Consider the following 288,358-nt stretch of genomic DNA (forward strand, 5'->3'; position numbering starts at 1 on the left):
TTTGCGGACTTCCACGAACCATGAACAAGCTATTTTGGCAGTTCATGCCCATCTCTAATCTGAACCACCATCAGCAGAAGTGTAGTGATTTGCAAAGGAAATGCATTTCGTGAAGAGACATTTATGTGAATTGCAGAAACTGTGAGGAAGTCCTTATTGTCTTAATCTTGCACGGAAGGTGAGTCATTCTGCAGAACTGGAATTCTGCGATTGAGATAAGGCAGACGAAATCAATGAGAGAGCAGTAGCCTTCTGTTGCTTCTTCGCCTCACACCTTCACATTCCTAACCTACAGTTGCATCTCCAGGGAGAGCACAAAAATCCAAGTGGCTGTTAGGGAGGATAGCTGTGTTGTTACAAAAAGAAGAAAGCCTATTGTGGCTCCTTAAGGATGAACAGATTTGATTTTTGCATCTAGTTTCATGGGCTTGAGGCCGTTTCATTAGAAATCTGAGAATTTTTTTATGAGTTATGAGTTATGAGTTTTTATGAGTTTTTATGAGTTAATCAGGTAATCGCTCGACGAATCTCTTTCTTTTGCCTCTTCTGGACCAGACTTCTAGCGTCATCTAAGAGAGAGAGGATGAGAAATACCAGCTGGATCGGAAACCGGGGTTAGCGACGCATCATGACGTTTCCAGTAATGTCTTCCCAGTTGAAATGGGGCAGCCCCTAAAACGATGGTGGTCACATTTGTTGCTGACAAATATGGAGGTCAGCAATGTTGTCGTCTGCTGCCCCCTGATGGTCAAAGAGGGCAACGACATTTTGTTCTTTTGAGATCCTTTTTTCTTGCGGACCTCAAACATCCGTGGGTATCTTGTGGGAGCTGGTGGGAAGCGTTCAGCATGGAAGGCTGCTCCAGTGCCCTCTCTTCCACCTCGCCACAAATCACTCGTGATCAGCAAAGTTTATATATTAGCACTAAACATTCGTTGGTGTGCCTGGCGCAATGGTAAGAGGGGTTGGGAGTTCGATTCCCCACTGAGCCTCCTTGACAGGGGCTGGACTCAGTGACCCATGGGGTCCCATCCAACTCTGCAGTTCGAAGATGATGATGATGATGATGATGATGATGATGATGATGATGATGATGATGATGATGATGATGATGATGATGATGAAAACTCACTAGGTGATTGGGAGCAATTAGCAGCTCTCTGTACTAATTGCGCCAGTGTGAAACTATTGTCACATGGAAGTATTTCCTGATAATTTCATTATCCTCAGAATGTGGTGGCGAATTTAGAAGCAAAACAAAGTGCCGGGTGTTTCCTCCTTATATGTAAACAACTGATGGCAGTGACTATATCCTCTTGCGCCTTAAGAGCGTGTGGAGAGAGACCTGTGACTGTTAAAGGTAAAGGTTCCCCTTGACATTTAGTCCAGTCATGTCCGACTCTAGGGCGCGGTGCTCATCCCCTTCTCCAAGCCACAGAGCCAGCATTTTGTCCATAGACAGTATCCGTGGTCACGTGGCCAGCATCACTAGACACGGAATGCTGTGACCTTCCCACCGAGGTGGTACCTATTTATCTACTCGCATTTTTATATGCTTTCGAACTGATAGGTTGGCAGGAGCTGGGACAAGCGATGGGAGCTCACTCCGTCGTGTGGATTCGATCTTACGACGGCTGGTCTTCCGACCTTGCAGCACAGAGGCTTCTGCGGTTTTACCCGCAGCGCCACCACGTCCCTGTGACTTTACCTGCCATCCAGTCCCTTCTGACGTAAAGCAACCTTAGTAGGGCTTTTGAGGTGTGTGAGATGTTCAAGGAGTGGATTCACCAGCACTACCCCAGGGTCTTTCTATAGCTGACCAGGGATTTGAACCCAGGTCTCTGGAGTCCTATTCTGGCCCTCTACTCAATACACTACACTGGTTTTCAAGAGAAAGACCAATGCTCCCCATCTTCACACAATGACTGATCCCCAACTTTGGCATAAGCAGCCAAGGGGTCTGGCATTTAATCCTGGGGAGCTGGGCTGTCTATCGAGGTCCATTTAATGGACCTTTGGAATTATTGGAAATATAGGATACGACATGTGGTGGATGGATCAAGCAGTGAGTAAACGGTGCCATCGAATCCAACGGGAAACAAAGGACATTACAGGGAAACGGATTGCCCTCTTGGGGGTCCTTTTAAGGAGAAAGGGAAGATATGAAATAAATAAATAAATAAATAAATAAATAAATAAATAAATAAATAAATAAATAGTTCAATCAATCAATCAATCAATAGTTCTGACTTAGGAACTAGGCACCTCTGACCATCTTCGCTAGTGCAAATGCAGGTATTCTTGGCTAGATCCTTACCTGCCCTCCTCCATTGAATTGAATGGGACAAAGGAAACCTATAAAAGTAATGGAAGTTGAGCCTGCTGTTGAGAGGGGAGCCCATAATAATTTTCACTCTCGGTGGAAGGATGTGTGTTGGGGTTGCCTGTAACGATGCCTCCCACGTGATCCCCTTACACCAGGGATGGCGAACCTAGGGCACGCGTGCCACAGCTGACATACAGAGCCCTCTCTGTGGGCACGTGACCCATAAGTCACCATTGAGAAATACCCATCCTCCAATCCTGGATTTTGGCACTCCCCTCTGTGGGTGCACTGGTCCAGCAGAGGGGTGCAGTTGACCATTACTGGTCAAACCCAATGGGGGATTGGAGGACTGGTTTGTATTTCTCTGTTAATACCACCCCTAAGGGGGAAAAAAATAAGCATTTAAACGTTGCCGTGCAGGGGCAGTTGTTTTTTCTAAACTAAAAACTCAGTATTCAGGTTTAATTGCAGTGCTGGCACTTTGAAATGAACAAGTTGGTTTTGTGTTGCAGTTCACCATCACTGCATCACTGCCGTTCACCATCAAAAAGGTTCACCATCACTGCTTTATACCTTTCCCTACCTTGGTAAATCCAGCAGCTGTTCCAGCTGAAGAAGGGTAACCACGATCAGTCCTCTGAAGACATCATCTCTGGGACTTACCCTTTCACTGATTGTCATCCTTGCAGCCATTCCACCAGACAGAGGGCTCCCATAACATTAAGAACATGTGTCTGAGTTTTCTTGTTTCCTTCTCCCTCCTCCACCCCTTTCCTTTCCTGTGGGATCCCTTTCCTATTGTTTCCTCCCTCTCCTAAGGTTTCTTCTATTTAAAAATTTTTATACTATTTTATGCTGCTAGCCGCCTAGAGTGGTCTTAATGGACCAGATAGGTGGGATATTAAATAAATAAATAAATAAATAAATAAATAAATAAATAAATAAATAAATAAATAAATAAATAAATAAATAAAATAAAATAAAATAAAATAAAATAAAATAAAATAAAATAAAATAAAATAAAATAAGCCTGAAAACTGGGACTGCCTTGTCCTTAATACAACAAGATTTAAGCCATTATCATCATCATGTGCCACTGAGTCATTTCTACCTGATGGCAACCGTTTTCAGGGTTTCCTAGGTAGAGAATATTCAGAAGTGATTTACCCTTCCTTTCCACTAGGGGCACTGTGGGACTGTGCAGCTGGCCCAAGGCCACCCAGGCTGGCTCTTCTCCCAGGAGGCCGAATGGGGAATTGAACCCTCAACCTTTGACTCAGCAGCCAGGCACCTAAACCACTGAGCTATCCAATCAGAGTGGTCACAAACTACCTCCATACCTGCAATTGAAGATAATGCCATGCTGGGCCAAAACCCTCAAAACTGAGTGGTGGACAGTCAAACTATATGTCAGAGAGAACATGCCACTGAATGCTGCGATAATATGAGCATTCCAGAGATTTCATTCCAGCAGACCTTCCTCTCTGAGAAATCAGGCTACCAATGAAGTCCATATTTGCCCTCCAAAGACCAATCACAAAACAAAGCAAACTGATGGGCAAACTACAGGGGGCGTGAAAAGCTTTTGCTGCAACAATCAGATATTTCAGCACTAAAAGAATTCCGGCTAGTAATTATGTGTTTCCTTTAAAGTTTTTTTTTTTGACCCTTCGCCTCTAAGGCTGGGGTGGGTAATAGACAAAGTCGTGGGGTTGCCGTAAGTCAGAAGACCCAAACACCCTTAGGTTTTGGAGTTCCATGCTCCTGCACTACTATTCCCACCTCTATTCTCTTTTTTTAAAAAGGGAGAAAAGTTTTTTACACTCACTGGTGTGTTAATAACTTTGTAATTTTCCAAAAAAAAAAAAAAAAAAAAGCTTCCTGAAATAGGAGGGTAGAAACATTAAAATGACTCCGGTGCTCCCTATAGGTGTCCGTGGTTCCCCATATTGGGTAGCCCAGATGTTCTTGGATAAAATTCCCAGGAACCTTCATCGCTAGCTGCACTAGCCCAGATTTCTGGGAGTTGTAGTCCAAGAACATCTGGGGACCCACTGTTTTAGAGCAGTTTAATTTCTTCCTTCCTTCCTTCCTTCCTTCCTTCCTTCCTTCCTTCCTTCCTTCCTTCCTTCCTTCCTTCCTTCCTTCCTTCCTTCCTTTCTTTCTTTCTTTCTTTCTTTCTTTGAAATGGTGGGTGCCCCAGGATGTGATGGGCTGCATTTCCCCATTCCTGCTATACAGTACTGAGAGAAGATGATTGTAAGTTGCTTTCGTACAGACCCTTGGCGTCCAGCAGAGGTGGCCATACTAAGGTTTCCTTCCCTAAGGGCAGTTTCTTAGATCTGTGCAGAATTTTGAGAATCTGCAATATTGGTAGACCTTTAAACGTACGTAGAACATAAATGGTTGGAAATGGCATTAAAAGGGTATCTGGGCCGCTCAAAGTCTACCGACTGCTATTTCTGCTGGCTCTTCGTGGTGGGAACAGACAGGGGCAAATATTCCTTTCCGTTTTTGAATTTGCAATCTGTGAAAAACGAGGTGATCAATCTTGATATGTTATATAAACAAAACAAATAACTTAATTTGTTTCAGGTTACAAAGACCCGGGCTCCTAACAGGGGAAGATTTGTGAATTTATATAACAAACACTGTGCTACCGAGACCAAATTACACCTCAATCAATGCTAAAAGGCAACTGACATTTTCTTTTTGATTTATGGATTAACCTTTACATCTAATACAGTCTTAACATTTATTTTCTTTTCATCAATTCCTGGTATTGCAGCAACCCCAGAGTTCATTGTAAGGAACTGGGCAAATTAATAGCTTCCTCCTCCCTCCGTTGCTAACGCCTCCACCGCTAATAAAAAGCCTCTTTTGCACCCTTGAGGGATGCCCGCATTTGTGCAAATAAACAGGGCCGTTCCACGAAAAATATCACAGAGTTCCTGGGGACTTACTTGGGAAAAGGAATGTTATGCACACGGTTGTGTTTAATTTTCCCGCATGAATACAGGTTACTCTTCTCTGTCATGTCTGAGAAGTGGCTTTTTGCATCATGATCCAAAATTGGAGAGCATCAGAAGGATAAAAAACATTGGCTGGTATTGTATAACAGATATAAGTTTTAACCAAAACCCTAAGTATCTGTTAAATATCGGCACAGTATATATGCTGTTCCTAATATTGCCATTTTTTCGTAGCTCTGATGGTGTTATTTCTGAAATTTGCAACTGCTTATAGCACTGTGGAAAAGTTCTTGATATTGTTTCCAAAGCCCCCATGACTATGGGGACCACTGAAGTGTGTTTCTTCAAGAGGTGAGACGTTTCGATTGCCAGGTCTCTGTACTTTGTTAGTTTTTCCAATTCTTTATTTTCAACTCTGGCATCCCCTGGAATTGCAATGTCCATGATCCGGACCTTTCTTCATTCTATTACTACTATGTCTGGTGTGTCCTGTTCAAGGTGTCTTGTTTGTTTTGATCTGGAAATCCCATAAGATCTTGACTTCCTCATTTTCTGACACCTTCTCTGGCTGATGTTCCCATGGTTTTTTGGAGGCCACCAAGCTATATATTTTTTTGCATTATGACCAGTGCACTAACTTTGCCACTCTGTCATGTTTAATTTGGAACCTGTTTGTGCAACGTGGACATTCGCAGATGGGACACCTCCTCCTCCTCATTCATTAATTTATTTTTGAATGGCATGAGCCCAAATGCATGCCGGTATTTGAAAATGAATGTTAGATTCAACACACTAACCCTGAATCAACAGGAAGAATTCATCTCATCCTTTTACAATGATATTTTGAAAACGACATCAATTGTAAAAAAAAAAAAAAGCTTTATTTTTCAAATGGTGGACATGGAAACTAACAGAACTGAAGAAAAGCACATTGAAACCAGATGCATAAAAGCAAGGTCCTTAATCCCTAGGCTTCTTACCATGTATCTGGTTATACGAGTGTTTGTAACCTTAAGAAGACCCAGCCCATGATAGACAATTTGGGGAATTTCTCAAAGTCCTTTCACAACCGGCCTTCTGCAACTGTGTCATCAAGATAGGATTCTGGCCGGTGAATCCATGAGAACGTGTGGTAAGCCAAAAATGGCATTAAATTCCATTGATTCAGAGTGTTGACTCCGGTTGGAACTTCGAACTGGATTTATGCTATGGCCCAGTGAAGAGAAGTGAGAATTTAATTCGGTACATTGCCTGATGAGAACTTAATGGGATTCACAGATTTCTTTATAAACGGGTTAGAAGGAATCTGAGCCTGGAAGATGGATGCATGATTTTTGGAAACAGGGAAACTTTACTATAATATTTGGACAGATTCAGACACGTCGTAGCCACGTCGAATGTTGAGTTTTGAGGAGGGGGAACCCAATTTCTGAAAAACACACCTCGTCCAAGTCAGGGTGCACAGAAACAGTGATCATCTTGGGGGGTGGGATTCGGGTTTCGACAAAGCTGGGCTTGGGGCCGTTCAGAAAACGGGTTATGCTAGTTCAGAATTTAACATTCATTAGGAACCCAATCTTGATCTCATTAATTTCAGCAAGAACAAAAGCGGGCCTTAGATCACGTTGAAGTCATGTTCCTTTTTCTGGCACACAACCTATTTCTTTGATGCCACAAAAACACAATCCACCTTTGTTTACTATTAATCTCATGCCACGAGTTCCAGTTCAGTGGCTTCGCAGTTTATTCTAATTCCTTCCTTTTCTCCCCTCAAAGTCGCCTAAAGCTTATAGCAAAATAATTGCATGGAGAGGGAAAGGGGGTAGTGGAGGCGGAGGAAGCAACGTGAGTTGCTAATTTATAAGCCACAGAATCGCCACTCAGCAGGCATTTCATCTGGTTCAAAGGAAATTGTTACTTAGAACAACAAAGCAAACTGTGTTTCTGTAATTTACACGAACTTCATTTGGTATTTTGGAGGGATGTAAAAATATGTCGGTTTGCAAATATTTATCTTTGTTTAATTTCAACTAGCAAAACACAGCTGTAGGTAATATACTGTGGTTTCCCTCTTTTTTATTTTTTTTCCTCTTTGTGTGTGTGTGTGGGGGGGAAGACAAGTTCAGCATGTCTTAATAGAGGGTTGGATTGAATGCTCCAGATGACATTGCAGTCATGAACAGGAGTCTGAATCGGTTTTCGACAGGCGCTTCTGAACTTTCCGTCCCTAGTAGAAAGTTTGGTGTGAAAAGCAGAGGGTCCTTCCGTGAGGTCTGTGTAAGCAGGATCAGCCCTAAGTCAATGTACACAGATGAAGTCATCTCAGGGTTTGGTCACTCTGGCAATAAAAACTGTGGTCGAATCAAATTTTGCTTAAATAAAATAGATTTTTAGAATTCTGGCTATGCGATGCACATGGAAGCACAGAATCTTTTTTTTTGCCCAGATATGGTAGGGTTTTTTTTTAAATCAGGTATTTACTGGGCCACCAAAGGGTTGTTTATTTTAACATGGATGTAACATCAACTTATATTACATTGGTTTGGCATCTGTGAATATCTCTGTTGCTGTAAATTGTATCTGTTGGCTCTGATAGCTGCTGCCTTCCCCAGCCACTTGTTGTTTCTGCTGTGGGCTTGTTTTAAATTTTATTATTTTTTATTTTTATTCCAAAGTGGGTTAATGATCGTCTAACCTGACAGTGGAAATTTATGAGCTGGTGGGGAGAGAAAGGGGGAAGCACTCCCCCCCTCCTTCACAAAGTGAAACTGATCAGAAAGGTTGACAACACCAAGAACTTCTTCACTTTGTGAAGGAGGAGAAAGTGCTCCTCCCCTTTGTCTCTCTCTCTACTGGCTTGTTAATTTCCACTGTGTTATCAGACTATCGCTATTCCACTTGGGAATATTTAAAAAAACAAGCCCACAAACAGGCAAGGTCCCTCTTTCTCAGCCTGACAACCCATAGTGTGGGAAGGCAATATCATTTGACGCAGTGGTTCTTAACCTTCGTTACTCAGATGCTTTTGAACTGCAACTCCCAGAAACTGCAGTCAGGACAGCTGGTGGTGAAGGCTTCTGGGAGTTGCAGTCCAAAACTCCTGAGTAACCCAAGGTTAAGAACCAGCGACTTGACGGACGGGGGTGTTTATCCTGGCAGTTGCCATAGCTGTAACCTTAAAGAGAGACAAAAAATTTCAGGCAGTTGCCTTGATTGAGGTGACCAATAATGCTAGTTTTTTTTCCATCTCCATGGGGAGCGGGTCTTTTGTAGTTATAATGGGTCTTAATTATCTATTCAGGGCCAAACTATTGGAAGGTAATTGGTGCGATGGAAGGGAGAACTAACCATTTCGGTTGTTGACAAATGCTACCATTTTTTTCTGAGCTGTCTAAAGACGCAACATTGTTGACTGCTGTGAGATGCTTTGCCTCTGTCTCAAAGCTGAAAGACCGCCAGCACCTTTTTCTTCAGCAGCAGCGTTAGCAACAACTGTTGTCTTTGGCACAAAACGTGGCGTCTTTCATGGGAAACCCCGTGTTCTGCAACGGTCACTGCCCTTCTTGTGTAAAATACAGTGTTTTGTGATTTTGATGCAATAAAGTCCCACAAATGCGCATCACTCTCACAATCTTGTATGCTGGGAAGAAAATTCTTGACATGTCTTTGCTTCTTTAAAACAGGCAAAGATGTATATGCCTAGTCACCATTTTGGGTGAAATCATACCTCAAGTCATCAACCACTGTCTCTCCTCATTTGTATACAAGAATCACTGCCAGGAAACATCTGTAGAGGAGACACAGGACTGGAGGAATTGCACATCTTTACATCAGGAAGACAGATCTTTGGCTTATCCAATGGGTTTCATGAAGTGGGGAACCAGATGGAACATATTGATGAGTTCAGGTTATGGCAGAGGATCTCAAACGTTTTTGTCTCGCATCTCCCTTGACTTGCTGGCCACTGGCCGCAGCTCCCCCCAATACGATACTTTGGCTGAGGGTGGGAGAAGGGAGAGGAAAGCCCGGACTGAGTAATACATTTCTGGATTGTGTGGAAGTACTTCTGAGGACTCTGTGCCGCCCCCCCCCATGGCTGGGTCTGGTAGTGCCCTGGGGTCATGCGGGGCACAGTTCTGGAACCACTGCATGATGGTGTTTGTAGGAATTCCAAAACCTCCATCCCAACCTGCAAGTCGGACTAGTCATGGGACCACATAAACTATAATATATTGCCCCATAGGATAGCTCAGTGGCTTAAACATCTCAGTTGGGAGTTCGATTCCCCCACAGGGCCTCCTTGACTGGATGATCCAGAGGGTCCTTTTCAGCTGTGCAGTTCGAAGAGGATTATTCTTATTCTATGTCATATATACCGTATTTTTCACACCATAAGACACACTTTTTCCCCACAAAACAGTGGGGTGGAAAGTCTGTGCGTCTTATGGAGCGAAGAAAACAGATTATATTTTCCTGTTTTCTTCTCCTAAAAAATTGGTGCGTCTTATGGAAAGGTGCGTCTTATGGATGGAGCAAAAAATATGGTACCTTTGATTTGCATAAGGCAAATTAACGAAACCCATGCCAATTGCTCCATTTGTTCATGAGAGTTAACACCAATAGCGGTCTTCAATCTATGGCAAGGGAAATAAAAATATACTATATGCAGATATATCCCTATGATCTGAGCTGTAGAGAGGTTCCTGCATCACCCGCATTTTTCCCCCAAAAGGCATCTGTGTACCTTTCTATTGTCAGCATTAGCTTTATGAGGGGGATCAATCATCTCTCCCCCCCCAAAAAAAAACTCAAGGACATTTTTCCCCATCTACCTAATATATTGTAGTGTGATGACTTCCCGAACGCCCCCATGTTTTCCAGCCCTTAAAATGAATGGCATTTAATATAGGACAACATAAGCAGGGTGAGGGTTAGATGTGACCTTATTCAAATGTCGTTGCCATTACAAAGTCATTCCAAGTGCAATTATAATTAATTCCTTTATGCCTCCCTTGCAAATCCATTTTTGATCAATCACTGATATTAACATTAATATTATATTGGCCCTCAGCAAATGCCTTCCACTCAAACGTTTACGGATCACCAGGTTTCCATTAAGAAAGTTACGAGGCGCTGCCATGTACTCGGGCTCCAGTAAATGTACACAAATTACCTCTTCCCACGAAAAGAGAGGGGAAAAAATTCTGTATTTCCTCTGGACTAAAGCTTATCCTTCAGGATCCAGTCCATGGCAAACTTTTGTAAAAAGTATATAGCTCTCTGAGAAAGGGGGTCAAGGGACATTTTTTCCTCCGTGCTAGAATCCGGGATAAGTCATCAAAGCTGAAGTGGGGGAAAACTGAGAATGGGGACAAAGGAAGGAAGAATATATTTGCACAACACACCGTGAGAAATTCGGTACCCACTCCAGAAGGAAGTGAGATTCCATCCTCTGTCAAAAGTCAAAGTGGGGCACCAGTTAAATAGTGTAAGTGGGAAATGTGGGATATTGATGAAACAGCAAAGTTGTGGAATAAATAGGCTTCACATGCTCAGGAGCCCTGCCTTCTGGAGTGTCTCCCAGCCATCTCTAAGATCAGACAGAGTGAGCACGCTAATTGCAAGATGCAGGCGATGAGGGAAGTCACCCGCAATGACCAAGATAAGTCTTTTGCCACTTGATGGAGCATTTCTGCAAAACAAAAGAGGGAAAGAGAGAGAGAGAGAGAGAGAAAATGGTAAATGTACCATTTCATTTGACCCCCTGTCCTGTGAGGACAGTTTTGAAGGAGTAATGTCCATTTACAATGAGCAATTAATGGAATAGGAGATGTCTACGTTGCAGTCTTCTTCTGCTCTTAATGCAAATTCCAGAAAGCCAATGAAAACATCTCAGGTATATAAGTCCTCTCCGAGTGTGTTTTAATGGTTTGTTTTGTTCATATCCTTCTTCTGTGATGGATTTGTTGAAAGCAGAGTGGACGGCTTGACACACATAATTCTCTTTGGTCAAAAAAGCCTCTCAGTGACCGTAAATACAACGTAGCAGAGGAGCATGGTATCTAGAGTATCAGAAGCGTCTCCTGTCCCCGGAATATACCATATACACTTACATTGCCATACATTAAACAGTTCAGGGGCCGTCGTGATAACTATACATTGGCTGGGGGTTGCATAAAAAACAGTAAGTCCCAGATGTGATATAAATCTCAATATTCACATCTACATATAAGAGTGCTTCAAACATCAAACACATGCATTTGTAAACAATTCCATGCTATTATATTATGTCTTCAAGAGTTAGACCAGATGCTTGTAGTCGATGGAAGTTGAGAAAGTCAAATATGATGGTGGGGTGGTGTCTTTAAATCATCATCATCATCATCATCATCATCATCATCATCATCATCATCATCATCATCATCATCATCATCATCACCACCATCACCACCATCACCATCATGATGTGCTGTCAAGGCCAGGTAGAAAATACACAGAAATGGTTTACCATTCCTTCTTAAGTCTAGGGGGCAACCTTGGAACAGTACAGCTTGCCCAAGGCCACCCAGGCTGGCTCTTCTCCCTCAAGGCACGGTGGGGAATTGAACTCTCAGCCTCTGGCCCTGCAACAAGACCTAAACCACTGAGCTATTTAGCCAGCTACCTTCTTTACCCCAGAGTAATATATCTGGGACAAACCTCAGTAGGGAATTGGGGCAAATTAAGAAATCATCAAAGATGTTTACTGTTGTACATTGTGTTCTACAGCTTGGTTTTCAACAGCAATGTGAACTTCTTGACTTGGAAGAATTCCCTAACAAGATTGATGCCATCGGTGCTACACTGGTGGACATAACTAATTTGACTTTTGGCTGTTTGAACTAATTGTGTGTCATGACACCATCAAATTGATTCTTTCCCTTCCTTCAACCATGGCACAAAATAAAAGGAGACGATAGACAAGTAGTGAGATGAAGATTGTCTTCATACAATATATTTTTATGTGACCACAAGCATTCTATTACAGTTGAAAGTTTGCAAGCGGACAATTCTCATTCTCAAGGGGTTCTCCATTTGAAAAATAGTGCAATCCAAGTCTGATTTACAGAGGACAAACCAAAAGGAGGGGAATTGGGGTTTGCAGTTGTCCGTCCACAAGTAACACCAAACTCAGTTGGCATACGGGCTATGTGGCCACAGCTTTCCCATTTTAAGTCAATCTATTGTAACTCTGTTTAAAGTATTGAAAAAAAGAGTCCATTCTAATTTTGCATCTGTACACATCATTCATATAAGCAATCTTAGGGAAATCCAGGTCCTTCTTTGGCCTCTCTCTGGTGATGCATGTCCACTTTTTTTGGTGATACTGTACATAACTGGTACACCCTGGGAGTCTTGTAATGAACAGAAGTGAAATTATTTGAAAAAAAAAACTATGTGCTCTCTAAACCAGTGGTTCTCAAACTTGGTTCTCCAGTTGTTCTTGGACTGTAACTCCCAGAAATCCTGGCCAACCCAACAAGTGGTGAAGGCGTCTGGGAATTGCAGATGAACATCTGGGGGTCCCAGTTTGAGAACCAGTGCTCTAAACCAAAACTCACACCCTGAGCCACTCATGGTCCTCCGGCTGGTAGTCTGTCAGTCCTCATCCATTTCTAGTGAGGGCTGATTTTTCCAGCAAAACCTGGACCTCCAACAACAGAAGGTTGCATTTCAGAAACAAGCAAGAATGTGTGGAACCCTTCCGGCTCATTCTCCTGCATCCACCAAGGCATGTCAACAATGTTCCTCATGGCATGTTGGTCAAAACTGACAATGGACTCTTTGTGTTTGACTCGCCCTCCAAAATTCACATGCTTTCCACCCCACAGATGAAAACATGCACATTTTTATGGTATATTTTTTTCAAAAACAATTAAAGGAAAACCTCAACCTTTTGCACCAGCCTTCTCCAAAATGTGCAGGGCTTTCCAATGTGAGAAGAAACATGTCTAACTGTCCTTCCACTTATGTGCTAAAGATGATGAACCTCTTAAATATTTTTGTTTCAAAACCAGCGTCTGTCCTGATGCAGCACCAATATGGTGGCACACACAGGGGATTATAATGCAGAGTTTTAAGACTTCGGAAGTCAGCCCTGTCATCCCGGATCAGTGGCTCCCAACCTGGGGTCCCCAGATGTCTTTGGACTCAAATTCCCAGAAGCCTTCACCAAAAGCTGTGCTGGCTGGGATCTCTGGGAGTTGTAGTCCAAGCGCATCTGGGGACCCAGAGTTGGGAACCACCGGCCTAGATGAACAAATCTGTCCATTTCTGTCTAACAATTTAATTTGTAAATTCTCAGTTTCCTTCTGCTCCCAGTTTGAAGAAATTTCCAGATATTGGTAAAATCTTATCCAATAGGATCTGAAACAAGCAAACAAAATTCACCCTTATATAGCAGCTCATGCATACATAGCCAATCACTCATAACGGTTAGAAAAGGGCCAGTTTACACGGCACCGAATCCTTTCCTACGTGATTTTAATGCACATTATTCAAAACCCTTTTCAGTTTGGCAGATGTTTCCTCAAATAAACAGAGGGGGTGACTTTATGTTATAGCAGCAAATGTGTATTTCCAATCCAACAAAGGCAATTTTACTGGATTGTGTACAAGAAAGTTTCCTGTGTTGCTCGAAATGCCTCTGTATGTAACTTATTTAAGCAAGAAGGGAAGCTGAAATTTTATCTGGTAAGTATACTTGGGATGAACATGTGATTCCCTCTTCTTGCTTTGATGCAAATTACACTTCCAAAGCCAATCACATTGCTTTCAGTCTTCCCTTTCAGCTCTCTGTATGTAATTTTGTTAATGTAATTTTCAGCAAACCCACTGATATTTCCAATTTTGTGACCTTATCGTTGTGAGCTGTAAAACTTCCATCTGCATTTATGATCCAACATGAACGAATAACACAGTGGGATGGGGAAATGAAAAGTTAGTTTTCCTGTTCAGTAACTGATTCACCAGGAAACGTTGAGCAAGCCATCATCAACCTCAGTTTCTACATCTGTAAAATGGGAGCGGTATGATTTTCCTGAACTGCAGGGACGAGCAAATTCCAGAGGTCTATTTCTCCTTTGTGCCCATCACTGGTCTGAGAGGATCTGAGAAAGCTATTTCTCACCTGAGCAGTATGAACTCAGGTGTGTTACTTAAATTCTTTAAATAAAATCCCTCAGCCAGTAAATCATCTCTTTCACACACACACACACCACCAAAGAGAGAGAGAGAGAGAGAGAGAGAGAGAGCAAATGTTCCCAGTTATGGGAGTGGGCCAATCAAGAACCGAGTAGTTAGACAAGACACAAAAAACCCATTTGGTGCTTCAAATTGTTAAAACCTCAGCCCACAAGGTGGCACAACCGTTGTGGTGCAGCACCATTTTGTATTGCCTTCACAATAATCCTTCTGAGGCCTCTAGCCAAGAGTTTCACAGGCCAGGGACAATTTTGTGAAGAATTTACATCCTCTACTGGCGAACTGAAAGTGAGCCCTCGTGTTCTGATATGGACTACCATTGTAAACACACCTTGGGTACCTTTCCATGCTTCAAATATTTGGGGAAACGCTACCTAAACCCATATTGTGAGATGCTAAAGTTCACATTTGAACAGAACAGAACGGAATATATGGAAGAATAACACAGATCAGAAAGAGACTGATTTATCCATCCCTAGTCTCATCCCTCTGCCTTCGCTTCAGCTGATGAATTCCTACCAAGACCTTTGAATAATCTTGGTCAGAAAAATGTTTTTGCTCATTGTCCATGGTGCAACCCACCACAATAAGAAAGACACAGAACTGGCCGGCATATTTCTGCTGTGCTTGATTTAAGACAGTGAAATAGTCAGGAAAGCACTTCATATTAACCCCCCCCCTCCCAACTTGGTCATACTAGTAGGTGTTTCTGAGAATTGTAATTTTAAAAAGCAATTTCCCTCAAGTTTTGTATTTAGTTCTTCAGCATTACTGAAGGGGCTTCTAAAGGCATTTTCCCCCCTGAGGAATGAGGTGGTGTGAGAGATGCACATTAACTCAGAGCTGAGTGAGGGACGGCATTGAAAACATGAGATTAGAACTGTTTTTCTTTCCTGATCCACCAGTCCCCGCTGCTAATAGTCCCAAGGGAGACATCACAGAATCATATCCCTTCCTCTCGTGTCATTGCTCCTCTAAAACTGCTTTTTCAAATAAGTTGAGTAATTTGATCTTACACTTACAAGATCTTACATTGTTCTGCTTTCTGTGTACTGCTGGATTTAGGAATAGTTCGCAATTGATCAAAGTAGCTGGCTAGATAGCTCAGTGGTTTAGCTAGAGGCTGGGAGTTCGATTCCCCCACTGTGCCTCCTGCGAGTAGAGCCAGCCTGCATGGCCTTGGGCAAGCTGCATTGTCCGAGGGTGTTTCCAGAAGAAAGGAATGCTAAACCTTTTTTGAGTACTCTCTATCTGGAAAGGCCTGCAAAGGGTCGCCATAAATCAGAATTAATTTGATGGCAAATGCTTGCTATCATAATTGTATTTCTTTTATTTTTGGGTAAGGATGTATCTACATTAGTAGAAGCCGAGTTTTCTTTTTTTTTAATGGCAAACCTGGAAAATGACATATGTCATTCATTCCTTCAGAGCAGTATTTAAAACAAAACATAAAGTTATCTTGGAAGTTTCGTAGGTGTCCAGAAATGTTGCAACAGATGGGGAGAAATTCAGATAAATTTCTGATGTGGCACTACTCTAACCTATGGGCTGTCCGTTGGACATCTGTAATTTTGAAGCAATTCTATAGGAAATATATGACTCATGAAGAGAAATACTGCAATGGTTGACATTTGGTGATGGCTGGACCTCATGAAATCCTTCAGTTTTTTTACAGAATAAATGCCATAGATACTTAGCATCTGAGAGTTTCTAAGCTTGTGGCATCTAGCGGTGGGACCACGAATGACATCTGCTCTGCTCTTCCCCCTCAAACTTCCCCATCCCAGACTTCTGATAAGCATGAAGCAGAGGAGCTCAGCATCATGGGGAATAAAAATGCATGCCATACTCAGCTGCCACCACTGCCAGGAAAAACCAGCAACGTCCACCAACAGAAGACATAACAGGCCACCAGAGATCTTTTGCCCAGGGTTGGTCCAAGACTTTTTCCTGCTTGGTGAAAGATAAAGTGACCTATCTCCCCCTGCTCATGTTCAGGCAGAGTTGACCAGCTGTTGAAATGTCCGGTAGCATGGACGATGGGATAGCTGATGCAGGAGGTTAATTGAGAGGAGTTAGGAGGTGTGACTTCACAACTTTCTCCTCCAACAGACAGCTGGGGAGTTCAGGAAGAAGAATGAGGAGCCTACCAGCGCTGTCCTCCCAGATTCTACCGCCTGAAGACACCACCTCACTTTGTCTAATGGTAGAGCCGGCTTTGCAGCGCTTCCTCAAAGCTGGAGCCGGCGGTGCTGCAGAATCCTTTTGCAAGTCCACAAATGGCGTGCCGGGTTTCACCGAAAAGCCAGAACCTCATGCTCTTGAGATATTCATAACCAGATGAAAATGACTTTGTACCCTTTCCCAAAGACCGCAGAGAACAGGAGAATGTCTTTGCTCAGGCCGTGCCTGACGGGTGGGAAAACACAGCAAACCCTTTCTCAGTTCTCTCCACGTCCCGGCTGAACTTTACATTGTCCAAAACTGAAGATGAATCTGCTGAGAATCCAAGAGGCGGTGCTTGTTCTCCTGCATGGTATATGGAGACCTCAGCACAGGAAGAGGGTCAGGGGAGGAGAGAATGTAATCAATGCTAAATTTAATTTCAGAGTCAGATTTTCCTACAGAGGAGCTGTTTAGGCTCTCTTGGCTGGCGGGGGTGTTTGGAAAAAGTTCGTGAGGCTCTAAAGGCTGAGATTGGGATTCCACACGCTCACCAGGAGCAGACATGCTGGGAAAGGATGGTTTCTCCAGGCCCAGCGTGGGCAGACTCTCATTCTCCGTGTTCAGCTTCTTTCCCCCGGGTTCTCGTTTCACATTTCTCCTCCTCCTCCTCCTCCGATAATTCCCATTTTCGAACAAATCCAGCATGGATTCACATCCTGAGGCAAAACTCCAGTAGTTCCCTTTACCCTTGTCCTTGCCTTCTGTCCGGGGCACCTGCATTTCATGGGGAAGCAGCAAACATGGTCAATGATACAGACAACCTCTTTACTTCCCAAAAGAGCGTCCATCAAATATCTCCCCAAAACAGTGCTCTGTCATCCAAGACTCCTCCTTTCCCCTTTATCAGAGAGAGCTGTGTCCCCTAAGATTGGGTTCAGGAAGGAAATGCACTCCGTACATGCCCGGGAGACCTCTGTTTGAGGTTTGCTTCTGGTGTCCAAAGTCTGAGCCCCAGCAGCCAGAATAGATTAGGGGGCGGAACCACAGGGGAGACAAAACTCTAGGTTACACGCACATGTCTAGGCTTCAAAGGCTGCGGGTTCCACATCTGTGTTCGCTTAAACCCAAGTGTTTAAACCTCGGGTAAACATATATGACAAGCTGCTGAAACTCAGGCTCTCTAATTATAGAAGTCTTAGGTAAAGAGCCCTCCAATTTGCTATGTTTCTAGCACATATCCCAGAAAAGAGAATAGCATCTCTCTCTGTCTCTCTCTCTTTCTCAACCTTATCCAAAAGGAACTAGAAGGCTGACATGGGATCTTATATGGTCACCACTTGATTTATCCTTAATCCTTTTAAACCTCTTCCCAGTTTAGGACGTTGGCTTTCAGACTGCCTTTGAAAATTTCTTGGGGTCTGGGGAGGAAAAGAGCAGAAAGTCCTGGGAAGCCAACTTGTTCTACGTGACCAGTCGTTTTTCCTGCATCAGTAACCAGAAGAGACAACCAAGGGTAAGATCAAATGACCTGAAAGGGTCCCACCTGAGCATGCTGGAAAGGGTCACTTCATGGAGACTGATCTGCCTTAAAGCAACCCTTCCATCTCTTGCCTAGCTCAAAAAAAAGCAGTTCTGTTACTGGACCAAAAAAGGTCCAAATCAGAGTTGAGCTGCTTCAGTATCTCCTGCATATTTTGTGATTGCTGGAAAATGGCTCACACCAGGCTGTGCCACAAGTGGTCCAAAATACGAGCTATTCCCCCATATGATTACACTCTAAGTAGCTTCCAAAGCTTGAAAACATCTGAAATGTCTCCCAGTCCTTGCACCACTGAAGGGAAAGCAATGTGTTGAGAAAATGAAGCTGCCATAAGCCAAATCAAAACATGTAGCTCAATATTGGCTGAGCCAGTGGCTCCCAATCATGGGTCCCCAGATGTTCTTGGATTACAACTCCCAGAAATCCTGGCCAGCACAGCTAGTGGTGAAGGCTTCTGAGAGTTTTAGTTCAAGAATATCTGGAGACACAAGGTTGGGCATCACTGGACTATGTCAACAGTACAACCCTCATGGCCCTCCAGATGTCAATGGTGTCACCCGCTGAAGCTTCCTATGCTGTGTGTTGACCACATCTGATAGGACTTGAACTCTAGGTCAATGTTGTCTCAACAATATGACTTAGAGCCCTCTAGATCAGTGGTCCCCAACCTTGGGCCTCCAGATGTTCCTGGACTTCAGCTCCCAGAATCCTGGCCAGTAGAGGTGGTGGTGAAGGCTTCTGGGAGTTGTAGTCCAAGAACTTCTGGAGGCTCAAGGTTGGGGACCACTGCTCTAGATGACAAGGAAGACTACATGTGCATCATCTATGGAAGGTAAAAGGGAAAGAGAAAGACTGAACAAAAATGGATTTAATCAATTAAGGAAGCCATAGACATCCTTTGCAAGACTACTCATGATGGGGCCATTTAAGGTCCTTTATCAATATAAAGTCATCATAACTTGGAAGCATCATGATGCCGTTTAAAAAAACACAAGAGTCAAAAAACTCTAGTGGATCAAACGTTTTTCCTTCCCAGATTTAGAGGAAGTATGTCGCTGTCAAAAATATTTGCTCCAAATCGAAATATTGTACATCTTCTGTGAATTGTCACCAGAGAACATTGATTGAGTCGCATGTTAGACCTGTGAAAACCCACCTTTCATCTGTACAACTGAATCTTTCAAACGCTTCAGCCAAAGATCAGTGGTAGGATATTTGTTTCATCACAGACTGAATCCTGAGATATCTCTCCTTGAAAGGATCAGGAAGGAGAGAACCCCCAAAGCACGCCAAGAGGTATCTCAAATGCATATTTTGGGATAAATATATATTCATAAATGGGCATGTTTAGGGGAAAACAAACATTTAGAAGTTCTATTTTGTAAAAAAAAAAAACTGTCTCAAAACCATGCTTTGTATGTGAATCTTACACATTTTTTAGAGATGGGAAAGTGGGAAAGAATTAATAACTCGCTCACCTGCTACTGGGTCCGGTTCAATTTAAATTGAAGGGCAAGCTTTTAAACAATCAAATCGATGTTAAATTGCCTTTTAGCTTTAATTTAGGTGAGAATGGAAGGAAGGAAGGAAGGAAAGAAGGAAGGAAGGAAGGAAGGAAGGAAGGAAGGAAGGAAGGAAGGAAGGAAGGAAGGAAAAGAGAGAAAAGGAAGGAAGGAAGGAAGGAAGGAAGGAAGGAAGGAAGGAAGGAAGGAAGGAAGGAAGGAAGGAAGGAAGGAGCTATCCATTTAAAAAAAAATTAATCTCTCCTTTCCATCCCTATTTTAAGCTTTGGAGAGAACGAAACAGCTACTGAGTTATCCTCTCTGTGTATGAAAAGCAACCCACTGGCTAACTCTGTTTATTTCTGACTGTTAATATTGTTGTCTTGCACTGTAAGAAGTAACCATAAAACTGGACAGACAAGACATAGGAAGAAACTTGTACAAAACTGAAACAGCCCACAAACAGACAGATCTCTATCAATTACAGGGCTAAACCCACTGCATCATCCAATATATGGGATTTCTGTCTGTTTTATTTGATATTCTTCGGGCTTTTATTTTTTAATTACATTATATATATGCTGTTCTTGATCCAAAGACCTTGGAGGTGCAAGGAGAATGTTCTGCAGTTCCGGTGTTTGGAAAATTTATTATTTTGGACTACGCTTCCTAGAATCTTCTAGCTAGTAGGGGCTTGGCTTGGTGGTTAAGCTGACAATGGAGTGCTTGAACCCTCCAATTTGGAGGGATCTCAGGAGCTGTAGTGAAAAATAAAAGCTTCCAGGCTCTGTAGACTCACAGCGGGTCTATAAATGCAGATATTTACCGCATCCCTTCAAAACAAGGTCCACAGTCAAGCAGTATCTGCAACCTGTGATGGGATGGTCCCTCCCTCCATTTTGGGATTCCATGGAATCAACGAGGGATGGACACTAGGTTTGGCCCCAGCTTGAATTCTGAATCAAACTGGCCTGATTCAGATGGATTTGTGTCCACACCACACAAGAAATGCCACATTCAATTCAGGGCTGAAGTTAAGCTAGTTTAGAAACTGTCTTGAGCCATAATTAGTAGGGTTGCTAGTTACTTTGGCATATTAGGGTGAGAAGGTAAAAGCAGTGGTGTCTCATTTGCAAACTCTTGAAGCTAGCTTTGTACATGACATTTGGCAGATTGACTCCCCTCTTTGATGTCTATCATGCCTCCAGATTTCATCTGTCTCAAATAGCGGGTTGGGTTTTCCAATGCAAGCCAACAGGAGGCGCTGTTCCTAAATATATAAATCAGCTTTGATCCAAGCCAAACTGTAGAATGCATAGGACACAAATAGCTTGACTGGGAGGAGAGGGGCATTACTTATAAAGCCCTATATAGATTGGGTCCAGTATCTCCCCGTATGAGTCTTCTTGGCATTTAAGGTCATCAGAGGAGGCCCTCCTTTCGGTCTCATTGCCAACACAGGCATGGCAGATGGGAGACACAAGAGAGGGCCTTCTCTGTGGCTGCTCCCAGGTTATGGAAGGCTCTCTCTCGGGAGATCAATCTGTTTCCCTATATTTTGTCCTTCCTCTAACAACAAGACCCACCTTTTCAGGCAGGCTTCTAACAATCATGGCTGAGTCCCTGAATGCCTTTTTAAAGTTCAGATAGTTTGTAATGTCTCCTTGCTTTTCATGATTCCATGGTATTTTAATTAGCCTACAGTTTAATGTATCTTTTAAATGTTTAACTTATATTTTTAATTCTGCTTCTTAATACTGTGAGCCACCTTGGGCCCCCTTTATTGGGAGAAAGGTGGCCTATTTAAAAAAAAAACCAAACCAATTCTGAAGCCCCAAGATGACCTCCATGCAGGACCCTTGAGTCAACAGTAAAGGATTGAACCCACTCAGCCGAGGGTTCCAGAGACCTTACCTTGACGAAGCAGCTGTTGAGAGAGAGGTTGTGGCGGATGGAGTTCTGCCAGGCCCGCTGGTTGGTCCGGTAGTAAGGGAATTTCTTCATGATGAAGTCGTAAATGCCGGATAGGGTGACCTTGTTGGAAGGACTTTGCTGAATGGCCATTGCAATCAACGCGATGTAGCTGGAGGAGACAAAAAACCCAACGTGCTGGAATGCCAGTCTGCGTGCACAGATATTGACATTATGGGGATCTAAATCCAGGCTATTCAGGAGGTCCCATGGAGAAGTCAGAGACATTAAGCCACTTTGGATTGAACCCTAGTTAAGACTTATTTTAAACCCCTTTATTAGGTACTTGTCTGGATAGCTTAGTGGCTTAGGTATCTGGCTGTGGAGCAAGACGTTGAGTGTCTGCTCTCCCATTGTGTCTCCAGGGAGAAGAGCCAGCCTGTGTATCCCTGGGCAAACTGCACAGTCTCAGGACATTTTCAGAAGAAGGGAAGGCTAACCACTTTCTGAGTAACTCTGGAAAGTGTAGTCATGTCAGAATGGTCTTGATGGCATCCATTTATTATTATTTGCTGGGAAGTGAGGTCCACTGGACAAAACAGGATTTGGTTCTCCGTAAATCTGTAAATTGATTGTGTTGGGCTCCCACTGAAATCAATGTGAATGGATGGTTATGACTTAACTCTTGTTGATTTAGATGGAAACACACCTAAGCATGACTATGTACCATCCTCTATGTGCATTCTCAAAACTAAGTCCTTTTTGTATTGAACGGGAATTACTTCCTTGTTAAGTACGTTCAGGTTGACAGCTTTAGTCTGGGCTCAACCCATACCTCTAGTAATACATTGCTGGAGCATTTTTTGCACTCATTTCTACCTTGTTTCCTCACCAAGTCAAGCAATTAATACATCCACAGAAGAATTCATAACATGGTTGAATGGGGATTTGAACCAGGTCTACCAAATCATGGTTTCAAACTCTAAGTGCTACAAACCAAACTAGCTGTGGCATTACCAGTGAAAGGCTGTTGTTGCTGCTGCTGCTGATGTTATCGGTATGTGCTGTTAAGTTGCCTCCAACTTATGGCAACCCCTTGATCTCTAAAATGTCCTGTCCTTAGCAGTTGTGCTCAACTCTTCTAGACACCTTAAAGGCAGCCACAAGCTTGAATTTACAAGAGCTGAGCAGGGCAGTTTGTGGAAAGGACATTTTCGCTCATTCATAGGGTTGCCATCAGTTGGAGGCAACGTGATGGCACAGAGCAGGGAAATCTCAAAATTGTGAGTTATCCCCAGATTGGCCCTCAATGAGCATTTGCAACAATGATTGGTCTGCCATATTGTCTAAGGAGATGTAACCACCTAACTGATAATCTAGCATCATTAAGAAGAAAACACCCCTGCTTAAATACCTGCCATACTACATCACTGGAAATGCATCTGTACTTCTTCTGCATGTGAAATTCTGTGGTTTTTCTATCCTGTTCCAAAGACAGGAGCTTCAATTGTTTTTGAAACAAGACAAGGGAATGAATTTGTAACTTTAAAAAAAATCAGAAGCTTCGCAGATAGGAAACCTGTGATATTTGGCAGCTGGCTTCTCCTGAAGCAGAAGTTTGCTAACCAGTAGCAAACTATATTTGGGCTAAATGCAACTCTATTCTGTCTCTGTCTGCTTGGAAGCACTGAGTACAGGTGAGTTTTCGGAGTCTAGAAATAGGTCTTTCCCCTTTTGCTCCTTAGGACTGTCTCTTTTAATCCGCATTGGTGTGGATGAATCAATGCGAGCTTCAGCAGATTAATCTTTGTTGATGGAACTAAGAATTCAAGGTTTGGGTGGTAGATGGATTAGGACAGGCTTCCCCCCTCCCAAAAATATGGGTATGTCCACCTGTCTTCGTTACAAGCCATTACTGGTTACAAGGTAGGCTTGTGGGGGGGTGGTGGTGGTTTTTTAAAAGGTTATTTTGCATTAATATAATGGAATTTAAAAGGTCAAATATAATCTTTGCTTCTGCTAATAAGTTGTATGTTTCTGTTTGGTAAATGGCAAGTCACCTCCTGGTCTCTTCAAAACTACAAAGAACTTGGGGGGGGGAGCTATTGAACTGTGGTGATTAGCTAATTAATCAGCTCACTGGTTTGAAGGATGATCCATCACTTCAAAATTCTGCAATGTGTCAAAAGACCTAGTTGAGACTCAACGGCTTACGACGGGGTGTTATCCTGATTGTTTTAGTCTCAACAAAAGCAACTAAATAAACCGCTCATACATTTGAGACACAGTTATGAGATTTTTGCATGGGGTCCCTTTTAAGGAAAAAGGCGGGGTAAAAATATTTTAAATGAATGAATGAATGAATGGAAGAGAGCGGAAGGAACCAAAACTTCAGGATGGAGAGTTAGTTCAGGAGATCATTCATAATTGTACATTTTATCAAACTAGGCATCTACCTATCAATTGTTTACACGCCACACATGCATTACCGACCTACATGCATGCGCACACAAAATATAACTCTTCAGCACTTTGAGGGTGCAAGGCGCTTTAAAACTATCCTCCAAGCAATCTTGTGGTGTAGATAGTTTTGATCACCCTCTGCCCCCTCCCAGTGACCCTCATGACCAAACCGGATCCTGACCCCTCCAACTGTCATTCACCAGCTTCCAAGGGTTAACACATTGAAACAGATGGCATAAGGTTTACTCCGACACACACACCCCACATCTCCAATCCTGGTGCTTCCCTATTTTTCTTTTTTCTTCTTATACCCATGCTTGCAAAGATGCTCGGAGGAGACAGTTTCCAAACCACCCAGACAAAGCCAAAGAAACCTCCCCTGAGGAATTCCCTGGAATCTGGCAACATGTGGGCAAAGAGAGGGAGTGAGAAGAGATTCGGAGGGAGAGAAAAGAAAGTTAAGCTTACCTGTATGCCGGCCGGGTGAATCTTTTCTCCTCATCGGAGCTGCAGGTTGGGTAGTCCTCTCCATCATAATTAAAGCAGTTGTATGGGTACTGAGTGTTGTCAAACATTCTCTTGTTCTTTCGACTCCTGTGAAGTGCGAGGGAGAGAAAGACAGAGAGAGAGAGAGACAGAGAGAGAGAGAGAAGTGAACAGTGATGTTTCCTTGAATGTTTTCCCTCTTTGCCTCTGCTGCCACCTTCCCTCCCTCCTCTCTCTCTCTGCTTCCCCCCCCCCCCCCGCTTCACCTCATGCTAGCAATTTTCCCTTGGAGTCCTTTACAAAATTCTGGATGAGTTTGGTTTACCCTCCCATTTCCCCCACACGGTAGGGAAAGGCAGTGACTAACCCAGGGAAATGTAAAGGTCCCTCCTGAACCTTTGAACTTGGGTGTATACAGCCAGTAGCAAGAGGCGCTGCCTTCCTGGGTGGTCCCGAACTCGCAAGGCGCGTAGCAGCCTTTCCTGCCATCAATGTACACAATGTGACCAAAGTAAACAATGTGAGGTTAATAAACTCGTCCTTGTAAATGAAACTCAGTCGTTGGCTTCTTGAGCGTCAGTTTTGGAGGCAGGAGAACATTGCCAGCCATTTGCCGGTTTTGATTTGCCAACGACAAATTTTGTCATGTGAGAATTCAATCCATCTTGGACAATGTGGCAAAGCCTTGTCGTGGGATTGAAACCCCCCCCCCAAAAAAAAACACACAAGAAAGCCAACCCTTCGGTGGGTACAAACTCAGTTCCTCCCACGGAATAAACTCCAGCATGTTCAAAGAGGGCAAAACCGCGAAGATTTAAGAGACTATCATTGAAGAGGAAAGTAAAAGGAAAATAGCCGTAGGCAGACCGAGCGCCTTGTGCGGGCTTTGATCTGTCGGATGAATTAGACTAATAACTCAGTGCGCTGGCATACAATCCTGTAACAAGTAGATAGTCTTCCCACCCACCCCTCTCCACACAATGCTTTGGAGTGGTTTCCAACATGTGATGTAAACTTAAACATGGATCATTCAGTGGTTTCATGATGAGAAAGCAGGAGGAAGGGAGTTCCCTAAAAGGTGTGGGCCCGCATGATAATTAAATGAGGGGGGGGGGAGTCATTTCACACCCAGAAGCTGTTGATGAACAAAGGCAGAGAGGGTTAGCCAGATCGGAAAACGGCTGGGAAAGATGGAGACAACATTTTTGACCCACTGATTCATCAAAGCAGAAAAGCAAAGCCGGCTGCTTATATACTGCCCCAAAGTGCTTAGAACACTCTCTGGATGCTTTAATTATGCAGGCTACACATTGCCTCCCCCCCGAGGGAGTTGGCTACTCCATTTACCAACCTTGTCAGAATGGAAGGCTGAGTGAACCTTGAGCCAGTTACATGGGATTGAACCTGGATCCTGGGCAGAGTTTTGGTTAAACTGCAATACTGCAGTTTAACCAGTGTGCCACGACGTTCAGGTCTGGTATTGTCTACACTGGGGTGTTCCATGTTGGACTGTATCTCCCATCATCTTCTAGGATCCTGTTGGGTAGAGTCACAGCTGGGGAACCTTAATTAAAAGAGCTCATATGAAAATCATGGTCTATGCATTGAGCAAGAAGAAAAGCTGACTGAAATTAATAATAATCATGCCATCAAGTCAATTCCAATTTGCTGTGACCCTTTTTTTCCAGGATTTTCCAAGTGGATAATAAAGTACTTTGAAGTGTTTTATCCTTCCTTGCTTCTCTGTTTTCTGGGGTGCACAGGGGGAAATTGTACTTCTGATCTCTGACTCCAGAACCAGATACCAAAAGTGTTGAGCTAGCTAGGTAGCTAATAACAATTGCATGGCATCAAGTCAACTCTGATAGTGACTGTTTTTGGGGTTTTCCACGTAGAGAATATTCAGACGTGGTTTACCCATTGCAAGGGGGGAGCTCTGAACCTCTGGCTCTGCAGCTAGATACCTTAACGACTGAGCTATCCAGCCAGCTTATACTAACTGATATTTCAAGGTTTGGAAAATAATGTGTTTAATGGTTGTTGTGGGTGTTTCGGGCTCTTTGGCCGTGTTCTGAAGGTTTCGCCAGTCTCTGTGGTTGGCCTCTTCAGAGGACAGCACTCTGTGCTCTGGTGCAGTTTGTTTGGGAGTTGAGTATTTATAGCTGTTGGATCAGCTTTTGTCCTTTTCAGGAGATGGGTGATTATGGTGATCAGTGTGTTTTTGTTGTGGGTGCATTGTTGTGATAAGGAGGAGAGATTATCTGTCCCTGTGATTGATGGGTGTCATTAGCGGGTCTTTTGTGAGAAGAACAACCTTCAGAACACAGCCAAAGAGCCCGAAAAACCCACAACAACCATTAGATACCGGCTTTGAAAGCCTTTGCGAATACAATGTTTTTAATGCTTCTCGATACTTTAAAAACATTGTTCTCTGAAGTTTAGATGCAATCCTGTTTAAAGAAAAAGTGATGATTTCAGCATTAAATTTAACATGCTATTTCCAGTTTATCGCTACAACGGATAGACATTCTAGCCTATCATGATTTGGAAAGCCACAAGTGATTTTATTTCATCGTTTATTATTTCTCCATGTCTACAATTAGCACTGTAGTTTATACTGCAGACTATCTGTAGTTTGTACAGTGGTGCCTCACTTAGCGACGTTAATCCGTGCAGCAAAAATCGCTGCTAAGCGATTTCGTCGCTAAGCAATTTTTAAAAGCCCATAGAAACATATTAAAATGCGTTTAATGCATTCCTATGGGCTTAAACACTAACCTTAAGTGAAGATCCTCCATAGCGCTGCCATTTTTGGTGCCTCTAAAGCAAGGAATCCATGCGAAAACACAGTGGGTGGCCATTTTGTTTACCCGGCAGCCATTTTGAAACCGCCGATCAGCTGTTAAAAAATAATCCCATAGGGAACATCGCCAAGCGATCGCTTTTGCGATCGCAAAAAGTTCATCGCTATGCGGTTTCATTGCTAAACGGAGCGCCCGTTAAGTGAGGCACCACTGTACATGTTGGTTGTGCATATTACACTTTTGGGTAGTAAGTAATTAAGCAAGCAAGCAAGCAAGCAAGCAAGCAAGCAAGCAAGCAAGCAACTAACTAACTAACTAACTAACTAACTAACTAACTAAATAAATAAATAAATAAATAAATAAATAAATAAATAAATAAATAAATAAATAAATAAATAAATAAATAAATAAATAAATAAATAAATGGCAAGATGTGATTATCGCAACATTTTAAGGCCTTCTGGACCACATTTCATCCTAGGCTGAATATTTACGGCCGGTATATAAATCCATCCCTGAATAGTGTTTACAAAAGAAATACTGGAAGACCTTTAATAACGCAAAAGCTACATTAGCAGGTGTCAACACGATCGGAGATGGGTAAGAGGAACCATGATTTTGCCCAAGCAGCTGCTTGGCCATCATAATTTTGCTAGAGCAACTGTAATTCATTTGCAATGTTATCGTAAAATCATACTTTTACTGGGCTTTTTCTCTTTTTTATGGTGGGTATTTCCAGAATCCAAAGTTGTAAACTATTGGGTTTGGGAGATTAAGATGACGATTAAACTGCCATGTAAGATTTGCTTTTTATAATACTCAACCGCTAAACAAAGCCACTGGTTCAAATCAAAATAAAACTTTCATATTAAAACTAAAGGATTTTTAAATAAAAAAACAAACCACAATTCATTATTGCAGATTAAAATTTATGTCTTTTCAGAGTTCCAATAAGTTGTTTTGAGGAAAGGGATTGCAAAGTGTGTCGTATTCATTAATAAAAGGGAACAATATTCAAATACTTTTTGATTTCCCAAAGGTTTGTGAATTCAGCTGTTCTCCAAACATGAGGAAAAGACAGGCTATGAGGGGAGGCAGCTGGCTATGATGGTTCTCTCATGGCTTTCAACATGCAAAAGGAACAATGCTGCTTTGTTCCTGTTAGTTCCTCTCAGGAGCCAGAAGATTTTTAAAGAATGACAACTAGTTCACACAGAGGATCTACAGTGAATTCTACACACACACACACCCTCCTTCAGATCACCTCTTTTGCATGTTGAAATTACAGTGGAGTGGGCTAAGACTTGGCACTCGAGACGTGTGTGCAGTCTACACACCGTGGTATGCACTTTTAAAAATTAGAAGCACCGGATGGGTTGCTCAAGGTTTTTTTCCCCCATCAGTTCATTGTTCCTCCTTTGCCAGCTGTATGTGTTTGGATTCACAAAGGGGAAAAGACAATAATTTTGAGTGTAAATTATGGAAACCTGCCCCAGACAACAGCTTTAGTGCTAGAGACCGGCAACCTCACAAGAGTTCCGACATCATTGGATAGTCTGCCTCAGCATGTTGACACAGCTGGTCTCACAAAAAAACCTAGTAATTTTGTGAGAAGTCATTACACCACTAGATCCGAGACTGTGATATCAGAGCAGTGTCTTATTAGGGCAGCTTTTCTCTGAGGATTGTAGGCTTCGGGACCCAAATGGGACCTAAACCCCCAAATTTTAGCATATCTTTTGAAACCCCTCTTTCCTTAGCAACTCTCCTTGTTCCTTGTAGCCCATGGAGTCCAATTTCACCATCTCTTGCGTTCTGGTACCCTGAGTTCTCTTGCACCCAATTTTTTTCCCCACTAGAGGGCAAAAATGTATTTTCAGATGATAAAATAATCATGTGCTGTCAAGTCAATTATGACTTGTGGCAACCCTTGTAAAGAATACTGAGTAAAGAATACTCAGAAGTGGAGTATTGTCCTCTTCTTCTGGGGGCATCCTGGGACTGTGCAGCTTGCCAAAGGCTACCATGCTCCCTTTAGACTTCCGGGAACTCTTGCACTCTACCCCACTGTTCAAGGACGGATATACAGTGGTGCCCCACATAGCGATGATAATCCGTGCAGCAAAAATCGTCGCTATATGTATTCGTCGCTATGCAAAATTAAAAAGCCCATAGGAATGCATTAAAACCTGTTTAATGTGTTCCTATGAGCTTAAAACTTACCTTTTAAGTGACAATCCTCCATACGGTGGCCATTTTAGCTGCCCGGTAAGCGAGGAATCCGTCCCTGTTTTACCCGGCAGCGATTTTGGAATCGCCGATCAGCTGGGGAAAAATCATTGCTATGTGAAAATCGGTAAGTGAAACAGCTTACCGATCATCGCAAAGCGATTTTGCCCCATAGGAAACATCGTTATGCGATCGCAAAAGCGATTGCAAATTCTTCATCGCTATGCGAATTCGTCGTTAAACGGGGCACCCGTTATGCAAGGCACCACTGTATATATATATCCAATTGGACTGACATCCCCAGATGAAGCACAGGATAGGTTGCTCAAATCTTTTTGATGGATGCAGTTGTTGGCCAATGCTGAGAGAGTCAGTCCCAAAGGAATAAAAGTCTCGTGCCTATTTTCCAAGTTTTAAAATTATTATTTTTTAAAGAATAGAATTTGGAGGGTGGGACTCACAAGCAGGGCACACTGCAAGCTCTCAGGTAGGTGGGTGTGGATTCTAGAACCCCGGACATGGTCTCCCATTGGGCTATAGGAGAAAGGCAGAGAAAAAATAATAATATTCTTATAACCGCTCAGCTGGAAGGGACCCTGTGGATCATCAAGTCCAGCCCCTGCCAAGGAGGTAGAGTGCAGGATCGAACTCCCAACATTACCTAAATCACTGAGTTATAATGGGGAATAGAGATGGGCACAAAATGAACCTCAAAGAAAAAAAAATCCCATGAATCAGGCAATTTTGTTTCAGGGTGCTTTGGGGAAACGTGCCTGTCTAGAATGAAAAGAACTATTGGTGATTCATATGCTTTTTGGTTTGTAGAACAGGCATCTCCAACCCATGCAGGGTGCTAGAACAGCCCCTGCATGAACTGGAGATGCCAAACTCACAACAAGTCTTCAGCTGGGTCCCTTCCATGTCCCCTCCAAGTTTTGCAATGATTGGATTTGGGGCGCATGAGTTATAGCCTTCCAAATCAGGTTCCGCAAGGAGAGCAGCTGTTTAGCCAGATGCTAAACAAAATTGTTCTTTTCATTGGAAAGTTCGTGAAAGTTCGTTGTTCGTGGTTCATAAATAACGGCGAATCGCGAAACATCGCGAACTGCCATTTTCTCAGTTCGTGCCCCTCTCTAATGGGGAAGACATGTTTCTTGATTCTGAAACTAGGACATGTGCTTCTTTCTCTCCCATGAATACATATATTCTAGGGGAAGATGGACCTTAATTATACCACATTGGTTTCCACAGCACTATCTGGATATTTAAAGAGTTGTTTGGATGAATGCAAATATTTACACTCTGGGTTTTTAAACACTCAGCACAGCGAAGGGCCTTGTTCCAGATGTGCACAGCTTCATTGTGTGCCCTAAATGGCATCAGGAGGCTGAAGGACCCCTTTTAATTAAACTGTTTCTGCAAAGGAGGAAAGGGGAAATGAACAGCAGCTGCGAGGGGGTGGCCGGCTGCTACGGGCGATGCTCACCCCAACGTGGAAAGGAAGAGGATGCAAAGCTTCTGCTTGAGGGGCAGACTGTTGGATTTAGGGAGACTTGGCTTTAAACAGACCTTGATAAACTAGCCGTGCATTTTGCTTGCTCGCCAGAGGCGACAAGGAACAGCGTGCAGGCGAGTATGTGGAATGCCCTATATTGCCATTTCACTCTGAACATCCCCAGTCTCGTCTCTTTTCAGAACCTAAGCGGAAGTCAGTATTCTCTAGTACATGCATCAGCCTTCAACTATCCTCCCGTCTGTCCCATTAAAGTGACAAGCAACTGTTCTGATAACAAGGACGCTCGCAACCCTCCTGCTAACTCATAGATACTGTGATGCTCACACTGATGGCCCCTTGGAGCAAAAGGGGTGGTTCTCTTTCTCTCCTTTCACCCAGCCCCTTCTCCCTCCATTCTGCTTGTGAAGCACTCTGTTGCATTAAGGGGTTCGGCTTGTGCATGCCCTGCCTCCTTGGATCGGAATAAGACATTGAGCATTCTGACAGGGCAGCGTGTGGAGGGCAAGCTGGGGATTGCACTGAGCATTACATCAGTGGAGCATTGTGCTCAACAAGTGTACTGGCTTTCATAACTCTCTCTTGCTTCTTTAGGTTTCTCCGACCTTCTCAGTAAAACAATGGCATTTTATTAGGTTCAGATTAGGCATCCTTCAGTCTCGAAAGACTATGGTAACGTGCTCTGTTGGAACAGCGCCTAGTGTGGCTGAGAAGGGGAATTCGAGAGTGACCATCCCTTCCACACTGAAGGCAAATCCAATCTATCTCCTGTCCAGCTTCCTGATTTGTCTGCTTTCGTGACTTCCTCTTTGCCTCGGCCTGCTGGACAAGGGTGTCTTCAAATTGGGAGAGGCCAGGATGCACCACATGCCTTCAGGCTGAATGCTCAAATGTCAGGGTTTCCCATCTGTTGAGATCCATTCCTAAGGCCTTCAGATCTCGCTTGCAGATGTCCTTGTATCGCAATTGTGGTCTCCCTCTGGGGCGATTTCCCTGCACTAATTCTCCATACAGGAGGTCCTTTGGAATCTGACCACCAGCCATTCTCACGACATGCCCGAGCCAACGTAGACGTCGCTGTTTCAGTAATGTATACATGCTAAAAGTTCCAGCTCATTCTAGGAGTACTCTGTTTGGAACTTTGTCCTGCCAGGTGCACTGGTTAGGCCTCGTCTTGAGTCCTGTGTCCAGTTCTGGACACCACACCTGAAGAAGGATGCCAACAAACTGGAGCAAGTTCAGAGGAGGGCAACAAGGATGATCAGGGGACTGGAAACCAAGCCCTAGGAGGAAAAACTGAAAGAACTGAGCATGTTTAGCCTTTAAAAAAAGAAGAGTAAGAGGAGATCTGATAGCATTTTTCAAATACTTGAAAAGAGGAGAGGTAGGATTTGTTCCTGATCCTCCCGGAGTGCAGGACACATAATAAGGAGCTCAAGCTACAGGAAGCCAGATTTAGACTGAATATCAGGAAAAACTTCTTAACTGTTAGAGCAGTACAACAATGGAACCAATGACCTTGGGATGTGGTGAATGCTCCAATGCTGGAGGCATTCAAGAGAAAATTGGACAACCATCTATTGGATCTGCTTTGATTTGGATTCCTTCCTTGAGCAGGGGGTTGGACTGGATGATCTTATAGGTCCCTTCCAACTCCATTATTCTATGATTCTATTAAAAACAGCTTTCCATCGATCTTCCTCATTCTGTCTTTTTATGTTCCCCTAGGTTCCTTCTCTTGGGTTTTCGTTGGATGAAAAGAATGCCTAAAATTAATTCAATCGCTATAGCAGAGTGCTGCGGTTTCGAATTCCACAACCATCTACATGCTAATAATCTCTGGTTTTGGACTGTTGCCATGCATTATACATGGTGGTGCCCTTGAAAACTGCCTCACAAGTGTCAGAGTGTGTATCGATTGCTGGTCAGAAGTACAACAGGTGTAGCCACTGAGCCACACCAAAAACTCATCTGCCTTGACGCTGACTGTAGGCTTTCAGGCAAAATTCTTTCCAAGACCTATGTGGGGATCCGTTGTATTCACTAGTGGCCTTCCAAAAATAAAATAAAATAAAATTTCCAGGGGATTTCCAGCTAGTACCAAACAAGGCCTGATCCTTCTTAGCTTCTGAAAAGAGACACGCTCCAGTATGTTCGGGATGGGATGGTGTAACTTGGCTCTTATTATGAAAGAACTCTGATGGTTGTCTTTTTTGGGGCCCAGATCTAGATTCTGAGAATATTCAGAAGTGGTTTCCCTTTCTCTTCCTCTAGGGGGAGCCCTGGGACGGTGCAGCTGTCCCAAGGCCACCCTGGCTGGCTCTTCTCCCAGGAGGCCCCATGGGGGAATCGAACACCCAACCTTTGGCTCCACAGCCAGAGACCTAACTCACTGAGCTATCCAACCAGCTCTAAAATAAGAGGTCATAATAACAGACTGCTTGACTATTATATTTTTTAAAAGTTTTGTCTGTCGGCAGTGATGTCCAGGAAGAAAAGGAGGAGAGCGAGCGAGCACTGGAATGCCCAGTTAATCAGGAAACGAAGCGTGTCTCCTTCTTGAATGTCATCCGATTCAGTGTGGGAGGGAGAGAAGGATCTTTTCCTTTCCATATCGATACAAAACGGTCATGCGTGAATGAGCGCCTTCTTGGGGGGCGGGAACAAGTTGCCTTTTCATTTGCAAGGTGAGGGCAAGATAGAAGACCCTCGTTGGAAGATGCACCCTTAGCAGAAATTTATTTTTTGCATGAAAAACAACAATGGGGAAAACCAGAAGATCAATTCGAGAATTGGGGGGGGGAATCCATAAAAACATTATTTTCCCCTCCTGGGAGCAAGAATAAGACTTACATCCCTAGTTTAGCTCAAACTGCTTATCTGCCTTGAAAATTCTGTCCACTCCTGTTAGCGAGGGGACCTTAATTTAGGTAATTCCCTGGTGGCGTGATCCATCTTAGCTTGGCCCTCTACTTACATTGTTGTTTTGAGTGTCTCTTGATTCAGAGAGAATCTCCACTTCTCAAGATCATCATTTAGTCTGCCGATTACTCATACATATCTAAGAAAGACATTTATTTATGAAGAATAATCAAAGCGCGCATGTTAATGCCCTGTTAGAGTCATAATTTGATTCCTCCGATATCACAGGGATAAACGCAGAATGGTTTATGATTGGAAGGCAGATCTGAAAGCTTGATTTGACTTTTAAAAGAAGCGTCAAACTGCATTAGCTGGGTCTTCGATGACACCAAGCTGATAATGTGAAAATAGGGAGTCCTACATCTCCAGTCTCAATCTTAACCCCATTTTGAAGTCTTTCAGGAAATTGCCACCAGGAAGGACCTCTGAATTTATTCTGTGTTGAATTTCTTCCTGAACAGTGGCATCTCCCTTTCAATTAAAATTCCATTTGGCCCCCTTTGCCATCAACCTCTTTGGCTTCAGTTCAGAGGATCTTTTTCCTCCAGAGTGGTGGTTCCCAAACTTGGGTGACCCAGATGTTCTTGGACTGCAACTCCCAGAATCCCCGGACAGCACAGCTGGTGGTGAAGCCTTCTGGGAGTTGCAGTCGAAAAACTCCTTGGGTTACCCACCACTGCTCTTGAACATGACATTCGACGTACATTAGGACTCCTGTATCCACAGGAGATTGATTTCAAGCCTCCTGCCCTGAATGTTGAATATGAAGATTATAGCAAATACTATTATAATAGTGATCTCTAATCATACTATGGTCTCATGGCTAGTTCTAGTAATTTCATAGTTTAAAATATTTTGGGGAAGTTTCTTTTAATACAGTGGTGCCTCGCATAGCGAGGGTTAATCCGTTCCGGGTTAATCCAATCAACCAATCTCCTCTCCTTCTTTCCCAAACCACACCCCATTCCTACAGGGGCCAAAATTGGGCAAAACCCAGTGTTTTCTTCAAAGAAGATGAAACTGGCATGTCTAGAAGATGAGGCTAGCATGCCTTGTTTAGATTTCTTTTTTGGGGTGTGAGGGGCTGTACGGGACATGCCTCAATCTCCATAATGTGAAACCTGCTGTTCATGGAAAGCTTCCTGAGATATGCAATAGGCACTTTTTTAATTAAAGAAAATTAATGCTAGGAATGGAGGTGTCTGTGGGGGGGGGGGACTTCCAATGTGTCCCTGCTGGAACACGTGCAGTCCGTGGGCCACAGAACAGAGAAATCTTAGGACTGTACACTAAAGTTGCTCCCCTGATCTGTGACCTTGATGGCCGAAGGATTCTGGAAGTTGTCGTCCAGAAAAGGGACTCTTCCAAACCATGTACCTGCTCTGACAGCTCTAAGCTTACGTCCTGCCATCTCTTAAAACTGTGGATATACACAGATTCTTCAAGCTGGAAATCATCACATGGTTTTTTCCTCTAGATGGTGCAATCCGATAAGAATACATTTTGCAAAGCGTTCGGAAACTTGAAATACAGTGCAGAATATCTGTGCCTTTAAAAAAAAAGCATTACCATCAAGAGACAATGGAGTTCGATTCCCCTCTTTGACAGGGGAGGATCCATAAGGTCTCTTCTAGCTCTGTAGTTCTAAGGTTATTATTATTATTATTATTATTATTATTATTATTATTATTATTATTATTATTATTATTATTATTATTATTATTATTATTATTATTATTATTATTATTATTATTATTATCATTATCATTATCATTATCATTATCATTATCATTATCATTATTATTATTATTACCACCCCTGGATGGGGAGAATGTCCCTGTTTCACTTTTCTCAGACTCCAAACTCAGTCTTCCACAGCTGGTAAAATCAGAGATTAAGAAAATATGGTTATTGTAGTGATTTGACTTTGGGTCTCTGTCTTCCTCCACGCCCAAACAATGATCAAAAACTAAGACAGTGCTGAATATGTAACTATCATCTATCTGGATACTTCAGGCTCCCTGTTTTCCTGTTGATTCTTGTTCTTCTCCTTCTTATTATTGTTCTTCATCATCATCTTCTTCTTCTTCTTCTTCCTCCTCCTCCTCCTCCTCCTCCTCCTCCTCTTCCTCCTCCTCCTCTTCTTTGTCTTTTGCTTCCAGATTACCCACCACAGCACCTTCATAGAAATAGCCAAGATTTACATCCCTCTACGGCATGTGTTGTGGACAGATAACTAGATCTTTATGACAAAGCATTATTCCAGTGATGTACTGTCCAAAATAAAGACAGGAGCTGTCTGCTTAGAGTAGGGGTATTAATCCTCGCTTGTTTTGTTCTTGCATGAGAGAACCCAAATTTTCCCATTTTTTCCCCCTTGCTGGAAGAGATCAAAATATGCGCTCTCTCGCTCTCTTTGCATCTTAGCACTTAATAATAACTTGAAACTCTGGATCATCAAGTCCAGCCTGTCAAGGAGGCACAGTGGGGAACCAAATTCGCAACCTCTGGCTCCATAGCCAGAGACCAAAATGTGTTTTTTCACAAAACCCACAGGGTTTGGTGTTGTAGTTGCTGTTTGTCTGTTCCCCAGTCCCCAGTGTTACTGCTATCCTCAAATATTTTGGCATTTTCACTCCCACATAAGAGTAAAAAAATCTGACGGAAACAGCCGTCAATGGGGTGCCTCCTCTGATCCATCCTCTTGTTCTGAACTTTAGAAATGCTACAAAAGACTGATTTTTGCAACACAGGCTTCTGCAAGACCAAGAAAAAGGATTCGGGTTATGAGTTTTGTTATCCTTTCAGGGAAAGACATTCCAAATGAAGACTGAAATCTGTAAACTCCTACACAGGCGGAGAGTTAACCACTGGAAGGAGCTAGTGTACAAATCAGCGAGTTGCGAAGTGACACTGGGGTTGAACCAGAAAATATAGAGAAGCTTAAAAGTCTTCTGCTGTAATAGGAGGAACGTTTAGGAAGGTATTTTTCACAATTTCTCTTCTAGCGAGCACCAAGCGTTACATTGCTCTATGAAACAGACTTCAACCAACTACTTAGGGAATACTTGATTGCTGTTTGACTTCTTTGGGTGTTCCACTTTCACCAAGTATACATAAGTACGAGTAGTGATATATACATGAGTATGGTGCCCGCTTAACCAATGCAACGCTAGCAAATTAAAAAGTACGAATATAAATACACACATTTACCAAAATGCTGGATGAAAAACAAAGTACGAAAAAAAAGCTTAAAATGCATTCGTAAGTTCAATTTTTAAAAAATAGGTCATTTCAATTAATCACGTGGTCTTCAGACACTCCCTCCTTAACCTCTGAGCAGTAAATGCGAATCTTGCTGCTCTCACTGTTACCGCCCTGTTAATATAACAGATAGATGATTTCATTTTGAGTCACTTTTATCCAGTATATTCTGTAGCCAAATGACTATCAAATTAGTTCCAGATTTGATAAAGTGCTTAGTAATTCAACATCTTTCAACCCTTTGCTTCTATAACTGATTCTATAACTGGTGCAGACATCCTCTGTCCCATATTTCAAGCTGCCAGCTCTGAAAAGACAGATAGAGGAGGTACATGCACTTAGCGGAATCAGACATTCTGTTGTGGGCTGTGGGGTCAGAACCAACTTATACAAACCCCTAGGATTAGTGCGATATTTAAGGAGTGGCTTTTTCCATTCCAGTCCCTCAGTGAGTTTCTTTGACTGAACGAGAATTCGAACTCAGCTCTCTTGAGTCCTAGTCCCAAACCCCTCCAATTATTACCAGACTTGAGTTCCAAAATCCCTCAAATGCCATTTTAAAGCTTTGATCGTCACACCTATAATTGAGTACCCAGATCCATCCCGGAGAGAGAGAAAGGTAATATGGATTCCGCCTCTCATGTTGGGGTGATTGAATCTGGCAAGGGCTCAAAAGAACAAATTAACATGGTGGGTGGCAAGAGCTGTATTCAAGGTTTATCCTTTTTTGGGGCTCCTAGTCATGTCTACCCACAGGCTGAGTCACACTCCTTCGCACAGATGTGATATTCGCATTTATTTATGTGATCTGCAGACAGCTTATTATTAAGTATTGGATCCCAAGACCAGCCACTCATGCCAGCTTCCTGCATGGCTTGGGAAACACACACACACACACACACACACACACACACACACACACAGACAGAGAACTTGGGTAGGGGAAAGAAGAGAAGCAAAGTTTTTTTTTTTCAAAGCAGCACTTTTAGCCAGTTAGATAGCTCAGCGAGTTAGATTTCTGGCTATGAGCAGAGCCAGCCTGGGTAGCCTTGGGCCAGCTGCACAGTCCCAGGGCTCCCCCTAGAGGAACGGAAGATGGCACATGATTTTTATTTATACTGAATGACTTTCACGACGGCTCCTTTCTTTCCGTTTTAGATTATACTTGCCGAGAACCTGCAGACAAAGCCTGGGGTCCAGAAAGCCGGGAAGCACGCCAGCTATCTTAACCAGGACAGCACTCTCGACCAACACGACTCAAGATGGGGTCTGAAGCCCATACCTCTGCTTTTTAACTGCCGCCTGCATTTTGCAACTTATTTATTTTAATAAAGGAACCTAGTGTGTCTATGCAAAAATGTTGGAACGGAGGCTGTCCGACTTTGGGCACATCATGAGAAGGCCGGGTTCTCTGGAAAAGACAATCGTGCTGGGAAAGGTGGAAGGCAGTAGGAAAAGAGGAAGACCAAATACAAGATGCACTCACTCCCTAAAGGAAGCCATAGGCTTGAGTTTACAAGAGATGAACTGGGCTGTAGAGGACAGGATGTTGCTCATTCATAGGGCTGCCATATGTCAGAGGTGGGACATAACAATAGGTCTGGTCACGATTTTTGGAACTTTTATTTCCTCCACTATCCACATTGCTGATCTTGTACAGGGTCAAAAATACTTTATGTTTGTGATTCCTTAGTGGTCTATCTCCACCCTTGACTTCAGATTTTGTACAAAAACTTCAGACCTTTCTTCTTTTTGTCAGACCATGAAAGTGTCAGAACAATATTTTCAACCTCGCATGCGGTCTATGGTTTGAGTGACTTGGAGGGACTTTTCTCGGTTATGGGTGTGTGTGTGATTGTCACTCTATCTAGCCAATCATTTCTTCCAGCTTCGGAATTCAAAGAGAGCTCCACCTTTCTGCTGCGCTTTCTTTCCTAATCTTTAGTATGTTGGTGGTAGTTTGCTGTTGATCTGTTTGGTTAGTTGCTAAATATGTGAACAGTAAAGAAAACAGCATACATGCATCTGTAATTTCAAGCATCTGCAAGTAAAGAATTGTGTTTTTTTACTCTTTCTGCTATAGATGTCTTAAGAGTTCAGTGGTACCTTGCTAGATGACGACCTCGCAAAACAATGAATCTGCATGACGATAAGGTTTTGCAATCACTATAGCGATTCGCAAAACAGTGATTCCAATGAGTGATTTTCTCTGGACGATGTTTGGGTCCCTGCTTCGCAAACCGTTTCTCACAAGACGACGATTTTGGCACGGATCGGCGCTTCGCAAAACGGGTGTTTTCAGGACTGATGCTTCGCAGGGCAGCCATTTTAACAGCTGATCAGCACCTCGCAAAATGGCTCCCCTATGGGTGATCTTCGCAAAATGACAACGATTTTTCCCCATTGGAATGCATTAAATGGGTTTCAATGCACTCCAATGGGGGAAGGGTTTTCGCAAGACGATGTTTTCACTAGACAGCGATTTGTATGGAACGGATTATCATCGTCATGCAGGGCACCACTGTAAGTTATTGAGACTTTAAGTTCCAGTTAATGAGAAAAAGGAAATTCTGGGGAATTTGCAGCTATTCTCCTCTGTGGGTCCCAGTGCTTCTAAGGCATAGGAAAAAATAAGTTTACCGAAATTTCAAAACTCTTCAACAGGAAGTAAGCGCAACTGCAATATGATCAGCTTTTTCAGGAGCCCCTGGAATCATCCTCCAGAGAAGGTAGCCGGCATATTCTCACCCTTTTGTGCGTGCCCACATGTGAGAGGCAGAAGACTATAGCCTGGTGGGCCTGAAACATCACTATCAGGAACGAGAGGTTACTTTTAAAAAATGTATAAGTGGAAGCTTTCAGCTCGGCACGTCTTCATTCATAATTCACCAGGGCTCGTTTTGAAAGAAGATCTGATACATTTTTTTAACAAGGTAAATGCATTTTAAAGCCATTCTCTAGTTCTCCATGAATACGTGATGATCTCAAGTGCACCGAACGAAGGGAAGAACATGTGCTTGGAGAGCAGGATGGAGGAGGGTGGGAAGAGGGGTAAATCTCCGAGTAGCAAGGCATGATATTTTCCTTGTGCATCAGAGTGGGACGGAGGATGCTTTATGGCTTGCTCCAGATGTGTTTCATTCGGCCCTCTTTGTAAATATTCATCAAGGCACTTCATGCTTTGCCTTCTGGTAAACGAGCTAATTAAGGGGCCAGTTAGGAGGAGATTATATATATTCTTTGACTTCAGTTTGTGGCATTAAAAAAGAAGAAGAAGCCTACGCAAACCAGCTTGTGACCTGGATGGTCCTGTATCTCAGTTCCACAGAAGTCCCCGTCCTGTTTAGCTTCTCAAAGCAGACAAGTGTGTTCACGGTAATTTGGTGGTACATCAGTGGGGGTGAGGTGGGCATTCCAGATGTCAGGGGGGTAACGACCACCGGCCATGGGAAGTATCTCTCCTTGAGGAAGACTGCCGGAGTAGACAAGGCTAGGTTGGGTGATTAAACCCTTTACCTATTAAGGAAGCAGCTCCTAGATCCTTCAGTACAAAATGCGTACAGAAACGAAACCTCACAGTAGATGTACGTTGTGAGTCCGGTCCCTGATTGCAAAGCATACCGTTCAAACAGCCGCTAAGAAACCCCAGCATCCACTTAGACATTTGCAATATATTTTCAGCTGTAATTTCAGCCCTGCCTTTTGCAAATGTGATGGGGTCAGCAGGGAAGAGAAGAGGGGGCCCCGGGGAAATTGTTTACTCTGGAAGAGAAGGGCTTCATTGATTCCCGGCTCAGAGGCAATTATGGAGAGGATCCTTCCCCCCACCACCGCATGGCCCCTGCACCTATCAAACAGAAACAGTGAGAGGTGCAACCATTAATCAGACAAGCTGCTGGAGATAGCAATGAATTCAGATCAGCATGGCGCCCTGAAGCAGCTGGCCCCTTCCCATCACCCCCCTTCCTCGTCTTTAAATATATAATTAGGCCTTCTTTGTCATTAGTCCCATAAAGCTTAGAAGGGTAGTTGTTGCAGCTGCTTCATTTTCCTTCTGAGAAAGCTCAACTGCGACAGCAAACTTCCTCAACATGAGCGGTAGCTTTAGAAGAGGTAGCCGTCTTGGTCTGTGCAAGCAAGGCAGGCAAAATCATGTTGATTTTGCTCAACCAGAGTACGGTGGTGCCTCGCTTGACGATGTTAATTTGTTCCAGCGAAATCGCTGTAGAGCGAATATGTCGTCAAGCAAAATAAAAAATCCCATTGAAATGCATTGAAAACCGTTCAATGCGTTCCAATGGGCTGAATACCTGCATCCTCCATACAGCAGCCATTTTCGGGTGCCTGTTAAGCGAAAAATGTCTCCTAAAAACAGCGGAGAGCCATTTTGAGCAGCCAGCGGCCATTTTGAAAACCTCTTGATCAGTTGTTTTGATCGTCATAATGCGAAGAATCGGTTCCTGAAGCAGGGAACTGATTGTCACAAAGCAAAAAAAAAAAACCCATTAAAACATTGTTTTGCATTCGCAATTGCAACATCGTCGTGAAGCGGATTCGTCGTTATACAGGGTAATCATTAAGCAGGGCATGACTGTATACTGCTCCACGGATACCCAATAGTCCTTACTGATTCAGCCGTCTGCCCAGTTCCCATACAAAGAGCAGAACTGAATGTTCCGAGATTTTCCTTGCTGCATCTCAGATCATAGATTCATAGAATAATGGAGTTGGAAGGGACCTGTAAGGCCATCAAGTCCAACCCATGTTCAATGCAGGAATCATCATCATCATCATCATCATCATCATCATCATCATCATCATCATCATCATTCTCAACCTCTGGTTTTAATTCAGTGGGCCCCCCTTACCTGTGGGATCAGTATCCACTCATTCACTTATCCACAGTGTGAAAATATTAAAAATATTAAAAGAAAAATCCAAGAAATATATATTTCTAAAGGTGACATTACCAGAAATGGCCACTAGGGGGAGTAAGAGATGATGCTATTAAAACAGCATTGGCTGTCATCTGTGTTTATCAGCATCTACAGGGGGTGGCTTAGAACAGACCCCCCTGTGGAGATAGGGCTCCTACTGTATTTTCAGAACACGGTTAGGTGAATCAGTGGATGGTATCAAGTGTGTGTCACTCATCGGTTAGAGTGAGAAAATCTGTCAGTCCCACTTTCTTCTCCATTCGTTGCAAACAGACAAAAAAACACACACAGCACGACCAACCTCTCACATTGTTCGTTCCGTTCCAAATCTGTAATCTGCCAATTTTGATCTACTCACTGAAAACGGATTGGAGCAAAAATCTTCCCCTTTTGCATTGGTCCAATGCAATAAACACAGCTAATTTCAACACGGAAGAGGACCCCGTTGGGTCTGCCAAGCTATAGAGCTGCTGGATAGTTCAGTGGTTTAGCAGCTAAAGGTGAAGCCCAAAATTGGGATTAGAGTTGACACGAACGTCCGATTTGGCAGTTCGTGGCAGTTTGTTTCTCGACCAAAAAGGTATCTGGAGCTTCCCAGCTCTGCCTCCTCCAGCAGGCGCCCACTTTGAGACAGTGCCTGAAGGAGGCGGAACAGAGCAGCCAGGGCCTTGCCCCTGAGTGGGCGATTGACAGAGGAGGCAGGGCTGAAAAGCACCAAATCCCTGTTCGGCTGAGAAACGAACTGGCACAAATTGTCAAACATTTAAGTTGGGAAGTCGATTCCTCACTGGGGCTCCTTGACAGACTCAGTGATCCATGGTGTCCCTTCCAGCTCTGCAATTCCGAGATGAGGATGATGATCCATGACTCCTGTTTGCCACCTGCATTTTTGAACTCATCTTTAAGTAACAGACTTTGCACAGACATCTGCCGAGATGTTTTGAGACTTGCCCATATATATTGTTTTCTGCACTCCAGATGCGTTTGCACAACTGGCTGAAGCCTGCTTTAAGTTGAAAGCTAGCTAGTTGTTGTTGTTTTTTTTTTAAATTTAATGACCCATCAAAGCTATCCCCTTATTTTGCATTATTGGACTGGTGGATCTAATTTGGTATAAACACTTTTCCTTTCTTTCAAACCATATTCTAAGGGGAAAAACATATGTCTATCTGCCTATGGGGGGGAATATATCCCAATATTTTAGAAATTATAACTAATGGATGCATATAGAAGCAGCAGCATATTTTGCTTTGCACATTTCGGGGACAGAAGAAAATAAGCTAGGTCTTTAAGTACCCGGGATACATTCATTATGAGAGAGCGGCAGGACACGAGCAGTCCTTCGTAACAAACTAGATTGGAAATCACGCTTTTTTTCTTTAGGGGACAACTGTATCATCAGGAGAAGGTGCAACTCATTTATCTTTCTCCCACTTCATGGTGTGATCTCATTTGAATAGAATTCCACCGCAGCTGCTTGAGGCAAAAGCCTGGGGTTTTTCCTTTGGTTGGAAAAGCAAATAATGCACTTGGGCTTGGAGGCGTGCTGATTAAAGAATGCTTCTTTCATGTGGCGCACAACGGAGATGCTGGATGTGGTCTTTCTAGCTTAAATCCTGGCGTTATCAGTCATTGCTTCGCCTGGACTATAGGAGACCTAAATACAGATAGTGTGTATTTTAATCATGTTCTTTTACACGCTCACTTGAATAGACTACTGCACTACAAGGTACATGGGGCAGCCTTTGAAGACTGTTTAAAATAACAGGTTTCAGAATGCGATTGTCCACCTGCTCACAAAGACTGGATAGTTGGACTGCATGTCACCGGGGATGCAATTCCATGTCGTGAGTTCTAAACCCACAGAGGGGGAGGAAATGCTGGCTATCCTGCTGGCGTTCCACCCAAGCCTCTAATAATACCTCTATCGCTGCATTGCAAAGTTGGAGTAGGGCTCCTTATGGTAGCACTACCAAGAAAGCTGTCCTTGCAAATTTGCAAAAGGTTACAATAAGCCCCGCTGTTTCCACCCATTTCCAGCTGGCCTTTGGGCACATTGGAAAGGTATTTATGTGTTGCTTTGAACAACCTTACCTCTCCTGCCTCCGTGACATCACGAAAGTCTGCCCAATGATATCTCAAGGATGTGACCCCTGGTGTCAAGTTTTGACCCAGAAAAACTCAGGAAACAGGAGACTGTTTTTTTTCTGAGAGTTCTAGCTCTGGATGGGATTTTCAGATTTGGGGATTTCTTGGGCTACAGCTCCCATAATTCTCCATTCTGGGAGTTGTGCCTGACAGACAGACATCTAGATGTGACTCACCTGGGGGGAAAGGCCTCAACAGGAAGGATTTGAGGCTGAGCTAGGCCTAGCTTCCTGTTTAAAAAGAAAGCTCCCAGCTAGCACTGGGGGCAGAACAGGAAGCTTGGGCAGAGCTAGGCCCACGTCAGCCTCAAACTTTCCAGTTGAGCCCTTTCTTCCAGGCAAGCCACATTTAGGTGTCTGTCAGGGAGAACCCCCCCCCCCAGAATGAAGAATGATGGGATTTGTAGTCCAAGGAACCCCAAAACTCTATCCCTAATTCTAGCTAACAATACACACACACACATACTCATTGCAAAGCTATTACATGACGCAGAGCCTTTTTCCAGAGTGGTGTTAATAAATTAAAAGCTTGTACTCAGCGACCATTTTTAGCATCTCAGCCCACAAAGCAGACGTCTGATAGGCCCTGGATGATGCAGTGGAGAGAATTATCCATCATTCATTGGCTGTGCATTTATAATGACTGCGGCCTGCCTCTAGTCCCTGAACAGGATGATAAATATTGCCGTTTTCAATAAATCAAGTGGATCTTCGCCAGGGGGAAAGAACAGGGCACAAGGGCTCGGGCGAGCATTTCAGCAGCCCTTGTGATGGAACTTGGCACCAGTCACAGGAAGTTCATCCTGCATCCCACTTAAGTATGATCCATGGCCGGCTGCAGCAGTGAAGTGTCTGGGCTAATATGACTTGTAGTCATTAGACTTGCTGGATAATCTCCCAAGGACTCTGAAACTGAACACCGGGTTGTCTAATAAACGAGACAAATAGCTGCCTTCTGTCAATCTGAAAGGGAAGGGCCTGGCTAGCCTGCTGCAGTTCCTACAGAGAGACACCCTACCTGGTCACAAAATCCATCAGGGTGTTTGCATGTATGGGTGTGTGTACATGTCTTCTAATGTACAGTGGTGCCTCACTTAACGATTGCCCCGCATTACGATGAATCTGCTTTATGACGATCTTTTTGCGATCACAAAACGATGGTCTAAATGGGGGAATTTTGCTTACTGATGATCGGTTCCCTGCTTCGGGAACGACGATCAAAAACAGCTGATTGTCGGGTTTTCAAAATGGCCGCCGGGTGCTTAAAATGGCTCCCCGCTGTGTTTTAGGACGGATTCCTTGCTATACAGGCAGCAAAAATGGCCGCGGTATGGAGGATCTTTGCTGGACGGTGAGTTTTTACCCCACTGGAACGCATTGAACGGGTTTCAATGCATTTCAATGGTTTTTTTTTAAATTTCGCTTTGCAATGTTTTCGCTTAATGGTGATTTTCCTGGAACGGATTATCGTCGTTAAGCGAGGCACCACTGTATTGTATTTAATACATCTCTTGCTTCCCTTTCTCCCATCACAGAATTCAAGGGGGCTTACCCTTCCAAGTCCCATCCCAAGCTAATCCTGCTGAGCTTGAGCAAGGCGCCTGTGTTGTGTGCTCTCAAACTCACCCCACCCGAAATGGCTTTGTAGCGCCTTCGTCAGAGGTAGCCCAACGTTGACAGCCTTACTTCTCGAGAGAGGCTCACAAAGAGACGCCTTTGAAACCTAGATGCTTCATACAAAGGAGGAATGCATCAAAAAGGAAGTCGGGAGAGGAACATCAAGGCATGTCACAAGAAGTGCTTGAATAGCATTAACGAAGCAGCCCAGAGAATCGCTAAGACCGTTCCACAATGAATAGGGCAGTCAAAGAAATATAATGCCGTTAATCCGGTTTTTATAAGACTGCCACCAACTTTGCTGATTATGAAGAATTATTTGAAAATCAACAGAGCGAGCTATTTATAGTAGGAATTATGCCCAAGACACTGAAAGAATTTTATTTTTCAGACCCACAATAGCAGTTTTGAGCAATTGAAGATGTCAAGTATCCTTTTGGGGGGGGGGAGTTTTAATATCTTTATACCTAGAGATGGTGGAAAGAGTTCTCCTTCAGTTCAGAACCTTTCACAAGGTCGTGGATGAGCTGTTGAGCACCTTATATTATTGCCGTCTTTGGAACAGATGATGATGGTTATGGTGATGACGATGATGAAGTTTCTGGGGGAGTCTAGGAAGGGCAATTATGGCCCACCTGATATTATTGGACTGTGTGATTCCTGAAAACTCAATCCAATACAGCTCATGATCGAGAGACAGAAGTGGACCTACATCCAGATATTTCTCGCACAGATCACAACCAATTCACTCTGAGCTATTTGGAAGGTGGGCTGAACCATATCTCTTCCTGGGCTTGGGTGGTTTGTGTGTTTCCAGGTCAATGTTTAAAAAGGAAACAGCAAGTCAAGAAAAGAAAGGGCCAGATGACCTGTTGATGGGATGGCCTTCCACGTGGTCACCAATCTGGGGAATGTGGTGGACCATAAATAGAAAGCCCAGAACTCTTGTGTTTCAGACAGTTGTGTACCTTTTCAAGTATGGGAGAGAGTAGCTTCCAAAGAAAGGAATAATGTGCTAGATCACTCTAAAGGGCAGCATCCAGCAGTGTTTGGGAGAGAATCCAGTGGAGGCCATGAGGGTAGGTGGGCCTCCCAGTCAGTAAGCTAGCTTCCAGAAATATACTCAGGGAAGATACCAAAATTACTTTATTCCCCAAATGCACTGCCTTTGATCATCCGGTGGTTCTAGTACAGTGGTTCCCCAACCCTAGATCCCCTGGTGTTCTAGGACTACAACTCCCAGAAGCCTTCAGCACTAGCATAGGAATTTTGGATTATTTCCTTCACTACAATTCCCCAGGAATTCCCTATCTGGAATTTTGGAAGTGTAGCCAAAAAGTTCCAAGTCCTCACATGAGCTTCAGAACACATACCTGAGGCCCCACCATATTCTTCTCTACAGCCATTTCAAAGGGAGGGAATGGGTTGTACTTATTGAGCTCTATGGGAACAACAAGGAGTTTTGGAGTTGGTAGTTTTTTGAAAACCACAGTGTGCAGAGAGACTACCAGTCCAACAACCCCTTGGAAATGAGAGCTGGACCACAAAGAAGGCTGACTGCCGAAGAATGGATGCTTTTGAATTGTGGTGCTGGAAGAGACTTTTGAGAGTCCCCTGGACTTCAAGGAGAACAAACCTGTCAGTTCTGAAGGAAATCAACCCTGAGTGCTCACTGGAAGGACAGATCCTGAAGCTGAGCCTCCATTAGTTTCGCCATCTCATGAGGAGAGAAGACCCCCCTGGAAAAGACCCTGATGTTGGGAAAATGTGAAGGCAGGAGGAGAAGGGGACAACAGAGGATGAGATGGTTGGACAGTGTCACCAAAGCAACCAACATGAATTTGACCCAACTCCGGGAGGCAGTGGAAGATGGGAGGGCCTGGCATGCTCTGGTCCATGGGGTCACGAAGAGTCGGACACAACTTAACGACTAAACAACAACAAGCCACAATCCTGGTTGAGAAGATTCCTGGTGATTCGTCCTAGGGGGGAAAAAACCAGAAATCCCACCCCTGGAGGCCACCACTTTGAAGTGCTACTCTTCCACTTCCAGACACTTCTTCATGTGTCCTCCTCACTGCTTAGTCAAAGTTCTGCTTCCTGGTAGCCGCTGTCTTTTGGTCCTCATTCTGCCTGCTGGAACAATGCTTTCATGTCTTCAAGCTCAGCCTGCTGCTCAGCTCTTCCAAACTTCCCTCATAGTTCCCTAGAGTTTCCCTAACACTCTTCTCAGGACAGGATCCAGATTCTCAACATCCTTCAGAAACTGCTGTTTCATTTCAGCGCTACGTCCCAGGAGCGCATCTCAGCCTGGTCTTACTTTGTTCTGCTCTGATAACAGCCCTAATCAACCTGTTTTAGATCTATCTAAGCTTCGGTAACTCTTGCCGCTAAATTACGAGCAGCATGGTTCTGTAAAATGACGCTTCAGGACTTTTCTCTGCGAGATGTGCACAAAGCTTCCAAAGGGACTTTTTGCCCTGTCATGTTAATCTCTCTGAGCCCAAGGATTACTGATCTAATAACCAGTGACACCTCTTCAATGCCATTGAAGCTTCCTGTGCTAATCTAGCTGTCACATGGGCACGCAAAGGTGTTTAGCCTGCCAGCCTTGGGAGTCTGCAATTGCCCTTAGCATGAAGGGACCATCTAAGGTGAAGTTCTATCCTGGATGTGGCTCTATCCTTCAGACTTTGCATCCTTTCTGGATGGCATCTCCTGATCTGGGGGGACTCCAGAAATTATCATTAACTCTTCCCAGCTCTGCTTCACATTGACTATGACTCAACTGAGGTTTGAGGCTACAACTCCCATCAGTCTCTGCCAACATTGTCAATGGTCAGGGATAATGGGACCTGTAATTAAAACAATTAGCTACCAACAGGTTGCCTAGTTCTGGATTCAGAGTTTCCTCCCCACACCATCAGGGCTAAGCTGAGGGTATCCGTAAAAGGAGAACCATAATCCAGCCCCAACGCTGGTTTTTGATTCAGGAAAGATTTTGATTAGCCTTTCCCTAATTCCAAGTCTGAGAGAGAGCAGTTCCGACTCCACTTTGTGTCCAAAAGAGAGAAAGAAAAGCGCCAGACAAATATGTCTTGGGAAGAACTTTCAGGGCTAGGACCTGCCAACAGTGGAGGTTGGTGGCTTTGATGTCAATGTGGGTAGCAAGCAGTGAATCTGCGTTAGGTTTTTAGTCCAGACTCTACAGTCTATCAGAGGCGCTGAATTATGTATTTCTAGCACAGTTGAAAAGATAACATGCCCAAGTTCTCCTGGATTTTATATATGCTTTGGAACTATCCATGGTGCTGATTCTTATTTTTCCCCCTTAATGTCTTGGGACAACCATGCTTTGGAGCTATCCATGGTGCTGGTTCTTGGGAGCCACCACAAAGAAGGCACTCTTTAAGGCAATCTAATGCTAGAAGATTGGAGTCCCTGGAGAAGGAACTCTGTGAAAGATCTTAACATACAGCAATAGTACCCAACCTTGGGTACCAAGGTGTTCTTGAACTACAGCTCCCAGAAATCGTAGCCAGCACAGCTAGTGGTGAAGGCTTCTGGGAGCTGTAGTCCAATGACATATAGGGAGCCAAGGTGGGGAATGATGGACACATAGGAAGAAACAGGGAACCTCCTGCAGCTGAGGTCCAAATCCTATTTCAGAAAAGCTCTCAACATCCATGTTCCAGATAGGAGAAGTCAAGGCAGAATGATTGTGATTACAAGGCCAGAACAGTTCAGCTTAGAGATGTTATTACCAGTAACCCAAGCCTTAAGAAAGTTATCTCAACCTTTTGCATAAAAAGGTAAAGGTAAAGGTTCCCCTTGACAATTTGTCCAGTCCTGTCCAACTCTAGGTGGCACTGCTCTTCTCCGTTTCCAACCCAAAGAGCCAGTGTTTGTCCACAGACAATCCTCCGTGGTCATGCGGCCAGCATGACTAGACATGGAACGCCATTACCTTCCCACCGATGTGGTACCTATTTATCTACCCACATTTTTACATTTTGCATGCTTTCAAACCGCTTGGTTGGCAGGAGCTGGGACAAATGATGGGAGCTCACTCCGTCACGTGGATTAGATCTTACAACTGTAGGTCTTCTGACCTTGCAGCACAGAGGCTTCTGTGGTTTAACCTGCAGCGCCACCACGGCCCTTTTACATAGAGGAAAACAAAGTGTGCTAAAGCTGGAAAACTGTCAACTGATGCTATCACGAGGCAGGGGATATAGTCATGTAGAAGACCTCGGAGGGCCAGATTCAGCGGTAGGGCATGAGGTTGCTGACCCAACAGTTTACAAGTCAGTTCCTGGGGGGGGGGGGGAGAAAATGGGACACGAGCACCAGGATGAATAGATCTAGCTGCTCTTTTAGCCGGTGTCCATTTCCACTGATGTGCCTGTAAGAATAATGCACAGACTTTTTGGCTACACATTTGCCGTTATCTTTATTGCACTGGGACCACATTGCAAACAAATCCACTGAAAGAAAAGAAAAGAAAAAGGCTGCAAAAGTAACTCTAGTGCTGCCTAAAGCATTTTTCTTTTTTTAAATCCTCAATTAGTTTTTAAAACTCAGATATGTATATATTTACACGGAAATTATCAAAAGCAAAAGTTGGGGAAAGCAGCACCCCTGCTACGAGTCTAGAAAGATAAGAACTGCTGCTTTCTTATGGATAAATATTACAATTTGTCTTCTTTTTTTACATCACTTTGCAAAATCACATTCAAGTATTCCTGTCAATGCGCGCGCGTGATCGAAGATTCTCTTCTAGTGTACGGTGACTTGGCTTGCAGCTGGATGGGTCACAGTTGTTGAATGATGTTATAGTTGGGTCCCTTTTTTTGGCTTTGACAACAGTTTAAGATGTCCACGTCCTTTGGGATGTGCATAGGAGGGGGAAGGGGGCGATTTAAATAAGGTATAGAGAAAGAAAGAACCTAGAAGGTCAATCGAAAGATCAGAGGTTGACATGCGCATTGAGAAAAATAAGGGTTGTACAGCCCTCACCAAGTTGTACCGTTTCAAGATAAAAACAGGTTAGAGCTTCTTCTCTATCACAATTCCTTTAGATCACAAACTCCAGGTCTCTTGAAAAGCACCATCTTAGGAAGAATAACGATAGGCTAATCCCCTCAATATGTTCATTTTCTCTGCACCCATTGTTTTGCATTATGGAAAATTGATATAAGTTTGATCCCTCCACTCTGAATCTGCATTCAGAGTCCCAGAAAGATCTCAGCAGTGTAGACTAGATCTATACGGGCTTCCCTTAGGATACTCTTGAAGCTGGTTCGTGTCCTTTGAACAATTTGGTAGGTAGATTTGCATTTTGAACAAACGTAACAACCTTCTATATAAATACAAAATATTAAATAAAAGATCTGGTTTCTGTACAAATGAAAGAAGAAAGGACATATATTCATCACTGATCGCTATAATTTTTTCAAATCCTATCGGGGTACTTATTATTGTTATTATTATTTTAAAATGTGGCAAGATGCACATTTCTTTTTTCCAGTTGCTTTATCCAAAGACGGACAGCTCCTTTGTCACTCTGTTATCTATTTCAGTTTCCGGCAAGCCATTGACAGTGTTGGCCTGGTCAACTCCACCCACCATGTGTGCGTTGAGAAAATGAAGGGCTTGGTGAGGAACTCCATCAGGGCAGGAAACTATGCTAACACCGCGCAGGGAAGGGCTTTCCAGAAGCTCCACTCGCAATGTGTCATCCGAAGCCATCCTTGGCAATGGGGAGAAATAATTTGGAGCTTAAAGGAAGCAGGACGGTGTGAAGAGGGCAACGTTGGGGGGGCGCATATCCACCAAAACTACGAGGACTCCCCAAGGACCAGTCAAGTTGGTTTCACTGGCTACATGAGCCCCCAGGATGCCCAACCTCAATCTAAACTCTTCTCTGAGCCTACGCCTTAGCTACTTGGAGAACAATTATAATTGCAATGTCTGAATTCACTGAATTCATGAAGTGGCATACAGTCCCTTGCAAGACTGTTTCTCTTTGCTTGTTGGTCTTTCTTGCTTCGTTGGCGGAACTAATAAAAAGAGGGTCCGGCGATTTCACTACCTTTTGGTCATCATAGTGTTCCTGTCAGAAACAAGGTCATTTTCAACCACGTTACTGTAACCGTCTTTTTCGATACAGTCATTGACGGCCTTGAGGACTATCCTCAGCCTCCGATCCATAGCTTCAAGGTGCAACTTGTACAAGATGGGAGCAATTTTATCTGTTTGCAAAGACTCTTCCATCAGATGGCTAAGTTTGTACTCTTCCTTGGCCAGAAGCTGTAACCGCAGATAGGTAGATTTCCGTATTCTAGGGGGAAAGAAGACATTTATGCATTTTTCAAGCCTGTAGTTCAGCAGCCTGGCTCCCACTATAAGTGGGACCAATGTCCCTCCCACCACGTCCATCAGAGGCTGATAGCTTTTGAAAGAGCATGCCAATGGGGAAGCATAAATTGTTTTTGCTTCAACTGCATGTCCAACTGCACAAATACCCAATCTTTGTTCTAGAGAAGGGTCTAATGAACCAACACCCCATTGCTTGTTCTGCTTGTTTCCAGTTGTTGGCAGAAAATTGTGAAAAACTGGACAAAAGCTATCTCGATTGAGGAGAATAAATTCCTAAGGCTCTCTTTAGCCAAGATCTACCATGAAGATTTGTTCCCTCTCTCTCTGACTGCAGCCAAGCTTCTTCTTCCTGCTTCTGGACCTTTGGACCTCAAGTAAAGTTTATTTTTCCTCACCTACCCACATGGTTGGCCTGTGTAGCCGACATGTAATTGGGGAAATGTAACTTCTCTGCCTGGAGGGAATATGCCAGCAAATACCAACTGGTGGGATGCAGAACTGTGGAAGAACTACTGCTTTCAGAACCAGGTTGCCGATTTCCTGGAGACATCGGTTTAGCTGGAACGAAACCGGAGGGCGGGAGAAATGGATGGTTGATCTAATCCAACAGAGCTATTTTGACCTTCCTCGCTGAACCCCATTCCTGCTCTTTGGCTCATTCTGTGCAAGCTGCTTTTAATTAAAAATCAAATATCAGTCCTCTATTTGTTCTGGGAGCTGGAACATTCTGAGTCAAAAGTACATCTTGTGCACTCGGAAAGAAGCAAGTAATGCGAGCTATCAAAAGGCTGCTTCATTGTTTGCGAGCTGGAAACCCCGTGGTTTCCAGCTACAAGTTCAACAACGGGGAACACACCACAGAAGGTGAGTGAGGAAAAGAGCAAAGGGTGAATCTGGCTTAAAGCCAAGAGATCTCCAACTCCACCGGCTTTGCGCCCGCTGCTACGAGGCAAACAGTGGGGCGGAGAGAGAGAGAACACTCCCGCCTTCAGGTTCTGTTTATATAACACCCAGCCTAGCCGTCTCTTCTAGGTGCCTTAAGCCCGATCCTCAAAAACATTCACAGCGCACGACTCCCTCCCTTCTTCTGTGTCTCAACAGTCTAACAAGGCTTACCTGCAGCATTGGTTCAAAGGCACCAAGATGGACAGTTCGTCGTGGGAGTATTTTCCGAACCTGGAGACGAAAAGAAGGAAAGATCACCAAGGATGTTCCTTAATGCTCAGGGACATGCTCCAGTTCTGCTCAACAAATAGCTTGGATTCCACCAGTTTGGAAAAAAATATGTGAGCTAATCTGCCTGGAGTGGATGCCTCTGCCATTCACTCTTAATTCTAACCTTTCCCACTCATGCCTTGGTGATGGGTGGTATTTATATGGCGTCAGTATTGGAGATCCATCTTTCCAAACTATCTTGTTCATGCAGCATCACTGCAGAGTTGGAAGGGTTCTCAAAGGTCATCTAATTCCACAGAATTCAGTTTACAAGAGCTGTTGAGGATGGGGGCATTCTGTAGATCACCGATTCATCGGGTGACCAAGAGCTGGAGGTGACTTGGCAGCACATAACAACAACAACAAAGTCCAGAAACAAGAATGGGCAATCAAAACTCTCTTCTGATGTTTTTTGGGCTGCAACTCAAAGAGCAGTCCTTGACAAGCATAGTCAATGGCGAAGACTGTTGGATGTTTCACAGTCCAAGAAAAACAGGAGGGTCATCAGTTACCCACCCATCTCTTACAGGGGTCAAATGACACCTGATGGGAAACGGTGAACCTGTGGGTGGGCCAAACTACGCCTACACTAATCACCTGTACCATGAAATGATCTCCAGATGCAAGTTCAGATCTGCATTTGAGTTACTGTAGATTAGGGCTTGTGAAAAGGGAAGAGAGCTGTTTGGTTCAAAAGAAAACCTTACCGATCTAAAGGAAATCACCTAGCCATCGATGGGTAGATCCTTATCTACCTTCTGCCCATTCCCGTTACAGTACTAATTGGGGTCAGGGAAAGGAACTCTTCCTGGAGCCGCAGAACAAGGGTGGGCAATGCATAATCCTCCAGCTGCTGCTGGACCCTACATCCCATCAGCCGTCACATATGTCCATGTTTGCCTAGGGCTCATGGAAACTGCAACCCAGCAGCTTCTAGAGCAGTGGTTCTCAACTCTGGGTCCCCAGATGTTCCTGGACTACAACTCCCAGAAATCCTGGCCAGGAACATCTGGGGACCTGGGGCTGGGAAAAACTGCTCTAGAGTGATACACGTTACGCAACCTTATCTTATGATGGACCCAACTTCCCAGATTCATAACATTTCAAAATACAAAATTACCATTTGACCATGTTCTTTAACCACCATATTGTTTCCCTTAAGGGCTTTTCATCGAGAGAGTCATTTCTAATCTTGTGGAGCAGATCGAGGAAAAGAAAACTCTAAAAATTATCCTACTTACATCAAGAGTCCTTTAGGACTTCAAAGAGTCTTTCACGACTTATTTTTAATGATATTACTTGTCCACAATATATATTGCCCTGATTTGGGATTTTTCTTAGGGGGTCATTTGTCACACAAGTTCACTCTCTCCGGTAAAAAGAGGGTAGCAATTAAACCACGAGATAAGGCTGAGATGTTACTCAAGTAACTTCTAACCCCCCCCCTGAGAAGACTTACCCTCTTCCATTGTCCAAGTGAATAATAAATGTTTCATTTCCGAACTTCTCGAAAGTTTCGTAGTGATGCCGATCCATGTTGCCTAACAAGGTTGGGAAAAAGGAAAAAAATACATTCTGAATTTTTTACTTTGGAAGAACTTAAATGTTTTCACTCAGCTATACGTTTGCATCCTGAACACGTAAGAGCAAAGCAAAAGAAAGCTAAATGATCTTGTTCATCTAAGGGAGCATGCTAAACTATGGAGTCCTGTGTATTCGCGAAGGCTTTCACGGCCGGGATCTAATGGTTGTTGTGGGTTTTTTTGGGCTTTTTGGCCATATTCTGAAGGTTGTTCTTCCTGACGTTTCTCCAGTCTCTGTGGCCGGCATCTTCAGAGGACTGGAGTAGGAACTCTGTCCATGCTCTGGTGGTGTTTTAAAGGGAGCTAGTCTGGATTCACCATGCTTGCATGAGCGATGAACGTGAATCTCACTTGACCTGCATGTTTTGAAGAAAGTGAACTCATTCAATAATCTTGGGTTCCCTGGCAGAAGTTGGTGGAGTTCAACTATCATCACACCCCTGATCACTGGGGCAGGCAGGTTGGGGATGATGGAAGTTGTAAGTCCAGAAGCATCTGAGGATGCTGAGATTGTGAGGAGAGCTTAATTACGAAGATGACAATGGTTTCCTTTTGCCAATGAGCTTTGGAAATGCATGGGTCTTTCTTCTGAGACCAAATAAATAAATAAATAAATAAATAAATAAATAAATAAATAAATAAATAAATAAATAAATAAATAAATAAATAAATAAATAAATAAATAAATAAAATACTTGATTGATTGATTGATTGATTGATTGATTGATTGATTGATTGATTGATTAATTAATTAATTAATTAATTAATTAATTAATTAATTAAAAATGTCTTGTAAAAAAGTTTTGTGGATGGGCCCTGTTTGGATCCTGAAGATGAATCCAACTCAACTTTACTTCCCTATCTTGGGGTGTCACATTGGGTTAGAGTGGGATTGGTTTATTAATTTTATATAGAAGGATTGTTTCTGCACATGGAACCCATTCATCCTGTGAGCACCACCTACAGCCTACTACAGGAAGAGTCAGACATTGATTTCACCCACTTTTTCTTTCCGTACTTCCATGGCAAACAACTATCTCAAACTACGACTGCAAGATTTTTCCCTTGTGGAAAAAAAAACGATCAGGAAAACTTGATATCCTTAAATTTTGCACATAAAGATGCAGCTGATGGGGCCATGGCCACTAGAAGTACAGTCGCTCGGCCAGAGATGATATTTTTTGGATTTCTTGGTCTACAAATCCCATATTTCCCTCTCCTGGGAGGTCTACTTGACTTACAGACACCTAACTGTGACTAGCCTAGGAGAAAACACCTCAGTGGGATGGCTTTGAGCTGAGCTAGGCCTAGCTCTGCCCAAACTTCCTGTTCCTGCCCCAGTGCTAGCAGGGAGTTTTCTTTCAAAAAAGGAAGCTAGGCAGAGCTAGGCCTAGCTAAGTCTTGAAGGCTTCCAAGTTCAGGCCTTGTCTCCTTTTTCTAAGGCATGTAAAAGTCAGGTAGATCTCCCAGAATCAGGAATTGTGGAATCTGTAGTCCACAAAATCTGAAAATCACCTCCCGATACTCTATCTCTTGGTTGGGAGATCTGCCTGTAATTTCCAGTGATGAGAAACCTACCCATGAGAAAGTCAAAAATGGTCATGTCCATTATATCCAAAATTCGGGTCCCTCTGTCATAGGGTGGCGTTTGTTTAACTTCTTCACAGTAGTCCGGATCAACTTCCCACCTGAGGGGAATAAAACCCAACAACATTTGGGAATGTTATGTGCATGAGTATACCAATTTTATCTTCTCACTTTTAATATCAGTGAGACATTATTTGCCTTTGAGTGTGAGGATAAGGAGAACTCTTCAAGGGTATCAGACAGATGTACCAATGGATGTACAGTACTTAATAAGCGTGTTACAGATAAAAATATTTCCTGAGTTCTTTATTCTTGTAAACCTGAAAAGACACCTGCACGAGGAATTTTAAACCCCACAGGCTTGGTCACTTCCATCTAAAATTCTAAACTTTTTGATCGAAGTTCTCTGCATTTTGCAAAGGTTCTCATTTCCCCCTCTTTAATAAGCAAAGCATACGGGCACCCACAAAGCAGCTGACTGATTGTTAAGTGAGATGAGAAAAACCCATCAAGAGCTTCAAAGTCGTAAACAAAGCAGCCACCACCCTAGTTCTGCATAGTTCACAGAATTGCACAATTTTTTTTTTTTTTGTAATTTTGAGCAAAACTGGGAAATTTTGCATAAAACATCATTCGTTGATGTTGAAAGTGTAAGGAAATTCCTTGCCATCTTTTCTGCTGGGAAGCATGTTGCAATTCTTTGTTCTGCTGTGCAAGTTTGAGACAAGGAAGGTGTTACATCCTATTTGTATATCGCTTACATCCACACTTTAAAAAGATCGCAATAACAAAGGAAAACTGAGCTCATATGCTTTGGGGAATAATATTTTATTCATGGACTGGGGAGACCCAGACTGAAATCTCTGCCATAGAACAAATCCCACTAGACAATCTAGTCCTCTTAAAATCTCTGTTGAGATGTGTTGGGGTTAGGGTTAGTGGCATAAATCCATTAGGGATAAATTTAGCGCAGCTATGAGGGTCTTGGAAGTAGATCAAGATGCATGAAAGATCAGAAAAATACTTTATTTCCCCAGTGCATTTGGGGAGGTGGAGAAGAAGGGGAAATAGGTCTCTGTGCTATTGATGACAGTAGCAACACCAACGAATTTGTAAATTGTGAATTTCTCTCCGCACCCTACAGTCCCTCTGTGTGTCTCCGCACATTACCTCCTCCACCTTCTGCATGCAAGTTCGTCTGGCTGCAGCTTCCTTATAGCAGAGGAGAAGCTACAGCAGTCTGAGCGGACATCCTTCTGTCTAGGTCAGGGAATGAGAACTTCTCACAATCAAGAGGTCTCACCCACCCACCCTGCAGCCTTGTACAGTGGTGCCCCGCATAGCAATGTTAATCCGTTCCAAAAAAAAGTTGGATTCCTCACTATACATGGGGAAAAAAACCATAGGAACGCATTAAAACACGTTTAATGCATTCCTATGGGGGGAAAACTCACTGCTATGCGGAAATCATACAGCCGCCATTTTCGAGGAAACCATGCAAAAACGCTGCGGGTGGCCATTTTGTTTACCCAGTGGCCATTTTGGAACCACCGATCAGCTGTTTAAAAAACATTGCAATGCGAAGATCGGTAAGCGAAACGCTTACCGATAATTGCAATGCGGTTTTCGCCCATTTAAACATTGCAATGCGATCGCTTTTGCGATCGCAAAATCCACATCGCTATGCAGATTCGTCATTAAACGGGGCACTCGTTATGCGGGGCACCACTGTACCTCCTGTGGCATGATACAAGCATTGTGGGGCCACATGGAATCATTTCACCAGACTTTTTGGCTACTCAAAAGCTATTTCAAGTGACTTAATGTAAAGGTTCCCCTTGATATTTTGTCCAGTTGTGTCCGACTCTAGGGCATAGAGCCAGCGTTTGTCTGAAGACAGTTTCTGTGGTCACATGGGCAGTGTGACTAGACTAGACCTTCCCACCGTGCTGGTACCTATTTATCTACTCACATTTGCATGCTTTCGAACAGCTAGGTTGGCAGGAGCTGGGACGAGCGACGGGAGCATGGATTCGATCTTACGACTGCAGGTCTTCTGACCTTGCAGCACAGAGGCTTCTGTGGTTTAACCCACAGCGCCACCATGTCCCTTGGAGGTATTTGACCGGTGACATAATTGACCCAGGCCTTTTAGCAGGGCAGAACCGAACACTGTGAGGGGGGAAATGTTTAAAAATGTCTATGCAAAGGTTAGAAATGGAAGGGGATCATTTGAGCACCGGGGGAACACTTATTACTGATGGTACCAAAATTAGCTAATGGGGGCGGGGGGATCTATAGAAAAAAATTGAAATTTTTAGTGTCTCTCTTACCTCCACAGTTAAAAAAAAAAGAAAGCAAAACTGAGAGCTCGTAGGCTTTGGGAAATAATGTTACATTCTTTTATACTTGGACTGGGGATACACAGACTGAAATCTCAGCCTTATAACAAATTCCGTTAGAGGACCTAGTCCTATAATCCTTGTTGAGGTGTGTCAGGGACCGAAATGTGACTTCCAGCCCACACTTTGCTCATCCCTGACCTAGGGGCTACAAGATAATTCCATCAGATTCAAATCTTCCTTTTCTTCCTTCCCATCCTAGTTTTGATACCATCCGTGAAATGGAACTAGGGAGATCCAGGTTGTAATCCCCACTGAGCCGTGATACTCGCTAAGGGCTCTTAGATAAGCCACGATCTCTCCCCGTGATCTCCCTCACAGGTTGTTACGAAGATCAAGGGATGAGGAAGAGGAGACTGTCATATACAACCTTTAGCGCGCTGAAAGGAAGACCGGGTTTAAAAATGGCTAAGAAAACACAACAGTCAATGTAAACACTCACTCTGCTTTCTTGCGTTTGTGGTAAGAGCGCCTCCATGGATTCCTCCAGGTCTTCCTCTTGGCTAAAGACAAGTCCGGCAGAAAGGCAGCCAGGGACCCCTCTATCTGGTCTGGTTTCCCACACAAAGCATGCTCTGTGGAGCAGTAGTAAGAGCATTCGCCATAGAAACAGATGTTATTGGCTGCAGAAAGAACGAAGGAGATGGTGAGGAACCTTCGCAATTTTGAATGACCATCTTGACCAACATGGATGACAGCACTGAGGCTGATATTCATATGTGTGCTTCCTTTTCTATCAATGAATAACAGGCCAGTTTACTATTTACAATAATGGCTTGGAGACAGACCCAAGGGAGGTGATGGTGGAGGGAAAAAATGGGAGAAAGAGATCGGAATGAGGAGATCAGCCAATTCATGTGGCAGTGTTTCTCATAAACATTTCACAGTGAGCTTGGATGATAGTCAAGGAAGACATTGACTGCACAAGAGACATTTTAGGGACATGGAAGAATGGAGCTGAGTAGAGATGGGCATGAACTATGGTTCGGTGATTTGGTCCAGCACTCACACAGGTGTTCGTGGATGACACATACTTCCGTCCCTGCCTCCTCTGTGTGATCTCCACTCACTACCAACAGCACAGGCTTCCTTGCTCTGCCTCCTCATCAGTGCGGGCGATCACAGCGGAAGCAGAGGAGGGAAGCGTCTGCTGCTGCCAGTGAGTGGGTGATCCTGCAGAAGACAGAAGCATGGGGTGTCCGCAGAACACCTGTGATGGTGCCATTTGCCGAATTGGGCTGGATGGCCAAAAGGTGGTTCAAGCCCATCTCTAGAGCCGAGGACTCTGATTTCACGGCATTGGTGAAGCCATATCCGATTTTAGTTTGAACTTGACCATGGCTATCCCGGGTGCTGAAACCTAGAGATTTAAGCACCATGGACAGCTCCTAGAAAGGGAAGACTGAAACCACACAATGGGTCAACTGCTATCACAGAATCTTAGGGCTTTCAGCTATATTCAATAGAGGGATAACCCAAACATGCTGCTAAAATGCTCACTGTGTTTTTCCCCACTCCATCTATTGTCACTCTACTTCTGTAGAAAGCGACAGTTGATCTAGAACCCTGGAAAATCAGGATTTCCAGTTGCAAAAGAGAGGGGTGCATACCGAGATGATGCTGCCATCTTCGGACTACTGCACTTGACGTGAACAGTGCAACGGCAACAGAGGTGGGTGAGATTTGACATCCTCCATTATGCAGAAATTTAACCCCTGGCAGGATTAATAGACAGCTGTTCAAGAACTGCTGGATAACTCAGTGGTTCAAGTATCTGGCTACAGAGGCAGAGGTTGGGAGTTTGATTCCCCACCGGGCCTCATGATCCATAGAGTCCCATCCAACCTTATGGCTCTAATTTATTTATTTATTTATTTATTTATTGGACTTATATACCGCCCCATAGCGCTACAAGCACTCTCCGGGCGGTTTACAATTTTTTTATTATACAGGCTACACATTGCCCCCCCAGCAAGCTGGGTACTCATTTTACATTACTAAGATGATGGTGATGATGATTATAAAGAAAAAGTTGTGAAATTTCTGGTTGCATATATTTTCTTGAAATATCTTGCAAATAACTTGCTTAGTTTTTCTACGGAAGCTTCATTACACACACACACACACACAACACATGTGGATACAGAAGCCATGGCCCTACAGCGGTGACTTATCATCTTGCAGAATGGAGTGCTTCTTTAAAAAAGCTCCCCAGAATTCGTCACGGACTGGTGACGAAAGCAGCCTGTTGTTTTACTAGCCGCAACCCCTTCTTTTGGTGAGCATAAGGTAGGGTTGGTGGTTGGCTTAGAGTGAAATGTGATTTTCAAAAAACAAATGGAAGACAATGCTCCTATCATTATTATTTGCCTTGGGTGTATTAACTGTCTGTGTGACATATCAATAGGAAGAAAGAAAAGAGGGTGGAGATGGAATAAAAGCCTTCTACCTGCCCTAGCTTTTCTCCCGAGGTTCGGTAGAATATGAGGGCTCCTCTTCTTCATGATATTTGAGGCAAAGTGTCACTGCTGGCAAAACATCATCCATGGCTGTTGCTATCGGGTGCTTCTTTCACTCACTTCTGTTGTTACCCTGTTCCTTTCTCTGGAGGGACATGTTTGAGACGTATAAAATGATGCAGGGGACGGATCAAGTGGAGAGAGAGGAGCTCTTATCCCTCTCACGCAACACCAGAACCAGGGGACATCCACTCCGGTTGAGTGTTGGGGGGGGAGTGAGAACAGACCAAAGAAAACATCTCTTGACCCGGCGTGTTGTTCATCTGTGGAACTCCTTGCCACAGGATGTGGTGATGGCATCTGTCCTAGATGCCTTCAAAAGGGGATTGGACAGATCCCTGGAGGAAAAGTCCATCACAGGTTACGAGCTATGATGGGGATGGATAATCTCCGGGCTTCAAAGGAAGGTACCTCCAAATGCCAGATGCAGGGGAGGGGGATCAGGAGACAGGTCTGTAAAGGTCTCGTGGGCTCCCAGAGGCATCTGGTGGGGCCACGGTGAGATACAAGGAAGCTGGATTAGAGGGCCCCTTGGCCTGATCCAGCGGGGCTCTTCTTATGTGTAGCCAAAAAAAAAAAAATACTTGAAAGGTTGCCATATAGAGGAGGCGTAGGATCTCTTCTTGATTGTCCCAGACTGAAGGCCATATAACAATGGGCTAAAGTTACAGGAAGGCAGATTTAGGCTGACTATCAAGAAAAACCTCTTAACTGTTAGAGCAGTATGACAACGGAACCAATGACCTCGAGAGGTGCTGAGCGCTTCAGCTCTGAAGGCCTTCAAGAGAAAACTGGACCACCCTTTGTCAGATTCGCTTTGATCTGGATTCCCGCATTGAGCAGGGGGTTGGACTGGATGGCCTTACGGGCCCCTTTCAACTCCGTTGTTGTACGATTCTATGCGAAGTGCCACGGAAGGTGGCCTGGCCCACAGCTCAAAGCTGAACTCTCACTGTAAGGATAACACTGGACCACTGGAAGGCTGGAGTAAAAGGTTTGATTAACAGCATGTAAACCACTGTGGGAGCCCACCAGGATGTGGAACATCCGTGGCTATGGTAGTGCAAGAGGACTACGGTTCTGCCCATAGGCCCGTGTCCTATGGCAAAAAGTCAAAGTGTACACAATTACTTTTAAAAAGATCCCCCAAGGGAGGCCCAGAAGTCTTCTGTTAGAGGTAGGGCCTTCTTGGTGGTGGCACAGAAGTTATGGAATCAACTCCCAGAGGAACTACACCCGGCCCCACATACTCATTTGGGAGGCAGTTAAAAACACTACTTTTCAGTGGAGGCCTTCCACCTTGACCCCGGTTGTATCTCTTGCCTCCTGTTTCCGTTTCGGTCTGAGAATTCGCTGGGTTTTTAAGTTTTTCAGACTCTGCGTTTGTTCTTTGTGTGGCAATTTAGTGTTTACTGCTTTGCTGTATTTTCTTTTCACTCCTGGTAAACTGCCCAGAATAATTAAACAAACAAACAGTTACAGTTCTAGTTTCAAGCCCCCAAAGTATTTAGTTACAGTTACAATTATATAAAGTTACCAATTCTAGCTATAATCACTATTTTAGAAAGGCAAATAGTCATCAGAAGAACTAAAATAAAGGTTAATCTTTCTTTTGTTTCTCCAAAGGACTTTTAGCTAGTTTTTTTTTTCCCCTGGGGGCAGAAACCTGCCATCTGCTATTCTTGTACAGTACAAAATACACTCTCATCCTGCCCACCTCACTGTCACCTCAACGCCCATAACAAGGTATAAAGGAGCAATGACACCCTGTAATAGTCCTCCTCCACTCGTGAGTCAAGCCACACACCCTTATATAAGCATCGTAAAAAGTGGCCAAAAAAGTTATTCTTCTACAACAAAATGAGTGAAGTTATCCTTCATTACACTGCAGGCTGAATGTTGGCACAGCTTTATTATTGAGGGGGGGGGGGAGAAAGAATTGCCATTTTATATTCCCAGCTGCTCAGCCAAGATCTGTTTGCTGGAGTAACACCACCAGCTTAAACCTCATTGGCAAGTTAAGAAGCGAGCGCAGACATTTTGTTCTGCGCAATTCAACACGCAAGAGCAAAGAACCTATGCAAACTTCTTAACTCGTGGCCGTTCGCTGCTGAAATTCACACTCGTTGTGGTTAATCGATGGGAGCAATTAAGGGGATTTTGCACATCAGTTCTGAAGCCTGGAAAGTGTATGCTGGATGAGTCAGACCGGCGGTTTCCAACCTTGGGTCTCCAGATGTTCTTGGACTACAACTCCCAGAAATCCTGGTCCAGCACAGCTAGTGATGGAGCCTTCTGGGACTTTGAGGAGATGACTCCACCAGCATTTGAGAACCCAAAGGTTGGAAACCATAGCGGTGTACCATCCCTTCAGTGCACTGGTGATTCCGATGCTACTGACATCCACACCACCAACCTTCTCTACCTGTTAAACTTTCTTCCATCTCCAAATCTACTGGGGAGAAAGTTCCCTGCAAACTTCTAAACAGATTTACGTTTTGGGACGGAGGCGCTGTGATTCACCCTTTTTTGTCAATGGCACTCGTGATCTGGATAATAATTCCAGGATTCCGAGGTTGGAAATAAGGCGCGGAGCATCGTTTGCAACTATGAGACCAGTGCGAACAAGCATGCTTACACTGCATTGGCAAAACTATTCGGGACTTTTCCAAACATCCCAGCTGTACAACTTCCTAATGAGTTCACAAGCTAAGCTGGTGATAGTCTCTTGCATCCACATGGATAGGCCTGGGATTCATGGAATACAGACCCCCAAAGTTTGCAGAAATTCCTTCAGCCAGATGCCTGGGGTGGGTGGTGGTTAGCAAAAAAAGCAACAAAACAAATAAAGAAATAAACAAACACATCAGTCCTTTCAGATGCCTGTAGTCACTTTCAGCTGAAAAATAATGCCTTATCTCAGACATGATGAAGACAGAGGAAGTGGTTAGGCAAGGCTAAGCTCTCTGGGAGTTCCAAGTCAGTATGTGTTTGGTGGTTTCCTGAGTGGTGCCTCGTAGAGATGGGGGCATTCGTATAAGAATATCCTGGCATAGGTGGTGGGTCCAGCCCCGTGGGGCCAGGTGGTCCACTCACTGATCGACCGCTCTCTCAGGCGCTGCAATCCTTCCAATGACTCCGGAGCTTGTGATTGGCGAGCCACTCTTCGACCTGGCAGGGAAGCTTGTCGTCCCGCCTCCTCCCAGGAATGATGAACCAATCGTGATCTCTGGAGCCACTGGGAGGACTGCGGCGCTCGCGGCAGTCAGTGAGTCAACCATACACACCCAGGGGGCTGGACCCGCATTACTTCCACCTGTACGGGGGTATTCGTATATGAATACCCCCATCTCTAGCGCCCTGTTTGGAGCATAATAGGCAGAAAGAGAGAGACTACCAGGCTCATAATGCCTTGCAGTTCTCATGGAATTGAGCACCATCTAGTCACTGCCTGAAAGAACTGGGGAGTGGGTGGGTGGGTGGGTAGGTTGGTTGGCTGAAACCTTCAGAGGCCTTGTAGGGGACATTCCTGCAGACTTCTGGGAGCGGTCATCCATGAATTCCAAAAATCTAAGGCCTACATACAGCTCTGCTTTATGGACAGGGTCAGACTGGGGTGACCCTCCCAGCAAAGTACAACACTCAGAGGAAACGCCAGATTTATTCCTGTAGAGTACGTGCCTCTTTCTGGTAGTAGGACCTGCGATTGTATTTGCACAGTCAGCTATTCTTCTAAGCTTTCAAAACCTGGAGAGCGATAGTCATCTACAATGCATTCAAAAGAAATGTGCAAAGATCTTAATCTATTTCTCCTGGGTACCTGGAACAGATACGCCATTGTCTGTTTACCCAAGGAAGGTGGAAAATCCATAATCCTCTATGATTGGCTAACCCGAACAGAGGTCTGAGTGCTCCCTAACTCTGTAACATTGATTCTGGGAAACTACCCCTTCAATTACTGTAAAAACTATGGCCAACGTTGTTAATATGCCCCATTTTGCTAGTAAATTACCACTCGTTGGTTAAAGGCCTGGAGTTTCAGCAGCCTGCCCGCCTGAAAGAAGACAGAGAAACGTATTTAAATAATTACTGACCTATTTCTATTCTTTACATTTTGTCTAAAGCGCTTTGCTCATTTTTTGCTTTCCGAAGGTAGCTGCGCGTTTCTATCTGCTCTCAGGCAGATTTGTCTGAAGAAAGAACGAAACCCTTCCATGGAAAGCAATTCTTGAACAAACTCACTCTGACAACGATTCGCCCCAAAGCGCCTTGAGAAAGACGTTCACAGAGCTTGGAAATAATGCACGGCAAGTAATAATGTTAGCTGTAGCATGTTCGTTTGGATAGTAATGTTACCTCAACATTACTTTTAAAGGGTAATGCAATGACTGGTAACATTGCTACCTTTTTAAAAATGTGTGACAAGTAACATTTATTCATTCTATTTAAGGCTTTGCTTTTAGGGTGTTCACTGTGGGGGAACAGCTGTTTACATTTATTGTATTTTAAGTGTAATTTAAAATAAAAACAGTACTCCCCTCCTATCTATGGGATCAGTATCTGTGAATTCACTTATCCGCTGCCTGGAAATATTAAATTTAAAAAACAACTGTGTATTTACCAGAACTGGCCACTAGAGGTAGACAGAGATCATATTATGTATATGGTTCACTATATCCACAGTTTTCGGCATCCACGGAGGGGCTTAGAATCAATCCCCCGCAGATACCATGTTTCTACTGTAATTAAAACAACTGAAAAAGCAATAGATTGACAACCACATGATTCTGTTGTGTAGTGTAGTAAATTACACTAAAATAGGCCAACTTGAATCAATGGGGTTTAGTGAATTAACTTCTCCACAAGTTCCATTGATTCAAAGGAGCTGACTCTCACTGCAACTTACTATGCTAAAGTAAGGCTTAAAGCAGGCCTATATGAATCAATAGACAATATGGAGGAATTGATCTATCAACACCCCCTTCCCCTTCTTCAATGGATCTAATCTAGCGCAATTTACTATGCTAAGCAACAGGATTTGGGCAACTGGAAAATTGTCTATGTAAGGAAAAACTTCCCATACAAAATCTGAGCATGACAAACAGGCCTTAAAGGATCAGAAGGATTACAAAAGAGGCAGAGATGACAGCCACATTTATACATCAAGGTCTAAAGAAAAACCTTAATAATTTCTGAATGCACAGTTTCTGATGCCCTTTGGGAACTTAAACCAACAAATCCCAAGGAATTCACTGTTTGAGTTGCCAGTTAATATAACACCCTTGTCAAGATTCTTGTATAATTATAGGTTGATGCACCGCTGTAGCGCTATATAATTCAAGACCTTCATAGAAAAATCCAGCTTGTCTCTGTATCCATTTTTGTCAGCAGTGGGAATCCAATTAAGAATTTGGAAGCATTGTGAATTGGTCTTTACATGAAATGTTCACACGGACATGATCTAACTTGCTGATGGCTTCTTTCTTTCTTAGTCCAGCCAGCTGTTCTTAACAGAAGTCATCGGAGGTCCTCCCCTATGGAGGCTCAAGTTCATTATGCCACTTTCGCATAAGCAGATGATGGAGATCTGCCTGCATGAGTCGGCAATTAAAATGAAGTCACAAAACGGGAACTGGTCTGACACTAACAGATATGGAAAACGAGGGCCATTAAGTCCATCTTGCATGTGACTATGAGAGGAGGGGAAGGTTAACTAACTATGGAAAGATCTAGTCATTTACAGTATAAACGGAGGGAGGCATTGCTAGAAAATTTCCTTCGGCCTTCAGTACAGCAACGTGGCTTTTAGGAATACAAAACCAACTACAACACAAGAATCCTTGGCTTTTTCACTTCCCCACATATTTCTCAGCTTGATTGATTGATTGGTTGGTAGGTTGGTTGGTTGGTTGGTTGACTGGTTGATTGATTGACTTGATTTGTATACCACACCCATTAGTGAAGAGGCCCTGCTCTGGGTGGTTTACAATAAAAAGCAACGCAAAACCAGAAATAAAAGTAAAACTGCTAAAAAAAACCACCCCACAATTAACAACAAACCAAGAAAACCAATGGCACAAAAACAGTATTGCAGAAAAATGGCAGACAAAACATGAGTGGTCAACATGAGTCAGAGTGCAAAACTCCTTGAAGTTGCTCTGTGCCATCCAATTAGGAAACTCATTGTGAACTTTATGGGGCTTTCAAGATAAATGAGATATTTAAGGAGTGGTTGTCCAAGGGCCACGTACCCACATGCTTTACAGATTAAACTGAATAAGTCTGTTTTGTGCTGTCTCAAACCTCAACAGCATCACCTTGCTGACAAAAGTCAGCATAGTCAAAGCTATGGCTTTTCCAGTAGCCATTACTTTCTTGGGCTCCATGATCACTGCAGACGGAGACAGCAGTCACGAAATTAAAAGACGCCTGCTTCTTGGGAGGAAAACGATGACAAACCTCTACAGCATCTTAGAAAGCAGAGACATCACCGTGCCGACAAAGGTCCGCATAGTCAAAGCTATGGTTTTTCCGGTAGTGATGTACGGAAGTGAGAGCTGGACCATAAAGAAGGCTGACCACCAAAGAATTGATGCTTTTGAATTGTGGTGCTGGAAGAGGCTCTTGAGAGTCCCCTGGACTGCAAGGAGAACAAACCTATCCATTCTGAAGGAAATCAAGCCTGAGTGCTCACTGGAAGGACAGATCCTGAAGCCGAGGCTCCAATACTTTGGCCATCTCATGAGAAGAGAAGACTCCCTGGAAAAAAACCCTGATGTTGGGAAAGTGTGAGGGTGGGAAGGGGATGACAGAGGACAAGATGGTTGGACAGTGTCATTGAAGCAACCAACATGAATTTGACCCAACTCCGGGAGGCAGTGGAAGACAAGAGGGCCTGGCTTGCTCTGGTCCATGGGGTCACGAACTAAACAACTAAACAACAACAACGTTTTGTTGACAAAAGCAATGCAAAAAGAGTGTGGGTTTCTATGCATGAAAAACATTAATGGAACAATGAAGAAATGGAACAGAAGAGAGTTGGGAAGAAAGGGAAGTCCAGCAGAGGTGGTCAAGGTGGAGGCCTTTGGGTGTTGCTGGGCTGCAACTAGACTAGAGTGATCTACCCCTCTCCAGGACAGTGAGCGCCTGATGAAACGGCAGCCCTAACTCCAGATCCCTTTGTGAAGTTCATGAAGTCTGAGACTTATCCTGTATTCTGATGTATTCATGGCGTATCCCCTTCTACACCATAATATATATGGGGGAGTACACCATAATATGTATGCTGATCCCAACTGAAGCCGACCCATTGACCCAACAGGGTTTACGTAAGTGAGACTTACCTTTTGGCAACTGACTCTGTGGGTCTACTCTTATTTGGAATTGGAGATGAAAAGGATGTGCCGTTTGGATTGTATAGACTCCAACTCCCAGAATCCCCTGGGTAGAATTCTGGGTGTTCCAGCCCACAAACACCTTCAGACATCCATGTAAGTTTCCGGTCTTATGTATGTATCGTGTGCTGTCAATTCAATTCTGTCTTCTGGTGACCCTTCCTAGGGTTTTCAAGGTTTTCCCTTTCCTCCTTCTGGGGGCTTCCTGGGACTGTGCAGCTGGCCCATGGCCACACAGGCTGGCTCTTCTCTCAGTAGACACAGCGGGAATTCGAACTCTCCACAGCCAGAGACCTAAACCACTGAGCTATCCAGCCAGCATAATAATTGTGTGCCATCCTTAATGTGACTCTCTCCAGGGCTTTCCAGATAGAGAATAGACAGACATAGTTTAACATTTTCTTCTTCTGGGAACATCCTGGGACTATGCAGCTTGCCCAAGGCTACCCAGGCTGGCTCTTCTGCGATACAGAGTGTGAAATCAAACTCCCAATTTCTGACTCTGCAGCCAGATACCTACACTGCTGAGTTATCCAGCCAGTCTTGGTGCCATCAAAGACCCCTGTGATCTATACTTACGTACATACAGAATTAATTTTTTTTATTTGCTGTTGTGTAATAACTGGAGGTTTATTCAGTTTACTATTTTAATGGCTGCATTGTCTGAAACCATCTGACATCTCTTTTGGTTAATGGTGGTACAGGACTGTGTTAAATAAGTCAGTATGTTTCTTGCAGAAGCCTAGTCCATACCTGGTGAGATGAAGAATGTCCGCCATAGCTTCTTGTCACGTGTAACGTCCCTGATTTCTCTGGTCATGTTCACCAATCTGCCAGCTACTGGGGGCACACGTCGAAAATCCAGGATCCTAGTTAAAAAAGGGTAAAAAATTAAGAATTTAAAAATAATCTCTTAACACTCCCCCTCTGATAAGATAGGTATTATAGGGTTCCCCACAGATCGTATAAATAAATTTTAACATATGAATGCATATACAGTGGTGCCTCACTAGATGATGTTAATCCGTTCCATTTAAATTGCTGTCTTGTGAAAACATCGTCTAGCGAAAAGCGTTTCCCATTGGAATGTATTGAAACCCGTTTAATGCATTCCAATGGGGGAAAATAGTCGTCATCCAGCGAAAATCACCCATAGGGAAGCAATTTTACGGAGTGCCAATTAGATGTTTAAATTTCTGTCTTGCGAAGCATCGGTCCCGAAAACACCCGTTTTGTGAAGATCGCCCATAGGGAAGCCATTTTCCGAAGCTGCTGATCAGCTGTAAAAATAGTCGTCTTGCGAAAAAACGGTCTGCGAAGCACAGACCAAATCATTGTCCAGCAAAATCCCCCCATAGGAAAAACCGTTTTGCGATCGCAAAAAGTCAACGTCTAGCAAAAAAAACAACCGTTTTGTGGGGTAATCGTCTTGCGAGGTACCACTGTATATTTGCAACAGAGTCGAGTGACATCCAACACAGCTCATGAGCAGAGTCTTGACCGCAGTGCTGCAGTTTAACCACTGTGTCACCAGGCCCTTCATAAACATCTGAAGGGCCACCCAGTCTCTGTTTTAAACTAAAGTTCAGTGGGAGCCCTTTTTGTCAGATACATATTTTAAAAACAAACGATGTTTCTTACCTATCCAGATGAAACGCTGCAATTTCAGCATTATGTCTTTCGTAGTCAGAGAAATAAAAGAAGTCTGGAGGAGTTTCCTGCTCTCTTGTCTGTCTGAAAAAGAAGGACAACCACCAAAGGTTTATTTACCTTGAGAAGAATCCCTTTAAATGTACAAGGAGCCTGTTTTCAGAGCACACACTCTCTCACTACTCATATTAAAGGTGAGAATCTTTGGGTTTCTGAATTAGAGATGGGCACCAACCATTGATTTGTTTATTGGTCGAACAGATGGTTTCCGGTGCTTCAAAGCCCTGCCTCCCCCAGCAGGCGCACACTTGAAGGAAGCAGCCTGCCTTCCCTGCCCCACTTCTGAGTGGGCGCCTGCTGGAGGAGGCAGGACTCTGATGCCCTAAACACCTGTTCAGCCACTAAACAAACCAGCATGCACTGCCAAACCAGCAGTTTGCGTCCATCTCTATTCCAGTTTTTTGGCGCACAACTCTTGCTGTTGGTTACCACTGGCTTTGCCAATTGCTGTCTGGGACAGCTGCAGTCCAAAATATCTAGAGGGCCAAAGGGGGCCCCCCACTTCTGATTCGCTTCAAATTCAGAGGGGTCTGGGGACTCCCACACCTGTGTGGGGTGGGAAATTCGCTCCGGGTTTCGGTCCGAACTTTACAGGAGCCAATCAGAGGTGCTCAACCAAGTTTAAACACGGGGTTTAAAGTTTTAAGTTCTTTAAAGTTCTGCATAAAATCCAGAGTGGATTCTCTCCACTTGCATAATCAGTCACTAAATCAAACCAGTAAAATATGTCAGTGGGGGGTTCACCTCCCACCCCTTGTTGCTGATATAAACATTCAAAACTACTGCACACCCAGTTAAGACAGTCAACCCACATAAGCCAGCATTATTTACAAACTATGATAGTTGCTTCCCGGTATCCCATGTGCTTACTTTCTCATGTGCGTCAAGAATAAGGAGAAACACATTGATAGAAATGACGCTTCCCCCTCTTGCGATGCCTGGCATTTTGCCCAGTAAACCTTGAGTTTTGCACAAAACACAAGTTGTATTTCAAGGCAAATCGAATATTTGTGGGGTGCAAAAAAACAACAAAAACCCCCCCACAAAACCACATTTCCCCTTAGCCCCTTGCTTCTGATGAAGCAGTATGCCAATCATTTTGCCCTGTTCTAATTTTTACTCTTTTAAGGAAATTTTTCATTAATTAATTTTGCATTTTACAGTCATGCCCCGCTTAACGATTACCCCGTATAATGACGAATCTGCTTCACGATGTTTTTGCAGTCGCAATTGCGATCGCAAAACGATGTTTTAAATGGGTTTTTTTTTTCGCTTTCTGAAGATCGGATAGATCGATGGATGGGTACGTAGGTAATCTTGCTAGCAGTTGATCATACAACAGTACCCTAAAGCAACATAGGCCATAAATTACTGCATGATGTACCAAACACCCAAGAGCCAAGGAATATTTAGAATGGTCTGATGGTGAAACCGATGTTTCATTCAACATTTCATTCTGTTTCCGTATATCTGATGAAGTAGACATGTCCACAAAAGCTTATATTAAAATGTAATAGTCTATATGGTGCCACACTTTTTTGTCTTGTCCTGTTTTGCTTCTTTGGATATTGCCTGACCTACTTTCAATAGTGTGTCTTGATGCACTGTGACAGCTGGGCAAAGTCTTGTTTCTCAAGACTAATTTTGTGGATTCTGGTCCTACCAGACTCCTCAACCTTTTCATTCAGGGGAGAAAATGTGGAAGAACTCATTCACAACCTTACTTCATTAATGAGCAAGTCCCTCCACCAATTCTACTCGGATGGCATTTCCAAGACTTAGTACCTCCTTAGGAAGATGAATAATGTCTGCTCAACTTATGCACCGATGTATCCATGGAGCAGAAACACACCAGACCTATTTCTAGCCCTTCTGGAATCCTACTGTTTGGTTTCTTTGGCATTATCAGAATCTTCCTGCGGCATAAACCGTTTCTAAGAATAGGACGCCACCCGTCACCCTGCGACTTAGAAGGATGACCAAGAAGATTATCCACTCGCAAGAGTAAGGAACTGGGGCAATGTTTGGCTTCCCAAGGTCCCATCAGACTCCCTTAATAGCAATGACATGCTGTCAAGTCAATTCTGGCTTATGGTGACCCTTTTCAAGGTTTTCCAGGTACGAATAATCAGGTTTCCCACTCCTTCTGCAGGCAACCTGAGACCGTGCAGCTTGCCCAAGGCTACCCAGGGTAGCTTTTCTCCTGGAAGGCCCAATGGGGAATTAAAGTCCTAGTCTCTGATTAGATGAGCCATCTAGCCATCTAGCCAGCAATCAGATCCCCATATTCACTACCAAGAAACAAAACAAGGTTTCCCCATGGGAGGAAAATGACATTGTCCTTTTTTAAAGACATCTACAGGAGTTGCTATTCATCTGTCAAACAGACCGCATTCCCCAATACAGCTTCCAATGCTCAAACTACCCATTTCCCCAAAAGCAGAAGCTGGCCCCCCTGAGATTCCTTGCTTCTAGGCAACAGAAGAAATGTCGTTGCTGTTTTCATCAACATCGACCTAATATGATATCGGCCTCTCTGCATGAAAACATTAGGATCCTTTCCCTTCGAGAAATAAGCAGACACTCACTGCAAGCACCAAAATAATGGCTGAACGCAGCTTAAAAAGTCCAACGAGGTTGCAACAAAACCACCACCATAGTCGTTTTGCATGATCTGCACAAAAAAGAATTCTGATCCTCATTCTCTTGTCCTGTCCAGAGTGTGGCTAAACACCTGACCCTCTTAAAGGGTGAGAACCATAGCGACATGCTGCCATGGAGTCATCTGTGTAAGGAAAAGAAGCTAACATTTCCATCTATAAATTGGTGGCTTCCCATTCCTAGAGATTTTCCACTGTTAGGATAATAGTTCCCAACCTAGGGTAACCCAGATGTTCTTGGACCGCGATTCCCAGAAGCCTTCACCATTAGTTGTGCTGGCCAGGATTTCTGGGAGTTGCCCTCCAAGAAGACCTGGATTATCCAAGGTTGGGAACCACTTGTTTTGAGCAATGGTTCACAACCTTGGATCTCCAGATATTCTTGGACTAAAACTCCCAGAAGCTTTCACTCCCAGCTGTACTGGGCAGGATTTCTGACAAATGTGGTCCAAGAACATCTGGACCCGACCGCTACTCTAGGAAGAAGAAAAAAGCCTGGGACGGCAGGGAAAGGAGGGCACTGAAGCACATAACGAAGAGAAGCCAACGGGCTTATTAAGGATTTGAGCCTGTAATTGGGCAGACGTTCAGCAAAGTCCTAGCCTATCAGGAGACCAATATCCTAGCCTATCAGGGCAATAGTCCACTTACAAGATCACAGCGTAATGACTGTATTTACTTTCTGAAATATGAAAAAGTGCATCTCCTTCTTCCAGACTGTCTCTGCTCAAGATCTTGAAGACTTTCACTAATTATGCCAAACAAGATTACAGGCATGTGATTACTGCGATATAATCACACCCTTGGGTTAAATGAGTCTGATTTCTCACACCCTAAGGCTAAATGTTCCTCAGAGGCGCCATTTCCTAACAAAATAGCGCACACCTTTGATCTTGTTTTATTGCTGGTTGCTAATATTCTTTGCTGCATCACAGAGGTTGCAGCATCCCTCAGAGTTATGGGGAGGGCTGCATGCTGGCAAACTGTTTTAAGTGATTTTGTATTGCAACCCAAAAGAGATTAGAAAGGTGAGTGCTATTTCAGGGTGCATTAATAGAAGCATGGGGTCTCCAAATCTCATGGAATATTAGTTCCCCCTCTATACGGCACGGGCTAGGCCTTATCTTGAATTCTGTGTCGGGGACAGTGCAGTTCAAGAAGGATGCCAACAAACTGGAACAAGTTCAGATGAGTGCAAGAAAGATTATCATGGGATGTGCACCTCTCTCTCTCTGTGTGTGTGTGTATGTGTAGAAGGAGAATCATGTCCACCAGAGGTGGAATTCTCTTGTTATCTGGAGCAGTGGTCCCCAACCTTAGGCCTCCAGATGTTCTTGGACTACAACTCCCAGAAGCCTTCACCACCACCTTTGCTGGCCAGGATTTCTGGGAGCTGAAGTCCAAGAACATCTGGAGGCCCAAGGTTGGGGACCACTGATCTGGAGGGAGACTGGTTGGGTATGCCCTCTCCAGAATCTAAATTTATTTATTATTTTTATGCCTAACAGATAGACTCATTCTGCTGCCATGGTATGTGTTATGTACACACATTCCACTAATGTACCCTCGTGGAATCTTCTCAAGATGATTTCTGCAGATGTTCTTGCTTTGGAGCCCCACAAAAATAGTCTTGATGGTCCTCCACAGGACAGACAACCCAGAAGCAGAAGTAGACTAGCTTGGCTGAATGTTTGTGGATCAGTGGCGGTGAACTATTTCCGCCCCCGCTCTCACTGGAGAACCACATTCCACCAGGAGAATTTGAGTGAGGGGGCATAGAGAATTTTGGCAATTCTGGGCGATTTGGGGTTGCTGTGTGGCATTCTCCAGGAGCCACATGGACCTCCAGAAGTGCGATGACGATGAAAATGAAGACAGAGATGATTTGTTAATAATAATGAATTATGAAATATAATGAGTATGAAAAATAAGTTAAAAAAATTAAACTGGAAAATAACAAAAGTTGGTATTTGGGGGCAGGGGGGTTGATCTCTTTCTCAGAAGCCTTGCGGTTTATTTAAAAGGCGAAAAGGAAGCTTCTGGGAACGGTTGTTCTTTTAAAGCCGCAACCGTACAGATTGGTTAAAAGCGTGCGGCCAATATGGTCACAAACAAGGACAGGATGATTTCAATTAAAATAACCAACCAATGCTTGAATGTGAGCCTGGAGTGGCATTGTCTGATATGACATCTCTTGGCAGGTTGGTTGAAACCTGTGGAACTTCGCCCTACTCACGACCTCTCCGGGATGTCTCGTTTCCAGCATCCAACCCAGCCTTCTCAAACCGTCAACTGTCGTCTCCGTTTTTAAAAGCCTTCTCAAAACGCTGCACGTTTACAATGGAGAAAAACTCCTCTGCTACCAAGTCCTCTTGGCTCCATAGGCACTCCCCGGGATTCTGACCTTCCAAGACAGGCCAGAGCACAGACTTAATGCTTCTCCCCATGCCGCAACCCTATGTTACCCTCCTTCCTGAAAAATTCATGCACCCAAAGAGGAACAAAATCCAAATAGGTAACTTTCAGCACTTAAGGTGAGTTCACACTGAACGACTGGGAGGCATTATCATATTTCCTTGTGAACGGAAAAAAAAAATCCCAGCATGCTTGTTGGCCAGCAATGGGGATGGTCCTCCCCCTTGACTACAGTACCATCATTCTCCATTCGATCTACCTTGCAGACACCTTACAAACATCAGAATGCGATGCACTTGGGAGAAACGCTTAAGTTTTTGAGGCTGGGCCTAGCTCCATCTGAGTTTCCTGTGGCTGCTCCAGGAGCTTTCTTGCTGATGAAAATTAGGTGAAGCTAGGTGGGACGTGGGCTAAACTGCAGAAGCCTGTGCTGCAGGGTCAGAAAACCAAGCAGTCGTAAGATCGAATCCACGCGACGGAGTGAGCGCCCGTCGCTTGTCCCAGCTCCCGCCAACCTAGCAGTTCGAAAGCATGCAAATGCAAACAGATCAATAGGGACCACTTCGGTGGGAAGGTAACAGTGTTCCGTGTCTAAGTCGCACTGGCCATGTGACCACGGAAGATTGTCTTCGGACAAAACGCTGGCTCTATGGCTTGGAAACGGGGATGAGCACCGCCCCCTAGAGTCGAACACGACTGGACAAAAATTGTCAAGGGGAACCTTTACCTTTACCTTAGGCTTAGCTAAGTCTGAATGCCTTCTTATTTAAGTCTTTCTTCTCTTCAGTTGTTTGTACGATGCCTGCAAGGCAGGGCAGACTCTCAGAATGGAGAATTATGGTGTTTGTTGTCTAGAAAATCTGAACATCCCATCCCTTGTCAACAATGCTGGAAGATGGATGATATCTCCATCCCTGCTAATTTTTTTTTTAAAAATATGATCTTGTGACTGTTGAATCCACTATAGCCTGAGGAGCCATGCATTAGGGAGAGCGTTAGCTTTCTCTCTCTATCCCAGGATGTAAATTGAGGAGAACTTACATTTTACTCTGCCTACAAACCAGATTCAGACCAATCACATATTCTGGATCAAAAACTGAACCAGGATGCCCAAAACTGTTTCTGGAATGAAGCAAAGCTAATTTACAAATCAATTTGTTTCTAGACCACACATCACATTGGGAGGGTTAAAATTCATTTTAGCGGTATTAAAAAAAGAGAGAGGCATATTTAAATATGCCCGGTACACAAGCTTCTGAAGCCACCTATCTGAAAAGAGGCAGGTTTCCTCCCCCACTGCATCTTCACGTTTCATGTGCCTCAGCACAAAATAAAGTTACAACCACTCTGTTTTCCCAGTGCAAACGAGTCAAGGTATTGACATCACATATTTGCAAATAAGTTTGGATCCAGGTTGCGAATTGAGCGGGAGCATTTGCACATCAAATGGGGTCATGCTCAAGACCCCCAAAATGTGTTACAAATCAGATCGGGGAACCTCTGCCCAGCCCTATGCTTGACGGTTTTCTAAGCACCGTGCTACGAGCAGACACCCAACTTCCAGCATTACGGCTCCATGCAATAATAATGATACTAAAAATAATGCGAATTGTGAACTTTACGATTTGGCATTTACACATATAAGCATCAAATGATTTTTCTTCCACCATCACTGATTGTAAAAAAAAACCCCATCTCTCTCTCTCTCTCTCTCTCTCAATTTCTCCTGCTGGGTGTACGCAGCAAAGAAAATCTGAGGATATATATATATTTTAATGGCGTAATGGCTCTGGAAAAGTGGGGAGCAGGGACAGTTTGCTGACAATACGTTCTGCATTATTTATATGTAGAGCGTTACTAGCAGAATCGCCAGGAAATATTGTGGGCTTCTAGGAAGATAAATATATTCATTAGGTGGAACTTATTCACAAAGCACACCGTGTGTCTCTGCAGAAATTTAATCACCTCCTCAAAAATATATGCATGTCGCCTGATTTACAGGGGGGAAATAGCTTCTGATGAGATGCGTCCTCCAATATATCCAACTTATAAAACAATTGGGTTTCATCTCCATTTCGCAAAAATACCTTTGTCGACTGATCTGTCGGTACGGGTGGCGACAGACGTAGCAAATCAGTAGATAATTTGCAGCTTCCTTCCCCTTCCCCCCATATCAGATAAATCACTAACAAAAGGACATTAAAGATTGGACATAAAACACACGTTCTATGACCAACTGGGGGAGAAGGGGAGGAAGGAGATTTGCAATATAAATCAGCAGAATATTACAGTAGGAGATGGAGGCGTGAGTGAGGTCTATAATGGCATAGAAACAGGATGAAAAGATGTCTGTGCTTATTTATATGGGAAAAATTTGGCTGCCATTCCGAGAGTCTACGGGACATGCTGATTTCTGCATGAATTGGGAGCCAAGTAGAGCGTCTCTAATCTTCACATATGTGTCCATTCCTTCAGGGCTGCGTTGGGTCAAACAGCTTATCCTGAAAGGAAAAGCCAGCTCTCCTAGGTAGTGGAAGCTGGTGACTCCGATTTCAGGGGTGCGGGTGACTCTGCTCCGGGTCTTACTGGAAACAGTAGTGGAGCTTATCCAAAGTGCTATGTCAGTGGAGTGGGATGGCAATGGAGGATGTTTTGAATATTACCATGTTGTTATAGATGGGCACGAATCAGCGATTCAGTGATTTGTGCTGCTTCGCTTTTCAGGAGAACAGGTATTGGTGCTTCCCAGCCCCGCCTCCTAAAGCAGGCACCGACTCAGAGCCAGTGTCTGGAGGAGGCGGGGCCAGGACGCCAGGGCGCTCCTTCTGATTGGGTGCCCACCGGACAAGGTGGGGCTGGGAAGCACCGAACACCTGTTTGGCCAAACGACAAACCAGCACGAAGCGTCGGTTCGGCAGTTTGTGCCCATCTCTAAATATTATTATTTAATCCCATTATGCTGCTTCAGCTGCCACTGTTCTCTCCAGGATGCTCTGGGTGTAGGCATTGCTCCAGAACATTATGTTCCCCAGAAAGTGGACACTGCTGGAATTCCCAGCAAGCACCAGGGAGAGCTTCTGTTTCCTTGGAAACTAAGCCTGAACTTGGCCTTTTCTGGGCCGTGAGGCCTTCTGGCCCAGCCTTCCTCTAGGGAAATACATTTCAGTGCCTATCTGGCAGGTGGAACTCCTAGAATGTAGAATCTGGAGTCTAAAATAAGATAAAACAAATAACAGAAATCAGAATGCTCTCTCCCTCTCTGTCTCTGTCTCTCTCTCTCTCACACACACACACACACACACAAGCAAAAACAAAGAAAAAAAGCATTGTGATACCTTAGAGACTAGCTATTATATTTTAATGTTAGCTTTTGTGGCCCTTTTTAGCCCACTTTGTCAGACATATGAGATGGTAAATAGGGATCAACACTGTAAAACAGTGATCCTCAACCTTGGGCCTCCAGATGTTCTTGGACTACAGCTCCCAGAAGCCTTCACCATCACCTCTGCTGCCCAGGATTTCTGGGAGTTGAAGTCCAAGAACATCTGGAGGCCCAAGGTTGGGGACCAGTGCTGTAAAAGATTCATGCTGGACTCTTAAGAGCCAGTGGTGTCTGGCTACGTTCAACATACCATAATTTATGACCTCTGTCTGGTATTCAGTTCTACTATAAACATTCCAGCAAGAGTTACAAAGCCAGGCAAAAGCAGAGAGAGAGAGAGAGAGAGAGAGAACTCTAAAGGCAATTAAGATGATTAAACGTAACAACAGGACATTAATAATTCACATTAATATAGGGTATGACCTTTGAGTCTTATCCTGAAATATGGGTCTGGTAGTTGTGAAAGAAAATAACAGCAGATAGTAGCATGATTATTACATTTAGTAATGGCTAAAAAACCTTGACTGGTATTCACTCCACTTATATGTGTGTTCATCATGTGAATACATTTCATCTCAGCTATTTCTCTCTATATGTATGTTTTTGGCTGTCATTGTTACATTTTCCAGATACCTGTGTGTCTGTCTGCTCTGGCTAACAGGGTAGTAAATACTTGCTTGAGGGCACAAATCCTCACTCTGTATCCATCAACTTCTATACACAATTCAGAAGTGCTGATTTTTGTACCCATAATAACTATAAAACTCTCAACACCCTGGAAACAGTTGGACCTATGTGAAGGATTGCATCTCCCCACCTGAACTTTCCTGACTTTTAAGATATTTGGAGAAAACTTTTCTCTTGGTCCTCGCAAACTTACTGGCATATCTGATGAGGAAACAAGAAAGGGCATATTTTTGTGGCTACTCTTGTGCTATAGAACCCATTCCCATGGGAGACCAAGAAGGTCCCCCCTGTAGCATCCTTCCATCAGCATGCTGAGACAGTTCTCTTTAAGTAGACTTTTAGTAAATAATTAGCTGCCGAGGAAGAGTCGTTGTTGTTTTTAAAGTGGGCATTATGCATTTTACTTTCTTCAGTGTACTTTTAAATAGTTTCCAATTGGTATTATTGAATAACTTTAATATGTGCCTATTTTTTTCAAAAAATATTGGTTCTTTTACTTTCAGCTGTCTTAGTATCTGTCTTTTAAGTATTTCATAAGCTGCCTTGGGTCTCCCCAAGGAGAAAGCTGGAGAAAGCGAAGGAAGGAAGGAAGGAAGGAAGGAAGGAAGGAAGGAAGGAAGGAAGGAAGGAAGGAAGGAAGGAAGGAAGGAAGGAAGGAAGGAAGGAATATGAGAACAAGATACTTCCTGGCACTCTCATCAAGAATTCTTGCATTCGATAGAAAAACTTTGGACAAAATGTACAATCGTGCAAAATTACAATATTTACTGCTTTGTGTGCCAAATGCGTAGGGTTTGGAACCAATGAATAGCTTGTTTATTCCTTTTTGAACAATCAGCCAAGGTTCTACATGTGCTGTGTATGTCTCAGAGTTTCTGAAAGGGAGAAGCTGCATGTTTTGCACAGAGCCATTTAATGCAAATTCAAAGAGATTTTTTTTATGTTCCTTGTGCTGGAGGCAAGAAATCTCACCGTGTCTGCAAAGTCCTCCCCAAGACGTTTCACCATGTGGAGACAGACCAAATCGATGAGAACGAGGAAGGTATTGAACATTACCGCCTCTAGAGATCTGATTGGTATTTCCCTATAGGAAACTAGCTACACCCAAGGAGAGTCAGAAGTGAATGCAAAATAATATATTCTGGAGGATGTAGAGCCAGACCATTCAGTGGTGCTAAAGAAAAGCCCGCAGATAAACAGAAGCATTTAAAATATCAACATCAAAAATGTGGACTGTTTTCTCCAAATGTTTTCCAAGGGGCTAGAACAAGGTTTAATTTATGCAAGGACCCAGTGTTACCTGCCTTGGTAAGCAAATGGAGCATTTAAAAGCAAAGCACAGTTGACTGGAATACTGAACAGGATCACACCCTCTCCTGTAACAAGGACATGTGAACACACACATATATATTCACAACCTGACCTTCACTCAAATATAGGAATGTGCTTTTCCCACTGGACAGATGCCACCAGAGATCCATGGTCTCTCTGAGGTCAGAGAATCTTATCTTTCTCCGGCAGCACTTTTCAACAGAGAGTTTATTAAATTCCAGCTCCTACAGACGGGTCCTCAGCTCGTAAATGAAACACCTCTTTGAAAATGACGGGCGCACCAGAAAATCACTGCCGAGCTCCATCAGGAAAGCTGACAAGGAAGAAGCGCTTCTATGTATCTGAAGGTTTTGGCTGTCGCCCAGCATCCCTTAATTGAGATTTAATGAATAATCAGTGATGCAGAACCTTTGGCTTCAATGAGTCTTTCGCTCTCCGAACGAGTACAGAATGGAATTTAACGCAGCCATGGTCACACACATCCTGTTGGCAGCTTCTTATCCCCATCACAGCATCAATGATTACGAATCAATATTATTGGCTAGGAGTTCATTTCTGTTTATTAATTATGATCATTTTGCGATAATCATTCTTGCCCGCCTTCTCCAGGTGCAGCCCAAAGGTGGAGTTGCTGGCAGGAAAAGGTGTAAGCTAACATCATCACTTTGCATTTTTTAGGTCCTGCTGAGGGTCAGTATGGCATAGGGGGTGGTAAGGTAAAGGTAAAGGTTCCCCTTGACAATTTTTGTCCAGTCGTGTTCGACTCTAGGGGGCGGTGCTCATCCCCGTTTCCAAGCCATAGAGCCAGCGTTTTTGTCCGAAGACAATCTTCCGTGGTCACATGGCCAGCGCGACTAGACACGGAACTCTGTTACCTTCCCACCGAGGTGGTCCCTATTTATCTACTTGCATTTGCATGCTTTCGAACCGCTAGGTTGGCGGGAGCTGGGGCAAACTATGGGCGCTCACTCCGTCGCGTGGATTCAATCTTACGACTGCTTGGTCTTCTGACCCTGCAGCACAGGCTTCTGCGGTTTAACCCACAGCGCCACCACGTCCCTATAGGGGGTGGACTAGGGCCCAAAAAACCTGGGTTCAAATCCTCACTCAAGCCATGAAAACTCCCTGGGAAGTGGAAATGGTAAGTTACCTTTTGAAAACTCTGTCATAATTAATAAATCCTAACTAGAGTCACCATAAGTTGGAAGCAACTTGATGGCAAATACGTAGCAGGAATTGTAACTTATTTTGCATTCTCCCAGATATGTTGTTTATGCATTAAGTTGTGTCTGATTTTTTGTGACCCCATGGACCAGAGCACGCCAGGCCCTCCTGTCTTCCAATGCCTCCTGGAGTTGAGTCAAATCCATGTTGGTCGCTTCGATGACACTCTCCCAGATACACAGCACCAAATTCAGTTTTCAGTCTGAAAAAGGTTTTTAAACCTTGTTTTCTGGGCTTTCTTCCACATTCTAGTGCAGTTTTTGTTTTTTCTCCTAAAGATGTATAATTCTGCAAACTTTTCTCATCCTCTCCAGCCATTTCAAATCTCTCTCTGGTAATGTTCTTTCATCTCCATAAGGACAGTCCAAGGAGAACCAGGACACTGGTGGAGATTTTTATAATGACGATATGCACTCTTTCTCATATCTATCTTTTAAAAGTTATTCAGTACAGTGGTGCCTGCCTCGCTTAACGACAATAATCCGTTCCAGGAAAATTGCTGTTAAGCGAAAACATTGTAAAACGAAATTAAAAACCCCACTGAAACGCATTGAAACACGTTCAATGCATTCCAATGGGGTAAAAACACACAGTCCAGCGATGATCCTCCATATGGTGGCCATTTTCGCTGTCTGTATAGCGAGGAATCCGTCCCTAAACACAGTGGGGAGCCATTTTAAGCACCCGGTGGCCATTTTGAAAACCGGATGAAAAAGCCAAAAAAAACCCATTTAGATCATCGTTTTGCAATTGTCATACAGCGATTTCGTCATAATGCGGGGCAATCGTTAAGCGAGGCACCACTGTATTTTATTCCAAATATTGTCCCTCTGTGTCACTTCCAAGTCAAAAGAAATTATCATGAAATAATAACTAAAAACGATCACTGCCTTTTTTTAAACACCAGAGAAAAGTGTATCAGTATAAAAGCTAACAACGAGTAATAAAACTGTAAATCCCTCGTAAGACATGATACGAGCAAGAAAAGAAAAGAAATTAAAAATAAAAATAAAGGAAAAATGAAGGAAGGACCTTATACATGTCAGATCAAAATCAGAATAAATAAAAAATGGACAGGGACTTTACACACGTAAGATCAAAATAAAAATAAAAATGGAGGAAAGGCCATATATATATAAACAAGATAAAAATAAAAATACATTAATAGTGGAGAAAGGGTCTTTTCTTATCCATGTAAAATCATCAGATGCTAGTTGATTGGTTTTTTAAAAAATTCCATCACCTCCCACTTCCAACCAATGTCTAGATATCTTTCTACAAAGTTCCAGAACCTCCCCGTAATCAGTAACAATGACAAAGTAATGAAAGATCACTCTAAGAGAGACAAGGGGTTTGGTAAGTGACTCCCCCCATTGAACATGGAATACAACTCTTACCTTGAACAAATTCAAATCAATAACCTCGAAAGGCGATGAGTGCTCCAACACTGGAGGCATTCAAGAGAAACTTAGACAACCACCTGGCAGATACCCTTTGATTTGTATTCCTGCACCGAGCAGAGGGTTGGGCTGGATGACCTTAAGTTGTTGTTTAGTCGTGTCCGACTCTTTGTGACCCCATGGACCAGAGCATGCCAGGCCCTCCTGTCTTCCACTGCCTCCCAGAGTTGGGTCAAGTTCATGTTGGTGGCTTCGATGACACCATCCAACCATCTCGTCCTCTGTCATCCCCTTCTCCTCTTGCCTTCGCACTTTCCCAACATCAGGGTCTTTTCCAAGGAGTCTTCTCTTCTCATGAGAAGGCCAAAGTATTGGAGCCTCAGCTTCAGGATCTGTCCTTCCAGTGAGCACTCAGGGTTGATTTCCTTCAGAATGAATAGGTTTGTTCTCTTTGCAGTCCGGGGGACTCTCAAGAGCCTCCTCCAGCACCACAATTCAAAGGCATCAATTCTTCGGCGGTCAGCTTTCTTTATGGTCCAGCTCTCACTTCCATACATCACTACAGGAAAAACCATAGCTTTGACTATCCGGACTTTTGTTGGCAAGGTGATGTCTCTGCTTTTTAAGATGCTGTCAAGGTTTGTCATTGTTTTCCTCCAAAGAAAGCAGGTGTCTTTTAATTTCGTGGCCTTATAGGCCCCTTCCAACTACACTTTTCCATGATTCTCTGATCCTTCTGCAACTGACCCTAAGCTCTTTCTGCTTCCATTCCTTGTTAAGCCTCTAATGACCTCCAGGGAGGAAGAATGTTTGGAGCCTGAACTGAGCCCAGCCGAGGCATTTCTGCCCTCCGCACCCGCACGAGGGGAGCAGTCAAGCAATCCTCCGTGCCAGAGGCTTGGTATCCATCTGCTACCATGGCCTTCTGCCTGCTCAAAAAGTTGTCAGACATCATTCCACGTGCCAAAAGAGCATGGATCTGAGGAGACAGCTTGGCTTCGTTGCCTGGGCCTTTCCTTCTGCCCGGATTCCCTCTCCTCTCGGACAGTGTTGAGGCATATTGGCTCCGTCTGGCCTGACCGCAAGCCAACATCTGTTGTCCTTAATGAGAGATGAGCATCTCTTTGGTTCCAGGAGAACGATATAACCAATATTCACAAGTTCTCCCATTGAGGAGGAGAAAAAAAGGTGTCTCAACATCCCGTCAAAACATTGCTCAAGCAATGCGATATTTTTTCCCTCTTGTCGACAAAAGCGAAAAGACCAAGACTGGGCTTTTTTCTGTTTGCAAGAAAGCAAGAATTTGTTTTACTTGTAGAAATCTTGGATTTTGTGCCCAATACAAGGATTTTGGGCAAAACAAGTTATCCTGTGGAAAATAAATCCTGCACTAAAACCACGAACGCAACTCGCTTTTTTTGCCCAAAATAAGTCTCCAAATAAGAAATAATACTCAGAAATCCTTGTTCCCTAAACGTGTCAGTCCGAGATGGGGAAATATGACTCCTTCTCCATGAGGACAATAACCGTGACATGTCCTTGTTTCCCTCAGGAGCCAGGCGTTGCCACACAATCCGTAAGCTTCCCATGCGCGGCACTTGTAATTTCTGCCTTAGCCTTTTTCTTCCCCAGAGTTCAGCCACAATTGCAGGGCGAGTTCTATGCTTGAAGAAAAACTCTAGGAAACACCCCCACTTCCCAATCCTAACAACAGTGCTCTGTTAACGGAAGATCCCTTCTCCACATCTGGTCTATTTGAGCTGGTTTTACCACTCTGAGGATAGGAGCCTCTGTAACTCATCCTCCAGAAGCCATGAATCCAAGTCTCTGGAAACCTCACTGTTCATTCCACTCTCTCCACAAGAGAGGCGTCTGTTCACATATTTATCGTCGCTTTTGAGACACATCCACTGGGCCGGATGCTGAGGGTTACTAAATAATCCAGAGGTTTTAAAGGAGGAAATGCGGGTTGAAAGTAAACACAGATATATAGAGCTAAAATGTCCACCTCCAGGACGTTTGAGCTGGACCTTCAACTCCCTTTGGGTCAAGCATGAGGTCTGCAGCTCTGGAGGGAGGGAATCAGGTTAAAATGAGAGCCATCCAGAAGACGTGAAGGAACAGCTTGAGCGGGCTGGGAAAAGACAGCTTTTATTTGGCTTTTCCACAACGCTTGGCACAAATTTTATTCATGTATTCATTTATTTATATATACAAAAATGCAGATTCCACTCTTCACCTCCAAGACGGAATTGCTCAAAGCAGCTAATGAAGAAGGGAAAAAAGGCATCAAAACAAGAGGATTACCAGATAAAAAGACGACGAAGAAGAAAAAACCCACAACGGAAAACAAATAACTGCCACAAAGAGCTAGCAAGAGTAACAAGAGAATCAAAAGCTTGTTAAAGAAATTATCAATTGCTGGAAGAAAAGACAGAGAAGATGGAGAAAACATAGCTTCTTTTGGGTAGTTCTCTATGGCTCTGTAGTTCATGTGGATCCATTGTCAACAACTGTATCACACAAGAAAATGAAAAGTGCCATGGATCATGGCACCCGGTCTTGATGAGAGGGGGTGGCACAACAAGGCAGAAAGTGAGAAAATTAGGGGTATTACAGAGTGACAGGAAGGGCATCACAGAAAGAGAACAAGATGGACTCAGGGTGATAAAGCAACAGAGAATCCACTGTACACCCTTGCAGTGTTGCCACCCTAACTATTTTGGCTGAAGCTCCACCTAATTTTTCTTCGAGCGACACTCAGTAGCTGTTCCGGATCCACCCACTTCGAAAGTATTGGTCCTTGCCAGATATAAGTTTCTTTACTTCTCATCTCTTGGAGTTTTATTACAACCTCACATGCTGCCTATGGTTTGAATGACTGAGCAGGACGTCTCTGGGCTGGGCTGACTGTCAATCTATCCAGCACTAACCAATCCTTCCTTCTCATCTCTGAATTCACAGAGAGCCCCGCCTCTCTGCTGAGTGTTCCTTTCCCTCTCTTTAGTAGTTTCCTCTCTAAGAGCCTCGTGGTGCCGTGGTTAAACTGCTGTACTGCAGCCAAAACTGTGCTCACGACCTGGGGTTCAGTCCCAGATAGCGGCTCAAGGTTGACTCAGCCTTCTATCCTTCCGAGGTCAGCAAAATGAGTACCGAGCTCGCTGGAGTGAGGGCAATGTGTAGCCTGCAGAATTAACTCATAAAACCGCCCACAGAGTGCTTGAAGCGCTATGGGGGGGGGCAGTATAGTATAATCAGCACGCTTTATTTTTGATTTGTTCAAAGCAGTGTTTGTTAATTTGCTGTCGATACAATTCTCTTTACGTAAGTGTAAGTAACCAAATGTTTTTTATTCTTTCTTCTAGCCATGTCCCAGAGTGAGTTATTGACAGCTTAAGCGCCAGTCAATGAGAAAGGGGTGGACTACCTGGGAAATGTGTAGCTATTCTCCTCTGCGAGTCTCGGTACTTCTACTGCATAGCAAAGGAATTTTTACAGAAATTCAAATTTCTGCAACATCCTTTTTACACACTGTGTCTCTCTTCCATTTTTCTTTTTTTCTCCTAGCCACTCCCCATGGCTTGGAGAGGGGCAAATCGCCAACTTTCAGTTTGATATCATACATAAGAATGGTAATTACCGACCAGGAGACTCCAGGGTTCAAACGGATGTTCTGCTCCTTTGATATGTTTACAGGAGCCAAACTGGCCCCACTCTCCATAGAGCTTCAAAGAGCAGGCACGCCTGATGCATCCTTGCTACGTCAACACTTCAATGCTAGCGGTGATCAAGTGAAAATACTGGGTGTGTTGCGAGCATCAAAGAGACTCCATAGAAGCAACGTCTGCATTTTTCTGGGCTTTATGACTGCAGACCTCTTCCAGTTGGCACTCTTTTCTTCTCTCTGCTCTGTAGGGACTTGGCTTAAATTATTCACTGCTTAATCCTTAAGGCACTCTTCGTTGCATAGATGCACAGCTGTCTAGTCCAAGAAATTTTTAATAAAGAGAAGTGCTCTTTGGTTGTTGTGAGTTCTTTCTTTTAAAAGGGGGTGGGGTGGGGTGGCGGAAGCAGGAGAAATATTTCTTGCTTATTATTAGACATGGGCACAAAGTTGAAAAACGGTGGTTTGTGATGGTTTGCGGTCTGCCACGAACCACCACAAACCGACTGGAAGACGGCACCGGTTTGCAGTGTGGTTTTTGATTCATGCCTAGTGGCGGTGGGCTTCCTTCTGCTGTCCCACCACTGCTGCCTCTCCCCCCCCCGATGCCATCTTCCGAAACAGTGGCCTGGCTTTCCTGGAAGGGAAGATGGGCTGTCAATGTATTTGAAAATGGCAGTGGTGAATGATGAGGATGAGGAGGTGGCAGGACCAGGTAGGGGAGCAATGGGCAGCCGGAAAAAAGTTTAACACTTGATCTCGTTTCACCAAAATGGGTTGCAGGAACTGAACCATGGACCAAAGCACAAGCTAGCCCTGTTTATTTTTTTTTTTTTCTGGTTTGTAGTTCGGTTCATGCCCGCCTCTATTCATTATTGGTAAAGGTTCCCCTTGACATTTAGTCTAGTCGTGTCCAACTCTAGGGCATGATGCTCATCCCAGTCTCCAAGCCACAGAGCCAGCGTTTTGTCCGTAGACAGTTTCCGTGGTCACATGGCCAGCGCGACTAGACACGGAACGCCGTGACCTTCCCACCGAGGTGGTACCTATTTATCTACTTGGATTTGTACATACTTTCAAACTGCTAGGTTGTACCTAGCAGGGACAAGTGATGGGAGCTCCCTCTGTCACGTGGATTCGATCTTACGACTGCTGGTCTTCCGACCTTGCAGCACAGAGGCTTCTGTGGTTTAACCTGCAGCACCACCACATCATTATTGAGAGACATGCAATTTCTCAGCTCTTAGAAAGCAGGGATGTCTTGAAATCCCATGCTTATTGCTTTGCACTATTCCGACTAGTTCATCCCTCCATGAATCTGGAATATCAACACCCCTCATAGAGTGAGATCGTGGGAGCGAACCGGACCAACAAAAATTGCTTTATGCTACTTTGATGACCGAGCCCTGTTATCTCTCCCAGTCGAACCTTTCCTGCAGTGTATCCAAATAAGCATGGGGAGATTCCCTCCAGTTCTTTAGAACTGCAATTGCTAAGCGCACCTTGCACTTACAGACCTGCTGGGATGGATGGATGCAGCGCCACGACAATGGCAGTTAATTGCTACATTGACTCTTGAGTGGCATGTTGATACTGGGAACTCAGTGTGCAAAATTAATTCTCTTTCCTTCCCTGCATGCAGAAAATTCCACACGGTGACCAAATCAGGCATTTTTCAAAAAAAAAGTGTTGAGTCTTACCGCTTGATTCTCAGTTCCATCTAAGGTAGCTATTGTTGTGCTTTAGCCAACAGCCACGGAAGTTTGTTAAAGACAAAGCACATTTACTTAATTTATTTATTTAGACATTTTTACCCCATCTTTCTCCTTAAAGATGACCCAAGGTGGCACATCATTAAAAGACAATAAATTGGCCAGCAAGGAATGCTTAATGCTGCCATCATGGGCTGCTTCTAAGGATGTAACAAATACTTGTAAATCTTCTAGTCCTCAGTGAGAAATTGTAATTCAATGTACCAGGACATCTTACTGAAAGCATGCAAGATTTTTCTTGAGAGCAAAAGAGGCCTGAATCTTTTTCCCCCGCCAACCCATCACAAAACATCTGTGCATTTTTATATACATAAAGCTTGAACTTTATTTTAAAAACTTTGCATTCTGAGCAGCCACAATGTTCGCTGTTTCAGCCAGTGTGGTTCATTAGACAGCATGCACAAAACGCTGTTTGTAAATGCCACAAAATTCTCGCAACCTTGCCCAACAGGAGAAAACGTTTGAAAGAATAAGCAAAGTGATGGATCCCTTGATCGTTCTCTGTGGCGTCTTCTTCCTCTTATGAAGGCTGAACCATGCACAAGATGAGAAATGTCAACCAAATGCCCCAAAACTCTGTTAGGGAGTCAAAAGAATTTGGATGGGAAATTGTGAGTCCAGAATGCACAGGATAACCAAGAGCAAAGAAGAATCCTGCTGTTAACCCATGTCCCCGTCCAAGCTGGATTTTGGTCACCCCTTCCGAATGAGAAAAGGTAAATACTGTACCTAGCCCATTCCCAGCCAGGTTCAGATCTTGATAATATTTCACGGTGGCAGGATGATCCCAGAGGAGGCCATCTTGCATGTAGGAAGGCCAGTTGTGAGGAACATAGACCTATTTGAAGAGACTTCAACATAGCTAACATGTAGTAACTAAACAGCTTGGGGCCAAGCTATCACAACGGCTATACATCCCTTTATACTGTAAGCCTGCCTGAGTGTAAGATCATCAAGAGAGGCCTTTCTCTTGGCCCCACCACCCTTAAAGATGTGTTTGATGGGGATCTGGGAAAGGGCCTTCTCTGTGGCTGCTCCCAGACTTTGGAACTCCCTCCCATCTTTGCTGTCCTCTTGCAAGCAGGTGAAGACCTTTTTCTTCACATAAGCTTTCCCCCTAAGGAGTGCCTGTCTAAGAGAGGTTTCCAAACAGGATGGTTTGTATTTCTCCTGCTTTTAAATCTGTTTGAGTAATGCTTTTACCTAACATTTTAAAAAATACAGTGGTGCCTCGCATAGCGACGATAATCGATGCAGCAAAAATCGCTGCAAAGCGATTTTGTCGCTATGCGATATTAAAAAGCCCATAGGAATGCATTGAAATCCCTTCAATGCGTTCCTATGTGCTTCAGACTCACCTTTAAGTGAAAATCCTCCATACAGCGGCCATTTTCGCTGCCCGGTAAGTGAGGAATCCATCCCAGAAAACAGCAGACAGCCATTTTTTTTACCCGGCAGCCATTTTGGAACTGCCGATCAGCTGTTAAAAAAAATCATCGCTTTGCGATGATCGGTAAGCGAAACAGGGTACCGATAATCACAAACCGATTTTTCCACATTTAAAACATTGCAAAGCGATCACAAAAAGTTAATCACTATGCGATTTCGTCGTTAAACGGGGTGCCCGTTAAGCGAGGCACCACTGTATAATGTTTATTCAGTTCTTTTAAACCATCTTTAACTATTTTTAGCTTTTCATATTGTGTTTTTATTTATGCAAGCTGCCTCGGGTCCTTTTTTTTAGGAGAAAGGCAGGGTAAAATATTTTAAATAAATAAGTAAAGATAAACAAGAGGACTACTCTGTGTGGGTGGGGTCAGAGGTGCAAAGGTGGGCTTAAGCCTCTTGTCCCCTTTTGCTTTTTTTCTAATTGGCCACTTGCCATCCAAACTGCTCTACTTCCACTTCTTCTAGGAATCCAGCAAAGCTGTTTTATCCCCTTTGTTAGAGAGAAGTTGCCAAATCCATAGGCTCCATAGGGTTGGGACTTGGTACTTGGTAGCAAAGACTTGGACTTGGATTTGGTAGCAAAGACTTGGACTCAGACTTGGGACTTGGTAACAAGACTTGGACTCAGATTTGGAACTTGGTAGCACAGACTTGGACTCAGACTTGGGACTTGGTAGCAAAGACTTGGATTCAGACTTTGAACTTGGTATCAAAGACTTGGACTTGGGGTTTGGTAGCACAGACTTGGACTCAGACTTGGGACTTGGTAACAAGACTTGGACTCAGACTTGGAACTTGGTAGCAAAGACTTGGACTTGGGGCTTGGTACCAAAGACTTGGAGTCAGACGTGGGACTCAGACCCAAAGACTTTCCAACATCCCTGCTATTCAAGAGGTTTTTTTAAATTTTCCCCTACCCAATGAGAAGGTACCCAGGGCACACACACCATCTCCATCTCCTCCAGTCACAGCTTTCCCATGTTGTTTGGCATGTTTTACAAGAGAACAACCGAGTGTGGGTGAACATGCCTGCAGAGCTCCATGTAGTTAAGAACCCTGACTGGATGCTTGGATCCAACCCATGTTCTCTCTAATTTTCTGGAGCGCTGGGTGGGAGCCCTCACCCCACGCAGGGTTCCAGCTACAACCGGATGCAAGTGGGCAGCAACACCGGCTTGGCTGCACAGCACCGATATAGTGTTACATGCCTGTGTGACTTAGAGGGAACGTTGAATCCAACCCATTTTTTTTTAAGCCAAACAAAGATTGAAGTTCCATCCAAGCACTACTGCTCTGCTGGCAATTATAAGTTGAGTTATAAACCCACTAAAAAAAGGAAAAACTCAATAAATCATTGGGCTTTTGTGCACATGGTTTTATCACGCATTCATCTCCTTAAGCGCAATGGTTGAACGGCGATCAATAAATAGTGGCTCGCTACAGAAATGGCATTTCTCTTGATGCAGTAAAAGACCGCTGGAACTGTCCAGAATCAGAATTCAGGGCTGGTCCTACAGCTACTATGCCCAATTTAAAATCCATCAGGATTTTTAAGGAGATTTAGTCCTACTAGCAGGTCATTTAATAACAACCAATACTTATGTCTTTTCTAGATTGAAAAAGTCCCACTCTTGCTAGCAATGTGCTGCCAACCGCAAAGGGGATGGACCTGCATTATTGCTTCCTAAATTCCTTTATTACATGATTACTAGTTTACAGATTGGCACCCGAAATCAGACAAAACCGCCCGCAGAGTTTTCGCGGTGAGATTTCAATATGAATTCAAGGCTGTGACATCAAGTGAGGATCAAGAGAACATAAATGTTGTGTGGGGTTATTAAGCACACAAGCTAGGATTTGGTTAAGATCGTCACCTGCTGGGTGCATCAGATCAGGGAAGAAAGCCGGGCATAAGAAATCTCAGTGTGTGGGTACTACCGCTATACAATCAACAATGTTGCCCCTTAATTGCTTCTTCGCTGCATTTCAGCGGCACTTAAAACCTCCCTTGGAGCTTCTTGGAAACATTTTCATTTGGGTTGATTCATGCAGAATTAGCATTGGGCGATGGGATTTGTAAACAGAGCTGGCTAACCTTGCAACCTTTTATGGGCAATTATTTCAGGCGGGAAGAAATAGGTCTTCAAAAAAACATGGTGTCGATTGGCCTTTTTTTTTTTTTTTTTTTGCTTGGCCCTTGTTTCTTGCCTTCAGTTTGGTTTACGAAGTCAAAGCACAAACCAGTTAGAAACCTGCAGCCCGGTAAGAGATTGGTTAATTCAAATTAATAAGTACATCTGCCCCAACACCTACTCTTTCCCTTTTAGGCCCCAATGATCTCAGCTTTGGTTTCCTGTTTACATTCTCCTTCATTTGACCTTCCTGTTTCTCAGCCCATTGTCTATGTTGCCATGTCTTCCTCCAACGTTGAGTCGGAACCTTTTTATATCCTTTTCACTTGGGGATCACCTCAATCTGCCCCCAGCCAAACTTAGCATCTCCCTTCCCCCCTCACAGTAACTGATCTTCGAACATCCTGTGGGTGTTATTTCTTGAGCACCTGGACGAATGTCAAACATCCCGTGGCAGCAAAGAACCCAGGATGGGAAGTCTATTTTTGACCCCTGTCCTGATCTAGTTAAGAAATATGTCCAGAGTACGTTGACAAACAGTAGCTACTTACGATCCTGAACCACACTGCAACAACATGTACAGTGGTGCCTTGCTTGACGACGTTAATTCGTTCCAACGAAATCGCTGTAGAGCGAAAACGTCAAACAAAATTAAAAAAACATTGGAACGCATTAAAAACCGGTTAATGCATTCCAATGGGTGAAATACCTAATCGTCCAGCGAAGATCCTCCATACGGCAGCCATTTTTGGGTGCCTGTCTTACGAGAAATGCCTCCTAAAAACAGCGGGGAGCCATTTTGAGCAGCCGGTGGCCATTTTGAAAACCCGACGATTGGCTGTGTCGTAATGCGAAGAATCGGTTCCTGAAGCAGGGAACCGATCATCGCAAAGCGAAAAAACCCCATTAAAACATAATTTTGCTATCACAATTGCGATTGCAAAAACATCGTCATGAAGCGGATTCGTCGTTATATGGGGCAATCATAAAGCAGGGTACGACTGTATTCGAAATCTTTTGGAAAAGAATAGCTGGTTGAAATGCTGATCTATACAAACTGCAACATTGGGTGGACCTTTCACTTGCTTATTATAGACAATTAAGAAAAGGCTGTGTTTATCATTGTAATTGTTTCATTTGCTTGCTTTTAAGTTGTCCCTTCTCTGTTTACAACATTTATATCCTCCCTTTCCTTAAAGAAAACACTGAAAAGCCCAGCCCCACTGGATGCATCAGATGCATGACACTGTTCACCTGCCATTCAGCATTTGGTTCAATAGGTCTCCTTTGAGTAGAATCAGGAGCTGGAATTAGACCAGGTTGTTGAACAGAAATAGAAGAGAGATGCTGAAATGTTGTAAACACACTAAATAATATGAGTACAATGAAACACTAAAAATAGCATTGCTGAAACTACTTATATTGTAAAGACTAGTCAAAAAATGGTTCTCTTTCTCCAACAGGGAGAGATTACTAGCAAAGATACGTCCTTAATCATGGGGTTCCTTAGTTTCTGCACCTCCACGCTTCAAGTGGCTACCACGTCACACAGAGAGTTCTTTGTTATTTTAGCCCTTCCCATAAGCTAAGGCCAATAGTTTATACAACCAAGGAATTCTAAGTATTTGTGAGAATCCATACACAACGACCCCATACAGTGGTTATGTATGGAAGGGGTTGTGACCTCTGCCCATGAAGTAGAACAGCAATACAATGAAGGTAAAGGTAAAGGTTCCCCTTGACAATTTTTGTCCAGTCGTGTTCGACTCTAGGGGGCGGTGCTCATCCCCGTTTCCAAGCCATAGAGCCAGCGTTTTGTCCGGAGACAATCTTCCGTGGTCACATGACCAGTACAACTTAGACACGGAATGCTGTTACCTTCCCACCAAGGTGGTCCCTATTTATCTACTTGCATTTGCATGCTTTCGAACCGCTAGGTTGGCGGGAGCTGGGACAAGCGACAGGCGCTCACTCCGTCGCATGGATTCGATCTTATGACTGCTGGTCTTCTGACCCTGCAGCACAGGCCTCTGCGGTTTAGCCCACAGCGCCACCACGTCCCTATATGCAATGAAACACATCCACAAAGTCAAGTCAAGAGTTCTCCGCATAGGAAAGACAACAACTTTTCTAAATATATGAATCCAAGAAGCCTCCTACAGAAAGAGCATGGCTTATAGAAGAAGATGCAAAAACTTGGGCAAAAACTTGGGTCAAAATCCCATCCACATGAGGACGCAGAGAGTCAACAGACTTCAGTGGAGGTACTGGAGACACTCCTGTTTTTAAGTGAACATCACAGGAGCAATCCAAGATGATGTACCTTTTTCAGGGAGTGGGGTTCAGCACCTCGGAGAGCTCCCATGAAGCTGAGACCAAGACATTAGACTGCAGCCGATTCATAACCCTCATGAAATCAAAGTCAGCAGCTCAGCTGAGATTCGACCCATACAAAGACAGCGGCTTATCTGAGTGTATGCAGGGTGAGCCCTCTCGGTTCTTTTCAAACCGATCTCTTTACTTAGTGGTTCCTTCAGCCTTTTCTGTAGACAAACATGTATTCCTGGGATGTGGCGGAGGAAGAAGAGTAACTTAAGTACCGCAGAAGAATTGATGCCTTTGAATTGTGGTGCTGGAGGAGGATCTTGAGAGTCCCCTGGACTGCAAGGAGAACAAACCTATCAATTCTAAAGGAAATCAACCCTGAGTGCTCACTGGAAGGACAGATCCTGAAGCTGAGGCTCCAATACTTTGGCCATCTCATGAGAAGAGAAGACTCCCTGGAAAAGACCCTGATGTTGGGAAAGTGTGAAGGCAAGAGGAGAAGGGGACGACGGAGGACGAGATGGTTGGATGGTGTCATCGAAGCCACCAACATGAATTTGACCCAACTCTGGGAGGCAGTGGAAGATAGGAGGGCCTGGCGTGCGCTGGTCCATGGGGTCACGAAGAGTCGGACATAACTAAATGACTAAACGAACGAACAAGGACACAGAAGCTGAAATCTTGTTGCTCAGTGTGGTCATTTGCAACTAGAGCAAGCACACTGAGTCAATGGGGATTTGCTGAGTTAGTTCCTCCATATGTTCTGTTGATTCAATGATCCTAATATAATTGTGGCTTATGATGCTAAGCAACAGGATTTTAGCTGGCATTGTCAGCCTGACCAACTCCTACACAGCGGAAAGGGCAAAAGCATCTCTGTGCACAGACACTCGCCATGGTGGTTCTCAAAAAAAAAAAACAAAAAAAAAACAGTCAATTCATTTAGAAGAAACCAATATTAGCTCAATATAATGCATCAGCTCTATTTCCAGGCTGCTTACGTGTCAATGAAAGAGCAAGGCAGAACAAATAATGAAAGAGAAGAACTTTCAACAATAGCTTTGTTTGAAGATGCAGGTGGACATGGAAGGATATGAACTTCAGCTTCTTTTGCCTGAAGGAAAGCAGATGTTGCATCACCTTTGGGCTCAGTGCAAATCCTTCTGATACTCCTGCACTGACTCACATGTACACCCACCCATACACATTCTGTTTGCCGAAGTCTCTTCAGTATACAACACCAAATAAGGTTGTTAGGCCAGAGTAGACCCAATCAATCAACAGTACTTGAGCAGGAATCAGATTAACAAGTATCTTTCATTAAATGAGTCTGTTGAGAGTTGTAACAAAGGCTTGCACATCTCCCCGTTCTCAACCAAGAAAGAGAAAAAAATGGAGGTCTCAAAAACTTCTGAGATATATGGTGAACCACTCGGATCTTGAGCAAAAAGGCCAACACATAATCCATCTGCATCAGCAAAATTGAGAAAACAAAACAAACATCTCTGTGTTTCTGAATATGCAAAAAGTGTGCAGGACACATAATAGTGGGCTCAAGATAGAGGAATGCATATTTAGGCTGATTATCAGGAAAAAACTCTTAACTGTTAGAGCGGTATGACAATGGAACCTATTACCGTGGGAGGTGGTGAGCGCTTCAACCCTGGAGGCATTCAAGAGGAAATTGGACAACCCTCGCTCAGATCTGGTTTGATTTGGATTCCTGCACTGAGCGGGGAGGGGGGTTGGACTCGATGACCTTAGAGGGCCCTTCCAACTCCATTAGTCCATGATTCCATGTTTCATTCTCATGAGCAAGAACAAAGTAAGCAAAGAGTGACATCCACACGTCTATATCACTGTCTTAAGCTCATCAAGAGCCACAAAGACAAGTTTTCCATCACGACTAAGACCTTGTGTCTAAAGGGGAGGGAAGGAAACACCATCAGGACCAAGAATCATGACAACTGAGCCCCACCAGTTTCCTTTTTCAGAGCTGAAGCATCGTAACCTTCTGTAGTCTTCATTTACAGAGCTTATGCTTTGGCAAGCATATATGCAGAATGTTAAATAGACCCTTGAAGCCACTTATCCTCTCCCACTCACCTGCTTTACAAACCCGTTTACAAGGAACCAATAATTGAACTTCCATATAGGAGAAACAAAGCACAGAAATGAGGTTATTATTCCACCGATGCCTTGACACGGATACTTGAATAGCGATGTTAAACCTTCCGCTGCCTTAAGTGACTCGGCTAAACCCTCAGCAATAAACACATAATGTTTCCTTTATTTTTTTTTCCACCTTTGAAAAGCTCTACTTTTTATTCAGACCTCCATTGCACATTTAAAAGAAAAACACCATCCTAGTTTTGACAAGCTTTAAGGTCAACCCTTCACAGGTAGCAATCAGAAGAAATTCAAGCCCACTGTATTTATCAGCAAAGAAACTATTCTGCTTTCTCCCGCTGGCTGCAGGTTGCACAAATTATGTCTTCAAATTAAAAACAAAGCCAAACAACAACATCTTGGCAGATACAGTAGAAGCTTAAAAAATGCAGTTACATCCTGGTTCACTTCCACCTCAAACTGTTCATACATAAAGCTAGTTTAGAGTTTTCCGTTCCAACCACTTTCTACCATAGAACAAAAAGACACAGCTTAGTGGATGGGTAACGGTAAAGGTAAAGGTTCCCCTTGACAATTTTTGTCCAGTCATGTTCGACTCTAGGGGGCGGTGCTCATCCCTGTTTCCAAGCCATAGAGCCAGCGTTTTGTCCGAAGACAATCTTCCGTGGTCACATGGCTAGTGCGACTTAGACACAGAACACTGTTATCTTCCCACCGAAGTAGTCCCTACGTATCTATTTGCATTTGCATGCTTTCGAACCGCTAGGTTGGCTGGAGCTCGGACATGCGACGGGTGCTCACTCCGTCGCGTGGATTCGAACTTATGACTGCTGGTCTTCTGACCCTGCAGCACAGGCTTCTGCGGTTTAGCCCACAGCGCCACCACGTCCCTAGTGGATGAGTGAGCCAAAATTCAATCCCCAACCTCAAACAGTTAAACAAGGGTGGGCAACCTGAGGCCCCCTGATGTCATTGAACCGTCATGCTTCTTCCCCGTTGGCCAACAATGGCTAGGACTGCTCAGAGTTCAGGCTGATCACTTCTGTACGGTCCCAGGTTGCCCACCTATGATCTAAAAGATGTCATGCTAGCTGATGAGGAAGATGTTGGCTTGAGATCTCAGAAAGTGCTTATCAACCAGAACATACAAGGCCTAGTAAACATACTTTCCAGATGTTTGGGATAATAACCATCATCCCTCTTGGTCATTGGTTCTGCTGGAAGGGGATGACAAGAAGGGTATTCCAAAGCATCTGGATAAAAATCTAATTGGTCGACCCAACTAGAGTAAACTTGTTGATTCACTTGCCAAACAGTAGGTCAACACAAATAAGTCCCGGTGATCCAAAGCATCTACACTCTTTGGATGTACAATTTGAATCAGGACCCTTGAAGGTAGACTGCTACTGGCTTAGAGGATCTGTCCTGCTTACACAAACAGTGGTGATGAAGATGGCAAGGGACAATCTGGCTCAAGAGCAAGGCAAGAAAAATGGTTAAAGCCTTCCTGCCCCAACACCATGGTCACATGGCTGCAGAACCAGAGGCTGGAGGTTCGAATCCCCTCTTGTGCCTCCTTGACAGGGGCTGGACTTGATGATCCACAGGGTCCCTTCCAGCTCTGCAGTTCTGTTTCTGTGTCTCTGGACTGATCCCCTCTTTGGCTGTTGTTCACACTGCAAAAAGCAAGCATCTATGCAGTTGTTCATTGTTTGCACAATGTCACATCCCCTTGGGTGCTCAACCTGCTTGAGGACTAGATTGTCTAGGGAACACGCCAGCAGTTTGGCCAATTTGCTTCAATAACATCAAAAAGCACCACAGATTAATTGCCACTTACTTCATCGGCTTAAACAACGCTTGCCCGTAATTCTGGAATGTCATGATCAGTTTGAGCTGAGTGCCTCCTGATTTCATGGCTGTAAGAGAGAGCAGAGGGGGGAAAAATAAGAAAAATAGTTCAGCTACATTCTAGCACTTGAAGAAAACTCGGCAATTTTAATGTCAAGATGCTACAGTTGTTCACCTGTGGATAAAATCAAGGTCATTTCTATGGGAGTCAGCATAAAAACCTGGCCATGCTATTTCAAAACGGTGTTGTTTGGCCTGTGGCCATCCTCAAAAATATGAGACCACCTTCAAAACTAAGAAAATAGGACATCAGTGACAAGATGTGTTGACTCAATAAAGAAGCCACAGCATTAATGAAGAAGACCAGAGCATGTCTATTAATGGCAGGACCTGTGGCAGGTCACTCATGTATAGGATCTCCATGAGTTGGAAGCAACTTGATAAGACACAATGTCAACTGTTCTCAAAAAAAAAAAGTGTTGTGAAACAAGGTGTGGGTCAGGGAGAGAGAGACATTCTCGGTTGCCTGTGAAGATACAAGATTGTGGTGCTCTGCATAAATGAAAAGAACAAGAGTGTGAGTCCTTGGGGAAAGCAAGCAGAAGAGTGTGCAAGTAATGCATTAACACAATATAAGGCCTCTGTGCAAATAAGGCATTAATTGTGTGTCATGCAATGCTGATGGCGGTGGCTTCCTTACATGGACTTTAAGGTTCCATGTAATGAGAGAGATTGTTCAGCTCTTTTAAGATCATCCATCCATCCATCCATCCATCCATCCATCCATCCATCCATCCATCCATCTATCTATCTATCTATCTATCTATCTATCTATCTATCTATCTATCTATCTATCTATCTATCTATCTATCTATCTATCTATCTATCTATCTATCTATCTTTTTTTCTCAAAAGCAAAGCATGCTAGTTTTGCCCAGAGATATTTTAAGCAAAATATTGGAGACAATGAAGCAATAAAGAACACTCCTGGTTTCCACCTTTCCAAGAAGGAAAGGAATTTCATTAGACCTTTAACATTCTTCCTTGCAGTGTCTCATCAAGTTTAGACGAGCATAAAACTGATGGGGCGAAGGGGAAGAACTCAACCAAGAATTCTTAACATTTCTAATCCTACCAGCTCTAAAGTCTCCATGATAGTCACAACATTTCCCTGCAAAAGAGAAACCCACATGCGTGGGCTTCCCGGAGCTTCTCAAGCCTACATGTTGCCCAAGGGATGCTGAGACTTTTAGTCCAGAGATTGCTAGGATCTGGGACTTGTCCTTGGGAGATGTCACATGCAACCTACTATCTTGCACTTGATCTGGAACAGGAGGTGCTGCCACTGTCAGGGCGTTGACCGACACATGGAGAGGAACCAGCACGGCAAGAAGACAATCAATCCAAGCTCACCATGGCTAAACTGATGTGGAGACATGCCAAAGAGAAAGGTTCTAGCATTTTTAATTGTGGTATCTGAAGAGGGAAATTCAATAAAATTGTTACGAATGAAGGAGCTCCATCTCCTATTGCACTTGGCTGATCTACTGACAAGTGATGAGCGGTGCAATGCATATATATTCCATACAACCTATCTATACTGTTTAGGGAAATTCATTAGTAACAATGAATGGGTGCCAACTCGGTAAGTGCTGGCCTTGCAAATTCTCTCAATTCCTTTGGTAGATTCTGTTTGGAACTAACAAAGAGTAGATTCAATATTCTAATCAATAGTCTGAAAGAATCCGGCTCTTATTCCCAGCAAGAGTAAACCTACTGAATCAATGGGATTTCTATAAGTGTTGACTTAGCTGGATGGATATTTCAGAGGTATAGGTAGCTAGAGGTTGGGAGTTCCATTCCCCCTATGCCTCTTAGGGGAAGAAACAGCCTCTGTAGCCTGGGGCAAGCTGCACAATCCCGGGACGCCCCCAGAAAAAAGGAATGGCAAAACCACTGCGTATTCTCTATTCAGAAACTGGAAAGAGTCACTATGTCAGAATTGACTTGACAACATGCAATTATTATTATTTAGTTCCCATGGATTCAATGGTTGCCCTCTAGCTAGGGATAACAAACAGATTTAGGTCAATGTTTGCCAGATCATTACCATTAGGAAAGTCTATGTGCCAATATGTGCTTTATTGATTTCTAAGGGAGTGGAGAATAAATCCACAAATATACAAAACAATCCCAAGAATTATCAAGTTATACATTCGTACTTTGGCCATGTAAGCCAGGCCAAACGAAGACAAAAACTATGATTAATGTTTGTTCCATTTGGCTTCAACAAAGACAGAAAGCTGTGTCTCCTTTCTTTATTTAGGTTTCCCAAATTGGATGTGTGTTTGTACAAGATCTCCGGAGTGCTTTGGTTACTCACAGGCAGTCATAATGAGCTCTGAATTTGTTTGAGTATAACCATTTAAATCACATGGAGTACGTTTAATTTTAATTTTTCCTGATCAAATACTTCTGTGCAAATACTCGTGGGCTGTGGAGACACTTATTTGCTTTCTTTAGTTAACGTAAGTCAAATAAACACGCTAAACAAGATCACTCCCTGGTTACAATACTAAAGGACGTTGTGGAATTCAACGTTTTCCAGAATATTCACACTGGTGTTACTGACACAGACTTTGATTTCCAACCTGTCAGCGAAAGGTATAGATGCAAAAATAACAGGCACATCCAAAATTGCTTATAGGAGGGCAATGGGGTTGCATGGGGTACTAGAGCCGAGGGATTTGAGACACCGTATGACTCAACACCATTCTAGAGCAGTGGTTCCCAACCTTGGGCCTCCAGATGTTCTTGGACTACAACTACCAGAAGCCTTCACCATCACCTCGGCTGGCCAGGATTTCTGGGAGCTGAAGTCCAAGAACATCTGGAGGCCCAAGGTTGGGGGCCACTGATCTAGAGAATACCCAATCTCATGATGGCATGCATCATGGTAGCCACCATAAGATCTCTGGACCTGGAGGCCTTGTGAGATTGTTCGATCTTCTTCAGATCATGCCTAAATAATGGCCAACCATTTAGACCTCTGTGGGTTTATTGTGCTACAGTGGTATCTTTGAACTCAGCAGATGTACTGTTCTCTTAACCACTCTTTTTCTTAGAAATTAACCAAGAGTCAACAGAAATAGGTTCTCTCTGCTCACAGGGAGTGATATGTCATCTAATCCAAGAAGCCTTTAGTAATATTGTTTGAAGAACAATCCTGCATCATTGCAAAGATGTCCTGTTATTCAATCACTGGTATCCTGTTGGCATACATTTATGCCACGCAACATCAAGCATGTCACCATCTGGTGAATTTATTTAATTGCGTTAAAAATGTCCTAACTCTTCCTTCAGGTTCCAAGGCTCCTTATGAATCTCTTTTGTCCTGGGGAAGCCTTTAAGAGTCCTTAACATCAGAAAATCAAGACCAGATCCTTATTGTTTGTCCAAATTCACCAGTGGCAATTTTCTGCTCTCAAAGGCTCTCCCCCCCCACCCCAAAAATGGAGGCTCATAAAAAGTTCCTCAGGGCAAAAGGAATTCATGGGGAGCTTCTGAATCTGAAATGGAGGGGGGAATAGGATTTTAAAATTGTAATTAAAGAAAGATTTCCATTCCCAGGTGACGTTATCTAACTTCTGCGGAGTACATTTCTGCCAACAGGATTTCAGCCATTGGATTGTAGACCTTACACAACTACTGTGGTGCCCCGCATAGCAAGGTTAATCCGTTCCGAATTAACCTTCGCTATGGGGAAACATCGCTAAACGGAACGGAAAAGCCCATTGGAACGCATTAAACAAAGTTTAATGTGTTCCAATGGGGCCCAAACTCACTGTTGAGCGAAGTTTCCCCATCCGGCCGCCATTTTTGTGCCCTCGGTAAGCGAGGGCAGGGCGCAAAATGCTGCGCGCAGCCATCTTGGGTGTTCCAGCAGCCATTTTGGAACCACCGATCAGCTGTTCCCCCGACATCGCAATGCGAAGATCGGTAAGCGAAACGCTTACCGATCATCGCAAAGCGATTTTTGCCCTATTCAAACATTGGTATGCGATCGCATTAGCGACCACAAAATCTGCATCACTATGCAGATTCATCGTTAAACGGTGCACTCGTTATGCGAGGCACCACTGTATTTCAGAATCAGCAGTGATGCACTGACATTTATCTTGACATTAGATAATCTTTCAGTGAATTCCACACTTGGGTTTTTTCTCTGTCACGCTTCCCAGTAGAAAGGTTGGGGAAGGGACTTTTCCCTGTTGTTTCTTCTCCTTTTCCCTGCAGATCTGATTCCAGCACATGTTTTTTAAAAAAGAGCGAAGGCAAACTATCCTTAGTCACATCTTCTCCCCCCATCATCCCATTTTCTTCAGATATATTCCTGAATAGGATGGGCATGACGCTCAGTGCAGTGGTTCACGCCAGTTCATTCAAGTGGCTCCTTGTCAGAGTGGGCAATCCAGCCAAGGAGGTGAGACAGTGAAGCCGAGGTTCATCTTCCTATCTACTTCTGAATATATACGTGTACCGAAGCCTTCTACGCATCTCCTCGCTACCCACCCCTTGCTATTCTTAGAAGCCATTCGTGTCCATCAGCTGAGCTTGTACGCTTCTGTCCCTTCCCAAAAAATGAACGCAAAACAACAACAACAACAGAGCAAAACAACAACAAAACACAAATCCTTTCCTTTGTAAAGGCTGAGTAACCCCCATCTCTCAGGAAGCCAACAAAAGATTCACAGGACGGATTAAAATGGCCGAAAATGCCATGGTGTGTTCTGCTTCAGAACCTATTAAGCCTTATGTGGTTTCTGTCCCTTAAACAATGCTATTAACTGCATATCCTTTTAATTATTCCTCTTAGAGCTTGATTACCAATAACACACGAGCTTTTAATCTTTCTTCCCCTGCCTCTTTTCTTCTCCCGCCCCTCTCCTGTGCAAGTGAAATGTTATGCAAATCTGGTCAGTTTAATTACTGTTCTGCTCCAGTGAAACAGTCCCTCCAGTCTATCCGTTCTGCTGACCCCAGCCTTCTCTTGCATTACTAGCCCGTCCCATAGGAACAAATAAATAATTAGAAATTAAAGGGCATTAAGCAATTTGCACTGACTAAGCAGAGCAAGAATGCGCGAGTTTCATATATTAGATTAAGTCAGTGCTGCTGAATAGGCTAAATTTCTGAGTGCCTTTAAGGGTAAAAAAACATACTGTAGTTTAAGAGAGAGAAAATAGCCACAAGTTCGATTTCCATGGAATTCATGGCATGCTTTGTGGATACCCTGGACTGCCAGAAAGACAAACAAATGGGTCCTAAATCTAATCAAGCCTGAACTCTTTCTGGAAGACAAAATGTTGAAACGGAAGCTGTCCAATGTTGGGCACATCATGAAGAGGCAGGTTCTCTGGAAGAGACAATAATGCTAGGAAAGGTTGAAAGCAGTGGGAAAAGAGGAATACCAAATAAGAAGCCACAGGTTTGAGTGGTTCTGAGGATAAGACGTTTTGAAGACTGCTCATTCATAAGATTGCCATAAATTACAGGTGACTTGACAGCACATAAGAACAGTCAGTTTTGTTTTGCTTTTTTGTAAAATTAAGGTGCCTTGTACAAATTTCCTCACATACATCCTATACAGCCAACATGGATACATTTGTAAGCCATGTCAAGCCTAGGAATGGCTCCAAACAGCCATTTTGAGGGAGGACAGGAAGCTTTTTTGAGTTTTGAGAGGTGGAGGGACCTTTAGGGGAGCCCTAACATAAAAAAACCTGGAAGCCTTGAGATGTAGAAGTAGGCTTTCAGATGCCCTGCCCCCAATTTTTGATTTTTTTTAAAAATGGGGACTTCTGCCTTAACTTCAGAGCTGCAAAATGCCACAAAGGATGGATTTTAAAACCAAATGTGAGTGCTGAAGGCCACTCCTGGCACAGATACTATATTTTTCTGTGTATAAGGTGTCCCCATGTATAAGACCCCCCCCCCACTTTTTAAATCCAAAATTAAGAAATCTAAGTGGGGTTTAGCAAGTGTAAGGGGAAAGGGATCAAAGCGCTGCAGGATCGCTTTGATCCCTGCTTTCCCCTCCACTTGTTTTTGTTTTCTCCTTGGCTTGCTTCCGTTTATAAGACTACCCTCAATTTTTAGTCTAAAGATTTTAGACAAAAGTATAGTCTTATACGCGGAAAAATTCGGTAATTGAATGAACATAGTCTTATTTTCCATCTGTTCAATTTGCAGTCAACAACAAGAAAAAAAATCTGTGCAGGACAAGTGAGACCTGTCGTTAAGGACAGTTCATTATAGAGCCATCAAACTAGTGATTTGTGTCCGTTCGGGGTTTTTTTGGCTGAACAGGTTTTCAGTGCTTCCCAGGCCCACCTCCTCCAGTGGGTGCCCACTCAGAGGCCATGCCTCGGCACTGTTTCAGTGCGGGCACCTGCCAGAGGAAGCAGAGCGGGGAAGCGCCAAACACCTATTTGTTCTGAAAAACAAACTAGCACGAACGTCCGGTTCTGTGGCTTGTGTCCATCTCTAGCCTCTACCCTCATTCGATTTCCCAATCCTGCCATTCCCCACCTCTCCTACCGTCTGCCCAGAGTCTCCAGACCTTGTGACAACTGAGCATGCTCAAGTTTTGTTGGGTATGCTATTGATGGGAGGAGCCAGACCTGGCAAGGGGTGTGGCCAGAACTGGGCTTCCAGTCTTTTACTCCAACACATCTGCCTCTCTCTCTCTCCCTCTTTCTCTGATTTAGTACAATTGCTCGTCGGATATTTGCATCCTTTGCAAAATTGTGCTTGATTCCTGGAGACCACGGTTTTTTGGCCTCCTGTCGGAACCACCATGAAACAAACACCTCACGCTCTTGTAGAGCGAGGAACAAAATTATGCAGTTCTTCATCCTCAAGACCGAGACAAGGGAAGATTTATATCTGTAGTAGATTGTTGACTTTTTCTAGCAAACACAACAGCTAATGTCAACAATAGCACACCCCTGACCTTACATCCTCTGGGACAGACCTGGGTGGGATTTCAAGGAGACTAAAAGCAGAAGTGGAGTCCATATACACATAAACCACAAGACCTTCCACCCAAATATATAAAATAAATACTCAAGTGCACTAAGATTTTATGAGCAACAAACACAGGTCAATGTAGGGAATTATCTGAGGCCCTGATAAAAATAGGCACTTTTTTTTTCACTTTACAGAAAAATATACCATCTCCGCTATAAGGAGAGTGGCTGGCCCAAGCAAAGTTGGAACTGGTGTTTAATCTTTTGTTAACCAATTCCTTCTATCTTGTTATCTGACAAACGGGTCGCCGAATCTGAACACACAAATCTGCATTTCCCTACCAGTTAAAATACAATATTTCACAGAGGTGCATGCACCAGACGTATACATTTCCAGCACTGCAAGATAAAAAAAAACAACACCTTCATTTCTAAGTACTATAATTTTCAATATTTCGCAACTCTGCATTATATTTAGCCAAGTTGCTGCACCCAAAATCCGAGCCTCTAAGCCATCATTTTAGTGGCAAAGTAGAACCAATTGTACAGTGTAACCAACTACTAGGTGAAAATGTTATATACATATATTCTGGTGAATTGAGACAAGCAGAGGTGATTTTATTGTACTTTATTTTAATCTGTTCTATCCTATCCGACACCGGGACATCGAACCAAAGGTCTTTGTCTAGTGTTAGATAGTTCCACCTAAGTGTCAGTTCCAGCTGGCTGGGTAGCTCAGTGGTTTGATTCCCCAATGTGCCTCCTGCAAGTAGAGCCAGCCTGGGTGGCCTTGGGCAAGCTGCACAGTCCCAAGACACCCCCGGTAGAACCACTTCTGAGCATTCTCTACCTTGAGAAACCTGAAAAGGCTTGCCATAAATCAGAACTGACGTGGTGTGATGATGATGATTAGAGTTAGTTCCACCTAAAGTAGACCCACTGAAATGAGCAGAAGTTATTCATCCCCACCAACTGAACTCTTGTTGACTTCATGTGGTCTGCTCTAGCTAGGACTAAGATTTAGGCGAACTAAGAAAGCAGAAAATGGAGCCAAATTTGCTTACCCTCTGCACCAGCTCAACAGCATTCAGGCACTGGGAACCATTGGCAGAAATTCAATGCAATGGCCCAAATCCTGTTGCTTAGCGTAGTTAAACCAGACTAGAATAGGTTTATTATGCTAAAGTAAGTCACAAAACAGGCCAATTTGGATTGATGGAACTTACAGAAGAGTTGACTCCCCAAAATCCCCATTGATTCAGTGGATTACTCTCGTGTAATTTACCAAGGAACAGGATTTGGGCCAGAATATTATAAATTATGTATGCTGAAGGGGTGGCAAAGAAAGGATAACAAAAGTTATATGTCAAAGTAACACACTTGGTTGAATAATGATCAAATTATCTCTATGCCTATAGGTAAAGGTAAAGGTTCCCCTTGACAATTTTTGTCCAGTCATGTTCGACTCTAGGGGGCGGTGCTTCTCCCCGTTTCCAAGCCATAGAGCCAGCGTTTGTCCAAAGACAATCTTCCGTGGTCACATGGCCAGTGCGACTTAGACACGGAACACTGTTACCTTCCCACCGAGGTGGTCCCTATTTATCTACTTGCATTTGCATGCTTTCGAACCGCTAGGTTGGCGGGAGCTGGGACAAGCGACGGGAACTCACTCCATCGGGTGGATTCGATCTTACGACTGCTTGGTCTTCTGACCCTGCAGCACACAAAGGCTTCTGCGATTTAGCCCGCAGCGCCACCACATCCCTATGCCTATAGATAAGAGATATATCGACATGGCGAGTAATATTCTCTAATTACTTTTAAAGTTACTTTAAAGAGATTTCTTAAGGCGTTTCTAGAGGAATTTTGAGCAGAATAGTTACCATTTTACACTATTGCTTTATTAATCCTAAGTGCTAACCCCACCACTCTTCCAATGAAAATCCTGATTATTTTCACAACCGTATCTCATGTTAGCAGCTGAAGGCTCTAAAGTGGAAACCAAGTACGGTATCTGGTCTTCCCTAGATGGCTTCAAATCTTTCTTCACAACACTATTGTGAAGAATAGTGAGGGGAAATGCACAGCTAGGGAATAGCCATACAATAGATAGCCTCTCCCAAGACTTAGTGACTGGAAACAAGAATTTACGTATGCTGGAATATTTTTTTTGGCCTATCCTTTTCTCTATACCTCACCCACACCTGGAATGCGGCTTTCAAGAATTCCAAAACTGAGTTCATCCCCTTCGGCTGACAGCAGTTTCTCATTCTACCTTACACAGAAAGCATTGCGAAAGAAAAAAACCCGCATTCTAATCAGGAATTCTATCAGCCAACACACTTTTCTCGCTTTCCGACAAAAATCAGCCATTGATGTGCACAAGACCGTGTTTCTACGTTTGGAGGTGCGAAACACAGACTCCACTTCCTCCTCAAATAAAATTGTCTTCAGGATTTATAGCGTACAGGGTTGTGTCAATAGTATTCAAGGAAGCCACATAATGATACTAAGCCATTACTGCCAGCAATTTCCTGGAACGGCAGGCAAACAAAGCGTCCAAATGTGATACTAATTTGGCCCTCATAGGCACTTCAACCAACGCACCTGCTAAAATTAAACTCTGGCTTTGCCAGGATAAAGACTTCAATGTGTGTGTGTGCGGTTTTGTTTGTTTGTTTGTTTCGCCTTTCCGCCTGGCCAGGACCGACGTGGAGTTGATGGCGAAATTCATCCGGTTCACATATTAATACGAACCCATCTGATTAATATGGAGAATGGACAGCTATTCTCTTTCCATTTTTCATGCTTTCTCCAATTTTCCATTGCAAAAAGGCATTAAAAATGCACACTCGAAGGGAAACGGCGCACACAAAATATGCCTGGCTAAGGAGATTGCACTGAAAAAGCCAGATATTAGAGGAAATACTCACCAAAAATGTGAAAATTGGGGGGGGGGAGAGGAGAAACCATCGACAGAAATAATAATGGGTTTTTTTTGGTGAAAATTCATATCGCCTTTTGGATTTCAAAAAGGGAAAAACGAAGGCAGAAGTGAGAAAGAAGAAAAAGACAGTACATTTTAGTTGCACAGCTGGCTGGATAGCTCAGTGAGTTAAGTATCTGGTGGTGGAGCTAGAGGATGGGAGTTTGATTCCCCCATTGCACATCCCTGAACAGTCAACCTGGGTGGCCTTGGGCAAGCTGTACAGTCCCCAGGGGTGTTCTCCGAAGGGGGGGGAATGGTGAACCCCTTCTGAGTATACTCTACTTTAAAAACTCCGGGAAGAATCCCCATAAGCAAGAATTAACTTGACAGCACATGGCAGGATAGGTCAATGGCTTAGGCATCTCTGACTGTGGAAGCAGGGGTTGGGAGTTTGATTCTCCATTGTGTCTCTTAAGCCAGCGGTCCCCAACCTTGGGCCTCCAGATGTTCTTGGACTTCAACTCCCAGAAATCCTGGCCAGCAGAGGTGGTGGTGAAGGCTTCTGGGAGCTGTAGTCCAAGAACATCTGGAGGCCCAAGGTTGGGGACCACTGTCCTAAGCCAAGCTGCACCATCCAAGGGCTCCCCCTAGAGGAAGCAAATGGGAAACCACTTCTGAGTATTCTCTACCTAGAAAACCATCAAAAGAATCACCTTAAGCCAGAATTGATGATGACGATGATGTATATACATTAGAGTTATACCCGCTCTTGCAAACTTTAGGCAAAGCCTTCATCTTCTTATCTGTACATATTCTCTCAACTGGGAGAACACGCAAGTGACTGTCTTGCGCGGGATGCATACTTAATGCTTGATATTTGATGTTTTGCTAACATCTTTACAATTCCCCAATGCGTACAGTTAATTCTGCCAAAGACTACCCAAGGATGTTTACACAGTAAGGAAAGCCCATTCGAGTGCAAACATTACATTTAATCTTTAAAAATCTCAAAAAAAAAGTGGAACGGAAAAGATTACTTTGAGTAATCTTATACAAAGATTAACCAAACCGGGGGGGGGGGGAATCTTCCACTGGCAGCCTAGCAACCACCTCGGCCCTCTGAAAGTCACTGGAGAAAGCATATTTGATTAGAAAGAGTTGGAATTTCAGCCTACTTTAAATTTTGCTTAATTTTTGGCCCGGTTTCAACGCTGCACTCAAGAGAGTTTTCCATGACATTGATTGAGTTTCGGTCAAGCCTTCACTTATTTTTCTCCTGACCTCTTCTATTTCTCTTGCCATTTGCCCTTAGAATGACCTACCCTCCAGGTTTCGAATTATTCTACCTTTATGGAGCAATTTCTACGGCAGTGTAATTGCTGGCAGCAGCTGCTTGTGGCAGAGGATTCTGGAAATAGGTTCCCAAATACAGTCGTGCGTCGCTTAACGAACGATTCGTTTAATGACGAATCTGCATAGCGATGTGTTCTTTGCGATCGCAAAAGCGATCGCATTGCGATGTTTTAAATGGTAAAACATTGCTTTGCGACGACTGGTAAGCTGTTTCGCTTACCGATTTTCGCATAGCGATGTTTTTTCTAACAGCTGATCGGCGGTTCCAAAATGGCCGCCGGGTAAAAAAATGGCCGCCCGCTGTGTTTTCGCGCCCTTTCCTCGCTTACCGGGCAGCGAAAATGGCGGCCATATGGAGGATTTAGGCATAATGGTGAGTTTTTTGCCCATAGGAATGCATTAAACGTGTTTTAATGCATTCCTATGGGCTTTTATGTTCCGCATAGCGACGAATCCGGAAAGCGAAGATTTTTTCGGAACGGATTTTCGTTGCTATGCGGGGCACCACTGTACATTTTCCAGGACACCTCCCAGGGCAACATGGTTGCCCATGTATCAACAGCCAATGTGCTGCAGTGCACCAGAGAGCCATACATTGCAGGGAAGTGATAAAAAGGGGTTAGATCACTAGGTCTCAGAATGTGGTCCCGACACTCAGGTTTAGGGATTCATTATTCAGATCTGAGGCTTCAGCCCCAAAATCTCAGAAAATGATCCGTCATTTGACCTACCCATCTTAAAAACAAGAACAACAATAATCCAGTGCCATTGAGTCAATTCTGATTTATGGCGATCCTTTTCAGGGTCTTCCAGGTAGAGAATACTAAGCATTAGTTTCCTATTCCCTTCTTCTGGGGGCATCCCCGGGACTGTGCAGCTTGCCCAAGGCTACACAGGCTGGCTCTTCTGCCAGGAGGTACACTGTGGAATCAAACTCCCAACCTCTGGCTCTGCAGTCAGATACCTAACTCACTGAGCTAATAGTGGCAGGGGGGAAAAATGGAAAGTACAGTGGTGCCTCGCTAGACAGTTACCCCACATGACAGTCTTTTCGCTAGACTTTTTGTGATCGCTATAGCGATTCACAAAACAGTGATTCTTATGGGGGAATTTCACTGGACAATGTTTGGTCCCTGCTTTGCAAGCCGATTTTCGCTAGACAACGATTTTGACAGCTTCCTCCGCGCTTGCAAAACAGGTGTTTTCGGGACCTAAGCTTCGCAAGACAGCGATTTAAACAGCTGATCGGCGCTTCGCAAAGCGGCTTTCCTATGGCCGATCTTCACTAGGCAACGACGATTCTTCCCCATTGGAACACATTAAACAGGTTTCAATGCATTCCAAGGGGGAAAATGCTTTTCGCTAGACAATGATTTCGCTAAACAGCGATTTCAGTGGAACGGATTATCATCGTCTAGCGAGGCACCACTGTAGTGAAAGCTGGTGACTCATATTTTTGGAGGGGGGGCAAATCTGTTCAGAGCTTGAGTTCTTTGTTTTGTTTTGAAGGAACTATCTTGAGGTTTGGCAAATCTAACACCTTTGGTACATACACACATACTTTATTGTTACGGTATCAAGCCATACATAAAACAAAATTGAATGCAAAACTTCAAAGGCTGGCATGCACTTTAAAGGTAGCTCCTGTAAATATCTGTTTTTAGAATGTATTTAATTCATTGGGCCAGTTGCTAGTCCCAACCAGAGTAAACCCACTGGACCAAAGGCAGAATGGCAATTCAACATTAATCCTACTGATTTGTTGACCCTACTCCAATTAGGACCAATGATCAGATGGTTTAGCTGTGTTTTAATCTTACAACGTTCTGCTTTGATGTGCGTTTGTTTTCAATCTTGTTGTGAGATTAGGTCCTCAGTCTTTGTGTCCCAGTTTCGAAAGGAACAAAAGAAGTGAAAAAACAGAAACAGCTGGAAGGCTATAAATCTGAAAATCTTGCATTAGATGGAATCCTGGTCACATTTTCTCCAGCTTCCTCCAGTTCCAATCAATGCACTGAACTGCCTCACTCGTTAATTGCATAACTGCAGATGCTACTTGTGTAATTACCTCACCTATCCAAGTGAAACATATCATGAGCTTCAAAAATGAGCTGACAGTGGTGATGAACTCAGTTCTTCAGGTGGAGAAATAAAACAAACCGTGGGCCTCCTTACACTCTTTGGAAATGAAGGGAGACCCTCTTGTAAATTTTAGCCAAGGAAGGAAGATGCTCGGTGTTATTATCAGGTCTCATCATGCTACTTACACGGCATGCAGCGTTTCTAATTAAACTCCTCTTTGGCTCACGCAGGTGGCATGATTATCGATGCAAATTTTAAATTGCACAACGAAAATGGCTAATTATGGCCATTTCTGTGGCTTAATCCAAGCAATTAGACTAGCACAAAGCGCCGTTGGCTATGTGTTTTGCAGGTTGCCTTCCCCACCCCACCCCCGGCAAGAAGTACTGCCAAGTTTCAAGTAAAAAAAATCATACTGAAAGATCAAATTTTCCCTTAATGTCTTGGCATGGGATGGAATCGAAAAGGGGGGAAAGATGCGACCGTTTAAAGTTGGATAGAAAAAAATACAGTGGTGCCTCACTAGACGATTAGCTCGCAAAGCGGTTTATTCACAAGATGATTTTTTTTGTGATCGCTATAGCACTTCGCAAAACGGTTTTCCCTATGGGTGATTTTCGCTAGACGATGTTTCAGTCCATGCTTCGCAAGATGGTGTGGGTTTTTGGGGGACGGTTTTTCGCAAGATGATGATTTTTGACAGCTTCGCAAAACGTTTTCTCTATGGGCAATTTTCGCAAGACGATGATTTTTTCCCCCATTGGAATGCATTAAATGGATTTCAATGCATTCCAATGGGGAACTGCATTTCGCAAGACAATTTTTTCACAAGACAGTAATTTTCGTGGAACGAATTAACATTGTCTTGCGAGGCACCACTGTACTGTCCTACCAGGGTCACCATCTGAATATCGATTAGAGGACAACTTTTTAAAAATGGGAGGCATGATAGTGGAAGCTTCTGGGAGCAGAGAGTCCAAATCACCTCGGGAGCCCATGGCTGGCAAATGCCGTTGCAATCGATTAGTATTTCACTTCACGGCATAGTATGGAGGCCCTCCTCTAACTTGGGCTCCTCTGGAACCCAGCCAACCTCCGAGCTGCTGCAAAGGGTGCCTCTTGCTTCTCGTTTTGCTTACATACAGGGTGGATTTGTTCCATTTGACCTTTAAATTCCAGCCAACAGGGCAGATTTAACCCCAGGACGACAGCCTTTTTCATGACAGCTCTATCACAACTCCAAACAAAAGCCGGCTCTCGTGCTAATATTTCCTGCTCAGAAACTCGAACGCGTGCCCAAAAGGCGAGTTCAAGACAAGTAGGCCTTTCAGTATTCATTCTCACAATCTCTCCTAATGTCACTCACAGGCAAGAGCAACAACAACAAAAAATTCAGAAGTTTTTTTTTCTCCTGTGGATGAGTTTGTTTTTTTTAAAAAAAATCATTTTATTTAAAATATATTTACCCCACTGCTCTCCTAACGAAGGACCTGGGGGGTTGACATCCTTTAAAACACAATATGAAAAGTTCAAAAGAGTAAAATCTTTAAATATCCAAAAGAATTAAATAAAAATTATATTGACCCTGTAAGGTCAAGCGTAAGTAAAACAGATTTAAAAGCAACAAAAATAGAAGACATCCTGTTTTAAAACCTCTCCTAGAAAGTCATTCGGGGAAAGCCTGCCTGACAAGAAAGGACTTCGCTCGCTTACAGAAGAACAGCAAGGATGGGGTCAGGTTGGCCTCCAGTGGGAAGGAGTTCCAGAGTCCATGTGCAGTAACAGAGAAGGCCTTCTCCCATGTCCCCACCACACACATGTTTGAAGGTGGTGAGACCAAGAGAAAGGCCTCCCCAGACGATCTTAACACCTGGGCTGGCTCATGATTACGAGAAGTTTCATATAATTTTTTTTTGCATTTCGTATTTCGTATTTTGATTTCGTTTTTTGCATTTCGTATTTTGATGGAGGTGCAGGATCGGGGGGCAAGGTGTATTTTATCTAGAGAACCTTGTATTTTGCACCAAAAAAAAGAGAGAGCAACCTTGTATTTTATGCAAAGCACCATTTTTATTGGAAAGAGAAGGTTGCTTGCTTGCATGCTTGCAAAAAATTTGCAGGATTTGGGCTACTGTTGCTGCTGAAGAACAGTGCGTCGGTCTGTGTGCTCTCAGTGGCAGATCCATTTCTTTTTTCAAGAGATGCCTCAATGGGTCACAACTATCCCTTCTCACAAGGCCCCAACCCCCTGATCTGACCCTTAATTCTGAACATAAACTTCAGGGTTCAATTCAATCTCTCTCCGGTCCTCAGTACAGAGTTCAGGGGACACCACTACTATAGGGAAAAAAAGGCAAGAGACAACACAAGGGAAGAGGAGAGAAGGCTTGCAAACACATATTCCACCTCTAAATCCAATTTATCAATAACAATAATCTTAGAACTGCAGAGTTGGAAGGGACTCTATTGATCATAGAGGCCAGCCCTGATCAGAGAGGCCCAGTGGCTCCATAGCCAGACACGTAAACCACAGAACTATCCAGCAGACCTTCCTTCTTGAACTTTGATCACCAGGAACACAAATTACATTATTTAACCATTATTATTACCTTCCTTCGTGCAGAGGGACCATGTAAGCAGCGAAGAATAGAAGGTCTGCTTGGATTTATTCTCAGCTCACCATGGGGTAGTCAAACCTGTAGAGTCCCACTCTTGCCCTGTATGACCACCAGATGTCCACCTGTCTTTTCTGGTGGAGGCCACCCCTCCATCTAAAGGGCTACCAGACAAGCATTTCGAACTGGTCTCCTATTTGGAGAGTTTCCCCTTTGAGTCTGAGCCCAGGTTAGAAGAAGATTCAGTCCATCCAAGTTAGCATCAGCCAGACAGAAGACTCTATAAGCTCACAAATCAACTGCCCAAAACCTTCTCTGCTCAGGTGAGACCAGGGAAGACGGTTCTCAATTACAGTTCTGTTTCAATAGTATAAAATGATTAATTTTTCATATCAATTAATAGATGCATTCTCTACATCCTCCATCTCCATCTTTTACTGATGGGTGTTCTCTCTTTGGGTGTTTACGTATGTACCTTGGTATATCATAGACCACACAACTAGAAAAGGAGTTTTTCAGTTGACTTTGATTGAAGTCATTGATAAGTTCCTGACCTACCTGGAACATTGTTTGAAAACTGCTTTCCCCCCTCCCCCGATTTAATATACCCAAGGGAGAGGCCACAACGTTCATGATGATATTGGAGAAGAAATCCTATGAGAAATGGGTTGAATAAGTTAGGTATATTCAGCCGAGAGAAGAGATGTCGAAGAGGTGATAGAATAGCTGTCTTCAGATATTCAATAGGTCTTCACATGGATCCAGGATGGGGAATCTGTATGTTTGAGATGGGCTGGACTTCAGATCTTATCAGCCCCAGCCCTCATGGACAATAATTAGAGATGGTGGGACTTCTGGATGGACATGTTTCCCTTTGGTGCCAACTTAATTAACCGCCTTAGGAATGGATCTCAACAGATGGGAAACCTTGACATCTGAGCGTTCAGCCTGGAGGCAGGCGGTGCATCATGGCCTCTCCCAATTTGAAGAGACTCTTGTCCAGCAGGCCGAGGCAAAGAGGCATTTACGAAAGCAGCAAAATCAGGGAGCTGGACAGGGGACAGATTGGATTTGTCTTCAGTGTGGAAGGGATTGTCACTCTCGAATTGGCCTTCTCAGCCACACTAGACGCTGTTCCAAGTCCTCGATAAAGAGCACAATACCATAGTCTTTTGAGACTGAAGGATGCCATCGAGAATTAACTGAGTACATGCTGTTGATTCAATTCGACTTAGGGTAACCTTTTTCCAGGGTTTTCTAGGAAGAGTGGTCTACTGTTACCTTTTTCTTGGGGGGAAACCTTAGGACTGTGCAGCTTTCACAGGGCTACCCAGGTTGGCTCTTCTCCCAGAGGCCCAATGGGGAACTGAACTCTCAAACTCTAGGTCTGCAACCAGATACCTAATTAATTAATTCAGCCAGCCAGCTATTGGTACAGATACTGGAGTAATACTGCTGCCACTGGCAAAACAAATGTGTTCTCTCTGTCTCCACATGGTAGGATCCATACCATTTTTGGGTCATCCTGCCTGAAGGAGATTTAAACTAAATATTGGGAAGAACTTTGTAGTGTTGTTGGACGGTGCAATAGATTTTCTCAAAAGATAATGGGTTCTCTTTCATTAGAGGTTGTAAAAGAGAGAAAGGATAGACATTAGATATGGGGCTATTTGTATTTGTATACGAATACCCCCGCACAGGTGAGCATAATGAGGGTCCAGCCCCCTGGGGCCAGACCGTCCACTCACCCGTCCACTGCTGCAGCCAGCTCCATGCTCCCTTCCAATTGCTCTGGAGCTCACGATCGACTAGCCACTCGTCAGCCTGGCAGGGAGGCTCGTCTTCCCTCCTTCTGCCAGGAGTAGCTAGTTGACTGAGAGCTCCAGAGCAATTGAAAAGGAGCATGGAGCAGCTTCCAGCAGCAGACGAGTGAGTGGTCAGTCTGGCCCCAGGGGGCTGGACCCTCATTATGTCCACCTGTGTGGGGGTACTCATATTCATATACTGTACAAATACCCCCTCTCTAATAGATATCCATTACAGATGAAGTAGCAGCACATTTCCTGTATTGGCAGGAAGTGGACATTCTGAGTGTTTTCACTAAACTGCGATTCCCACTATTCTTGGAGGTAGAGATGAAGCCATAGGATTTCATTTATGCTTGGTTTCTGTCCTATAATCAGACATAATAAGGATACTGTATGCTTAGCTATTAACTAGTCTTGACTTGTAGTCTTCAAAGCATCTGACATGTCATCTTTCTCTCTCTTTTTATTTTCCTCTGCCTCTTTCGAGGGCCCTGGTACTCTTTAATTGTCTGAAAATTATAGTGTAATGTATGTAGCAGTGTTAAGTGGGTATATGACATTTTGAAATATTACCTTGTACTGCTATGGCAACTTTCTTCTGGGAATATAAACAGCTCCTCTCACAGCTTTGCAAGCCCTGTGAATGGAATGTGACACGGCTCCTTTGCTATCCAGTCAATACCATGACTTGGGGAGATCTGCAGTCCAATCTTATTCATGCTGTTTGGAAGCAGCCCAACCAAAATCCATTGACTTATTTCCAAGAAGAGGCAGACGTTTACAAAACCTGATCAGTGAAGATGACCAGAGGGGAGCTGAGCTGACAGCAGGCCAGCTTAAATTGTGTTGAACCCAGCTCCCTCCCAGGGTAGGAGCATAAACAGTCGTGCCCTGCTTAACGATTACCCCGCATGACGACAAATCCGCTTTACAATGATGTTTTTGTTTAGCAATGATCGGTTCCCTGCTTCGGGAACCGATTTTCGCTTTACGACGATCAAAAACAGCTGATCGTTGGGTGCTTAAAATGGCTCCCCGCTGTGCTTAGGGACAGATTCCTTACTATACAGGCACCAAAAATGGCTGCCGTATGGAGGATCTTTGCTGGACGGTGAGTTTTTAGCCCATTGGAACGCATTAAATGGTTTTCAATGCGTTTCAGTGGGTTTTTTAATTTCGCTTTACAATGTTTTCGCTTAACAGCAATTTTCCTGGAACGGATTATCGTAGTTAAGCAGGGCACCACTGTATTTCTGATTGTTTGGATCACTGGTTCTTAACCTTGGGTTACTCAGGTGTTTTTGAACTGCAGCTCCCAGAAACCCCAGCCAGCACAACTGGTGGTGAAGGCTTCTGGGAGTTGCAGTCCAAAAACACCTGGGTAACCATGGTTAAGAACCATTGGTTTGGATGACATATACCACAATTCTTCTTTCTGTGCCAGACTGAGACTTTACAGACATGTAAATTGTGCTCACCTGGAGCAAAGACCTAGCTTCCTAGCTTGATGGCTTCCTGCCTTAAATAGGCCTAACTTCCTATCCCAATGGTTTCTGGGAAGACCTGGTGTTTGTTGGGAAGCTTACTTTTCAAACAGGAAGTTAGGCCCATCCAAGGCAGGAAGCCTGCCGGATAGGACTTTTCTTCAGGTGAGCGCAATTAAGGTGTCCATGAGGTCTGGGAAGTGGGATTTCCTTAAAGGAGAATTATGTCAGTTTCTGTCCAAGAATTACAAAATACACACCCTTAATTTTTGTTCAGTAGCTCTCTGAATCAGAGGAGGAAAAACCAGGATCAAATGTTTTGGCTTCCACCCTCAACTCCACAGCTTCTCACTACAGTATCTGATCTTCATGCAACTTGGAAATTTATAGGGAATCTCTGGACTTCCAAGTGATTTTGGATTACAACTCCCACAACCCCTTATTGCTGGTCATGATGGCATCTTGACAGCCAAAGGTTCCACACCGGATCTTAAGGTGCCTCATGATAATTCAACACACACGGAAACGGCTACCAAGCTATGAGCTCCTAAGTTGATAGCCTTGTTCTCTACATACTAAGTGTGAGGAACCTGTAGTCCTCCAGATGTTACGGGCCAAAGTTCTCAAGGGTCCAAGCCCACATGGCCAATGGTTGGAAAGCTTTGGAGCCCAGATACAATGTCCTCTAGAAAGTCATAGGTTTCTCACATCTAGAAGGCTGGCCACTGTCATTGCACCAGTGGGCTATTTAAGCTAGAAACTCCCCTCCCTGCATCTTTCCCTTCCCATACTCTTATAACATGGAATTTAAGCAATCCTCATAATCCTTAGGTAATATTGCTTTTTAAGTGATGCTGTTTCTGGACTGCGAGAAACACCAACGAGTAGATCCTGGATCAAATCAAGCCTGAGCTATCTCTGGAGGACAAAACGTTGAAACGGAGGCTGTCCTATTTGGGGCACATCACGAGGAGACAGGATCTGCTGGAAAAAATCAAGAATGCTGGGAGAGGCTGAAGGCAGTAGGGAAAGAGAAAGATCAAATATGAGATGGACGGATTCCCTAAAGGAAACCACAGGGTTGGGTTTAGAAGAGCTGAGCTGAGCAGTTGAGGACAGGGCATTTTGGAGATGGCTCATTCATAGGGCCACCATAAATCGGAGGCAACTTGATGGCATACAACATCATCATCAACAACAATGCTGTTTAGTTTAAAAAGCCACTTTACTCACTAGATGACACTGTCTTCTCTGCAAGCAAATCCCTTTAATTACCGTATTTTTTGCACCATAAGACACACCTTTTCCCCACAAAACAGGGGGGTGGAAAGTCTGTGCGTCTTATGGAGCGAAGAAAACAGATTATATTTTCCTGTTTTCTTCTCCTAAAAAATTGGTGCGTCTTATGGAAAGGTGCGTTTTATGGAGCAAAAAATACGGTATTTCAAAAATGAACTTGCTAGAATCTAAGGACCCAGCCAAGTGTGATTTTCCTCCACCCTGACTTGCCTAAGCCAATCATTCTCTCTCTCCCTGTCTTTCATTCTTTCTCTCTCAAGGGCAGTGAAAAACAAAGGTGGAAATTTCAGCTATTCCGATGCTGTAAAACGATGAAATATGCCTCTTCCCCCATCTTCAACCATTACGATGTTCAAAAATTCCTTCCTGGCGGTTCTCTCTTCTCACTTCCAGAAAATCAAAACCACGTTGCTCAGATGGTTCAAAGGGAAACTCTTCAAGGCAACATAGGTTGAGCAAGGTTGCGTGCCCTGGAGCGATGTGAGATTAAAGATCACAAAGCGTGTACTCTGGCATCAAAAGGTAGGGGTGAGTTAAGAGGTACAATACATGTGTTTATGGCTAGATGGAGGTATGGCTGAGATCCAGGACACTGTGGGTCATCCTTCAGCGGGAGTATGATCGTATCGAGCTTCAAAATGCACGTCCTCCAAATCTCTGTTTTTAGCCCCACCCTTCAAGCCCTTCTGATCATAAAGACATATTTCGAAATGTACGCCCCACGCTTCTTAAAATCTTTAAAGCTGGGAAGCGTTGGCTCAGCAGGATTTCTCTTGGCGTCCCTTTACTGCACGTGTGTTCGCTCCTCACTCCCGAGACAGCAACACTGAACCAATTATGAAAACCACTGGAACAAGTCAAGACGAATTCAGGAAAAAATTAAGAGCAATTCTTCATTTTATGCAGTTCCGAACAGGATGAAAACTTCAATAAAGAATACAACCCAGCTTATGCATAGTCCATTTCTGTTCCCTTCCATCACAAATACATTTTACGACCAATGTTGCAAAAATTAGAATGTCACAGCTTCTGTTGTAAATACTGTTCGCATAAAGGAATTGTAACCGAAATCAGTAAGAGCAACATGCTGAGAGAGGAAGAGAAGAGAAAACCACAACTTTGGTAATAACGACCAGAATCCTATTGGTGTTTGTGCAACTTGCAGTGGCTAATTGCAGCTAATTGATGAGTAGCACCACGGGCTGGTGTGCCTGATCACGGAAATCAACTGCACAACTAAGATGTGTCCTGGAACCTCATCCGATACCGCAACTAATTACATAAACCTTTTGCAAACATCAAGAAGCTTCTGGCCCGTAACTCCTAAGCACATTTGGCCAGCTACAAATCATCCTTGCTTGCCATAAACCTAAAATCAAGAACTTAGGTCATCAAATATGATCGAGAAAAAGCTATTGGTCTTCCGAGGGTCACCAGCTGCCTGCTGGAAGCAATGTCCAGAGATATAATTAGGGTAGGGAGGCCTGCAAGCTTTTGTACAAGGTGCAAAGATTCAAATCACACAACACACACACACACACACACACACACACACACACACACACACACACACACACACACACACACACACACACACACACAGCACCGCTCCTGAGTCCACCCATTCGTCTTTACAGCTGAAAAGACACAGTCCTGACTCCCTATTTATGGCTGCCATCTCCAGCTACTCCCGTCCAGGACAAAGCAAACACAAAATGGAATGACTCACTGTAGAATGGACATATATAGACAATCCATGTTCATATCCAGGTATTCCTACTTATTTATTCTCTCCTGCACTCTCCTGTGACTTAACTTCAACCTACTGACAGCAAGGCCCCAAGCACCAAACCTGCTACGTACAGCTTTGGAGGCATTTCAAGATGCTTTCGTCCAGAAGATGTCTTAAAGACTCATTTCAGAACCGCCATGAGTGAGGGGCAGAAAAGAAAATTGTTGGATTAAACAGCCCTTGAAGGGGGGGAAAGGCCCTTCTGTATGTCCTCCTTTGGGGTGGTTTTTTAGAAGACTTTTTTTCCCCTTTGAGAATTTGCATGGGTACAAGGTTTGAAGGGTGTTTTGGAGACATGAAGTGGGCATAAGACAAGAGCCATAACTGGAAAGATGCACACAAAAGATCCTTCAGCCTGTGGGGAAACGGGGTATGTTCCGTACAATGTATACATCAATGCATACATTTGGGGAAAAAAATGCATATGGAAACATCTGAACCATTGGGGGAGAGGAGCGGGAAGGCGGGTGGATTTTAAAAAATCAATGATTTTTAAAAATCAATTTAAATCATGATTTAAATTTTTTTAAAATGATTTTTTTAAAAATCAAATCATCAAAAATCTGATTTTAAAAAATCAAATTGTTTTTTAAATTGATTTGATCTAAATAAAATCTACCCTGAGAGCGACATCAACAGGGGTGGAGAGTTCTAATATATATATTTTTTTGGAGGGGGGTGCTTTTATATTCCTCAGCTGCGTTATGGAGTAAATAAACGGGGCAGGGGTGGGACAATGAAAAAGCGAACAGCAAAGCGTGCTGCTTATATACCGCCCCCCCCCATAGAGCTTAAAGCACTCTCTGGGCAGTTTATACGTTAATTCTGCAGGCTACACATTGCTCCCCCCCAAGCGAGCTGGGTATTCATTTTACCAACCTTGGAAGGACAGAAGGCTGAGTGAACCCTGAGCCAGCTACCTGGGATTGAACCCTGGGTCGTGAGCCCAGTTTGGGCTGCAGGACAGCATTTTAGCCACTGCACCACAAGGCTCTATGCTGAGTGAGCCCCTGTCCACTTCGGTGTGTATGTGTGCATACCTGCTTGCCTGTCACGTGTGAGTCTGAGTCTTACCAGAAACCATTAGGAGCAACTTCGTTTCAAACCTAGTCAAGGCATAAAAAAAGCCAGCTTTTACTGCAGCTCTGGTCACCCTCGGCTGTCAACCTCATCACCACCACTGCCTTTCTATAAAACCTATAAACACACTTGCTGAACAATGTTTGTTTGAATATTAAGCTCTTCCCGTTCATCTGCGGTGCAAATAATTACACAGCAGAGATATTACACCTTTTAGTTTAATATAGCAGTTCTTTGTTTGGTTTCGGGCTTAACCGTAAAGCGGAAACCTAGCTTCTACTGGCACGCAGGACCTGGCTGACTTCCGTTACTTCCATTCAAAGCTGTTGACCAAGCCTGGGATTAAGGGTCACTTCTTGTCCATGTTTGTCTTCTCCCCTCCTCCAAGCAACAAGGCTTCCCCCCTCATTGCGATTCATTCTGTCTAAATAGCTGTGGTCTATTCCCACTGATCTCTCCCTGATGGACTTTGCTGATCTTAAGTAACTAACAACAGTGTGCCAGGATGATCTTCCCAGAACTTACTAGGAATGTGGTACTCAGAAGTGGTTTACTAGTCTTGTTTGGTGATGCTCTGGAACTATGCAGCTTGCCCAAGGCCACATAGGTGGCAGGGCACAAAACCATATCAACCATATCTTAGCTGGCCCCTCTTGCAGGTGGCATGGGAGGATTCAAAATTCCTGGTCCCTGGCTCCACAGCCCAGCAGTCCAGCCCACAGAGCACTACGAGCTCACCAATTCTTGATTAGAGGAACCTAAGAGAGTCGGGATAAAATTTGAGAGCCACAGGGGTTCCCAACCTTGGGTCCACAGATGTTCTTGGACTCAAACTCCCAGAAGCCTTCCCCAGTAGCTGTTCTGGCCTGGATTTCTGGGAGCGGTCATCCAAGAACATCAAGCGATTCAAAGTTGGGAAGCAGTGGTCTAACAAAATCACTCCCAAATGTGGGTCCCCTGATATTGCTGGGCTTCAAATCCCAGCCAGTGTCGCCAATGGCCAGGAGCTGCAGAAGCTGAACAACGTTGGCCAACCCAACTTTGGGAATCACCAGTCTAAGAGTCCACTTCATAGTCTTAGGGTAAAGTACATTCCTACATACACCGACGAAAGAGAAAGTTCCATTTAACTCATTCAGGCTTATGTCTCGGAAGATGGTGGGGTCAAGTCACCATTCCACCAACCACTTATGGGCTGTCCATCAACCATGAAGCTCTCAAATGATTTCCATGCAGTACGCAGTATTCACCTCCTCCCTCCTCCTAGGAAGGATGATGCATGGCAAAGGTAAGAAGCAGGCTTGTGTTCCAGAACTATTCTCAGCGCTGGTTGTTGTGGGTTTTTCGGGCTCTCTGGCCGTGTTCTGAAGGTTGTCCTTCCTGACGTTTCGCCAGTCTCTGTGGCCGGCATCTTCAGAGGACTGGAGTAGGAATTCTGTCCATGTTCCTACTCCTGTCCTCTGAAGATGCCAGCCACAGAGACTGGCGAAACGTCAGGAAGAACAACCTTCAGAACACAGCCAGAGAACCCGAAAAACCCACAACAACCATCAGATCCCAACTGTGCAAGCCTTTGAGAATTCATATTCTCAGCGCTACTTATAGCATCAGCCCTACCATCACAGAGAACAGGATAGCCACCTCTGATAGCTGATGCTTGGTGGGAGCAAATTGTTTGAAACTCTGCTTTATCTATCATATGACCTGTCATGCTTTGCCACACACCCCCAATAGATGCCTGCTCCTCTCGTTGCGATGCAGGATACAGCTCCATTCTCACTACTGACTAATCAGCTGGGCATATATGTATGTATATATAGGGACATATATAGGGACTTTTGTGTGTGTGTGTTCTCAGAAATGATTTAAATGGTGGCTTTTTGTATTGTTATGTGTTGAATTCTTTTAAATCTCTTATCTTTTAGTGTTACTAGTTTTATAGGTTTTAAATTATATAACTGAATAGAATATATCATTTTATAGTGATATTTTAATATTATAATTGCATTGTTCTAACCAACTGTGAGCTCTTTGGGGTCATGATGGGGAAAAAGGCGCCGTATAAATAAAATAAAATACACATACTCTCCGCCTATGATGTTATTCTATTTTTTCCTTTTTTATTTATCTTTTTAAAGAAAATCCTAGGGAAAAAAAATTGACTTGAGGAGGTGCAAATATAGCCACAGGGACTGCATGATTCCCACCAAAGCTGTAAGGTATTTTTTTGCAAAAAGGTGTGTAATTCCTCCCACTCCTTGGGAAAAAACACACAAGTGCCCAGTTTGCCATGTCAAAGCCGTTGCCTTGCAATCGGGAAAAGCATCCGAGTGTGCTGGTTTCAGCCAAAAGACCACAAATGCCTGTTACACTCGTGTAAGACTCACCTCTGGACTGGCTTTCCAAACTAGGACATGACAGTGAATAACAGGCTGTATTTCAAGCCTCTCCTGGAATAGACTTTCAAAAGTACCCTAATGGTTTGTGTTTTACACACACACACACACACACACACACACAGAGGAACTGTGTGTCCATCAACCTACCGACACTTGTTATCTTCTGGGAGGCCAGATCTTGCAATAAGGCTCCGATGGCCGGGTTATGTCTGGAATACAGTTCATACCGATTGATGCCAATATGGAATTTTAGCCAGTTGGGGTAAGAGTCGATCGCCGTTTCGCCCGTGGGCAGGAATTCCTCGTCTTCGTTGCCTTCGTTCTGCCTACCGAAAGAAAAGAAAGGAGAGATGGCAGAGAAGATTAGGTTGCTTTTAAAAAAAATGCCAGCGGTGCAGTTTGCAACACGGTGGAAGGTGGGGGCCGGGAGAGAACAGGATGGCTGCCAAGCCCGGGGAGATGCCAAGAAAAGCATTAGGCAGGTCAAAGCAGCAAGGTTTCGATTTTGCTGAATTGCAGACCAGTGCTTTGGGGTATTTGTTCAGGGGAGATTATGACGTTTGTTTCTCCTCCGAACACCGCAAGAGCGAGCGGCCCTTCTCCCGGACTGTACCTCTTTGGGTTGTGTGGGCCAATGGTTAAAGCGTCACACTGAATTTGGAGAGACTCCATGTGTAGCAGAGATTTTGCCCTGGAGCCAACTTCTCTTCCTGTGAAGGACGTGGCAGGTCGGATGCTGGTCTTAGAAAACTCTCCCTGGTCACCCTTTTCAAAGAGCTTGTTCTACCACATCAGTAGGGCTTCTTTCTCAGCTTTGATCTACTCTGCAGGGTCAGTGTGAGGGTATACTTGGGACAGAAAAGCTACACATGTTATCAGAGCAGGACAAAAATATGCAACCAAGAAATAAACAAACAGTAGTTTAAATCTCTGGGTGTGGAGCCAGAGGTTGGGAGTTCAATTCCCCCACTATGCCTTCTCGACAAGAGCTGGACTCAATGATTTATAGGATCCCTTCCAGCTCTGCAGTTCTAAGATGATGATGATGATGATGATGATGATGCTCCCATGTGCAGCTTCACATGGTACAGTTCAGTCCAGAAACAAACTTGACCAGTTGGTATAGTGAGGTCTGCAACCCTAGATACACTGCCTATGGAAGCTGATCCATGGGGACAGGGTAGCAGGACTTCCTTCCGAATAAACACACATAGGGCACATATTGCAAGCTATTCTGGCGCAGTCGTTCCTTTCCTAGGGTCCCCAGATGTGGCTGAGAAGCTGTTGAAGCCACAAAGGTATTGTTCAGGTAAGGGTCTTTCAGAACCTTATTGTGATCCCTCACCTTAGATTCCCAGATGTTGTGAGACCATCTGCCAGGCAAGGATTTTTTTGGGGAGAGGCTCATGATCTGCTGACAACATCTGTAGACCCAACATAAGGAACCACGGTTAAGACCTCATGAACCTTATGTGGAGTGGCCTTGTGAGAAGAGTTGGAATGGGAGTGAGTGAGACCGATCGGCATGCATACAGGAGACAATAATGAACAGGATAGAGCTGGGTTGGTTAAGATCGGCAGCTGGTGGAGAAGGATCTGAACGTGATGGGGGAAAGGAAAACTGTAGAGCTACTTCTACTTAGAAGCACATCTGGTATCCATGCTTCTGACCAGTTTTCAAGTTCCTGGCTTGCACTAATTCTTCAAACCATGAGTGTGTTTTTGTGTGTGAAGCAAATTTTAATCCTCTTCCAGGAATGGACTGTGTTCTGAACAGAACTTACATTCTTTAGGTTTGAGCACTCATCCCCCACCGCCCGAAGGGCAACTTCGTTCTACACAGATGCCCCGAGCATAATTCAGTCCAAAGATAGGATTCAGATCTCCTACAGTAAATAAGGTCACCTATCTTGACTGCTCTGTGGTTCTGGCAGGGAAGGCCTCGCCCACTGTCCTGCAGCTGTTTCAACATGACTATGTCAGTCGCTTGAGAAGAGAAGGCTGGAAGTTTGGGAATCAGCTACTCTCAGGGGAAAATGCGCAGAGTGAACCAAATATCGTTTAAGAAACCGGAAGCAGTAGCTCAAGGCTGTAAGAACATCAAGCCATACTATAGGATAACTAAAAATCTCCGGGAGATAAGAAAGGACCTCGTTGAAGCAATCCTTGTCCTGTTTTTTTCCCTAGACCTTTGAAGCCAAATTCTGTTTGCAAAAGAAGTTAATATTTGACTGGTCTGTCTTCTGTCCCCCGGTGTGTACACGTCTCTGTGTTTTTAACTTTGTTAGCTCTGGCGAAAGGGGAAGAATAGATCGTGTGTAGCTTTGACATTTGATTTTATGTCTTTGTAAAACTTCTCTTCTGTCTCTGCGCTCAAAGACATCTCTTGGAGATGACTTCTGAACGAAACTTACAAAAAAAGAAAAAGAAATCGTACAGCGGTGGTTCTCAAACTTCTCGCTCTCCTGCCCTCTTTCTGATTTTCGAGCAACCCTCATCTAATCCCCCTTTGAACAAAAACATACATTTGGAATTTTAGACTTTCTTGAAAATGGAATAATATTTTTTGAAACTTTTAAAAAGGGCACAAACAGCTCTTAATGAGAACTCTAAAATTATAGTGACAATATCTATCACAGAAACGTGTCAAATATGATTTTTCCCCCTTATGAAACTCCCAGAGTCTTTTCTCCGACCCACTCCCCACAGGATTGTTTCTATACTCTTGTGCGAAGCACAACCCATCCATTTCTCTTTTTGGAGGGGTGGGGAATCAATGACATATAACTTGTGAAATCTGGATGGCTCGGTGGTTTGGATATCTGGCAGCAGAGCCAGAGGTTGGGAGTTTAATTCCCCTTGACATTGGCTGGACTTGATGATCCATAGGGTCCCTTTCCAGCTAGTCCCGACATTATTATTATAAAGCAGCTGATTTTAAAAACAGCAGGTTTAAACCTACAAAGGCCAGAATTCACATTTATGGATCTGTAAGGGCATTGGTGCAATTTGGACTGGCAAAGAGCCTCTAATTAATGAGTCCCCGGTTGAACATCTAGTTGCTTGTGAAGTCATGCAACCAGCAAACAACTAGGAATTCAGTTGGAGACTCATTAATTAGCAGCTGTTTGCTGCTTGGAGCTACACCTATGCACTTCCACAGGTGCAAAAGTTCACCTGGCCAATGCGTCTCACCATCAAAATTTAGACTACATGACTGAAATAAATGTGAATAACTCTCGTGTACTCCTTCCTCTTCTTCCCTTTGTCTGTAGTAACCCTCTATCTGACTTTAGGTTATAAACTCTTAGGGACCAGAAGCATACATTGTTTTTCAGTACCTCTGGTGCATTAAAGGCTGCTGGACATATACAGCCATAAATGTCTTTCTGAAGACAGAAACGGATGTTAGATATAGCTCATAATTGCAAGAGGAAAATCCTTAACTAATAAATGCATCTGAATGTCACTGCACGAGCTTCTCTCTCCTCTGGGACTGCACACATCAACTTGCTTTCGTTCTAGGGTTGGCCACCAGGATTTAAGCCTTTGATGTCTGACTTCATGACACCCAGAAAGACTACCTGGATCAGGGCCCTGTAGCACTCACATGTTTCCAGATCTAATTACAGGTGATCTCAAGAATCTGTTCCTGGTAGAAGAAGCTTGCTCCATATTTTATAATAGCTAGCAAAACCCAAATGTCTCTTTGGGAAACGAATCCCTTAGGAAGGAGCAGCTTCTCAAGAAAAAAAGCTGTTTTTCTTTCATTTTTTTAAAAAAATCAGCTATTTCTCTCCCCACATCACATTTTAGATCTGCTCCACATCTTGGCAAGCGCCTAATGGATTTGTGTCTACATTTGAGCCATCGTTTTATCCTGCCAGTGTGAAGTCATACATTAGTGATGGTATTTTCCCTCACAGCGATGGTTAATTACTGCAGCGTTTCTAATGACTTTTAATAGGAAGACCTCCCCTGCTTTATCCCAAGGTCACTCAAAAGACTGACCATTCACATACCTCCCCCCTCTAAAAAAAAGGTCAAAAGGAGACCCAGATTTGCATAAATTAGCATGTGCCTAATTACTATGCATAGATGCAAATGAAGGATTCATTACTCTCATTTCAGTTTAAAGTAAATCAGCTACTGACCTGTATGCTCAATCTTCTAACCTCTCGCTCACTGTGGATAGACTTAACTGTGCTTATCTTTAAACCAGACATGGAGCAGATGGCCCTTGAAATAATCTTCGGGGAGTCCTTCGAAGAGAGGAAGGGCTTCCATAAAGACAGACACCGGACTAACCTCTCTTTCAATGGGTACATTCCAATCTATACTGTAAGCAGAAGGTTGTGACTAAACCCACTTCAGGTTCAACAAGATCTTTATTTTGCTACACTGACTCCCCCCCCCCTTCAACTGGACTACCATGGTATGTGAATAGCACACAGCACTTCTGACTTATGGCCACCCTAAGGGGGTCTTCAAAGTCTGGGAGAGGTTCAAGGAGTGGCTGACCATCGCCACCTTCTGGTGAGTTTCCACAGCAGGGCAGGAGTTTGAACCCCCCCCCCCCCCGTGTCCTGAATTCTATTCTGATTGTCTATCCACTACACCCCAGTGTGTCTCTTGATAGACTCAATGGACTGAAGTTGATCCAAACCTCTGGGGCAAGTTGCCCCTCGGACCACAACTTGCTACGGAGCAGTCGTTTCTTTAAGGTGACTCTTGACTTCTTTTCTATATACGAGTGGTTCCCCACCTTGGGTCCCCAAGGTGTTCTTGGGACTACAACTTCCAGAAGCCTTCACCACTAGCTATGGTGCCCACAATTTCTGGGAGTTGTAGTCCAAGTACATCTGGGAAACCAAGATTGGGAACCATTGGTCTATCGAGATAGATTGACACCAAGCATTTTATTGTACCTGGCTTGAGGTCTTCCATTTTTGGAATAACTAGCTTACTGATTCCTCCTCCTGATGGTGCTCAAGGGCCATGCAGCTTGTCCAAGGCCACACAGATGGCAGGGCATTAGAACAGAAAACTCTTAGTGACCATGATGGGCAGTGGGGGGGGGGGGGAGACTTCAGGGAGTTGGTGGTAAAATGTTTAGTACAAAGTATTGTTTTAATAAACCAAGATTCATTTTCAAAAGATTTTTCAAATGTAAGTTCACCCCAGTCTAAACCATGGTTAAACACAGGCTAGCAAATGACGTGTGAAACCATGGTTTGAAGTGTGCTTATTTCCACATCTCTGCAAGAGTAATACTACTTCTTTCCCAGGTTTCTCAATGATGATGATGATGATGATGATGATGATATCATCATCATCATCATCATCATCATCATCATCATCATCATCATCATCATCATCATCAAGATATTCAACCAAAATCTGGCTTCCTGTAACTTGAGCCCATTGTTTCGTGTCCTGCACTCTGGGATGATCGAGAACAGATCCTGCCCCTCCTCTGTAAGACAGCCTTTCAAACATTTGATCTCAGAAGTGATTTATCATTCTCCTCCTCTGGGGGCACCATGGAACTATACAGCTTGCCCAAGGCTATACAGGTTGGCTCTTCTTCCAGGAGGCACTGTGGGGAATCGAAGTCTCAACCTCTGACTCCACAGCAAGATATCTGACTCATTGCACTATTCAGCAAGCCTCCTTATCTTTGTAAAAACCCTATAGCTGACTGACACTGATAATTCCATAGCCAGACTTGGGTGTTCTCTAGAACAGCGGTTCCCAACCTTGGGTCTACAGATGTTCTTGGACCACAACTCCCATAATCCTGGCCTGCAAAGCTAGTGGTGAAGCTTCCTGGGATTTTTAGTCCAATACATCTGGGGACCAAAGGCTGGGAACTACTGCAATAAAATGATAAGGAGATATACTCTAATAACCCTCTACGAGAGAGTTAAAGGGACAAGACCCAAATGAGTTGGTTCCAGCTACTGTTGACCCTTCTTTCACCCTCCCATTGGCCTCCATGCCCTCGCAGTCACCAGGGGCGCCTACTGCCACGGATCCATGCCCTTCCCAAACTAAACCATACTTTCATTGTCTCTTTGGATGCTAAAGGCAACAAATCCTGGTTCCTGTTAGCCATAGTTATCAGATAGTCACCATTATTTTGAAGTATAAGATTCGAAGTAACTTTCTCCTAGGGTCATACTCATAATCTATTCTTTATCAACACTCTTTCCTTTCCAGAGGGTAGAAAAGCATCAGTGTGCCTCTAATTAAACCTGGCTTTCTTTTTTTGTGGGGGAGGGAAGAAAGAAAAAAGGAAGCAAACGGGAAGGGGAGAGACAGATGTAGCTTATCTGCTGGTTGCCATATCTGATTTTGCACTGCCATGAAATCTGTAACGTTCATTAGAAAAAGCAGTGCCTGTTCCAAAGCTCAGTATAGACAGATCTTCCCAGGCTAGCTCTTTATAGTCTCCATCATCCTCAGTCAGTACAGCCCTTTGTAAAGGAACTGGTGCATTTCCAGCCACTACCACTGGTGATTTTTCCTGTCGTGATGTATGGAAGTGAGAGCTGGACCATAAAGAAAGCTGACCGCCAAAGAATTGATGCTTTTGAATTGTGGTGCTGGAGGAGGCTCTTGAGAGTCCCCTCGACTGCAAGGAGAACAAACCTATCCATTTTGAAAGTAATCAACCCTGAGTGCTCACTGGAAGGACAGATCCTGAAGCTGAGGCTCCAATACTTTGGCCATCTCATGAGAAGAGAGGACTCCCTGGAAAAGACCCTGATGTTGGGAAAGTGTGAAGGCAGGAGGAGAAGGGGATGACAGAGGACGAGATGGTTGGACAGGGTCATCAAAGCGACTGACATGAATTTGACCCAACTCCGGGAGGCAGTGGAAGACAGGAGGGCCAGGCGTGCTCTGGTCCATGGGGTCACGAAGAGTCGGACACGACTAAATGAATAAGTGACGACGACCATGACTGGTGTATGCCTTCTTCCACAGGACACGTAATAATGGGCTCAAGTTACAGGAAGCGTCTTAACAAGAATAACTTCCTAAATGTTCGAACAGTACGACAACAGAACCAATGACCTCGGGAGGTGGTGAGTGTTCCAAAACTGGAGGCATTCGAGAGAACATTGGACAACCCTCCGTCAGAGCTGCTTTGATTTGGATTCCTGCCTTGAGCAGGGGTTGGACTCAATGACCTTTTAGGGCCCCCCTCCAACTCCATTATTCTATCATTCTATGATTCAACTCATATGCAATTATTCCTATGTATCTTTGGTGGACTCCTCCATTTCTGCAACCCCTGGAGGTACCATTGTTATAAACTATTTAACATGTCTATGGACTAGGACGGCGTTGGCTTTTTAATACAAAAAACCAGAAAGAAGCAATCAATATGTGCTGAGAGCGTTGTGATCATTATCTTGTGGTATAAAATGGAGTACCTCAAAAAAAATACACGCTGTCAAGACTTTGTAAAGAGAATTGTATTTATCCAGGAATGTGCCATTGGACTTTTGTCTTGAGAAGCTGGCATACATAATGAAGCATGCTGGCCATCATGATGGACAAGACAGAGCTTAGTGGCGGAGCATTTACAGGCTCAAACAGTGATATATACAGAGAGGTTGCCTGAACCTCAGGGAGATGCTATCATTGATCGTGAGACCAGGGACAGATAGCTGTCGGCTGGGGTTGGGCAGCTCCAAATACTGTCGGACAGAAGCTCTCAGAAGCCCTAACCACCACTACCTATGGAGTTCCAAGTCCCCAAAGCCTGTGAGGCCACACTGGTCATCTATGCTGGATACACCAGCTTATGATCACACCACTGCTCTGACTTGATGCAAACAATGTTCCCGGTGCCTTATTCCAGGCAGTGACTAAGGCAGCATTTCAGAACCTGCTTTGGTCTACAACTCCGAACAGTGCTCCCCAGCACGGCTGGTAATAAAGGGTCGCAGTTTTGACCTTGATCTTTCCAAATTGGGTGGAATATAGCTCTGTTCAATCCCCCCTCCCCCGTATATCCCAGGAGAAGAGCCAGCCTGGGTGGCCTTGGGCCAGCTGCACAGTCCCAGGGCTCCCCCTAGAGGAAGGGAAGGGAAAACCACTTCTGTGTATTCTCTACTTCGAAACCCCTTATGTGCCATAAGTTGGAATTGATTTAATGGCACAGGATTATTTATTAATAAAGGAAGTCGCATAACGATCCATCTGAAGAGCCAAAGCTTTCTCCACCGTTGAATAAAGGGGGATCCCACCTTGCTTTCAAGAAGCCCCGCTGAATAAAATGGCACTCACTTCAGAGTGACCTCCAAATAGACTCGGAATGCCCTCTGCATAGTTCCTCAAGGTGACATCAGGCAGACCCAGGGTAATTCTTTTTGAACCACTTGCAAATATGTGCACAATGTTTACAAGCTTAAGTATCCAAAATACAAAGAGAAAGAACAAGAACATATTTTAAAAGAGAAGCTAGGCTTTAAAAAAGAAAACCCTCTGCATGTTATCCCAGATGGCCATGCATATATCTAGCTACCCGTTCGGGGCCTGATGCAATCTGTTGACCTATACATTGTATATGTATTTGCCTTTGAACACACAAGCCCTTTCCCAAATGCTAAGAAAATGAAGCACTGCTGTAAGAATTGGGGCTCCTAAATGAAACACTCAAAACTGCATGCCTGCATTCTTTTCCTAGGTTAAAAAAAAAATCCCCCCTTTGTTTTATTAATCGTAGCCTTAGAACTCCAGAGGCAGATGGGACCCTATAGATCACGAAGTCCAGCCCTTGTTAGGGAGCGGGGGAATCGAACTCTCAACCTCTGGCTCTCCATCCAGGTTCCTAAACCACTCAGGTGTCCAACAGTCGTGATGTAAGCTGCCTTGCCGATGTGGCGGATGCAGAAAATGTACAGGAATCCTTAATGAGATGGATAACATTTGGGCTTCAGTCCCAACGCACATTTACCTAGGAGTAAGCCCTAAGAAGCACAGTAGGGATTTTCAGCGAACATGCACGAAGAATGCATTGCTTTCGTTTCTTTCCTAGGGTGCCGTAAACAGGAATGAAAGCAAGCACGCAAGCAAGCACGTAAACAAGAAAGAGACATTAACTATGTTCTATGGAGGCCTCTGATATTATCAGACATCCCTTTGGAAATAAGAACTGCAATAAGAAATACAAATAAGACACACATCTAAATGTTATGCTCCTGTTTAGGTTGTGACCCAGATGGGCATGCCTCTTTGCTAAGTATTCTATCGCATCTGCTCCCCCATCAAGAACTACACAGCCACTGAGCATGCTCTATCTTCCTTTGAATCACCTTTCCAATTCCCAATTTCTTTCCCAATTTCATTCAAAGGAGTGTTCTTAGGGTGGAGGGTTCTTTTGCGCACCTCAAAGTTCTTCCATGGTTCCTGAGACGGTCCCCTGGCAGGTGGGTGGTACCGTTTTGGTTATATAAGGATTTGTGCTCAAGTTACCCATTGACATCTAAGTGTCTTGATCACCAACACCATCTTCCACCACAGCAACTCCGACTGTCTCCTTCTGCACCAGAATACCCCAGTGGGTGTCATAACAAAATGGCCTCATGTTTCTCCTTGTCTAGCTTGGAATTCATGAGTAAGCTATCTTTAAAAGGGAAATGTAGAACCCATGCCTTGAAGGAAGGTCACACCAGGCAGCAAGAGAACCCTGTCCGGAGGGCTTTGATCCTTCTTGCATTCGAAGGCGGACTGAAAGAGCTTCTTTCAACCTGGTGCCCTCTAGACCAGTGGACCTCAGGTGTTCTTGGACTAAATCCCCCAGAAGCCTTCCCCACTAGCTGTGATGGGCAGGCTTGCTGGGAGTTGCAGCCCAAGAACATCTGGGAACTCAACGTTGGGAACCAAAGCTCCAGATGTTTTCAAGTATAACCCCCAGCAGCCCTTAGCCAGCATAACCAATGGACTAAGCAAACAGGCATATCTGGAAGGTGCCACCTTCAGGAAGGCTGGACTAGAATGTTCAGGTCGAGACACTGTGTATGAGTTCCTGTATGTTCAAGAATTACACGTGGAAGTGAGCCATGCACCCCTCCATTACACTAGCTCATTGATGGAGGAATACACAATCAGTGAAGACCTTCCACCAAGACAGAACTGGCTTATAGTGACCTAACAGGACTTTCAAGTAAGTGAGATATTTAAGGAGTGGTTTTGCCTGTTCAGGGAGTTTCCATGGCTAAGCAGGGATTTGAATCAGGGCCTCCTGAATCCTATTCCATCGCTCTACCCACTACCCCACACTGGGGGTCTAAAATGTACCACTCACCAAATGTCCCAAGTTCTCTCTCAGAAGCTCTTAATTTCTATTCAGGACATTCCTTTTGAAACGTCTGTTCAGATTTTCCTAGCCTTCCATCTCTAGAGGCTGTTGGGCATTCACAACTTGCCATCATCTCTAAGTATGCCAGTCAGTGGAAGGAAGGAAGGAAGGAAGGAAGGAAGGAAGGAAGGAAGGAAGGAAGGAAGGAAGGAAGGAAGGAAGGAAGGAAGGAAGGAAGGAAGGAAGGAAGGAAGGAAGGAAGGAAGGAAGGGGGGTCCTAAGTTTGGGAGAAGTCTGGTAGCTAGACAGGGAGTCAGATTATATGTTTTAGATGGTGAGGAAGCTGTACATCAGGAGTTGGATATTAACAAGGAAGACACTGGTAAATAAAGCACATCGCTTAGCTCAGATATTAGGATTCCTTAGCCATTTGAAGTGTGAAAGAAAACCGCCACACATATTATGTATCACAAACTACATTAGAAAAGACAGGTATCCTTTGCTCCTTTTCATGGCCATGAGGGGAATTTAAAAATGTCTGGAGGCTAAAGGGAGAGGTTTCAAAAAGTGCCTACCTCACCTGTTTTTTCAGATCCCCATTAGTTCAGGAGGAAAGGGCTGAAATAAGGATGCTCCACTGAATCACAGTAGAAGTGCCAGATTCAATCCGTGGAATCTCCAGGTAGGGTCAACTGTGACCATAACGATATGCCTAATCATCATCTTAATAATAAGATGAAGAATGGACATAAGGGGAAAGCTGAGAAGGGCCTAGAAAGAATGAGATATAGCCATGCTGTCCTATGTTGTGTATCTTCTTCTCCATCTTCACGGGGTCCCTTCAGATACAAAAGTATTCTTAAAATGAACAAATGTATTTCAGGATGAGCTTCTGCCGTTTCAAGCCACCTCTTCCGACACACACACAAGCAAGACAGTTTGAACACATCAAACCAAAGCCATCTGCAAACGCCAAAAGGCTGGGCCATCATTTCATGTGGAAGAAGGCAGAGAGGCAGGGCGAACCTCTTTAAAACTGGACACATGAGCAACCCGTAAGTACGGCTGGTTTAAGAGGGGCCAAAGTGGAGAGGCTGGCCCTAGAACTCAAGATCAAGAGAATTTTGTGGATGAACTGAATTTAAAAACGAAACAAGCAAAAGAGAACGGTGAAGGGTTGCAGTCAGAGAGGACTGAACGGCCCACAATTTTTTTCTTAAAGGTTTAGAAATTAACTCGAGTACAGGGGAACTTTACTCTCCAGGATGCACAACCCAAATCACTGCATATCCAGGATGGGAAAGGTAACAAACCATCTGGCTATAGGGATTCAGAAGGGCACCAAACCTTGGGGGTAAGGACGGTGGCCAAGATGGGAGGGGCTGGTAGCTACTTCCACTCTTCTGCATCTGGGGAAAGAGAGGGTGTGCAGCCAACTCGCCTAGCATTTTAAAGGAATCAAGTCCTCCAAGGAACTATATATTGAGACCTTGACTGCTGAGACTTTTTGGCTGCAGATGGTAGTGCCAGAGAGAGAGAGAGAGAGATGATAGCAAAGGGAGGAAAGGGGAGAAAAGCATGCTTTCGCCTTAATCTTTCTGTTTCTCGCTGGAGGAAGCTTCTAACCAGCTAAACGACAGTGATCCTGTATCTCTAGGAAGCCGAGATGAAGGGGTCCAGAGCCAAGCACAAGGAGAAGACTACACACAAGTGATGGTGGCAGGAGAACCAAACAAGACAGGACGGGCTTTCTACAGCACCATACTGCACCCTGGAGACATTCATCTTGCGAAACAGCGACCTTTAAAACAATCGTATAGCGAAGCATGGGACCCAAGCTGTCAAAAGCATCGTAAGGCGAAACAGGGACTCAAAATTTAGCCGTCTTGCGAGGCAAGGTCCCAAACATCATCAAGTGAAAATCGCCCACAGGAACCATTGTTAAGCGAAGTGCAAAATCGCTCCAAAAATTATCATAAAGCGAATTCGTCATTAAGCGAAGTAATCGTCTAGCGAGGCACCACTGTACTTAGCCCTCCTGCTGCCTGGGTAGATGAAATTAGCACACTTCATTCTAACAACCCTTGCAGATTTTCCAAAGGATGAACAAAACCATATACTGTAACAGAAAATCATGCATTTCCCCCTCTCTCTTTATTTCAATTAAAGCAACAGCCTCTCTTAAGATTCTAATATTCTAATCGATATACCCTATGATTCTAATATTCTAAAAATTAAACTAGAATTCTTATTACAGTTTCCCAACCTGGATGAAGTCTACCATGTGGGTTGGGACAATGGGATGCTTTGAGGGTGGTGGAGACCTCTTTCCCGTTCTTCGCTCTGTCTTTCTGATGCGCTCAACGCCGCAGACTCCCTTGAAATCAGATTGGACAGCGTGACAACCTTCTCTAACGGTGTGCCTAAATATACTGTGTCTCATCCCCTTCTCTGGTGCATGCGACGGAGGGATCAAGATGAATTTTGAAAGCCGAAGGGAGGGAGGGAGAGAGAGAGAGCCGCCTTTCAGACAGTTCTAAATGAAATGCAAAAACGCACATCCTTTCATGCCAGTTTTGCAAAACCAAACTGTCCCATTTTTGTTTCGGGGAGGGGGGAGCTGCTGTAGTAGCACTGGGGAAGGATGATAGAGCAACTCCACCTTAAACCCTCACCTCATTTCTACTGCAGAGATGGGGAACATCTATGCCAGACTCCCACCTGGGGTAAAGCTAAGCTTCTCCTCTCATGATCAATCGCCTTGTTATAGAAGGAGGAAGTAATTGTTGGCCAAGGTTGTTCCATTTATAACTCTCTTTATTTTGGAAGGGGGAGAATTGTCAACAATTATAGAATTTATATCCTTTTTTGTTAGTGCTGGGGTACAGCATCAAGCACAGGGCTGCTCTAGAAGGACCCATCAACCAGGCAGTAGAACTGCTGGATAGCTCATTGATTTGGTTCATCTGGGAGAGGCTGGGAGTTCAATTCCCCACTGTGCCCCTTTGAGAGGGACAGGATCCACAGGGCCCCTTCCAGCTCTGCAATTCTAAGAGGAGGAGGATTGACCTGGGTTGGGGGTCTGCATGAAGATCAGCGAAACGCTCTTATTATTTTTGAGCGGTGGGGAGGCGTCACTGGATGTAAGTTCAAGAGGAGCAGAGGGAGACAACACTGCTATGGCCATGGGGGAGCAAGGGCAGAAAAATCAGGCCGGGCTATCAGACGCCCCCCCAGCAGGGGGAGGTGGTCGGTGCCAGGCACCCATCCCATTGATTTAGGGCCGGGGGTCCAAATTCAGAATGGGTACCAGGAGCCAATGGCATCGGAGATAACCCCCCCCCTCTGCTGTGCCAAAGATGGGGAAGGAAGAAGGCCAGCCAAGGAAACAGATTTTTTGTTGTTGATTTTGGAGATGTGCAGAATTCACACCCGGCACCATTGACCCATTTTCTTTTTGGAAAGCGTGGCTAGGGGTAAAGGAAGAGATGCCGGTAAAACTCTTACTGACAAGGAAGGCAAGGCCAGCTCTGGCTCTTAGACCCCAGGTATTTGCTTCAAATAATCCATTGTTATCAGGATGATGAGGACGGAAAGCATCATTTATAGGTGGCAACAGCAGTTCATGGTCTCTTACATAAGACCCACTCCTTAACCCTTTTGTCCAGAGGAAGGCAGACAGTACGGGACTCTTTCCGATCCCTGATCCCTTAAAGATGGCCAGAAAAAAATCAGGATAATAAAACCCTTTCTCGGATTCGCCCATGGGCACCCCATCATCCTTCCTCTCCCCCTGATGCAGCCAAGGGAATTTCCTACTCTGAACGGCATCTACCTCCATGGAGAGAGATAAAAATTTCCAGAAAATTTCCATCTCTCCCCCAAGGAAAACACCATTCCCCCCCCCCCCCAACACCAAAGAATGGACATTTTCATAAATTTGACATCTCTGCCTCCATCTGCCAGAGAGCGTCTCCCTCTGAGCTTGATTCTCTGGCTACCTAGGGAGCCACCCAGGAAGGTAAACATCAGGGGCTCAGTGGGTCTACTCCAGAAGATTCCCTTGGGATGGGCGAGGAAGGAAGCAAGCAAGCGATTTTTATTAATTGGATTTTTCTTCTCCCCCCCCCCCCCCGCAAAGATCTACTCTGGAGATGAGCCGGCGGGGTCTCAAGCCACCTGGGTCATGGGGAGCCCTGGATCCCCAACCCTTTTGAAAAATCCCATCCGATCCAAACCCATCATCTCCGGGGGTCTCTCGGTCTCGCACTCACCAATCCGGATTCTCCGCCGCTTTGGGGTTAAAGCGAATGTCGCTGTTGACATTGAAGAGGACATCGTGGTCGCCCAGCGCCGGCGGCGGCCGCTGGTAGAGCGGGTGCTGGAAGAGAGCCGCCAGCTTGGAATAGAACCCGCCGACTTCTCCTCCGCCTCCTCCGGCAGCCGCCCCTGCGTCCTCCCCGGCTCCGAAAGGGGGCTCCCCCGGCCGCAGCTCCCGCCGGCGCCCGGTCCCTTCGGAAGGCAGCGGCGGCGGCGGCGTCCGACTCCGCGGGTTCGAGGCCAGCCTCTGCTCCGGGATCAAGGCTTTGCGGTTGCGATCGGGGAAAGCCTCGGCTCCTTCTCCGCCTCGCTCCGGCGGGGTCTTCTCCAAGGAATGCGAGCTGAGGTTGGAGCTGGGGTCGCTGCTGAAATCCTGCAGGATCCGCAGGGTGTGCTTGCTAGGCCAGCCCGCGGCCTCCGCGCCGGCTTGGGGCCGCGGATCCGCAGCTTCTTCCCCGGGCGGCGGAGGAGGAGGCGGCTGCTGCTGCTTGCCGGCGGCGTGGGAGCAGGAGCAGCCCGGGTTGGCGTGGCTTCCCCCGCCGCTCGCAGCTCCGCCGCCGCCGCCGCCTCGCTCGCTGCCGGCCGGCCGCCTCTCCAGCTTGGGGAGCAGATCGATCATGATGTGGAGGGTGCAGGCGACCAAGAAGACCATCAGGATCAGGACGCGGAATTTGCGCACCAGGATCATGGTGCCGGGTGTCTCGTTCAAAATCGGAAGAAAAAAAAAACTGATTTCAAAACAAAAATAAAATAAAATAAAGGAGGGGAGGTTGGATCAAAGAGAGGGCGAGCCGGCTTTGAAAAGAACTGGAGCAAGAAGAAGAAGAAGAAGGGGGGGGAGAAGATTGCCCAGGAGAGCTTTTCACCAAAAAAAAAATTGATTTACGCTTCCGATCTTCCCACCGAGCCGGTCCAATCCTTCGCGGCCAGAGCGAAAAAAAGAAAATAAATAGAGAGCTTCTGGAAGGCTGGAGGAAAGGGCCTTTGGTTCATTTTGTGTATGTGTCAAATGCAAAAATATATTTTTTTTAAAAGGGGGGGGGCTTGTCCTGGGATGGAGGAAGGGAGACAAGAAGAAGATTTCGGCAGTCACAAGGCGAGATGAATTCGGGACGCCACCGGCCCGGGCAGCCTCGGTGGCAGCATCGCCGTGTAGATAATAAAAGTCCAAGGAGCCGCCCCGATTGGACGGGTTTAATTCATAGGAAGGCGGGGAGGGGGGGGGGAAATGAAGCCAGCTGCAAACCCCTCCCCTCCTAAGAAGGAGAGATCCAGCCAGATGTTGGACGTGACCTCCCCCCCCCCGAAAACACGCGCCGCTGGCTTCCCTCCCCTTCAATTAAAGAATCACAAATGCAATAAAATGAAATTTGCACGGAGGGGGTTAAACGGCCGAACGAAGAAGAGGGGGTTCAGATTTTTTTAAAAAATATTTCTTCCCCCCCCCTTTCAAATAATAATAATCGGGAATGAACCTCCTTAGGCTTCTCCTGAAAAGGGATCCGTAGTTCTTGGCGATCCTAAAAATCAGGCGACGGAGGCGGCGGGCTGGGAGCAGGCAAGAAGGCTGGCGAGTCTTGGCGGCGGCGCTTTCTCCGGCTGCGCCGGGCGACTGGATCGAACGCTGGGCTGGAGCCGGGATTGTCTTTCGTAGGTTTTCCGGAGCTTGCTTGCTTTTTTTTTTTTTTTTGCCAGCGCTTGGGCGAGAGCAATGGGTTCATCCAGGAATTGGAAGGACAGAAGAAGGGAGGAGGGAGGGAAGGAGGGAGCGAGGGGGGGGGGAGGCAGGGGTTGTTTTTTGAGCCGGGATTGTTGCGGGTGAAGGGAGATTTTTTGGGGAAAGTGGGAGGAATCTTTTTTCAAAAATAAATCCCAAATCCGTGCGCTTCATCAACAAGCCACGCTTGCAATTTTTTTAAAAGCTAAAAAAATGGAGAAAATAAATAAACACTCCTTCCCCCCCCCCCTTCGGCTGAGAGCAAACACTTTCCAAAATTCCCCTTCGATCGAGCTCCGCTGCGGGGAGAGGAGGAGAAGAAGAAGGGGAAAAAACACCCTGATTTTAGGGGAGAAAATCGGAATCCGGAAAGGGAGAAGCGTCGCCTCGATCCATAGCGGCTTGGGAGGGTTTGGTCATTGACCCAACCGGGGTGGGGGGGGGAGAGAGAAAGAGGCAGGCAGGATGGAAAGGGGGGAAGCTTCTGGCAGGTGGAGGGCTGGATCCGGACACCCCCCTCCTCTTCTTCTTCTTCCTCTTCTTCTTCCTCCTCCTCCGCGCCTGGCTTTCAGACCGGAATGCGGTAAACTGGTTGGCCGGGCGAGGAAGGAGTGGAGCCCTCCAGCCAGCCAGCCTGCCTGCCTTCGGTGGGTGTATTAAATATTATGAGCTAGCCATCCGCCCAGACGTCACAGTCAAGAGATTGGCTAAATAAAGGCTACAGTGATAGTAACAGGAAAACCTCGCCGCCCCCACCCTCCCCTTCCCTTCCCTGGGCTCCCTGCTTTCGTTCCCCTGCAGATCCAGCTGGAGCGCACAGAGGGCGCCTCGCTTCGGGAGAGGGTCGGGGAGGGAGGAGGGAGAGCCAGAAAATCTGTGCTAATAACATCGGGAAGAATTAGACTGGCGGATGCTGCCCCCCCTGATGGAGTTGAGGCTGCAGAATTCTGCTCTGTCATTGCCTGGATTACACACACACACACACACACAGAGAAGGCAGGTCTATCTCTCTGTCCATCTCTCTATCCTTATAACAAAATCAAACCAGAGCAGAAAACCTACCTGACCATCTTTTGAAGAAAAGAGGTCGTGGTCGGTTTGATGCTCTCCTTGTCTTGTCTGGTTCTGCCACGTTCTCCTTCTCTCTTTCTCTCTCTGTCTCTCAGAAGTTTAGCTAGGGTGATTTTAAAAATAACTTGCTCTGCAGTTGGAACAGCTGAGCAGAGAACCACAGATTCTAAAGCTGGCTGATAGCTGGGTGAGTTAGGGTCTCCGGCTGTCGAGTCAGAGGGTTGGGAGTTTGATTTCTCTCTCTCTCTCTCTCTCTCTCTCTCTCTCACACACACACACACACACACACGCACACACACACACACACAGAGAGAGAGAGAGGCATGTGGGGTTGTGTAGTAGTACAATGGGCTAAATTGGCCCCTATTCAAAAGTGACTGGTTTTAGAATCAGTCAAAACATACTCCTCCAGCAACGGTCCAGAGTGTGTCCAGCTGTTGAGGATGATGTCCTGTTCCTTCCCATGGAATAATATTCAAGGATGCCACTCCAAAATCTAAGTACATCTAGTAAGCCTTCTCCCTGCTGGTCAAGAGGGAGGTTGAATGCGAGTTGGGCAGTGCCCCAGGAAACCATATCGCAACATCACTCCAGTCTCTGTCCCATTTCTCTCTCTGTGTTTTTTAAATTTCCCAGTGATGTCACCAATTTTAAGGTGATTCAGTCCAGAGAGGTTGCCAGGTATCGTTTCCAATGAGGAAAGGAAGAATAAAGAGACGCCCTGGACGGTGGTGCATGTGAAAACGGCTCTTTTTCTCCTCTGGGAATAAATGCAGGTCACCAGCCACTAAAGAGTTAACAATAGTTTGGTACGGTGGATCACCTTGATGGACTGTAAACATTGCCTTGTGGTGACATTTCCCTCCTAAACCAACAAGCACAATAATTTGTGCTTTGTACAATTCAGAATGTCAAGGGATTACTTTGAAAGCCCTAATGGCTCGAATCCAAGGTAACTCTACCTGTACCACCCACCCTACTCTCAAAGATCAACAACGAGCTTTTGTGTGCCCCATCCAGTGAGTTCAACGGGATTTATTTCCAAAGGAAGTTTAGGCTAAATCCGATGCTAGTCCTACTCAGAGCTTGGAAACATGTTTTGGAAGCCCCCAAATCTCCCTCCATCCCAGCCCTTGTGGTTCCAAGTTCTGGATGCAGCCAGATGAGGCCCATTGAACAAAATAGGCCATGTTAATCACAAAAAATGTATGTTCCATTGACTTCAATGGCTCTTCTCTATTTAGAGCTTGGATGAACTGCTAGATAGCTCTGTGAATTAGGTATCTGGGTTGGGAATTGGATTCCCCACTGTATCTTGAAAGGAGTCCAGGAAAGGTCCCTTCCAACTCAGTTCTGTGATGATGATGAGATCCATAGCCAACCTGCTCACTCTGCCTGCAACTGCGGAAAGACTAAATGGGGGATAGTGCAAAGAACTACGTAAGCATGTTCATCCTTGATCCATAAAGCCCTTTATGGCTTTGGCCCAGTCTTTCTGAAGGAGCAATTTTTCCAATTGTTGGTATTCATCTCCCTTTGCAGAAAAGAGACAGACTGTGTGAGTTCAGAAATTAAAGTTACCGTCCAAATAATGACTGCCATGGAAATGGACTCAGTGGAACTTGACCAAATCATGGGGACCACGTCTCTAAACCATAATCAGGGAACTTCTGTTGAGCCCATTCCCATCTAAGGAGGTATTTGGAGTTCAACCGTAGCTCTGAATTCAGTGGGTCCCCCGCTGTCTGCAATGGAAGGTTAATAACAGAAATTGGGAAAGTTGCTTGTTTGGACCCAAACAAGTATGTGGGGAGGGTGGTGGTTTGTGGACAGAGTTTGGGAAGTTGTAGTCAACACCAGAACTTTTCCAAAATCTGGTATGTGTAAGGCCTACTTTGACCCTTTACGGGGGTTGATTAGATTATATTGTTTTTTTCCCCCCTCCGACAACAATTTATTTATTTTGAGGAGCTGTGCTCTGTGTGGGTGGGGGGAAAAACTGTACATATTTCTTGCCTGGGGCCTAAGTTTAAAAATCCCCTGTGGTAACTTGTTCCAAATGGCTTCATGCTCTCTTTTTCTGCCACGTTAGATGAATATTAGGCTTGATAATGCTTCCCCATTATAAACAGAAGGCAATAATGAGCTCTTAATGGAACATTAATTAATATGTTTGCCTTTTTGCAAGCTGAGGGGTATAATAAAATGAACCCTTTCCTATATTATGGCACCCCTTTTCGATTTATTCTTTTCCTCCACTTACGGCATTGATTTTCTCCCCCCCCCCTCTGCACCATCATTGATGTTATTAGAGTTGAATATCTGTGATCTGTACATTTTGGCTTGGCCTGGCTTTGTAACCTAACACAGATATAGTGGTGTAAGTGGAACGCGGATGATTCACTAGCAGTCCTCTTTTTGAGAGAGGTGCTAAGCATCCTAAGCTGAGATGCATCGTGGTGACGGAAAAACAAAATATTAGTTTGAGGCAGGACAATGGTAGGCACAGCCAGGAGCAATTGAACACAGAGTCAGGCCAAAATAATTCTGACTTGTGCCCCCCTAGCTGTAGTAACAACACTTAAGCAGAGAAGGAGGGGCAGAGAAGTAATATAGGTGCATGGATCTATTCTTACACCTCCGACATGGTACTGGAAATTGTAGCGAAAATCAGGCATGCCTGTGAGTAGAGGGGGCTCTCTTTTTTTTAATATTCTGACCCATAACAGCTGCCCTATCAAGTAACCAGCATTCATATCTACACATAGAGATAGGATTTGGGGCTGGGTAGGTGGGTGTGTGCTAAACTACAAATCCCATAATTCTCCCTTCTTAGAGCCCTACTTGACAGACTCCTAGATCTGGCTCGCCTGAGACCATGCCTCAACCGGAAGGCTTTGAGGTGTAGCTAGGTCTAGCTCTTCCTCACTTCCTGTTCTTAAAGAAGCCTCCCAGCTAGCACTGGGGCAGGAACAGGAAGCTCAAGAGGAGCTAGGCCTTGCTAGGCCTAGCTAGGCCTCAAAGCCTTTCAGTTGAGGGCTCCCAGGCGAGCCAAATCTGGGCTTTTTGTTTTTGTCAGATAGAACATTGGAGAATTGTAACCAAAAAATCCTAAAATTCCATCCTCATCTAAACCTCTTGACAGATATTTGTGTATATTAACAACAGTTAAAAACAAAAATATCCCAGTTTCTGGCAAACATTGACCTGATGTCCCTACTGAGCTCTACCTCCTTATTCGCAATATTCTGCTTCATAGCTTTCAGAGCCAAGATGGCTCCATCTTGGACTTCTTTGAAGTTGATATTAGCTACTCTGCTGTGTCCAAAGCTAATTTGGTGATACAATCCTACACACGTTCCCCATGGATTAAGTTCTCTATCAAGGAGGCATAAAAGGGCAGGGATGGGTGACTTGGGCGGGTCTTTATGCCAACTGCCCACCAAAACTAATCAAAGACTGTACCTCTCCATTGCACACCATATGCTACCGACGTTGGGCAAGAGAACTGCAAAATAACCCAGAATAACCCCTCCATATCCGTAAAACAAGATGCACCTTATTTGAATGGGAAATTAGATTTCTGGGAGGCTTCGGGGGATTGCAGTTTTCCTTTAAAACATATGTGCTCCTCACACAGCTCATTTTAAGGCTAAAAGCATTCAGCGGAATCCTGTTCCTTGCATATACTAGCATAAGCACAACGATAGAAATCATAGCAGCAAATTGCTGCTAGTGAAGGAAGTTGCTGCGTGCATTCCTTACTGTGCATCAGTTGTATGACTTGGCACGTGATGAGCAATGCAACTGGTTACCCCCTTAGCTGACAGCAATTCATTGCTGTGATTTATGAAGTTGCAGTAGGATCTGGGCAATAAGCCATAGAATTCTGGTCATGGTACGTAGCTACTGGAACCATGACTACATATTCTCCACCATTGGCTTCTCTGGCCCAGCCTGTCCACTATCCTCTGTGTCAGTGGTTCCCAACCTTGGATCTCCAGATGTTCTCAGAGTAAAACTCCCAGAAGCCTTCACCACTGGCTGTGATAGCCAGGATTTTGGGGAGTTGACATCCAAGAACATCTGGGGACCCAAGGTTGGGAACCACTGCTCTGTGTCTTAGCATTTCTATGAGATGTGTGGTCCTCTCTGGCACACATTATGACTGATGCGGTGCAGAGGATCAGAGGGGTGCATCATTTGGATTATGTTTACTGGTTCCCAACCCGTGGCCTGAATGCCTCCATACACAGATGCTAAGGCAGGTTGGAAAAGCTGCCAAATTCTCTTGAGTGATATCCTTGCCTCGCCAGGACGCTGGCAATGTCTAAAAATGGTGTGATTTGTTTAAATTAAATGAGTCTGGTTTCTCCGAAGTACACATATTAAGCCATTGAAATTTGTTCTCAGCTGGCTTCTGGACAACACCCATGTCTGCGCAAACACAATACATCCAGCTGGGAATTTTGCATACGAATAGTACAGTGTAATAGATATTATTTATCATAGCACAACCCATGGAAGTGCATGACATTTTACAATGGTAAGCACAAGCAAAGCACACACACATACTGTACATGCACACACACACACACAAGCATTCTTGGCTCAGGAGGATCTGGGCAAACTTTCCAGTGGCTTAGCAATAAGATGCATTTATTTGTTTATACCACATTTTTCCATGTATAAGACTATACTTTTGTCTAAAATCTTTAAACTAAAAATTGAGGGTCGCCTTATACACGGAAGCAAGCTAAGAGAGAACAAAAATCAAGTGGAGGGGAAAGCAGGGATCAAAGCAATCCTGCAGCGCTTTGATCCCTTTCCCCCTACCCCTGCTAAGCCCCACTTAGATTTCTTAATTTTGGATTAGAAAAGTAGGGGGTATCTTATACATGGGGGCATCTTATACACGGAGAAACAGGTATATTTATGCCCCCATGCTTCCAGCAATGGTGGTCAATGTGACTCTCTTCCTCTCTATGGTATCCTCACCACAGCCCTGTGAGGTAGGTCCAACTAAGAGAGTATGGCTGACCTAAAGTCATTCAGTGAACTTCATGTTGGAGCTGTGGAGTCAGAGGTTGGAGTTTTGACCCCTCACTGGGCCTCCTTGACAACAGCTAGTCTTGATGATCCATAGAGTCCCTTCAAGCTCTTTAATTCTAGGATATAACCCAGGTGCCAGTTCTTCTAGCCACCTCCTCATGGAGAGAATCCAAAAACAATAGCTAGGTGTGTTGTGGTCTCTCTGTCTCCGTGTATTATATGCATCCCTCTGATTCGGCATTCCCAGTAAGTCTGAGGCCACAGAGTACTCCCTCTTTTCAAACAATCAGCAATTCTGACTGATTTAACAAGAACGTGTTATGGCTAGTTTCTCATAATATATTGTCTGGAAAGACTCTCCCATGTAGGAACCCAGGATCAAGTATGGAGAAGCAGAGAGCAGATTTTGTTGGTTATTCATTCATTCGTTCGTTCGTTCGTTCGTTCGTTCGTTCGTTCGCTCGTTCGTTCGTTCGTTCATTCATTCAGCCGCCCCGAGTAGACATGGTCTAGAGGGGTGGGGTATAAATTTAATAAACAAACAAACAAACAAACAAACAAACAAACAAACAAACAAACAAACAAACAAACAAACAAACAAATAAATTCATTCATTCATTCATTCATTCATTCATTCATTCATACCTCGCCTATCTGGTCATTACGATCACTCTAGGCGGCTTACAACATACAATACAACACAAATATAAGAAAAAATTATAACACAATTAAACAATTCTACAAGAGGGAAAACATATGAAATAAATCAAATAGAGAGAGGAGGGGAGAGAATCAGGAATTAACTGGGGGGGAAGGCCTGCCTAAACATCCACATTTTTAATTGATTTTTAAATGTACCCAGCGAGGGAGCCGCACGAATCTCCGGAGGCAGATTGTTCCAGAGGCAAGGAGCCACTGCCGAGAAGGCCTGGTTTCTTGTTTTTTTCCTTCTGGGCCTCTCTCGGCGTCAGGCTCCTCAGCCTCACCTCCTGACTCGCACATGTGACACGGGTAGAACTAGGTGGGAGTAAGCGTTCCGCCAAGTATCGAGGCCCTAAACCCTCAAGCTTTCTGTTTTTGCCCCAGCTGGGAGCTATCTTTCTGAGCAGGAAGCTAGGAGGAGCTCGGCCTAGCTCGGCCTCAAAGCATTTCTCCCAGGTGAGCCCCATTCATGCCTGTAAAGTACAAGTAAATCAGTTAGAACTCCCAGAATGGGGAACTCTGATGTGCAGTTCAAGAAACTGGAAAATCCTTTTTGCATCATAGAATAATGATATTGGAAGTGGTCTATAAGGCCATTGAGTCCAACCCCTTGCTCAATGCAGGTGGTTCCCATCCTTGGGTAACCAAGATGTTCTTGGAGTGCACTTCTCAGAAGTTTTTGCCATCAGCTGTGCTAGCCAAGATTTCTGGGAGTTGCAGTTCAAGAGCATCAGGGTTACCCAAGGTTGAAAAATACTGTTCTACATCAACAGCCACTGTTCCCCTCTTCCCCTAGAGCTCATCTAGTTTGGTCGTCCCTTGCTTTTCTCAATACAGTGGTGCCTCACTTAGCGATGTGAATTGGTTCAAAAAAAATTGCTATGGGAAAACATCGCTAAGCAAAACATCATTTCCCATAGGAATGCATTGAAAACCAGATAATCCGTTCCAATGGGAACGGATTACCGTCCTTAAGTGAAAATCGCCATAGGAAACATCGCTAAGCGAAACGCGGTTCCCCCATTTGAATGCATTGAATAGGTTTCAATGCATTTCAATGGTTTCAGCAGGTCCGTTTTCGCTATTTTTAAAGTGTCTTAAAATGTTCAAAAACTGTTTAAAATGCTTGGAATCGTTAGTGCACCTTGTGAAACCTTTGCAAACTTAATTTGGCTCTGTTCTGAGTCTTCGTTAATTTTTGGTGAATTTTTCCCCCCATTGGAATGCATTGACAGCTGTCAAACCTACTCCGTCTGCAAAGTCTAGCTAGATGATGGAAATAAAGGGAATGGCACAAGGCATGATTCAGTTCTGAAGGCCGAGATGCACGAGGAGAGAAGGCTTCAGAACTGAAGCTAGAGAGTGTGGCATGCTTTGCTGACTGAGAAAAACTGACCAACGCTTCTCTTTCCAGCAGATTGGCTTTTTCAAGAACTCAGCCCTCCTCCTCTGCATTTCTTTTTCTGCCACCATCCTCATTGTCACCTTGAGGACCAGTATGTTTTCTTTCTAAAAATGAAGCTCAGGAGACTCAAGAGAGGTATACTTCCAAAACCTATCCGAACTCTTACATCACAGGTTAAAATAGGGATATATTTGTTTATTTCTTTGTGTGCCGCTCCATAATATGCAGTTCTCTTGGTGGGTTGCGATAATCATATGTAACAAAGGCAAGATAAAAACAGGGAACGTTTGTGGTATCTCTGAGACTCTCGGACATATTTCAGTGAGAACATTCATGGATTACAGTCTAGTTCCTTGTACACAAAGGATACAAATATTTAGGCCATCAGTCTTTCCTGATATACAGACTCTGGTTTTTGACAAGCCAGCTCCAATCCACAAAATCAGAGTGCATTAAAGCTCACAGTGAAACAAATCTGTGTTACAAGGGTGGCAGAGTGCAGGCCACAGCTGCCTGTGGTTACGTGTGGGCTTCCGGAAACTTCTTTCCTTCACTAAGACTCCTTCCAAAAAAAAATTTGTTTGTGCCAAAAAAAAAAAGTCATTTGAAGCTCCTAGAAGTTTCCAAGAGCAGCAGATCCCCCACAAAGCCTTCAAAATCCTGAAAACAGGAAGTGGTTATCCTGGTGCTTCCTGTTTTCTTCTTTTTCTTTTAAAGAAACAAGTTCTCCAGATGTTTATGTTATTTTCAGCAATGGTCCATGATAAGCCTTGGGGTGGAAACTCAGCCCCCGGACGTCCTGAACATCTCCACCCTGAAACAAGAAGGTTGCATGTTGGGGGGGGTAGGGAGAATGGATTCAACTACACTGCTGAGCCTCCCTGTATAAGACAAGAGACACATCTCTGTTGGATACCAAAAATCTTCAGAGCTTCTGAGCCCCACAGCACTCTTCATCAGAGTGGGCATTTCAGAATTTGGGGGAGGCTGTAGGATGAGGGAGGCATGGAAAAGTGAATAAATAAATCTGACCACATTAAAGCTGAAAGTCTCAAAATTTACAATAGAGGACCACAATTGAAACTGTGAACTTGGGTGTTGGGTTGCATCTCCATCATCTAGCAGAAACACTTCTCATGCCCTTCATTTTGATTTTTTTACATAGGCCATATGGCTTTATCCTTTTTTTCCCCTTTGAACACTGACCCAACAATGCTGACATTCAGCTTTTACATATCACAGACCCTTTAAGAGCCTATGTCCTCAGTTAGAGGGTAGAACTTGAGAAAGGCAATGAAGGACAAGAATGATTCGGGAAGGGGGCAACATGGTTTATGGTGGGACAAGCTGTTTCCCCCCCGGGCTCTGTCCAAAGTGCTGAAGACCCATCTTTGGCTAGGGATGGGGAAATAGGTCAATTTCACTTACACCTATTTTAGATTTTTTTTTTTTTTAAAAAGGCCTAAATCCAATGGCCTGTCCCAATTAGAATAAGCCTGTTGAATCAATGTGTTGCTATTTGAATATTGACTTAGTTAGGCATCCTTCAGTCTCGAAAGACTATGATAACGTGCTCTGTATGGAGGACTTGGAACAGCGTCTAGTGTAGCTGAGGAGGCCAATTCGAGAGTGACCATCCCTTCCACACTGAAGACAAATCCAATCTGTCCCCTGTCCAGCTCCCTGGTTTTGCTGCTTTTGTGACTTCCTCTTTGCCTCAGCCTGCTGGGCAAGTGTCTCTTCAAATTGGGAGAGGCCATGATGCACCGCCTGCCTCCAGGCTGAACGGTCAGATGTCAGGGTTTCCCATCTGTTGAGGTCTATTCCTAAGGCCTTCAGATCTCGCTTGCAGATGTCCTTGTATCACAGCTGTGGTCTCCCTCTGGGGCGCTTTCCCTGCACTAATTCTCCATACAGGAGATCCTTTGGAATCCGACCATCAGCCATTCTCACGACGTGCCCAAGCCAACGTAGACGTCGCTGTTTCAGTAATGTATACATGCTGAATATTCCAGCTCGTTCTAGGACTACTCTGTTTGGAACTTTGTCCTGCCAGGTGATACCAAAAATCTGTCGGAGGCAACGCATATGGAAGGTGTTCAGCTTCCTCTCCTGCCGTTCACAAAGGGTCCAGGACTCACTGCAGTACAGGAGTGTGCTTAGGACACAGGCTCTATAGACCTGGATCTTCGTATGTGTCGTCAGCTTCTGACTTACCATTCAGTCGTCAGCTTGACTTACCATTCAATAATTGGTTCAATGGGTCTACTCTAGTTGAGGCTAGCCATTGGATTTTTCAGGCAAACCCGTGCCCTCTCCAAGATGAAAAAAACTGTGCGTTTAGGTAGAAGCTTCAAAAATGTCGAAATTGGTCAAGTTAGGCAACTCAAATTAAAATGTGAAGTGACGGGTGTTCTTTCCACATTCCTTTTTCTTACCACTTCTAAGATACACCGAACCTTACTGGATACAAAGACCTAACTTCCATTTCTCTTAAAGTTACTTAGTATGTCCTGAAGGCTTGTAGGAACAGATTAAGGAAAGGTTGATCAGTCAAAGTTTCTGGAGGTCTAACATTCACACTAGAGATAGAAAGACAGACAGAAGCCCTATTTGGTCATTATTTATAGACCTTGGAAACATCCCTGGCAAGGAGCAGCTTGCTCCTCCCCGTGCCAAGGCTGATTTCCCTATGTGGGTAAGTAAAGACTGAATAGGACTAATTATATTGACACAGAGAGACTGAGATAGATTAGTGCATATGTTGTAGCATGTATGAAAATAAAATTGTAAAAATGTTTTCCAGTGTATATGCTCTCTCTACCTTCTCCACCTAAACCTCTGCTTAGTTACTTCTTAGGGAATTTTAATAAATTTACCACGGAGCTTAAAAGTAACTACCTACCTGCAATAATCTATTCCAATAGTAAAGCCATAATTGGTTTCATTGCAACTGAAATGTAACAACTGTGATGTAACTGCAACTTTTTAAAGAGTAGCTGTGCTACTTTGGCTATTGAAGTAATGATGACGTGAGCCGGTGGACAGTGTGTTTTCAGGTGGAGAATATATCTTGCATCACAAACCAGTGGCTTACAGCATTCAATTTTTTAAAAATAGCAACTCTTTTAGTTCCATTTTAGAAACAGCAACCTAAATTAAAGCAAAGCAAAAAGCAAAGCGTGCTGCTTATATACCACCCCATAGTGCTTCAAGCACTCTCTGGGCGGTTTACAATTTAATTATGCAGGCTACACATTGCCCCCCCCAGCGAGCTGGATACTCATTTTACTGACCTCGGAAGGATAGAAGGCTGAGTCAACCTTGAGCCAGCTACCTGGGATTTGAACCCCAGGTCGTGAGCACAGTTTTAGCTGCAGTACAGTGGTTTAACCACTGCGCCACGAGGCTACAACAACCACAACAACAACCACCACATGCTGTCAGGTCAATTCTAACTTACGGTGGACCTTTTCAAGTTTTCTAGGTACAGAATAATTAGAAATGGTTTACTATTCTCTTCTTCAGGGGACGTCCTGGGTTTGTGCAGCTTGCCCAAGGCTATACAGGCTGGCTCTTTTCACAGGAGACACGATGGGGAATTGAATTCCCCACCTCTGGCTCTGCAGTCAGATACAGAAACCGCTGAGCTATCCAGCCAGCTAGCAAACTAAACAGTTACTTTTAAATCTTTTACTGTATTTTTCTGTGTATAAGACGCCCCCACTTTTCTAACCCCAAATTAAGAAATCTGAGTGGGGCTTAGCAAGTGTAGGAGGGAATAGATTAAAGCACTGCAGGATCACTTTGAGCCCTGCTTTCCCCTCCACTGGTGTTTGTTCTCTCCTCAGCTTCCGTGTATGAGATGACCTTCAATTTTTAGTCGAAAGACTTTAGACAAAAGTATAGTCTTATACATGGAAAAATACGATAGTTCCACTTGAGCAACAACAAAGTTAATCATTACTTTCAAAAAAAATTTGAACAAGAATGCCCGTTCATAATTTTTCTGGTCTCAGAAAAGGAACCATGACTAATTAAAATTGAAAAATAACTTCCCCGTCTCCAGGTTATGGTGATGCACGAAGGGAGAAGAGCAGACTTTCGGGCTTTGTCCCGGCTCTTTGAAGTGTAATGGAAGCTGCTGCTTCAACAGAACGGTTCTATGACCTTTGATAAAGTTGTTTTGTTCCTTCTATGCTCAGTGCTATTTTTTTTTTTGAGCTTTTTCTTTTCATCTCCCCTTTTTGCTTAAAATGCCTTGACTCAAGCAGTGAGTCAACGGTTGCAACCCCAAACTTCCTGAGGGAGGCAGGAAACATGTGCAAACCTCCTGGAGTGTAGTGAAATGAAGAAATGGTTGACCACAAATATCCTCGCATGGCTTTCTCTGCTCCTTTGTTCATTGTTCTTCCTGCAAACATCTCGTGGGTGAAGGAAAGTAAATCTGGACCGGCAGAAGACACCTCTTCTCTATTTCAGGTCCCGAGATGCAGGATTAAAACTGACTCTTTTTTTTCTATAAAACTGAATTCTCTCGTCCTTACTGCTTTCACCCTTCCTGTGATCCTTGAGGATTATCTCTGCTCTGATTGCTCTCTACATCACAAAGCTAGCTGGGCATATGTAGTTGCTTCTTTCTTTCAATTTGTATGCCACTCGTGTTGGTTGCCGAGGCACGACTCTGGTTTCCAATAGATACAACACCAAACAAAAATAGAAATAAGAATGCTAAAAACAGTGAGCAAGTCACTATAAAAACAGATGGCCCAAACCAATAAGGCAGAGGGAAAAGCCAACAAAATATGGGCAGTCAACAAGGCTGGTGTGGAAAACCTCCCAGAAGAACTACGTCTTCAGTTGCCTCCTGAATATCCACAGGCAGAGGGTCAGGTGAACCACGAGGACCCACCACGAGGAAGGCCCTACTTCTTGTAGAAGATCCTTTGGGGTGGTGACTCAGAGAAGCGTCACCTATGATGATCTAGCGGGTTTGGCAGATGGCATTGGGAGAGACGTTCCCACAAGGAATTAATTAATCAATTACAAACAACAACTAGAAAAACATCTTTGACAAACCGGGCTGAAGATATATATTTGGAGTGTAAAGAACCAGCATGGTATAGAGGCTCATGTGTTGCATGAGGATTTAGGAGATCTGGTTTCACTTGGCCATACAATCCATTGGGTGACCAATTACAGAATCATACTCTCTTATTAATGGTCAGATCCTGTTACCTAGTTATCCTACTGTATCACAAACAGCTTAACTTTGGGATGTCAATTGCTTCAAGTTAAGAAATCAGTGTAGACTCAGTTGAGTACTCAGTTGTAGGACTCAGCATGCAACTTAGGGGCTAATCAAGTATAAAGGGGCTATTTGGACCCAGGACAAATTTTCTGTGACTGTGGAGGTATTTAATGAACACAACACTTACATGATTCCACCCCATGTACAAAAAAAGTCTAACAAATAACCAAAATATGGTTGTTCTGGGTTTTTCGGGCTCTTTGGCCGTGTTCTGAAGGGTGTCCTTCCTGACGTTTCGCCAGTCTCTGTGGCCGGCATCTTCAGAGGACAGCAACACTTACTCACAAGTTGCTGTCCTCTGAAGATGCCGGCCACAGAGACTGCCGAAACATCAGGAAGAACAACCTTCAGAACACGGCCAAAGAGCCCGAAAAACCCAGAACAACCATTAGATCCCGGCCGTGAAAGCCTTCGCGAATAAACCAAAATATGCTATTGAAATAGCCTGCTTCTGGTCAAAAAATAATCTAATGATTGTAACATTTTAATTTGTTTCTAATTTTATCTAAATGTCATATACATACTTTAAAGTTGTGCGATGCTGTGATACAAATATAGTAAGAAAGAAATCTTTAAGGATTATGCCATTTGCACAGCAACACAAATGGATTTTGGGCATTATATCCCAATTTACATGTTGTGATTTTTAATAAGTCCATCAGGCCCACACCCTTGCTCAATGCCGGAATCTAGACCAAAGTAGATGATAGTTGAATTTTCTCTTGAATGCCCCCAGCGTTGGAGCATTCAACACCTTCCACTGGTTCCATTGTTGTACTGCTCTAACAGTTGAGAAGTTTTTCCTGAAATTCAGCCTAAACCTGGCTTCCTGTAGCTTGAGCCCATTATTACATGTCCTGTACTCTGGGATGATGGAGAACAGATCCTGTCCCTCCTCTGTATGACAGCCTTTCGAGTACAGTGGTGCCTCGCTTAACGAGCGCACCGTATAGCGATGTTTCCGTATAGCGATCCCTTTTTCGGGATCGCTATACGGAAACATCCCCGATCGTCGCAATGGGGAAAACCCGCATTGCGAAGATCGGGTATTGCGGCGGCCATTTTGGAGCCACCGAACAGCTGATCGGCGGTTCCAAAATGGCCGCCGGCAGCCCGGAAATGGCTGCCGGCAGCCGTTTTCGCGCCCTGCCCTCGCTTAGCGAAGGCGCGAAAATGGCTGCTGGCACCTGGAATCCTCACTGAACGGGTAAGTAACAAAGGTATTGGAACGCATTAAATGAAGTTTAATGCGTTCCAATACATTTCCCCTACCCATTTAGCGACGATTTAGCATAGCGAGGGTTAATCCGGAACGGATTAACCTCGCTATGCGGGGCACCACTGTATTTAAAAAGTGCTATCAGATCTCACCTTCTTTTCTCCCCCCATGCTCAGAAAACCAGCTGCCCCTGCTAGGAATGAACTAATCTTTCAATGTTGGCTTCATTGTGAAATGCAGTTCTTCTAGTATACTAAATTTTGGAATGTCGTTTTTACCACTATAGATGTGGTTTCACAAACTGTCCCCCACCATGCAACTTTTGGTGTGCTTTCCCCCCCTTTCTCTGTGGGAAAATCTAAAGCAAATCTTGCAAGAGAACTCAGTTGCAAGTTCCAAATAGGTTGAAATCTTACTTAGGTTTGCTTTGAACTCAGAATGGCATTGATTTCTCCCCCAATCCTATTGTTCATCTGTTCTGGTTAATGTGTGAGCAAGCTGATTAAGCCGGAGTCGAGGCAATCATCTTAGAAATGTAGAGATGGAAAGAACCCTTTGGATCATTGAATCCATCCCTATCAAGGAGGCACAGTGGAGGATTGAAATAGATAGAAAATGGATGGATGGATGGATGGATGGATGGATGGATGGATGGATGGATGGATGGATGGATGGATGGATGGATGGATGGATGGAAAGTTTAGGCAGAAACATTATGATCCTCAAATACAGAATGGGTGACACTTGGGAAAAGGGCATATGAAAAAGGAGTCTTTGTAGGCCACATGAGTCAACAGTGTGCTGCTGCAGCAAAAACACCTAATGCAATTCCAAGCTGCTTAGCAGCCAAATAGACTCGCCTGGAGGTTGGTGGCCTTTTCTTCACTGAACATCTTTGAGCAGAGGATGGGCGGTCCTCCGTTAGAGATGCTTTAGATCAATTTTCTTCATCAGCGGGAAAAATGAACCTTCTGGTCCCTTCTGGCCCTAGAGTTCGATGCTTCTATAATCCTTGCCATTCACAGCTAATAAATCTGATCTTTTGAGATTTTTTTTCCTTTTCTTTTAAAACCATCCCTTTCGGCTGCTTCTCTGCAAACGGCTTCAAAAGTGTGCATCAGGGAATGGAACATTAGAAGCTGCCTTCAATAGAGGGCCCCGTAAGTGAAAAGCAAACATTTGTTCTGGCCCATTTGTACTTATGCAAATGACACTCAAAGTGTGCATCCATCACCCTTTATTCTCCTCTTGTCTCATCATTTCATTAGGTTTATTATTTTTCTTTCTTTAAAAAAAAAAACCAGGACAGCCTTATCAAATGCCTTGTTCTTTTAACTTCATTATTCTTCTCTTTAATTCGTGTTGCTTTGTTCTTCCTTTGAGGCCTGTCATTGCCACGTTTCTCCACCACCCTGCGAGCTTTGTTTGGCTGCATGCGAAACGTTCTCTTTTTTTATAATACAGTTCACTTTTTTTCCAGCTGGCTACTGGGGTAAACAACGTTGCTAGTGATACCGATTGGTATCAGTCGAGACGCAGATGCAGGAATAAAGGGTATAAATAGAAGAGATATGTAGGCTGGTAATTGGGGTGGTAGTTATAATAACCATGGCACTAATGGATTCTACCAGTATATAGAAGGGATGTTGGCAATCTTTGAGTATGAATCCCAAATCCGAATCTGAGCCTTTGGTGCCAGCCAGGTCCCAAGTTCCAAACCCCAAATCCCTATTAAACCCCACTGAATGGAGTTTTTGGTGTGAATTCAGTCCAACTCCAGAGTGAGTCACATGACTGAAGTCCCCATCCTTGGTTGTCGTTGTTGTTTAGTTGTTTAGTCGTGTCCGACTCTTCGTAACCTCATGGACCAGAGCACGCCAGGCCCTCCTGTCTTCCACTACCTCCCGGAGTTGGGTCAAATTCATGTTGGTAGCTTCGATGACACTGTCCAACCATCTCATCCTCTGTCGTCCCCTTCTCCTCTTGCCTTCACACTTTCCCAACATCAAGGTCTTTTCCAGGGAGTCTTCTCTTCTCATGAGATGGCCAAAGTATTGGAGCCTCAGCTTCAGGATCTGTCCTTCCAGTGAGCACTCAGGGTTGATTTCCTTCAGAATGGATAGGTTTGTTCTCTTTGCAGTCCAGGGGACTCTCAAGAATCACCTCCAGCACCACAATTCAAAAGCATCAATTCTTCCGCGGTCAGCCTTCTTTATGGTCCAGCTCTCACTTCCGTACATCGCTACAGGAAAAACCATAGCTTTGACTATGCGGACCTTTGTCGGCAAGGTGATGTCTCTTATTTATTTATATTATTTATTTATTGTTGTTGTTTAATTGTTTAGTCATGTCTGACTCTTCGTGACCCCATGGACCAGAGCACGCCAGGTCCTCCTGTCTTCCACTGCCTCCCAGAGTTGGGTCAGATTCATGTTGGTAGCTTTGAGGACACTGTCCAACCATCTCATCCTCTGTCGTCCCCTTCTCCTCTTGCCCTCACACTTTCCCAACATCAGGGTCTTTTCCAGGGAGTCTTTTCTTCTCATGAGATGGCCAAAGTACTGGAGCCTCAGCTTCAGGATCTATCCTTCCAGTGAGCACTCAGTGTTGATTTGTCAGTAAAGTATTGATTTATTGACCATTTCTTTATTTACGTACATAAAGAATTTTGCTTCTCTGTAATGAAAAAGGGATGTACATTCAAAGCGGTTGACATATCTTCAATAGAAGTCAGAATAACCCTCCCTGCAGGATTATGAACTAGAAGTCATGACACAAAAGGAAGAAAGGATGAAGAGGGAAAAGGAAAACAAAGAAACAAAGGCCTTGGTTCTTATACATACATTCCAGTTCTTATTATGATGGTAATGAAAACAATCTGGGAGGGAACTGGCTAAAAGGAGCCAGCTTTTCAGCAGTGCTCTCCGCTCTTTTGCTACTGCAGGCTGCTGCAAGGGTTACTAGTAGAGCTGATGGCCATGATACTCATCTCTTCCTTGGCTATAGAAGTTCTGGGCCACCAAATAAATGGGTGCAGTTTTCCCCATGCAGCAACATCCCTACTTAAAAGTAGACCACTTTGAGAATAAATACAGTAGCACACACACACACCATATCTGCGGGATCAGTATCCACTGATTTATTTATCCATTGGCTGAAAATATTAAATAAAAAAACCAGAAATGCTTATTTATGTGTAATCGCTTAACGATTACCTCGTTAAATGATGAAACCGCTATACGATGACTGTTTTGCGATTGCTTTTGCTTTTCCCTGCCTCGGGAACCGATTCTTCACTAGATGACGTTTTTAAAACAGCTGATCGGCGACTTCAAAATGGCCACCCACTGTCTGTGTAAAATGGCTCCCCGCTGTGTTTTTGGACGGATTCCTCACTTTACAGGCAACGAAAATGGCCACCCCTATGGAGGATCTTCGCCAGACGGTGAGTTATTCAGCCCATTGGAACGCATTGAACAGGTTTTCAATGTGTTTCCGTGGGATTTTTTATTTCACTTAACGAGGATTTCGCTCTACAGCTATTTCGCTGGAACGGATTATCCTCATTAAGCGAGGTACCACTGTATTTCCAGTATGTATTTATCAAAACTGTCCACTAGTAGAAGCCCAGATACCATGCAACGTATAGCATTTGATACATCTGTGTTTTCAGCATCCACAGGGGAGGGGCTTGGAACTGATCCCCTAAGAATACTACAGTCCTCCTCTACACAAATCTGTCTGTCTGTTGGGCTCAGTCATATTATTGCTCCCAATTAGAGTAGACCCCCTTGTGTCAGCGGGACTTACCTAAATGTTGAGTGACCCCAGTTCCCTTGATTCAGTTGTTTCCCCTCTTTCTGGGACGAGTTATTGGATTTAAGCCTCTTGGAACGGTTCCTAAAAAAGTTGTTCTAAATATCTTTCCACCCCGTCTAACCTTGAACGCAGTCGGTGCGCAACTTTAGAAAATTGCCTGGTACATCTTTCCCCACCCCCCCATCCCATCCGTGCTCCACCATCTGCCAAACTTCTCTTATGATTCAGAGCTTATCAAGGTCCTCTCAATGTATATGCAAATGCCTGCTTTGAAGAGAGTCACTGTAGCAGTATACGATAAATTAGTTTGGTGGTATTTTCAGTTCTCTGCTTTTTTTTTTTTTGGAGGGGTTGTTCCCTTCAGTAGCTTCTAGAGGTTCAAGAAGACACCGCAATTTATTTTGTTTCCTTGGCCGAGCAGACGAGTGTTCTGTTTTGTTGTGAAATCCTTGAGAAGGGAACCGACCTCGGCTGTTCAGCCCACCTTAAATAAAATAAAATAAAATTTCAGCGTTGCATGTTGTCTAGGACTAGTGCCAAACCTCTGGTAGCTTAAACCCACAGAAGTACACTATTGTGAGTCACATAGAGATGGGGCTGTTTTGCAGCTCCTGTGCTGAGCAGACTTAAGACAACAGAAGGTGAAGCTTCTTCCTGTTCCCTTAAATTCTGCTGCCTTTCAAAACACATACAGTGGTGCCCCGCTTAACGATTACCCCACCTGATGATGAATCTGCTTCACGACAATGTTTTTGCGATCGCAATTGCGATCGCAAAACGATGTTTTAATGGGCTTTTGTTTTCTTCCCAACGATCGGTTCCCTGCTTCAGGAACTGATTCTTTGCATTATGATGATCAAAACAGCTGATCGCCGGGTTTTCAAAATGGCCACCGGCTGCTCAAAACGGCTCCCCGCTGTTTTTAGGAGGCATTTTTCGCTGCACAGGCACCCGAAAATGGCTGCCCTATGGAGGATCTTCGCTGGACGAGCAGGTATTTCGCCCATTGGAACACATTGAATGGTTTTCAATGTGTTTCAATGGGCTTTTTTATTTTGCTTGACGAGGATTTCGCTCTACAGCGATTTCGCTAGAACGGATTATCCTCGTCAAGCGAGTCACCACTGTATAGAAAGGTTTGGGAGAATTAGTATTAAACAGACCAATGGTGAGTGAATAATTTATACCAGTGGTTCTTAACCTTTTCTTTACCATTGGACCTCCTTTAAATATCTATTGTTGCTGCAGACCACCGAGACTTAACTCAAGATTTAAAACCATAAAGTGCATATATATTTATTTAAAGTTTCTCATGAAGGGTCTCATCGACAGATATGCCTTGCTATAACGACGACACTTCTTAAGAGGACTAGAAGAAGCTTCGTTTTGCTTTCGACAAGATGCAACCTCATCCATGACATCAGTTCTTTTAGGTTTCATATTCAGCCAGCGACCGATTCGGAGGCTCAGCCAAAATGGGTTGCCATGAGTCAGGATTGACTTGATGGCACACAATTATTATTATTTTCAAATCTGGTATCTGATCTCTACTCTGTTTGGTTGGTAAGCGGGTTTCATGAGCCAAAGGCGTTCCATATCACTCCATTTTGCATTGGTCTACTTGAACCCCAAGTTTTAAACTATTTTGACCTAAGGATAAGATGCAGAAAACTCAAAAATATTCTGATTTGCACCTACTGGCCCAGTCTTGTCCTTTATGGCCTTCTAGATGATCTGACCTGCCCTTCCAACGGCCAGTGATGTGGGATTGTGGGAGCTAAATTTAAATTAAAAATATCTAGATGGCCACCATTGTTCACCTATGAACTAAAGGAATATTTTACAGGTTGGAGGTGACCCTGTAGATCAGTGGTCCCCAACCTTGGGCCTCCAGATGTTCTTGGACTTCAACTCCCAGAAATACTGGCCAGCAGAGATGATGGGAAGGCTTCTGGGAGTTGAAGTCCAAGAACATCTGAAGGCCCAAGGTTGGGGACCACTGCTGTAGATCATCCTCCCTTGTCACAGTCCGGAATCAAACTCTCAGCCTCTAGCTCCATAGCCAGATACCCAAACCATTGAACTATCCAATTTGTGAGATCAATGATTTTATGATGGCTTAGTTAATGATCTTAAAGAAGGAAACAATAGTGGGACTGAGACCCAAATCATCGTGCGTATGACCTGCTGGGAAGACAAATTCTGCCTGTATTCCTGCATCGAGCACGAGGTTGGACTAGATGGCCTTATAGGCCCCCTCCAACCTCACTATTCTATGGATTCTAAATTATTTCTTCCTTCACCTTTCAGAGCACAATATTAAAGTTAGTGTGCATGTGTGAGAAACAGGCCCTTGAGGGGAGAAAGAAGCCTCTGCTTTTTGAGAAGGAATGCTCTTGCCCCATTAAAAATGCCTTTTTTTATGGAAACGTGGCAGGTGTGTGTGTCACGAGTCACTTGGCTATTATAAAAGGGGGTCAAGCCATTGAAGAACCATGAGCTTAGAGCTACCACAACATCTAAAGCTGAAACAGCCAGGGTGATGACCGACTGCCGGTAGGAGATGAACAGCAAGAAGTGGTACAGAGCAGAACATTGAATCTAGGAATTTCCCAAGGATCAAATTCCTAGAATGTCCCTGAGGAACTATAACAAGGCACTCCTTAGCAAGGAAGAAGGGGCAAAAGAAATCAGACGATCGCAATGGGTCCATAGGGCTGATACTTCAGGTACAAGCTATTCAAGCATAAAACGGAATGCCATGGATGACAATAGACTATCCTACATTTGAGGCAGTGCTGCCTCGCTTAACGAGTGCACCATTTAACGACGAATCCGCATTGCGATGTTTTAGATCTTCGCATTGCGATGTTTGCGGAACAGCTGATCGGCGGTTCCAAAATGGCCGCTGGAAGAAGAAAATGGCCGCCCGCTCCGTTTTCACACCCTGCCCTCGCTTACCGGGCAGCGAAAATGGTGGCCGGATGGAGGATTCCCCGCATAGCGGTGAGTTTTTCCCCAATAGGAACGTATTAAACAGAGTTTAATGCGTTCCTATGGGGTTTTTCCCCCCGCATAGCGACGTTAATCCTGGAACGGATCAACGTCGCTATGCGGGGCACCACTGTATTTATTTAAAGAGAAATTGGGTCACCAAAGCCACCCTAACAGGATATGTATTGCAAGGGAGATGCTCAAGGAGTGATTTACCACGACTCCATGCCTGGGACTATCCATGGCTGAGGAGGGAATTGAACCCAGGTCTCCTGGGTCATAATCTGACACTATCCATTATGCCACACTGGCTCTGAAAGCCACAATAACAGCCATTGACTGTGAAGCACTTACCCACTGCCTCTTCTTTTGGTGTGGAAGACCATTTATTACAGATCTTTTCACCTCTGCTCTTTGGACCGCCGTTCTATGGAGAAAAGCATAAATCCAGCCCATAAATCTCTCATAGAGAATATATAATTTCTGATATCGACCTCTTCTCCTGCTAAAACTCTTAAAATTCACACTTGCAATTTACAACAAAGAGGCTTCGGAGACATTTATATATGGAGATTATTGACAGGCCAGCAGCGCACGAACTGTCTCCTTGGGAGTAAATGAAATATTGTACCTCAGAGTGGCCCGCAAGAGGGCCGTACAAGCAGGGCTGACGTACAGAAGGAGCATGCAATAAAAAGAAACCAATTAAGTTTTGAATTGCAGGGTGTTCTTCTGCAGTATAACACACATTTGCTATTGTCAGTTGTACAATAACACGGTTTTTATATAGAACTCTAAATATGGAGAAATAGTTTCTATTTTCACACTCTTGGCTCAACTGGAGAAGTTTTAAAGAAGTTTGTCATTGCCAAGTCTTATGTTTCTGGAGTGAAGTTTGGGCATACTGAACGCACACCTCTTAAGTGAGCACAAACTAGTCGTAAGATTTCTGGAAGAATCATTTTCTGACAAGGAACCTAAGCTCCCTGGGCCAGACAGTACCAACATAAGATTTCAAGGACAGCAATGATGGATCAGACCCAAAGACTCTCTGTTTCAATGCTCTGCTCACACAGTGGCCAACCAGTTGCTTATGGCAGTGGTCCCCAACGTTGGGCCTCCAGATGTTCTTAAACTTCAGCTCCCAGAAATCCTGGCCAGCACAGGTCATGGTGAAGGCTTCTGGGAATTGTAGTCCAAGAACATCTGGAGGCCCAAGGTTGGGGACCACTGGCCTATGGGAAACCAACCAGCAGAACATGAGTGCAACTGTGTTGTGCATTTCATGTCTGCCATTATATGATCTACACAGGCTTCCTCTGAGAGGCTGATATATAGGCACCTCACTAGCAGTCACTAGTGGTTTAACTTTAGCCAGCAAAACTGGCAGACATCAGCAGTGAATTCCATAGCTTAACTATGTGCCACTGGGGAAAAAATACTGCTTCCTGGGCAAAGAGCAAGTTATCCCAGCTGGTTCTGCACACACACACACAGGGAAAAGCAGAAAAGGGACTCCCTCCAGGGTTCAAAGGGGAGTAGACTTTGTTTCTGAGACATATGTTTAGCTAGACATATGCAAAAAAGTTCCCAGCGAACAACAGGACAGGAAGAGGAAGCTTGGACAGTGCTAGGCTTAGCCAAGTCTTCCAATGTAGGTTTTTCTCCCAGGTTTAAGTGTTAATGTATCTGAAATGTAGGTAGAACCCCCAGAATAGAGAATTATGGTGTCTGTAGTTCAGATAATCCAAGAATCTCCTCCTTAGTAGCTACTTGAACTTTGAAAAAGTTACAGCTTTTGGGGTCTAGTTCTCGGAATTCCCCAACCCATTTTTGTTTCCAGCGCACGTGGCATAGATGGCTTTCTGCCTCTCCTACTTTATCATCACAACCACCTTGTTAGGTAGGTGAGAATGGGAAAAAAAAGGACGTGACCGGTCCAAGATCATCCAGGAGGTTGGGCGTCTCAACTGGGGCAAGCTTGCTTCCCTCTGTAAAAGACAGCCTTCTGCAATTTTTTTCCGTGGGCAGTTCTCAAAAGATTGTCAAAGCCGAGCATTTGGATGGGCATCTTCCCAAACCTCTGGCCTCAGGTGAAGCCTCTCCCCTCCATGCCAACTGCCCTCCAGTCATGGATAGACACCAGACCTCCCATGGAGAAAAACACTTTTAGCTAAGCTTCCTGCTGAGGAGTTGATGACGACTATGGCCTAGGAAACAAAGAGCATTTGTTTTACGACCTACCAACCTGGTAGAAGGCTAAGGAAGGAGGCAGCTGATATCAACTGGATGCGTTTCCGGAGTCATCCCAGAAAGCTAACGAAGTAGGGGATGGGGAGAAGAGAACACAGCGAGACATTTTCTTCAGGTTAGCTTTACGAACATGCCGATCCTAGAGGGTTTAATTTCCATGAGAGAAACACAGAGAGAGCCCTGATAAATAAATCCCTCTGTTCAGGCTTCAGCCCTTATGGGGCTCGCTAGGGACGCAAACCAACGAGAACAAGGAGTCAACCATGCAAGCTAGAAAGAGCTTGTTTATTTATCTGAAACATTTAATTCTATTTCTTTATTTGGGGCTAGAAAAAAAACACTGAGGGTGGCTTTGTGTAATTGAAAGGATTTGCTTTGGCCTTAAGTTGCAGGAGGAATTAAATGTCTAGGTATCCAGGGGATATTTGGAAAGTTAACCCCCGCTTAACTTCCTGGGCTTTTTACGCTGTCCAAGATGTGGAGCTGGTTAGGGAATCAATTTTTATTCTCTTCTCAAGATTTCTTCGCAGCCAGGTCACATAGGAGAGACATCTCAAAGGAGATTTGCTGACCTCCAGGACATCTCGAGGGACACTTCAAGAAGCATGCATAAATAGAAAATATCTGTCTTAGGGAGTTACTGGCATTTCTTCCTGTGCAGAAATGGCCAGATTTTCCATCTGTCTGTCTGTCTACCTACTACCTACTGCTGTTCATTAACAAATTATGGTTGCAGCTTTTTTTTTTTTTAAAAAAATGAAATCAAATTCATTTCATGTGTTCCAGCCCGCTTTATTAGGTATACCTATTTTCACTACAGAAAGGACCATGTTTTATCTGGAGATTGGATAATAAATAAATAAACACATAAACAAACAAGAGGCCAAACCGCACTAGTTCAATCATTAAACTTCATAGCTCTGAATGCTTAACTCTTCAATATCTGGGTTGGAATCCCTCTGTATTTAGTCAAGTGAGTGTTGAATTAGGATCTCCTTCCTTCCTCCTCCTCCTTTCTTCTTCTCCTTTTTAGGTCCCGTCTTTAACACCTATATAGCATTTAAATTTTTTCTAGCCTTCACATTTAGAATCAAAGAAATTTCCCCTCACATAAAGGACAAAGTGAAATTGGCAATTCTACTCCTCCGTGCTTTATGCTTATAAAGGTAAAAGGTCAATGTTCCCCTTGACAATTTGTCCAGTCGTGTCCAACACTAGGGGATGGTGCTCATCCCCGTTTTCCAAGCCATAGAGCCAGCATTTGTCCCTAGACAGTTTCCGTGGTCACGTGGCCAGCGCGACTAGACAAGAAATGCTGTTACCTTCCCACCGTGATGGTACCTATTTATCTACTTGCATTTTGCATGCTTTTGAACGGCTAGGTTGGCAGGAGCTGGGACAAGCGACGGGGGCTCCCTCCGTTGCGTGGATTCGATCTTAGGACTGCAGGTTTTCTGACCTTGCAGCACAGAGGCTTCTGCGGTTTAACCCACAGCATCACCATGTCCCTCACTTTATACTTATAGGGGCCTACAAATAGGAGCTTTATATACATAGACATATGTGCACACATGTATACATTTAGATGATCTTCTGTGCAGCTTCAGGAAGCCTACTAGGTAGGCCTTTCAACGCAACTATGTGTATCTGCACCTTTTTCACATTTTGAATCTGGAGATGTTGTATCTATAAAAGCAACAGAGTCATAAGTAGTAGGATCCATCTGAAATATTTTCACTCCACCTTTCTCCTTAAAAAGGCCCGAGGTGAATCATCAGTAAAGATAAAAGTTAAAAGTTAAAAATGGTAAATATACAAATATTTAAAAAGAATCAAACCGATACCCCATTCAAACAGTAAAAGAAATCAATTCCAAAAACACATTCAAAACAACAAGGCACAACGATCCATTTAAAAACCAGACAGGCAGTGGTTAAGGGAAAGCTTGCCTGAAGAGAAAGGTCTTTGCCTGCTTGTGGAAGGACAGCGAAGATGGGGCCAGGCTGGCCTCCAGTGGGAGGGAGTTCCAGAGTCTGGAAGTGGCGACAGAGAAGGCTCTCTCCGGTGTCCCCACCAATCGCGCCTGTGAAGGTGATGGGACAGAGAGAAAGGCCTCCTCTCAGAGATGCAGTGAATGTTGAGAAAATAAAGAACAGCCTCTTCTTTATTTAGGATCACGATCCTGTTCATGATCTATTTTTTTCCTGGAGGTGGCTCACTCTCATGCTTTACAGTGACCGATGACGTTGTGTGTCCTGGGTGTCAAAATTGCTAGTAACAGGCCCAGATTTAGTCAGGTAAAGAAAGAAATGATTTCGAACATCTCCAGCCGGTGAGCGTACAGTCTGCCCAAGGTCACATGAAGAAATATAAGATCTGTGTGCAGTGGATGTAGGTCAATAGAATTATCCCCAGTTCTTGAGAGTCCTAATCAAATAATGTGGCCTCTCTGCTTTACTTCCTTTCGTACTCCATGTACAAAATATCCAAGTGAGTGTTAATAATTTGAAACACAATTACAGACCTGATAGAAAGCCTGCTGCACAGAGGGCTAACGATTCGGAGGATGAGGAGGATAGCCGTTGTTCCTAAACAGAGGAACAAGAAGCTGTCAAGCAGACGTCAAGAACAAAATTGGATTTTTGCCTGCCAAGCTGAATGGACTTCTTCTCTTTTCTGGTTTAGCTCTTGCAGGGAGAGGAAGAAAGCCCATTTCTGCAGGTGTGGACCGCTCGCAGGGATTGAAAAGAGTTATTATTAGGAACATTTTGGGCCATATTCAAATTTGAATTATTATCCTGGAAAAGGGGCCAAAAATATCCAGCAGCCTGCATGAACAGAGGAAAAAAAACACACTATAATTGCAAAGGTTGCATTAAATTACAGGGCAGTTATTTTCCTCCCTTTTAATTTCTCCACAAGAGATAAACGCTCCCTTGGGGCTGCAGCGTGAATGCAACACAGTGGGTAACCTGTCCCCCTCCAGATGTGGCTGGATTGTAGTTTGGATGTTAACCCGATCCAGGACGCCAGGGAAGGATGGGAGTTGTGATTAGAACGGCAGGTCTCAGAATGATGGCTGACGCTTGCCATCATCTATTTCCTGCTGATGCTCAGGCTTTGTGGTCCAGCACAAAGAGGTTTTTTTGGTATGTGTGTTGGTCGAGATGCAGACCCCTTTCTGCTGGCTCTTTGGCACACCAACGTTTTACCTGCTGGGCTAACTGAAACTCAACAGTGAGAAGAGGACCGGTGTCATATCTCATGAGCCTTCATGGTCCTCGAGCTGTGGGCAGTAGCAGCCCAACACTTTGGGGAGAGGGAAAACAGCACTGTCTCAACCATTAGGGACATGGTGGCGCTGCGGGTTAAACCAGTGGTTCTTAACCTTTTTGAAAGAAACGCCCCCTTGAGCCATTGAGGAAGTTATCATCGCCCCCCCCCTCCCCGCAGTGATGATATCTTATTTATTTATTTATTTATTTATTTATTTATTTATTTACTTACTTACTTACTTACTTACTTACTTACTTACTTACTTACTTACTTACTTACTTACTTACTTATTTATTTATTTATTTATTTATTTATTTATTTATTTAAGACACTTAAATCCAATGACCCCTGAAAACAAAATTCAATTCCAAGAAAATGAAATGCCCCCCAAAAGTAACATTTAATGATTTAGTTGCAAGCGAATTTTAAGACGCAAAAAGAAATATTAAAAGGGCATAAAAACAAACTGCAATGCAGAAACTAAAAATTTCAAGACGAAAACTCTGAGACTAAATTAAGATTGGAAGAAAATATATATTCATGCACACTGTAAAAAGGCTGCAGCCTCTTCACAGGTTTGGCTTGCTCCAGCGCCCCCCTACCGCCCCCCTTCTGCTCCAGCGCCTCCACGCCACCCCTTTTCGTTCTGACGCCCCCCTGAAAAATGAAATCACCCCCTGGGGGGCATTATCGCCCACGTTAAGAACCACTGGGTTAAACCACAGAAGCCTCTGTGCTGCAAGGTCAGAAGACCTGCAGTCGTAAGATCGAATCCACGTGACGGAGTGAGCTCCCGTCACTTGTCCTAGCTCCTGCCAACCTAGCCGTTTGAAAGCATGTAAATGTGAGTAGATAAATAGGGACCACCTCGGTGGGAAGGTAATAGCGTTCCGTGTCTAGTCGCGCTGGCCACATGACCACGGAGGATTGTCTGCGGACAAAACGCTGGCTCAATGCATTGGAAACGGAGATGAGCACCACCGCCTAGAGTCGGACACGACTGGACAGATTGTCAAGAGGAACCTTTACCTTTTACCATTTTACTCTCTGACATCACAAAAGTCCACCTTTGTGACATTGCAAATATCATCATCCAGGTCCTAAGTTTTATATATATGTTTATATAGCTATAATCACGAGCAGCCAGGGTGGACACTTCCAATGTCATTTCTCACTTTTTAGGGAATGAACGATTTAGGAGACCTCCCTCTTCAGTACTTTTTTAAAGTTAAATCATTTCTGGAGGCCTTGAAGAACAAAATTAAGATTGTTGAGCAACAGGAGCTACACTTGGAAATGTAGCTCTCAAATGAGGGATTACATGTTTTCTTTAAGTATCCTCACCTTTTTCTTCTTTGGCTTAATAGCCCCCAACCTCAGAAACGTTGATCCAAGTTCCTATAAAGATCCTCATATCTGATCAACCATTTCTCCTGACTTTTCTTCTTGCTAGCAAATGGGATTCTGGATCTTGGGGTCCTGGGAAGGGAGACCCTCCCCTCAGATCAAAGCCCTGGCGACAGATGTGCATTTTAATTTTAAAAAGTGACATCATTGCCCCCTCTTGCTATAAAATAAGCAATGTCTTCCAGGTAACATCATTATTTGCAACACACCCTTTTCAAGACCAACTCCTGGCTATACCTAGGAAGCATTTGAACATATCCAGGGGGTGGGTGGGGAATCATCACAGAGACTAAGTGCCAATAACTCTCAAAGGAGTCTTATTTCCTGGCGAAAAGTCGTGAGTTTGCAATAGGCTGGGAGGAAAAAAAACCCTTTACTATTTATCAGAGACCAGTATCACTTGAAAAATGCCATTTAATATCTCTCAGGCCTGCTGTATTTGTTGGCGTAGGGGCTGTGGAGATTAGAGAGGACACCTCCTCCTGCAAGCAAGTAAAGCGCCGAATAAAATGGAATCTCAAGAGTTTGCTTTTTCGTGGAAGCAGCAGTATTAGCAAAGTAGCCCTGAAGGATAATCCTACGGAGGTCAGACGAGACATAAGAAATTGTAAACATGTGCCTCAGACAGCAGGTGGGAGTTAAGCTGGCCTGCACTGTTGTCCCTCAGCTAACCTGCTACTCTCAGGTACCTTGAACAATGTTATCCTGAAGCCAATATTGTATGCAGGTTCAGTTACTGGCCCAGGAGGCCTTTGTACCAGAATCTGGAAGTAACTAGTTACAAATAAAAAGTTACTCATAATTGATTCCTTTATCCACTACACAAAAGGGTAGCATCATATTAGTGATGTAGTAAGGGATAAATCCACTCCTTTCAGGTTTACCTGTACAGTGGTGCCTCGCTGAACGATTACCTCATTAAACGACAAATCTGATGGTTTTTTTGCGATCGCTATTGCAATTGCAAAACGATGTTCCTATGGGGAAAATTTGCTTCACAACGATTGGTTCCCTGCTTCGGGAACCGATTCTTCACATTATGACAATCTAAAAACAGCTGATCGTTGGGTTTCAAAATGGCCACCCGCTGTGCAAAATGGCTCCCCGCTGTGTTAAGGACAGATTCCTCGCTATACAGGCACCAGAAAATGGCCGTCCACTGGAGGATCTTCGCTGCACGATGAGGTATTTCGCCCATTGGAATGCATTGAACGGTTTTCAATGCATTTCAATGGGTTTTTTTAATATCGTTTGACGACGATTTCGCTTAACAGCAATTTTAATGGAACACATTATCGTCATCAAGCAAGGCACCACTGCAACTGTTTAATTTCCTCTATACTTGGAAGGATATGGTTGTAATCCCTCATGGAGGAAGAATATCATGTGGTTGAATGTTCGGCTCTTCTTCTGTTGTCGGTGCTCATCAGTACAAAGGTGGATGGCAGGAGAGAGGCTTCCAGCAGTGAAGATTTTTTTTTTAAAAAAAGTAGTAGCTAAAATTACAGTTTTATAACTATAGGTCAAAATCCTGTTGCGTACTTCTGCCTGTGAAAGGTAAATAGTTCAGCCTCCCAGCCACACCTACAAGAGCCAGTATGCAAGACTGCAATAATTCTAACAGGTTTAATTCTAAATGTGTAGTGCAATTATTGTTTAGCAGAAATTCTTTTATAAGAACAAACAAGCATGGGGTAACGACACACAACTTTGACCCCTTCCCTTCCCCTCCCTCCCTCTTCTTTTCTTGCCAGGAAAAAAAAAGCCAAGAGGCATGTGAAAGGCAGAGCCTTGGAGAATATCTGTTGGCAGGTTGTTAGCAAAGCTGGCAAAGACAATAACATAAAGCTAATGCATCGTACACAACCCAGGCAGCACCTCACTGCTACAAAGCTCTTGCTTGCAGAGCCGTGGATAGTAAAATCCACTCAGCACTATGCGGTAGCCCCCCCCTGCCAACAGCTGGGGATCCTGCCTCAGTCGACTCCGCACATGCTGGTTTATTCTCGAGGCCCGTTGCCCCGTAAATATCCCTCACTCTGGAATCTGCACCTGCATATTAACAAGGCCGCAGCCTGGGACTTCTCTGGCATATCTGGAAAGAGTATTTGGACTCCACGACAACTCCCAATTTCTCTCTGCTTGTGAAGCAGCAGCAAGGCAGGCTTTCCGTGCCAGCTGAGAATGGAGAAGAGGATGATGGGTAAAAACTGGGCACCAAAGAAACTGCTCTAGTGTGATCAGAGGTGATTGTGGAAAGAAGCCCAAGTCATGCCTGTACGTTGGGTTTCTTTTTTAGAAGAGCCGAGAAGAACCTTCTACAGACAAGGAAACGTCTGTTGCTGCTCCCGACTCAGAATTGCTCGGGCGATTTGCCAAGGTTTCACACAGCTGAATGCAGACGCTTCGAGAACTCGGGAAGTGCTGATTTTGAGGGAATGGGAGGCCCAGAATTCCAGAGCCAAGAGAGCAAGGAGGCCAGGCAATCTATGAAATTCTGAGAGTTGTTGTTGCCTAGAAAGGGGGCGGGGAGCCGTATGTCTCAAGGGTGGCATGTTTAATTCCTCCCTCCACCATCCACTTTTCTTTTGTGTTGTGCTACAGACACTCTGCCAGAAGACAGGCGAGAGTCATCCTCTTCCCCTAGCAGTGGGGTGAACTTTTCCTGCCTTTGGGGCTAGAGCTTGATCGGATGAGGTGATCCACCCTCTTTTTTTTGCTTAGGCATCTGAGATCGGCAGCAGCGCCTTTCCCTGGGTTCACCCCGGAGAGCATGGGTGCTTACAACCTCAACAAGAACCGAATGCCAACATTTTTACAGGAGACATTTCAGAGAGGAAAACCAATAACAAAATAATGTTATTCTAATTTCCAAACAATAAAATAAAGCAACAAATAAAATGAACACGGTAATAAATCAGATAAAGCAAAAGCACAATTATTACCCTGTGTAACCCCCCACACACACACCCTTGGGACTAGTTAACATTTATATTTTTAATTATGTTTCATTCCACCCTATTTCTCTCTAAAAATACATTGATTCTTCTCCAGATGTATACCCTCTGTGTTTCTGAAAAATAAGTTTCATATATCCTTAAAATGATTACATTTCAATACTCTTTTTCTAGCCTTAGGATTGTTTGAGCAATCATGAGTTGTTTCCAATTTCTGATAAGAACCTACAAATATATATAGTTTAGAATTTATTAGTCTTATGCTTTGAGCAACAGCTTTCTGCTCCTATGCAGTTAACTAAGTTCTTAGTTACCAAAGTAGAAAAGGACAGAAGAGAGATTTCACAGTGCAAAGGGAAAGAAGGGATAGAAGAGAGAACTTAACATTAACACCATTAATAAAACCAACAAAACCCTGCTTGTGATCTAAGTTGCTAAATCAAGAACATCTGTAATTTGTATTCCAAAAGGTGTAGATACACCAGGGTGTATAGATCTTCCCAGCTGACTTGCCTTCCAGAAAGTGACTTGTTTTACATAGGCTATAAACAATCATCTGCTTCTGTATGCTTTCAGTTTACTTTTTCCATTTCTGGTGCATTTTGGAGTCTAAACCAAGGTTGAGGACCTTCTCTTCTCTTCTCCTTCATTGGGGGTGGTGGTGGTGGTGAATTTCCTTGCACGCAGTCTATCTGAAGCTGCAGGCTGGTGGTGACTAGGGCCAGAACGTGTGGTGGACAGGACAACAGCCACCTCAAACTCTGTTTGTCAAGGCCATCACCCTTCCTTCCTTCCTTCCTTCCTTCCTTCCTTCCTTCCTTCCTTCCTTCCTTCCTTCCTTCCTTCCTTCCTTCCTTCCTTCCTTCTCTATCTATCTATCTATCTATCTATCTATCTATCTATCTATCTATCTATCTATCTATCTATCTATCTATCTATCTATCTATCTATCTATCTATCTTGGAGTGGAGCGAATAATTTCAACCGAGAAAGGAAGAAAAAAATTCCCTAGTCTGGAATTGATCTTGAGATCATTGCTATTGCTATTCCATTCTATCTGTCTTTCTCTCCCTTAAGTCCTGTTTACTCTTCCATTCATGCAGATCCATACAGAAATACAAGCTGACACATGGGCCAACAGAGAGAGAGAGAGAGAGAGAGAGAGAGAGAGAGAGAGAGAAAGGGGCCAAATCAGCTCCTCATGCCTGCCTTCTACCTATCCTTCCAGGGCCATCCTACCATTAGGCAGAGGGAGACAATCACCTAGGCAACAGAGTTTGGACAGATAGAGCAAATAACAAAGATAGTTCATCATTTCAGTTTGTTGGTTTCTTATTTCCGGTGGTTCCTATTATGTTTGCTTCTGGAGTAGGCAGGAATGCATGAAGCTGCCATAAAGTGCGTTAGTCCATAGGTCCATTCAACCCAGTTTTGTTGACAATAAGGGATTGTGGGTCTCTCGGGCTTCATGCAATTTTCTCTTCTGATTTACCTTGGATGATCAGAGCTTCAATGTGACACCTTTTAGGTGTGAACCCTGTACATCAGTGGTCTCCAACCTTGGGCCTCCAGATGTTCTTGGACTTCAACTCCCAGAAATCCTGGCCAGCAGAGATAGTGGTGAAGGCTTCTGGGAGTTGTAGTCCAAGAACATCTGGAGGATCAAGGTTGGGGACCACTGCTGTACATGGTACCATAGCCTTTTTCTCTGGATTCTCTATGCAAAGTTAGAGCAGGTTTCCTTAAGGTGACAGCCTCTGGACATCTTGGTCTCCACTGCATCAACTCCAGACTGTGGCTGGAGACTGTGGAATTTGTAGTTTAACCCATCCAGAAGCTGCTAAGCTTCAGGAAAGCCATTGAAAAGAGCCACCTTTATCAACGTCAATTTACAAATTCATACATACTAAGAATTCTCTTACATAAGGCCCATTGAAATGAAGTGATTTCCAGCAGATCCCTCTACACGGTATAAAGAGAAGTCATTTCCAGCAACTCATGGCTCACAAAAGGAGCCGGAGTGCCAGCATGATCACGAACGGCAGCAATCATACTTCCCATGTGCTGGCTGGAATCAGGATAAATCTTGACTATATTTGCATAACTTACCTTTGCTACGGAATCAAGATAAACACAGCCAGTTGTTCTCAGAGATTCAGCTGCTGGGGGGTGTGCTATCAGTCTGCAAAGGAGTTTCAGAAGCCGGGTGCCTCTGAAACCCACATCAGTTTCCATGATTGGGTGCTGCAAGATTTACATCCTTCTGCACAGCAGAAAGCCTTTTCCACCCAGCAGCTTTGTATTTATTTTAAATTGAGTAGGGGCAGTCGAACTCATAAATGAGGTTTACAATAACATGCATCTGAAAATAGCTGTTCTATATGAACTCTTGCCAGTGGCTTCCTTTAAGGAAGGGTTGCCTTAAGTCGAAGGTTGACTTGACAGCAAGTAATAATAACAACGGAAATATTAACAGATTATTGTAATGCGCTTTATGTGGGACTGTCTCTGGATAGTGTCCAGAAACTTCAATGGGTCCAAAACCCAGTGGCCAGATAGCTAACGGGGCCTGGTCACAGGGATCCCATAATCCCCATTACAGCAGCCCCACTGGCTGCCAGTCCATTTCCAGGCACAAATCAGAGTGCTGATTCTAACCTATAAAGCCCTAAACAGTTTGGGTCCAAGCTTTCTCAAGGACTGCATCTTCCTCTATGAGCCTGCTTCAGTGTTAAGATCATGCGGAGAGACCTTTTCCCTGGTCCCACCACCTTCACAGGTGCATATGTCTGGGGACTCAGGAGAGGGCCTTCTCTGTCGCTGCTCCCAGACTCTGGAACTCCCTCCCACTGGAAGCCAGCCTGGCCCCATCTTTGCTGTCTTTATGAAAGTAGGCAAAGACTGTTTTCTTCACACCAGTTTTGCCTCAGTGTTTGGCTGGCTCAGTGGGGTTTAGGTCTCTAGCTGTGGAGCTCAAGGTTGGGAGTTCAATTCCCCCACTGGGCCTCCTGGGAGTAGAGCCAGCCTGTGCAGCCTAGGGCAAGGTGCACTCAAGATGCTCCCAGAAGAAGGGAATGGAAACCCACTTCTGAGTACTCTCTGCCTGGAAAACCTGAAAAGGGTCACCAAAAGTCAGAACTGACTTGACGGCACAATATTATTTTGCTGGTTGGATAGCTCAGTGATTTAGTTGTCTGACTGTGGAGATTGGGAGTCCAGTTCCTTACCATGCCTTCTGGGAGAAAAGCTAGCCTAGGTAGCCTTCGTGACAAACCTCGACAGCATCTTAAAAAACAGAGACATCACTTTGCCGACAAAGATCCGAATAGTCAAAGCTATGGTTTTTCCCATAGTGTGGAAGTGAGAGTTGGACCATAAAGAAGGCTGACTGCCGAAGAATGGATGCTTTTGAATTGTGGTGCTGGAGGAGACTCTTGAGAGTTCCTTGGACTGCAAGGAGAACAGACCTATCCGTTCTGAAGGAAATCAACCCTGAGTGCTCACTGGAAGGACAGATCCTGAAGCTGAGGCTCCAATACTTTGGCCATCTCAAGAAGAATCCTTGGAAAAGACCCTGATGTTGGGAAAATGTGAAGGCAAGATGAGAAGGGGACGACAGAGGATGAGATGGTTGGACAGTGTCATCGAAGCTACCAACATGACTTTGACCCAACTCCGGGAGGCAGTGGAAGACAGGAGGGCCTGGTGTGCTCTGGTCCATGGGGTCACGAAGAGTTGGACACGACTTAATGACTAAATAGCAACAAGGTAGCCCGGGGCAAGCTTTACAGTCCCAGGGATATGTCAAGGAAAAGGGAATAGTAAACTATCTTTGATTAAGCTCTACCTGGCACCCCAAAAAAGCTCACCAAAATTCAGAATTGACTTGATGGCACATTGTTGTTGTTGTTACAAAATACAGGTAAAAACAAATTAAAATGTTAAAATAACTAGGCTATATTATACCACTACTGGGTTACTTCGATAATCTTATCTCAGCCATTTGCTAGATCTTCTCTTGTGCCGAAGTGTTCTTGTTCAATAGCAGAGAAACATCTTGAAGAATTTCAAGAAACGTCTCATAAGTTGCTTTCCTGTCATTTTTATTGCCACTGCGTGATGTGTTTTTTTTTAAAGGCAGAATTAAGAGCACCACTATGAAAGAAATATTATAACGGGGTGCTTCACCAGACCCAGTGAATTTGGGGGGGGGCGGGCGAGAAAGATAGCAAAAACACTTCTTTCTGCACATTAAACAAGAATAGAAGCACAGCCGGCAAAATAAGATTTAGACAAAAAAGCCATAACCAATCACATTTTGAAACTGGCGCAAAGTCATGCTCCATTTTTATCACAGGCGCAGAAACCGTTTTAAAGGCAGCTGTGAGGAAATAAATTATTGCTCTTGGTGAAAATGGCACCGTGACAAAGCTTAGTGAGGGGATGGGAACAGCCAAGGGAGAGCAGGGTACGTATACTTAGGCACGTGCTCTGAGGGAAAACAGGGAAACTGATAGAGGAAATCCCGTATTTCAGCTCATTCAGAAATGGCGCGGAGAAAACAAGGGCCACAAAGCGTGGTGCTGTTGTGTGTTTGTTTGTGTGTTTATTCCCTGCCTTTCTCCTTAAAAGGACCCAAGGCATGCTGACAACAATTAGAAGACCATATTTAAAAGTTAGAATAACCGTGGGTATACAAATATTTTCAAAGTATTAAAGAAGTTGGATTTAAAATGGTCAGTCAAATCATCACTAAAAACACACTTAAAAACAATGGCACACAATCATCTGTTTGAAACAAGCAAGCAAGCAAACCACCCTCTCAGGCAGACGGTCCCTGAGGGAAAGCTTGCCTGAAGAGAAAGGTCTTTGCTTGCCTGTCAAAGGACAGCAAAGATGAGGCCAGGCTGGCGTCCAGTGGGAGGGAGTTCCAGAGTCTGGGGGGCAGCAGCAGAGAAGGCCCTGTCCTGTGTCCCCACCAGACACACCTGTGAAGGTGGTGGGATGGAGAGAAAGGCCTCACCTAATTATCTTAATCTCCACACAGGCCCATGTGGCCAGCACAACTAGACACGGAACACTGTTACCTTCCCATCGTGGTGGTCCCTATTTATCTACTCGCATTTTTACATGCTTTCGAACGGCTAGGTTGGCAGGAGCTGGGACGAGTGACGGGGAGCTCCCTCTGTCACGTGGATTCGATCTCACGACTGCTTGGTCTTCTGACCTTGCAGCACAGAGGCTTCTGCCGTTTAACCCACAGCGCCACCACATCCCTACCACTGATCCATATCTGGGCACAATTCAAAGTGCTGGTTTTAACTTATAAAGCCCTAAATCATCATCACCTTAGAACTGCAGAGCTGGAAAGGACCCTGTGGATCATCGTGTCCAGCCCATCAAGGAAGTACAGTGGGGAATTGAACTCCCAACCTCTCCTCCACAGCTGGAGAGATAAACTACTGAGCTATCCAACATTTCTACCTTGGATCCAAGCTATCTAAAAGGCTGCATCTAAGTGTAAGAAGGGGGGATTCCATGAGGATTGGAATGAAGGTAAGAAGAAGCCTTTAGGTGATGATGAGCCATCCCAAGAAAGTCATCTGGAAGTTGAGTCATGGTAAGTGGACTGAAGAAGCTACTTGGATGAGTAGTGAGACATTTCAACCTAGTAAGAAAGAAGTCCAGCTGCCACAACTCAACTTCCAGATAACCTCACCTGGATGACTGAGAATCTTCACAGATACATCTTGAGAAAGCATATAAAAACATAACATAAGAAGAGTCCTGCCGGATCAGGTCAAGGGCTTATCTAGTCCAGCTTCGTGCATCTCATTGTGGCCCCACCAGATGCTTCTGGGAGCAGATGAGACAACTAGATAACCTGTCTCCTGATCCCCCTCCCCTGCAACTGGCATTTCGAGGTACCTTCCTTTTGAGCCTGGAGATTGTACATCCCCATCATGGCAAGAGGAGAAGGGGATGACAGAGGACGAGATGGATGGAGAGTGTCATTGAAGCAACCAACATGAATTTGACCCAACTCCGGGAGGCAGTGGAAGACAGGAGGGCCTGGCATGCTCTGGTCCATGGGGTCACGAAGAGTCGGACACGACTAAACGACAACTATCTCCAGTTATGGCAGTGGAAGATAGGAGGGCCTGGCGTGCTCTGGTCCATGGGGTCACGAAGAGTCGGACATGACTAAACAACAATGACGATCATGGCTTGTGACCTGCAATGGATCAGTGCTTCTTGTTCTTGAGTCCCCAGATGTTCTTGGCCTACAACTCCCAAAAATCCTGGTCAGCACAGCTAGTGGTGAAGGCTTCTGGGAGTTTTAGTCCCAGAACATCTGAGAACCCAAGGTTGAGAACCACTGATTTAGATTAAATGAGGGGTATCATCCCTAGGGACGTGGTAGCGCTGTGGGTTAAACTGCAGAAGCCTGTGTTGCAGGTTCAGAAGACCAGCAGTCGTAAGATCGAATCCACGCGACGGAGTTAGCGCCCGTCGCTTGTCCCAGCTCCCGCCAACCTAGCGGTTCGAAAGCATGCAAATGCAAGTAGATAAATAGGGATCACCTCAGTAGGTAGGTAACAGCGTTCCATGTCTAAGTTGCACTGGCCATGTGACCACGGAAGATTGTCTTCGGACAAAAACGCTGGCTCTATGGCTTGGAAACGGGGATGAGCACCGCCCCCTAAAGTCGAACACGACTGGACAAAAAATTGTCAAGGGGAACCTTTACCTTTACCTATCATCCCTAGGAGAAGGTGTAAGCAATACTGCAGCAGAAGAATTTGAAGGTGTCATCAGTTTATTTTTTTTTAAGAGGGGAAAAAAAGACCGGAGCAATTAATTCAGAATAAATGAGCTTCAGAAGGAAGCTCTAAGAGAAACATGTGACTGACAAATCTCTCCTCGTTTCTATAGGAATCAAAGACCACAGACTTTTTTCTCTGTGATTAAGCCCAATAATTAAGCGCATTTGAAGTGGGAACCACAGATCCCCTTTAAATGGGTTAATGACACAAGGACCCAGTCAAAATTGCTGTGTTGATTTTATGTTAATGGGTATTTGACTATGAGCTGAACTATTAGCCAAAGATAAGTGGAACTAATGCGCCGGTATTAGAGGAGAAATATAATTGAAAGGAGCTCGTGCGAAATGGACGCATGCACTCTCTCCCACCTCTCAGCAAAGGCAAACTGGGCAGGGTGAGCAAACAGAGGAGGCAGGAGTTGAAACATAGGGGGCAGAGGAAGGGATTAAAAAAGGAACCCTTCAACCCAGGGTGAGAGGCAAGAAGAGTAGGTGGAAGGGATTTGACAGGGTTTTAACTATGATCTCTCAGAGTTTTTTTTTTCAACTTGGTTGAGAAGGATGATGAGACACGTCAGATGTTGCATCATACTGAGTCAGGTTGTGATGAGACAGAGAAATAGCTGGCATCTTGAACTATTTGTGGCCTGGCCGGGTGTGGTCTATTGGCCGTCCGTCACACAACGCACAGGAGATCATGAGACAGACAGACCCTGCTCTGTGCGCAAGCTGGCAATTTTTTGATCCAGCAGTAGGTCTGCTCATCTTTCAGTCTGGACAGAGGGATTTCCGTAAAGGCTGCGGGGTTTTGTGAAAGGAGGTTGCACCCAGAGAGATGACCCTTTCCAGAGCAATTAGATATGATGCTTTCTTGCAATGTGATCATGCTCTTGGACACTCAGTCCATTTAGCCCACAATTGTTTCATGGTTGTTGCTGTTGCTTCAATGTGTATATCATGGTCCATAGTACTTGGAGCGCTCTCTGCGTGGTTCACAACCTCATTATGCAAAGAAGAACTGACCAACTTCCAGGACGTGACCGGAGAGGAACAGAGCACAAAGACATAACATGGCTTGTATTAGCGCATACAAGGAGGCAAATAAATGGACTTCAGTTCTTTACTATTACCATTAGCAGCAACAAGAATAAATAACTTGATCTAATCTCTGTGTGACACCCAACTAGTTGCATTGAATTCACTGTTGAATGGTGTCATATTTGGGATTCTAGATGACAGAATCCAGAAGTAAAGGAGAAACGGTGCTCATAAGGAATTGAAGGGAGTGGGTGAGAGTTCAGCTTTTCACTGGATCATTAGCTCTAAAGTTAGAACCGTACAAAAATTATCTTTCTCGGTGCCCTTTGCATGCCCTCTCTTTGGTCTGGACAGGGTGAGTCATTAAACAGGCTGTTAATTTTTGACTCCCACTGCGTCAAAAATTCACAGATGTTTTCGGAAAAAGGCAATGACTAAGAACCTTTATGGCTGTGATTGTTACATCACATGCTCCGTTGCTCTTTCAAGCGGAAAGAGGAACTTGGGAGAATGATTTTTTTTTTCCAAATGCCACTGGCAGAAGGATCGTCTATGAAACCTCCACCAATTAGGGTCCCGAGGAAACGCCAGATTCCTACCTGTCTCACTCTAGCTGTGTATCTTAACCACAAAACCAGGTTTTTCAGTCCTCTTGGTTCATCTACAGCAGCTTTCTTTTTAAAGGAAGACCAAAGCCTGCATATGCAACTATTGCTCAAATATTGAAATCTGTTCCTTAATGAGCTAGACGGAAGCTCCACAAAATTTGTATTGTCTTCATTACGGTCATTGACCAGCGTAGTTCCATAAAATGAAATCTTAAAAAAAAAACTACGAAAACTTTTTAAAGCAACCATGAGTACCAGGCTTTCGTAACAGAAAAAAAAAAAGAACTTTTAATACTTCCCGGTCTCCGGTCTCTTACAAAGCATGTGAGAGAAAGCCAGCTTGCCAGTTCTGACCTTGAAACACAGTTACACTGTTGAGTATTAAATTACTGAAATGTGTACCATTTCAGTTTATCGCCAAGACTTGCGGTGATAAGATTAGATAATCGTGTAACTTAATTTCCAAAAAAATAAAAAAGCTTTGCGCCACCACTTTTTATGTTTGTTTGTTTGTCCTCCTGATCGGTGGTGCCTCTGGAGAGTGATGGAAATGTTGATAAATGCATTATCGGTATTTTTCTTTCCTGGAGGCATTTGAGGGGAAGGATATTCTGTTATGGATGATCATTTTAATCGCCTTTGGAGTGTCGTGCAGAATAATATATGACCTGCCTTGAAAATATGAATGCAGATGGATTGGAGAGCCCAATCCACTAGGGTACTGTTCCAAGTACACTCCACTGAAAGAAATGATATGAAATCAATCAGTCAATCAATCGATCAATCAATCAAGAGATGGCTATGCTGTTCAAATAGGGATGGATGAATCTGTCAGATCCAAATCATAAAAGACACTGGCTTCAGAATTAGTTAATGATAATATTTTGCGGACCTGCGCTTTCTTCTTACCATAAGGGATTGTCTTTTCTCTTCTCTTTCTTCTATTTGCTTCTTGACGTCATCCATCTGCAGCTATTTGGCGGATGGCATTTAGCGCCGTGGCATTAACCCTACGCAAGACTCTTCCCACCAATTCCATTTGTATTTTTACAGCCCAGCTGAAAAGTCACCTATTTCAGCAAGCCCTCTGCACGTAGTCAAACTTAACATCTGTTCGTGGCAAACACAATAAACGGATGCAGTGGATTGTTGATGTCGCATCTTTTTTTTTTGCCTGTGCACGGTGCTTTGAATACTTCTGACCAAAGCAGTTTGTGGATATTTCGAAATAAAATCAAATCGGGTTCAGCACTTTGTCCACTCAAATAGAAACACAGGCTTTCATTAAATTATAATTGAAATGAAGCATGTACTTTATTAATAAATGATCATATCCCACATTGGGGAAGAACTTTATTCAGTGTACATTTTTAAGTTAGCTGATCTAAGTTCTTCTTCCTGCCTTGAATATGATTTAATCTTTGATCAATCTCCTTTTTTGGGGTGTCACAGTAACTGTGCTCCAAGGAAAGACACAGTAACTGTGATATGCTACAGGATCACGGTAACTGCAGGGTATCACACAGTATCACAGTGGTAAGATATTTCACCAAAATGCAGATCCCGAAATTCCTCAGGGTGGAGACATGGCAGCTAATGGGGTATTAAACTGCCTTAACTGTGTTTTAGAAGTAATCACAGTTGTGTTTCAGATGGTGGACGTCTTCAGATTTTGTGACATAGTTCTTTACACAAACATTGCATGACGAGAACTGCTGGATACATAGCTCAGTGGTTTAGGTCTCTGGCTGTAAAGCCAGAGGTCAGGAGTTCAATCCCCGACAGCATCTCCTTGACAGAGGCTGGACTTGATGATCTATAGCAGTGGTCCCCAACCTTGGGCCTCCAGATGTTCTTGGACTACAACTCCCAGAAGCCTTCAGCACCACCTATGCTAGCCAGGATTTCTGGGAGTTGAAGTCCAAGAACATCTGGAGGCCCAAGGTTGGGGACCACTGATCTATAGGGTCCCTTCCAGCTTTGCAGTTTGATCATGATATGTGGAATGTGCTTATATTAGAGAAAGTTTTGTGCAAAAGTATGTACGATAGAGAGAATTTGCTTTGTGCAATTAAACATGGTCTATTAATCATGGACGGGTACAAAATGGTATGAAGCTGACACAGTTGAGACAGACACTTAGGCCTAGCTTAACAGAGTCCCATGGAATTTCCATTTCATCGATTTCAGATGGCTTCTGAATTAACTAGGACATTTGTCCAGTTGCCAGGAGTGACAAAACAGCTGCCCCACAGCCTTGTCTGCTACCCCTGGTACAAACTGCACTTTGCCGAAGAAATACGTGTTGCCTCACAGTATCAGGTGGCTATAGAACTATGCCTCCAGAGGACACATGACACCATATATAGTTCAGCCATGAGAAAATGTTTTCCATTACGACCCTCTTACTACACCGCCCAACAATGCACGGATGGTCTTTAGCAGATGGCCGGGGTAGCAATGGATATAAAACTAATCCAGCACACCAATGGACAATAAATCAGGATTACTCATTACACTGTGCAGGGAACAGTCATCCTCTCTGTTTGCTCTAGCCCAGAAAAAGAAATCTGAAAGAAAAGCTAGAATCATAATATTTTTCAAAATTTATCAGAACGTTGTGTTTTACTGACGTTTCCAGATGCGATAATAAAAGTGCTAACGGTGGGTGAGAATTTAATTTCATTCGTTCCTGTTTAAATATAAGAACTGCGCAAAGCTAACATTTTTTTGCCATACATTTGACCTTAAATACTGCATGTATGCATGCATGTATGCATGTATGCATGTATGCATGTAAAAAAAATCAGTGTCACAGACAGTGAAACAGTTGCACATCCCATCTACAACTGAAATGAACAGAATGGCATGTTTTAAAAATAAATCTAAAAGGAAGAAAATTATGTCTCAATTGTTCAGTGTCACTATGTCATTCATCGATTTAATGCTAACCCCAGGTCTTTGTGACACCCAACTAGTTGCATTGAATTTGCCATTGAATGGTGTCATATTCAGGATTCTAGATGATAGAACAACCCAGGTCTCTCTCTCTCTCTCTCGGTATAAGAGCTTCATGGAGCAGTGGCTAAACTGCAGTACTGCAGCCAAGACTCTTCTCATGACTTCTGATAGCTGGCTCGAGAGTGACCCAGCCTTCTATCCTTCTGAGGTCAGCAAATTGGGTACCCAGCTAGTGCACAATGTGTAGCCTGCAGAATTAAATTTGCAGCTCAATCAGAGTGTGCTTTAAGCAACATGGGGCAGTATAGAAGCAGCACGCTCTGCTCGGTGTGTGCGCAGAGGACCTGTCCTACTGGCTCAGCTAAATCTCCGGCCGATTCTCATCCCTCTACCTGTGACTTCCTTTAATTAGCTTCCTTCCTTCCCTCCCCAATCAATTTCTGCATTACATCATTTGATCTTGCTCCTTGGCCAGTTGGCACTTCCCGATCTGAAGCTCCTTACTAGACTCCTTTGGCAGAGTTCCTCACAAAAGCTCCAGGCCCAACAAGACTTGATCGTGTCGGTTGACATTTCCCTGCACCACGTCAGCTCCATCAGGCCTGCCAGAGTTTTTCTAGGTCTTCGGTTTCAAGTGCTACATCCTAATTGAGACGATATTTAACTTCACTGGCAAAAGAAGCTAGATTCTCTCCCCATTGCTCTATTCTCTCCTACTTCCTTCTCCTCCAAGACTGTTGGGAGGAAAAGACCATTGGGAGACAGTGGCACCAAGGAAAGGCCAGGAATGAGATCAACACACATTCTTTTCAATACGAATACCCACTGGGGCCCTCTGACCATCCACATTATCAGCAGCTCATCAAATTGCCATTGGAAGCTTCCACACAAGTAAAAATACTGCATACAGTACCCGCCAAAATTTTTACCCACCCACTGTCCATCCAAAGCCAAGAAGACAGATGAAGTCAGTTTCTATGGAAGGAGAAGTTTAAAGTTTCTTCTTAAAAGTAATTAGTTACCCTTTCTGTTCCAAGTTGCTTCTTGAAATAACTAGTTACAGTTTCAGTTCCAAGTTGCTGCTGTAGTTGCATTTCAAAAGTAACTAGGTCCCATTTTTGAAAAGTAACTGAAATGGCTACTCTGTAGGTTCTTTACCCCAAAATCTGGCTGCTACAGGAGAGCATAAGATAACATGAACCTGCTCTTGACATTCCACCTCCAGTATTTAGACTACACCTCTGGAATATTCAAAAGTACCTAATGTACAGTATGATGCAAGGTAGCCTGAACAAAGGGGAAAAGATTCCTTGGTTCACACTTACGTCTCTCTCCGTTGAGAGTTTGCTGTGGGTTTGGCACAGGTGGATCAGGGTTTTGTGTCACTATGGAGACAGGATCTAATGAAGTCAATTTCTATGGAAGGAGAAGTTTAACGTTTCTTCTTAAAAGTAATTAGTTACCCTTTCAAGTTGCTTCTTGAAATAACTAGTTATAGTTTCAGTTCCAAGTTCCACCTCCAGTAGGTGCCTCATAGGCCCCTTCCAATGGAATCATTCCATGATTCTGTGATTGTATAGCCATACAGAAACGGGTACCTTTTTCTTGGTGCCCTTTTTCTAGGTTGTTGAAATGGTAGATTCTTTGGTCCAAACCAGCACCCCTCTTATGAATAGCAGGATAAAATGGCGGGGTGGTAATGACTGCCTCAGTCTTGATTTGAACGTACTGATCTCGTGCTGTATTCCTTGTTGTTTATGGTATCCCACTTTCAAATTTTCTTGACCAATGTCTCATTCGGCAAATATATGTGTGTGAACCTCCAACTGCTGAAGCCACCATGATGACCTGAAAAGGTATCAGCTTCTGTATGGCTATACAATCACAGAATCATGGAATGATTCCATTGGAAGGGGCCCTGTGAGGCCATCAAGTCCAACCCCTTGCTGAAGCCAGGAATTGAAATCAAAAGATGGCTGTCCAATTTTCTCTTGAATGCCTCCAGCGTTGGAGCGCTCACCATCCCCTGAGGTCATTGGTTCCACTGTTGTACTCCTCTAACAGTTAAGATGGTTTTCCTGATATGCAACCTAAATTTGGCTTCTTGCAGCTTGAGTCCGCTATTATGTGTCCTGCATCCTGGGTGATGTTGAACAACGTTCCACTTGCTGGAGACTTACCTCTGAAAGGGTCAGGATCTGAGCCCAGTATTAGGCAGACCCTAAGGCTATCCCTGTTAGTAGCGGCATACACCTAGGTTAAGATTAGATCCTGTCTCCATAGTGACATGAAACTCTGATCCACCTGTGCCAGGCCCACGGTGACGAATCTGATACACAGCCTACCTTTTGTTGTTTAGTCGGTAAGTTGTGTCCAACTCTTCACGACCCCATGGACCAGGGTATGCCAGGCCCTCCGGTCTTCCACTGCCTCACAGAGTTGAGTCAAATTCCTGTTGGTAGCTTCGATGACACTGTCCAACCATCTCGTCCTCTGTCATCCCCTTCTCCTCTTGCCTTCACACTTTCCCAACATCAGGGTCTTTTCCAGGGAGTCTTCTCTTCTCAGATGGCCAAAGTATTGGAGCCTCAGCTTCAGGATCTGTCCTTCCAGTGAGCACTCAGGGTTGGTTTCCTTCAAAATGGGTAGGTTTGTTCTCCTTGCAGTCCAGGGGACTTTCAAGAGTCTCCTCCAGCACCACAATTCAAAAGCATCAATTCTTCGGTGGTCAGCCCTCTTTATGGTCCAGCTCTCACCGTGAAGGCTTCTGGGAATTACAGTCCAAGAACACCTTTCTTATCCAAGGTTGGGAACCACAGCCTACCCATCCGTCCACATTGCTTGCTTACTGGCGGTACTTCTTCCTCCTTTTTTCAGAGACAACGTCTAATTAAATACTACTTGGCTCTAATAAACAGAGACAGTGTTCTTACAGCCCAGCAGAAATAGGTTTGCGGGGGGGCGGGGATTGATTGTTGCTTCTGGTATCACGTAGGCATGCAGAAGAATGAGAAACCTAATTAGCGTCACCTGAGACGAAAGACTCTGTAATCATGACTGCAATCTCTGAACAATTAATCATCCACCTCTGATAGGTCACCGAGCTCATTTTTCAATTTCTTCTCTAACTAACATCTATTCCGAGTGGAGAGAGGTTTAGTGGAGCAAAACAAGGCAGTATGATTACAGAGAGAGAGGGGAAGATGGAGACAGAGAGAAAAGGGGAGAGAGTTCTCCAAAATGCAGCCAAGTGGTTAATCAGGGCGAAATTGGCACTGGAGGTAAGGCTGTTGAAACGTTTCCATTCTATCCACTCTAGAAATCTCTCCCTAACTTTATTAAATTTAGATGTGGCATTGGCCACGGGATCAGGCAGAGGACTGCTGCTATTTGATATTTGTTATCCTTGCCAGCTGACTGCAACAGTCCAGTGGTTCCTAAATCTGGGTCCCCAGATGTTCTCCCAGAAATCCTGGGCAGAACAGCTAAGCAGTGAAGGCTTCTGGGAATTACAGTCCAAGAACACCTTTCTTATCCAAGGTTGGGAACCACTGCCATAGGTTCATGCTGAGCTTGTGGCTGTTAAAGGGGAGGAAACTTGCAGTTAGTCAAAAAATTTTTAAAAAGTAGACTTCTTGCTTTGGGAAATCCATTCGGAGATAAGAAAGTCTGGAGAAAGGACCTGAAGCTTAGTTGAAGAAACTTGTACCATTGGCTCTAAGCATTGGGATTAGAGATGGGCATGAACTGCCAGTTCGTCGGTGTGTGTCAATTTGCCCTTTGGACAAATAGGTGTTCAGAGTTTCCTAGCTCTGCCTCCCCTGGCAGGTGCCCACTCAGGGGCAGCACCCAGAGGAGGCAGAGCAAATGTAGGCATCCTATGTAGGTTGCAGTATATCCAACAACAAGGAGCAGTATTCCCTGTAGAGATGGATGCGACCTTTGTGGTGTTAATCTGTTTTGCATCACCGTGCTATTAGATAAGGGAAGGATCAGAAGATAACTGCCTTGACATTCTCATGTTGGTTCAAGAAGTGCTGGTAACATCCCACCAAAATGCAGTCCTGGTCAAATTCACCACTATCAGATGCTACTCATCTCTCCAGATAAGGTTGAAAACTCTCCACTTTAATTTTCCCCAACCATTCATCATTTTGATAGCACTCTCGGTCTGTTCTGAAAGATCCCCGTGTTTTGTAGTACCATGCATGACCTTTTGATGCGACCAGTCATCGGAAACCAGCCTCTTCCATGGAGCAGTGAAAACCTGCCCACATCTAGAAAGATGCCACAGAAAGAGGGTTCCGTGACCTGCTGGAATTGTGAATTATATGGGCCAGATTCATTTAGAGTTACTTTTTGGCTGTCAGTGGTTATTTCCTACAAATAGTCAGTGTGATCAGTACATATAAGGTCAGATTCATTCCCTGACCGCTGGTACAATTTAATGTTGAGGCCACTTTTGGAAAGAAAATGACTTGGCTTTATTACCTTCCCAGAAAGACAGGATGGTCAACTTCACCTGTGGATTTCAAATTAAAATGGGTAATACATATGGGTAATTTTGTCGCCAGTTTCCTTGGTGATTCTCAATAATCTGTAATGACTCACGTTTTGAAGGAGCTTCAATCATTTTATTTTCTTTTGATTTTTAAACTCTGTCGTGCTTTTCAAGGGGGTCCCCCCAGGCAGGAGGCACAAATGTCGATTTACCAATTCGCAAATAAAATCGCCACTTCCAAACCCACTGACAATTCCCTGGCTTTTTAAAAAATACGGTCTTATCGTGTGCAGTGTAGAAGCAGGGTAAATGCAGGTCCTATTTTCATTTTAAGGACAGGGGAAGAAAGAAGCTGGATTATAGTAATTTTCACACCGCTATTGAATTATGCTATAGCTAAGGTGGGACTTGTTCCTAGGTGCACATTTTGTTGGAGTTTTTCCAACCTTGTATGCTGCGTGTGGTGTGAGCAACTGGGAGGGGCCTTTCTGGGCTGGGGTGACTGTCAATCTATCCAGCACTAACCTATCATTCCTTCCCATTTCTGAATTCAAAGAGAGCCCCGCCTCTCTGTTGAGTGTTCCTTTCCCTCCCTTCAGTCTCTTGGAAGCAGTTTGTTGTTAGTTTGCTGTTGACCTGTTCACAACTGTAAGTAAGGAAACATATTTATTCTCTCTCCAATTAATGTCGCAAGTGAGTTATTGAGACTGTAAGTGCCAGTACATGAGAAAGGGGTGGACTATCTGGGGAACGTGTCACTATTCTCCTCTGCGAGCCTCTGTACTTCTGCTGTGCAGCAAAAGCAATTTTAACCAGGAATTCAAAACTATGCAACACATTTATCCCCCCCTCCCTACATTTTCCTCCTGTTAGCTAGCTCACCTTTTAAGGTGCAAAGGAGGAGATCTGGAAGCCACCCTTTTCAGTCTCAAAGATACTGTGTACTGAGATTTGGCCTGCTGAAGATTTTATGTTATACGTCATGGAATAAGTTAAGTAACTGAGCAATAATCTGTACTCTAGTTAGCTGTGCTTGAATGTAAAGACCTTTCAATAAGTCCTTGCAGCCAAGCATTAAGATGCATATTTGACATCTCACAGCAGAGTCTTAGGCAGGGCAGGGTAACAGAGGGTTTGCCTCCCAGTGTCAAATTCAGATGGTTCACCCTTTCTGTAGTCCTCCGGGATTGGTCTCGTGGTGGACCTACCCTTGTTGGGCCATAGTCCCATCTGGGGTCACCCAGATGTTCTTGGACTGCAATTCGCAGAAGCCTTCATCACCAGCTGTGCTGGCTGGTGTTTCTGGGAGTTGTAGTCCGAGAATACCTGGGTGACCCAAGGTTGGGTACCACTGCTTTAAGGGGAAAAAAGAGATGGTCGATCTGGCCTCCAGGGCAGATGATTTCTGGCCGGTGTGAAGGGGATGCAGAAGGAAGGTGAAGAGTGGACTCTTGAATGTCCGGAAGACTCCTTGTTGTTTTTGCTGCAATTGAACAAAAGATGGCCTGATTTTGGCCCCTCTCCCCTGCAGCATTTCATCATTCCTAGTGGGTGCACAAATAAATCCGTCTACAAAGGCAAGCCAGCTGAGGACAGCTGTAGAAACCCAGAGAGCAAGCCTCATTCTCCCAGGCAGGACAGAAATAACCAGATGCTTGCCTGAAAATGCATGGACCTCTAACCCATTGCACAAATCTAAATTATGTGTGCAGAGGCAGAGGGGAAGAGGAACATGTTACGGAACATTTCATGACCACTAGGAGGACAGTATGATCCCCTACTCTTTTGTTTTTTACAGTAACCCACAGAAAAAGAACTGAGTTCAAGCAATAATACTTTCCTGGAACTGGCCATCCCATCAGTTAGCTTTAAACCTCCCCAGTCCAACTCTTCCCAGGAAATCCTTTAATATCCCACCACAGACCTGCTTAATCCATAACAGCTGGCCTTAATGGATCCCCAAATATCTCTGCACTTTGCGGCATGCAGAGACTGCTTTGCCCTTATAGGTGGAAAAAAATGTTAACTCTTTTCTTACCACTTCCTCCCCCACCTGATCCCAAACCATTTATGGGTGTGAAATTGGCAGATATGAAAGATTTCCATTTTCATCCTTCCCCATAGCAGGACTCCTCAGACTTGAATAATAAATAAAAGAATATCTTCATTTATCAGAGAACCATACCTATTTCCACCCAGAAATGGAGAATGGGTACTCCAAGGTTGTTGGGTATTTTAACATCCAGTTGGGGCAAAAAAAAAAAAAAAGTGCAGTTGGAAGTCAAAATCACGCAGTTGGTAATGTTCAATCTTTAAAACAAACTACACAAAAACCTCCCATTTATGTATGCGAGATATTTCACTCCTATGTCCATTATTCAAAACAGTTGTGGAATATTGTGCCTATGCTGCCAGTGGGAAAAGGGAAGCCAAGCTTTACATAGCAAAGATTGGAAGCATCGACATCAGCAGTCAAGATTGTGTACAGAATCCCCTCTTGAGCTCTCTATAATTCAGAAAGAGACACCAAGGAAGGGGAAATCTCAGAAGCCGACTCCTTTTTTCATCAGTGAATCAATTCTCACCCAAACACAAAGCAATGGACATGGCTGTTTTTCTACAAGATCTATAGAAATGAAGAAACAGAGAAAAAGCTAGACTGGCAACACATAGCTGTTTATTAAGAAGTGAAATGATAGGCAATGGCATGTAACTCAATTTGTGCAAGACTTAGGAGTTGCTTGGTTTCTATAGTTAAACCAATCTGTGCAAACTGTATTACAGCAACTTCTTGTTCTGTCTGGAACCTCCTATTTTTCTTTTTCATCTAAAATGCTGTTTTAAGTTGCATTCATAGAAGTATAGCCTTCGAATCACATGAAGTACTAGTTCCCCTCTATTCAGCATTGGTTAGACCTCATATTGAGTAATTCGTCCAGTTCTGAACACTACACTTTAATTAGGTAGTATGCTGGGTAGTTGGAACACGTTCAGAGGATGGTGACAAAGATGATCAGAGGAATTGACACCAATTATGTTTAGTCTTGAGAACAGAAGACTGACGGGAGATATGATAGCACTTTTCCAGTACTTGAAAGATAGTTCTGTAGAGGAGGGGCAGGATCTGTTCTTAATTATTCCACTATGCAGGACACAGAACAATGGGCTCAAGTTACAAAGAGAATATGGCTTAATAAGAAGCTGACGGCATATACCAAGATCCAGGTCTATAGAGCCTGTGTCCTGAGCGCTCTCCTGTACTGCAGTGAGTCCTGGAGCCTTTGTGCATGGCAGGAGAGGAAGCTGAACATGTTCCATATGCGTTGTCTCCAACGGATTTTTGGGATCACTTGGCAGGACAAAGTTACAAATAGAGTAGTCCTAGAAGGAGCTGGAATTTTTAGCATGTATACATTACAGAAACAGTGACATCTATGTTGGCTGAGGCATGTTGTGAGAATGGCTGATGATTGGATTCCAAAAGATCTCCTGTATGGAGAATGAGTGCAGGGAAATCGCCCCAGAGGGAGACCACAGCTGCGATCCAAGGATATCTGCAAGTAGGATCTGAAGGTCTTAGGAATGGACCTCAATAGATGGGAAACCCTGACATGTGAGTGTTCAGCCTGGAGGCAGGCGGTGCATCATGGCCTCTCCCAATTTGAAGAGACCCTTGTCCAGCAGGCCGAGGCAAAGAGGCAGTCACGAAAGCAGCAAAACCAGGGAGATGGACAAGGGAAAGATTGTATTTGTCTTCAGTGTGGAAGGGATGGTCACTCTCGAATCGGCCTTCTCAGCCACACTAAACACTGTTCCAAGTCCTCTATTCAGAGCATGTTACCATAGCTTCTTGAGACTGAAGGATGCCTACTAGAGGAAGCCAGTTTTGGCTGAATATCAGAAAAAACTTCTTAATCACTAGAGCAGAACCACAATGGAACCAATTACCTTGGGAGGTGATGATCTTTCTAACAGTGCAGGCATTCAAGAGAAAGCTAGACTGCCATCTTGGCTTCCTGTATTGAGTAGGGGGTTAGACCCAATGGCCTTATAGGCCTCTTCCAACTCCATTATTCTGTGTCAATACTGTCTACCGGCCGTATTGTCTCTAGTGTAAAACGAATCGTGTGTGCTCACCATGAAAGCGGGAGATGGCAAGTGCAGAAGCTTCCACTCTGCTTAACAGATCCTGAAGCAGCCACATAGCCCTGAAGATTTATGTTTGGCTTTTTGGGGGAGGATGGGATCTAACAGGGCATTTGTGCAGCTGGAATATCTGCTTTAAAAACTCCACTTCTTTTAGAAGAGGACCTGTCGATCTGAGCGCTTACCAAGTCAAAAGCTCCCGGAGGGGGTGGGTTTCCTTGGGAGATGCAGATCTCCCAAGTCCCCTACAGCAGTGGTCCCCAACCTTGGGCCTCCATATGTTCTTCAACTACAACTCCCAGAAGCCTTCACCACTACTTCTGCTGGCCAGGATTTCTGGGAGTTGAAGTCCAAGAACATCTGGAGGCCCAAGGTTGGGTACCATTGCCCTAAAATGCTTCCATTGGGGTCAAAATTCAACCTGTTTCTAATCCAACTTGGTCTAAGCAGAAGAGGGGGACTCACCCCTTGCCAGAGATGGAGAACGTTTCTCTTGGGGGCTAAAACTTCCAGAATACCATGCTGACTGGCATATTCTAGGGCTTGTGGTGAAAAAGACATTTCCCCTACCTGCCCCTCGCTAATAAGAACTTTAGTATGACAGAATAAATGGATGAAAGATCAAGGTGACATTTTATTCTCCCTGTTGTAATGTAGCTGACTGGATGAAAGAGAGAAGCGAAATCTGCAAGTACAAGCCTTCTGACTTGCCTTTAACGGCTGCTATTAACAACCTACCAAAGTGACAGTAGCTGAGAGGGATCTGTGAGCTACACAACATGTAGGCGCGCGGAGCGCAAATTGTAAGAAGCATTTTGTGACTGTCACGGTATTTGCAAATGTGATCCATATTTTCTGCATTTGCATTTACAAGTACCAGCCCCACGATTCTGGAGGCATCAAGTTAATAACAAGCTGGAGATGAACCCATCACACATTACTCAAACTTGACATCACTCTGTTCTGGGTGGAAGCAGGTGCTTTTTCCTGGGTCTAATAGAGAGGAGGAAATATTCAACCTATGGCTCCGGGCAGATGGGCTAACCAAGCAGTGGAAGATCCTCCCTTTCCATTAGCAACAATAAGTACAAATTATACAACTGGTATTATTGCAAATGTGGATTTAATAAAGCAAAAGCTTTGAATACAGAGGTTTCCTGTTCTTTCTCTCTATCTGGTTGCAGAGTCAGAGGTCGGAAGTTCGATTCTTCACTGGGCCTTCTTGACAGGGGCTGGACTCAATGTTCCAATGGGGTCCCATCCAGCTCTGCAGTTCTACAGTTGTGCCCAGCTTTACGATTACCCTGCATTACGACAAATCCGCTTCATGATGACATTTTTGCAATTGCAAAATGATGGTCTAAATAGGGCTTTTTCGCTTTGCAATGAGCGGTTCCCTGCTTCAAGAACCAATTCTTCACAAAACGATGTTTTTTAACAGCTGATCGGCTGTTTCAAAATGGCCCCCGGGTAATTAAAATGACTCCCTGCTGTGTTTAGGGATGGATTCCTCACTATACAGGCACTGAAAATGGCCACCGTATGGAGGATCTTCGCTGGATGTTGAGTTTTTAGCCCATTGGAACACATTGAACCGTTTTCAATGCATTTCAATGGGCTTTTTATTTTCGCTTTACGACGTTTTCGCTTAACAGCAATTTTCCTGGAATGGATTATTGCCGTTAAGTGAGGCACCACTGTATTATCATTATTATTGTTGATGATGATAATGAGGAGGAGGAGAATCCTGCACAGATTGCAAAGTTAGACATGGTAGAATGGCAAAATTAGTGCATTGGTCATTATGCAAAACAACAACAACCCCAACTTGCCAGCGTCCAAAGACCCATGGGCACATCAGTTAGAGAAGAAAAAGAGGAAGTCAAGATCTTGTGGGATTTCTGGATCCAAAACAGACAGACACCTTGAACATAACACACCAGACATAATAGGAATAGAACGAAGAAAGGTCCGGATTATTGACGCTGCAATTCCAGAGGATGTCAGCAATGAAAATAAAGAATTGGAAAAACTAACAAAATACAGAGACCTGGCAATCAAAACATCTTGCTTGTGGGTGAAATGCACAATTGAGTATTTAAATGTTCACAAAGGAATGCTTTGTGGTGATGTGCATCTATGCTTATTTTGGTATTGCAGATGAGAACGATTTTTTTTTAAAAAAAAATTCTCCCAGCTGGGTAAGATTTTGTGATGTCTTGTGCTTGCTTGCTTCCTTTCCACTTTGGGACTTTTTTTTCTCTTCTGCAAAAAAAACCAAACAAACAAAAAATACCCACCTACACAAGTCCCCCCCCACACACACACAATGCAGTTCTTGACCATTTTTGGTCTGGGTGTGTCAAATGCACTTATTTGCTACATACTTTGCTTTAGGGCATCTGGTCACCTGGCCCTGATGATGAAAGGCCATGATCAAAAGGGTCTGAATGGCGGGACCACCATAGTTATCATCAGCTATGGGCTGTAAGAGCTGCTTCATTGACGTTCTGGATCTTTTCATTCAGTCGAGATCCATGGTATGAGTTTACTCAGACTATGGTGCCCATCTTTGCCTCTGTGACCTTGAGGGAATCTTTCTGAATGTCTCCCAAACCATTCCCCGTTTAGCCATTTTGCTGAAAACTGCCAACTTTTGTCACAATTAGTGCCAATCATTGTGTTGGCTGCTGTGATGTCAACACCTGTCCTCAGGCGACTGGAATACTGCAAGTTCTTCCATGCGCCGAGATACATATTAATGACGGGACACATGTGCCTTCTGGAAACATAAAAAGGATGCCAACCTCAATTTTCTTTATTTTTTAAAGTTACACTTATTATATCTTTGCTTTGTCCTACCAACATTCCCATGCCTTGCTTAGAAAATTAGCGTAATGGATGCAAAAGGGTTCCAGAATTCTTTCATCTCTTCCTGACCACATCAGAAATATTAAACCCTCTACTGGGGAATCACAGCTTAAAAAGCAACAAAGCACTTCTGTTAAAGCTATGGTTAAAAAAAACCTACTTCTGGACACTTAAGAAACGTGTTCATTGAAAGCTCCTGAGTGCGCTGTTTTTTCACTGCAGACATTTTCCATAGGAAGATGCAGGGCTCGAATTTGTTCCCAGGAACAAAGGGAGAATAAAAATAAACCATGGGGTCAGGAGGGACAAAAAGGAGCAGGGAGTCAAAGAAAAAGGCACCGCTTTAAGTGAGACAGGAGGGGTGTCCTATCTGGCCCATACTGCCCTGGCAGGTGCAGGATCAGGGCCTGCCTGACCAGGAATGACCAGGTGTTTGCAGGATCAGGCCCTGGTCTGGGTAGCAGCTGTTGGGCCACTCATGAGGCTCACCTGGAAACCTGGAGGGAAGGCCTATTTAAGGAGCGGTTCTCCCTCCCAGAACTGACTGGCCTCAGCAAACTGTCAAAGTTGAAGATATCACAAGCTGTCACGTTCCTGGGGGTTACAATAGCCGAAGTCCGATAAATCAGTCCAAGGTCAGAGATACCAAGAATGCCAAGCCAGAGTCCCGAAACAAACTTACAGAGTGCAGTCCAAAGTCAAAGTCCAGGGTCACATACACAGTCAGAGTCCAGAGTATGTAGTCCAGGGCCAAGGTCCAAAGTCCAATACCAGTGCAGTTCAGGGTCGAGGTCCAGAGTTCAGGAACGAGAGATGTGGATGCCAGCCAAGGTTTTGACTCCTTGCTTCCACGAAGTTTCTGGCTTCACTGAAGCTTGTTTTATACTAAAACAGCTCCTTGAGCTGTTGGAAAGCTCTCTATTCTGCTAGTACTCAGGACTAGGTGAACGTAGGTCCCTGTGGAAAGCCTTAGAGCGATCCTCTGCTCTTCTGGCCCTGAGTCTTTTCCGAAGCCTGCCCCAAAGCCTGTCTGCTGTGGAGGGAGAACCTGGAAGCTGCTCAGCTGTTTCTGATCTGTCCACATACTCCTCAGCCACAGTTAACCTTTCTGGGTCCAGATCTTCGGAAGCACTCATGACACAAGCAGTCTCTCACCCTGGACAAGGGCACCAGAACCCCACCCACCATGCAGGGGGATCAAGGCCAAGAACACTCACTGCACAGCTAGCTATGACCAAGCAGAAGTGGGAGCACTGGGCTGAGAGCCACATCGCAGGACTGGGAGGATGGAGCCAGAACAAGGTGCTGAGATGCAAGAGACCAGCAAAAGCAATCAGGTACCAAGGCAGGAACACTGGAGTCCAGACACAAAGATGCCAAAGGCAAGCATGGGGACTCGGGAGCAGCAAAGCACAGCCAAGGACCTTTGTTGCTGAGGGAAGTTCTGCAAGGGAAGACCACTCCTTAAATAGGCCTTCCCTCCAGGTTTCCAGGTGAGTCTCATGAGTGGCCCAGCAGCTGCTACACCTGCCAACACCTGGCCCTTCCTGGATCAGGCTGGCCCCGATCCTGCAGCTACCAGGGTGGTATGGGCCAGATCCTGACAAACAGCACAGTATGTATGATGGAGAAAATGACATATACAATCACACATACATAGCAGCGGGGCAGAACCGAATACTTTAAGGAGAACGCATGGCCTGTCTTGAAGAACATCTAAATGCTGATAGGAATTCCACATGAACTAGGAGAGTTCCACCTTAACAACAAGGAGCCCCCCCATGGTGCAGTGATTAAACTGCAGGACTGCTGTCAAGCTTCTGCTCCGGACCTGAGTTCGAATCCAAAGGGTTCACCTAACTGGCTCAGCCTTCCATCATTTCCAGCTCAAGGTTGACTTAGCCCTTCATCTTTCTGAGATTGGTAAAATTCACTTGGGGGGAGGGACAGTTGTTGTTTGCATAATTATGTTGTAAACCAGCCAGAGAGTGAGTGCTCCAAGCCCTATGGAGTGGTATATCAGTAAAAAAAAAACAAGAAGTGTTTCTGTGGGACAAAGCTTCTGCATGGACCACTGCGTTGCCATCACAATCTCCCCGTCATAAAGTGATCCATTTCCTGCATGTGGTCCAGATTTCGCAGCATCTCAGGAAAACGCCGCATGTGGCTGACGATGATGACTCTGGTGTGTGTGTGTTGTAATAGTCAACTAATTCCCGATGACTTCCATTGCGTCTCCCCCACCTGCTGTCCCTGTCATCTTGTATGGATTATCTCATATCCTTCGAGGTTTGGTGCCTACTTGACTGCTGGGAGTCTCCATTCCTTTTTTTTTGTTGTTGTTCCATCTTTCTCTCTCTGCCATTGTGTGGCTGCCAGCTCTGCCCTTGAGACTCCTGTTAGCGTACTTCCTGTGAATGAGATCACCTCTGAATGACACATCTTGGAAGTGGGTCATCTCTTCTATACGAAAAACTCCGGGTGTAGCTGAAGCAGCATTGAATGCTCTTTGGGGGGAGGGAATGGCCACACGCTTCTTTGAAATCGGACCCAAAATTATGTTGAAGTGCTTTGTGATGTACTGTTTCACATGCTTTCTTATCACCGGGGAGGAAGCATCAGGGAGGTGTGAGTAGCCGGTTGAATCACTGGGGGGGGGGGGGAGTAGCAAGTGGAAGATCAACACGGGGATCAGCATTGTGATTGCCTCATTTGTCAGCTGAATCCGGCTTACTACATAGGGAAACAGTGAAGTTCCTCATAGTGCGTTAGTCCATTGTCTATTTAATCCAGTAGTGATTGGGGCTTGAGTCAGGATCTGTTCCTATTCCGAACACAAGAGTCTTGATGTCTATGTATGCTTGTTTTAAATATATATCTATATGCCACCTTTCTCTTAAGAAGAATTCATGGCGGCTTACAGTATTAAAAAAAATAATATCAAAAGCGGAGACAATAAATCATTACAATATTTGAAAAAAAGAATTAAACAAATATCTCGAAACCAGTAGATAAAAGCCGAGTGAAACCACATTGAAAAGAACAGGGGCAACAACAGAAACACAAGAGTCCCATTTAGAAAATCCTTTTAGACAGCCACTCACTGGGGGGGGGAAGCCTGCCTGAAGTGAAGGGTCTTATTTTGGGCAAGGACACAGCAAAGGGGGGTCCAGTCTGGCCTCAAGTGGGAGGGAGTTCCAAAGTCTGGGAGCAGCCATGGTGAAGGCCCTCTCCTCTGTCCCCCCCCCACCAAACACACCTGTAAAGGTGGTGGGGCTGAGAGAAAGGCCTTCTTTGATGATCTTAAAACCTGACCAGGCTTATGAAGAGAGATCTTTGAAATCACTTCTCAAGCTGTTCATTTTTGGTCTCCCATCCAACTATGAACCAGACCCAGCCCTGCTTAGCTTCCAAAATAAGAAGCCATGCTTTGAGGGCTTCTAAGTACCCTCCTACTACAGACTTCATGAGGGCTCTAGCTAATTAAAATCACACTTACATAGCATCAGTGCAAAACATGATACTTTAAGGAGAACAAATAGCCTGTCTTGAAGAATACCTAAATTCTGGTATTAATTCCACATTACCAAGGAGCATTCCACCTTAACAACAAGGAGCCCTGTGGTGCAGAGGTTAAACTGCAGTACTGCAGTCAAGCCTCTACTTACAGTCTGAGTTGGATTCCAATGGGTTCACCTAACCGGCTCGCTCAACCTTCCATCATTCCGAGACTGGCAAACGGTCAGATCATTGTGGAGCAAGTTGTTGACATAATAATGATGTTGTAAACTGCCCAGGGAGTACTCTAAACACTACGAGGTTATATATAAGTTGAAATGACAGAATCACAAGTGTTTTTGAGAGACAAAATCTCTGCATCAACCTGTGTGTTTCCAAGGGGGGGGGGCTTTTTGACTACTCTCCCAGTTTTGTAAGGGGGGGGAACCTGCAATGGAGAGGTTGTGGCCCTCCAAAGATCAGAAGAGTGTGTGCAACGGTGTTCGTCCTTGTGTCCTTGAACGAACAGCTAGGGGTGCATAGGAACTTAAGAAACAACAGCGTGTTTAACCACTGTGGTTAAGGGCGTAGTATTATCTATACAAACCCCATTCATTCATTGGAAAGTCTGAGATGGCCTCCAAAAATTTAAGACAAGAAATGGAGACTTGATCTGTTCAATCCCAAAGTTCTGGAACAGTGGTACAAGAAATAGGAAAGGAATGGCAGATTATTATGCAAAAGACAGGGTTTCAGCAAGTGAATGAAGGTCTCAGTAAAATAGAAGATCTGATGAAAATGACGAAAGAGGGAACAAAACTTAAATGAAGCTGAACAAACTTTAGAACCGTCTTTCTTGGGTGCGACACCAGGTAACATAGATGGGATAGAGAGTTATCCAGTGACCTATGCAGCTTCCAAAATTAAAAAGCAGTATGTGAAAAATCTCAAGAAAGCAGAGATACTGAAACAAGAGAATCTTATTGTGAAAATAGGGGAAGTAACGAAAATGGATATTCTGTCAGATGGGCTGAAAGACTGTTCAATTCAAAAGGAAACTGAATGATGGGATGTATTGTATACAGTGGACCCTCTACTTAAGGAATTAATCCATATTGGAATGGTGGCTGCAAGTCAAAATGTCTGTAAGTCGAATCTCCATTGATCTACAATGCACTGAAAACCGATTAATCCCATAACCAGTGGTTTTTATTCTATTTTTATTCCATTTTGTTTTTTTTTTCTGGTCTGTAAGTTGATTCTCTGGCTGCAAGTCGAATCTAAATTTTGCAGCCAGAGAAGTCTGTAACTCGAAAAGTCTGTAAGTCGAGCCATCTGTAAATCGAGGGTCCACTGTAAATGGCTGCAGTTACTAGATAGTGTTGGAGTAACATAGAATTAAACTAAAGTTAAATGATAAGATGAAAGCAGGAGGGTAATCAAATGGTGAAAAAGCAAAAAGTTGATTTGTTATTGTAATATGAATTGATTGGATGATGATATATTCTGTGTTCTCCTATCCCCCTAACCCTTTTTCCCTCCTCCCTATTTCCCCTTACTTTTTGTAATAATAAATGCTATTAAAAGGAAAAAAAAGAAAAAACAGTGTCTTAATTCTTGTCCAAGCGTGCAATTTCAAGTGCATCGCCCGTGCGAGGACTAGAAAGATCTGGTCCGGAACAGTGATCAGCACCGACAGCTCACCAGCTCCGATGTTCTCCACCGCTCTGCAGCAATTCCCACTTGTCTACTTAGTCTTCACACTGGGCCACTATTTCTGCTCCTTGTCTCTGTTCTTTAAAGCCGGAGAAGAGGAGAGAGAAAACTTGTTGTGGCAGGGTAAGGCCAAGACATGTTCGCCCTGGAGCAAAGGACAAGATGGATTTTTTCTCCCCTCTATTCCATGGACAGATGCTGTCTGGCTTGGTAGTTGACACTTTCCCCCAACCCTCGCAATGCGATAGGAGCTGTCAGGACATCGGAGAACAGAAGGTTCATTTAGGGCAGTGGTTCCCCCAAACCAATGTTCTAGTATCTGCTGGATAGGCCAGACGTTAGGCAGAGGTTGGGAGTTTGATTCCCCCACTGTGACTCTTTTGACAAGGGCTGGTCTTGATGATCCACAGGGTCCCGTCCAGCTCTGCAGTTCGACGATGATTTGTTATAATTTCTCCTCCCAGAAGGTCGCACAAACAATTTTGTAATCCACAACCACAGAAGTCTTTAAAATTGGGGCTCTCTAGTTTTCGATGAGACTGGTCTGTCTTTTAAGAGATGGAAGTGGCTTTGGAGCACAAAAGAATATGTTGAAGGGCATCCAACTTGTGATGAAAAGGAATTTGGGGACAGGGGGAGTCGACAGTCATAATAAAATGTATATAATTAAATCTGGGAGGGGGAAAAAGCCCTTAAAAATGAGGAACATGACAAAAACTGAGAAGAAATATTTCTCCCAGCATTGCAGTGTGAGGGGAGCGCTCTCTCTCTCTCTCTCTCTCTCTCTCTCTCTCTCTCTGCCCCCTCAGACTTTCTTCCCAATTGTAGCCTTGTTTTTGATTTTTTAGGGTTCCACCCCCCCCCCAAGAAAGAAACAGAATAATGATAAAAATAATGGATAATTCAAGTACTCTTTTGGGTGCGTGTGTGAGGGGATGATATTATCCTCCATAAAATAAATGGAAGGGGCTTAGTGGCAAGTCGCACAGCCAATGTATGAGAAAAGGTCATCATTGGAAAGTCCTCAAGAGCTTAATTTTGCCTTTGTGGCACCCAGTCTCCCACCCAGTTTTGGCCCATGGCCTGGTGGAAGCTGACGTTCAAGATCTGCATTTGTTGTTGTTATTTAGTCGTGTCCAACTCCTTGTGACCCCATGGACCAGAGCACGCCTGGCCCTCCTGTCTTCCACTGCCTCCCAGAGTTGGGTCAAATTCATGTTGGTTGCTTTGAGGACACTGTCCAGCCATCTCATCCTCGGTCATCCCCTTCTCCTCTTGCCTTCACACTTTCCTAACATCAAGGTCTTTTCCAGGGAGTCTTCTCTTCTCATGAGATGGCCAAAGTATTGGAGCCTCACTTTCAGGATCTGTCCTTCCAGTGAGCACTCAGGGTTGATTTCCTTCAGAATGGATAGGTTTGTTCTCCTTGCAGTCCAGGGAACTCTCAAGAGTGTCCCCCGGCACTACAATTCAAACAAGATCGGCATATTCCTCCACTTATAGACCGATGCTGATAGGGGCATTGGTGTTCAGGTGGATCAGGCCCCAAAGCCCTGTTCCCCTGGAGAATAGGGAAGTGTATTTCCTGTAGCCCTGCTTTGAAGTGCATCTGCCGTGTAAGCTTGGATGGGAACCTACCAATTTACTTCCCCCCAATGTATATAGAGTCCAATGTTTTCTGAGTAGCTTACACAATGGATGTCACTTTATGAGGCTGCCTCTCGTATTCTTGGTAGCTCGTCTTAAGGCACCGGGTTGCTGCGTGAGCTCTTTAATGCATCCATTTATATTCCGAACAAAGATCTTAGACTTATCCCATCATCAGAAATTCTTCGGCACTTGATGTATTTTTTCTTCACCGTTTCCATCAGGTACGATCATTCTTTCCTTGGGGCACAAGAACCCTTTCTAGGTTTTTTTTTTTATTAAACTCTCCCTGCCCCCCATTCTGACAGTTTATGATTGAAACTAGCAAATTATGTCTGTAAAAGAGAAGGCAGGGGGGAAAAAAAAGAGAAACTCTGCTAGATCAAATGAAAGTAGCCCTTTAAAGACAATGCTTTTAAGAAATCTGGGTTTTATGCAGCTGGGGTGACGTGACATGATGAGAAAGCCTCAGAAGGCTTTGGCGGCTAATCAAGTTAATGCTGAAGGAGATGGTGAGGGAGGGAAAGGGAATCTAGCGGGGAAGATGAAGAGAATTTAAATTTATGCCCCCTTTTTAGGGAAGTTAATCGATCTAGACTATCCTGAGTCTCAGGCAGAGCTTGGAAATAACGAATGGCCCATAGATGTATTTATTTAGTTCCTTAAAATATTTCTAACCGGCCTTTCTCCTTAAAAGGGACCCAAGGTGAGCAGTAAGTATAGAATATTCAAAGGATCAATGAATACAGTGCCAAAAAATATAAGCAAACACCAGAACACATTCAAAACAGTAAGGTATAACAATCCATTTAAAAAAAAAAACCCATTCGGCAGCAGTTCACTCAGGGGAAGCTTGCCTGAAGAGAAAAGTCTCTGCCTGCTTGAGGAAGGATAGGAAAGATGGAGCCATTCTAGCAATTTAACTAATTACTTTTTTGGGCAAGAGAGCAGTAACTAGTACTTACAGAGTTACATTTGGGATAATTAGTTATACCTAAGTTATTTAAGTGTAAGAAGTAGTGCCAAGTTACTTTCAAAACATTTCCAAGGTGGGAAGATTCTGCCACTGAGCACACATTTCCCCTCTATTGTTGTGGTCTGTTGGTAGATATGGTAGTGTACAACTCAATGAATTACTTGCACAACTGGAGTAATAACAATAAGTGCCAGATAATTGAGTAGTTTAGGTATCTGGTTCCAGAGCCAGAGGTTGGGAGTCCCATTCCATACTGTCTCTCCTTGACTAATAATAACAACCACAACAACCACAACCACCACCAACAACAACAACAACCAACAATAACAACCAACAACAACCAACCACCACCACCACCACCCAACACCCAACAACCAACAACCAACAACAGTAATATTATTTGTTTATTTATTTATTGCATTTATATGCCGCCCATCTAGACATAGTCTACTCTAATAGCAGCAACCTGGCAGCTAAGAAGTAATGAGTAACACAACAAGTTGCTTTTAAATGTCTGAAATGTCATAATGTTGCTTTACCACTAGAAAGAAGTAGGTTTAGGGGAAAAACACATTTTTAATTCTCTAATTTGTTATTTTTTTACTGCTAGGAATCAGGAGAAGCATTTGAGGGATTATTGTGCCAAAATCAACTAGGTATCTTGACGTATGTCTGTGGGTAATGTCTTTGATTGCTTCGACTTGGGAGGAAAAAATGTATGATGTTGCTCTGGAAAGTCTGGCTTGAGAGGGAAAAAGTTACAACATTTCTGCAAAATGTTCTTTTTCACGACATGCCTTGAATACTACTTATCCCAACATGAGGGGTTCCTTCTCATTTTTCCCCTCACTCCACAATGTTTGGGCCCTGTTTTGCATGCCTGTGACAAAAGCCTCATCATATTTTCATATTCTTCTCACTGTCTTGCATTTCCAGGAAGAACTGAATCAGAACGGCCACTGATGGTTCGTAAGCCACACACATGAAGGCAGGAAGATATTTTTAGTTCTTCAACGTTATAATTTGCTGCAACTTGCAAATTGACTTGGAATGTTCCTTTCCCCCTTGAGTGGGTTTGCCTGAAGACCAGATGTGAAGTCTGGCCTGGTGGGTGATTCTCAGCAGCCAACCAGAAAATGACATCCTCCATCTGATGTACAGAATGACCCCGTTTTGATCTATGTGGGCATATTGGTTTTTTTTTCCCCACTCCGAATTGATCTGAAGCTGGATTCACAATGACTCTTCTTGTCAAGAAAAACATATTAAACCTTCCTTTGGGAGCTATTGTTTTGCCAGTATGCTTAAAAGGACTCCCCCTTCCCCTTTCTCCCCAATTTGCTTTGTCATTCTTTCAGTCATTGTTGCTTCCACTAAGGATGGGACTTGATTAAAAAAAAACAACAAAATGGAGGAAACCCCACAAAAGACAGTCTAGTTGTCGCTCTCAGCCTCTTCACAAAAGAATGTCTACGTTGGTTTGCACATGTTGTGAGAATGGCTGATGGTCGGATTCCGAAAGATCTCCTGTATGGAGAATTAGTGCAGGGAGGCCGCCCCCGAGGGAGACCACAGCTGGGATGCAAGGACATCTGCAAGCGGGACCTGAGGGCGTTGGGAATGGACCTCAACAGATGGGAAACCTTGACTTTAAAGCGTTCAGCCTGGAGGCAGGCGGTGCATCACGGCCTCTCCCAATTTGAAGAATCCCTTGGCCAGCAGGATAAGGCCAAGAGGCAGTCCCGACACCTTCAAAATCAGGGAGCTGGACAGGGGACAGATTGTATTTGTTTTCAGTGTGGAAGGGATTTAAACTCTCAAATTGGCCTTCTTAGCTACACTTGATGCTGTTCCAAGTTCCTCATACAGAGCATGTGACCATAGTCTCTCAAGACTGAAGGATGCTTAATTTTTAAATCACAAAAAAAACAAAATGATTTTTTTGTTGCTTTTTAAAAAATTCCTTCTGTCATGAATCTTTTTCTTCCCTTTTGCCTGTCAAATTACCTAGGAAATTCTTCAGTCAATCACATTGGGGGGGCTGCTCTTGGCAGCCAATCAGAACATTAGGGACAGGGGGGACTGTGAAGGTGTTAAGGACCTGGATTCATTGGACCCCAAATGAGGAAACATGGTGTTTTTTTTTCCTTTGCTTGATTAGTATTATTGTGTAATTTGTGCTGCTTGTTAGGAAGTTACATGGTGAAAATTTTGAGCAGCCAGGAAAGAAGCAGGTGGTAGCAGAGCAGCCTCTGTCTTTCATTTTTTTAAAAACTCTTTTTAATTCATTCACTGCTGTGCTATAGAGGCAGGGTGGGGAGTCAAAAAAAGGAGGGAGTAGGAGCAAAGAGATCTCTAGCTTTTAAAAAATAATAATCATTTTAAAATACTTTTAAGAATATGTTGGAAAAGAAAAGCACTGTGGACTCTTACACAGGCAGCCAGAGTGGTAAAAGAAGGAATTCTCTCTCCTTCACATTTACTATATTAACAATCCTTTGTGGAATAGTGAATACAGGGTGTCCCTTATTTAAAAGCAAAGCGTGGTGGTTATATACTGCCCCATAGTGCTTAAAGAACTCTCTGGGCTGTTTAAATTTTAATTATGCAGGCTACCCATTGCTCCCACCCTCAGAGAGCTGTGTACTCAATTTACCAACCCTGGAAGAGTGGAAGGCTGAATGAAACTCAAGCCAGCTCCTTGATATTTGAACCACCGTCGTAAGCAGAGTTTGGGTCGCAGTACTGCATTTTAAGGACTGCACCATGCGTCCGATACTGACAGACAACTCCGTGTTTCCTGTCTCCTCAACTGGAAGTTTGACAAAGTCCTCTAAGGCCAAAGAACAACAAGGAAACAAGCCCAGGCATGAGTTCAACTAGAAGAAAATGGTTTTTTTCTTGAGAATCAGCTTTTTCTTCTTCTTATGAATGGTGTCGGGTTTTGGCCGTAATAAAATTGATTCAATTCTTATGAATGGACTGTGCTTTTGCAATTAAATAAGGATGAGTCTGTTGAAGGAACGATCGGCCCCTATGTTCTGGCAGCTAGAAGTGAGAGAAATGCTCCAAAATATTCTTGGCTAAGGGGAAGCGATGGAATCAAAACAAAATGCAATCCTTGTTTAAAAATCAATGAAATTCAGAAAACCTTGATGCCAAACCATCAATCAGTCAAATTGGAATGCTGGTACTGTGAAAGAGAGAGAATGCATTTCTGTGCATGGTATCATCTCATCCAGGTTGTTTGCTCAGAGACAAGTGGCCCTCTCAGATTTTAATGATATATGTGTGTCTAAAAAATTTCCAAATCTGACGCTTCTTTCATTCCCATTCTTCACCCTTATTTTTATTCTTATTTCCATTCTTGCAGAGGAGTGAAAATGAAAAAGTGTCATGGGAATGTCCGTCCAATTGTTTTCTGTTTCTTCGCTTTTGCAGAAAAAGTGTTGTAGTTCTGATGTGCATTTTTAATTTTTTTTAATTACATTTTTTTTTTGTTCCTTCAAATCTGCCTTGCAAATCGGGGAGTAACCAGGAGGAAGGCCTTATTCTTACACACCACCATAGAAATTCTCTCTACAACAATGTCAGATGCCCAACCCTACTGGTGTTTTTTTTTAAGAAAGGTGCTATGAAATCACTTCTGAATTTCTGGTCATCCTTTCCAAGGTTTTCTAGATAGAGAATCTAGAAAACCTTTCCCTTACTCAGGGGACTCTCTAAGACTGTGCAGCTTGCCCAAGGCTACACAGGCTGGCTTTTCTATTTGGAGGCAAAGTAGGGAATCAAACTTCCAACTTTGGCTCAGCAAACAGATACCCAATTCGCTGAGCTGTGTAGCCAATGGTGACGTTTTGTTACTATTAAATAAGGAATCTTGACATACTGGTAAGTACATGCACCAGTGATTAAGAGCAACTGTTCTATAGGATCAGAGAAAGTCATGGAAGACACATTTATAGGCAATGACAATTCACAGGGGCTATGGTGGCGCTGTAGGCTAAACCGCAGAAGCCTCTGTGCTGCAAGGTCAGAAGACCAGCAGTCGTAAGATCGAATCCACGCAACGGAGTGAGCGCCCGTCGCTTGTCCCAGCTCCCACCAACCTAGCGGTTCGAAAGCATGCAAATGCGAGTAGATTAATAGGGACCACCTCGGTGGGAAGGTAACAGCGTTCCGTGTCTAAGTCGCACTGGCCATGTGACCACGGAAGATTGTCTTCGGACAAACGCTGGCTCTATGGCTTGGAAACGGGGATGAGCACCGCCCCCTAGAGTCGAACACGACTGGACAAAAATTGTCAAGGGGAACCTTTACCTTTTCCTATATCCAGTTACTGTGTTCAGAAACAGAACCCCACTAAACGAAGCATGAAAGTTACTCTTTTTTTGGACTAAATTTCCCAGAATCCTCCAGCAAGGGGGATAAGTTTTCCACACTCAGTACCATCTAGTGGGGACAAAAGTGAGAGAGGGAAATCTGGTGGGTTTGTTCCATCATTAGGGTCTCTCCCATCCCCAGATTTCATGTACATCAGTGCAAAACAAAAATGGAAAACCTGGGGATGGGAGAGACCCTAACGATGGAACAAACCCACCAGATTTCAGAGTGCTCATTTCAAGGGTACATCTGAGATTTACTTTAAAAAGCCCACTAGTGGGCCAAATCACTCTGGGTTTCATTTCACTCAGTTTGCGCCCTTGATCTGAATCAATTTGTAAATTTGCTTCATTGTGCCTGTAATTTATGTTTTCCATTCCACGTTCACTTGAGCCTCATACCAATTGGTCACAATCTGGCTAATTTAATTCAGAATGAATTCAAATCTGGTCCACTGTCCTGCCTCCCAGAGGTATGTGGTCAGTCACCCTTTGATGTACGATGCTCGATTAGATGGGGCATTGATTTGATCTAGTGAGACCTTTCGTTACGCCTCTCCCCAGTCTCATCTGCCCAACCCACCAGATCTTCCCAGGTTAGCCATTCCAAGGGAGGCCCATAAGTCTTCCACAAGAGATCAGGGCCTTCTTCGTAGTGGCACCGGCTGGATGGAACCAACTGCTGGAGGAGCTGTGCCTGCCCCCCCTCCCTGTTAGTGTTCAGAAGGCACCTTTACATGCTGCTTTTCAGGGAGGGCTTCCACACTGATTCTATGCCTCCAGTCCTTGAGAACCTGCTATTGGCACAGAGTGTTTTTATTTCTCCATTGTTATTATCTTAGTAGTGTAGTAATGGTCTGAACAATATGTGTTTTATTCATTATTGTTGTAAACTGTCCAGAATAGTGCATTATATTAATGTAGAGGTATAACAAAAAAACAAATTTCCTTCCTTCCTTCCTTCCTTCCTTCCTTCCTTCCTTCCTTCCTTCCTTCCTTCCTTCCTTCCTTCCTTCCTTCCTTCCTTCCTTCCTTCCTTCCTCAGCCCTTTTCTTGCTTTCTTCCTTGCTTCCTTCCTTCCTTCCATGCTTCATCAGCTCCTTCCTTCCTTCCTTCCTTCCTTCCTTCCTTCCTTCCTTCCTTCCTTCCTTCCTTCCTTCCTTCCTTCCTTCCTTCCTTCCTTCCTTCCTTCCTTCCTTCCTTGATTTCTTGCTTGCTTGCTTGTTTGCTTGCTTGCTTGCTTGCTTGCTTGCTTGCTTGCTTGCTTCCTGCCTGCCTGCCTGCCTGCCTGCCTGGCTGCCTGGTTTCCTGTAAATGGCTTTCATTTTCATGCCTAGCTTAAGTCTTAATTTTAAATTGGATGGAGGTGGTGTTGAGATGCCCTTGCCCCTTGAAGCCCCTGATGCTTAGCGGATTCTCCCCAAATTAAATTACTGCCTGTGAAAACTCCCATGGCTCATGAGCACATTTGGAAATGGCCCTTCCTCTGTTTCAGAGGTTGTTTTTTAATTGGGAGGGGGGAAGTGAACTGTTTCTCCCCTGCTGCAGCCCTCCTGTATTTCTAGGATACATTTCAGTCTGGTTCAAATATTCATGGAGATATTTTAATTAACAACCCCAGCGGATAGATTTCCAACGAAAACCGACATTTACAACCAGGTAAGATTTGATGCCTAGAAAGAAATAATTCCAAGGAGGCAATAAATGAGACACAGAGAAGAAAAGAGAGAGAGAGAGAGAGAGAATGACAGCAAGAAGAAAAGAGGAGAAAATTATGCTATGGGGAACATTATGTGTGATACTGAATTTCATGATGAGACAGTGATTAGAAGCTGGAAAATAGACTTGACTTAACATAGGATTGATCGCATGCTCAATGAGATGGGCAACCTGTGGCACATCACCAGAATAAGCAGAGGAATCAGAGCCTCTGTGTGTTCTCCAGATGACCACTTTTAGCAGGGATGGTTACTTTTTTGGGAGGTGGCACCTTAACTTGGAATATCACTGTTCCTGTAAAGTGGAGACTGTCAGGTTATCTGCTTTAGGCTTTACAGTACTCCAGACCACTGGTTCTTAACCTTGGGTTACTCAGGAGTTTTGGACTGCAACTCCCAGAAGCCTTCACCACCAGCTGTCCTGACTGGGGTTTCTGGGAGTTGCAGTTCAAAAGCATCCGAGTAACAAAGGTTAAGAACCACTGCTCCAGACCATAGAGGAACTATCCAAGGTGCTGAACTTGTTCTGAGGCTAGGACTCGGGCATGAACTGGAAAACCAGTAACCATGGTTTATGGTTACTGATGACGCACAAACCATCATTGCCTCCCCCCAAAATGAAGCCTGGCATTACCTCTGCACATGCACCCACCTCGCAGCTGATAGGCGGGCGCCTGGACAGAGGCAATGCCAGGCTCCTTCCACTGGTGTGGGCCGCTTGTACCATCTTCAGACACAGCAGCAGGCTCCTTGGCAGGGAAGCTGGGTCCACTGGCATTGCCCCTGCACATGTGCTCACCACCCAGTTGACAGGCGGGCACATGCACAGAGGTGGTGGGCCCAGCTTTCCTGCCAGGAGCCTGCTGCTGTGTCTGAAGATGGTACAAGCGGCCCACACCAGTGGAAGTGGCAGGTAGGCAGGAGTGGTGGGAAGAGGGTGGGCAGGCCAGCCCATTTTGCCAAAGCAAAATGAAGCACCAAGTGGAAGAAAGGTCAGCGTTGCATTTTGCTTCGGCAAAACCGGGTCCTTGAACTGGGTCACTAACCGAACCACAAATCACTCCAGTTCATCGGTTTTCCTGGTTTGTGGTTCATATCGTGCCCATTTCTAGGAGAGAAAGCTGAAGATGGTCACCTCTGTTATCTGTGGGGCTCCCCAAACACATTTATACCTTGGCTTACAGAGAGTCCCCATGGATACCCCCCTTCAGACATGTTTCTCTAATCTACAGTATTAAAGCAATGAAACAGGAAACAGAAAGTGCGTTGATGGAGTACATCTCTGTGTATGGCAACTGAAAGCAGTTAATGTCTGAAGAGTAAATGTGAAGGACGGAGGACTTAATGTTCTCTACCATCTCTTCCCTCTTAAGGAAAGTCCAAAGGCCTAAGGACAAAGAAGCCTAGTGGGAAGAACAGAAATCTCAGGGGGAAAAAACGCACAACGAGCAGCAACATTTCTCATGATAAGTTAAATTTTCCAGCTAGCGACGGCACCAACATTGTTTTTCCCTGCCTACTGAAGCCTTTCTCAAATGTTCATATCATACTGTCTGCTCATCATTCTGCTCCCACAAAAAATGGGTCCCAATCTGATACAGAAATTAAAAAATGTACCTTTCTATATTCACAGGCATAGTATTATCATATTTACATGTACAGTCCACTTTCAGGCTAAAAAACACAGCACTCTTGCCGATAGTAAGACACACAAAGAATAATTCCATAACATTGTAATTAGGAGTAATTAGCATGAAAATCCTGCATCTAACCAAGATTAGGATGGTATCCCGCTGGCAGTCTACGGCAGAGAGCCACTGGCCTGGAAAAACGTTTTTTGTTTTGTTGCTGTTGTTGTTGCGTTGCTCGGTTTTGTTGTGATGCCCCACTTCATCGCAACATCACCAAGACATGAAAATGAATCCAATGAAGGAATTTCTACGACGATGTGAATTTACTGTCCTAAATGCTGCTGGTGGGGATATCTCTGGTCAGGCAAGAAACTGTGTGTCACTGTGTATGTGTGTGTGTGTGTGTTTATTTCCAAAGAACGAACAACTATGTCTTCAAAAAGATTATCTAGCATGAACTCCCATGATCAAGTTAACACCCCGTGGGATCAAAGCACAGATGATCAGTACAAGCAGTGTACCGAGGTAACAAAAGCAGACACGGCAGCATGGTGGGGAGTGAAAAATAAAGTCCTTCTCAGCTTATGCCAGCTTGAGACATGCCAAGCAGAAACGGCTGACTCTTTCAAACCCTGCAGACAGTAGTTGGAGACACACACGCTCTTCATTTCGAGGAGGAAAATGGCAAACGGGGACATTCGCCGTCCAGAAATTAAGCTGTATGTGAAGGAGACGCGGCGCTAAAATGATTGGAAAAGCTTAAGCCGCTTGCATGTTTTAACATGCCAGGCGGCTGCAAAGGCACAGGAAGAAGGGAGATGAAGAACTACTGGCGGGGGAGGAGAAGAGAGAGAAATGGTTTTGGAAAAGCAAAAAAATAATAATGATTTTCACATTTAGGTTTGAAGCTGGGATGAGAATCACAAAGCTTGTTGGCCTGATGGCTCTTTCTTGTGCCCTGGTTTCACATCCTCTTCCTAATCCAGCCCTTGAAAATACAGGAGTGAGCCTTCTCTTAAACAATGTCCTGGCTAGGGATGTGCTAAAATTTCCATATTTGTAGCGTTCTTATTTTTTCTGGCTCCTGTCCTGTCCTTTCACACTAAGGCACTCTCTCTTTCAGTCCTTTTGTTTCAGATTTCCCCATCCACCAGCACCAGTCGTTCAAAAGCCCCGAAGAACCCTTCAAACTACTGTTAGAAAAAAAGGCAAGGGCAAGTCAACAGAGAATAAATCTACTAAATTCAGTAGACTAAATCTACTAAATCTCTTTAGGCACCCACGCAGCCCAGTCTTATGCAATCACAGAGTCCACCTTCTAGCCCAAACAGAGGGACTTACAACAGCCGCCCTCTTCATATATAGCTTTAACAGAATACATGCACAACAAATTAATCAAATCATAATGTAAAATCAATCAAACAGGGAAAGGGAAAATCCCCTTTCACATCTAGGATTTGTTTGTTATGGCTAATTATTGATTAATTAATGATTTTCTACCCTGCCTTTTCTCCCTTTTGAGATACTCATTACTTGAGCCATGTTGGTCATCATGACCTAGAGAGCCCTTATTTATTTATTTATTTATTTATTTATTTATTTGTTTGTTTGTTTGTTTGTTTGTTTGTTTGTTTGTGTTTGTGTTTGTGTTTGTGTTTGTGTTTGTGTTTGTGTTTGTGTTTGTGTTTGTGTTTGTGTTTGTGTTTGTGTTTGTGTTTGTGTGTGTGTGCGTGCGCGCATTTGTTTGTTTGTTTGTTTGTTTGTTTGTTTGTTTGTTTGTTCCATTTTTACCCTACCCATCTAGATCTGGAAATCTACTCTGGGTGGCTCATAGAGGATAAAGATAAAAATAACATTAAAATAACTTTGATCAAAGAGCAAAAATTGATAAAGAAAACAGGATCCAAGGGGGGAAAGAAGCTATGTAATTGGAGGTTGGCTTGACAGAAGAACGAAGTTCAACTTGTTTTTAAAAATTCCTAGCAAGCATGCCAGTCGAATCTCCGGTGGTAAGGTATTCCAAAGATGAGGGGCCACCGCCGACAAGGCCTGGTTTCTTGTTCTCTCCTTCTGGGCCTTTCTTGTTCTCTTCTTCCAGGGTTAAGCCTCTCAGCTGTCTGGTCTGGCTTGACTGAGTGACTCGAATTCAAACCTCTGGCTCTGCTGCCGGATATTTAACCCACTGATCTATCCAGAAATACTGATAATAATCTTGGAACTGCAGAGCGGGAAGGGACCCTATAGATCATCCGGTCCAGCCCCTGTCAAGGAAGCCCAGTGGGGAATCAAACTCCCAACCTTTGGCTCCACAGCCAGATATCTAAACTACTGAGCTATCCAGCATCTCAAGGGACCTGCCACTGGGAGAGAACATAATTTCGACCTTGAAATCTCAGAGAATGGGATGGTGCTAATGTGGCCACCCTAGCCATGTAAGGCACAAGCCTTCTTCTGCTTAACAGTGGAGACTTGTTTCCCATGGAACTGACCATCTTTAGTACTCTCCTCTGAAGATGTTCCAACAGGCATGTTCAAAGATGAATCCAAGAACTGGACGCACTGGCTTATACCAGTATGGATGCAAACTTACACATGCAGGCCCTGCCACCAGTGTCTGCTCCATCATGGTGCTATATCACAATAGTGTCATCAAGTTCTCCTCTTGCCCTCACACTTTCCCAACATCAGGGTCTTTTCCAAGGAGTCTTCTCTTCTCATGAGATGGCCAAAGTATTGAAACCTCACCTTCAGGATCTGTCCTTCCAGGGAGCACTCAGGGTTGATTTCCTTTAGAATTGATAGGTTTGTTCTCCTTGCAATCCAGGGGACTCTCAAGAGCCTCCTCCAGCACCACAATTCAAAAGTATCAATTCTTCAGCGGTCAGCTTTCTTTATGGTCCAGCTCTCACTTCCGTACATCACTACAGTGAAAACCATAGCTTTGACTATTCGGACTTTTGTTGGCAAGGTGATGTCTCTGCTTTCTAAGATGCTATCATGACAGAATACCATCTCCCTATTCTTCAAGAAGTAGGGAAGAAAACAACAACTTAGCATGGTGATGGAGCTGGAAATGCTATTTTTCTTTATACATGGAACTGAAATAATTTGGAGTTGCATAAAATCCCAGAGTGTCAGAAAGCATCATTGTTAGATATCTCCATTTCTAGTTTCAAGGGGTACCATGCCTGAGTCCAGCAAGTTAAGAGAAACGGCTCGTTTCTGGGAAGCCAGGAGAGACTTGAGCATAGAAATTCAAAGTTTCCAGTTGCATGCCTGTTTATTTGCTTTGGGAAAGTTATTTGGAGTAGTTCTCCATGCCTGGCTCCAGCTCCCCAAATGACTAATTTGACGTGACATGTCCTAATGTAGTATGATCAGATCTAATTTGATCTTATTAACTCCCATCGTCACATATTTGGAAACATCAGATTCCATTTGAGAAATATGCATGCACTGTACATTAGGAGGCACCTTGAAATCTTGGTGCTGCAATGGAATTCATCAACCCGCCCATGAAGTCTTTAGACTCCCTTCTTATAGAGAGAAATAAATACAGGAGCGGAAGTCAAAGGAGGAAAGGTATTCACAGAACCCACCTTTACGTGAAGCTGGAGATATTTGGGGGAGCAGGTTCTGATCCGAGGCATCCTGGAAACACCTGCAAAGGTATAATAAACAACCTTGGAAGGCTTGGGCTCATCTTGACATGGTTGCCCAATGGAACCTGGCATAAGATTCAAGGCAAGGTGGTGAAGGTGTAGGCATTTCAAGGACAGTCTGAAGGTGTTGATAATCTTACTGACATTTCTCCAGGTCTGGAGGGAATAGAAGTAAGGTTGCCTGTTTCGTTTCGTTTAGTCATTTAGTCGTGTCTGACTCTTTGTGACCCCATGGACCAGAGCACGCCAGGCCCTCCTGTCTTCCACTGCCTCCCGGAGTTCTGTCAATTTCATGTTGGTTACTTCGCAGACACTGTCCAGCCATCCCATCCTCGGTCATCCCCTTCTCCTCTTGCCGTCACACTTTCCTAACATCAAGGTCTTTTCCAAGGAGTCTTCTCTTCTCATCAGATGGCCAAAGTACTGGAGCCTCAGCTTCAGGATCTGAAGGTTGCCTGTAGGGAGGGCATTTTTGCATATGTATCTTTTTTGCTTATTGCATTCACATGTCCTGTACAAGGACATAAAGATAACAAATACAAAAAGAAAGGATTAAACCCAAGGATCAAGAATCAGTAAGCAGGGCAGCCCTTCCATGTATTGGAGCCATGAAGAATTTATTCTCTTCTACGAGGGTTCTGGTCTGACAAGCAATATGTGACCAGCCCCTGAGCAACCTGGAAATCGATGCAGCAGGGGGTGAATCAGATTGTTGCTAATCTGTTTGCAAAATGTGCAGTATAAAAGGGTATGGGAAAAAATTCGGCAGTATCTTTCTTGGCAAGGAAGTCCCTGAAATCTACACTGGAGTAAGGCTGAGGGTAGGATATTATATCTGGCAAACACAAATGCTCTACAGCACTGGTCCCCAACCTTGGGCCTCCAGATGTTCTTGGACCACAACTCCCAGAAGGCTTCACCACCACCTCTGCTGGCCAGGATTTCTGGGAGTTGAAGTCCAAGAACATCTGGAGGCCCAAGGTTGGGGACCACTGCTCTACAGGCCTGGGGTGATCACAAGGTAGTTAAATAACCTTCAGGAGTCCCATACGAGGAAAGGGCATCACTTGCCAAGGAAGAGCAGGTCCTGTTGGTTCCAGAGAACCAACTCCTGTTTCTCAAGATCATAAAGTACGAGAGAGGTGGAGAGTCCTAGAATTAGGAAAATCTCATCCCTAATTGGCAGGTCCCAGTATATGGCCTTCAGTTCTTTCCTAGCCTCTCAGACTCTAGCTAAGGAATCTCCAGGAATAAGATGCTTGTCTCTCAGGAATCCAGATCTCTACAAAGCACCTTGAGATCTACCAATAGATCCCGGTTTCCTTCTGCTGCCCCTTTGGGTTAGAAAACAGGGCTATTTTTCCTTTGGGGTAAATACAGCGGCTTCCCGCTCTGAGCTGCAATGTTCGGTCTGCAGATTCTTCTCCACAGACTCAAGTTAGAGGAAGCCAGATTCCAACTGATTATCAGAAAAAACTTCCTAACTCTTAGAGCAGTATGACAACGGAACCATTGACCTCAAGAAGTGGTGAGTGCTCCAACATTGGAGGCATTCAAGAGAGACAACCACCTTTGACTTGTATTCCTGCCTTGAGCAGGAGGTTGGACTTGATGGCCTCGTAGACCCCTTCCAGCTTCACTATTCTCTGATTCTATAACTCTAAGAGGCAAAACCTTGGTAGCTCTATTTCATTGGCCTTTAAATTCATCACGGTATCAACAAACTTGCAAATGTTTATAAAACTACAAAAGACAAGGCCAAAGAACATTTTCCTTGTCTCTTTGGATGGCTAAGAGAATAACTGAATATTCATACCAAAATCACTGTAAACTTATTTAAAACAACCTTTACAAGTAACTTTCAAAAGCAACTTGAGTTATTGGTTACACTTTTAAAATTAACTACGCATTACTTGTTATATTCAAAAAGCAATTTTGAGTTAGGTTACATTACTCCTTACTCAAAAGTAACTAGTTACTTGTAGCTGGTTATTTTTAAGCTCTCTTCCAGACTCAGCTGTATGTTTGCTTTTTCTACAGAAGGACTTAAAATGTTATAAAAATATATACATAACTGCCTACTTTGGAGAGTTTGCTTCTTGGGCAGTACAGTATCTTATGCTGATCCCTAATCTGCACTAAAATGACTTTTTTTTTTTTAACTCGAGGACTTTTCAACTTAAATAGTGTTTCATTTCTGACCTTTCCCTGATGTGTTAATGTAATGGAAAATGCTGAGGTGAGCAGAGCTGTAATGAGAGGAGACTTCTGTTAAACTAGATGTCTAGGTTGGGAGCTTTAGGAGCAGGCATGGAGAAAAAAGGAAATGCGGTCTCTCTACTGAAGGTGTGGGAAGTATTTTCAGAGTCTCAAACAGAGATGGGTTACCAGTTTCCAAGACTGAAAGGGGATTTGATTCAGGTTTTCTTAGTCTTAGGCCAACACTCAACTCATTGACTCCCAAGACAGAGACACCCCCAATACAAAACAGAAGAAAACCGATACCAACTATAACACAGTAAATTATACTATTAAAAAAAACAGGATCATAATATGACAGAATAATGGAACTGGAAGGGAGACCACAGCTGCGATACAAGGACATCTGCAAGCGGGAGCTGAAGGCCTTAGGAATAGACCACAACAGATGGGAAAGCGTTCAGCCTGGAGGCAGGCGTTGCATCATGGCCTCTCTCAATTTGAAGAGACCCTTGTCCAGCAGGCTGAGGCAAAGAGGCAGTCCTGAAAGCAGCAAAACCAGGGAGCTGGACAGAGAACAGATTGTATTTGTCTTCAGTGTGGAAGGGATGGTCACTCTCGAATTGGCTTTCTCAGCCAAACTAGATGCTGTCCCAGATCTTCCATACAGAGCACGTTACCATAGTCTCTTGAGACTGAAGGATGGCTACTACTAGTGGAACTGGAAGGAACCTATAAGGCCATTGAGTCCAACCCCCTGCTTAATACAAGAATCAAAATCAAAGCAGATCTGACAGAGGGTGGTCCAACTGGATCACTAAGGTACAGGACAGTTGCCCTCATTCCATTGAAAATGTCTTTCCTGCTCCTCCTTCTTTCTCTACTTGAGGCCATTGCGGGTGGTGGAAGGGGCTCCTATTTTTCCCTGCTCAGTCATGCATTGAATATAACATCTCCTCTCTCCCTCTCGGCTCCCTCCCATCTGTGCCCAATCCCTCCTGAGCCCAGATCGAACAATGCTACACCCTCGTAGATACAAATGAAGACTGAATGAAGCTCAGGTGTTCATAGAAAACCAAGCCTGTGAGAGAAAGTGGACATATGGGCTATTAATTGCACTTCCATTGCCAGCATTCTTGTCCGTCTTGTCCTCTCTCCCCCCCTCCGCCCCCCCCATTCCTTTTAAATGCTGCCAGTAGACATTTAAATGCCATTTTAAAATTAAATCCAATCCATGACAATGAGCAAACAGGCCAGGCTGTGCGGGTGATGAATTACAGGTGTTGAAGGGGCAGCCGTGTGGAACCGGCTGAGTTACGGAAGCTACCTTTCTGCTCGGGGTCTTCTCCGCTCCCAGCGAAACGCCATTTTCGGCTGGGATCCGTGACAGATACTTGAACACTCCCTCCATCCTCCTCCCTCCAAGCTTGGGCTTTGGGGTATATTGTTTTCTTCCAAGAAATAAAAAAGAAAAAGAAAGAAAAAGCGATTACACGTGGAGTAGTTTTAGACGGGCAAATCACTCTTAGAAAAATGCTGAAATGGTTTAATAGGGGGAACACATTTAAAAAACTGTATTTCTTATGTTCATAGAGATGGTCATTTTCCCCCCACTGCTAATTCAGTGGCCTTTTATCGCTAGTTTGTTCATAGAAGAGTGTTCATCTCTACCCTCACTGTCCCTTACTTCTTCTTCCCATCACTGACACTTCCATTGACCTCGTTGGTCAACTCACCTGTGACTTTGCCCACGAGTGTCAACCGTGTTTTGATTCCTCTTAGGATGACTTCGTGGGTTCACAAAACAATGTGACCTGCACTAACCAAGCTCAAAGAACATCGGTGCGGGCAAGTAAGGACCGGAGAATCACCCGCAAGAGCAGCCAGGGGGACAAAAAGACAGCAAAGATGGTTCAGAGCTGTGCTATTGTTCAACAAGATGAGAAACTAATGTTGTTGAGGGTAATGATGATTTCAATGTAATTGATATAATTATAATAGCTATTTATAATTAATATCAATAATTCCATTATGATCACCATCATTTATCGCCCTAGGAATTAGTCTGGCTGCATCAGTTTCAAATTGATTATGAAATTATTGCGTATTTGGCACAACTTTCCCCCCACTTGTCTCAAAGAGACAGCTGCTCATCTTATTATGACCACAGTTCCATAATTTGCTGGCTTTCCGATGCTTCATTTCCAAAATGAAAGAGAGCAGGGTTCCAAATGACTTAAAAAGAGTTTCCTCCATTTTAGGAATACTTATGCTTTGAAATGCTTGGAAAAACTGAAGGCAGTGGGAAAAGGGAAGACCAAATAAGACACGATAGGTCCCTAAAGGAAGCCACAGGCTTGAGTTTATGAGACCTGAGCAGGACGGCTGAGGAGAGGACATTTTGAAGGTCACTCATAAGCTCTCCATAAGTTGGAGATGATTTAATGACATGTAAGAACAACATGATGTTGGAAAAATGTGAAGGCAAGAGGAGAAGGGGATGACAGAGGACGAGATGGCTGGACAGTGGAAGACAGGAGGGCCTGGCGTGCTGTGGTCCATGGGGTCACAAAGAGTCAGACATGACTTAACGACTAAACAATAACAACAACATGCTTGGAAGCCCCTGAGTAGATTATGGGTGATGATAAATCCATTGATTACTTGATGTCAAGATTTAGCCATCAAAGAGGAAGCTACAAGCTAGGACTTCAGGTAATGAGTGGGAGTGAAGGAAGATGCCAAGATACCCAACAGAAGCTGTCATGGATCAGACATAGGCCAATTTGTCTGTTCCTATATCCAAGCCTTTTGTTTCTGTTCATGGAGTTTTCTTGGGAAAGATACTGGAGTGGTTTGCCTGTTCCTGCTCCAGGTGGATCACGTTTAGTCAGAACTCTCCACTAGAAGAGAGAAGCCCATAGCTTCTCTGAATTACTCAAGCCCCTTCACCATGACAAGGCAGCAATCCATGAAGGGGATGACTGAGGACAAAATGTTTGGACAGTGTCACCGAAGCTACCAACATGAATTTGACCAAAGTCCAGGAGGCAGTGGAAGACAGGAGGCCCCGGCGGGCTCCGGTCCATGAGGTCACAAAGAGTCAGACACGACTTAACGACTAAACAACAACACTATCCAAGTCTCTTCTCAATGAGACCGAGTTCTGAGTTGGATAATACCTTCATTGGAGCAGTAAAAAGGTACCAATAAGGTGGACTTCCAAGGTCTTGAGAACTCTTCATTGAGCAAAGATGCAATAAAGTTTGGAATGAAAGTCAACAGCCAACAACTGGACCAGATGTAGTGTCCATGTCTCTGAAAAAACAAGATGACCAGCAAGATCAGATGATATTTTTCAGATGCCACATGAGAGTAGGTGGTCCAAACGACACCTTTTGCTTCAAGGCAGTGGACAAGACTACAGGGGTCCAAGCTGCCCATTGTCTATAGACGGAGCAAAGACAACAAATCAATATATTTGACACCTCGATTATTTAGAATGTCTTAGCAATTCAAGAAGGGCTGTACCAAACCGAGCCTTTGATTCTATAGAGGAAGAACCCAGCTACATTTCTGTATTTTCTGTAAAAGAAAAAACACAGGTTCTGTTTTCTCACTGGGAGACCCCCCAATGTATTTCTTTTCAAACAAAACGAGGAAGCACAAGACTTATACCTCTGACCTCTCCATTCACTTAGACTATCTGGATTTACTTATTTATTTTCTCTGTCATATGAATTAACACAGAGGGCATAGATCAGCAAGCAGAACCACAAAAGGCAGACTTTCTTACTACCGCTATTACTTCTGCTGCTGCTGTTTCACTGTTGAGTCAATTCTGACTCATGCCAATCCTTTTCAACATTTTTTTGGTAGAGAGAAGTAATTTACCCTTCCCTTCCTCTAGGGGGAGCCCTGGGACTGTGCAGCTGGCCCAAGGCCACCCAGGCTGGCACTTCTCCCAGGTGGCACAGTGGGGAGATCAAACTCCCAAGCCTATGGCTACAAAGCCACAGATGTAAACCACTGAGCTATTCAACCAATGGTAATCTTCTGCTGTTCAGTCAATTCTGGGTTATGGGGACTGGTTTCAGGATTTTCCAGACAGAGAATTCTCAGAAGTGGTTCACCATTCCCTCCTTGTAGGGGCATTCTGGCACTGGGACGTGGTGGCGCTGCGGGTTAAACCGCAGAAGCCTCTGTGCTGTAAGGTCTGTAGCTCTTCAGCTGTAAGATCGAATCCACAGGATGGATTGAGCGCCCACCGCTTGTCCCAGCTCCTGCCAACCTAGCAGTTCAAAAGCATGCAAATGCCAGTAGATCAATAGGGACCACCTCGGTGGGAAGGTAACAAATGTGACCACGGGAGATTGTCTTCGGACAAATGCTGGTTTTATGGCTTGGAAACGGGGATGAGCACCGCCCCCTAGAGTCGGACACGACTGGACAAATTGTCAAGGGGAACCTTAGGGGCATTCTGGCAACTGTGCAGCTTGACCAAGGCCACCCAGATTGGCTCTCCCTGCAGGAGGCAAAGTTGGGGAACTGAACTCCCACCCTTCGGCTCGGCAGCCGGAGACCTAAACCGCTGCGCTATCCATCCAACTGAAGATTTCTTTACTCCAGAATTAAAAAATGGTGCAGAGTAAACCCCAGAACACCCGATGGCTCCTGATTTGCCTTTCGCAACAAAGTGGTCTCCTCTACCATGCTTCTTTTTTCTCTGGTCAAAGCTCCGCCTCTTCTTCCTTCCTTCCTTCAAAGACCTAATTGGAAAGGAAACGAAGTTGTCAGACTTTCTCTTCCCTTTGATGACATCAAAAGACTTCCACCTGCATTCTTGAGAGTCTTGGGGGTCAACCCACACCTCGTCTTCCCCCTTTGAAGGCACAGATGTTCCCGTCTTCAGCTGGGGCGATTCGCCTGTCACACAAGGGATGTGGCATAGCTTTTCCTTCCTTTGTGGGGAGGAAGCTGCCCAGAACTTCAGAGGAAAACTCCCATGTTTTGACACTTAACAAATGGACTTGACTAACTCACTGTTAACTCGGGCGTGTTGCTCTCGGTGGCAAAGAGTATTTGAACAGGAGCTTGTAATGACTGTCACAAGGAGAGAAGTCAAAAGGGTTTTGCTGTTGTTGTTGTTTTCAAAAGTATTGGCTTCTAACTTTGCCCCTTGGTTGAGCAACATTAATTTGTACATGCATTACAAAGGGATAAGCAGGTGCTCCAGGTTAAATAGGGCAAGATGAGGCTGGTTCTCCTAGGATTTGGGAACACAAATTCATTCAGTTCCCCTTTCACTTATTTAATTTCCACTTCGTGAACTGATCTGTGAATGCGGAAATGGTTATACTTTCACCTTTACAATTCCCCCCCCAAATCCTCAAAAATGTTGCCTTCATTAGGCATCATCCTCATCCCCATTGTGTGTCATGTCAATTCTGACTTATGGTGACCCTCTTCAGGGTCTTCCAGGAAGAGAACGTTCAAAAGTAGCTTTCCAGTCCCTTTTTCTGGGGGAGCTGGCCTGTGGCCACACAGGATGGCTCTACTCGCAGGAAGCACAGTGGGGATTCAAACTCGCAACCTTTGCAGGGAGACCACCTAAACCGCTGAACTATCTAGCCAGCTGCAGAAATGCGCACGTCAGCCAAAATTGCACGTAAAACAGATAGGAATCCTATCATACATGTAGGAACATGCTGGTGTACCTCGATCGGCGTGAATCTCATCCGTGGATGACTGCAAATGAAGACGCCAATGTAAGGAGGTACTGTTGCAAGAACAACAAGAACAACAACAACCACCACAAAATTCCTCATGCTCTTCCAGTCAGAGAGTCTTGACTTGACAAGACACCTCGGTGCAGAACTTCTAAGCCCTACCAGGTTTCTCACGGCCAGGTGAGAGCATGATTGGAGGGGCGATTTTTTTCTTTTCACCATTAAGGTCTCCATCGCTTGCACAAACTACCTAACCCAGATTACTTTGAGCAGCAGAATGCACACAACTGGGGTTTCTCCCCAGGGCACCAAAATCTGGAGGATGCTAAAATCTTCTCCAACTGTTAGGAAAACATTTCTTGGTCTCCTTCTCCTTCCTTCCTTCCTTCCTTCCTTCCTTCCTTCCTTCCTTCCTTCCTTCCTTCCTTCCTTCCTTCCTTCCTTCCTTCCTTTCTCTCTTTCTCTATTTACTTCCTTCCTTCCTTCATTTATTTATTTCTCTCTTTCCTTCTTTCTTTCTTTCTTTCTTTCTCCCTTCCTTCCTTCCTTCCTTCCTTCCTTCCTTTTCTCTCTTTTCCTTCCTTCCTTCCTTCCTTCCTTCCTTCCTTCCTTCCTTCCTTCCTTCCTTCCTTCCTTCCTTCCTTCCACTTGCCCCGGGTGCCAAAATAGCCAGTTACAACTCCATTCAAAGCCCAACTTAGTGTCCAACTCCCATTATCCACCTTAAAGCACGGTGGCATTAAAGCATGGATTTAAGCAATTTCACTTGCTTTGCCAGAAAACAGACAGACAAAAAAAATATCCTCATTTTCCTTCTCCATTCTCACACAAGATCCCTGCAAAACTGCATTGTCCTCTTTTGGGTGTTGGAGAGTTTTGAACTGTTGGTTAAATTCTACTTGCAGCACGGCAGAAGTGCAGGAATCTGTAGAGCTGAATAGCTTCAATTTCCCTGGAATAGACCACTTCTTTTCTCATTAACTTCCCCTTAAAGTCTCAGTAATACCTTAGTAGGAGAAAAAAAAAGAAAAAGTTTCATTTACTTACAGATCAACAGCAAACCGACAGACATGACCACTTTCAGCAACCAACTTCAACAGAATCCAGAGAGGGAGAAAAGCTCTCAGCTTAGAGGTGGGTCTCTCTTTGAATTCAGAGGCAGGTAAGGAATGATTGGCTAGTGCTGCATAGATTGACAGTCACCCCAGCCCAGAAAGGTCCCTCCCAGCCAAACCTGCTAAAGGCAGCATGCGAGGCTGCAAAATCAAGTGAGGATTTGCAATTCTAACCAGAACTCTATTATGGGGAAGGTCTAATTCCAACCACCAAAGCCCAAGCTGAATTCAGTTTGGCGGCAGCAAAGAAATCATTAACTACGTTCTCAGAAGAGATTGAGCCAAATGGAAGGCGTGCCTTTTCAAGAAAGAAAGAGAAAGGCAGACACACACAGAGAGAGAATAAGGGGAAAGCAAGGAACAATGATAAGGGGAAGAGTGGTAAGTGAGTGCAGACCTAACATGGGCTGAAATTCACAGCTGACGAAGACCCCCTGAAGCGAGAAGCGCGCTGTGAGATGAACGGAGGTTGCTTTGCTCATCCCTTCGCCTCGCTGCCTTCTTGCTCTGTTGCTCATTATGGGAGCCGCATGTGCCAATGGTCCTCGGTTGGCTTGCAGGGCTTTCTGCTCTCGAGAGGTCAGCTACTGGCAGACCTCCGGCAGCAGCGCCACTAGAGGGTTTCAGCAGCACCAGGTCATGCGGCTCTATCTCCGCTAGGCTTGCCCCTGCTCCCTGCTGCTGACCCTTGCCTGGTATACACAGACACGCTGTTTCCTTCCAGCGCATTGCTGCCAATTTGCAGAAAGATCCCTCTGGCATTGCAAATGCAAACTGAATCTTCCCGTTAAAAGGCAGCATACTCTAGCAAACGCAAATTCCCCGTGATCTTCCAAGAGGCACTTATTGGAGGACTGGCGGTATTAGCAAAGTTATCCACAAAGGCACGCAAGGGGGTCAATAGGAGACACACGTCCTCCCTTATATTTCAAGAGCATTTGCCCGAGGCGGGAAGTAGCACATTTCCAAATAACTACTTACTTGTAATTTGTTCCCTTTCTTACAAAAAAAGGGCACACACACACACACACACACATGATTGTAACACAATGAAGGATAATGGGATTCTTTCTTTCTTTCTTTTTTTATCCTGGCCTAACTGCATGTGTTTTGTGGCCTGGGGCGTGCGGAGGCTGGGCATGGGAATCTGCTCTGGGTTTTAGTCCGAACTTTACAAGAGAGGCACAAAGCGCTATTCGCTCGTTTGCCACTGCAGAATCCAAATCGCAGCCAATGGGTCTTTGCAGGAATGGAGAAGAGCACAGATGATGGCCGGACTATGGCCAAGGATGAGGTCGGAGTGTCTCCAAAAGGACACAAGGTGTGTTGGTTACCCATCTGTGTGTGTTTATTCAGGCATGGACTAGAATCATAGAATCATAGCTGAGTTAGAAGGGGCCATTAAGACCATTGAGTCCACCCCTCTGCTTAAGGCAGGAATCCAAATTATCCAGACACAGTTGTCCAATTTTCTCTTGAATGCCTCCTGTAAATCGGAGTGCTCGCCACTTCCTGAGCTAATTGGTTCCATTGTCATACTGCTCTAACAGTTAAGTTTTTCCCTGATGTTCAGCTGAAATCTGGCTCTGCACTCTGGGATGATGGAGAACAGATCCTGCCCCATCTCTGTATGACAGCCTTTCAAGTAAGTGCTAGCCTTTCTCCCCTCTGTCTTCTTTTCTCAAGGCTAAACATGCCCAGTTCCGTCAGTCTTTCCTCAAAGGGCTTGCTTTCCAGTCCCCTAGCTCTTTGATCCAAATTTGCACCTGTATCTTTATTTGATCGGTGGAAAGGTGGAAGGTGGCAGGGAATGAGGAAAACCAAATACAAGATGGTTTGACTCCCAAAAAGAAGCCACAGACTTGAAGTCACAAGAGCTGAGCAGGGCTGTTGAGGACGGGACATTTTGGAGATGGCTCATTCATGGGGTTGCTTTAATTCGGGGGGGGGGGCAATTGGATGGCAATTGGAAGTTAAAAAAACTAAGATCATGGCCACTCACAGCAAATAGAAGGGGAAGATATTAATGCAGTGACAGATTTTACCTTCTTGGGCTCCATGATCACTACAGATAGTGACAGCAGCCATGAAATTAAAAGACGCCTGCTTCTTGGGAGGAAAGCAATGAGAAACTTGAACAGCATCTTAAAAAGCAGAGACATCACCTTGCTGACAAAGGTCCACAGAATCAAAGCTATGGTTTTTCCAGTAACAATGTGTGGAAGTGAGAGCTGGACCATAAAGAAGGCTGACCGCCGAAGAACGGATGCTTTTGAGTTGTGGTGCTGGAGGAGACTCTTGAGAATCCCCTGGACTGCAAGGAGAACAAACCTAGCCATTTTGAAGGAAACCAACCCCGAGTGCTCACTGGAAGGACAGATCCTGAAGCTGAGGCTCCAGTACTTTGGCCATCTCATGAGAAGAGAAGACTCCCTGGAAAAGACCCTGATGTTAGGAAAGTGTGAAGGCAAGAGGAGAAGGGGACGACAGAGGACGAGATGGATGGACAGTGTCATCAAAGCGACCAACATGAATGTGCCCCAACTCCGGGAGGCAGTGGAAGACAGGAGGGCCTGGTGTGCTCTGGTCCATGGGGTCACAAAGAGTTGGACACGACTAAACGACTAAACAACAACAATTGGATGGTACGTAACAACAACTATACCATGCAAAATCTCTCACAATACCAGGTGGTCCACTTCCAGGTGTTGCTGGAAACTCGAAAGCAACACAACTGCTCCCACAGTACCTCTGGGGTTAATTGAAATTTGTCTCTGAAGCGCTTTGAGGAAATAAAGACGGGCTCCCCGGCCAAGCATGGCTGCGGCTGCAGGTGCTTTTAATTGCGCGAGACAAATCGCCGCCTTCAAAAAATCAGTTTGGGGTGGAAGCAAAATAAACCCACCAGGTTTCTGAGGGAAGAGAAATGAAATAAAAGGCAGGGCGGGAAGGGCTTGAGGGAAAGACTCACGGCTCTGATGGGAAGAATTAAATCTTCCTGCCGCTTGTATACCAGGGAGAGCGATTTAATCCTGCTAACCCAAATGTGTGCAGCATTTTAACACCACCTATTACAGTCATTCCAGTTTAGGGAGAGATTTAAATTATAGGCAATCCGAAGTGCAAGATCTGGAGGAAACTGGAGGGAAAGCAAAATAGAAATATAAACCAGGGTGGCTGGGTGATGTTCGACTTTATTGCACCGAGGAGACTAATTTTTAATACCTATTGTGATGCTCTCTTGCCTAGAGACTGTTTTGTTTGCAAAATTCTCCTCCTTCCTAGGCACTTAAGCAGCCTGCCTGCCTCTTCCTTCAAGGCAGACTTCATAATCTTGGGCCTTTCTGTTGTCTTAGACTGCATGTCCCATAATCCCCCACCAGCATGACAAATGTTCAGGAATTGTTGTTATCTGCTGTCAACCTGCCCTCGGCTGATGGTGACCCCGGCTCTTGGAAACTCAAGCTTGTAGTTCCTTTAGGGAATCATCCATTTCATACTTGGTCTTCCTTTTTTTCTCTCTCTCTCCTGCGGACTTCAACCTTTTCTAGCATTATTGTCTTTTCCAGAGAATCCTGCTTTCTCATGATGCGCCCAAAGCGGGACAGGTTTGGTGCTGAAATTAAAATCCTATGGAGTGCCAATGATGGGAACCACAGAACTAGACGCTGTCATATCTCTGGCAGAGGATGGCTCTAACAAGGGTGAACCTACCACTCCAGAACCTAACATGGCGGCAGAGGCACCCAGCCCCAGAGGCTCTGGACCCTTGAGATTTTCAATGCACATCAAAGGGAGGTTGATGAATCAATTTTGATCTGGGACGCCAATCCAATCAGATGGGGTTCAAATTGCTCTAAAGTCTAGACTGAATCAGGAGCCATCCTGAAGCCCTAAATGGTCCTCCAAACCAATGCTAAAGGGCATCTTGACCCATTCAGGCTGATGTCTACCAACCCATTATAATCTTCATTAACCCCGCCTTACATCTATTGCAAGGGATGGAGGGTGAACGGACAGAGGGGACAGGCGAGCATCACCCTTAGGGCCATGTTGGAAAGGGGGCAGGTTAAAAACAAAAAAAGGTGAAGGTTTCCTATAGGCTGTCCAATTGCTCTCTCTGTTTGAGATCATACCAAAAAAGACATGACCTTTATGGGAAGTGGGAAGGAATTGTCAGGCACGGAATGTTAACAAGTTATCAACTTCACAGCAGAGGTTCTACTGGAATTGTAGCTGTGAATTTCCTGACCCAGAAGCTTTTGAGAAATGTCAACAAGAAGATGTTTGCTTGTTGCTACCTTCCTGAAATATGGGCTGTTTTAAAATAGGACACCCATCTTATACCAATATTGGCTTAAGCTGTATTTACTTCTGGGCCTTCGGGGTCCACCTGGACGTCCCAGGTGCGGTCTGGTCACCTTTGAAGTCCTTTGCATGTCATGTCTCATCGCTTGGCTTCTTCTCTTGCATGACATGCCGTGAGTGCTTCTGGAGCAGCTGTCATCTGGATCCAAAGCATATTTAGTGGAACCAAAATGATTTGACTTCAGGAAAGGTGCTTGATCAATAATGCATGGCAAAAAGCCTGTCTCCAAGCGTCAGGCCAGATGGGAAGAGCTTAGGGTTGCTTTCTGTTCATCCTGACATGATGTAAGTTTCAAGAAGCACTCGCTCCTTCAGCTCACACTTTCCTAGTGCAACTTCAAGGTCCTTTTTGGTTAGGTTCATGCATGTTCATCGCTGAACAGTTTGGAGGCCGAGAAGTCCCCTTCCATGATGGTGGTGAATCCACACCTGGTTTTACTCTGAACTTTTAAGGCGCTGTCCAGGGTTCCAAAGCTACTGTGGAGATAGGGTTCAACTGTCTGTATAGCTTTTGTAGAGTTTGGATTAAAAGCCGGAGGGGGTTTACTGTTACTGCAAAGTTGGGGCCACTAACCCCATAGAATTAACCTTTTGCAAAGGAAGAGGAAGGCGATTCCCTTAGGAATGTGCATTTTGGATTTTTTAAAAAACCTATAACCTTATAATTCTCCATTGTGGAAGTCCCACCACCAGATCCGGACCTTAGAGACACCTAAATTGTGCTTACTTGCGGAGAAGGCCCAGCTGGCGGGTTCCATGGCTTGGACAGGCCTAACTTCCTCTCTGAAAAGATTCTGGATGGTGTCTGAGACACTTCCTTTTCAAACTTCCAAGGTGCATAAAAGTCGTATGTAACTGGTCTTATCCCTGGTTTAATCAAAAAAATAAATAAATCTAAAGTCTTGTCCACCACACAATGCCGTGGAGTCTTTCTTGTTCCAGCTTCTTTTAGCTCAGATAACACAGTAGCGCATCTCAATGTCATCTTTGGATATACATGCTCGGGAGGTACGTGTATCTCACCTCTGACTTTTAAAGCCGGATGACTGGTCCACACAATTTTAAATCTGGGACATCAAAAGGTTCATCCAAGGCACGAGGAAAAAAAAAACCCACAAATTTCTCTGCTTTCATTTCCCATTTGCTGTGATCTCACAGCTGAAGCCAAGGGTGACGTCTGCGATGCCAGAGGCATTTACTCGATATGGTGGGGATGTTTTGACACACTCTCTCTTTTTAAAATCTCTTTCCAAATGGGTTCTGTAACCCAGGTTGATAGATTTGGAGCTCCTTTATAAATACTGGTGTGCTGGGATGGGTAACAATAATAAAGGAGGAATGGGTTTTGAGCGGAGGGTTTTACGGCCGTGCTTTTGAATGACGGCAGCTCTGTTTTTAAAGTGAAGATGGAATTACGGCTCATTGCAGAGGAAAACGAGAAGTTCCAGAAGGGCAGACGAAGGCCTGCTTCAAATCTTAACTTCGTAGCTGTGGCAGCTAAGTTTTTTTTTTTTCATGGGCATCTTCCATATTATGTGAGGAACATCTGAGGTTCCTCTTCAGATGAATCACAAGAATCACGTTGATCCTTCTGTGCCTTTCCACTGGAGCCTGTGGTGATGCTATGGGGAATCCCAGTGAATTCCTGGACTGTATTTAAAGTCCTGTGTTCCATGTTTAAAAATGGTCTAGATCAACGTTAATTTGAGGTCTTCACACTGCAATAACTATTTCCTTTTTAGGGACAACAAAGGCGGAAGGATGTTATATTTCTTTTTTGAAAGCACACCTTGAGGAATGCTGTTTTTGAAGCTCCTGATCTTCTCAGATTCTCTAAACTCCTTATATTATTCAGCTCAGGCACCCTTCAGTCTCGAGAGACTATGGCAACGTGCTCTATATGGAGGACTTGGAACAGCGTCTAGTGTGGCTGAGAAGGCCAATTCGAGAGTGACCATCCCTTCCACGCTGAAGACAAATCCAATATGTCCCCTGTCCAGCTCCCTGATTTTGCTGCTTTCGCGACTGCCTCTTTGCCTTGGCCTGCTGGACAAGGGTCTCTTCAAATTGAGAGAGGCCAGGATGCACCGCCTGCCTCCAGGCTGAACGCTCAGATGTCAGGGTTTCCCATCTGTTGAGATCCATTTCCAAGGCCTTGTTTAGAAATCTTTTTCTGGTGGGTGTGCTGAGGAACTTCGTTTTGTTGAGTATTTCTGTTGTTGTTGTTGTTGTCGTTGTTGTTGTTGGTGGTGACAGGGTATGTGGGGGAAGGGTTGACTTTATTTGTTGCACAAATTGAAATGTCATGGCAATGCAATAATTTAGTCACGTTCCAGCGGCGCGTAATTATTCATAGCTTTGGAAAATGTCACAAGTAATTCCACTTCACATAATAACTTGCACTTAGCAAGTAAATACGGAGGAGAAATCTCAAGGCCCAATTCCCTAGGAGAACTATGACAGCATCCGGAGCAAAATGAAAACAGCTATTGAGATGTTAAATTTAGTGTAAGTCAAGAGAGATTAATAGTTATTAGAGGGAGAACTTTTATATATATATATAAAATCAAGAACATGGAAAGAGAAACAGATGTCTAGATTTCTAAGGTGCTGTCCAGGGATTTATCTCTGATACTTTAATTATGCTAATCTGGAAGGGCTTGTTTCATGGTTTAGCTTTGTCAGCGGGGAAAGGAAAAAGATACACACAAACAGAAGGAAAAAAGTTCTCTCCTGAGTCAGATTGGTAAAGTTAGGAAAAAGCTGAGACTAGAACCAGTCCTCCCATTAGGCAGAATGGGGAGATGATCTGAGTTGGCAGGAGAGAAGACTGCCTTATACTGATTCATATCCTTGGAGTGTCTGGCTAACATGGCCAACTCTGATGAGCAGCATCTCTCCAGGGTTTCTGGCCAGGTCCTTTTTAACCTTGCCTGAAGATCCCTAGCATTTCCTTTTTTCCCCCTCCCTTCCAAGGGCTCGTCAGGCCTGATCCTGCTTAGCTTCTGAAGTCAGATGGAGGACATTCACATCAGTGAACAAGATGGTGGAGGGGCAGCAGAGATGAGATGGTTGACCTCCCATCCCTTGAAGGACAGAGCCATCGAGGAATATGAACAGTAGCACAGGCTGGCCTCTGAGTTCTGGGTCTGTGCCTCCACTTCGATTTCTCTCCGAACTTTACTGGAACTACCCAAAGGCACTGGATCCTGTCCCCCAAATAGGTTCAGCCACCAAGATAGTACCTTTAAAGTCTGTGCTAGAACTTGGTGAATTCATCATCCCTATAAAATTGGTCCACCATCACAGAAAGAGAAAAGTGTTTCTTCTAAGTCTTCTGAGTCATCAATATGATTGTTCTTGCTCTAGGAAAGCCCATCTATTGAAACCAAAGCTGGAGAAGATAGAACTGTGTCCAGTTGTGGACATTACACTTGAAGAAGGATGGCAATCAAGTGGAGCAAGTTCAGAGGAGAGTGACAAGGAGGATCAGGGGCCCACTATTTCATCTTTTACATACCTGGAGTTTAGTTGTAATCTCGTTCACCAATCTAGAAATACTTTCTGCTCCTCTCGCTCCTCTCTTGTCTTTAATTCCCCATCTCTCGTAAGCAAATCTCTATACCTCAAAAGTTTTGTTGAGCCCATTAAGGCTGGCTGTATAAATGCTTCTAATGGTGACACCCACTCCGGAATTTTACTATACATTTGCTTGAGAAAAGACATCTGAGCGGAGATATGATTGCACTTTTTGAATATTTGAAAGGTAGTCATATACTGTAGAAGAGAGGAAAGATCTGTTCTCGATCATCCCAAAGTGCAAGATATGTAACAGTAGCCTCAAGCTACAAGAAGCCAGATTTGGACTGTATAATAGAAAAAACTTCTCAACTGTTAGACCAGTATGACGATGAAACCAATTGCCCTGGGAGGTGGTAATTCACTGGAGGCATTCAAGAGAAAATTGGACAAATCTGTCAGATCTGTTTTGATTTGCATTCCTGCATTGACCAGGGGGTTCAACTCAGTGGCCTTATAGTCTCTAAATAATGTGAAATACTAGTCCTGTTAGATCCTGTTAGATCATCCACATATGTGAAGCTTTGGCTGCAGAAGCTGCTATGGTGATCAGACAAGCGCTGGTCCTATGCATTGTTAATCCTGTGAGATACTAGCCCTCCTCTATTCAGCACTGGTTAGGCCTCATCTCTTTCTTTATTTAAAATATTTTATCACACTTTGATTCTTAAAAAGAACCCAAGGCAGCTTACCTCATTAAAGAGACAATATGGAAAAGCATTTAAAAACTGGGTATAGGTAAAGGTAAAGGTTCCCCTTGACATTTTTAGTCCAGTCGTGTCTGACTCTAGGGGGCAGTGCTCATCCTGTTTTTCAAGCCGTAGAGCCAGCGCTTGTCCGAAGACAGTTTCCATTGCCACATGGCCAGCGTGACTAGGGAGCACCGTTTTACCTTCCCACTGAGGTGGTACCTATTTATCTACTTGCATTTGCATGCTTTCAAACTGCTAGGTTGGCGAGGAGCTGGGACAACTGACGGGCGCTCACTCCGTCACGTGGATTCGATCTTACGACTGCTGGTCTTCTGACCCTGTAGCACAGAGGCTTCTGTGGTTTAGCCCACAGCATACAAAGATTTAAAAAGAATTCAGCAAGCATTATGTTAAAAATGGCAATAGAATCAATACTAAAACACATTTAAAAGAACAATGCACAACAGTCCATTTATAAATCACACTCAGGCAGCCAGTCACTCAGAGAAAGCCTACCTGAAGAGAAAGGTTTTTGCCTTCTTGCAGAAGGACAGCAAAGACAGGTGGGAGGGAGTTCCAGAGTCTCTGGGAGCAGCTACAGAGAAGGCCCTCTCCTGCGTCCCCACCAAGCACACCTGTGAAAGTGGTGGGACCGAGAGAAAGGCCTCCTCTGATGATCTTAATGCCCAGGCAGGCTCCTAGAGGGAGATGTGGTTTTTTAGATAGCTTCGACCCAGACCATTGAGGGCTTTATAGGGTTAAAACCAGCACCTTGAATTGTACCTGGAAATGCATTGGCAGCAAGTTGAGCTGCTGTAATGGTGTGTGTGTGTGTTTGAGTGTGTGTGCCTCTGGCCTTTCAAGAAGCTGGCACAACTTAGTTTTAACTGTGCCAAGGCACTCCTGGACACTTTTGAGACCTGGGCATCCAGGCTGAATCCAGGAGCACCCCTAAGCTGCTTGCCTGTGTTTTCAGAGGGAGCGTAACCCCATCCAGCACAGGCTGCAACCCTGTTCCTTGATCTGCTTTTCCACGGACCAGGAGCACCGCTGTCTTGTCCGGATTCAGTTTCAGTTTATCCGCCCTCCTCCAGTCCATGACTGACACGAGACACTGATCCAGAAGCAAAGGAGAGGCAGAGTTGAGCATCATTTGCATACTGGGGACACCAAACCCCAAGACTCCGGACAGCCTCTCCCAGTGGTTTCATGTAGATGTTAAATAGAGGACAAAGCAGAACCCTGAGGGGACACCACAGGTCAATGGCCAGGGTGTTGAACAAGAGTCCCCCAGCACCACCCTCTGAGTTCTCCCCTCCAGGAAGGACCCAAACCACTGGAAAACAGTGCCTCCGAGTCCCATCCCAGAGACATGGCCCAAAAGGATACCCTGGTCAATGGTACTGAAAGCTGCTGAGGGTTCCAGCAAAACCAACAGGGACACACACACTCCCCCTGTCCGGTTCCTGGCGTAGGTCATCCACCAAGGTGTCCAAAGCAGTCTCTGTCCCATAAACAGGTCTGGATCCAGATTGAAATGGATCTAGATAATCCTTCTCATCCAGGAATCCCTGGAGCTGAGAACCTGGTACCTACTCCAGCCCCTTGCCCAAGAAGAGGATATTAGAGACGGGCCGGTAATTATCCAGGACTATGGGGTCCAAGGGGGGCTTTTTCAGGAACGGTCTTACTGCTGCCTCCTTCAAGCAAGCTGGGTCCCTATCCTGCTGCAAGGAGGCATTCACGACCTCTTGGGCCCATTCGGCCAGTCCCTCTCTGGCAGTTTTTATAAGCCAGGATGGGCAAGGGCCCAAGAGACAAGTGGTAGCCTTCACCTTTCCAACGATCCTGTCCACATCATCAGGCTGCAAAACCTGAAATGTATCCATCAACACTGGACAAGCGAAATCATCGTTGCGTCTACAAGACCTGCGTTAACGACAGCATCCAAGTCAGAGCAGATCTGAGCGATTATTTCTGCAAAGCGCTATGCACATTTTTTCACAGCAAGCTACCAAGTGGTCAACACTGTCTTCCTCTGTACCATGACGTAAGAGGACCTTGATCGCTCGGAAGAGCTCTGCTGGGTGACTCTGTGCAGAGAAAAGTGAAGAACGACTCATCTAGAGTACTGTGTCTTTTATAAAGCTGTGAACAAGCGAGAACAAGTTCAGCGGAGGGCAACAAGGATGATCAAGGGCCTGAAAACGAAACCCTAGAAGGAAAGGCTGAAAGTACTGGGCATATTTAGCCTTGAGAGAAGAAGACTGAGGGGAGATAGGATAGCACTTTTCAAATACTTGAAAGGCTGACACAAGACAGAAGAGCAGCAGGACCTTTTCTTGATTATCCCAGAGTAGAGGGCATGCAATAATGAGCTCAAATTCCAGGAAGCCAGATTTCAGTTGAATATCAGGAGAAATTTCCTAACTGTTAGAGCAGTACAGTCGTGCCCCGCTTAATGGTTGCCCCGCATTACAACGAATCCGCTTTACGATGATGTTTTTGCGATCGCAAAATGATGTGGATTTTTTTTGCTTTGCGAAGATCGGTTCCCTGCTTCGGGAAATGATTCTTCGCATTATGGCGATCAAAACAGTTGATCGTCGGGGTTTCAAAATGGCCGCTGGGTGCTCAAAATGGCTCCCCGCTGTGCTTAGGGATGGATTCCTCGCTATACAGGCACCGAAAATGGCCGCCGTATGGAGGATCTTCACTGGACGGTGAGTTTTTAGCCAATTGGAACACATTAACTGGGTTTTAATGCATTTCAATGGGTTTTTTATTTTTGCTTTACAACGTTTTCGCTCTACAGTGATTTCACTGGAACGAATTAACATCGTTAAGTGAGGCACCACTGTATGACAATGGAACCAATTACCTTGGATTGCTGGAGGCATTCAAGAGAAAATTAGACAACCCTCTGTCCGATCTGCTTTGATTGGGACTCCTGCCTTGAGCAGGGGGTTGGACTAAATGGCCTTACAGGCTCCTTCCAACTTCATTATTCTATGATTCTATGAGTAAAATAAATCTAGCTGTATACAATGAGAAACAGCACAGAACAGAATCTGAGACTTGAAAAGGCGAAGGCCACCAGTTATGGTCCTCTGCCATTTTGCCTTCCAGGAGCACAAGAAAGATGGAGTTAAATGTCACCAGTATCGCAGGCGATTTGCTATGAAGATCAACAACGGTGACAGGGGAAAAAATGTTGCTAAATGATCTTAATTGCTCCCAGCCGGCCTCTGGTGTCTTGTGGAAGAGAGCCAAGATATCCCATGATTAAACATGAAGGTCGGGAAATGGAACCATAGGGGACAGGGTGAGATCTTTGGCTGATTCTGAACAGGAAGTGTGACACTTAGCAACATTTTCACAAAGCTTCGCAAGAAATGCTACGGCGGGCTGTTGCTTCTTATAGGTATGGCTCAGTGCTTTCCATGTTAATATTCTTTGTGCCTCATTTAAATGCTCATTACACCACAAAGGTCAGACTGCAAATCACATCAGACACCTTACATTTGTTAATTTTAAAATGTGCTAAAAAACTACAGGAGGCCAAATCCAGTGGAGACGCACAAGCAGCATTTCCCTCATTCCATTGCTGCTTTGTTGAAATCCATCCTTATTTTCCTGAGAGAATTATGGTGTATCTAGGAAAATTGGAGGGGGTGCCCTTGGCAAAACTGGTGCAAGCTCATTTTATCACAGCTTTCCCTTACTTTCACCTGACTGTATGGTTGTTCTCCCCATGATTCCCAGTGCATAGATTTTTATTAATGCAACTCTGCAAAAAAAGCAATCATAGCATGAGAAATGCTGAGTGGTTTAGGCATCTAGCTGCGAAGCTAGAGGTTGGGAGTTCTGTTCCCCACTGTGCCTCCTTGACAGGGGCTGGATTTGATGATCCATAGGACCCCGTCCAGCTCTGTGGTTCTAAGATGATGATGATGATGAGATCAGGAGTCTCTTTGCAGAGTGCTATACCGGTGTTTGCATGCTCTTGCATATTGGTGGAACAAGAAATGGAAAGTCTACTGAGAACACCACGGATACTTGAGTAGGCAAGAAGGAACCTAGCAGATATTTTGAACCACATCTCCCATGATTGGCCATGCTGGCTGGGGCTGATGTGAGCTGTAGTCCAAAACAGAGGATGAAGGCCCCATATGCTTATTCTTCATATATACAATCAAAGAATGTTTGTTTGGTTGGTTATTTACTCATTGCTTTGCCAATGTCTCTGTGTTTGGCCATCAAAAATGGGATTGTGATTTATTTGGACTATGTCTTCCATCTGTCTAGCATCCCCCACAGGAATTTTGGGATGGGTAGTTTCCCTTCCCTGCTGGAAGTATGGGTGTGGAATTTCTTTGGTTCATCATTCCGATAATAATATTTTAGGTTTGATCAATTTCCTTATAAATGGGATGGAAACCACATGAAGCATTTTTTCCCCTAGACAGAAGAAGAAGAAGAAGAAGAAGAAGAATGGATGATGATGATGACGACGACGATGACGATGATGTGGAAGAGTAAATGGGTGAAAGTGACCACTCAATGATCTCTGGGAGAATGGACAAAGAGAACGCCCATCAAAAGTCTTTAGCTCCTCTCAGTTACAACCAAGAGGCGATGCCAGATGGAGCCTTTGGCTGTAGATAGGTGAAAGGCAGTGTTTTATTTTCACTGCACCTTGGATCAGGATTTACTGGAGATTTTAAAATTGAAATGTGGGAGGAAGTGTAACCAACCTGCCCATCCTTAACTAAACTATTCAACACCTTCCTTCGGAACCTTAGGGGATCTGCCCACCAACAGCACCTGATTCCTGCAAAGCCATTGGGTTGTTGGCCTGATCCAAAGGCCTTAAGTTCAGTCTGTCCCTGCTTTCCATTCTTCTGATTTCTCTGGAGTGTGTCATCAACCATGGGAAGACCTACATTATGCAACATCCATGTGTTATTCTCAGTCTGATTGTTCAAGGAAACAGTGGCGGTCGAGAAAATAATTTTGGTTCATTTTTTGACAAGCACTCAAGCACTGACCAAGATCTTGGAATATGGGAAAAATCGAAACTGATAAATTTGGCTGTGCTTATTATAACTCAGCATGCTTGGCTGGACAGCTCAGTGGCTTAGGTATCTGGCTGCAGAGCCAGAGGGTGGAAGTTCGATTCCCCCACTGGGCCTCCTATGGGGAGAGCCAGCCTGTGAGGCCTTGGGTAAGCTGCACAGTCCCAGGATGCCCCAAGAAGAAGGGAATTGTCAACCAGTTCCGAGTACCTCTTTACCTGGGAAACTCTGAAAAGGGTACCCATAGATGCACCATAGGCCAAGCATGCATAGATCTTGACCATTTCAGTTGTGTGACCATGGCCATCATGGCTTCCAGTAGAGTCTGGGCTTCTTCTAACAGGCATCTGGCTAATTCTTCTCACCATTCCCAAGTCCTTTCCTTTTGTACTTCATATGTTATAACTACATACCATATTTCTCTGTGTATAAGACTATACTTTTGTCTAGACTCTTTAGACTAAACATTGAGGGTCATCTTATACATGGAAGTAAGCTGAGGAGAGAACAAAAACAAGTGGAGGGGAAAGCAGGGATCAAAGCGATCCTGCAGTGCTTTGATCCCTTTCCCCCTGCACTTGCTAAGCCCCACTTAGATTTCTTAATTTTGGATTAGAAAAGTGGGGGATGTCTCATACATGGGGGCATCTTATACATGGAAAAATACGGTAATAGCATAGGTAGCACTGATGGAGCATGTTAGCTTTTTGAGGCCCTTCTGAACTGTAGCAAAGTCTATTTGGATTCAATTCCCAACTGACCATATATCTGAAACTCAGTTTCACCTATCCCTTTCTTTTTTCCATGGAGAGTTTTTTGTCTCAGAAGATCGTTTAGCCAGATCAAAAATCACAGCTGTGCGTACAAAGCCTAGGAGGCAGAAAAACCCATAATTTAAATATTATATTATATTTCATCTCCCTTCTGTCTTCCCCCTTACCCCCACACTCCTAATCTCATTAAATAAAAGGCGGTTTTGCATGATGGAGATGGGCTGATAACAACATTGGCCTCATGAGATATTTCTGTTTTCCATCCATCAGGAAGGTAATTGTGGGAGTTATGACTTTGTTAGCCAGAAATGAACAGCGTTAAAGAACAGATAACTGGGCTTCTGTGCTCACCAGACAATGGAGCTGCATCTCGTAATTGAATATATCAATAAGCTTTCATATCTCGTATAACTTTGGCGTGCTGGACAGGCTAGCATTAGACATAATCATATTTTGATCAGGAGAAAATAGAAGTTGGATGAAATAATATCAATTTTTATTTACAGGGCAAGGAAGAAGCCTTCCAGACTGTGATGAGGGAAAATGATTATGGCTTCCCTCTTTTTTCCTTTTTTTTTTTTTTTCATTTCAAGAAAAATCTGGCTTTGATCTGGCTTTGGGATCTGCTTTTGGTGGCAAATGGGGAACATAATTCATTTCCACCAGCTGCCCGTCTGTTTCAAAGCAGAGTACAATGAGGCGAACCCGGCATGGAGGAATAAATATACAATCAACATAATAAATGGGGACAAAGCAGCCCGCGCTCATGCTTTACAGCACTAAGCCAAGAGGACTCTATAGGGACCAATTGCTATTCAGGACAAATGTAGTGTATTGATCTGCTTCCCCACTAGGGCCAAAGAGCGCATTTTGCACGAGGTATTTGAATAAGCGTTTAATTTTTCTTCTTCCCGAGTTCATATTTGCAACCCAAGCATCATGTTCTGGGGAAATGAGAGAGTGCTTCAGCAAATCACGTTCCCCATCATTGATTGAATTGAGTTAAAGGGAAGAGCAGCTCTGTCATTGGGCAGATGGAACAATAGATTCGCAAGATGCTGCTCCAGAGAAGCACATGGCCAATGATCCCATTATAATATTTTGATTACACGTTGAATGAGTTAGCGCTAGGGTTTTCTTTTCAAAGTGAAATTTGTAGGCGCTTGTTATGCAAACCTCTGAAGCAAGCCGTCTGAAAATGGGGCAGTTTTCTGTCCTTCTTTAGGGTATGTTATGTCAACAGATTTTACGTGGGTCAATTACAAAAAAAAATAGAAGCATGTTGGTTTTCCAATGCAGGTCAATGGGAAGCATATTGGCTCACATCCAGGGCACATATTGAATTGGATGGGGCATAAATTATGTCATGCTAAATTTCTGATACATATCAAAGACCTCCAGATCAGATTGGAGACCTGTGCACAGTTCTAGTGTATACCATTTTGGTTTTCGTCCCTAGTGTCCACCTATGCACCAGTTTCTCCCTCTGATCTTTATTCATTTATTTGTTTATTTACATCTCAATCCCAGTTTTCTTCCAGTGAGATCAAACTATTGTGCATGGCTCCCAGGCCCTTTCCATCTTCCGGAGTGGATAGACTAAAATGAATAACAACAAAAAACTGACTGTGAAACTAAATAGGCATTTTGATTGGTGCAACTGATGGTAGTGGCGGCTGGTGTTCCCTATTTCAAGACTGTTTTAGTCTATCAGTTGAGAAGCTGTCCATGGTGCTGAACCCATTAATTCTGAGCCTTGAACAATCCGCTCTAGTCTGAATGATCTGCTCTAGTCTAGAATAATCCATTCTAGTATGTGTTCACAGGAGCTATCCATGGTTCTGAAATCAAATCAGTTCTGTACTTTGAATAACTCCTCTAAAACACTGGTTCCCAACCTTGGGCCTCCAGATGTTCTTGGACTACAACTCCCAGAAGCCTTCACCACCACCTCTGCTGGCCAGGATTTCTGGGAGTTGAAGTCCAAGAACATCTGGAGGCCCAAGGTTGGGGACCACTGCTCTAAAGTGAATCAAATAACAACAAAACAAAGTGGACTCACAACATTCCATGAAATGAGCATCACCAGCTACCACTGATAGCCCTGATTTCCATTAATTGATTGTATCTCCATGTGAATTATCCCAAAGATTGCTTATATATCTATAAAACTTTGATAAGTTCTTCAGAAAGAAACTGGAACATAATTCTCCCTACCTGTTTCACTCAAAACCAGTAATGCAGCTCTTCCTAGCTTAGGGAGAATGATTTGTATTCTTGCTTTGCCATAAGAGTGGAGGATGATCTTTGGGGGAAAAAATGAAGTGGCAACTTTAATTTAGAATGAACCCGACTGAGTGCACAGGGATTCCAAACCAGAAATTTAAGAGGTATATGGATGAATCGGTCAGCTTTAATTTCTCCTATGTTTTTCTTTTCTTTTTTAAAAAATTCTCATGCTCTTTCTATCTCATATATGAAGGGAGTTTCAAAATATTGGCCACTTTGCATCAAAATGCAACTGGGGAAAAAAATTCTCACCCAATCAGTGTTTACAACTGAGCTAGTTTCTTTCCAGAGCATGAAGAAAGATGGAGGTTGTCAAAGATGCAAGTCTTCCTTAAATCATAATAATATATTCCACTATTTCTGAACTCATTGAGACCTGGAGACAGCTGTGCTATTGAAAAGTAATGAATCAAGCATTTCACCCTAGCCACCACATTCAAGCAGGGGGCTGAGTGCCTAATAAGATGCTTAAGCATCTTATTAGCATGTCTGCATTTTGATTCATCATGCGTCCCAAGGATGCAATATATTTGCAGGAGATGGCCTCTTGATAATCAATGTCTTGTTAGATACATATTCCCAAGGTGAAATAAAGAGACACACACAGACAGAGAGAGAGAGAGAGAGAGAGAGAAAGAGAGAGAGAGAGATCCATGTCCATGTGATGGGGAAATACATTTATTAGCAATCTTGCCCCATCAGAATTCAGTTTATGGTTCAAAATGTCCTTCTCTCCCAATGCTGGCAGGATGTAGACTCAAGGGTGTCACTTTAACCGAACTTTCTGTAGACAAAATGGCAATACAGGTGAGTTACATCTTAGGGGTGACAGAGGTGCTGCGTTACCAGACTACGCCAGGGGGCGTAATGGTGAAGTGAACTGCCCAGAGATTAAACCAAACAGACACTGTTGTAGTGTTGAAAGTATTATTTACAATAAAGTCCATATATACAGGGGTAAATACAGCTTCTCTTGGTCTTTTATACAGTCCTGGTCATTCACAGTAGTTCTTCAGTTAGCAATGGTAAATTACAGTTTCAGTAACCAAATATTGTTACCAATGTAAATAGTCCTGCATCCACGAAGTCTTCTCCTCTCACCACAGAGATAGTCTTCCTCCAGGATCTTCTCCTTGCAATATGGCAAGTCTTCATCCAACGATGCAGTAAATACAGTTCTCAGCAACAAGATCACCAGCAACACAACAACCACCCAAACTATCCAAACTACCCAACTACTACCCAACAATTTGTCTCTGCAAGCTTGGCTAGTTTTATCCTTGGTTCAACCAACCAACTTGGTTGTCCCACAGCTGCCTCAATTAACCCAGCTGTGCTCCTTTGTTTCATGTTGCTTTACTAAATCCTGATCCTGTTACAACTTATTCACTGAATTGCAATGAACAATTCCCTAGGTTGACTTTGAGACCTGTCAATCTCCTCCAATTGTTTATAGCAATTCTATAACATATTTATCTTACATAATACATTGCCTTGAACATATGCAGAGTTCCTTTTTACATTCACATATACATTATATCATACCCAACATTTCACATGCTTTGTTATGTTTGGTTGGCCCCAATACTTTTGTCAAACAATCAGCTTTATTATTTTCTGTTCCACAGTATACCAGTTCAATTAAACCATTTTCTATGCTTTGCTTTACATTTTGGTATCTGATATCTGTGTGCTTAGATCTGCTTCTTACATTTGGTGAGTTTGCCATTTGTATGACAGCTTGATTATCTTCAAAAACCTTTATTTGTGATTTTATATTCAATCCCAGATCTTGTGCTAATTGTTTATAGAATACTAGATCTGTACACAATTCAGATAATGCTGCATACTCAGATTCGGCAGAAGACAACGATATAAATTTCTGTCTAGCTGTCTTCCAGCTTATCAAACTTCCTCCCAAATGTACAGTCATGCCCAATGTTGATCTTCTGGTTGTTAAATCACTACCATAATTAGCATCGGCATAAGCAGTGATAGCCAGTTCTCCCACTGGTTCTAAATTTAGCTTTTTATTTTGTGCCTCCTTTAAATACCTAAGTACTCTTTTTGCTGATTGCCAGTGCCTTGCATTCGGCTTGCTCACATTCCTAGATAGCAGGTTTACAGCTATAGAGATGTCTGGCCTTGACCATCTGCTCAAATATAGTAAGCTGCCTACCAGTGACCTATATACATCAATATCACATTCCGGGCCATTAATATCTTCTTTTTCAAACTCTATGTTCATTGGAGTTGCTGCACCTTTACAATCCTCCATCTTATATTGTTTTAGGAGTTTTAATATTTTGTTCTTTTGTGCTATTTTAAATCCTTTCTCGCTTCTTTCTATTTCTACTCCCAAGTAGTTACTTATTTCTCCTAAATCTCTCAATTTGTAATGTTTCTTTAACATTTGAATTGTTTCTTCAGCCTCTTTCTTATCTTTGGTAAATATGGCTAAATCATCCACAAACACTAACATTATAGCTTGTGTTCTCTCATTTATAAATAAACAAGGGTCAGCTTTACCTTGCACAAAATCATTATCTTTTAAAGTTTTGGTTAAATGTTGGTTCCATTCATGGCCACTTTGTCTGAGACCATATAGACTTTTTTTTAATATCCAACATTTACCTTCACTTTCAATACCTGGTGGAATTTCCATATAAATTGTGTGTTTCAGGTCAGCATATAAATAGGCTGTTTCTATATCAACATGCCTGGTCGTGAGATTATGCTTGGCTGCATAGGTTAAAGCAAATCTCAATGTCTCTGGTCTTAGAGCCGGGGCAAAAACTTGATCATAGTCGTTTGAAGTTTGTGCATACCCTTTTGCCACTAACCTTGCTCTATACCTCACATTACCATCGGCATCCACCTTCCTTTTAAATACCCATCTGGAACCAATTACTTTTGATTTTTCAGGCAGTTTTACCTCCTCATAAACTTTCAGTTGTTTTAATGAATTTAACTCCTTCTCCATTGCCTCTTTCCATTTTATTTGTTCTTTCTCAGGCATATTACATATGTCTTCATATGTCTCTGGTTCAGCCACATTGAGACAATAATAGGTCTCAGGCTTGTACCTGTCAGGAGTTTTTCTCTCTCTGCTAGACCTCCTAGGTAATTCTCTGTCCTCCTCGAGAGTTTCCCTCTCTTCTGAGTTGGATGGAATTTCTTTATCAGATTGCATTTCCTCAGGTTCTACCTCTCTTTTAATTTCTTGCTCTGGTTGAGAGTCACTATCATCTGCACTATCTTCACTACTCTCATTCCTTTCATATAATTTAATTATTGTTTCTGGGGGTTTGCATATTTTGTCCCAGTTACTGTGCTCATTAAAAGAAGCACTGCTACTTATTATAAGTTTGTTGGTATTTGGCAACCCAAACCTAAATGCTCTCCTATTTTGTTGGTATCCAAGGAAATACATCAACCTGGCTTTCTTCTCTCCCTTTCTCCTTATTTCTTTTGGGATGTGAACCCATGCAGGAGATCCAAATACGTGTAAAAATTTTAAATTTGGTTTTCTCCCAGTCCAAACTGTGTAGGGTATGTTGTTTATTCCACTGTGCCAAAGGATATTAATATAAAAATTCGCACAAAGTGTAGCTTCCCCCCAATATTTCTCTGATAAATTACTCCCCCTAATCATTGCCTCAGCCATATTCTGCAGAGTTTGGCCCCTTCTTTCAATAAAGGCATTCTGAGTAGGTGTATAGGGAGCGGCTCTCCTGTGAGTAATACCATTTTTCTTTAATATTGCTTGAAATTTGGCATTTGTGAACTCTGTTCCATTGTCAGTTTGCACCACTTTAACCTTTTTCCCTGTTTTGCGCTCTACAAATTTAAGCCATTTTTCAAACTCTACATGTACTGCACTTTTATCCTTCATGAGATAGCAGTATCCAAACCTGGACTTTTGGTCTTGGATAGAGAGAATGTATCTGGCTCCTCCTAATGATGCACTTTTGGGTCCAATTACATCAACTGACACCAAATCTAATATATTTTTCACTTGTACATCACTATGTTTCATTATTGGAGCTTTCTTACTCTTGGCTAATTGGCAAGCTTGACAATTCACATATTCATTGCATTGCTTTAAATTAACTCCTACTGAGTTTTCAATTGTTTTTCTCAATGTTTTGTAGTTTGCATGTCCTAGCCTTTGATGCCATAAATGAATACAATCTTTGTGTATACATTTGTTTTCATAGACATTGTTAGCCTTAGTGCAGTTTAGTCTATATAAATTGTTTCTAGCATAGCAATTCAATTTTTCATTGTTCTTGCTAGTTATTACACATTTCTCCTCATAGAAAATGCTAACAAACCCATTCTTTGCTAATGAACTCACAGAAAGTAAATTATGCTTCAAATTTGGAACATGTAAAACATCTATTGGTCTAGCAATATAAGGTAATTTCACTTTACCTTTTCCCAGTACCTTAGCACTAACACCATTTGCTAAGCATACTTGTTGGTTGGATACAGGTTGGTAGTTAAATATTAGCTGTTTACTCTTACACATGCTGGCAGTTGCTCCAGAGTCGACAATCCACTCTTCTCCCTGTTCAGAGTTATAAATTTCCTCAGTCAGGCTTAGTGTTTCTCTCTTGCGTCTGGTTTGTTTTTCTTTTCCTTTCTTAAATTTACAGTCTTTCATCAGATGTTTTCTTGAGCCACAGGAAAAACAGCGTTTTCCAGAATGAATGCTTGCAGCTGTGTCCCCCTCCTCCTCACTTTCTTTCAGCTTATCACGGTGATTAGTGAGTTTGGAGTCTCGGAGCTGTTTGTTATCTTTTCTCTTTTGTTCCTCTTCCAACAGTTTGCTAGTTATATTAATTACTGTTAGCTCTGCTTGAGGAAGAATTTCTAAATTGGTCACCAGCTGATCATATGACTCATCTAATGAAGACAGGATAATAAACGCTTCTTGTATTTCTGTAAATGTGATGTTCTTTTCCCGTAAATCCATCAACATTGACTTCATTGCCTCTAAATGTTGAAGCATACACCCTCCAGCTTGCAGTCTAGTTCGGAAAAGTTTTCTAGCAATTTGAATCTGGCTTCCAACGTTATCTCTTACGAAGAGTCTCCTTAAATCCTCCCATGCCTTCTTTGCTGAGTTTTGGCCTCTCAGGTGGATAAGAAGACGGTCTTCTAGAGTTAACCCAATAATAGCCAGAGCTTTTGCATTTAGTTTCTTTTTCCTCTCATTTAGGACTGCTGGGGGATTTTCTACAATGTCCCACAAGGCTTCCTTTTGCAATAGCAACTGAACCTTCTGCTGCCAAGTTGCATAATTCTCCCCATTCAACTTTTTTATGCACAGTCCAGCCATAGACATTTCGTTGGCCATTTTTACCACAGACTGTAGCCCACACTACTAGGCTCTCTCTGGTCAGCAGTTTCTTCAATAACTTCTTAAATTTATACCTGGATGCAGTCTGGTGCGCTGTCTGGGCCCATAACCAATTGACAGAGGTGCTGCGTTACCAGACTACGCCAGGGGGCGTAATGGTGAAGTGAACTGCCCAGAGATTAAACCAAACAGACACTGTTGTAGTGTTGAAAGTATTATTTACAATAAAGTCCATATATACAGGGGTAAATACAGCTTCTCTTGGTCTTTTATACAGTCCTGGTCATTCACAGTAGTTCTTCAGTTAGCAATGGTAAATTACAGTTTCAGTAACCAAATATTGTTACCAATGTAAATAGTCCTGCATCCACGAAGTCTTCTCCTCTCACCACAGAGATAGTCTTCCTCCAGGATCTTCTCCTTGCAATATGGCAAGTCTTCATCCAACGATGCAGTAAATACAGTTCTCAGCAACAAGATCACCAGCAACACAACAACCACCCAAACTATCCAAACTACCCAACTACTACCCAACAATTTGTCTCTGCAAGCTTGGCTAGTTTTATCCTTGGTTCAACCAACCAACTTGGTTGTCCCACAGCTGCCTCAATTAACCCAGCTGTGCTCCTTTGTTTCATGTTGCTTTACTAAATCCTGATCCTGTTACAACTTATTCACTGAATTGCAATGAACAATTCCCTAGGTTGACTTTGAGACCTGTCAAGGGGCCTCACTGAGGTAGTAAAATTATGCCTAAGCAGCACTTTAGAAAGTTAAACAACAACAACAACAACAACAACAACAACAACAACAACAACAACAACAACAACAACAAGAAGGACTAAAATCTCTGTGATCCAACAGCCATGATAGGTGTAACTTAAAAGTAACTTTGTGGATGCTCTGTCACTATAGTGTACTGAAGGTCTGAACTCACAAGGCAAAGCCCTACATAGAGAAAGCTAGAAGATCAGGTAAAAGGTGAGATGAAAACCCTGTTTTCCAGCCCAGTTATTTTCTTTATGCAGGGTGTTGTTTTCTATGGAGGAACATCTAGTTAGAAAGATCCCAAAGCAATAATCCGAAATAGAACTGGGTCAAATATTTCAGCCCAACAGATTTCTTTGGTAAGGAGTGGAGTGAGTGGGCTGTCATTTTGGAAGAAGGATGAATGTTTATGGGGAAAGGAAGTTCAGGTGAGAAAGTCTAACCATTAGTCAGATGGCCTTCTTTCCTTTTTGATAAGAAGAAAGAAAGAAAGAAAGAAAGAAAGAAAGAAAGAAAGAAAGAAAGAAAAAGAGAGAGACAGAGACAGAGACAGAGACAGAGACAGAGACAGAGACAGAGACAGAGACAGAAATAAATAAATAAATAAATAAATAAATAAATAAATAAATAAATAAATAAATAAATAAATAAATAAATACATACATACATACATACATACATACATACATACATACATACATACATACATACATACATACATACATACATACATACATGAATGAATGAATGAATGAATGAATGAATGAATGAATGAATGAATGAATACCCATCTTGCTAAGGTAGCAATGCATAGTTTTGCAGCCATGTATGATAGAGTGCTGTTTTGCTTTTGATTTGGTCCAAAGAAATCTTACCAGTAGAGACCAGGGTGCTCCAGGAAATGACTGTGATTATCTCCAGTTATTGATCAGGAAGAACATCAGCCTTAAGGAGCGGAGCCTGGAAAGGAGGAAAGGCTTAGGGGTAGGGTTAGAAAAGAGAGCGGGTTAGGTGTGCATGATGTTTTGCAGGCCAGATTATAAACCTCTTCTGGCTCTATTAAGCCTACAGATAGGCAGAACATGGGCTGCAACACCCACCCCCAGTTATTTGGGGGGGGTGCCCTTGCCCATGTGCACAATTGTCCCTACCCACAATCAATTTTCCCTATCAGAAGGTGTGCTGTTTATATACCACCCCATAGCACTTAAAACACTCTCCAGATGGCTTACGAGTTAATTATGCAGGCTGCACATTGCCCCCACCTCCAGCAAGCTGGGGAACCTTGAGCCGGCTGCCTGGGATTGAACCTTGGGTCATGTGCAGAATTTTGGCTGCAGTACCGCTGCTCCATGAGATCTGGAAGCACCCTTTAATTGCACCCATTACAGGAAAGGAATTATCTTTTGGGGTGCTGTATTCATTAATGATCCCCATTGACTGCAGGTGGGGAGAGAGGAAGAAGGGGGAAGAAGTTCTTTTCCAACGCACCATCTTGGGTGGGTGTGATGCTCCTTAACACAAGTTTGTGTTATAGAGTTTGTCCCAGTACCTATTATCACAAATGCCTTTCAACTCACGAATCTGGGCAGCAGATGTATGAGCTGGAGAATATTCAGCCAAGAAAGAAAGAAAGAAAGAATTTCCCTCCCTACCATATGACAGCCCAGTGTTTTTTTTCCCCCAGCAGGGAGATATGATTGACAGGAAAACATTGTTGATGGGCACAGCAAGTTTAGCTCCTGAGAGAACAGGAGGGGAAAAGCACTGAATTCTCACTGAAGTCATTTTCAGGTCCATCGTCTTAATATGCTAATTCAACAAGCTGTTCTCCATCTACTGAAACGCTGCATTCCAACCCAGGAAAAGGCCAGAGAAGACACAGAGAAGAGCAACAGCATTCTTCAGTTCAATACTTTGGAGGAGAAGTAGCAACTTGTATAGGTGGAGGGGGCAGAAATCCCCTTTGCCATCATTTAAATTGTGAGAATAAGTGTCAACCTTCAGAACACGGCCAAGGAGCCCGAAAAACCCACAACAACCATTAGATCCCGGCCGTGAAAGCCTTCGTGAATACAATAAGTGTCACCTTATTTTTGCTTGTTTTTCTATAATCCTATTGTAAGCACTCCTCTGTCTTGATTGGGGTCATTTCCTTCTTCCCATATTAGATTAAAAGATTATCACAGCTGGTCACCTGTCTCTTAAGAGCCATTGCATTATGCACAAATCAGAGATTCACAGTTAACTGTTAGAGGTGATGTAGTAGTAAATACAACTAGTAGTAATTCACATAGTAGTACAACTAGTAGTAATTCACATACAGTGGTGCCTCGCTTAATGATTACCTCGTTAAATGACGAAACCGCTTGACGATGAAGTTTTTGCGATTGCTTTTGCGATCGCAAAATGATGTTTAGATAGGAAAATTTCGCTTGACGATGATCGGTTCCCTACTTCGGGAACCAATTTTTCGCTAGACAACAATTTTTAAACAGCTGATTAGCGGCTCTAAAATGGCCGCCCGCTGTGCAAAATAGCTCCCCACTGTATTTTAGGATGGATTCCTCGCTTTACAGGCACCGAAAATGGCTGCCCCTATGGAGGATCTTCACTGGACGCTGAGGTATTTAGCCCATTGGAACGCATTGAACCAGTTTCAGTGCATTTCAATGGGCTTTTTCATTTTGCTTGACAAGGATTTCGCTTAACAGCGATTTCAACAGAACGAATTATCCTCGTCAAGAGAGGCACCACTGTAGTAGTACAACTAGTAGTAATTCAGTTTGGAATCAGAGGACAATGTGATATATATAAATATATATAAATTGAGATAGGTATTAGAAACACGTGAGAAATACAATGACAGAAATAATAGGTGCAAGAACAACAAATCTATGCATACGCATAAACTTCTACATCGATACCAGTGGGATCCTGGCCAGTTTGTGCAGCTGATCGTTTCCAAGATATTTAATTAAATAGAATTCAATTGAAGTTTGAACCCTAACAATTTCACGCCAATGTGAGAGTCACAAAGACACAACCTCCCCTGGTGTTAATAACTTTACGAGCCAAGATTCAAATGAGTTTAAATTAAGGCAAAGTTCTTCAATGGGACATAAATCTTACAAATAGTGGTACTATGTATACATTTAAAAGGAAAATGCATTTTAAAGCCATAGAGGCAGAGGATTAATTAAGGTTTTTTTGAAAAGTGACTGCGTTATTATCTGTGTTGTGCACTTCATTATTAGACTGGTGGGTGATTTCCCCTAATACATTGGACCATTTAATTTTCTCTATCCTTTCCCAGTATGTGTCAGGGTGACAAAATAAGCACTTGTGACTATACTATCTCATCGTCATCATCTTAGAACTGCAGAGCTAGAAGGGATCCTATAGATCATCAAGTCCATCCTCTGTCAAGGAGGCCCAGTGGGGTATCGAACCCTCAACCTCTGGGTTTGCAACCAGATGCCTAAACCACTGAGCTGTCCTGATGTAAACTGCCTTGCTGATGTGATGAATGCACAAAAGGTATATGGATCCTTAATAAAATGAATAGAACTTGGGCTGCAATGCCCACACATGTTTCTCTAGGAGTAAGCCCTAAGGAACATAGTAGGGCTTTTCAGTGAATTTACATGTGGGATCCCAGCCTTCGGCTCTGCGGCCAGGTGTCTAAACCACTGAACTACCCAGGAGTTGTTGTGCACAATTGCTGCTTCCCCCCCCCCGGCCAGTTGTGTGATCTTTTGATTGGCTTCTTGCTCGTTATTCCCCCGATGGTCTTTGAAATACAGAATCTATGTCTATTTGAAATTGGTTCTCCAGCTCAGTTCTGCGGGGTAACAATACAGAGTGTTGCTCGGAAGGTTATTTTTGCTTCGGAATATGGTGTTTCGGACTCTGCTGCCTTTCTGTGCTGCTTACAGCCAAGACTCTTAACGATTATGGGTGCCCGGCTTGCCATGTTCTCTTTGATTTCCTCTCTTGAGCTCCCTGATGTGGTCACCCACCACCCCCGCAAAGAACTCCTAGCTAGGTATTTTTACTCAGGCGGAGCACCTCTGCAATGTGATACTGGCCTTGAACTGAACATTTATATATGTTTCTGGGAAAAAAGTGTTAGAGAACAGTTGACAGTTCTTTGCCATGGTGATGAAAAGATAACACACCACATTCAAGTGCACTTTGCAATACATCTAGTACTAGGAGGGGAACCCTCAACCCTCATGGGCACCCAGGAGTCATGTGTGAAGCTAGTTAGTGACTGTTCCCACCTCAAAGACCCTGTCTGTTTGATGCTGTATTATAGTGTCATCCAAAGCTTTAACTGATGTGAAAATTCATCATCCTTGTCAAATATAGCTGTCTCGATGAAATGCTTCCACTAGGGTTGCTTGCCTCTTGCTAGGATTGAGAAATGAGTCATCTCACCCTCTCCCTCTCCCTCTCCCTCTCCCTTCCCTTCCCTTCCCTTCCCTTCCCTTCCCTTCCCTTCCCTTCCCTTCCCTTCCCTTCCCTCCTTCTCCCTCCCTCCCTCCCTCCCTCCCTCCCTCCCTCCCTCCCTTTGCTTCAGATCTCCACAACTTGTATAAAATATGTGTGTCTTCTGCGTTGTCACTGACCAATAGCTACCCTGATAGGGCTTTCAAAGTAAGTGAGATATTTAAGGAGTGGTCTTACCAATCCCACTCCTCCCAGTGAGTTCCTTGGACTGCCAGAAATATGATCAAGCGGGTCACAGATCAAATCAAGCCCAAATTATCCCAAAAATGGAGGCTGTCTGACTTTGAGCACGTCTTGAGTCGGCAGGATTCTCTAGAAAAGACAATAATGCTGGGAAAAGTGGAAGGTAGCAGGAAAAGAGGAAGGCCAAATACGAGATGAATTGACTCCCTAAAGGAGGTCACAGCTTGCTAGAGCTGAGCAGGGCTGTTGAGAACAGGACATTTTGGAGATGGCTCATTCCTAGGGTCGCCATCAGTAAGAGGTGACTTGATGGCATGTAACATTAACAACAGATGTTCTGAACTTCTGCCATCCAGAAATGTTAGATGAGAATTTGCCACCACTGACTGTGGATGTCGGGTGAAGTCAAATTCACATTGTGGAAGACACCAGGTCAAGCACAGCTGACCTAAGAGAAGCAGAAGACAAAGCGATTGGGCAATGCCTTCAGTTTTTGCGGAAGTCATCCAATGTTAAAGCACTTCCGTTGGGTGCCTTTGTGCTCCAGCTGTCACTCTAATCTGAATAGGCGGAGGCGTCCGTATAGGTCCTTTCATAGCTGTGACTTTGCATGTCCTCTTTCACACATGGATGCATGAGGGCAATCAGACGGACAATCGAATCCAACCAAGCTAGCGGAAATGATACTGTGTTTTATCTTTGATTGACCCTGATGCGTTTCAGATATTTCAAGACATCTGGTCGCCATAGCTCAGTTTCCTCATTCTCTCTCCCTTCTGCCTCCTGATAGAATAAAATAAAATAAAATAAAATATAAAGAGTATTAAACTATCAGGGCTGTCAAAAGCAGGAGCCAATCAGGACCTTGGACAGAGTCAAGGACAAGATGACGAAGTTGATTTGCACAGAGCAGAGACTGTTGGCTGATGTGGAGGAAAAATGAAGCTTCAGCAAGATTGGGTTTTGGCTGACAAGCCTGGCTCTCCGCAACATGTCTGGAAGATACTCTACTCATGATCTTAGACACCACACAGCTTAATGATGTTCTTGTTTCAACTACAACTCCCAGAATCCCCCAGCCAGCATGGCCTAAACAGTCATTTCCCAAAGCTTTTGAGGGTTAAGTACATTGTAAGGGAGTTGCCATTCCAACTGGTTGGCCATTGACCATATCTGGAGGGGGCCCATGTCCCCTGGCTTCAATGAGATGCAGGCAGGGAAAAGAAGTACCTGGGAGGGAGCAGAGATGAGGAAGACCTGAGAAAGGGAGCCAGCAGGTGGGATGGAAGGAGTGGAGCTGGGAATAAGAGGGAAGGAAGGGGGAGATGAGGAGAAGTCTTGGGAAGAAGCTGCCACTGGTCTTCTGCATGATGGTGGTCTCAAATGTCCTGCAGGACTCTTGGGCTGGTGGGTACAGAGGATGAGAAGGGGTGGGTGGTGCCACCACTACTGGTGATCATGCCTCTCACCGCTCACTCGAACACTGGGGAAAATCTCCCCATTTGCAAACAGTCCTCTGTCTGGAGCTACTGGTCTTCCCTGAAAGGGGCTTTGGAGTTGCTGCTGGTGAGTGGAGCTCAGTCCCAGGAAAGAGCAACAGATGGACTGGGGCTAGGGAGTAGATCTAAGCCCCAGTGAAAGGGGATAGATGGACTGGCTGTGGGGAGCAAGAAGCTATGCCCTGGGGTGTGGGATGATGCCTTTGATCTACTGACTCCGATGCATGCTTGAGTCAATAAAGACTCCTTGAGGACCTCTTTGGCTCCAGTGTGTTTAAGGAACCAAAGCGGGATGAGCCTCTTTCAGGCATTCTTCCCCTTGAAGGCAATGTTGAGTTGCACAGTGGTGCTGAAACCTGGAATTACTCCAGACACACAGGCCACCCATGGCCAGTGACTGACCTGACTTATCAAGAGGCAAGACCTTTTAGCCCATCAATTGATGACCAGCAGACCCAAATGTTGGACAACATATTGACTGTGCAGCAATGAAATTGAGCTGAGATGTTACAGCAGCTGGCAGAGACCCATAAAAGAATGCACCAGTAATGCCGGGGAAAAGCTCTATTAACAGAAATCAAGATTCTTCCACCTACAGTGGGTGGTTCATGGATCTTGGTCACACCCTGAGTGTAAATGGATTAAATTTATGTTCAGTATATACAGATGCATATAATCTCAGGTGCATTTGTCTGGATTATCTGTGATGAACATTACATATATTTTCAAGTGACTGAAGGGTCTGCCATTCTCGGTTGTATCCTTGAAACCTCGCAAAAGCTTAAGTAGACATTGCTCAACTTGAATTCTTGTTAGGAGGAATTTTACTGTCTTTTCAGCCTGGATTAAAGATGTGCTTTCTCTCTGTGAGAACATCCCATATCCTCATCAACAGACACAAGCTTTGCCCATTGCCTGTCAGGAGTTACAGTTGCCTGGAACCCAGGAATATAATTCTGTTCTCACCAAAATGGATCGGATTCCAAGTCTTTTGCAGTGACAACAACAGCAGGCTTTTTCTCTGTACGTTGTGTTTTGGCACCAGATGGCAGAAAACAAACCATATCGAGACTGCAAAAATATTCATTAAATAAAGGGGATGAGAAGAAACCAAAATTCACATGAAGAATTCTTAGGCAGAACTCTGGGGAGAGCAACCCACAAACACAAATCTGAAGATCTTTAGGTTCCACTCCTCCCCAGAGAAAGGCTTTTGGGGTTGTTTACTTCTGATATTGACTTCATCTCCATCTCTCCCTTCCTGCTGTGGGGCTTCCTGGAAGACATAGTCCTTTAGGAGGCGCCTTCTATAGGACGTTGAGGCTACAACTCCCAGTTTCCTCTGAACCTGGTTGGCCAACCACTCCTTCCGTGGTGTGAGGCTCTCCATGCGAGTCAAAATCCTAATCTTTCTATTTTCTAGCCTGCAAAGAAATCCTTCACAGATAGAAATGGGTCTCTTTTTTAGGCCTATATCTTTTGCGTGAGCCAAAAAGACCGATGGAGAGGGATGGAGTTAGTACAGTTTCCTAATGCCTCCGTAATGGATTGAACGAAACTTGAGGGAAACACCGAGTTATGGTCAAGCAATAAGAGAGGATGGCCATGTTGCTAAGCAACTAGCTCATGGCCTCCCCTTGCTTAAGTTCTTCTCGGCTTCTGGGAGGATCACTGGGTTTTCCTTGGTGGGCATTTGCACCTCTTTAAATTCCCCGTTAAGCTCTGATCCTATTGGGAATTTCTCCAACATCCAGACGACGTTCTCCTTACATGAGTGTTTTCAAGTGATTTTTGTCTATTTCTTCCTGCGCTTTTCTGTGCCTCCAAAGTCTGGGTTGGTGTATACTCCTATTTTCTGTGCCTCCTGTTTTCCCCAGTCTGTATCTCTGTAGCATGCAGTCTGTTTGTTTAAACCTGGGAGTATACTGATAGCATTTGTTTTTTGCAAGAACAAAGTTTGTGCCTCACCAGAGAGGAACTCTGCCTCCTCAAAATCCAGAAGCATGGAAATACCGGTTGCCGAGGAGAATGAAAAAGAGAACAGCAGCAAGAGGTGATTTCTGAAAGCTTAATTCATTCTGAAACATTAACATAAAGCTACACTGGCTGTAGCAGCAAAGTTTCCCTAGTTGTCGCACCGCTTCAAAACAAGAGGGGGTGGTGGTGGAAACACATCAACAGCTAGAGGCCCTTTTTTTATTTTATAGCTGGCTGTAAGTAACATTTATGAATTGTCCTCAGCCTCCTTTAACTTCTCCAGATCTATGCAATGGACTGGATGCCCTTCCATAACAATATTTTCTGGTGGCTGGATCAATATTTCTCAGCGATGGAGTGCGTTTGCTATGAAAAGGCTTTTAGTACAGTTATAAGGCAGTCAATAATGATGCGTGACCTTTCCAAACTCCCTCGCCTTTTTCTTCTATCCGCTTGGTGAAAAGGAGGAGGAAGGAAGGGGAAATCTATAGCATAGCCCCTGGAAAAATAACTTCTCTTTTTTCACCTTGTACCCCTTCCCACCTGGATTTTGTGGGAACACAACTATTCCCAGCTTTTCTGAGCATGGACGCTGGCAAGGGATTGTGGGAGGGGCACAGATTGTCCGCGTGTCTTGTGAAAGGAGGGAATAACAGCTGATGAGAGCCAATCCCCCATTTTAGCTCCCTCTTTTTTGACTAAGAACCATATAGACAAGAGAGGTGGAACACCCATGGGCCTAGTTGTAGGGCGCGATGGGCAAAATGGCAGCCATTGCGTTGCCTGGGGATCCAAAGGTGGTCTCCCTGGGAACCCCAGAGAGCAGAGGTCCATCTGGAAGGTCTCACTCCATTTCAGTGGAGTTTGTGGAGGAGACCTTCATAAGGATTGTGCTCGGCTTTGCTAAGCTTACTTTATCTTGCAGGCTTTATCTTGTGCGGAACCCATTCACGTTGGCTCAAGAGGTTGCCTTGTTACTAAAAAAGAAAATAATTGCACAGTTAAGGCGCTGACATTTTTCTACACCATACTTCGGAGTTGCACCGTTAACTGTTGTGTTGTTATTAGGATAATGATGAAAGATGGATCCAGGTATGAATTTCAGCTAACCTCCATGGTATCAGCATCCAAGACATATTTGTGCAGTGGCTCATCGATCAACTTTTCCATTATTTTAACATGACAGCTTTCTCCCATTGTTTCCCACACATTAAAATGCAGGGTGTTATTTTCCCCTGAGCTAATGTGAATTATGTGACCCTTTATTGTACTTTCTTCCGGTAACATCATCCATGAAGGACTTGGATGTACCTAGTTTGATAGATGGGTCAGTAAGTTAGGCATCTGGCTGCCGAACCAGAGGTTGGGAGTTCATTTCCTCCAATGGGAGTAGAGCCAGCCTGGGTGGCCTTGGGCCAGCTGCACCGTCTCAGCATGAAGTGGATGGTGAACCACGTTTGCGTATCCTTTACCTAGAAAACCTTGGAAAAGGTTGCCATACAGTAAATCAGAATTGACTTGATGACACCCAATTGTTATTCTTAGAGTGGAAATAGATATATCAGGGTGTCTTAGCAAGCACATTGTGCTAGGTAAGACTATTGCATTGGTTCTTAACCTTGGGTTACTCAGGAGTTTTGGACTGCAACTCCCAGAAGCCTTCACCACCAACTGTGCTGGCTGGGGTTTCTGGGAGTTGCAGTTCAAAAGCATCAGAGTAACAAAGGTTAAGAACCACTGGACTATTGGACTCCATAGCTCATGATGGTGATCGGCTCCTCTAGAAAAGGAAGTGTATAAGAGGACTTCCTGTCTAGCCTTGCTTGAGTGGTAAACTCTTTGTATTCTCTAGGCAAGTCTTGTGTTTATGATCTGGTCCTTTGGGAGGGGTGTAGAAATCTATCCGGGCAGCATCCTGTTAGGAAATTGAGGAGATGATGGCCCCACAAGGGTAGCATCCTAAGAAACCCCAGCCAACAGGAACACTTCCCATTGGTTCAGTGGGTCTACTTGAACTCTTTGGCCTGCATCTGGGGGAGCTGGAGATCACCCTGTTGAAAACTATGGGAAAAGGGGCAGTGAATTCCGCTTTGGGTAAACACCAGAAGACGAACAACAGATCATTGTGTATGTGATTAAAAAAGAAACATGATTTTGGCCACAGTCAGTTTTTGTGTAGAGTAGGACCCCTACATCCAAGAGGTCCATATCCACTGATTCATTCATCCAAAGTCTGAAAATATTAAAAATATTAAAGGAAAAATCCCAAAATACATATTTCTAATGATGAAGCTATCAGAAGTGGTACGAGATGGAGCCAGTGACCCTTTTACATATAGCACTCACTAACAGCGTTTACTATAATCCATATCTTTCAGCATCCACAGGGAAGGGGAGCTTGGAAACAATCCCCTGTGGATATGGGGGTCCAACTGTATTTCTTTGACTCCCCTCTGCATTTTCTTTCTGTCCACGCCACCAATAATGTGTTATTAGTATGTCTCTGTTTAAACAAGAAATAATGAATCATGCTGATGAGTTGTTTTTTAAAAAAATAGTGAATTGAAAGTAAAAAATTACAAGCAATCATCTCTCTCTCTTCTCTCTCTCTCTCTCTCTCTCTCTCTCTGTGTGTGTGTGTGTGTGTGTGTGTGTGTGTGTGTGTGTCTTCCTTTAGGGACTCAGTCCATCTCGTATTTGGTCTTCCTCTTTTCCTGCTGCCTTCAACTTTTCCGACCATTATTGTCTTTTCCAGAGAATCTTGCCTTCTCGCGATGTGCCCAAAGTTGGACAGCCTCCATTCCACCATTTCAACATTTTGGCCTCCAGAAATGGTTCAGGCTTGATTTGTTCTAGGACCCACTTGTTCGTCTTTCTGGCGTTATCTGCAAAGCTTTCCTCCAGCACCACGTTTCAAAGAAATCAATTTTCTCCCTGTAGCTACGTGTCAGTTCTCCCTCCCATTTTTTACATTCTTCCTTGCTTGCCCATCCTTTATTTTTCAAAGTTCCACAGAAGCCACTGGTAGATGAAGGAGGGGACCACGGCTCCTTTATTTATCACAAGAATATTATTATTCCAAATTTGAAAAATGCACTCTTTTTAAAATGGAAAACCCTGAAATTTGATGCAGAGCAGCACCAAAGTGCAGAAAAAGGAATTAATGTGGAAAAGAAGGGAAGGGCTGCAGTGGGCCCTGATCCAGAAAAGTATGGAGGGCTGTGCTTAAATGTGACCTAGAATGAAGGCTGTACATATGCTGAGCATTAAAAATGCTGTTCTGTTGATTTTTCTTTTTCCACCCGATGCTCAAGCCAGGCCTGTTATTATGGACAGGTGTTTTTCCAATCTGGCTTTGCCAAGGTACCTCATTTTTAACTGGAAACATTCCATATTATCTCCATAATGAGACCTACATTGAATAAGAAGCAGAAAAATGTACCTTATGCCTGCCTGCCTGCCTGCATCTCTCTCTCTCTCTTTCTTTGTGTGTATGTGTCTAGTGAGAAACAAGCCTGCAAATGACTTTTAACCTGATGTAATTCCCAGGGAAAGGCTGGCCTATGCCCTCCCTTTGTCTTATACACATGCCGCGGTGTTCCAAATGAGGCATTAATGAGATGTTAATTGCTTATGCAAATGTAGAATGCTAGACAATGAAGGCTGTTGTACTAAGAGTTTAAGGGCCATATCATTGCTCTGAATGTGCACAGGACCCCTATTGCTATTAATTGGAATGGCTAGCCTCCCCATAAGCAGAGTGCTGTATGTAGTCTGTTATCTTTTAGCATTTGGGAGCACACCTGGAATAAAAGTTAATAGCTGCATCGTATCTTATATATTCTCTTCTGGATATGGACCTGCATTATGGATGGGTAAGACGATCCCTGAGTAGTTTATTGGGCATTAAATTGCTGCTCAAAGATACCTTGGTTCAACCCTCAATCCAAATGGAGACAGCAGCCGAGAAATCAGAAGACTTGAAACAAGGAAGGGCAGCAATGAAGGAAGTGGGAAAGATCATCAAGCGTAAGGATGGGTCACCGGAGAACGAGATCAAAACAATCCACACTCTTCTACTTCTGACCACCAGGTACGGATGTGAGAGCTGGACAGTAAAGAAAGCAGATGGGGATCCACTTTCTGAGCTAGCTTGAGATAGCTCTGCAGCTATGCATATGTATAAATTCTGAAGCCACTTTACAACTTAACAGGCCAGCTAATTCCATGGCTAAAATCCTGTTGTGCATGTGCCCCTCATAATCATCAGATTTCCACTGATTAAAGACTCCCTTTTTGTATTCTGGCATGCACGCACACATAGCTCAAGCACAATGAGACAAAGTTGGGTGCACACTAGAATTAAAAGAAGAAGCAGGATTTTGGCCAGTGTTGTCTGCACTAGTGGCCCCTAACATTGGGCTTCCAAATGTTCTTGGACTGCAGCACCCAGAAATCCTGGCTAGCACTGCTAGTGGTGAAGGCTAATGGGAGTTCAAGTCCAAGAACACCTGGGGGGGGCAGGGTTGGGAACCACTGTTCGACACTATGACAGCAACTGTATCTCAACTGTATCTCTTTCCAGTCTTAGAGATATCTAAATGTGATTATTCTACATGGCAAGCATATGTTCTGCCAATACAGTGGTGCCTCGTATAGCGAGGTTAATCCGTTCCAGATTAACCCTCGCTATGTGAAAACATCACTGTACGGAACAGGGAAAGCCATTGGAACTTAGTTTAATGCATTCCAATAGGCTCCAAAACTCACCGTTCAGCGAAGTTTTCCCATAGCCGGCAGCCATTTTCGCGCCCTCGGTAAGCGAGGGGAGGGTGTGAAAATGCTGCCCGCAGCCATTTCGGGGCTTCCGGTGGCCATTTTGGTACCGCCGAATAGGGGCCATCGGTATGCGATCGCATTTGCGATCGCAAAACCCTAATCGCTACGCGATTTCATCGTTATATGGTGCGCTTGTTAAGCGAGGCACCACTGTAATCTGTGGTCCTATGGTTGGTCACCTTGTATGATACTCAGTGTGGTGTAGGAAAAAATAACAGATTAGGATTCGGGAGAACCAAGTTCAGCTCCTGCTCAGTCATGAGGACTCAGTGAGTAGCTGTGTGGAGCTGGTAGAACCACTCTTAAATGTCTCACTTGCCTTGAAGGCTCTTTGGATCAGTCCTGATTTGGTGGTGCATAACACACACATGATACTCAGGGAAAGGCAGCAGATGAGGCCAGCACCACCATTTGACCCATGGAACTGAACTGAAAACAGGAGGTATGGGAAATTCCAACTCCCTGAGAACTTGATCTAAAGAGCCTCGGGGTGCAGTGGCTAAACTGTAGTATTGCAGCCAAAACTCTGCTCATGGACAGTGTTCAAGACCAACGAATTTGACAGCCAGCTTGGGTTTCTCTTAGCCTTCCATCCTTCTGAGGTCAGTAAAATGAGTACCCAGTTTACTTTGATGACAATGTGTAGCCTGCATAATAAAAAAAAATTGTAAACCGCCCAGGGAGTGTTCTAATTACTATGGAGCACTATATGAACAGCACACTTTTGCATTCGTTCATTTGTTCGTTCGTTCGTTCATTCGTTTTCTATAATGCCCTCCTGGCAATGCAGGCCACTCTGGGAGTTTACGTAGTACAATAAAACAAAATATAAAGACAAACAAGACAATAATATAAATAGTCAGTCCAATATAAACAAATGAAAAAGATACCAGGAAGACGTTAAAATACAATATTAAGGCATTTGAAACAATATCTGGGCGACAGACACTACGTTTTCCTACAGTTTTGGAAAGAAAAACAAAAGAAAAGATTTCTCTCTTCCAGAAAAATTCGCCAAGAAAACAGATTATTTCTTCAGTGGTATCAATGCTTCCTATTTTAGTTCCCAAACAATCCAGCAAAAATCGGGCTGCATGTCTCCTCCGAAAGAAACCCTCGTTCAGGCCTGTCCTTTCTGAGCAGATCCAGTCTTCCTTGACAATCTGCATCGTCGAAGCAGCAAACGTGACACTGTCGTAAATGTTTGCTGGGCATGATAGATTGAGGCCCAGATACAAGCAAACATCATAAGGCCCACTTGGAGCAAGCATGGTGCCATTAACCAGCAGGCCGCATCTCCTGCCTTACTCTCTCTGTTAGGGAAGCGTAATCCATAGGAGCATTAGCGCACACAGCTGGCCGCCATAATTCCTTTAAAGATGCATTTCAGCTGGGACACAATGGCGACACTTTTATGGGGTGTCGATTCCAAAACCAGATGGCTCTGCAGTGGCAGCTTAAGAAGCATGTTACCAGGTCACTCCAGCTGGCATTGGAAAGCAAAGGAAACAGTAGGGCTTCTGAAATCTAAGAAGACAGGGAGCGGTTTTAAAGCAGAGCTGCTGTTTGCTATCATTCAAGTCCTAGGAATCTGACAGTCCAGTACAGCTGCTGGTAGAGCACATGGCTTACATGAAGAATCTTCTCTATTTATTTATTTATTTATTTATTTATTTATTTATTCATTCATTCATTCATTCATTCATTCGTTTGTTCGTTCATTCGTTCGTTCGTTCATTCGTTCGTTCACTCACTCACTCACTCACTCACTCATCCATCCATCCCACCCAGCTAGTGGGAAAGCCGCTACTCAGGGTGGCAGACAAATCACAATAACACAAAGTACACAATGAACATGAAAAATTCACAGGAATGACAAACAGGAAGCATAATGTCTAAAAAAAATAGCTAATAAAGAATGCTAAATTTAAAATAATTATTAAAAATGATGATAATAATATTAGATGGAAAAACAGGCCAGGTCCATAAACGCGAGGGAAAGCCAATCATTCTGGCGAGATTACTCCGGGGCAAGGCCATAAAAGGCTTGTGAAAATACCCAGGTTTTAATGTGTCTCCTGAAACCAAGTAGGGATGGAGCTAATTGTACCTCAAGTTGGAGCGAGTTCCAAAGTCATGGGACCACCACAGAGAACACACAGGCAATCCTCCCGTCTCTCTGTGTGTCTCTCTTGCTGAAACTTGCTGAATTCTTCCATTTTCTCCATGGAAGTTCTCTCAACATGAGACATCTCACTAAGGATTTTTCAGGCCCTGAGATTGTCCACACCTTCAGGTATTTATTATATACTGTATTTTTCTGTGTATAAGACTATACTTTTGTCTGAAATTTTTAGACTAAAAATTGAGGCTCATCTTATACACAGAAGATGAGGAGAGTACAAAAACAAGTGGAGGGGAAAGCAGGGATCAAATTGTTCCTGCAGGGCTTTGATCCCTGCTTTCCCCTCTGCTTGCTAAGTCCTATGGGGCTTAACAAAAGGAGGGGGGAAGAATCAAAGCAATCCCGTGGCTGTAGAAGGGGGAAATGGATCAAAATGATTGTGCAGTTGCTTAGCATGGGGCTTAACATGAAGGGAGAAAGCAGGGATCAAAGCGATCCTACAGCACTTTGATCCCTTTCCCCCTACACTTGCTAAGCCGCACTTAGATTTCTTAATTTTGGGTTATACATGGGGGCATCTTATACATGGAAAAATATGGTATCTATTATTACTTCTTTACAATATTTATACCCCACCGTCCTCCTCATCCAATAGGACTTACACAATGAAAAACAGACATAATGGAAAAAACACACACACAGCTGGCTAAAGAGCACTTTCCTGGGGGAGGGTCTGGTTTGGAGGGCCCATAACTCAGACCTCCCAAACTTTGCCAAACTTGGAGGGGGTAGGGAATGGAGAGTCAGCTGAAGTCTCACTGCAAGTATGGCATCTCCATGTTGTGAAGGAGTCATTCTACTTCTCCCAGAAGTCCTAAACTCCAGAAACCACGGAGCAGACAAATCGCCGATGCCAATAATAGTTCATTTTCTTGTTTCATTCTGGGCAGACACGTATCCTCGAAGTGCCCTGAAACAAACCACAAAACAGCACGATTCATGGAGAGTGGTTTTGTTTTGTTTTGCTTTGTGGTTTGTTTCATCCCCATCTCTATTCTTCACTAACATGCGGACCAGCTAACTCTCGCTGGAGATCCCCTACAATTCCTCCACAGGAGTTTTTCTCAAGGACACTGGAAGCTGAAAATAGCCCTAGATCACAATGCTGTGTTCAAAGTGTTTTCAGATATTGACTTCAGAGAGAATCTGCACCTCGCAGGGTATAAGGCGCATATGCCTCCTCTACTTCAGCATCTATGCTATCATCAACCCACCCCCTCCGCTTCAAATGGCCTTGTGTACTGCTTTACCAAGGGCAGTCCCCTGTTTGAGGGACTGTTACCTGATCTTTTAATGGAAGGATTATTCCCCTCTTTCTCAACAAACGTGTACCACTTAGCAAAGAGATAAAGAAAACAGCCTCTGAATGTCATGTGAAAAGCCACAGTTTCAGTGGTGGCATGTCAATCCACTCTGTTCCTGTCCTGTTCCTCCACTGGCATATTTTTAAGAAAGTCCAAGCACACGGCAAGATGCTGGGACATCATCATTGTCAAGTTCTAACAGTCTAAACCTATAGGCCTGCTGCTGGAGCCATAGCAGCAGGAGAAACATCTAATGGTTGCAGCTAAAACATATGATTTAAATGCCCGATGCAGAGAAATTGTGTGGTGCTCTTTCTCTGGAACAAGCTAAGAATGGGTAGAACATGGTTTGTGTACAGAAAAACCAGGTTTAGTTCTCAGGATCAGCTGGTCTGGTGGGGAGAAAAGCATCTGTCTTAAATCTCCAAGAACTGCCATCAATAGATAATGTAAAACTGAGCTAGAAGGGAAGCTTTTCAAAGTTACATTTTTGGACCACAGGTTTTCATTTTGGAGAGGGAGAGTACACGGTGGCAACAGATGCCTTAGGACAATTCCCTCCCATGAAGTTTTTTAAAGGGATGATAAACCCATGTCCCAATAAATGGTTAAAAGATTAATCATCCTTAATGGCAGCATTGTCCTTACTGGGAGGGATTCAGCAGGGACCCACTGGGAGCAGTGTGTGGTTGCCTGGTGTTGTAGTACAAGTGTTGATCCAGAACTTGGGTGATCCAAATTCCATTCTAAGGGATTAAAATGTTGAGATGGTCATTCTCTGTCAACCTCACCAGGGTGTTGTGAGGATGATTTGCAGAGAAGGAGGGCTGCAGACAGTTGCTTCGAGACGATAGTAGGAAAAGCAGAGTGTAAGTAAATAAACAGCACCATACATAAATATCTCTCTATCTCACAGTGTTTGCAGTTATACATTCTAGATGCAATCCAAACACATGGCAAATAAAGAGCAGCTCTGGATAAGGTGAAGGAATGTCATTTAAATCATACGGCCATCTAAAATTACTCTACTACTTAAAGCTTCTCAGTAGATAAGACAGATCATGGAGGTTGTTGGCTTCAACATCAGAGTGTTGGAGAGTCTATTCAGGCCTGAAATTCAATGGAGCTGTCCAGGGTTCTGAACTTTAAACATTCTGGTCGGAACTTTGAAGGGGCTATCTAAGTTGCTCAACTTGTTCTGGGATTTCTGAGCCACTCTGTTATAGCAACAGAATTCAAGTCACAAAGTAATTACAGAAGGTACTATGTTTCTGGTGAAACCCCCTGCCCTATCCCAGCTCCTCTGTCTCTGCCATAGTCATCATAATAGGATCCCTGCATTATTTTAAGAGGATGAGAGTGATGTGGTTAGTCAGAGTGGTGGATTAGGATTTAGGATTGTTAGGGTTGTAGTTCTCAGTTAGGTATAAAAATCACAGGATGACCTTGGGGCATGCAAATCTATTTATCCTAACTTATCTCAGAAGGTTGTTGTGAAGAAGGTCTACTGGACAACTCCGTGGTTTAGGATCTGGCTGCGGAATCATGCGTTGAGAGTTTGGTTCCTCATTGTGCTTCTTTGACAGGGACTGTACATGATGATCCATAGGGTCCCTTTCAGTTCTGCAGTTCGATGATGATGATGGAGGAGGAGAAGGAGGAGGAGGCTAGAAGAGGCAAGCCATGTGCACTGCCTGGAGATAATTGTAAAAAGGTGGAATAAAGAAACTATTAAATACATAATGACTACACAATAAGACTCCAGACTTTCCCTACAGAATTTACACAGACTCACACCTCCTTGTTTTACGTAGTAAAGTCATTACCAATGGGAACATGATTTTTGGTGACCTTGAGTTCCTGCCCAGGATCCAGTCCTTGCTTTGAACAGGTTCTGCATTCATTACAAGCTCGAGGAATCTGATTACACTTGTTTGATCACAGCTAAGTAGTCTGTTAATGCCTGCTCTGACCTTTGCATGCCAAATACTTGCCTTCGCTAATTTCAGCATCGTTAGTAGCACATAAGTTTTGAAAATCTTCTTATGCTGAAAAGGCTGGGACGGTTATCTGCTTTGCTTGCCTAATGAGCCATAAAATGAAATGGCGGGGAGATGCATGCCTCACACTATCAATCCGCTGGTTAAGGAACGGGGGATGATTGTGGGGAAAGGAGCATAAATCCTATCACCTCAACAAAGGCTCTGAAGTATTGACTTGACTAATCACAACTAATCAAAACACCTTTCCTCTCTTTTCCTTTCCCATCTTCTTCGAAGGGTTTCAATAGCTATTAAAGTTCCTCCCGGCACTTCAAGGTGCATAAGCAATATTGATCTGGGCACGTATTAATCATGGGGTAAAGCTTCAAGGTGCCACATCCCATCAAAGGTAATGACCCAGTGCCTCTGGGTTTTGATGGTCTCTGGGTTATATCTGTAGCTCAAAAGGGTTAAAAAAAATTCCACTGAATCATGTTCGGAACATTGCCCAGACATCATCCATACCAACGCCTCTGTAGCCCTAGATTCCAGTTCTATGGAGACCACATTTTGGTAATGGGGATGTTCTTCAGCTTTCTTTCTACTAAGGGCCAACATCATATGCTCAAGAATGGTGGACTTCTCAAGAAGAGGCCTTTCTCTCAGTCCCACCACCCTCACAGGCATATTTGGTGAGGACCCGGGAGAGGGCCTTCTCTGTCACTGCTCCGAGGCTCTGGAACCCCCTCCCACAGGAGGCAAAGCTGTCTCCATCTTTATTGTGGAACTCCCTTCCACAAGCAGGCGAAGACCTTTCCCTTCTGGTAGACTTTCTTTAAATAACGGGTTAATGAAGGACATTTTAAAAAAGGGATCATTTTATTCTCTGCCTTACTTGTACTTGCTCTTATTATGAGTTTCCATACAATATCTGTGTAATGCTGTTCAAATATTGTAATAATTTATTATTTAGTTTTTAACTTTGTTTCTTTTAATACTGCAAGCTGCCTTCGATCCTTTAGAAGAAAGGTGGTATATAAATATTTTAAATAAATAAATAAATACCTCTGGGAGCAAAGACTAAATAAGGGATGGAACTTCTGGATTTCGAAGAAATTCAGCTCCCGGAATTCTCGCAGGATCTCCCACGCAGAATTCTGGGAGTGAGAGAGCAAGGCAAAATGCAAAAAAGAGATACTTCTGCTGTCAATCTGTAATTTTTTCCTATGTGTTTGTGCATTGAAGAAGAGATAGACAGCATGGGTGCTCATTGGGAGCCCCGGTGCATCCTGGGAATTGCTGCAATGCACCATGGGAAGGGTAGTTCCATGAAAGGGACTCTAGTATGTAGGGAGATGGAAAATGTTCAAAGAGGTAACCAAACACTTTGTAAACTAAATACTGCTTTGGTTTTTCTGTTTTTATCTCTGCTGCGATTGATAGATCAAGAAGCATCTGTTGTTGTTGAATAAGCTAAATCAGTGTAATTTGCAACTTTACATATGTGGGAGAGAGAGTAAAACATCACACAGCTATAAAGGTGTACTGGAAAAAAGTGCCCCGATTTGCCCACAAATCTCATTGCTCCATCAATTTCAAAGACAACAGGTCGAACAGGGCAAAGAGATGCAGAGCCCTGGACATCTTGATCTCGGTCCCTACACCAGCACACAACTGAGGCAAGAAAGGACAGAAAGGAGCAAAATTCTTAAAGATAACATTGGTCCACGAACGCATAAAAAGTGGTTTGCGAAGGGTTATGTTAATGACAGGTGCCCAGTGTGGTCCAGTGCAGTGGTTCCCAACCTTGGGTCACCCAACTGTTCTTGGACTGCAACTCCCCCGGCCAGCACAGCTAGTGGGGAAGGCCTCTGAGAATTGCAGTCCAAGGACAACCCTCACAGCTTGGGTTCAGGCTACCTGAAGGACCATATCTCCCTATATGTACCTTAAGATCAGCAGAAGAAACCTTCCTCTCTGTCCCACTGTCAATGCAGGCATGGTTGACGAGGACACCAGAGAGGGCCTTCTTGGTGGCTGCTCCCAGGCTATATGGAACGTTCTCCCTCAGGAGATCAGGATGGCTCCTTCCCTTTTATCCTTTTGAAAAAAAAGCTAAAGACCCTTTTCTTCAGGCAGGCTTTTCACAGTTATAACTGAATCCCTGAACCTCATTTTAGTGGATAATTGTACTCCTTTTTATGTTTTCATGTTTCAATCTTTCAATTGTATTTTAAATCATATATGGTTTATTTTATCTTTTAATGGTTGTTGTGGGTTTTTCGGGCCGTGAGTCCTGTTGGATCAGCTGTTGTCCTGTTCAGGAGATTGGGTGATTATGGTGATCAGTGTTGTTGTTTTTTTGTGTGGATGTATTGTTGTGATAAGGGGGAGAGATGGGTGTCATTAGCTGGTCTTTTGTGTGTAGGGATCACCGGTCCTTGTCGCTGGGTAGAGTTCATTGACCTTTTGCAGGCTGTATTTTATCACAACAATGCACCCACCAAAAAAAACACAAAAAAACATGCTGATCACCATAATCACCCAATCTCCTGAACAGGACAAAAGCTGATGAATACTCAACTATCCAAGCAAACTGTACCAGAGTACAGACGGAGTTCAGACTCCTGTCCTCTGACGATGCCGGCCACAGAGACTGGCAAAAGGTTAGGAAGAACAACCTTCAGAACACGGCCCGAAAAACCCACAACAACCATCAGATCCCAGCCGTAAAAGCCTTCGATAATACATTATCTTTTAATGTTTAACTTATTGTGTTTTTAAATTGTGTGAATTTTAATGTGGTGAGCCACTTTAGGTCCTTTTTTGGGAGAAATGGGAAATATATATATAAAAATAAATGACAGCTGGGTTACCCAAGGTTGGGAACCACTGCTGTAGTGCCTAGAGCGACAATCAAAGATTCAGGGGACCTGTGCTTGAGACCCTCCTCAGCTATGGAAATTCATGTTGGGTTTGAAACTGTCAAAACCACTCTGTAAATAGCTCACCTACTTTGAAACTCAGGGTTGCTACAGAGTTGGTTTCACCTTGATGGCATGCACCACACATTAACAATATTAACGTTCAACGGCTCCTCATCTTTCTCTTTCAGCCCCCACTCTGCAAAGCATGTTATTTTCAGAACAAATGTTGTATAATATCGTCAAGCTCGAGAAGAACACGAGACCCCAGTGGTTTGGGAAACAATTTTCATTACCATCAATTGCACTGATTGGGAACGGTTCGGGGAGAAATAAAGCCTTTTATGGTGCAACAAAAAGAGAAATTATTGGGAACCAATCTTAGTGACGATCAGCCCGGCTTTCAGTGATAAAGGTTAGCCAATTTAGCACGGCAGCTCTTTGACAGAGCTTTCTGGAATAAGCCTTTCATTGCTTTAGGACTAAATGTTTCACTTGGATTTGGGGGGAATGAAAAAAGAGAGACTGATTTTGTTTGCTTTTTGATTAAGAGGACAGGATTCATATCTGAGCATCGAATTAGAACGTGGCAAGGAGGGCACCACAGGTAGGTCTGGAAGGAAAGGAATGGGGCAATCTAGAGACAAATGGTCAATGAAACTGCAATAAATATCTAGAGATCCAGACACTACCTCCAATTCATGCGTGGATCTATCAATTAATTTACTTACAATCAATTAATTGATTGAGAAAAAAATTCTCACCCATCCATAGTGTATCTTTTTTCTGCTGCCCTCTTGCTAGTTCAGGAGTTCTAAGAGAAGAGACCCCACATATTTTCAGCTCACAGCAGTTGGAAAAATTCCTGTCTGTGACGGCCTCCTCTCACGTCACAAAGGGGGTGTCACGTCACTCTTACATACACACTATAATCACGCTGCCACCAACCACTCCTTCATAAGACTCTTCAGACAAATGTATGATTTCAAAAATAAAAACTTGTATTTTATTGATAACAACAGAAGGAATGGTAAATCACTTTATCAACTAAAATAAAAAGGCAATCAGTAATAGTAAAGTATCCCCTCATACACACTCTCTCTCAGACCTTCACTAACACAGTACTTTATAACATATACAAGCCCTAACTACCTAAGTCCCTACCAGACCCTATCCAAGCCCTATTTGACTCACACATCATTCACTCCCCCCTTAAATACCATAGCTCCACCCTCTGAAGTCCCACCTCCCGTCATGCTATAAGCAGATAAACTCTAGCTACAGCAGTGACGGGCAGATGACATCATCGCTACCGTCACACTGTCTCTCACTGAAACTCCCAGAATTCAAATAGTGATTCATACCCTTCAATTTTTGCAGTGTTGGCTCCCGTCATCCCTGATCCACGCTGGCTAGGTATGATAGGCCATAAACATCTACGAAGTCTGAGAAACCGAGTGGTCAATGCTGATGCGAAGCCTCAATGTCTCCACTGTCCATCTTTATTATTTTGTTGTAACCTTTAATTTGGATCTGGAGTGAAAACGAGACATTATTTACTTCTAAGTAGATTCGAATTGGATTGTATTGGTAGGAAGAGGTTCGACATAGACTTCAATGAGGGAGAATGTCTATGTGAAGCATGGCATTAAGTGGAGAAGCAAAACTGGCCTGAAATTCGGAATATTCTCTCTCAGTGTGCTAAAGAAGAGGCAGGAATATTTCAGAAGATGGTATGCAGAGCAGCTCCCCTTTTCGATGTCTCCACGGTCAAGTTCTCCGGCCTATAAACCTGGGCAGCTGCAATGACATTAAACAATAAAACAGCAATCTGTCCATCACACATATATGATTAGAATTAGCCCATCTGCATGCAAATGGTGAGTTACATTGGGAAGCAATCCAAAAGGCTGGCCATACAGCCTAGCAACCATGATCCAAAGACTCATTATCCCATTTCTTTTTGAAAAAAAATATATATCAGAGGCAGCAGCTGCTCCATTGTTTTAATAGTGATAATTATAATAATGGTACACAACTAGAATGTTAACTTTTCAGCATTCAAAAAAGGGTTAAATTGAAACTGTGAGGAAGGAGATATTTCTACCCTGCCTTCTGTCTGTCTTCATCACTATATGAAGATACAGTGGTGCCTCGCATTACGACGTTAATTCGTTCCAGCGAAATCGCTGTAGAACGAAAACGTAATGCGAAAATAAAAAGCCCATTGAAATGCATTAAAACCAGGTTGATGCATTCCAATGGGCTGGAAACTCACCATCCAGCGATAATCCTCCATAGGGCAGCCATTTTTGGTGGCTGTCTTGCGAGGAATCAGTCCGAAAACATAGCGGGGAGCCATTTTATGTACCTGGTGGCCATTTTGACACCACAGATCAGCTGTTTTAAAATTGTCATTTTGCGAAGAATTAGTTCCCGAAGCAGGGAACCAATCATTGCAAAGCGGAAAACCCCTATTCAGACCATTGTTTTGCGATCGCAATTGCGATCGCAAAAAGATCGTCATAATGTGGTTTCATCGTAATGCGGGGCAATCGTAAAGCGAGGCTCGACTGTAGTCTGAAAAGGAAACAGCATCCTGCACATACAGCTTCTTTCCACCATCAGGAACCCTAATTTTTCAGTATCCTCATTTAAAGAACTCCCATGTTTAGCAGAAATTTTCCTCTTCAGGCAACGTTTCTCCTTGTGGAAACATCAACAGGCAGAGAGTGGACCCAGAATACTCTCTGCTCATGTTTTTGAATTACTCCCCACGATGTCCAAAACTCACACAGAAACCTCAGATCTGCAAATTATAGGTATGTTCCCATTGAAACCAACAGAAGAAGCAAGGGAGATCCACCCAAAACTTACGTAGTCTAGATACCTATAAGAAGGCCACAGGGAGGACAGGAATTTAAAGGACTCTCCTACTTATGTTCCAAACTGGCTATGCTGGTTGGGAGATTCTCAGAGCTGTAGTCTCAAAAAGTAACTTCTCCTAGCTCTCAGGATCACCCTCATGACTATTAACCATGGGTAGCCTTAGCCATCATCCGTGTATCCAATATTCTGTTGTACCGTTACTGTGAATCATAGAAACATAGAATCGTGGAGTTGAAGGGGCTTATAAGGCCATTGAGTCAAACCTCCTGCTCAAGGCAGGAATCCAAATCAAAGCTGATCTGAGGGATGACTGCTCAACTTTATCATGAACGCTCCAACAAGGGAGTGCTCACCACCTCCTGAGGTAACTGGTTCCATTGTCATACTACTCTAACACTGATGAGATTTTTCCTGATATTCAGCTTAAATCCAACTTCTTGGAATTTCAGCCCATTGTTACATATCCTGCACTCTAGGATGATTAAGAACAGATCCTGCCCCTCCTCTGTGTGGCTACCTTTCAGGTATTTGAAAAGTACTATTCTATCTTCCCTCAGTCTTCTTTTCTCAAGGCTAAACATGCCCAGTTTTTACACTCTTTCCTCATAGGGCGTGGTTTCCAGCCCCTTAATCATCCTTCTTGCTCTCCTCTGAATTTGTTCCAGTTTGTTGGCATCCTTCTTAAAGTGTGGTGTCCACAACTGAACGCAGTACTCTAGAGCAGTGGTCCTCAACCTTGGGCCTCCAGATGTTCTTGGACTACAACTCCCAGAAGCCTTCACCACCACCTCTGCTGGCCAGGATTTCTGGGAGTTGAAGTCCAAGAACATCTGGAGGCCCAAGGTTGAGGACCACTGCTCTAGAGGAGACTTAACCAGTGCTGAATAAGGAGGAACAGGATCTGGAGACTCTATTTCTATTAATGAACGGAAGCCACTCGACACAGGTAGGGACCTAGGAACGACAAGCTTGATTCTCCATGTAATACTTTGCTCCTCCATTTACTGTTAAGAACTAGAGAAAGAAGTCTTTGGGCTGTCACTCCAAACAGCTCAATGAAAATCCTTTTATATCATGGATCAGATAATTCCATTTCAATCAAGATTTGGGGAAACACATGAAAGGTAATGGATTTCTCTTTAAGCGATAGACTGGGAGTCCGTGATTTGACTGGTGTTTATTGAATTTGCAGCATCATATTTTACTCATGGGATCTGAAACGGAATCAAGAAAGAAATATGCACGGCCAGCCAGATGTGTTGACAGCCGTACAGGCCATCGGGGAACCTTTGGGGAATGCGCATTGATCTGCAGGCAGCTTTTATGAGTCTGGTCTCCCAGAGGTTCATCATGTACAATATTTGAATCACAGAGCAGAACCATCTACGCCTTACTTCCAGCCTATGGCAGAGTCATCCATGCGTTGGCTGCTATAGATTCCGAGCTAAGGAAAGCATGGATTTAACCAGCACTTCTGCAATCACCTTATGGAATGTTAAAGGTTTTCACATTTCACTTCTGCACATGGAGGAATTGAAAGGATCTCCCATTTTGCTTTTTCTTTCGTTAAAAGAAAACATTTCTGGGGGCCCCACCTTTAGTTCTGAACTGCTGGCTAGCTCATGTGCCTGCAGAGCCAGAGGTTGGGAGTTTGATTCCCCCACGGTGCCTCTTTGACAGGGGCTGGACTGGATGATCTTTAGGGTCCCTTCCAGCTCTGCAGTTCTTAGATTAATGTTACTATTTCTCTCGTTTAGATGGCCCCATGTAATAACAAGTCAATCTGTTCAGTTTCCCTTTCTCCCCCCTTTGAATGCTGTGAATTCTGGTAAATTGTGATTTTTTAAAAAACGAAGCAGTGGCCCAAATCCCGCTGCTTTGCACAACAAGCTGCATTGGAGTAGGCCCATTTTCCAGTAGTGATGCATGGAAGTGAGAGCTGGACCATAAAGAAGGCTGACCTCCGAAGAATTGATGCTTTCAAATTGTGGTGCTGGAGGAGGCTCTTGAGAGTCCCCTGGACTGCAAGGAGAACAAACCTATCCATTCTGAAGGAAATCAACTCCGAGTGCTCACTGGAAGGACAGATCCTGAAGCTGAGGCTCCAGTACTTTGGCCATCTCATGAGAAGAGAAGGCTCCCTGGAAAAGACCCTGATTGAATCAATGGTAATTTGGAGAGTCAACTCCTCTATAAATTCCATTGATTCACACGGGCCTGTTTTGATGGTGACTTATCTATCTATCTATCTATCTATCTATCTATCTATCTATCTATCTATCTATCTATCTATCTATCTATCTATCTATCTATCTATCTATCTATCTATCTATCTATCTATCTATCTATCTATCTATCTATCTCTGTCTGTCTGTCTGTCTGTCTGTCTGCCTGCCTGCCTGCCTGCCTGCCTGCCTGCCTGCCTGTACTCTGGGCGGTTTTCAATGAAAAAAACCTGGATAAAACTAATGAAAAACAGCGAACATAATAAGAATCAAAACCAAAATTAGACATCAACTAACATCGTATTAGCAACAACGTAAAAACTAAAAAATAACAGGGGAGTTCAAAAACAAGATGGCGGAACAGGTAGTATGTAATGCTGAAACTACCATGGCATTAAGATGTTGAATACTCCAGGAAAGCCTGCCTGAAAAGTCATGTTTACAATAAGTATTTAAAGCTCCCCAATGGAGAGGGGGAAATGAATTTCAAAGGCAAGGGGCAACCACCGAGGAGGCCCTGCCCATGGTCTTCTCCTCCCAGATTGCTCTTCGGGTCAGGATTCTCAACCACCCTGCCCTGACTTACTGTTTGAATCCACAGAACATACAGAGGACTTGACTCACCGATTCTCCATTGCTCCAATGGGCTTACTCTAATGTGGTTTACTCTGCCAAGTAACCGGATTTTGCTCAATCTTGTCATCTGTTCTCACCTCCCACACAGTTTGATTCGTGAGGCAGAGAATCCAAACAGCCTCCCTCTGCTTAAAGAGGTCAATATTTTAGTGTAGTACAGTGTTATGAGATCCCGATCAGATTTCTGTGAATAGAGCTGTTACTTCTGAGTTCGCCTCAGGCAACGGCCGGTCAGAGTGGTAATCTTGACAGAAGGTGTTCTTAGCCTGGTAAAACGTTTCCATGGGAATAAAATTATTAGATTGTTTTCCTGACTTTTTTTTAAAAAAGCCAGTTCGTGTTTGATATCATGCCAGTAACCAAACAAGGATGAAGTATAAAATGCAAACGTAGGAAACTGAGTTATAGATGAAATCTCACTATCCCTTATTGACTCTATATGGGATTGTCTGCTCCGACGTGGCGCTTGTCGTTATGCGAGGAAGCCCTCCCGCTCAGAGATTGGCATTGCGCTTGGCTACACTGCTTTCTGAGGGGAGGGGGCATGGAGCCTTTAAGAAGGCTTAGCCCCTCCATCACAGACTCTTTGTCGCCTGTTTGAGCAAAACTTCCCACCCACCCTTAGATTAAGAGTGAGATTAGCTGGTTGCCGGTTGGAGCCAGATGGGAATTTTTTGGCCTGTATCCTAATTGGGTTTTGGCTGCAGGTGCATTTTCATCCATCCCATTCTTAACTATTGGGTGTGGTTTATAAATTTCATATTGTTTAATGATTAGTTAAAGTCATCATTGGTCGCAGCTTCTGGGAGTGCGATGAAAAAGTGGGATGAGTTCATGATTGACACGTGGAGTCAAAAAATTAGGCTATCTCTCAGTCAGGTCAAGACAATCGGCTAGCAGATGAGAGGTGGTTTTACATGGGATGACCTCTCAGCCAGCTGCCCAATTAGGGTCACGTGGCTCGGCGGGATCAGCTGGTTGGGGGGGGATACAATTTCACGGATCACCTGAAAGTGTGCTGTACAGTATGATTCGGATTTAGGAGCTAGCCCTGCTCTAGCAAATGTCCGGAAATATATTGGTTATCTGGACTTTCAAAAATTTCACACTACAGTAGACCCCCTTGTATTTGGGGGGTAAAGATAAAGGTTCCCCTTGACAATTTGTCCAGTTGTGTCCGACTCTAGGGGGCGATGTTTATCTCCATTTCCAACCCATAGAGCTAGTGTTTGTCCGAAGACATCTTCTGTGGTCATGTGGCCAGCGCGACTAGACACGGAACGCTGTTACCTTCCCACCGATGTGGTACCTATTTATCTACCTCCATTTTGCATGCTTTCAAACTGCTAGGTTGGCAGGAGCTGGGACAAGCGACGGGGGGCTCACGTCACATGGATTCAGTCTTATGACTGCTGGTCTTCTGACCTCGCAGCCCAGAGGCTTCTGCAGTTTAACCCGCAGCGCCACCACGTCCCTTTTGGGGGACTTTATCCCTTTTGGGGGAATATAGCCTAAAAATAGTTAATACAGCTGTGGCCCAAGTTTTAACCCAACAGCCTATGTCTCACCTCATTATTTCTGGGCGGTCACACAACCGCTAGAACATGTGAATGTTAAAGACAGCATATGGTGGTAGACAAAGTGCACTCCTGTGTAGATGAAGTTGTACATTGTGCATAGTGATGTGGTTGTCCCTAGACAATGGCTAATATTGAGGAACAGATTTCTGGACACATCCCGGGCTCCAAATATGAAACTAGAGGAGGCTAGGTTAAACCTGTGGAGAGCAAAAATGACACACCTTGATGAACGGATGAATGTTGAAGAGCGTCTCCCAACAAGACAAGACTCTAGCTGGACCATCTGGAAGTCACTTAATAGACTTGAAAGCAAAGTAAGAAGATCAAAGAATAATCAAGTAAAATGGGGCTAATTGGATACAGAACAAATTTTCTGTGACTGTGGAGAAATTCAATCAAGGCAGCACTTAGGAGCATACACTTTATGCCCTACTATGTGTACAAAATAAGATCTAGCAAATAGCTGAGATCATTCTATTGAAATATCTTGCTTCTGGTCTAGTGTATCTCAACATTTAAAGTTTTTTTTTTAATTTTACCTATACTTCATAGATATCCACAGTTTTAAATTGTGCAATGGTCTGATATGAATAAAGAAAGAATGCTCGAAATCTGACAAACTCTGTGTATGCATATCAAGTGTATTCCCAAGAAAATATGTATTTACTATCCTTGATTCATTATGTGTCAAGACACATCTGATTTATGGCAACCCTAATAAAGTTTTCAAGGAATTGAGGTATTTAAGCACTGGATCACCTGCACTTCCCCCCCCCCGTGAGTTTCTAACAGAGATTCGAACGCAGGTCTTCTTGACAGCCAGAGTAGTGTAATGGACCAAATGTAAAACTAAGAAAAAGGAGATCAGGGATCAAATTCATGGTTGGTCACAGAGACTCACATGGATGACGGTGCTTTAAGTATTTCTCATACATCTGAAACTCTATTAAGGTTGACACAAGTCAGAACTGACAGGATGGCACATAATCTACACAGATTTATTTGGGGTCTCCCATAAATTCTGAGTACAATATATACGGCATCCATACGTGATAAATTAATTGGGCTCATGTTCTCCTGAAACAAATGTGATTTATTGGAAGAAATCAATAATTCTGCTTCTGGTTGATAGCACGGACCTTCGGAGAAGGAAACCATTAAAACGGCACCTGCTTACTTAGCCAGTGGGAGATGTTCTACAGAAATGTATCCCATGGAAGTGTCCGTTCTGGGAAATGTGCCCATTTTCTGCGAGGAAAAGGCAAACAAATGGCAGTCCAGTCTGGATTTAAATGTTAAAAATGGAAACCTTAACAAGATCATGATCACTTTGTATACCCCTAATGTGCAATGTGTGGTTCCCAGTGTGGTGCAGTGGATTGTGATGGACTTGAGCTAGGACACAGGAGGCCTGGGTTCGAATTTCTACTTGGCCACAGAAACTCACGGGGAAGGAGAACTGGTAAAGCTACTCCTTAAATATCTCACTTACTTTGAGAGAGAGCAGCCCTATTAAGGCTGCTATAAGTTGGTATCGACTTGATGACACATAACTACGTGTACAATGTACCTTAATTTAGTATCCGCTAAAGATATACATTCTGTCTTGCTCTGTACACACAGACAAGGATGAAGAAGTATAAAATTATTCTTCTCACTCTGTGAGAGGGTGAGAGATTGGTCGCACTCTCAACAAAAGAAGAGGGGGAGGAAATGAATGTTGGCAAAAATTAAACAAAACTGAACAAATAATACAAATATTGTGTTAGTGTGACTAATGTGAACTGGCACCAGTTTGATGTTTGAAAACTTAAGGAGCAGAAGCACGCAGGGGCTCACTCATATCTTTCTAAAATAGTAGTCAATTCTTCCATGCTTTGTGTGTTTGTGTGTGTGCTTTGTGCAAAAGACGAAATTTTGCACAAATTCATGCAGAGACATTTTGCACAAATTCTGGAGAGCTTGCCCTACCCCCCCCCCAAAAAAGTGCTTTTTCATCTCAATTTTGCGTGGTGTCCTTTGTTTCATTCCAACTTTGAAGCTAGTTTTGCAGAACTATACAATTTCTCACCAAGGTATCCCATATCCTCGAGACGGCTTAAATCAACAAGAGAATTAATGCAGCAAGTCGTTTAGCAAATACTACATCCTTAGCACACACACAAGACCAGACTGATTAAGGGCTGAACAAAACATTTTCATAGGACTAAAAGGCCCCTCACAGTCCTTTTGTGCCTCCCCATATGCAAAACTGGAGAATTATATGTTGGATGTTCAATGTTTCCTTTTGGTGTCCTCCATCTGAAATTGAGTTGTTGATTTTGTTTGCTCATCGCCAGGAGCTGCTTATCCCTAGTCTCTGGAGGAACCTGGACTTGAATTAGCAATAACCGGGATATAAATTCACGCCAGCAAATGGAAAACTGGCAACTATTTCAGAGAGTAGGTTTACCCTGGTCTACCATTATTTATTCATTTAGGGTTAGATTCCACTCTTCATTAATGGGTTCTCTTATCCCTAGCTGGGACTAGTCAGTGCTTAGCGAGACTTGGAAGACTGCCTAGTGTCAATAAAGATGCTGTAAAAAAAAAAACCCTATGCTTTCATCGCTAATAGGTTGGCTTGCAATTGCCAATAATTTTTTTTCCTTAACCTATAACTGTGTGTTACAGTGTGCCCACCTAGATAAGGTGAGAAGAACCTTTGAACAGCTGTTGGGATCTGTCGACAGGTGCCACTGAACTGGGATCTGGGAGCCACATAACTGCAAGTGGAAGCTTCTCAGGTACTAGACTTAAGGACCACGGGGTCCTTAAGGATAGGAAAGCACATATGAGAGTGAGTTAGTTAGTTACTTAGTTAGTTAGTTAGTTAGTTTAGTTAGTTAGTTAGTTCATTCGTTCATTCATTCGTTCATTCGTTCGTGTTTGTTTGTTTGTTTGTTTGTTTGTTTGTTTTAGAACTGCCCACCTTTCTCCTTAAAAAGAACCAAAGGAGGCGTACATCATTAAAAAGCAGAATTTAAAGCTAGCAGTAGTGAAAATACAAATACTCAAAAGGATCAAACAAATACCATAGTAAAAATGATAAACAAATGAAACACGAAAGCAGATTCAAAGCAGTAAGGTAAAACAATCCATTAAAAAAAAACCCACACACATTTAGGCAGCCAGTCACTAAGGGAAAGCTTGCTTGAAGAAAAAGGTCTCTGTCTGCTTACGGAAGGACAGCAAAGATGGGGCCAGGCCGGTCTCTGGTGGGAGGGAGTTCCAAAGTCTGGGAGCAGCAACAGAGAAGGCCCCTCTCTCCTGTGTCCCCATCAGATCCACCTTTGAAGGTGGTGGGAAGGAGAGACAGGTCTGCCCTGATGACCTTAGCACCTGGGCATGCTCATAAAGGGAGATGCGGTCCTTGCAATAATGTGGACCCAAGCCGTTTAGGGCTTTATAGGTTAGAACCAGCACTTTGAATTGTGCCTGGAAACAGATCAGCAGCCAGTGGAGCTACTCAAACAGAGAGTTAGTTCACACCTTGAGTTTGACTTCCGCTCCGAGCCTTGCTCAAGCAGCAAACTTTCCTCAACTTGGTTCTGTTTTCCCGACTCCCTTTTTAATCTATAGCTTCCGGTTTTGACATTTCACTCCCTTGCCCTGGTGGAGACCCAGAAAAAGAATCTATTTCTCTGCAGTTCTACTTGGCTTCTTGCTTGGTAGGCTGAGCTTGATCTTTCTAACCATGTGTGAATCCAAACATTGACTTTTGGATTTGGGACTAGACATAACACCCTAGATCTGATTGTTAGCCCAAACTAGAACAGGGCCAATGGAATGTCCATCAACACCGACTTATGGTCTCATGGACTCCACCGCTGAAACCCAGTAGCAAATCACAACTCAAGTAAGCTCATGGAATCAATTAAATTTACCGTAAATAGGTGTTGATCCATCAAATCCCCATTGATTCAATGGGTCTATTCTTGTTATGACTTACCACTGGATGGATTTCAGCCATTGGTTCTTCTCTAGTTGGGTTGGGTTGAGCCTAGCGAGCTCTTCCTAAACATTTTTCAAAAGCAGCTTGTGTTTTGGCTCATTTCTTTGTTTTTCCCTATAGCAGATTTTCAACATAGCTGACTGCAAACTACTCATAGTTTGGGGTGTGTAAGTGAGCATCTTTAGGGATGCCAGAAATCTCGCATGCATTTGGCATCAGTTCGGTCTGCCTTGAGGCACTGCTGTTTTGTTTCACTGACTAAACCCCACCAGTGCTTGCTCCATTCATGGCAGATTTCATCACATTTCTGCTGGAGTCCTAAATGGATTGGGACCTTGATATCTGGCAGAATACTGCCTACCAGTAGTTCTGCCTCCTGTCCTCTGAAGATGCTGGCCACAGAGACTGTGTTCCTTCTGGTTTGTCATCCCTTTCGACCCTGACTTGGTCCCTGGTTCCTTGCTAGGTGTGATCCTATTCAGTTTGACTGCACCTTTGGGCTCTCTTTCTCTTTGCCCAACCTTTGGCTTGGCTTGACTTAGTTTTGGACTCCGTCCTTGGGTCTTCTGCCCCTGGTTGACCTTTAAAAGTCTATCTTGCCCTGGTGGCAGCCTCGTTGACTCTGTCCGCCCACCCTCTGGGTTCAATACCACTCTAACTGGTTGCTTAGGGGCCAGGTAGGTATTTTTGGCCTAGTTCACCTGAATGGTATATTGAACCAAAAGTGGTCAGGAAGGGACCTCTATCTGGTATTGATTGTCCACAGGGCAGGATGGGCGAATGGGGGGACGGGGAGGCAAATCTTTGATTAGGTGGTCATGATAGTGCAGATAAGTCAATGTAGTGCTGGTGAGCTCATAAAGGCCACTACTATGATGACTAGGAGTGTGGACAAGTGGCTTCTCAGATTTTGGAGTCTGAGACTTGCAGTCTCAGCTTTCTAGGTACCTGGAACCAGAAACCAGGATAATTTGTAAGGCACAGATTGACTTAATTTTCCTGTGATATCACTCAGAGGGGCATTGCACAGAGGTATGTGTAAAGTAGCCTCTACATGCTATTCCTCTAGGTCAGCGGTCCTCAACCTTGGGCCTCCAGATGTTCTTGGACTTCAACTCCCAGAAATCCTGGTCAGCAGAGGTGGTGGTGAAGGCTTCTGGGAGCTGTAGTTCAAGAATATCTGGAGGCCCAAGGTTGGGGACCACTGCTCTAGGTCTACTAGAACCATGCTTCCCAACCTTGGGTCTCCAGATGATCTTGGACTACAACTCCCAGAAATCCTAGCTAGCTGGGGATGCAAGGTTGGGAACTATGGCACTAGAACCTCTCTCAGAGTGACGCTACCAGTTGGTGCAATATTTGTCTGAAGAAATAAGCAGAGGGATGGGGTGTCACCCAGTTGCTGCTCGGATGAACCAACGCTCTCACCATGATCTACAAAACACGTACGATCTTCCTTGTCCTCAATTGTAAGAGCAGTTCTTTTGATAGGCGAGACATAAACTCCCGTGTATAAAATCAGTAATGTAGCAGAGGTCATTTTTAAATAAAATAGCAATTGCCCACACAATACAGCAGCAGACAAGGAGAACAATGCGACATTCCAGTTTTGTGGCTCAAGTACCTTCGAATTGTTCTCCTCAGAGAATTTCAGCTTGGCTGAAAATGCTTCTCCACATAGGTCACGGAAAGTCCTTCCACAATTTGCTCTTTATTAATGATGCCCGGGAAAAACAGTCCAGGGAAAACTCCGCCGGGAACTCTGAGGACCAGCTTCTTCTGTAGTCATTACACATTTCTGCTAATGAGACGGTTCTAAATTAATAGGCCCAGGTGATCCGCCACAGATCTGCAGGGAACTCACTGGGTGGCCGCTATACATTTTGCCGCTGCTTCCTGGAGGCATCGTTTCATGCAAACGAGGCTGGGTTTATATTTAGAAAAGGCCGTCCCTCTTGACAAGTGGTATTTGCGCAGGTTTGCAAAGAGGAAATCGACTCACTTATTCTTGAACTTCATGGAGCAGAAAGGAGGGAAGGGGGAGAAGAACAGTTCAGATAACAAAACACCATTTCCCACCCAGGCTTCATCTGACTTCCCAGGTTATAGATAATTTACTGGGCCAAGAATTAAAACTACACGCTCTTCTCTAGCGCCCACTGGAACCGGCATGAATCTGACCATCCATTTCAAAAAATTCGGCTCCAGGAGACCTTCAAGCAACTTTCCAGAGAGCCATGAAGAATAGTTAAAATCTAATTTGGAGAAAGGAAACTTGAATCTTCCACTTCCTTATCTGCTTGTTCGGGTGATGGGGTGGGTTCGAAGGTTCTTAAAGGTTTTTCAAAATCTATTTAAGTGTTAACGTTCTTTTCTCAAGCAGCTCTCCGGCTTTGTTTTAATGCTTGTTTCTCTCATTTAGAGATGGGCAGGAACTGTCGATTCGGTGGTTCGTGCCATGTCAAACAATGTACGCAGAGCTGATCTGAAGTTTGGCACCTTGCCCCCTCTGGTGGGTATCCAATCTGTGAGAGAGGAGGCCAGGGCACTGCTCCACCAGGAGCCCATTCCAAAGAGATGGGGGCCAAGACCTAGAAGGCCCTGTTATAAAGGAGAAATGGAGTCTGAGACTCAGTTCCATGCACAATCGTATATCTGAGCAGTATAAGTCATTCGCCTCTTTTCACCCTAACTTCAAAGTTGATTTTGAGATTAAAAGGGGAGCGATGATCTTCCTGAGCATAGAACAACAGTTCCCAACTTTGAGTCCCCAGATGTCCCTGGTCAAAAATTCCAAGAACATCTGGAGACCCAAGGTTGGCAACCAACATGACAGAAGAAGGGTGATATAGAGAAGGAAGGAGAGGAAGTAGGTGTTCCAATGGCCCAAGTGCTTTATTTAACCCTTTCCACTTGAAAGCATGACTTAACTAACTTACAATTAACTACATACAATGGAGTTCTTGTTCTGTACAATACATGTTAGGGTTATCCATGGGTTAATGATTCCAGGAAGAAACAATATTTGATGTGGTACCAAAGTAGCTAGAGATGGGGAAATGACGTTAAATACTCTGTTCTTCAGTCCCCTAAAGCAATATGAGAAGTATATTGCTTTCACATCTATAGTTTCTGAAGGTGTATTGTCATGAGAGTATTAAATCTTTCTTACATTGGATGTTGAGGAATACATGTGCCTTTAAGATAAGCCTGGGGGGAGAGAGGAGAAATTATAAAGTGTCTGACAGCTTGAAGAATTTCAGTTTGTTCAACTCATGAAACATAATGGCTTAGATCCCAAGAACTACAAGCAAAGGTCTATTCATATGAGAAAATAGTCTCCTTTCTATCATGACAGGTCCCCAAAAGTTGTTTGTAAGAATTGTGAGTCCTTCTGGAAGTTTGTGTGATGGAACAGAGGAGAGTAAGTAAGCCAGCAAAAACCAGAAGCCATACTGCCTCCAGTTCCTCCTTGGGCTGGATGAAGATATAATCAAGAAAGACCATGTATCTGGAGCAGTGGGAATGAAAAATATTGTTTTCTGTCAAGATACTCTGATTTCTAAATTGAAAGTAAGAAAATGGAAGGAGGTGATTTCCCCCCTTCATATGTCTTTAAACTCATGAAGAATATAATGTACTGAGATTGCCTTTGGTGTAAACATCAAAGGAAAGGGCTCTTTTTTCAGTTCTTTTGTTAATTACCAAAAGAGAGCAGCTTAAACACAAGTAATTTGTATCAACAAAAGTGATATATACAAACGTTTCATGTTTTTTTCTTGTTCCTTATTTAAGTAACCTTACTTTCACCCTTTGTGTGTCAAATCACCTGATAAATTTTCATCCAAAACTGTCAAAAAGGTATTGTAAAGATATGGTGGCTTGATTCTTTTGAAAAAAATATAGCCAGGTGTATATATATATATTTTCACAAAAGAAAAATGTAAATCATTCGATATCTAACATGTGGTTTTGTATTTTGCTTAGCTGCTGAAGAAGACTTTGCTGAAATGCGTTGAGCCAGAGCCTTGGGGTACCCCACTTGTGACCTCCTCCCAGTTAGAGAAGGACCCATTAATCATCACTCTCTGAGTACCATTCTGTAGCCAATTCTGGTTCCACCTGACATTTGATCTATCCAGCCCACATGTAGTTAGCTTGCTAATCAGGATATAATGGGGCATTTTGTCAAAAACTTTGCTGGAACTCAAGATATACTATAGCGTTTTCTCTATCAGGGAGGTGACCTGATCAAAAACATTGGCCCTCCTCCAATCCTCTGGCACCTCCCCCATTTCCCATGATTTCAAGAAAATAATGGATAGAGGTTCTGAGAGTTATGCAGCCATTTTCTTCAGTACTCTTGGATTCAGTTCATCTGGCTCTGGAGATCTGAACTCGTATAAGGTGATAAGGTAGTCTTTGATTATTTGTTTATCTATCTCCAGCTGCAATCCTGTCACCCCACTTGCACTTCCAGTTTGTTCGGAAGTTCCTAGTCTGTCTTATGGGAAAAGATGGAACTAAAATAGGAATTGAGCACCTCTGCCTTTTCTTTGTCCTCTGCTATCATTTTTCCATCTCCATTGGAGAGCTGTGCCACTACATCTTTTGCTTGTCTTTTGCTACTCACATACCTGAAGAATGCTTTTTTTATTGCTTTTAGTGTCCCTAGATGACCTCAGCTCATTCTCAGCTTTTGTTGTCCTAATGCCATCCCTGCATTTCCTTGCTACTTGTCTGTACTCATCCTTGGCGGCCTAGCCTTCTTTCCGTTTTCTGTACATGTCTTTTTTTGTTGTTCTTAGAATCCACGCGACGGAGTGAGCTCCCGTCGCCTGTCCCAGCTCCCGCCAACCTAGCGGTTCGAAAGCATGCAAATGCGAGTAGATAAATAGGTACCATCTCGGTGGGAAGGTAAACAGCGTTCCGTGTCTAAATCACACTGGCCATGTGACCACGGAAAGATTGTCTTCGGACAAACGCTGGCTCTATGGCTTGAACAGCGGGATGAGCGCCACCCCCTAGAGTCGGACACGACTGGACAAAAATTGTCAAGGGGAACCTTTACCTTTACCTAGGTCCTCCCTTAGCTTTTTGTGAAGCCACACTGGCCTTTTCCTCCACCTCCCCCCCTTTTTTCTTGTTGGAATTGTTGTGCCTTTAGAATTTCTTTTTTTAGAAGCTCCCACCCTTCTTGGATTCCTTTTCTTGTTACGATCTCCTGCCATGGAGAAATGCAAATCCACTCTTTAGATTTTAAGAATCTGGGTTAAAATTCGCATAAGGATAATTTTGAAACCCCTGAAGAGGAGGAGAAGGAGGAGGAGGAGGAGAAGGGGAAGATGAGGAGGTAAACAAGGAGTCACCTCTGCCACAGCACTGCAACAGAATGCTGTGTATGATGGAATGTGCATGAACTGAAAAGCAAAATATCATTCAATTTATTTCTCCACATGAGGAAGAATTTCTTCGAGCCATAATAATGACAGATTGTGCAGTGAAAAGTGGCACATACCATTACAGGGCTTGACGGGAGAAGTGCCAAAGCTGGTCGGACTCAGCCAGACGTTGGATCCGTGCCACAAACCATATAGCCAGAGATGTATTTCTTTCAGAAGTCTTCGCCATCCGCCTCCCTGATTTCCCAGTAATGCTTGGCATATTCCACACTGCACACTCCAAGCATGACCCATTGTCCTGTGGTAAACTGTCTTTCATTTATTAAGCTTGTGAAAAAATGAATATAGGTAGGTGTGTGTGTGTGTAAACATTGTTGCTTCTGGAGGCCTCCAAGATCAGAAATTCAATCAATCTGGAGCACAGGACGGACCTCTAGAGGACCCCGCATCTTGAGGAAGTGCTCTTCCATGGCTTATATCTTCACCCTAGAACAAGGTGACACTGGAGCTAGAAGCATTGTGAGAATTTAAAATGGCAACTGGGAATCCACCAGTGTAGGATGTGAGACTACCTATTAAAGCCATGGATTCATCTCTGATAGTGTGCTAAATGAGGGAAAGAAAGAATCTTTGTGAGGTGGGAAAAGGAATTCTTTAATTATGCAAAGTCTCCTTCTGCTGGCAATGTTGATCAGTTCACTAATTAGAGATTTCCTCCTTCTGTCCCACAACTCCCATGGCTTCCACGTGACAAGGGTTACCCTGGAGATGGAAATCTGTGGGACAGGAGGAGGAGGTTTTTCATTACCAAAAATTGTCCTCTGCTGGAGATGTCGCAGCATTTCCGTAGGCATCGTTACACCAAGAGGATTTCAACCATTCGAAAAGTAATCAGAACTGATAAAAAGAGAGCTGTCATTCAAATACAATAGCAAAAGACCCCATAAGATGCCTCCTCTCTCTCTCTCTCTCTCTCTCTCTCTCTCTCTCTCTCTCTCTTACAGATGTACAGATGAATGTTTTTGGATTCTCTAGGAGTGATAGTCTAAAAACATAGCACTGCACACTTCTATTCTGAAAGGTTGACAACATTCTAAATAATTTATCTGCAGGCTTCAAGCATAGCAGCTTAAAGGGGGCTGGCATAGTGGGTGACATTTTGCCATGGATTTCTGTCACCATTCATTGAGGACTCCGGCCACTCTCCCGACGCACCTCGCACTCTCCTTATCATCCAACGAGTTGGAATTATTAATAAAATATATGATTCAAGTTCTACTCTGTCAGACACGCAATCCTCTGAAGTCTGGCTTAGGGTTGTATTTATAATTCAAACAGTAATGGAAAAGGAAATTAAAATCCTTACAATTTATCAAAAGAATGAAAACGGCTGTTGAGAAAAAGGAGAGAAAAAAAATAAGGAATCAGTCCATTGGGAATTGAGAAAATTACTTTGCAAGTGTTCTTTTTCACATACACAGACCGACATTTTCTCTCTTCCCCTTCAAGGAAAGGAGCTATTAGTTAATAATGTTAACACATTTCTTTTGTCCTTTCCACCTTGATATTGTTAATTCATGTATGTTATAAAAATGCAACACACCTCTTATACTGATGTAGCATTTATTTTAGCATATGGGTATTTTTTTTAATTTAAGAAACTGACTTTTCTTTGCCTATAATATTATTTTTTTTCTCAGCAGGAAAAGCTCAAGTCCCATGAATGTCAATTTAAAAATTAGTGTTATCCCAAGAAGCAGAAGGAGAACTTATAACTCCCTGGTGGAAATAATCTCTGCACATTTTCTTATGTTTAAATCCATTGCATGGGAAACATTTTAATATACTGAATTAAACCTGATTTTTGATATTGTCACATAGACAAGAAAACATGTACAAATATATACTGAAAACAGTTGACAATAATTAGGTCTTGCCCATTGCTAATATTTCACGCTAGATTTTAAAATATATTGAAGTCCTTTGAGTTCCATCAGGGGGGGAAAAAACTGAACCAGCAAGTTTACTCATGTATTCCAGATGGACAGAATTCCAGATTTTTAAAAAATATAAACGTAGGGGCAACCCAAAGTCACAGATTCTTCAGTCTAAGCCCAGGATTTTGAGTATTAAATGTATTTTGAGTATTAAATGTATTGAGTATTATTCAGATCTCTGGCTATTGAATCATGTTCATGGTGTACTAAAATTGTGTCCTTTCTAAGACCTAAACTTGCTAGTTAGCACACTATTAGCACATAGCTCTCTGAAGTGCGAAATGCTGTCTGATTGTCTTAGCACAAATATGGCTGAAACTGCATTTTGCAAACTAACTTGCCTTTGTTTTATCATTGGCCATCAAGAAGCAAATACACACTTCATTTACCAGTCTGATTATACTTTGAACAAATGATCTGCCTGGAGGGAAAATGTCATAGCTGCAGGAAATATACATTTCCCTCAATGTAAGATTTGATTCACTCCAAATCTCATTGTCTTTAAGATCTTAAAGGCAAGCAATAGAACATGGTACTGAATGCTGAGAATAGAAGTACCCATTGGATTTGACCAGTGCAGCTGAATTTTGTTTCAGATAATTTTGGGAGAATTTACCGAAATTCCCAAATTGTGTCAAGTCCAACCGTGGAAAGAACCAGTAATTTTACATTCTTAATGCAAGAGAAAGGAAAATGAAGAGATTTTCACATCTCTAGGTATAACACAGCTTTCTAAGCTTGACAGCAATTTTGCCAGGGAATACTATTTGCACAGACAGATTTTCCTTAAAAAATCAAAAATCAGAATAATTTGTGTGGGTGGCATACACTTTGTATCTTGTCCATTGGTTATGGTTTCATTTTACACATTGTGTTTTTTTTTTATCAGTTTCCTGCCTTTAAAAAATCAACTAAAATTTAAAAAATATTTACTAGAACTGGCTACTAGAGACCATATCGCTTTGATGCTTCTGTATTTTTCAGCATACATGGGGGGGATGGGTTTGGAGCCAGTTCCCCCACTAATACCACAGCCCTACTCTACTAATAATAATCTTAGGACTGCAGAGCTGGAAGGGACCCTATGAATGATTGAATCCAGCCCTTTCAAGGAGGCACAGAGGGGAGTGGCTGCCATGGAG

At 43.9% G+C, this 288,358-nt stretch overlaps 2 protein-coding genes and 1 long non-coding RNA gene across 3 annotated transcripts; all 3 read right to left on the minus strand.

Annotated features, from left to right (window-relative positions):
- Positions 1 to 17,010: 17,010 nt before the first annotated feature.
- On the minus strand, positions 17,011 to 30,860 carry FOXL3 (forkhead box L3). The gene is made up of 3 exons (XM_072982724.2): positions 24,592 to 30,860; positions 21,664 to 21,832; positions 17,011 to 17,481 (listed from the first exon to the last, which is right to left on the minus strand). Exons 1-3 carry the CDS (start codon positions 24,696 to 24,698, stop codon positions 17,011 to 17,013), a joined length of 747 nt encoding a protein of 248 aa, XP_072838825.2. The 5' UTR covers positions 24,699 to 30,860.
- Positions 30,861 to 50,468: 19,608 nt separating this feature from the next.
- On the minus strand, positions 50,469 to 141,055 carry FAM20C (FAM20C golgi associated secretory pathway kinase). Its single transcript, XM_072983004.2, has 10 exons — positions 139,718 to 141,055; positions 125,276 to 125,454; positions 99,246 to 99,324; positions 70,765 to 70,857; positions 69,877 to 69,992; positions 59,653 to 59,833; positions 56,800 to 56,909; positions 55,098 to 55,179; positions 53,540 to 53,599; positions 50,469 to 52,385 (listed from the first exon to the last, which is right to left on the minus strand). Exons 1-10 carry the CDS (start codon positions 140,449 to 140,451, stop codon positions 52,133 to 52,135), a joined length of 1,887 nt encoding a protein of 628 aa, XP_072839105.2. The 5' UTR covers positions 140,452 to 141,055; the 3' UTR covers positions 50,469 to 52,132.
- A 16,478-nt stretch (positions 141,056 to 157,533) lies between these two features.
- LOC140702559 (uncharacterized) lies at positions 157,534 to 187,349 on the minus strand. Its single transcript, XR_012081763.2, has 3 exons — positions 186,725 to 187,349; positions 163,408 to 163,480; positions 157,534 to 160,543 (listed from the first exon to the last, which is right to left on the minus strand). It is a non-coding gene; the product is annotated as an uncharacterized LOC140702559 (long non-coding RNA).
- Between the last annotated feature and the right edge of the window lie 101,009 nt (positions 187,350 to 288,358).

The sequence above is a fragment of the Pogona vitticeps genome, chromosome 13 (genome assembly GCF_051106095.1).
Source record: "Pogona vitticeps strain Pit_001003342236 chromosome 13, PviZW2.1, whole genome shotgun sequence".
NCBI lineage: Eukaryota > Metazoa > Chordata > Lepidosauria > Squamata > Agamidae > Pogona > Pogona vitticeps.

Bases quoted from the DNA above. Each gene is read 5' to 3' on its own strand.
- FOXL3 (XM_072982724.2), bottom strand. From the start codon at position 24,698: ATGTTTGACAACACTCAGTACCCATACAACTGCTTTAATTATGATGGA. The intron at 21,833-24,591 runs GTAAGCTTAACT...TGTCTCCTCCAG, and splicing joins TTCACCCGGCCGGCATACAG to CTACATCGCGTTGATTGCAA. The intron at 17,482-21,663 runs GTAAGGTCTCTG...CATGAAATGCAG, and splicing joins TCAACAGCTGCTTCGTCAAG to GTGCCCCGGACAGAAGGCAA.
- FAM20C (XM_072983004.2), bottom strand. From the start codon at position 140,451: ATGATCCTGGTGCGCAAATTCCGCGTCCTGATCCTGATGGTCTTCTTG. The intron at 99,325-125,275 runs GTAGGTTGATGG...TCTCTCTTACAG, and splicing joins CCAGAAGATAACAAGTGTCG to CCATGAAATCAGGAGGCACT. The intron at 69,993-70,764 runs GTAAGAAACATC...TTTTTTAACTAG, and splicing joins GCAGCGTTTCATCTGGATAG to GATCCTGGATTTTCGACGTG.